This window comes from Ceratotherium simum, chromosome 7 (genome assembly GCF_057802395.1).
Source record: "Ceratotherium simum simum isolate JZ-2026a chromosome 7, ASM5780239v1, whole genome shotgun sequence".
NCBI lineage: Eukaryota > Metazoa > Chordata > Mammalia > Perissodactyla > Rhinocerotidae > Ceratotherium > Ceratotherium simum.
In genome coordinates, this window is record NC_141906.1 from 21,973,018 (window position 1) to 22,226,240 (window position 253,223).

Sequence of the window (253,223 nt, forward strand, 5' to 3'; positions counted from 1 at the left end):
CTCCAATCACAATATACAATGATTTCCTCACCCCTAAGAAATTACCTCTTGCCCCTTTGCTTTGAATCTTCTCCAGAACTCTGCTACAGGTAAGTGTTTTACAGAACCTGAGAAACGTCAATGACTTTATAAGTCCCAATCCACTTCTGAAGAAGAAAATTTTCCTGAAATTTATATAGACTGAGAACCTTTTAACAACCCAACAGTTTAGGATCTTTTACAATTTCTCCCAGTTCAAATCAATGCCTTCTAAATTGCATCTTACAATCCATAGTAAACAGGAACCTTCAAAAAAAAAATCTTATGAAAGGAGTTTTTGAGGATACTCAAAAGGATAACCCCACAGGGATATCCTTGATCCTTATTTTTTGACACACTATTGGGGGAAAATGCTTTTTACTATTCCTAACATTCCTCATCCCTCTTTTGGAGAGACATCCACTAGCATAACACAACTAACATCTCTCTAAGCCTTCACTCCTGCTCTCCTAGAAGGTGTAAATTACCTAATGGTAAGTTTGGAGGAGAATCTAATATCTAATGCAATTGCATTAGTTTGTCAGGGAAGCCATAACAAAGTACCACAAACTGGGTGGCTTAAACAACAGAAATTTATTGGCTTACGGTTCTGGAGACAAAAAGGTCAAGATCAAGGTGTTGGCAGGATTGGTTCCTTCTGGTGGCTGTGGGATCTAGCTGTTCCATGCCACTCACTTAGCTTCTGGTGCTTTGCTGGCAATCTTTGGAATTTCTTGACGTGTAGAAGCATAACCCATATCTCTGTCTTTATTTTCACGTGACATTCTCCCTGTATGTTGTCTGTGTCCAAATTCTCCCTTTTTTTAATACGGAGATCAGTCATATTGGGTTAGAGGCCTGCCCTACTCCAATATGACTTCACCTTAACTAAGTACATCTGCAACAGCCCTATTCCCAGATAAGGTCACATTCTGAGGTACTGGCGGCTAGGACTTCAACACATGAATTTTTGAGGGACACAATTCAACTAATAGCAGCAATCCCAGCCCTTCTTCTTCCCCCTTTCTCCTGGGAGTGAGCCTGCTCTCAGTGCTCTTGGCTGCTCTTGAGCATGCTGGAAGCTGATGTGTAAATACTTAGTCTCACTGGGGAGACCTGAGTGTTTCCAGTACTGCCAGTGACAGAGAAGGAAAGAGTGTCAAATTCTGGAATCAGAGCACAAAAACATGAATCCACAAACATGTGCCACATTCTCAAATATCAGCTCTTTCATTTGCACAGGAAATATTTTGCTCTCGCATATACCATCTCTTTTTGTCGTTTCCTCAGTTGATTTAAAACTTGGGAGGGGAAAATGATTGTTAATGTATATCCTCTCCAACAAGGACTATAGCAGTGCCACACCACACCCTCTGCCTCTGGGTGATTGAATTATTTAAATCCCATAGAATGGAAATATGAAGGAAAAATCTCTGCATGGACTTATCGTAATCAGTTGGGGAGTCTTGAAGCCCCTACACAAAAGAGACTTAGAAAAGAAAGAAGTCAATATGTGACATGTCTTCCGTCTGAGAAAAGGTAAGAGATGGAGGAAGGCAGACTATTTTGATGGGTGTACAGTGAGGATCGTTCTAAATTTGTTGGAGTACTAGACCTTAAAAAGAGTTGCCATTTATTGAGAAAGGAACAGAGGATAAGGAATAGTTTTTGGAGAAATATGATAAATTCAGTCGGGGCACATTGAGTTTGAGAGTCTTGAAGAAAAGCCCAGTGAAGAAGTTTATCTGTCCTCTAAGGAATGTTGTGTTTGGAAATAGGGATACTGTCACCACACAGAGGTGGCAGCTGAGCTCATGGGAGAAGATGAAGTCACCCAAGGGGACCATGGGGGATGAGGAGAAGGGCAGAGGGCTGAGGATGAACCCTGGTGAAAGGCAAAGTATAGGAGGAAAGAGGAAGAGCAAGACTGCTAGAAACAGACAATGAAAAACTTCAACCTCCAGAGTGCAGATCTCCCACGCCAACTCTAAGATGGCCCTTTCCAGACTGAAGTCACACCTTTGAGCGCTATCTATTTGCAAAGGGCCATGTCTGTGCTGTCTTTAGCCCGAGAATTATTGCACAATTGGGATTATAGGCCCATAATTGATGCAAGTAAAGAGGTATGGATGGGGAAACAGGACCAGAGAAATTCCACAAAGTGGCTTCCAGACAGAAAGAGAGGTTTCTTTGATCTGGTCAGTGAAGAACCCAGGAATAGGAGGTCAGTTTGTAAAGCTGTCCCTCCAAACTGTCCCAGAATTTGTCTGACATTATTAATATGCTAATAATAAAATATATTAGATAAAATATAAATCATTGTGAAAGGGGTACAGGAAGCAGGGAATCCATTTAGAGGCAATTCCCATATTCAGACTGGATCATAAGCACCTTCAAAAAGGGCAGTGGAAGAAGCAGTGCAGTGGAGGCCTCCTTGAGAGACATTACAACATGTGTGGCAGATATATTCTTTGCCTCAACCATAATTTCGTGCCTCCTATCTATCAACTATTGTTGAAAGAAAGTCCCACTGTCCCAGGGTCCCACTCCAAAGAAATGTCAGCTTCCAAATCCTACCCTAGTACTCATCTGGCAAGACTTAACGTTGTGAGAAGAGTCAGCTGAGAATTACAGTTTCTTCTGTTATCTGGGTTGGATCTCTTCATGGCCAAATAGAGGAATCGTGATCTTTGCTCTGGTTGAATAAAGTGAAAATAAAAGGAAGCTTTTCTAAGACTCTAACATCAATGTTTCCAAAAGTTTAAATATCCATTGACCAAGACAGGGCAGTACCTTTAAAGAAAGTGATCTGAACTGCCCGACTTCTCGATAGTACCATCTGTTACACATCTATTGTGGACAAATTCTTGTCCCAAATGTTATTTTACAAGATGGAATTCAATTAAATTTGATCTTTGGCTGGAAGATATCTCTATTTAAATAGGACTCTATAACTGGTGAATGAGGTTTTTAAGTAGAAACTATTTTCCAAAGGCATTCTTACCTTGAAAAATCTATATTTAATTTGAATCCAGCAGATATCCGAAATTAATGATACATTTAGCTCTATAAATGAAAGTATTGATTCTTTATATTTATAGGAGTTCTTCACTATAAAAGTGATAAAGTTAATGATACATATCATTAAGATATCCAGCACAAATTTTCCTCAAATCATTGGTTGGTTATTTATGGATTTATATCTGATTTAGTTCAGGAAAACCAATGTCTCCTAGCCATTAGTTTGCTCACAGCCTCTTTCACCTCCTTGTTTCTCAGACTGTAGATGAGGGGGTTCAACATGGGGACCACCACTGTGTAGATCACAGAGGCCACTTTGACCTGATCAGCTGAATAGCTCGATTTGGGCATCACATAAACAAACAAAACTGTCCCATAAAACAAAGTGACTGCAGTGAGGTGGGAAGTGCAGGTAGAGAAGGCCTTCTTCCTCCCCTCAGTAGAGCGCATATTCAGGATTGAGTGGAGGATGTAGCTGTAGGACACAATTATGGTGAACAGTGTGCTTATAAGGACTGATGCAGAAGAGATGGCAGGAGAGATTTCAGCAATATAAACGTGGCCACAAGAGAGTTTCAAAAGTGGGAAGAGGTCACAGAAAAAATGGTTGATTTTATTTGGCCCACAGAAGGATAGATTCATCAAACAGCCCGTAAAGCATGAAGCGTTCGTGCATCCACCCAGGTAGGAAGCCCCCAATAGGAGGAAGCAGACCAATGGGGACATCTGTGTGGAGTAGAGCAGGGGAGAGCAGATGGCCACATAGCGATCATAGGCCATGGTGGCCAGCAGGAAGCACTCTGTAGTCCCAAAAGTGACATCAGAGCCAAGTTGGGCTATACAGCCAGTGAGATGGATAGTAGTTCTTTCTCTTAAGAAACTGATAAGCATGATTGGCGTGACTGATGTGGAGTACCCAATGTCCACAAAAGCCAAATGGCTGAGAAAAAGGTACATTGGGGTGTGAAGTTGCGGGCTGCTTTGGATTAAGATGATTATGCTAATATTTCCCACTATGGTAACTATATAAACTCCTAGAAAAATCACAAAGAAGATGGCACATAGTGTGGGATTATCTGTTAATCCCAAGATAATGAACTCTGTCACTGTTGTATGGTTTTCAGTCTCCATCTATCCATTTAATGATGCCTATTCAAATCAGAACCAGAGGAGATTAAATTGGCTGAAATGACCCCAACTTTAATGTATATACCTAAACATAACTTTAAATTTGTAATGTATATACCTAAACACAATCTTATAAGTTTTTAAATGATAAATTTGCCTCACTTATAGAATACTTTGTGCACACAAATTTTCTTTTCAAATTCCTCAAAAATATTAAAATTGAAGACTTGATTACCTTAAGACCCAACTATTTTACTCCTATTTGTATATCATGTGTCTAGGACATCTGTAAAAACAATGTTTACAGCAATATTGATTGTAATAACATAAACTGTAAATAACCTAATTGGTCATAAGAAGGCCAGCTCTTGGTTTTCCATCCCCATCCCAAATGTGCCTCTACCCTGTAATCTCTGTCTTAGTAAATTCTATCTCCAGTTATCCAATTGATCAGGACAAAAAATATGATGTTGACTTTGACAGCTCTGTCTTACTTGATCCTTTTCCTGAAATAAAAAATAAATCACATCCTTAGTTATAATAATTGATACCAAGGACTAGAATGTGTCCATGTTCAAAATGAAAAAGCCAAATAGAATTTTTACTATTGTTATGAATTAAACATCCATGATATTTTGCAAATTCTTCCAGGGCTTATCTCCTATACTATGCCTTTTCATACTTATGAGATTGTGTGAAGCAATAAGAAGAGTCTAGGTATTTTTATGGACTAGGATTACATGAATAGTGAACCGAGACATTCGGGGACCTGCATCACGTAAATTTTAGCTTCATCCGTTCTGTTAAGCAACTATAGGGAAATAAGAAAAGGAGGCATATGACAGAGAAAGGGGGCATAGTCAGGGAGGTATGGATAGAAGTAGCCAGCTAGGAAAAGCTAGGGAATTAGATTGAAATAAAGATAAGCATTTCAGAATAATATTCCTTAATTCATAACAGAGCACCTGATCAAGGCCAAGGAGAATATGTTAGTTACATTCAGTCATTCCCATGGCTCCTCCAATTTAAAGACCAACATATTCTTAGGAATAATTTGCTTTTTCCTCAAGAACCTCTATCTGAAGAAGAATTAAGAAAACATACATACATAACTATTAGCAACCATGCATATTTTACTCAATGTTACATGTGAATTGTGACAGCAGTATGCTACAGTACAAATAATACTAGGATTATGTGTCTGAATTCTCAAGTTATGGCTTTTGTGACTAAAAAAAGACCCAAATCTGAAATGAATTTTATATTTTTAAAGAAAATAGATCTATGAAAGACACAAATGTTTTCAAAGTTGGCTAGAAGTGCCAGCATGGAAAGCAAAGTGAGGTTGCAGAAATATCATTGACTTTGGAGCCATGCAAACCTGAGATTGGTTTCTAGCTCTGCCTCTCACTGTCTATGGAATCATAGGCAAGTTACGAAAACTTTTTGATCTTTTGTTTCCTTACCTGTAAAAAGGAAATACTAATACATACCTCACATGATTCTTGTGTTAAATGATGTGATGGTGAAAACACCAAGCACTATTTACGCAGCAAATAAATGCTCAATTAATTATAATTTGCTTGAAATAATCAACTTGTAACTTCTGGTATATACGAGAGAATCAAATATTTCCATATCCTCAAAAAGGAACAAGTATGAGCTAGTGACACACCCACTTCAACACTAGGGATAGGCTCCAAGGAATTGTTACTGTACAACAAAGCTGTATTTAAGTGATGTTAGTGTCATTTGAGATAAGGCCCAAATCACTTGCTTCACTTGCAATTACAAACTAATTGCCTAACTTGTTTTGGAAAACTACATTGAGAATCCATTGGGATAGAGAAATTACATGTACACATCTATTGGGACAGATGAATAACATGCAAACATGATTATGTAAAAATATATGAATGAAATATACGCTAAGGTTCCATTTATTTTTTAATTAAATAAAAAAATTGAATGTTTCAATTTAATTAAATTGAAAAAATCATAACATTTTACTATCATTAAAGTTGATTATTAGATCAACACGACTAATATGGCAGTGACAATTTGTGGCATTTCTGAAATGTGACTATATTCAATGGTGCAGGTTTTCATGTTACCTACGTTTACAGATAATTTGGGTTTACTAGTACAGTTTAGTTTACAAACATGCATCCAGTGGAATTGAAATATTATTTTCAACATAGTAAGTGACACATTTTTAAAAACTCACGTATTTTCCACAGATGTTATAGATTTGTCCTAGGACACTTGAAATAAACACCATGCTTGTCAGGGGTAGACATTTCTCACACACATGCTCTTCCCTCTTCCCATTGCCAACTCTGATCGATCCTCCAACATGTATGCTTTCTAATAAAACAATGAAACTCACACTAACATTTTTCTATGACCCCACCACCAACAGCTGCCACATTGCCTGGTAGGTTGTCAAAGATACATGGCCACAATTGACTTTGGTTGTGTTCTTTTTTTTTTTTCATAAAAATTATTTATTGAGTGATTACACTAAACCTGGTGCCAAGGATAACACAGTGAATAAGACAGAGTCCAGTTACAATGAGCTGATTTGCCGAAGATGGTCTCTTCCCTACTTTCTTAGTCCGGTTAGGGCTGCTATAACAAATACCACGGACTGGGTAGCTTAAACAAACAGAAGTTTATTGATTACAGTATTGGAGGCTGGAAGTCCAAGATCTCCTTCCAGCTTGTGAGGACACAAGGAAGAGTCTGCAACCAGAAGTGGTTGTGGTCTTGAACCATGGACACAAAGCAGAACATTCTCTGGGTTGAAGGTAAGGTTCCTTTGAATCTGGGCTTGAATGAGCCCAGCAATCAATAACCTTCAGAACAAACCTAAACCTAATAATCCACACTAGGAGGATCTAACAGTTCAAAAACCTCAAGTCCAACAAATCAGGAAACAGACATGCTGTGAGATTCCATCTATCCTAGAAAGACATAATTCCTTTAGGTTTTAAGGAAACCCAACTGTGGCTGATGAATGATACAAATAGGTAGCCATTGATTCCACAAAAAGACCCCAGATCACATCTGGGAGAATTAAATTCCTTTCACCCCTGTTCTCCTCTTAACATTTTATTCACACCATTTGATTAGTACCCATTATAGTTGAAGACCTTGTTCTTTCCCTGGTGTGAAGGTGCAGTGTTTATGACCAGTTATTTGTGTATCCCTCTTCAATGGCACAGTGCTGGCAATATAAGAGGCACTAAACAAATGTTTGTTGAATTAATGTTAAACAATTAAAAAAATTTTTCTATGTATCAGGCACTGTGCTATGATCTAAAGATAAATAAATATTCCCACATCTCTGTCTTTACTCAACTACAAACCATTTTATGATTGTATTCATCACTCTACCCCCTTCCAATGGAACACTAACTCCTAGTTGCTTTAGGTCTCGGGTTTAAATTTATTCCACCATTGAAGCCTCCCCTGATACCATGGACTAAGTCATATTCTCCTGGTGAACAGTTTCAGAGAACCCTGAAATATGTTTTGCAGTTATCACACTTTTAATTATAATGGTACTGGTGTAAATAATTGCTTAATGTCTTTTTTGCTACTGTCCTACAACTTCCATGAAGGAGGGCTCATGTCTTGCCTGTTCAACACTTTATTCTTAGAACACTGCAGACTTCCTAGTACATAGGAACAGTACTAAATGTATACATTTAGTACATAGCAGTACTAAATGAATGAATGAATAGTGAATAAATGAATGATCTACTTAAAAAAATTTATTTTGTTGTGGTAAGAACCCTTAGCATGAGACATCCTCTTAGGCATTTAAGCACACAATACAGTATTGTTAACTATAGGTAAAACATTCTACAACAGATCTCTGGAACTTACTCACCTTGCTTAACTGAAACTTCTTGCCTATTGATTAGCAACTCCCCATTTCACTCTAACCCCAGCCCCTGAAACCATTATTCCACTCTTGAGTCTATGAATTTGGCTAGTTTAGATACCTCAAAAAGTGGAATCATGCAGTATTGGTCCTTCTGTGACTGGCTTATTTCACTTAATATCCTTCAACCTCATCCATGTTGTCACATATTGAAGAAATTCCTTCTTTTTTAAGACAGAATAATATTCCATTGTATATATATACCAATTTTTTTTATCCATTTATTTGTTGATTGACATTTATGTTGCTTCCATATCTTAGTTATTGCAAATAGTGCTGCAATGAACATGGGAGTGCTAATATCTCTTTGAGTTACAGATTTTAATTTTTTTAGATACATATCTAGAGGTGGGATTACTGGATCATATGGTAGTTCTATTTTTAATTACTTAGGAGTATAGTGTTTTCCATAGCAGCTGCACCATTTTGCATTCTCAGAAACAGTGTACAATAGTGTCCCCTTTCTCCACATCCTCACCTACATTTTTGACTTTTGTTTTCTGATAATAGCCATCCTGACACATGTGAGATAATATCTCATTGTGATTTTGATTTGCATTTACTTGTTGATTAGTGATGTTGAGCATATTTCCATATACCTGTCGGCCATTTCAATGTCTTCTCTGAAGCAATGTCTGTTCTAGTTAGCCCATTTTTTAATTATTTGTTTTTTGTTTTTTGTGTTTTTTTAATAATTTTTATTTATTTATTTTTTCCCCCAAAGCCCCAGTAGATAGTTGTATGTCATAGTTGCACAGTCTTCTAGTTGCTGTATGTGGGATGCAGCCTCGGCATGGCCGGAGAAGCGGTGCGTCGGTGCGCGCCCGGGATCCGAACCCAGGCCGCCAGCAGCGGAGCGCGTGCACTTAACCGCTCTAAGCCATGGGGTCGGCCCTGTTTTTTTGTTTTTGAGTTGTGTGAGTTTCATGTATATTATGGAAATTAACCCCATATCAGATATACGGTTTTAAAATATTTTCTCCCATTCTGTAGTTGCCTTTTGACTCTATAGATTGTTTCCATTGCTGTGCAGAAACTTTTTAGTTTGAGGTAGTCTCATTTGTCTATTTTTGGTTTTGTTCCTTGTGCTTTTGGTGTCATATCAAAGAAATCATTGACAAGACTAATGACATAAAGCTTTTTTCCTATGTTTTCTTCTAGGGGTTTTCTTCTTACAATTTTAGGTCTTCCATTTAAGTTTTTAAGACATTTTGAGTTGATTTTTGTGTATAGTGTGAGATAAGGTTTCAATTTCACTCTTTTCCATATGGATATCCAGTTTTCCCAGCACCATTTATCCTTTCCTCACTGTGTATTCTTGATGCCCTTGTCTTAAATTAGTTGACTGTATATGCACGGGTTTTTTGGCTCACTATTCTGTTCTTTGGTCTGTATATCTGTCTTTATGCCAGTACCATACTGTTTTAATCACTGTAGCTTTGTGATATGTTTTGGAATCAGGAAGTGTGATGCTTATAGCTTTGTTCTTCTTTCTCCAGATTATTTTGGCTATTTGGGGTCCTTTGAGGCTCCGTATAAATTTTGGAATTGTTTTTTTCTAGTTCTGTAAAAAATTCCGTTGGGATTTTAATAGGGATTCATTGAATCTGTTTTGGGTAGTATGGATATTGATATTTTAACATTATTAAGTTCTGACCCAAAAAACACAGGATGCTTTTACATTTGTTCTAGTTTTGTTTAATTTCTTTTATCAGCACTTTGTAGTTTTCACTAAACCAGTCTTTCACCTCCTTAGTTAAGTTTATTCCTGGGTACTTTATTCTTTTTGGTGTTATTGTAAATGGGATTGTTTCCTAATTTCCTTTTCAGATAGTTCATTGTCAGTGTACAGAAATGCAACTTATTTTTGTATGTTGACTTTGTATCCTGCAACTTTACAGTTTCAGTGTATGTGTGTCCTTGAGTCTAAAGTGAGTTTCTTGTAGACAACATACAGTTGGGTCCCGGTTTTTTATCCAATCAGCTACTCTGTGTCTTTTTATTAGAAAGTTTAGTCATGGGTAGAGAGAGGGAAAGTGTGTGGGCCTAGGGTTCTGGTTTCTTTGGAGTAGAGGGTGGGTGATGGCATGGGATTTCGCAGGCTCACTCTTTATTGGTGAATTTAAAACACCAGAGTGGGAATTTAAAGCACAGGAAGAGAAAAAACAAGACGACCAAATGGTCAGTTACCTAAGGATCCTGGGGATGGGGGGCAGCCTGGCTCTGTATCTAGTCCTGTGGCTGGCAATGCAATTATTCAAGATAGCAATCTTTGAAGTGGATGCCTCAGCAATCAAAGCTTAAGTCACGCACTTGCATTACGAAAAAAAAAAAAAAAACCTTCTCAGGGCTTACAGTCTTACAGTATATACCTAAAATAAAGTAGTGACAGAAGTGGCAATGAATACTTTCTTGAGATATATTATAAAGAAGGATCGCAGATATATTCCATGCCTACATCAGCCTGAGTGTCTTAGTCCATAATTTCATGCCCAGTTAATACCAACCAGCTTGCTGAAAGAAAGTTACACTGTGCCCTAACCACCACCCCTCACCACTCCCCAATAGTTTTTCTTACCAGTCAAAGGCTTGTCTGCAAAGGCTCAAAGACAATCCTTTCCAGACAAACCTTTGAGTAGTAAGGAAAACTTACGGGAACTCTCAAAGGCTAAGCCTTCAGAGTTCCTTCTTTGTTATCTGGATTGAGTCTCCAGATGGCAAAACTGTGGAATAAATTCTTTCGGTCTGCCTTAGATTAGGTGGGACTGAAACTTTTCCAAGACTTCAGCATCCCTATTTCCAAAGATTATGATAACCCTGTATAACAGAGGCCAAGTCTTCAAGTTAAAGTGACCTGTACTGACAACACTACCATCAATTGCATTTCCATTGAGTATGTCATGCTTTCCAAGATGCTAATTTATAAGATGATATTTTAAAAATATATAACTTAGCAGAAAAAAAAAGAAAACACTCTCTAATCATAGACTCCCTAAATAATGAACAAAGAAGAGAAAAAGTGAAACTATATACTCCAGGTATCCTAACCTAGAAATGTACACATTTAATTTTAACCCAGCAGATTTTCATGAAAATGATACATTTTGTGACTCTAGAAAATTATAAATTAAAGTTGGCATTAATCGACACACTGGCATTTTATATTGAACATAGTTCTTCACACAAAATGATAAAGCTAATGGAAGACAAAAACATCCAACATATGTTCCCAAAACTATCATTTTGCAGTTTCTGAAATCACATTGAATTTCCTTCAACATGACCAGTGTGTTTTAGCCATCAGTTTTTTCATGGCTTCTTTCACCTCTTTGTTCCTCAGACTGTAGATCAGGGGATTCAACATGGGGATCACCACTGTGTAGAACACAGACACCACTTTAATATGATCTGGTGAATGGCTTGACTTCGGTATAACATAAACAAATGTGACTGTCCCATAAAACAAAGTGACTGCAGTGAGGTGGGAAGTGCAGGTAGAGAAGGCCTTGTGTCTTCCCTCAGTAGAGTGCATATTCATGATCGAGTGGAGGATGTATAGATATGAAACAACTATGATAAACAGTGTGATTACAATGATTGACCCAGCTGAGATGGCAGGAGATATTTCAGCAGCATAAATATGGGTACAAGAAAGTTTCACTAATGGTGGGAGGTCACAGAAGAAGTGGTTGATTTTATTTGGTCCACAGAAAGTCAGGCTCAGTAAACAGCTGGTAAACGATGAAGCATTCACACATCCACCCAGATAGGAAGCAACCAATAGGATGATGCAGACCTTGGGAGACATGTGTGTAGAGTAGAGAAGTGGGGAGCAGATGGCCACATAGCGATCATAGGCCATGGCAGCCAGCAGGAAGCACTCAGCTGTTCCAAAGATAACATCAGAGCCAAGCTGGGCTATGCAGCCAGCAACAGGAATAGTAGTTCTCTCTTTTAGGAAACTCACAATCGTAATAGGTGTGACTGATGTGGAATACCCAATGTCCACAAAGGCCAAATGGCTGAGGAAAAGGTACATTGGGGTGTGAAGCTGAGGGCTTCTTCGGATTAACATGATTATGCTGATATTGCCCAATATGGTAGCAACATAGATTCCCAGAAAAACCACAAAGAAGATGGAACAAAGTGTGGGATCCTCTGTTAACCCCAAAATAATAAATTCTGTCACCATTGTGTGGTTTCCAGTCTCCATCTTGTTTGGAATGATGCCTATTAAAATAAAAACCAGTGGATATTAGAATAAATTGAATGATCTCATAATTGTATATTTACTTTACATTTTGTCTATTAAAAAAATCAAAATGTAGATCTCACTTTTTCTCTAATGCTTACACTTTACAAAATGTTTCCAAACACATTTACATTATGCCTGATTTGAGAATATTAACGTTCATTGATTAAGGCCAAAGATACTCACAAAGGGACCAATGACTCAAATTAGAACAGTTAGCACTCACATTTACATCGTTTGACCAATTCAGGTTGTTGAATGAACACTTACAACAATGATTTTTTGAGAACCAGAATGGTTAAAGTGATTGACCTTATGCTGGTGTTTAGCATATCCCATTTGCTTCTATTTCTTGGCCACATTGGAGACCTCAATTCCCAGCCCCCTTGCAGTTAAATGAGACTGTGAACAGTACATGCCAATGGTATGTCCCAAAGTACATACTGGGCTACATAGAGAAAATGTAGTGCGTCTCTTAGGTCAAATTAAATTATAGTTGGCAACTTTCTCTTCCTCTTCCACAGTAGCATATTATGCATGATACAACTATAAGATAGTGGTACTTCCCTCCAGCCTGGGATTTGAGGGAATATGGAGAACAGAGACTATACTGGAAACATACTTGAAGTGAGAAATAAATCTATGTTGTGTTAGACCACACTGAGTTTCCAGAGTTAATTTGTCAGAAGAGCATAACATCACCTAACCTGGTTAATATAATTACAGCTTGGCTGTAAATGGAGGCTGAATGCAGAGTTTAATCCTGAGAGCAAATGAAAAGTAAATCTGCTTCGGATCATTAATTGTACTTTAGGTACTGTATAGACCTAACAAAAAATACATTTCATAATCATATATGATAAGATATACATTGGAATATGTTGATAAAACGTCCACACGCTTATATTGTGCCAGCCACATGAAAACGAGAGATTAATACATAAATGGAAGGAATATTGAGAAGTCCTTTTACTTAAAAAAAGTTGAGTAGGTTTAATCATAAGAATGTAAAAATTAAAATTAAAACTAAAGCAGACTTCCATTTTAAGCAATAATGTGAACATGAAATATCCTAAAATGTTTTCAACAAAATACTTGGATAAACAGCTAACTTAGATATCAAAAAACATATTCAGAATGCAGAAGTGAGTTTTCATTAATAAAGGAAACCTACACCCACCAAATAATGTGAGAGATGATAATCAGCAAAATAAGCTGAAGCAGAACCAGTCTCCAGAACTCAGGACGTTGTGCTTTAATAGCTGTCCAGGCGTTGGAGATAAAAGTTTGGGACCACGCAAACTGGAGAGTTGAAACTGAGACTCTCCCGCTCTATCCCACATATCTACTCATAATTCAAGAAGCCTTGCCTTCAACCTCAGTGGAATGGTAGTCTTAAAAATATCCTTTTACTAGCCAAATGAGATGAGAAGAAGAATTTTCTGTCTCCGCCTAGTCCCTAGGAGAAAGAGAAAAAAACAAAAAAGATAAATCTCCTATCCTAAGAAGTAATTATAATTTTTTTATGCTGATATAGGTTTGGGATTTGAATGTATACTCCTTGTTTAGTATAAAACTCAAAACTCTGAATTATCATAAAGTAGTCATGCATTGGTAGTAATATAGGGTAAATTACTGTAATACATTAAAGATGTGATATATTAAAGATGTATCTGTGATAGATTAAAGATGAATGCAAATTTTGTTCTACTATTCACATTGAGGGAGGAGTCTAATTCCCCACCCTCTGGATTTAAGCAAGACTTAGTAACTTGCTTGACAAGCAGAAATGATGTTCTAGGACTTCTGAGGCTAGGTCATAAGAAGCCTTGCAGCTTCCTTTTAGGATTCTTAGAATGTTCATCCTTGGAGCCATCCCTCTGGGAAACCCAGCTGCCATGCTGTAAGAAGCCTAAGCCACATGGAGCAACGATGTGTAGTTTCTCCCATTGACAGCTACAGCTGAGCTCCCAGCAGGTACCTAACAGCAACAATTAGCCAATCCAGCCCAGGCAGGTGAAGGAAGACCCCATGTGGAAAGTGGATTCTGCAGCCATGGCTGTCCCAAGTGATGCCACATGGATCATAGCCAAACCACCCAGATGAGACTTTCCCAATTCCTGATTCATAAAATTACAAGAAAAAAATAAAATGATTCTTGTAAACCATGTTTTGGTGTAGTCTATCAGCAATAAGTAACCAAACATTGCCTAAAAGAGCAAATGCCAGTACTATCTGGAGTGATAGATCTTCACCACAACTTTCAAAGGATCCCACACTGATAAAGCCACACCAAAGATAAATGCATAGTTCAAAATTACCACACACAGGAAGAAATGAGCCACCATGAGTAAGGGTTAGTACAAATAAGAAATAAATAATTATTCCCTAAGATTTCAGATGACAGAATTATCTAAAACAGAATACAAAATAATTATGTTCATATGTTTAAAGAAATAAAATATAATATTAAAAATCAGAGAAAAGCTTAAGATACTATTTAAAAATTTTATAAAAAATGAAAGAGAACTGTTGGAAATGAAAAATATTGTTCTTTAATTAAAACTCAAGGAATAGTTTAAATAGAAGATTAGACACAACTTAGAAGAAGAGTAACCAGGAAATAGATGTGAAGATATTGTTGAGAAAACAGAGAGGCCAAAAAAACCCAAAAATGAATAAACGAAAGAGACATTAATTTAGAAGATAAAATGAGAGGGCTCATTTTCACATTCAGTGGAAGTTTCAGAAGAAAAAATTAGAAAGAATAGGAGAGAGGTGGTTTTTATAATTGATAATGGCTGAGAATTTTTGAGAATAATGAAGAAATATAAACTAATATTTAGCAAGCATAACTAATGACAAGTAGAGTAAATGAAAAGAAATCCTCACATAGTACTACTTTTAACAAAGATAGAGAAAAAACATTTAAATAAGCCAATGATAATAGATAGTTACCTACAAAGGCATGACATTTAGACTAACAGCAGACTCTTCATCAGTAACAATAGAAGCCAGAAGACACTGAAGTAATAACTTCAAAGACTTGAGAGAAAATAATGACCTAATAATGACCAGCAAGGTGAGCTAAAGCAGAACTGCAGTTGTCTGGAGACATTTGCCAATCTGTAATTCAATAACTAGAGGTAGCTTGAGGAGAATAAATAATGGAAATAATTGCAATATTTACCACAAACAGAACATCACTAAAAAAATTTCTAAATCAGTGAAGAGAGAAGGAAGATGAACCAGAAGGAAAGTCTTTATACACAGGAAGGAATGGTGTGTAAATACATTGGCAAATATGTGAAGAAGTATAAATAAACATCGAGTGCATAAAACAATAATAATAATGATTAATTGGGGGGTATAAATAATGATACAACTAGACTTCTGGATTGTGATACAGCATGTAGCATTTTAGAAGAACTCACTCCATCATAATAACAAGTAAAAAGCTGAACAAACTAAAAAACCAACAACTCATCTTAATCCACTAGACAAGTGATGTCATAGGGCCAACCACTACTCCCAAAACTGGAGAGACAGACAAGCAGATACAGAGAATCACAGCTTATTGGAGCAGAAATCCACCAGCAGAAATCACCACAGAAACCAATACTCGGGTAGGAAAACAGGAACTATAATTGATGAATTGCTTGAGGCTCAGTGTGGACAAGCCTGAGAGATAAAAACTCCAGGTGGGCCCACTCACAGGGGGGCCTTCACAGGAGCTCTACCTCCAGGACCTCTACCAAGTCTTCACAGTGAATATCAGAGAAAAATCCCCCAGGACTTCCGATAGGGGGAGGGGAAAAGAAACCATTTTGAAATATGCCAGAGAATTCTGTTCTTCTTAACAAGGCCTATCCTCAGGAGAAACTATTTGACCAGAGCCTAACCTACCTGAGGGAAGGGAAATACCCTAGACTTCCATATTCACCAGCATGTAGTGAGGTGTCTCAACTCTCTGCTGGGATGATGTCAGAAAAGGCTGACTAGGAAGCTGAGACTTTCATCTGTGCCAGCCCTCCTCAGGCCTCACTGTCAGTGGAGACCATGTGGGGAACCTAGACTTTTATCTCCACCTGACAATAATAAGGCAGGCTCTTCCCCACCAAAGGAGTGTCAGAGGAGGCCAGCTAGAACAGAAGATTTAAGAAAGTTCCAGAGTCTCATAACATAATACCCAAACTCAAAGATTCAATGAAAATCATTCATCATAACAACAACTAGGAAAATATCAACTTGAATAAGAAAAAACAATCAAAAGCCACCAACACTGAGATGACAGAGATGTTGGAATTATCTGACAAGGATTTTAAAGCAGCCACCATAAAAATGCTATCATAAATACGATTGAAATAAAAAAAAGAAAGTCTTAGCAAAGAAATAGAAAATATAAATAAGACATAAATGGAAATCTTAGAACTGAAAAATATAACTTAAATAAAAATCTTAGTGAATGGATTCAACAGCAGAATGGAGGAGACATAGGAAAAAATCAGTAACATTGTGGCTAGAAGAAAAGAAAGAACCCATCTTAACAGTGAGAGAAAATAGACAAAAAATAAACAAAGACTCAGGGAACTGTGGGACTGTAACAAAAGATCTAACATTTATGTCATCAGAGTCCCAGAAAAAGAGAATAAAAGGTGGGGCTGAAAAAGTATTCAAAGGTATAACGGCTTAAAATTTTTCGAATTTGGCAAAAGATCCAAACTACACATTCCAGTCGTGTGAGAGCAACACACAAACAGAATAAACTCAAAGACATCCACATCAAGATGCATCATAATCAAATTTCTGAAAACTAAGGATAAAGAAAAAATTTGAAAGCAATAAGAAGGAAATGACACCTTATCTATACTAGAAAACTAATTCAAATTATAGCAGATTTCTTATCAGAAACCATGGAGGTCAGAAGGAAATTTTTTAAGTGCTAATAAAAGAAACAGGCCATAAATTTTATATCCAGCAAAAATACCTTTCAGTAATGAAGAGGAAATTGAGACATTCTCACATGAAGGAAAACTAAGAGAATTGGTTACCAGTAGGTCTACCCTAAAAGAATGGCTAAAGGAAGTTCTTTAAACATGAAATAACTAATAAAAGAAAGAATCTTAAAACATCAGGAAAGAGAAAAGTAAAACAGGAAAAGTGAAAATACAGATAAAAACAATACATTTTTCTTCTTCTCCTAAGTTTTCTAAATTATGTTTGATGAGCAAAAATTATAACACTGTCTGACGTGGTTCTCAATATAGGTAGAAGAAATGCTTAAGACAATTATAGTATAAATGGAGGAGAATAAAGATACAAAGAGACATAAAGAGAGAAAAGGCTTCTACTCTTCACACCCATTCATTCATATGATCATGCCATAGATTTTTGTCATTATTAAGTTTACTAACTTCATAATAACAACTTGAAACATCCCACTCTTTCAGTATCACCTACAGGTCTATTATTCAAAATTTATTTGACCCCACTGGCAGCACCAATCATTGATAAAACTGTATTTTCACAGTCCAGTCTCCATCCCCTGTTAGGTCTCCACATCCCTTATTACCTAGCTAGGATTTCACAAACCACCATTACAATCATTTCTATGGTTACATCTCAATTTGCTTGCTCTTCATCTGTTTTGTTCTCAACTTTAACAAAAGTGACTTCTGGCAAAATGCAATTCTCAGCTTACTTTACATCTGTACTCTTAGATCAAACTGTGTCTTTAGAAAAATACACAAATATGTTGACTGGTCTTACTTTAAGTTGTGACCACAAACTTCAAGTGAGCCTACATAGAGGCCCAGTTATATGATATTTTCCTAGTAAATCTACTCTCTTATCCTTCCATTCTATCCTGATATTTGATAAAGAGTTAGTAAATTGTGGCCTAAGGAAATTAGAAAATTTTATCATTATTGTATATATCATTGATAACTAAGCTTTAAACTAGAACCTATATTTCTTTCCCTAATTGATGAATACAGTTGAGTAGCACACAGCTTCCATGCAATTGTCCAAAAACAAGAAAATCAAATATCAGAATGCACACTTAATTCATTATATCTTGGAAAAATCCAAAAGGCATAAATTATTTTTTATTTAAAAATATTTATTTAGCATTTTCTATTAATCAGACACTCATGTAGGTACTTATGAGTTTCTGCTAAATAAGAGAACACTACCCTCATGTATCATACATTCTATTGTGGAGGGCAGACAATTCAAAAAGAATGGAAAAAAGAAAAGTAAATAAGCAATAAAATTTTAGACAATGGTAAGTGAAATGCAGAGAATTAAAATAAGGTGATCTGATTTAGTCTCTGTGGCTAATTTTAAATTGGTCAGGAGTTACCTGTCTGTGGAAGGGGCATTTAAAATAAAGCATAAATGACACAAACAAACCACCCATGCTAAGATAGAGAGGAGGAACATTACAGTGTAAACAGCCAGTGCAAGGGCCCTGAAGTGAGTGACAGCTTTGTACATTTGAAGAACAGCAAGCCAACGTGATAGAGTAACACAAGATTAACTCAAGAACTAGGTAGAAGCCAGACCGTTTATGGCTTTGTAAGCCATGATAAAGAGTTTAAACATAATTCTAAGCGCAATGAGAAGACAATGGAAGTTTTAAACAGAATGTCTAATTTACATAATAATAAGATAACTCTGGCTACAATTTAGCCCAAAGGGACTAAATTGTAGAGTATGAGAATTAACAGAAAGACCTGTTAGTTTGTAGTCCAGGTGCATATGGTACCGTCTTGGGTGGCAGTAATAAAGATTGAGAACAGTGGACAGATCAGGGAAATAGTTAATGTGTTTGGGGCCGGCCCAGTGGTGCAAGCGATTAAGTGCTCGGGCTCCACTGCAGCAGCCCGGGGTTCGCTGGTTTGGATCCCGGGCCCGCACCGATGCACCGCTTGTCAAGCCATGCTGTGGTGGCGTCCCACATAAAGCAGAGAAAGATGGGCATGGATGTTAGCCCAGGGCCAGTCTTCCTCAGCAAAAAGAGGAGGAGTGGCAGATGTTAGCTCAGGGCCGATCTTCCTCACAAAAAAAAAAAATAGTTAATGTGTTGGAGGGGAATTTGTAGCTGAGACAAGAGAAATGTGAAGATGATGCCAACAAAGAATTTTTTTACAAGGAAGGAGCTCAACTAAAGCTGCAACTACCTTAGTTTTGAGGTCATCCCAGCATCCCAGCATCCCAATAAGAAATAAGCCAGACCACTGGAAAAGCAAGTACAAAACAATGACAAGAATCAGCAAGTATCATCAAATCAATAAAACTTTGAAATATCAAATAATATTTCGGCCGTACTATCAAATATCAGAAGCCTGCAACTTGAGGGAGAAAAAATGTCAGTTTTTAAAAGGAACCGAATTGACCATGTACAGACTCCTGAATTGCCAAATGGAGTATTCGCTACTTTTTAAGAGATCTCAACGTTAAAAAAATTTTTTTACAAAATATACAGGTAAATAATTATCAGTACCCTATTCTTAGTCAACTTTACAATGAAAAACTTGTTCTCTATGCAGTGATGATTACACCAGTATATTTAATCAATTTTTCATATGAATTAACTTGATAAACTAATGTAAGAACACAAAATCTCTGGCTTCTTTAATTAGTCCCGGGATTGTGTCCAAGGTTTAAAAGACATAAATATGAAACAAACCTTATATTTTTATAAGAAAATATATACATGAAAGACTCAAATGAATTCAAAATATGATATGAGTGTCAGTATGATATGGAAAACATGGCATACAGTGCTACAATGAAAATAAAATAAGATTTCAGAGCCAAAAGCTCTGGGGATAAATTCCAGGTCTGCCACTTACTAGCTAGGTGATCTTGGAAAAGTTGCATAACCCTTCTGAAACTCAATTTCCTTATTTTTAAAATTGAGATAATAATATTTACCTTGCCTGGTCGCTGTGTTAAATGAGACGATATATGTTAAAACACCTGGCAATGGATGGCAATGAATAAATAATCCATAAATGAGAAACTACTTCAAATATGCAACTATTAGCTTCTACTACAAATGCAAAAGTCATTTATAAGTCAATAACAAAAAATTACTGTTGTCTTCTGGTCAAATATTATGATGGGGACAGACTCCAAGAATCATACCTGTACAACAGGGCTTATTTATGCAGGATTTAGGACCATTTGGAATATAAGACCTTAAGTACTTCAGCATCAGATATGCACAGGTTTGCTGACATCCTATTGAAAATCCAATGGGAGAAAATCCATTGAGATTGAGAAAATTAGGTGTGTTTATGTAAACCCTACACCATTATGCTGGCTGAGATGTTCATCAAGCTCTCAGGGGCTTCATTTATTCTCTTCATTATTTGTATGTAGGTATTAAAACTGCATAAATCTAATTAGTTTTGAAACTTGATTTGGACCAACATAATTAATGTGGCCTTTTCTTTGCTCATCTGTAGTATTTCTGAAAAGCAGCCATGACTGGGTGTCTGGAACTCTTTTCTTGAGCTCTGTCCTGTGATTCATATTTAGTGGCACCTTAGGGACCTGCAGGAAAAGCCATGATGCTTTTCTCTGTGTGAAAGTGACCCATGATTTAGTTCAGCCTTGGCATTTCCCACTTATCATATAAATCCCCCCCAAATACTGGACTCTTTAAACAGACAGAGATGAGTTATTGAAGAATCTTCTCCCTTTCCCTGCCCCATATTTATCTCTATCCCAACTCCCCCTTCCTAGGTAAGCCAAGAATCTCTTCCTTGTTTCTGATTTCCACGTAGTTTTTCATAAGTGAGTAATTGTTTGTATTTTCTAAAATTGCTTTTTTTTACTCAAAAAAATTTTTTAGATAATTCCATGTGAGTACGTACTAATCTGCTTCATTCTTTGTAAGGATTCATAGTATTCCAAAGTATTGAATCAGTATTTATTTAACAATATCCCTACTATTGCTTCATTGTGCTTGTACATCAGTAGTTCTCTTGGATGTACTCTAAGAAGTGGAATTACTGGATCAAAAAGTTTACATAATTTAAATTCTAATGGATACTTCCAAATTGCACTTAAAGAAAACACATCATTTTTAAAAGGGTGTTTTACGTTAATAATATATTCGATCAAACTTACTTTTTTGTTGTTTATTGCACCTACCAATTTCTGAAAGTCTTGCATTATGATTGTGGGTTTTTCAATTTCTCATATTCCTATCAGATTTTGCTTTAAATATTTCAACACTGAGTTATTAGGTATATGAATGATTAAGACTGCTATAACTTCCATGTGAATTATACTTCGTATTTTTATAAAACCTTTAAAAATATCTGTGTCAATTTACATCCCACCAGCAATATTTGAGAGTACACATGCCCCCATTCCTTAGTTAACCTTTGATATTGTCAAATTTATTCGTTTGCAACAAACAACATGATCTAATTCAGTTTTCTATTTACCATGTTTTCATTGTTGTTTTTTTGTTGTCCTATCATTATTTGCTTTAGTTAGATTGAATCGAGTTTCTTTGTACTATTTTTAATCCAATAATATAGACTGTATGCATCTTATTTATATTATTCTAATAGTTATAACTCTTCAATGTTTACATTTTCTACCAATTCTGGAATTAATTTGTTTCTATATCCTACCTTCAATTTAGAAAAGACAAGACAATATTTTTACTAGTTTTTTTCCTTCTTCATCATTGCCTCTTACATACCTCTCCTTCCTTCTGGATTTAATTTCTTTCTTCTGATGTGATTTCTTCATTCAGTGGCTCTTTCAGAAATGGTATGCTGATATTAAATTCTTTCATGTGATTTTCCCTAAAAATATCTTTATTTCACTCTTACTCTTAAACAATCATTTAGCTGGGCAGAGAATTCCAAGTTGATATTTTTATTCAGCACTTTGAAGACGTTATTTTCTAGTTTCCATTGCTACTGATAAATTAGTTGTCAGTCTAAAATATTTTTGATAGGTAAGTTGTCCTTCCCTCTCGTTGTTTTTAAGGAGTTCTATTTGCCTTGGTGTTATGCAGTTTCACAATAAATTGAGGCTTTATTTTATTTATCTTATTTAGGAGTTTTTGTTATTGGATATAAAGATTAATATCTTTCATTAGTTCTGAAAAATTTTTGCTATTATGTTTTTGTAACATTGCCTGTCCACTATTCTCTCTACAATCTCCTTCTATCATTACTATTAGACCTATGTTGGACTTCCTCACTCTGTTCTGCATATGTCATAAATTATTTTTCATTCTGTGTATCTGTTTATCTCTCTCTCTGTGTATAATATTCCAGGTAATTCCAAAGATCTATCTTCTAGCTCATTAATTCTTTCTTCAGTTATATATAATCTACTGTTTAACCTATTTTTTTCTGAGTATGTTTTTTATTTCTAGAATGGCTCTTTGGGTTTTTTCCCCCTCTAAGTCTCTGTGGTCTTTTCTTTAAAAAAAATACTTCCTTTCTTGAGTTTCATATTCTTTTACTTTTTAAAAATATTAACAGATATTTTATAATGTCTATTAGACCATTCTATTTTCTGAAGTTCTTAATGGTTTAAATCTAGTCTTTAATGTATTTGCTGATGTACTCTTGGTTTTTTCTGTTTGTTTTTGTTACTGTTGTTTTATGATTTTAAATCGAGAGCACATCTTTCTTCAGTGGGGTTTTATCTATGTTACTCTTGTCTAGCCTTAATTGAGAGTATGTCCTCCCAAATAAGTTTTGTTCTTTGTTTCTGTCAGCTGTCCTCCATTTCACTAGCTCAGGATAAATTTTGATGCAAATTTCTCAACTTGAAGGTTTACAGATGAGAAAAACAGTATAATTTGAACTCCAAAGCCATATTTGGTGCAGACTTGGTTCCAAAATTCCCAAGAGAAACTGTTTGCCCTCCAAAAGATGTAACAGTCTCACAGAAGAAAAATTGATTTTATATTGCCGTGACAAGCAACACTTCAATATATCCCTTTCTGCAAGTAACTACAATGTACAATTATTATAATTTCTAGAACTCTGGGAGGCTTAGGTAGCTGACCTTATGGAAACTTAGTATCCAAGAACCTGGTATACTGTCCCTGAAGATGAAAGATTTTAACAGCAAGGGGATCACCATTTACACTCTAAAGAGATGAGATTACCCAAGTCTTTAATGACCAGCTTCATATTGTGAAAGAGTGTGTTGATATATACTGATAGTTATGCTGTGACATGCACTGAGTTGAAGGAATAGGCAAGGTCCCATCACCTTTCTGTGCAGCAGCCAATCAAAATGCGCCACTCTCACATGACAAGGGAAAACTCATCATTTTTCATTTTAGAGTCAAATTTCTTTATTCTATAAAATTGAAACCAACAGTAGGTCCAATGCTCAAAAGGCTCTGTGCTTTAAATGAGCCTATATGCCTACCTGAGGCTTGTCAACCGTGGTGGCACATCCCAGGCCCATGCTCAGTCTTCCTGTGATTTTTACATTAGTAGCACACGATATATAGACAGAATATAGTGAATTTGGAGTGGAGGGCCATATTCCTAGTCAAATTGCTCTGGAAAGTGATTGATAAAATATAATAGAATCTTCAAGATCACTTTTCATCAAAGGAAGAGTGAGACTTTGATTATAGCTTAGACTTTGATTGATTACCTCTCCAGGCTGATACCAGTCCCCACACCCACAGCCAAATTTTTTTCATCTTCAAGATTAAAGTATTTGTGGATAAAGCCTCAATCAGGGGTTTGAGTGTCCTTATTTCCACAAGGCTGCAGTCTTGACTATTTCCTAAATTTGAAGTTCTCACAAATTTTAGTTTTTAAAATTTCTTTGTTTTGCATTTATATTATTTGTATGTATTGTGTTTTTATAGATTTATTTTATATAAGGAAAAAGTTGCCACAAAGAGGTTAGGGGCTTCTGGTTTCACATTTTCTGTTTGGGGCAGGTAATTTGTAAAAGTTGACAGAAAAATTTCATATTCCTGGTGATCATAGATGGCATTGGCCAATCCACAAGCATTGTTCACACACTGACCGTGTGCCAAGAACTCAGCCAGGGTCGAGGAAGACTTCCACGTAATCAAAGCAACCTCCCTGGGCCACATCATTTACCAGGTGTAGAAGCAAAGGAGACTTAGTGTTTGCCTTCATATACAAAAAATGGTTAGAGAATGCAGATTTACAAATGCCCCAATGGACAATGTTTTAAATCACTGTCTAGTAGCATGACACCTTGAATGTGCTACCAAATTATCCATTCTCTTCTCTCCTTCTCTAATACATACCTATAACTATCCATTTACATTTGGAAAATAAGAGAAAGAAAAATGTTAACTCATGAGTTGTCTCCAAGCATGCAGGAAATTCTACCTTTCCAATCAAGGCTAACTTTGATATTCAATCCTTTTGTAGAACGTGGTAACCTGTACTAAGAAGTAAGTAATGTTTGCAAATAAAATCTCAGACAACAACCACTTGGCTAGCCAGATACACTCTGGATGAAGCAACATATTGACGTGGGTATAATGGAATATGTAATATTGCTCAATCAAGACTATGCTTCTGTGGTTGACTTCCCACATCTTGCAAAGATCTTGAAGAAATCACATTCAGAAAAATCATATGGACATGGTTGAATGCCTCAACTCTTGGTTAATGAATAACCTTCTTTTAAATTGGCTTATTGCTGACCTCACAAGGCTTTCTATTTTGGCTCTCTTTAGAGTCTCTAAAATTTCAGAGAAAAACTCTTGAGTTTCAAAATGCCTATGGGTAAGAATAGGCTGATTTTACTACTTGGAATGCTCTGTTTGGAACAAGGTAAATCTGCAACTGTCTCTCTCCCCAAAGGTAAGTTCCAAATAAACTCTACAACTACCTTTGTCTGGAGGAATAGCCTTTGCTGGCAATGGGCCTCACATCTCCACTCCATATTCCTTTGGGCAAACAGGAGAAGCAAATGTATTTTGGAGATCTATTTGTTTTTCATGTAATTTTTTTGGACTTCTCTCCTGCAATCAGCATATGAAACCAGGTGGACAAGTTGCATTAATTTGAAGAAAACTGGGATTGTTCACTTATTTGGACACATTACACAATCCCATCCTCTTTTGTAGAGCAAATTCTGGAAATCAGCATAAATTTGGCAGCATTTGTAACCTTTTGGAAAACTAACTTGCTGGAAAATATGAAGCATGTTCGCTGAAGTATACTGTAAATGGTCTTTTTTCCTCAAGTAACATAAGCTGAGAACAGTTCTTGGCAGGCTTTTCTACAGTCAGATTTGCGTCAGCCCCAAGAATCATCATGTTTTCTGTCCTTGCTTCAATGAGTTGAGGAAATAGTAAATTTTGTGTCTAAGGTATTTATGATTCACTCAACTAAAATAGTTGAAAAATAAGTTTTTGATCCAATGTTATGCCTTCACTGCAGTCAGAATCAAAAGGCGTAGTTTTACATCCATGCTTTGCCATTAATTAGCTGTGCATCTCTTTGATTCTTTGTTTTCTCATCTGTAACATGGGAGTAATAGAGCTTGATTCACAGGCATAGAATGGGAGTTAAATGAGAAGTTACTTGAAAGAGCTTTGTATATTTTAACATAGTAATCTAAATAGCTGTGCTTTCAAGGATAAGTTCTCAAGAAAAACCATTTGTTCATCCACCCAGCTTTTCTAAGTGTCTACTGTATTCTAGGAACTGTGCTAAACCTTGGAAATATAGAAATGAATAAGATATTTTTTTTCTCAAGTAGTTCATAGTCCAGTGAGGGAGACAGATGGACAATTCACTATCATAATACTGCATGGCAAAAACTATAAAAGGCGAGAGGAAAGAGGACTACACAGTACAAAGATGAGACACTTAACACAGTTTGAGGAAGTCAAGGAAGGCTTCTCAGTTGAGGTGATCTCCAAGCTGAAGAATAAGGATTAGAGGATTCTTCTGGGTTGATTATGAGGCAGGGCTTTCTAAGCCCTCCTAGAAAACATGTAGAGAACAATAATCTGCAGTAGGGAGAAAAGATGTGCCATCCTTGAATTTCCAGGCAGTCACAAACATCTTTAATCTAGCCCGTCTACTAGCTGAGGAGTCATAAAATACCATTGAAGATAAATAAGTAAATGCAAGTTTTTCAGGGATAAAGTCTTTTCCACAAAGAGGAAAGAGTTTTTTCTTCCATTACCTGGCAATCCTTCTAGCTAATACCACTCCGGTATGTGAATCAGGACACTATCTTCTCTCCACTCCACCCTCTTTGAACAACCTGCCACTTCCCACTCTCGTAGAGAATTAAATCCAATATCTGACTGTGTGCCAGGCAGCATAGATCATGGTCTCAGACTCAGTCTTCTGGGTGGGGCAGAGGAGAAGATGTGCACGCAATTACAATCTAAGGCAGACTATGGCTTCATCCATTCAACCAATTAATTGAGCAACTTGTATGCATCAGGAACTGTGCTAGATATTGTGGATGTATATAGTCCTAAGATTCAGTTCCTATCTTTGAGGACCCCATAGTCTAGCTGGGTTGAAAGACATAGAAATAACTATAAATGCATGTGACAAATGTCATAGAAGTACAGAGAGCTGTGAGGAGTCTCTAAGGGGCCAGAGTGCTCAGAAGTAAAAAGGGGCTTCATGTCTGCTAACCCAGTGGCGATCTACCTCTGAGGCCCTTAATCTTCACATCAGAAAAGTAGAGCTCTTCATGATATGCCTGTTGTATGTAACAAAAGCTGAATAATCCCTTGTGCTGCAAATCCCACAATTCACTTAAAGACATATTGTAATATTTCTACATGCTCTATGTCCTAGAGTTCTTTCATACTCAGAAAAGTTGCCTGTCCCTCAGTGCTTGGAGCTATCTAATTACTACATTTTTGTGTTTTCTTTTACCAGGTCCCACTTGTGGGCGGAGTCTGGTGAAGGCACAACATTGGAATTACTTTAACATTTTCAGTCGCATTATTGGGGGAAGTCAAGTGGAAAAGGGTTCCTACCCCTGGCAGGTGAGTCTCAGGGAACATTGTCTGGTGGGTGGACTATGAGCTGTCTCAGGATTAGATCTCTCAGAATCACATGCTACTCATCAATGCACTCCATTCTGCCTAGCTCATCACCAGACATCTCATGAGTGTGTGCAAAGATCTAAATCCCTCATGATGTACACCAGTTGAGTTCCAGAAAAGATCTGTTCAGAATATTCACATGCACCACTGGCTTGCTCCAAAACTTGGAAATGCCATCCCAAACTTTCAGCCCCTAAGACAGAAGTCCCACTTCAAGAAGCTTAAAAATTTTTTAATTTGCAATTTAAAAAATAGTTTTCTGAGTCAATAAATATATTTAAAATATGCTTATCTCATTATAGTTTAAGATGACCAGGGAAATCAAAGGTGTAATATTCATAGGACTACTTTATGTCTGGGGTGTAAGGTTTGTATCTATACCATAGGACCCCTCAGGGAATAGTCAAGAGTATTACCTTTTTAATAGCTAACATCCTAAGAATTCTGTCTCAATTTAATTTCCCCATCCTCCCAGGCCATAGAATTGCCCTTGTGCTTCTGCCCCTAGCCTATGGTGTTTACATTTACTGTCTTTGAAAGTCTGACAACTTTCTTTATCCTGGAAGCCATGTTGTATTTTTGCCTCTTAATTTTGCAAGTAGAGTGATAGCTCTTTATTTTTACTTTCCTTTAGTGAGTCATATTAATTTCATATTAGTGGATATTTGGTAATGGTTGATTGATCGAGTTTGTGTTTAATCATTGATGGAATGGCTGAGTCATTGTCATTCGATTAACTGGTGAATTAATTAATTGGTTGAAGAGTTGATTCATCAGTTGCTTACTTGGTTGGCTAGTCAATTCAGAAGTACATATTCAAATTATAGTCAGAGGTGACTCATTGACTTTCTTACTTACAAGTAAGTAAAGTAAAACAACTTTTACTTGTTCTATTCTTAGCTTTTTCTCTGTATTAAATATCTTTCTCAATTGCTCATTGAATAATGTTTGGTCAAAAAGGGAACAATTCTAATAAATTGCTTCTTTTCTAATTTCAACAATGGAATTAAAAGTGTTACTTGTACTGTGTAGGTTGTTTTAGAGTCAAATCCAATACATAAACAGAACAAACCAAAGATAGAAAGTATATTATAGAGGCAGATTAAAAAATAGGCTTGGATGGAAACTAGACTTTCAGTGGTGAATACAATGCAGTCTTTAGAGAAGTCAAAATTTAATGATGCACACTTGAAATTTACACAATGCTATAAACCAATGTGACCCCAATAAAATAATTTTTTAAAAATAGGCTTGAAGGAGTTGTAGAAGTCAAATAGTTAAGAATATGAGAAAATTGTAGGCCCAGACTATTTCTCTAAGAGGCTTGGAGGAATTGGAGCACGTGTTGAAAGACTGCCTTAGCCCTCACCTTGCCTTTCTCCCAAACCTCTTCACCTGGACTCTACTATATCTTATGCTTCTTTTCCTTTCTCTTCATTCACAGATATTGTTCATATTGTTAGAGCAACAGTCTGGGTCAACAGTATTATAAAAATAAATAGATGATTGATAGATAGATACATAGATAGATAGATAGAGAGATAAATAGAGAGATAGATAGATGATAGATAGATAGATGGTAGATAGTAATAGATAGATACCAACAATTTTTACTAGCAATCATACTGTAGCCAGTCATCTGAAATTAACTACCTCTCCTGTGGACCAGGATTGGGAATGTTCTGGTTCCAGCACTGCTCTTTTTTCTGGCTGTAGTGAGGTCAGTTTTTCCCCTTCACAATCCATGGTTTCTGATATTTATGAGTAAGTTATCTCCAGGTTTTGGGGGATCCCAGGGCATTAACTTGCTCCCATTTACGGTCTTTGCAATTCAGGTGTCACTGAAACAAAGGCAGAAGCATGTCTGTGGTGGGACCATCATCTCTCCACAGTGGGTGATTACGGCTGCTCACTGCGTTGCAAACAGGTAAGAGAAGGTCCAGTCGTGAATAAAGGATGGTTTACCTTCTTCTCCCTTGGAATCAGCAGCAATAACTCTATTAAAGCATGGAACTCTGTGATATATGCTTTAGTGCAGGGACTATCTTAAATGCATAACATAAATAGAGCTCAGTGACACTGTCAGAGGATGCTCAGCTTGGTAGAAAACATACATCCCTTGCAGGAATAGAAAACTTTGTTTACTTAGGTATGACTAGAAGTTAATAAAGAAAAATATCCAAGTGAGAAAAGAAGTATCACAATGATAGATTTGTGAAAATTCTCTTCTAGTTTTCTTAAATATCAGTGAAAAAAATTATCCAGTTCATTAATTCATCTTAAGAAATGGATAAAAGAAAACAGAGGCCAGTAAAACATAAAGAGGCTCCATGTCTTCTTTCCTCTTGATCCTGCCTCTCTGCACTTCATTCCAACAACTTCCATCCTTGATCCATGTTCCTGTGTGCTCCAAATGTTCTGCTGTTGTCAGGGCTCTTGCTACTCTCCAGGCTGCAACCAAGATCATGTCCCCATATTTGCCCTCTCTCATTTCATGTCTGCAAACATCTCCTAGATATTTACTTGGTGCTAGACCCTAGTGGGTACCAAAGATAAAAAGACGTAATTCCTGTTCCCAGAGAGTTGATAGTCTAAAGAAGAGTCAACTGACAATTTCACTGCAATGTGGCAGGTGGTTAGGCTCGAGAGATGCTATGTATTAGGCTGGGTATCTAATATAGCCAAAAGCCAGGGAAGTATATCAAGAGAAAATGATGTCCTTTCCAATTTTGTATAAAATCATCACTTCTGGGAATGAAGGGTCCCAAAAGATGGGAAGCCCAAAGCTCTTATTCCATCTCAATGCATCCTATCAAGTTTCTTTCAGATAACTTTGCTGCAGGAAGAAGGGGAGTAGAATGGTCTTCCCATGTCATGCCAGGTCTCTAAATTACAAACATAAAGGAGTTAAGGAGAAGATCCTCACCTCCCATTGTTATATTCAGTCCCAAATCCCTGAGTGTGCATGTTCTCTGGGACATAAGAGTTACAGCGCTATTATGTCTTTAATAATATACATTATGCATTGGATCTCTGACATTAAAGCAGCATACTTAGTGGGAATCACAAATCATTCCCAAAGGATCTCACTGTTATTGAGGTCAGGCCAACTGCCTAGGGAGGCTAAATAAAGTCCACTATAGCTTTAGACCCCTGAATTACAATGTATATACATCTTCAGATATTTTACAAATAACATTGCAAAGTATTCAATTTATCATATAATTGGCTCCATACGAGGCCCCTTCTTTACTAGTCCCCCACTCAAATTGGGAACCTCTGCATTTTTACTAATAGTGTTGGAATCATTCTTACTTTCTCTGTTCAGCACCCTCACACCCCACATTATCCATCCACGTCATTTTGGAGGCCAGTTTGTCAACCATTACAACTATACTCAGAGGCTCAATAAAATCCATCATTTTGCTGTTTCCTCTTCATAGAAATATTGCATCAACTTTGAATGTTACTGCTGGAGAACATGACTTGGACCATGTAGAGCCAGGAGAGCAAACCCTCACCATTGAAACCATCATCATACACCCATATTTCTCCACCAAGAAACCAATGGACTATGATATCGCTCTTTTGAAGATGGCTGGCACTTTCCATTTTGGTAAACATTTGAGGCTCACTCTGAATTGTCTATACCATGTTCTCTATAACTTCTGTTCCACAGCACGTTATATGATAGGTAGCATATGCCCAACAGTTCTGCGTCATGGACTTTGAGATAGGGATTTGGAATGGAGGTTCCCCTACCTTAAACTCTTTTTGCTTGTGGCTTCAGATATAGGGTTATGTGGAGTCAGGAGAGGGTCTTTGTTTGTCTAACAAGTGACCCCTGGAGATGCCAGGCAGAAATATCACAACTCTTATAAGGTTTCTGGGGAACCACCTGGATGCCAATTGGTGAGTGGCTTCTGGTGTCCTCTCCTCCATGGATATGACAAGCCCTACCTTTCTCTCTTCTTCAGGTCAGTTTGTGCGGCCTGTGTGTCTTCCAGAACCAGGGGAACGATTTGAGGCTGGATTTGTTTGTACAACAGCAGGCTGGGGCCGCTTGACTGAAAGTAAGACCTTCTATGCTGCTACTCTTAAACAGATGTCAGAACTTCCTGGTAGACAATCAGAAGATAGAATTTTTAAAAATTATTTTATTGAGGTCATATTGGTTTATAACATTGTGTAATTTCAGGTGTTCATGATTATATATCAGTTTCTGTATAGATTACTTCATACTCATCACCAATAGTCTAGTTTTTATTCGTCATCATACATATGTGCCACTTTACCCCTTTCGCCCACTCCCCTACTCCTTTCCCTTCTGGTAACCACTAATCTGTTCTCCTTATCCATGTGTTTATTTATCTTCCATATATGAGTGAAATCATTTGGTGTTAGTCTTTCCCTGTCTGGCTTATTTTACGTAACATAATACCCTCAAGGTCCATCCATGTTGTTGCAAATGGCACAATTTTGTCTTTTTATATGGCTGAATAGTACCCCATTGTATATATATATATATCCCCCACATCTTCTTTATCCATTTTTCAGTTGATGGACATTTGGGTTGCTTCCCCATCTTGTCTATTGTGAATAATGCTGCAATGAACATACAGGGGTGCATAAATCTCTTTGTATTGTATTTTTTTAAAGAGTTGTGTAAACATTTTTAAAAATAGATAATACCACATTGTACTTAAAAATTCAGGTCTTTCCAAAAGACACAAGCCTAATGGGGCACCTGCAACTCAGAAAGGGTGAAAAAATGCCTTGCTGGGGCTCTTATCTCTGTTTTCCAGATGGCATCCTCTCACAAGTCTTGCAGGAAGTGAACCTGCCCATTTTGACCCAGGAGGAGTGTGTGGCAGCTCTGTTAACCCTAAAGAAACCCATCAGTGGGCGGACCTTTCTCTGCACAGGCTTCCCAGATGGAGGGAGAGATGCTTGTCAGGTAGGTGGGAGTGGACAAGCTGACAGGTCCCAGGCAGGGCTTCCCTCAGCTTTGTCATCTGGTGAGGGCTGTACGTAAGACTGGATTCTGGAAAGAAGAGTCAGAAGTGACAGGGGAGGTCAAGTCAAAATAAAGGGACAATTTAAACAACCTGTTTTTACCAAAGAGTGTGAATTCAGAGGAGGTCTTCCACTTTTTGCAAAAGATCAAATCACAGGGATAATGCCAACAATGAGCTCAGGATTCTCCCCTTCTGAAGGATGTCTGGCTGTTTCCTGTATAGAGATATCCAGTTTGTCGATAATGGGAACTTTACTTACCCTTCATTCCTCCTGATGACCAAGACCTCAAGTCAGTTTTACTACTGGGCAAGAATTCTCTGAGTCTGTAGGATGAGACAGGAGAAGAAAAAAAGTCTGATGTTTATGAAAGCCTAGGATGGGGACGAAGGGGGTGGAATTGATAGGCTCCAATGATATTTGAGGAGCTAGTATGAATTATACTTGGCTGTTCTTCTAGGCCCCTGAGTGCAAATTATTAGAAATTAAGAAATATCACTGATCCTCATCTAGCATCTTTGTGGGAGGAAAGAATAAGCACTTTGGGGCACAGACACTGACAATGATGGTAACTGAGGCTTTTTCCCCCCACAGGGAGACTCAGGAGGTTCCCTCATGTGCCAGAATAAGAAAGGGACTTGGACTCTGGCTGGTGTGACTTCCTGGGGTTTGGGCTGTGGTCGAGGCTGGAGAAACAATGTGCAGAAAGATGATCAAGGATCCCCTGGGATCTTCACAGATCTTAGTAAAATGCTTCCCTGGATCCACAAACACATCCAAATTGGTAATGAAGCCAGGACATCAGGTCAAGAAGCTAGGGCCAGAGAGCACATCAGCAGAGCCTAGACAAGTGAGGAGCACTGAGCAGACAGGCTCTGCTTCTGTTTTTAGTCTCTCACATAAAGATTGTGATAATTACTAAGTCAAAAGGAAGAGTAAAATATGGTGTATGGTACAGCATACAAATATTCAATGAAACATGAATACATCCATCCTAGACTTTGTCAAATTTGCCTTTAACTGAAACTATCTCAGCTGGTGATGTGTTTTCACCACTTACTTCTCAACTGTGCTAGCAAGATTCAGCAAGCTATAGCACAGGTCAGTGGTTATCAACCAGGGAAAATTTTGTCCCCCAAGGGACGATGTCTGAAAACATTTTTGGTTGTCACAACTAGGAGAGGGGGGTGCCACTGGTATCTAGTGGGTAGGGGCCTTGGATGCTGCAGAGCATCCTACAATGCACAAGACAGCCCTCACAACAAAGAATAATCCAGCCCAAAATGTTAGTAATGCTGCGATTGAGAAGGCCTGGCATAGACCCAGGTACCATAAGTCTGAGAAGACCCAGGTCTACTAGATTGACCAGTGAGTTAATTGAAATTTCATTCCTGCCTCCAAATTCAACTTAATTGTTTTCTTAACTGGTTGGCTTCCAGCCTCAATAGGGCTTCTATTCTTTACCAAAGGGAGAAATTCAATTAGTTAAAGTAATTCAAATTCGTTCAGTAAGAACTTGGGTCTGTTTTTAAGTGTATGGTACAGTGGCAGGTATCTGAGCCTTCAGTTCAAGTTGTAGCTATCCCAGCCACTCTTTTGTGGTTGTGAGAGAGTTATTTCCATCGTCAGCCTCCCTTCTCATATAAAATGAGAGGGGTAGGCCAGATGACCTCTTCTTGCTCTGTGTAACCTCCAAGCTAATCATGGCCTGCTTCTGAATCAGACCACTTAATAAAGAGTTGAAGTCATCTCATTAAAACACCCACGCCACTTTCCTGCTCCGTCAATTTATCCCTTCTGTTCTTTCCACAGATTAGATTCTCATTAGTTGCATATTGACTTAAAAATCTCTGCACTTTTGAGCCAGGTAGAGGCTAACTTCTTGAAATATTCTTTAGGATATCACAATCCCTGAATCACATCTCTCTTTTCCTTTCTCAGGGAAGCGGAGAAAAATCTCCAGAGGTGGGTATTTCTCGCAGCCTGCTCCACCAAGAGCGTGAATTAATATCTAGCGTCTCTGAGTATCTGTTGCCTTTGTAATCAAGTCTTCCTCTGCAAGAGCTCTCCTTGCTCACCAGGTATAAAACCACCATTTGGAGCACCCACGGGCATTCCCTGCCAGTCAGGGCAGTCCCTCGCCCAGCAGGAGCCCCGGATTCCCTCCCATTTCACTTCTTGTCAATACAGAGCTCCATCTCAATTCAGCAAACATTTACTAGCTTTAGATCAGAGACTCGAGGGAGGAGGGTGAGGTGGTACAGATGTGGTCAATAAGCTACATACCTTATCCTGAAAGTGTCCTTCCTTATACAGTGGACTTACTCACCCCGGTTGTTACACTGCAAGTCTAGAATGAATTCACTCTGTGACTTTGGGCAAGCTCCTTCCTACCTCTGGACCTCAGTTTCCTCATTCATAAAGAAAAGAGTTTGGACCAGATGGTCTCTAAGGCATCTTTAGCTCAAATCTTCAGTGGTTCTCTGCGTCTGTGGAACTATCTACAAAGAGCAATGTGGGATTAGAGTACCCTGAGTGCTCAGAGGAGTGAGTGGCTGCTTCTAGATGACAAAAAAAAAAAAGACAGGGGAGGCTTTGGAACACAGACATCTTTTAAGCTGAACCTTCAAGGACAAAGATGAGTAGGATTTTTTCAGGTGGAAATGGGATATAGGTAAAGAAAACTGTTCCAGCTCAAGGAATCATCCTTATCAAAGGATGAATACTAAAAGATGAAGATAGGAAAATTTAGGATGTAATAGAGACCAGTAAGTCAGTCAAAGAAGCTGTAGTGTAAGATATGTGATGGGGAGAAGATTAGACAGATAACTTGAGACCAAATTATGGAAACTTTGCATGCCAGTCAAAAAATTTCAACTTTTATTGAGTAATAGAAAGACTGATTAATTAGATAAATAGAGCTACACTTTAGTGGTATAAGAACAGCACAAGATTGGAGGATAGAGGTTAGAGTGAAAGGAAAAATAATTCAGGGTGGAATTATGAGACTATGCATTAGTTTAAGAGACAAGAAATGAAGGCCTGAACTAGGGCAATGGCCAGAGAATGAAAAGGAGGGAATAGAAACAAGAATGAGGACTTAGTAGACACTTAGATGAAGGGTGGTGAGGAAGAGGGAGGAATCAAAGACGATACCGAAGAAAAGGGCACATAAAAGTAGTCAAATCAGAAGTGGAATCAGTTTTGCAGACCCAGAGGAATTCCATTTGTCCTGTGTTAAGTTTCAGGGGAGATATCTAGGGGACTGCTGAAAAATCAGGGCTGAAGTTCACAAATGTAGAGATAACAGTTGAAACTGAGGCTACTAGTCAGAGGGCTCATGTAGACAGAGATGAAAACTAGGGATAGAATCTGCCTCTATGTATGTATGAATGTATAGAGTGTATGTATAGAGTGGAGTTATGCGGTCAAAGGAAGAAGAGTGAAGGAGAAGAAATCACAGAATCCCAAGGTTAGGCTGGATCTAAAAGGAACAAAAAGAATAAGGAATCACAGAAGCCAAGACAGGAAATAGTCCATGAAGAAAGGAAGCATGCATAAAGAACAACCAGCAGTTTCCAGTGCCTGCACAGGTCTGGAAGGAGGGGGCTGCCGTGGTTAGCCATCACTGTCAGCCCTGATTCTCCTGGCTTTCCCTTCCAGCCTCATGCAGTGAGCAGGATGGAGTGGTCAGTGGGTCTGAGGGGGAGCTGCAATTCCCAGAAAGCCCCCACCTATATTATGAGAGCAAGCAGTGAGTAGCCCCCTCTGCCACTCCTCCCCTGACTCCCACCTCCAGTCTGACTGTGCCTGTTAACTGGACCATGACAGCCACTTTCTGTCGAGAAATAACACCCTCTCAATGTGTCTGCCTGCAGCCTGTGTGTCTGGACCCTTCTGGTACCAGAGAAAATGCATGTGTTACTCAATTTTTCCCAACTGGATGCAGAGTCTTGTCACCACAATCACCTGTCGATATATTCTTTAGAAGACAAACTTATTGGTGAGTGGATTTTCACATCATCAAATGGACATTAGTGTCAGGAGGGCTTAACGGGGCCTGGTTACAATCTGTCTGGCACTGAGGCATCTGTAAACACCACACTTCCTGTCTCCAATTTTAAGACTCAGAATTGACAGTGGGAAGAAACCGAATCTGAGCCTGTGTGAGGGCTGTAAGGCCACAGTGCATTTCATTTGCTGCATCTGCTTCCCATGGAGCCAGGCTTCCTAGACTCATTTGGCAGATCTGGAACTCATCAGGTGTAAAATGTAGACATATTCCAGGGCCTCTTGGGGCCTCCCAGGCGGAATGCTGCTTTCCTAGGTATGCAAATGACCTTTACCTGCCTCAAACAACTAAGAAAAAAAATACTAATGGATAACCATGAGTAGCAGCCAAAGGTTACTTACATAAGAAACAGAAATGGAGGAGCGTTTCTGTAGTTCTTAGCTGGAGGTGATTTTGCCCCGCAGGGGACACTTGGTGATGTCTTAGACGTATTTTTGGTTGTCACAACTGGAGGGAGTGTTACTGGCATCTAGTGGGTAGAGGCCAGGGAAGCTGCAAAATATCCTACAATGTGCAGGACAGCCTGAACACAGAGAACGTTCCAGTTCAAATGTCAGTAGTGCTGAGGTTGAGAAACCCTGGTTTAGACAGTCCTGCATGATCATGACAAGTTCAGTTCTCCTGTGTTTTCTAGACTCTGAACAAAGAACCTTTGTCCATATGTTGCAGGGAAATTCTGTGGAGAAAGCCTCACTTCATCAGTTCTTGTTGGCACCAACTCTATCAGGCTGAAGTTTAGCTTTGATGCCACAGATTACGCCGCTGGGTTTAATCTCACCTATAAAGCTCTTAAACCAAACTACCTTCCGGGTAAAACCATTTACTTCTATCACACACTATCCAGGCCTTTTGTGGAGGTTGAGGCCCCATAGGAATTAAGTGAGGGGCGGGGAGCTCCTTCCGAGGCCCTCTTGGCTCCATAGCGGAGAGGAGCACGTGGCCAGTGAGGTGCGGGCACAGGCACTCCTTCTACGGTCCTGCTAACTCACATTTATCACGCACCCACGTGAGTTAAGAGGGCCTAATGAGTTCTGGAAAATCAGTGCACGAAGCTTTCCTTGTTGGCTCTGCCTGAAGAGTCAGCTCATGCATCATTTGTGGGAGACAGGAGGGAGAACAAAGAGGATTCCCTTTGCTTGGGTGAGGCCATTGTTTGAACGTTTCCCCTTGTGTTTCAGATTCAGGTTGCAGTTCCCTAACTGTCCTTTTTGAAGAAGGCCTCATACAGAGTCTTCGCTATCCTGAGGACTACAGTGACATGGCCGACTGTAACTGGGTTTTTCACGCCCCTAAACATTACCTAATTAAGGTACTGACTCTGGTTACCCTTACTTTGCTGTGGTATCTCCACAGAATAGCTAACATAAGCACCATGAGGGCAGAGGTTTTTATTTGATTTATTCACTGCTATATCCCTAGTGCCTGGTATCTGGCACACAAGACTCTCGATAAATACTTGAAATAACAGAGCAGACAATTTTCCCCTGTAACTACCCATACTTACCACTAGATGGCAACAGTGCACTTCACTTTTTGTTGAAGTGCTGCCTTAATCTTTGTTCTTGGTAATTGGTTTTATCAGTGTCTAGTCCCTTCTAGAAACAAGCATTTCCTCCTTATCAATTAAACTGCTAACAAAACATTTTGTAAGTAATGGATAACAAAAATCAATGACATCAAGGCCCAAATCATCAAGCTTTCCGTGCAGAGGGGACAGAGCAAGCAGAGGAACCACTGTCGAACAGGTAGAGACAGTTTAAGAGTTGCTGGTCTAGGAGTCGTAAGGTGCAGGGAGAGGTGGTGGAAGGTGAGGCTGAGGTCGTAGCTTGGAGGGCTTTGAATGTCAGCACCCAGGGTTTATTCACCATCTGATTAGCAGTGTTTATGGCCATTTGTTTGCTTGTTCATTAAACACTAGTGGGCCATCTGTGGAGATATGCTGCCAGAGAGCTGAAGGGGAGACTGCAGTCAGAGTGAGGCTGGAACCAGGCATTTATTTAGGAGTCTTTCTCTTAAAATAATAATTGAAAGCAAGAGAGTATATGGAGGGGAGAAAGTAGAGTAGAAAATAAAGGGAGAGGAGTAAGGGAGGACAAGACCTCAAAGTTCTCATATGTTTAAGAGGCCAAAAAAGACCTGAGACACAGGAGGAGAACCAAATTGGTGTGACGTGATGACAGTCCAGAGAGTGGAGGCTTTACTTTAAAACAAAACAAAGTAAACAAACAAAAATGTGTGGCCAATAGTTTGGGTTTAGCACACAAAGTTAGAGTCTAAAGAGGATGAAGACTGATCATTTGTTGTCCATTCCCACTCCATCACCCAATAAAAAGGTAGACTAAATGGACTGGACAACTGAACAATAGACAGGAGAGGGGAGTGGCGGGGTCTGAAGTATCAAGTTAAGTCGGACGTCAAGAGCAGAAACAAGAACACACAGGTTTTACGAGTGAGTGGGAGAAGATTGCACAGAGGATATAAGTATAGATCTTCTCTTTCTAAAAATTTCTGAAACCCGAACAGAGTCAAGGCAGAAATTGCAGGAGGAAGCAGAATTAAGGGAACATTTGTTGTTGCGATGGGGGATAAAAGTTTAAGTATGAGCATATTTCCGGAAAGAAGAAGAGAAAACGTAGTTGAAAAATCTGAACATGCCAGAGCTGGAAGTGATTCAAAAACATCTATTCAATAAATGTACACTGAGTGCTGTGCCTGGGTGAAATCATGCTCTCACAGCCGGCCAGTGACAGCATCATCTTGCAAGACCCATCAGAGATAGTAATTTGGAAACTAGTATTACAAATCATAACTATGTGCATAGCATTGGACTTCGAGAGGAAAGGGTCCATTTCCAGAAAGTATCCCATTAAGAGTTTAAGAAATGTTTCAACGAATCCCGTTTCTGATGCATCTCCTTCCCCCCATACCTACATTCCCATTAATGATCACTTGCCTCCACTTTTGTCCTATCCACACAGTCCTCTGTGTCTTGTGCCAAGTGCTCAGGCTCCACTGAATCCCCATCATCTGTGTGTTTAAAATCCAAACTCCTACCGCATCAGCTCCATCTTCCACAGCTCCTCACTTCCAACCCAATTCGCCGGTGCTACCAAGTTGCTCAAAGGCTGCTCTTTGCTTTTTCCTTGCTCCTCCTTTGCATTGCTCCCTCTGTCTAGATGCTTCCCTTCCCTTTGCCTGACACAAAACAGGTTCCCCACTCAGGAAATAATATGAGAGAAGGAAAAAGCAAATGTACAAATATATTCACATTTTTAAGAGAGCCAAAAAGTGGAACTTTCATAATTGTCCAAGGATAGAGATAAATGGAATATTATGCTGCCATTAAATATTATGACTATAGAAATGATGGAGATAAGATTTGTCATGATTTATTCTTGGTGAGCCCAGGTTGGTCCCAAGTAATCATCTTTCTTTTATAGAGTATTACACATCCTATGTTTAAGAATCTACTCTAGAATTTTGCTGAGGTTTACATTTAAGCTTAGTATCCAAAATCAAGTCTCTCTAACCCATACTAGGATTTCCATTTTCACAGATGTCCATGACTTCTCAAAGTTCACTGCATTGACTCTGAGACCACCTTTGCAAATGCTTTTAGTAGCTCAGATGATCTTTTGTCTTACATCAGCACTTAGACTGACTCATACCTGTGCCATATCAGAATTTGTCAGTGAGCCGTAGAGATTTATTGGCAGAAAGACAAGGCAGATGGGAACAGGGGCCAGATATATCCTGCCAAGTAGAAAGACACAGTCTCCAAGGGGCACAACCACCTTCAATCTTGTTTCAGGAGAACTGGAGGTTCAAGATGAAATATCAGGAACCAGGTGTACAACAGTAAGATGTCCAGAGAAGCAGTTGGGTGTCCATGGGTTCCTTGTCTAACCCAAAGCCTCGTTGCTTCCAGTGAAAAAATCTCCACGGGATGGCTCTTTTCATCTCTTAGAGCTGTGACAGAGCTCAAATATTTGTACATTTTCCCACCCTTTATTCAGCCCATATTTGGTAGCTTAGATGTCTCAGAAGGTTTGGGAGCCTGTGATGTGGCATCTTTTCCTAAGTCATTTAACCCACTCATGAATGCCCCACTCACTTGCTCATCTAAGGTCACGCTCCAGAGCAAGTTGAGCAATCCCCATTTCTCCATTTAATCAAAATCAGGTACTTCATTCCTATTGTTTACTCTGGATGTAATGTGGAGTCTTCTCAGCTTTCTTTTCAGAACCTGGAAATAGAGGAAAGTGGAGACTGCACTTCCGACTATGTGACAGTGCACAGCGATGTCGAAAGGAAGAAGGAAATAGGTTCGTGTTCCCCTGGGGCCTCAGCTTTCATGGTTTGCTTTTGGGCCCAGTGCTTTTTGGGAATAAAAATGATCTGGCTCAATTTTCCTTCGTTCCCGGGCACCACTTCCATCTCTCCCTATGCTCTCACCACAACTCCTTCTACACTGGGGCAGGAAGAGCGAGAGGGGGAATCAAAGACCCATTTGAGTGGCCGGCCTGGTGGTGTAGCGGTTAAGTTCATGTGTTTTGCTTCAGCAGCCTGGGGTTTGTGGGTTCGGACCCCTGGCATGGATCTACACACCGCTCATCAACCGTGTTATGGTGGCGTCCCATGCGCAGGGTAGAGGGAGATTGTCACAGATGTTAGCTCAGAGCCAATCTTCTTCACAAAAAAAAAGAACCACTTGAACAGAAAATGTGGAAGGCCACAATGAACTAGGGGTCTTTGGAGGAAAGTGCCATTACATAAGCCCTGTGGCTAGAACCAATTCCCTCAGTGGTATTCCCAGTAGGAGTATTTGTGAGATAAAGAGAATTGAAATGTTGATGGGGTTAAATACATACTAAAAAGAAGCAAACTGCTTTTCTATTGTGAAAACAAATTCTGACATCCACCAGAAAAGTTTATTTCTCACAATTATCTAAAGGACAAATGTTTTCTCCTATCCAATCCCATGTCTATTTGCTGGGCCCTTGACCACGTCTTGCCTGGGCTGGGCTTGAACCAGCTCGGTTGTGTGGCTTTGTCATCCCAGCCCCTGTGCTGAGCTCCTCGGATGTAATGCTCATCACCTTCCAGTCAGATGAAAATGTGACCTTCAGAGGCTTCCAGGCTACAGTCTCCTTCATTCCTGAAACAGGTAAGAAGATAGAGGCACCAACGCCTCAGGTTTCAATTCTCATCCTCATAATGCAGTAATAAAGGGTGGCCTTTAGAGCCCAACATGGATACAGTCAGTTCTCATTATTGGCAGCAGTTCTGTTCTATAAAGTCACCAGGAACACTGGATTCGTGGTCCTAGGGGAAATACAGGGTTAGGTTCTTATGAGCCTCTGGTTTATGTGTGTTTCTGTTTAAAGTCACCTTATTTAATATATATTGTTGATTCATTAACATTGAACTCACAACCAATATAGTGAACTCACCACTCTACCTTGTGCCTGAACAAAGCTTATCTATCACACGTATTTTCTCCATAAGGCACATCCCAGCCTCCGTGCACTTAGGACCATGAGATGGCACTTCACCACTATTTTTTAGGGCCATGTTAAACAGCAAAATAACAACAAAAACCACAAAAATGCAAGAAAATGTGGCACTAAACAGACCATGGAAAGGACACTTGTTTATAGCATGAGAGCTAAAACAAGAAGGCAGAGCATCGCCTCATTAGACGTCAGCTAGGAACACAGGCATCAGGTGACTCAAATTTTTCCCTGCTCTGCACACGTCCATGAGTGACCATGAAAGCACCATGAGTGTTGGTTTTGAGTTACAAATAAATGTTAGCTAGTAGGTGAATTCGCAAATACGGAATCCGTGAAAAATGAGGATCAACTGATGTCTGAATCTTGGTCTATTCTTATAATTGTGTGATCTAAGAGTCACCTAAGACATTTTCTTCAACCTTACAATGGAAGAATAATACACACCTAGTAAGAATGTAGTGAGGATTGACTCAGATAAGGTACGCTTGGCCACGAGCAAGCGTGTGACACATAACAGAGTCTCGAAAATGTGAAATGTCTTCACCAACCCCCAGTCCCTAAACACTTGAACTACACAGCTTACTTCCACATCCTCACACCCCTGAGCACTCTGTCCAAATTCCACAAAGCCAGTATGGGCTTCTCAAGTTGTTCATTCTTGTTAGGCAGTAAGTAACTGCTTATGGCAAAGCCAGGCTGTAGTTAAATAATGCACTTGTAGTAAATGTAGTAAAATACTCCACTTTACAGTAAAAATACCCATAGAGTTCATCTGACGGAGATGCTCCAGAATTCTAACAATAATAATTTTCTGATAAGTCCCAAACACTGGCCTTGTCTGTGATCTGAGCAATTGTATTATGCTTACACCCAGATTTAAACATCTCTAGATCAGAGGATGCACCAATGTTTTTGGAGACATGGAATGTACTGTCTGAAGAACCCAATGCTCCTGGTAAGCTCTTTTGGGGAATGTGACCAAGAGATACCCACAGAGTATATCAGCCAGGGTTCAACCAGAAAACCTCAAAAAGATATGTTGGAGTCCTAATGTCCAGTACCCCAGAATGTGACCTTATTGGAGACAGAGTCTTTACAGAAGTAATCAAGTTAAAATTAGGTCTATAGTGTGGGCCCTAATCCAAGATGACTTATGTCTTTATAAAAGGGGAAATTTGGATGCAGAGAGAGACACACACATAGGGAGAACGTCATATGAACATGAAGCCAGAGATTGGGGTGACGCATCATCTACAAGCCAAGGAACGCCAAAGATGGCCAGCAAACCACCAGAAGCTAGGAGAGAGGCATGGAGCAGATTCTCCATCACCACCCTCAGAAGGAATCAACCCTACCAACACCTTGGTCTCAGACCTCTGGCCTCCAGAACTGTGACACAATAAATTTATGTTCTTGTAAGCCACGCAGTTTGTGATATTTTGTTATGACAGACCTAGCAAGCTACACCAGGAACTGGGTTACACAATTGTAGGGGCTGACTAAGCAAGTAAATCCACAGGGCAGGCACTCAGAAAGGGAAGACCACAGAACACTGGAGTTGCACGGGCATGGGCTGAAGCTATTCTCCACAGGCAGAATTTCTTCTGTCTTTTGGGGAAGTCTCAGCTCTGCTTTTAAGGCCTTTCTAACTAATTAAGTCAGGCCCACCCAGATTATCCAGGATGATCTTCCTCTCCTAAGTCAACTGATTAGGGACTTTTATTCCATCTGCAAAATCCCTTCACAGCAACATCTAGATTAATGTTTGAATATCTGGGGGCTGTAACCTAGCCAAGTTGACAAATCAAAAAAGCCATCGCATAGAGCAATGTGGGCTGTGGTCATTGTTCCTTTTGCTTAAAGCAACACTGAAATATTTTCAGTCACAAGAGTCAAAATTCCCATCTCAAGTGATTCATTCGGTGGGAATGGCTAAATAGTGTGCCAAACTGTGGTCTGACTCAACAAGGTCCATCCACTGAAAAAAAAAAGTGAGTATGTCACTATGTTTTAATGCCAGTGAGCCTGGAGAAGTGCTGGACTGTCTCTTCTTGTTTCCTCCATCACGTCCACATGTGCGACACCTTGGTCCACATGGACAATGTGGTGAAGGGAGCAAGCAGAGGATGGAGCAGGGAAGCATTTATTGTTTGCCTTTTGATAACTTGTCAAGAGAAAAATCAAGCACCTTATTTTTAATGTTTTTAATTTTAATTTTCTTTACTTTTATAAATTATCTGACACATAGAACACAGAATAATAGAGAATGTGAAGAGTGAGCATTTCTTTTAATGAGAAGGGATGGATGCAGTCTGTTCTGGCTTCGTGGACCTCATGATGCATCAATGCCCTGGGTAGAAAATCTTGGTAAAGTGCAGCTGTGGTGGTTCCTTCTCTTGGCCACCATGGGGGTACATCCTCAAAGCCAATTTTCTCAGCCTAAACCAAGTACGATATTTTCTAAGGAGTGTCATTACAACACTCAGCAAGATTTATTCATCACTTTATCCCCAGCACCTACCGCAGTGCCCAGAACACAGCAGATGCCAAATAAATATTTGGTGAACCAAACTAAATAATCCGCAAATAGCTCCTGATGTAAAACCTCAACAAGAGAAACTTTCCTGATTTTTTCTCACTGAACTCACACCCACTTTATGGCCCTCTTCTTTTATACAAATACGCATGAAAACTTTAAAAGGGACAAGAAAAAGAGTTTACATGTGCCCTGTTCTAAATAGCACACCTAACCTGGATCACGTAAGTCGTTCAATAAGCAATTTTGTCCTTCACTTTTTATTTTGAAATTTTGCAAATCTACAAAACACGTGGAAGAATAATACAAAGAACACTTTTTTACCCTTCACTAGTATTCATCAATTGTTGACATCCCGACACATTGGCTTAATATTCATTTGGTGTCTTCTCTGTACAAATCTCTAGGGCATGGGAGAGGAGGGTATAAAGAGGAAGAGATATGGTACCTATCTTCAATAATTTATATCTTAATAATGAAAATTAGGTGTACAAATAGATGATACTGTATTACTTCCATTTATATAAAACTAAAATCATTCAAAACTAATACAGAATACACGATGCTAGATGTCAGGATAGAAGTTACCCTCTGGAGAACTAGTGACTGGAAAAGCTCCTGATGGGTCTTCTGGGATGCTGCTAGTCTGTTTCTTGATCTAGGTTCTGGTTATACTTTTTGAAATTTCATTCAAAGTCCTTTACTACTTGAGTATTTTTCTTATGTATGTTATATTTCAATAAAATTCACAACAAGAGAAAAAAGTGTACAGAAAACTATAATACAAGAAAATACTGAAATAACTTCTGGATGAGATAATTAGGAAACTGGCATTTGATTTGTGCCCACAAGGGTGAGTAGGATGTCAACCTTATTCCATACACTATGGGGAACCTTGGATGGTTTTGATCAGGGCAGTGACATGATTAAAGCAGCACTTTTTGGAGGCTATTTTGGGAGCATGAGGAGGATAGGAAAGATAAACTGCAGGGAAACTAGTCCAGGTGAGCAATATTGAGGATCTGAGCTCAAAAGTAAAAGGTGGATGCAAGATATATTATGGATATAGAATCTAAAGGGTTTGGAGACTGCATAGTTGGAGCAAAAAAAGGGAGAAGTCAAGGGTGAGCTTGATATTTTACTCTTGGGTGAAATATCCACCTCCAGTAGTGTATATTTTTTTAATCTCTCTGGAATACTACAAGTATTTCTCATTATTCCAAGGTGTTTGTTAGAGTGCCCGGCACAAGGGAGATGCTCAGAGATTATAATCTGGGCTTGATGGTGAGGAGGATTCATGAATAATAAAGATGCGTCTTCTTGGCCCGTTCCCAGGTGGCCTCTGCAGAGCCCCTTCCCACTTCCCCCTTCCAAGTTTCTTTCCAGCCAGTTTGTGGGAGGCAAGGAGGCTACAGCCAGCTCCTGGCCAAAGCAGGTTAGTCTGCAGATTGCCACCAGGCATTTCTGTGGAGGGCCCATCATTGGGAAGACCTGGCAGTCACCCCTGCTCATTGCTTCACCAGTATGTAAGCACACCCAGGGAATGGAACATGCTGGGAGCTGATGGTTTAAATTAGGTAGTCGTTAATTCTTCAGCTACCACCTCCGACACGCATCAGGGTCTTCTGCTACTTCCGCATTCACCACCATGAGGGGCAATCCATCTCCCCAGGCAGAACTTGAACTCCTCGAGCGCTCAGGAAAGTTCTGCCCCCTCACATTGTGCCTCTTCTATATTTTAATTAAACATGAGGCTGGCTGTTGGATAGAGAGATACTTATTGTATCATATATTACTTCCTAGGATTTTTAGATCAGAATTAATATTGAATTCTGTGAAACAATTTTTAGCATCTACTTGAATGATTTTCTCCTTTGATTTATTAATGTATTAAATCCATATTAATAGAATTCCTAACATTCCTACATTCCTGAAATGAATCCCACTTGGGGACAATACATTCATCTTTCAATGTACTGCTGGGTTCTGTTTACTAATATTTCACTTAGATTTTTGCATCAACATTCATAATTGAAATTGACCTATAGCAGAGGTTCTCAAAATGTGATCTGGAGACTGCTAGGGATCTCCAAGACCGTTTTAGGGGGGTCTGCAAAGTCAAAACTATTTTTGTAGTAATACAAAGACATCATTCTTCCTTTTTACACTCATTCTCTCACAAGTGTGCAGTGTTTTCCAGAGGCTGCATAACATGTGCTATCTCAACAGATTGAATGTAAAAAGCAGACAGGAAATCCCTCCTGTCTTCTTTTTGGTCAGACGTTACAGAGTTTTGAGAAAATGTGAAACAATACCAATCTTATTTAAATTTTTGTTTTAGAAAATGTAGTTATTTGAATAAACATGTTGTTTATGTTAATACCTAATGTTTTATTATGGTTATTTTAAACAAATTAACAAATTTTTTTTTAATTTATGTTTTAATTTCTAATATATTAACTACTGATAAATATTATCCACAGAAACAAAAGCTTTTTAGGAGTCTCAATGATTTTTTTCAAAATGTAAACGTATCCTGTGACCAAAATGTTTGATTGCTGGCCTGTGGTTTTCTTGTTATAGTCTGCCTTTGCCAGACTTGGGTATCAGTTTTCTTCATGAAAAGAACTAAAGAGCTTTCCTTCTTTTTTTTTATTGAGCTATAATTGACATGTAACATTATATTAGTTTCAGGTGTACAACATAATGATACGATATTCATATATATTGCAAAATGATCACCTCAATAAGTGTAGTAACATCCATTACCACACATAGCTATAATTTTTTTTCTTGTGATGAGAACTTTTAATCTACTCTCTTAGCAACTTTCTCTTAGAGCTTTCCTTCTTGCTCTAGACTTTGCATACAATTTACGATGTGAGAATAATAAAAAGTAATGTCATGCAGTTACATATTTTAAACATCTATTCATCGAAGGCTTAATGGTAACTTTCTCAATTTCCTTCATTGTTATTGGTTTTTAGGTTTAAAAATTTCTCTTTCAGTCAATTTTGATAATTTATAATCTCCTAGTAATAGTTATCACATTCAGATTTTCCTACCAATTGCTTTGAGTTGTACAAAACATTTCCTTATAATTAATACCTTCTGTTTTTGTGATATTTTCTACTTTCCTAATTTTGCGTATTTTCAAAATCTCTTTTTAAAATTAGACTAGCTAGTGTTTTGTCATTTTATAGAGATTTTATTTTAGAAAACAGTTAAATTTTTTTAATGAACATATTTCCTCTGACTGCACCCTCTTGAGTCATTTCAGCTGACCTGGACAGGCAGGCTGAACAGGGCTGGGAACGGAAGCTCTAAGATACTTCCTGCCAATGGCTGATGGGCACAGCTATAATCTGTCCAAGACTTGATTATGTTTCCATTAGAGCTCTTAACTCATTGAGTGATGTCAGACAGATTGCTTCATGTTTCTGAGCCCTAGAATCTTTTATATACCAAGAAGAGAGGATATTCTCTAGACACTTGCTATGCTGCTGGAAGGGTTGGCTGCTGCTTTCATTGCCATGGTCATGCCTTGCTTTCCCTCCGATCCCAGGGCTCCTTAGAGAGCCACCTCCTAACTTCACATGTTTTAATGAGGCCATATCTGAGATTCCTTTTTGTTTCACTTTCTAGGGAACAGCACGCAGCTGCCTGGGTGGTGAATGAAAGTGTCCATGATTTGGCCAAAGGCTCCCCTCAGGTAAGAGGCCTCCTGAGCCTCCCTTCTCTCCAGGGATCCTGGCCGCCAGCACTTCACCGTGACTGCTGCAGCCCCACTGGATCGTGTGGTTCCCAGTGTTAGCCAGGGGTTGGTCATAGATGTTTCTCTAGGGGAGTACAGGATTTGGACTGAATTTTTTTCTCTTCATAAGTAGAGAAATGGGGGAGGATTCAAGAGCCAATTTCACGTTTGTCAATTGTGTCTAGCTTCACAATGGAGGCTCTTTCTTCTCCCGGAAACCTACCACTGAAGATTTGTTTGTGGGCCAGCCTCTCCTTGTTTCCAGTCCCAACGGGACTTAGAATGAGCAATAGTCATTTAGGAAACTCTCCCTGAGGCCCACATCCACCTGGTGCCATGCTGGGCACTTGCAACACAAGGATGAGTCAGACACCATCCCACGGAGTGAGCAGGTACTGGCAATTCAAGTCGTTTCCTCTTTTAGGGGAATTCAAGCACCAAAGCTCCATGTGCCTCGCTTCTTCAGTGGGTCTATTTAAGACTCCTTTCGACTTACCAGAGGAGGTCCACCAAGCACATCATCATCCACCCTACAGCACCACAGTGGACTATGAGTTGGCACTGTTGCAGCTGCCCATCCACTTCGGTTCAATTGGCACGTTCGTCCAGCCTGTCTGCCTGAGAGAGGCCAAGGGCTGCCTGCCTCCAGGGTATGCACAGTCACAGGATGGGGCTGTCATCCAGGCCTGTGATCAGCCCTCACACCAGTGTCCTTGGAACCTTACATCTCTGCAGCACTTCACAGACTCCTTACCTACACACCTTCTCTTGGTTGCTTCTCACACTGCCCCTGTGGTGTGAAAAGGTGAGGACACTTACCCCATGTTCAAAAAAAGGAAAGAAACTGAGGCTTATGAAGTTAAAATGACAGTGACACAACTGCTAGGTGAGACGTGGCCTGCACTAGATTCAGTTTGAGCACAGTGATCTTTCCACTGCCCCGACATTGGCTGTCTCAGAGAAGGAGCCACTAATTCTACACTACTCTGATGCCATGTTGCCCTTCCCTACCCTATGATTGACCATTTAATTTATTCATTCTTTCATATGATCATATGCAAGTCCTCATTGAGCATCATCTTCTTACCAGACTCTCTATTAGGCTCTGAGGATGCAAAATCCCCCTTTGCCCAATCCATGATTTCTAGCACAGGACTTGAGAACCCTGTGCAACTGTTTTCCGTACAAGGTGGTAAATGCTGTAACAGATGTGAGCGCTAAGTTCAGAGGGAACACTGAGAAGGAAGTTTCACCCTGGGAGTATCAGGGAAGGCTTCACTAAGGATTAAACATTTATGCTGGGTCTTAAAAGAATCAGAAGTTTTTCAGATAAACAGACAGGGGAAGGCATTCCGTTCAGAGGAATTGGCATGAAATAAGGATCAGAAAGGCTAAGCAAATGGATATTGAGGGCCAAGGGGGCAGTTATGTGTGGCTAGTGCTTTGACAGGGGGATTTGAGGGGAGATTATTTAAAATGACAGCCTGGGTCCCAGTTGTAAAAGGCCTTATTTTGGTGCTAAGAAGGTTGGACTCTATCTTGTAGTCAAGTGATGAGAACTACTGCTGTTTGAATGCAGAAGATAAAAAAAAAAATCAGACCTGTACTAAAGAAAAGTTAATCTAGCAGAAGTCAAGAGGATGGGTGGATAGAGGGAGAGTGGAGGCAGGAAACAGTTGAGGAGATGCATAGATATAAGAGCTCAAATAAATTATGATGAGGACTACAAGAGTGACAAGGAGGAAAAAGTAGGTTCAAGAGATTGTTTTCACAGAATCGACAAGATCTGATGACTAATTATGTTTAAAATAGAGGAAAGAAAAAGTCACATACGTACAAAAGTGACCCCCAGGTACCTAACTCAAGTGATTGCATAGATAAAAGCTAATAATAATAATAGTTAACATTCATTATTTACTCTGGGCCAAACCCTTTATATGCATAATCTCATAGAATCCTCTCAGTAAATAAGAGAAATAGGTACTATCATTAACTCTAATTTTACAGATGAAGAAACTGAAGCTGAGTGATCAAACCCTTTGCCCATATAAGTGGCCTAACTGGGATTCAAACCCAGGACTGTCTGAAGTCAAAAGAAACTAGTGCTCCTAACGACTGTACTACACTGCCTCTACTTCTACTGTTAAGCAAAAAAAAAAAAAGAAAAAAAAAGGAGGGGGGACTATCATAGCAGTAGCAGATTTGGGGAGGGTGTGAGAGGGCGAAGATGAATTCAGTTTGTACCTATTCACTTTTGAGGTACCTGTGGGATTCCAGCTGCAGATGGCCAGGATTAAGAGTGCAGCCTGAGGGCTGGCCCCGTGGCTTAGCGGTTAAGTGCGCGCGCTCTGCTACTGGCAGCCCGGGTTCGGATCCCGGGCGCGCACCGACGCACTGCTTCTCCAGCCATGCTGAGGCCACGTCCCACATACAGCAACTAGAAGGATGTGCAACTATGACATACAACTATCTACTGGGGCTTTGGGGGAAAAATAAATAAATAAAATTATTTAAAAAAAAAAAAAAAGTGCAGCCTGAGAGAAGATGATCTGGGAGGTAGCAGATCCTAGCGAGGGTTGCAGCCTTGAGGAAGGCTATTCTCAGAGGAAAAGGAGCACAAGAAGGAAAGGAGAACTCGAAGAAAAAGGCTGAAAGGAGCAAGCAGAAGGGGAGGAGGAGAACCGGGACAGAGCACGGAAGCTGGGGAGAGAGTTTAGGTTTCAAGAAGAGACTGGTCAATAATGTAAAATGCTGGACAAAATCTACTAATATAAGAACAAGAAAAGAGGCCTTTTGATTTGGCCACTGGAAGGTTGTGGGTAACCTCAGGAAGTGAGGATTCCACGGTCTGATTGCTAAAGATGGAGAGTGAACGGGAAGTGAGAAAGAGGCAACAACAGAGACAGATTTCAGTTTCAGGAAGAATGGTCCCCAGTACAGCTGCAGCCTCAGGGCTCTGCTGCCTGACACTCTTGGGCTTCAGGGGTCATGGATGCACGTACTAATATGCCAGCATGCTCTCAATAACAATTTGTTTCTCAGCCTTAGTCTTCAAGGGGACTGTATTTTCTCAAAATCATGTAGTAGCCTCCTCTTTCTTATTCCCACAGCCATCATTTCTTATAAATGTTTCAGGTGATAGAATTTTCTTTGACAGCTTGCCCAGAAACATCACATATCTTTTAAGCCACATAGTAGAATCCACTTTTCCTTCTGTCTGTATGGATAACATACCCAAATATCCGCTGAAATAATATTCTGGGTTTTTTTTGTTTTTTGTTTTTACTGGACCTTAATTGACTTTAACAAAAGAGATTCCTTGCCTTCAAGATGGAGAGAGGTCCAACAAGCTACTGCAGCTTAACATTCCCATCCTTGCCTCTGACGCATGCCAGGAGTGCTGTGCAGCCCTCTCTCTAGAGATGCTCCAGAGAGCATGGGTGCTGGCTTCCCTTCTGAGGGAGGTAAGGATTCCTGCTGGGTAAGCTCTCCACCCCACATCTCTCTGCTCTCTCACAGTGCTTGTGGGAGACTGGGGAGCTGGCAGCCTGCAGGAAATATTCTGGTTGTCACCTGATGGCTTGATAAGAGGGCTTCTACTGGAGCTGTTGTGACAATGAGAGAGGCTAGAATCTTCAGGATCCTGAGGGACCCACTATAGACAATTTTAAGAACCTTCTTTTGAGAATTGAATGGTTCTTTCTAAAAAAGCTTCCTTTGGGTTTTCAGAAATGTTCTATTACCAGATAGGACATAAGGAAAAAGGTCTTTCTTTTATATTTTCAGGATTTTGGTTTCCTTTCTCCTTGCTTCCAGAACTGAATCACTATTGGTCATGGACTGGGGTAGGGCAGGCAAGTCTACAACTTCTGAAGACCTATCTCATCCTATTTGGGGAAGTAGACTCTAGGCAAAAATCATACATTCTTTATTCCTCCTTATTCCTCACCACATTTATTATTAACATTCAGTTAAAGAAGTTAAATCAGCAGGCAAAATATATCACAAGATTAAATCTACAGTTTACATATCAAGACTGATGGCCCACAAACCCCTAACTCTGATCAGGGGTCCTTGTCAGTTTGCAGAGAGAAGGCTGTGGCATAATCAGCTGTTTCAAGTGTCCAGCCCTCCTGGATCCCAGCAGAAATACCCTCCTGCCCTCTCCCAGGACCTCTTTCTCTTCCTTTTCTGGATCGTCACCTTCTGGTCTTGTTTTTCTGCCTTTACCCTCAGGGAACAGCCCAAATATCTGAGGAGAGCTTGTACATTTCACCATGGTGAGCACCTAGTACTGCTGCTTGACCCAGCCCTGTTCCATTCTAGAATGGCTCCGGGGGCCACTGGATCTGTCCCCTGGAAGATTCTGGGCACTACGCCATCTTTGGGATAACCAGCTGGAACCTGGGCTGCGGACCGATTCGCCACCCAGGTTTATCCATGCACATCTGTGCCTTCATTGATTGGAACCATTTGCACCTCCATTTGCAATGGTACTTTAAAAGAATACATTTTCTGAGTTGATGAAACTCCTTCCATAACGTTCTCCACCAAGGCAGCACTGGCCCATGTCCCCACAGGTCTCAAAGGAAGCCTTGAAAATTTCTGTCTCAAGGGATGCCACACAGAACTCATCTCTCTTCATGTTGGCAAGGATGTGCAATACTTTGCAGACTGGGATCATGCTCAGTGTAGACAAATTCATTTGTGGGGATGAGAGTGCTTCTTTTCCTCTGCTGTTTTGATAATTTTTAAAATCTATATCAGTATTTGCTTGTTCATCATGAGGAAATGGAAACTATCACATATTAAGTGATAATTGCTGTTATGGGTACTTTACATTTATTTTTTCATCAAAATTTATGTAAGAATAATAATGGCTAATACTAATCTATAACTTATTATGTGTTAGACGCTATTCTGACATTTTATGTAAACTAACTCATATAATCATCGTACAACCCAGTGAGGTAAGAATCATCATCAGTACCATCCCCATTTTAAAGATGGAGAAACCAAGCATGGAAATGTTCAGAAATAGTCCCCAGTCAGATCATTTGTAAATCAGTTAGAGCAGGGATTTGAACCTCAACAGTCTTGTACGAGAGTCCAACACAGCACTATACTGCCTCTCAGGTAGGCATACTTGGTGTAAGCATCCCCAGTAAGCAGATGATGAATCTGAGTATCAGATGGTTAGGCCATACAGTGAGGATTCACAACTGACCTCTGTGAGAATGGAAGAATGGAAGAATAGGATGTAAGAAATCCTGTTAGCAAGTAGGTCCCATGTTCAGTTCAGTTGAACAGAATTATTTTTTGACTTAGGACCTGGCCTTTGGGTCAATTTCCTTATCCAAGGACATTGGAATCAACTGAGACACCTTAGAGTTTCCTTCTTCATCCACACTGAGTATAATCAGAAAGCTAGTTCTGTAAAGTAAGGGAGCAATCAGCAGGTAATTACCAAACCCCTGTGATATGCCCAGCCAAGCTGGATAAGTATAAGAGAAGGTGGAGATATGTCCCTGTCTCAAGAGCCACCCATTCTCATTAGACACACAAGATAAATGTATCCGGCGATAATCAGGGAATAATGCAAGACAGAGTGTGGTCACCGGCAGGAGCTGTGGCCGGACATCTGGTGGGAGTTGTTCCAGAGCTGGTGGAAACACTGGATTGGAGTGATCTGAAAATGCTGCATGGAGAGGGGGGGACTGGGTCTGCTGGACAACCTAAGGAAATTTTTCTGAAAATATGTTTGGTTGATGTACTTGTTAATATTTAAAAAATTCATTATGCAAGGTTAAAACTTTTCATAGGTGTAGAAGGTAACCTGAGTTTCCCCAGGCCTCATCAGCCTGTGGGTAGAAGCAGAATCACCTTAATTATAACACTCCAAGTTCCACTTATTCCTGTTCCCAGCTGTCATGAAGGATCTCAGCCCTTGCAAAATGTCCTTCAAATGTCCTGTAGCCCTAAGAGGTGTCTCACATATAGTTGGGAACAAGTCTACTCCCATCAGGCAGTGCAGTTCTTTCACCTCCCACCCTAGGTCCACCAGGAACTGCATTTCCCTGCTTAGCCCTCCCCAGGGCCTCTGCCACCACATTCCTCTGTGTGCCCCACTCTTCTCCCAGCTCCTCCACTGAGTTACTGGAACCCTGGTGGAGTCACAACTGTCATGTTCTTTGGTAAAATGAAAGAGAATGTCTCTCTGCTTTGTGCTACCCTCCATGAGCACTGCTCAGGTCCCACTGTTTAATAGGGACTTTAGTGAAACACTTCTTTCAGTTTTGACTTAAAGCCCTCACCCTTGCTTTCCTTGGGATGAGTCTAGCAGGGTCAATGATGGGAGACACTGAAGGGATATCTGTACACCCCTATTCACAGCAGCATTATTCCTCAGAGCTAAAGGGTGAAAGCAACCCAAGTGTCCATTGACGGAGGAATGGAGAAGCAAAATGTGTATTGCAACAAAGACGAGGCATTATCCTCAAGAGCATCTCATTCAGGTATAAGAGAGACCTATAGAAGCATTCTCCCCATCACCTGTCCAGCAAGCAGAATGCTCATGACCACTGGGCAGGGTAGCAAATACCAGAGTTGAGTCCTGCTCTCTGATTTCTCTTCTTTCAGGATCCATGCATACCTATGTCATGTTAACACTGTCTATCTTCAGGACAGACTATAATACAATGGCTCAAACCACAGATTTCTTAACTATCAACGCATGGTAGCGCCATCCACAGAATACTGCACCCTAAACAATATGATCAGACTTAGGTGTTCCTAATATCCTCAATTATGTATTTATAATAATGTCCTGGGTTGTAACAAGGCTATCCCAGTGCCTGCATATAGCAGGCACTCAATCAATGGCTGCTAATAAGGCCACACCTATTACAGAAAGCTAGTCTCATTCATTATGCTCTGATTCTTGGTCATCCTCAAAAATTCTAGGGCCACATGAGTTTGCCCTTATACACAGTCAACACACACAGCATACATTCTATTTTTCTTATAATAATGTATACATTTTGAACAAATACATTAACAAACGTGGCATAGGGAGGATTTGAACTATTGATACATGACTATAGTAATCTCAAGTTTTCTCATCCTGAAACCCATTCTAACAAGATTGTGATTCCAAATTGGTTTAACTGAAACCAAACTGACTTGAAGCAAGATTTTGAACATGACAATTTAGCTGAAATTATAAGTTTGCTAAAAAAATGAGTATTTCCAACCATTTTGTTTTATTGATCATTTGAATATACCCTAGAGCATTTTATATCTCTTTTTGCATCTTGAAAAGTTTTGGTCCATTTTCCCTAATTTAAGGTGGGGAAGGGGATTGACTTCCTTTAAGCCACTCATTTCAGTCCAACACAGAATATAAATATCCAAAAATAAGAGCTCTAGAAGGATGTATCCCAAGGGGCTAGTAAGGGTTTTCTCTGGGTTGATGGGATATGGGTGTTCTTTAGGTTCTTATTAGGCTTATTTCTTCATTTATTCAGCAAGTATTTGTAAGTGTCTCTATCTGCATCAGGCATCTAGGCACAAGGGACACTGCAGTGAGCAAAATAGACAAAAACCGAATTGGGGCAGGAAGACAGATAATAAGCAAAAAAGTTAAAAACATATTACAGCAGTTGGTAATAAATGATACTGAGAAAAATAAGTCAGAGATGAGGGATAGTGAATGCTGGATAGGGGGGTATTTGCCATTTTAAAAAGCTATGGTCAAGGAAGAACTGATAAGGAGACATCTGAGAAAAGATGTGAACAGGGTGAGGGTGAAGGCTACACAGATATCTAGGGATTAGAGCATTCCAGGCACAGAGAATATCAAGCGCAAAAGACCTGAGATGGGAGCATGCCCAACGTGTACAAAAACCAGCTGAAGATCAGTATGTCTGCAGAGGCACGAACATGGGGGGATCAGAGAAGTTAGGTGGGAAGGGCAGCTTGTGTAGGACCTTATGGGCCAATGTAAAGACATTGGCTTTTACTCCAAGTGGAATGAGAAGACATTAAATGGAGAAACAGGAGCTAAACCCATTTTAACAAGATCACTCTGGTTGCCAGATTGAAACTAGACTACAGGAGAGGGCAAGGGAGGAAGCAGGGAGATCAGTAGGAGACTATTGCAATAATCAAGGCAAGAAACTGCAGTGGACATGGTGAGAAGTCAGAGTCTGGATATACATTAAATTCAGAGCCAGCAGGATCTCCAGGTAGATTGAATGTGAGGTGTGAAAAAGAGAAGCCAAAAATGAGCCCAGTGGTTTTGGCTGAAGCAACTGGATGTATGATGTGCCATTTCCTGAAATTAGAATTTTTGAACAATGTACATTAACAGATGTGGCTTAGGCAGGCTTTGAATTATTTTTATATGACTATATTAATCTCAGGTGTTCTCATCCTGAGATGACTTCTTCAGATGACTAAGGTTCCAGAATTCTTGGGGAAAGTCAGGAGTTTGTATTGATCATGTTAAGTTTGAACTGCCTATGGCCATTCAAGAGGACATGTCAAGTGGGTAGTTGGATGTACGAATGTGGAGTTGGGGGAAAGATCCAACCTGGTTACATAAACTTCAGAACCATCAGCATATTGTTGATATTTAAACTTGTGACACTGAACGAAATCATCAAAGAAGCTGTCTCAAATTTGAGCCCGGGGGCACTCCAACATTTACAGGGAGTGGAAGTGAGGAGGAATTAACTGAGAACTGACCATTATGTTTAGCAATGTGGGTACTGGTGTCTCGACAAGGACACTTTTAAGGGAATGGTGAGATTGAAAGCCTTTTTGGAGTAGATTCAAGAGAATTTGACAGGAAGAATTGGAGACGGCAAGTATAGACAACTCTTTCAAGAAATTTTATTAAAACTGGGAACACAGAAATGGAATAGCACCAAGACGTGGATATGCAAGTCAAGAGAAGGTATTTTACCTTTTTTAACATGGGAAAAATTATAGCACATATGTATACGATAGGAACTATCAAGGAGAAAGAAGGAATGATAATAAAAGAGAAAGAGGGAAGAATTGCTGGGGAAAGTTCTTTAGCAGGTAAGAGGGGATGAGAACTAGCACATACGGGGAGCTCTTGGCTAGATGGGACACAGCAGGTGAGACACGGTAACAGGACAGAGAAAAGAGATGTGTTTTCTTTATTTCTATACTTCCTGAATTCTCTTCCACCATAGAAGAAACTTACACTTGCTCTTCATCAAACTGCAGGCGGTGAAAGACCGACGCTTCAATACAAATGATCACACCCTTCCTCCAAAGCATCACTTGACTTCTCTGGGACTCAGCTTTGTCAGCTGAAAATGGAGCACTTCTTTAAATTTGAAATCAGGAATTGAGTTTAAGTTTGCGTGGCGTCAAGAACAGAATGTTTTATATGCGTTGACTGTAGCACATGTTGCCGTGGTGTAGGGGGAGAATAGTAGGCTGGATTCAGAAACGTGGGCATGTGTCCTAGCCTTGCTGGTTTCAAGCCCTGTGACCGTGGACAAGGCATGGAATCTCTCTGAGGTTCTTTCTCCGAACTAAAGTGGTTGTAAAAGGATCACAACAATTTCAGAGGACTATGTTCCATTCCAGGAAATGCTTTGTAAACTCCACAGTTCTATGAAAATGAAGGTTTTATAGTTAGTCTCAGAACGGAGGCTTTAGTCCAGTTTGCTCTATCTTCACTTGTTCTTGCTTAAAAAAAAAAAAAAACAGAAATTGTCCCCCCAAACAAAACTCTTTTCTGAAAAACTCCTGCTTTTGTCCCTGTAAGAGACATGGAAGCAGAGATTGGTGCAAGTTAGTGAACAAAGTCTTGGTTGTGTTCCAATGAATGCTTCCCTTCATCTCTTTCCTTTGGACATTTTCCCTTTCTCCCTTCCTGGCGGCCAGCCTTTCTCCTATTATAAGTCTGAGGCTCACACGCGCCCCCAGGCTGGCAGCCACAACCCATCTGTGCAGGTAGAACTCTCTGCTGGAAACTGCATTTGCTGCCCCCACTTATTCCTTATTGTTTCCACAGCCCAAGCTGTGAATTCACTATTACTATCTTCTGGAGGCTCTAACCCAGACCCTGCCACAACAGATGCTGTTTGGGAAGAGTTGAAGCAACTGCTGTAAATATCGGTGGGGAACTTGACTAGCATCGTTGGCGTAGCTCTTCAGACATAGCTGCTCAGAAAGGATTCCCCTGGGTGTGGGAGGCATCATGGGAATAGGACTTAGCAAGCTGTTCTTTTGACTCTTCCCAAACACACTGTTTCTGGCAAATTCTGGTCATTCTGGGTGTCTCAAGATTCTTGCCTTTATACAGTCTTACCCCATCAGGCCCATGTCAGTCCCACATTGCCAGGAGCATGCAAAGTTTTCCATGCCACATTTCTGTTGTACAAGTCAAAGTTGAAGACATTCCAGAAAGCCAAGTGTTACCATTGCTTTATGCCCATCTGCAGTGCTCAGTGAGGAATTCTGATCAGGTAGTGTCAACATACTTTTGTTTAAAATTTTTGCAGAGGAAAACCAAGGAATTTCCGATTCAAGAAATATTCTGCCTGGGTCATGGTGTTGGGTGCTTGGAATGGGTTAGCTATTCCATCAGTGTACTCTCATATAGCTCACCCCAGGCAACCAGAATTCTCTGCTGAGATCCTTTGTCAAGGATGACATTTTTGCACAATGCACAAAGGACAGGCCAGAGCCAGAGTGAAGAGGAAGGGATGGAGGGGGCGGGCCACTCATGTGGCCTGGCAGAGACAACGAGCTGAATTCATGACCAGGCAGCAGCAGGCTGTTGAGGAAGGGCATCATGTTAAAAAAGAGACCCACAACTAGAGCAAGGAGAGCATCAGAGAGGAGGGCCCCTCCTGGCTTCTCTGATCCAAATCACAGGAAATATATTTTTGGAATAAATCCCAGTATAATTAAATAAGACCTAAGACACAAAAACACTAGCTCATTTAGTGCATTAGTTTCCCATTGCTGCTGTAACACATTACCACAAATTTACTGGCTTTAAACAGCATAAATTTATCTCTTACAGTTCTGGAATAAAGAATTATAAAATCAGTTCACTGGGCTAAAGTCAAGGTAATAAGCAGGGCTGGTTCCTTCCAAAGGCTCTGAGGAGAAATCCTTTTCCTTGCATTTTTCAGCGTCTAGTGGACACCTATATTCCTTAGTTTGTGGCCCCTTCCTCCACCTTCAAATTTGTCACTCCAATTGCTGCTTCTATCATCACATTGCCTTCCTCTCTGTCTCCTCCTATATCTTTCTTTTAAGGAATACTGTGATCACTTTGGGCCCACGGGATAATCAAGATAGTCTCCCTATCTCAAGATCTTTAACTTAATCACAGCCACAAAGCCCCTGTTGCCATGTAAGGCAGCATTCACAGGTTCCAGGATTTAGGATGTGGGTATATTTGGGGGGCCATTATTCAGCCTGCCACAATTTGGGCTTAACAGCGAGGACCTAATAGGTGGTCATTTCTTCAGGGAGTAAAATGGAAATAAAGCATTTTCAAGGTTAAAAAGCTAATGAAAAGCCCACAACAGCCTGGAAATTATTTAGAGAGCAAACACTCTGAACATCAACTTGGTCAGGGCATCGGTTCCCCCAGGGGAACCTCAGCAGCCAGGGAGGTTTGGTCCCCCATGGGAGAAGCTGTCGTGTGGGGGAAGAATCTCATATAGGCTCAAACAGTGACAACATTCACTCATTCTTTCTTTCATCAGTAAACATTTGCTGAGGGCCTGCTGTTTGTTAAGCCCTATTACCACCCTGGGGATTTAGAGAGGGAGACCTGAGCTCGTGGTCTATTTCAGGAGATTAGCAGCAGATGAGCCAAAATCCAGGCAGCACACGAGCCTATGAGGGACAGGTATAAAGTGTGCAGGAGTGCTGAGGAGAGGCTAATCATGCTCTCTCAAAATTACTGGGAGCCCAGATAAATGCCTGCCTTTTATCCTGCTTCAAGATTAATAAAGGAGGATGTGCCGTCTGCCTCTCCAGTAACACGGAGGGACCATGCGGAGAAAATGAGAAGGGGGAATGGAGGGTAGAGGCAAGCTGCTAACAAAGCCATAGGAAAAGGTGAGGCACCTTTAGATTCCAAAGCCAAAAATAAGGACTTTTGATTGAATCAAAAGAAGAAAATGAAGTTTATTCATTCATTCATACATGCAATAAATATTTATTGAGCATCTACAAATTGCCAGGCACTGTCCTAGGCCTGGGATACAGCAGGAGTTAAAAAAGAGAAAGCAATTCCTGTCCTCGTGGAGATTACACTCTGGTGGGGAGAGAAAGACAGTAAGCAAGTAGGTAAGATACGTAATATGTCATCTCGTGATATGTCTTACGGAGACAAATTAAGTGAGGAAGGGGCATAGAGTACTGACAGAAAGGATTGTTCCTCTCCGCAGTGTTTATGGAGCATCTACCATGTGCCAGGCAGTGTGCTAAATGCTGCAGGGCAGAGATGAATTGATTCATTCATTTGCTAAATATTTATTGAATGTTATCTACGTGATAGTCACTGTGCTAAGCCCTGGGGAAACAAGGTCTCTGCCATAATGGAACTTCTAGACTAATGTGAATCAGTCATTTAACAATTAAATATTCAGGATGTACAATTACAAACTGAAATAAAAGCTATGAATGGAATGGAATGTGTACATTTATTTAAATAGGGGGATCAGAGAAGATACCTCTAAGAAAGTGATATTTGAACTGATAGCCAAAGAATATATAAGAGTGAAAGATATAAACAGTTGTTATAAACTGTTGTAATTAGAGCAGCATAGTATTGCCACAGAGTTTGGGCAGCTAGATCAGTACAAGGGAACAGGCAGACCAGAACCAGACTCATACATATATGAAAACTGACATATGACTGGGGTGGCATTCCAGGTGAGTGACCTGCAGGTATGAGTAATTCAATAAATCTTACCAAGACAACACATTATCCATATGGAGAAAATTTAATTGGATTCCTGTTCCACATCATACACAGAAATCAGTTCCAGGTGATTGAGACTTAAATGTGAAAGGAAAAACTTTGTCTTGTCAGAGAAAATAGAGAACATCTTTATGACCTTGGGTAGGACCAGACAAGTCACAAAAAGCACTAACCATAAAGGCAAAAGATTTAAGATGGATACATTGGACTACATTACAATTACAAACTTCTATTCATCAAAGACAGAGAGAGAAGGAAGAAAGGAAGGAAGGGAGGGAGGGAGGGAGGAAAGGTAGAATAAGTTGAATGCTGGGAGAAAACATTTGTAACTGATATAACTGGCAACGAAGTGGTCTCTACATTATACATAAGACTCCTAAAAATCAGTAAGAAAAAGACAACTCAATAGAAAAATAGGCAAAAATCATGAGCTTTTTTTTCAGAAAAGGAAACTCCATGGGAAATAAACATACGAAAGATGTTCAACCTCCTTAGCAAATAGATAACGAAATCAGGATCACAAGCCATCATTTTACACTTACTAGATTGTAGAAAATGAAGATATCTGATAATAATATCGTGGCACCTGCAAGTGTTGAGGAGGCGCCCACCACGCCTGTCCCTGTATAGGCGTGTGTTTGGAGGCTGGGGGTGAGTGGGAAATCTCTTTCTTGGCTTCTCTGTCTCACTCAAGCCCAGGAGGCAGGGATTCACCTTCGCCACTGGCGATGGAAGAACTGATGGGAAGAGGGGGGTTACCGCAGTTCTGAAATGTACCGTGAAGACCCCCATGACCGTCTATGCCGGCCATTCTGCCTCCTACTGGTCTAGTGTTGGGTCCTGTCGTCTCTCTCTCCCAACAGAGAATGAATGAATGAGCGCTTTGAATGAATGTCTTCAACTGGATTACACCCCCCCCCCACTCTCGACAGCACCTGGCCCTGACCAGACTCAGAGTAGGAACTCATTATGTGCGTCAAATGAACATATTTATGTGCTCTTTGAGGCGGCCCCAATTCCCATTTCTTTGACCAGCATCCCCTTTCTCGCAGTCACTCAGATGCCCCTCCCTTCCTCCAGTTTTGCCATAATTTAAACAAACTGAGGGGCGGGAGTCCCTCAGCGTCCGGGGAGAGGAGCAGGATGGAGAAGCGGCCGCATATATAAACCAGGGATGTTTCACTAGCCGCGAGGAGCCCCGGCTCTCCGCGGGGCCTCCCTCCCGCCCTGGAAGCCTCTGGATTGTGCGGGGCCCTGGGGGCAGGGCGGGAGCAGAGCCAGAGTCCCGCGAGAAAGAACCTGCCGACCCCGGGCCCTCGCGGGTGGGGGTCGGCGCAGAGCGTGCCCGCCGCGCGCCCCCGCGGCCCTGCGCGCGCGTTTGCCGGCCTAGCCGCGTACCCAGCGTCGGCCCGGCCCGCCTGCGAGGCCCTCCGGTCCGCCAGGCGGAGGTGCGGCGTGGGGGCGGCGCGCGGCGGTCTCCCAGCCGCCCCACTTCGACAGCATGTTCGGCCTCTCGTTCCGGGTGGGTCCCCAGGGGCGGGACGACCCGGCGGGGAGAGGCCGGAGACGCGGAGGCGGCGGGAGCGGGGGGAAGTCCGACGGGACCCCCGGAGCCCCCATCGGGGACTAAGGGAGAGGGCGGGCCGCGAGGGGCGGGGAGCGGGGCGGGCCCCGAGCGGAGCTGGAGAGGCGGGGTGCGCGGCGGGGGATCGCAGCGCCCGGTGTCAGAAGAGGACCTTTCCCGAATCCCGCCGGGTCTGGCTGGAGTCCGAAACGAGCAGACCTGCCTTTCGGGACGGGGTGGGGGGTTGGGGGCAGATGCGGGAGGCCAGCCGAGCCGCTGGTAGGTGACTGCTCAGGCCTTCTCCTGCCTTGGAGGGTGCTGGCGCTAAGGTATGGGAGCACCCCCTAGTCCGAGCTACTCACCCCACCCCTACCCCTGCCCTAGCCGGACCTGGATGGGGGGAGTGGGGTGGTGAGCCCCATCCCTGGCCCAGCTCAAAGCCACAACCACCTCTGGGAGGACATGGCTTCCATCCCCCTCTCTAGTTCTGTCTTTAGGGGCCAGGGCCTTCATTCCAGATTGTGTGTTAGAAGCAATGCTATCACCCCCTCCACCTCAAAGAGAGGACTCCCGGGGCTTGCACCCTTGGCTGTACCCAGGATAGAGGCCGATGGGCAGGAAAAGCATGGTGACGTTAGCACTCCCAGGCCATCTGCCTGGACTGGTCCAGGGGGCCTGAAACATCCGGCCTTGTCCGACCTGCAGCTGACCCTTCCCTACCCTCCAGGTCCACCATAGGCTCAGCCTGCCTTCTGTTTAAGTACCTTTCCCTCTGCCTAGTTTCTTTCAGGCACCGCCCAGCTTCTGTGCCTTTGGTGTGGGGAGGGTGCTACTGTGCCTGCGAGCTGCCTTGCCCAGGGCAGGCAGGACCTGAGGTGCCCTGCTTACATTGTGTCTGGCTAGGACCCGTCCCTGTTCCTTGCCATCACCGTCATCGGGGTCACAGTGCTCCTGTTCGTCCTGAAAAACATGAACTCAGGGAAGAGACCTCTTATCACCTTACAGGACCCTGAAACCAAGTACCCACTGCCCTTGATTGAGAAAGAGGTAATGGGTCAACCCACCCCCTTCACTATCAGTGGGTGAAAGAGAAGAGGACAAGAGTGGTGGGCAATGTGCTGGCCGGGAAGCAGGGCAGTGGGACAGGCATTTCATGGCCTCCAGTTTGCTCCCCACTCTGATTGTGTGTGTGTGTGTGTGTGCGCGCGCGCGCGCGCACGCACACTGGGATAGCACCAAATGGAGCTCCTTTCCCAGGCATCTTAGCTGCCCAGCAAGACTTTTAGAAAGCTGACAGAGCCTGCCTCTGTTTTGTTTTATTAGCAAATCAACCACAACACCTGGAGGTTCCGCTTTGGACTGCCCTCGCCAGACCACGTTTTAGGGCTTCCTGTAGGTGAGTGGGGTTTGGTGTCATCACCAGGACCGGGCCTTGCAGGCACTCTGCTCCTGTCAGAAATTCAGCTGGGCTGTAGAGGTTGCCCTCATACCTTTGCTGAGACACATGAGCTCAGAGAAATAGGGAGATGGGCTTGGGGACAGTCCATTCCCTTTCTCATTGTTCGATGTGGGCTGACACAAAAGTAATATCTCAATGAGCATTGAAAAGAAGTGAGTCTAGGAGCTGGCCCCGTGGCTTAGCGGTTAAGTGCGCGCGCTCTGCTACTGGCGGCCCGGGTTCGGATCCTGGGCGAGCACCGACGCACCGCTTCTCCGGCCACGCTGAGGCCGCATCCCACATATAGCAACTAGAAGGATGTGCAACTATGACGTACAACTATCTACTGGGGCTTTGGGGGGGAAAAAAAGGAGGAGGATTGGCAATAGATGTTAGCTCAGAGCCGGTCTTCCTCAACAAAAAAAAAAAAAAAGAAAAAAGAAAAGAAGTGAGTCTAGAGTCAGAGAGTCTAAGATCTCATTGCAGGCTCCTTGCTGGGCAACCTTAGGCAAGTTCCTCAACTTCTCTGAGCCTCGGGCTATGAAATGGGGTTTCCCAGGCCTGCCTGCCACTTGGTTTTTTGTGAGGGTAAAGTGATGAGTGGACATGAAAATTCAGAAACTGCAAAATGCTCCGCATATTGGAAGGGAGAGGAGGAACTGATGTTCCCCTGCAGTCAGGAGAAAGGCCCAGAATGTGTGGAGAGGCAGGAGGGAGTCAGATGTCCCCCCCACCACCACATGGATTCGCAGTAGGGGCCTCAGACCCACACAAGGAGGGACCCATTGTGAATACCAGCCCTACCATTCCTAGAGTCCCGAGTTATCCCATTTTAGTCTGTAACACCACAGATGGCTGAGTCAGTCTTAGTGAGGTGGAAAACCTCTACCAGGTCCACAGCCTGGGGATCCAGGGCTTTGTACAAACTGCTAGTGCTGCTCGCCTGCCTGGTGGAGATCCTAATCCATGGCCTGCTGTCCTGTGTGCATTGGACCCTGACCTCACCTCCTGCCGGTGATGAAATTACACACTAGGCAGCCAGCCTGGCCCCTGAGCCTCTTTGGTGCTTCCTTTCTCCTTCTCCATCTGTGAGAGCTCAGTTCAGCTTGCCTTCTAGCCCTCTGCCTGGCTGTGGGGCCAGTCCTGTTGGCAACAAGGCTAAAAGAAGAGAATCTTTGAGAAAAAGAGTTTCTTTGAATCTGCCAGGACCCCATCTGTCGTCAGCCCTGGTGTATGCAGTGCATAGTTAGTGGGATGAGGTAATTTAGAGGGTTGTGGGGGAGCCTGCTATGAGGACTCAGAGATTGCTGATGCTCCCCAGCTTGGCTGAAACAAAGCTGGTTAGAGGTGGGGCCTGAGGGACCAGCCGGGGCAGCCTCATTTTCACTGGGCACACTGCCAGGCCAGGCCTAGGTTGGCTGCTTCTGAAAAAGCCTGTCTAAGGTTTCCAGTTTCAGATGAGTTCTCAGAAGGAAGCTACCTCAGGTGTTTATTCCTGGGTATCCCTGGTGCCTGTCATTGAGCCTGTCCTTTCTTAACCCAGAGCGTTTGCACCCCAGGCTCAGGGCCACCTCAAAGGCCAGCTTATGCTCCAAGCAACTAGAAGGACTGGCGCCTCCAGCGTCCCCTCCCTCCTCCTCTTCCTCTGTCTGTCTCTGGGTCTCCACTTCCGTCTGCATATCCTGAGCATACACAGCTTCTGCTCCCTCAGGTACTCTGGCACAGAGCTTCCTCTTGCCTCTGTCTCTTAGCATCTTTTGATTTCAGCTTCTGCCCTCACCACCAACTGCCTTAGTCACTGAAGTCTCCCATGCTAGATCCAACAGAAAACTGAGCAGCCTAGCCCATCATGTGGCATTGGGATGTAGTCTCAGGCCACAGCTGGTCCATTCATTTCTACCCTGGAGAGGCAGAATTACATGGTTCAGAACTTTACAGCTTCCCCTCAGCAGAGCCATCGGGCCAGGAAGACAGTGTTCTTTCTAGAATTCCTGGTCCATAGGTGTCCAAATCCCAGGGCCCTGCATACCTGTGAGCCCAGGCCTGCTCTGTACCACGCAGCAGGGTACAGATGAGGGGGCTGTGATTCATTCACTGACCCCAGTGATACATCCAGTTTAGGAAGAAATGATTTGGTGAAGGCAACATATTTTGCTTTAAAACAGAAACACTCCTTTTTGTAATTTTTAATACTCAGCCTTCAACTGTAATTAGCTCTTCCTACTCCACAAAGTACCTTGACACAGTAAGCACATACTGGCAGTAGGTCTCCTGTCTGTGAAACTCACAAGTACACCATGATGGAGGCAGGATGGGTATATCATTGCCATTCACCCAGACTTGCCCAGGCTCATACACGGAGTGACAAGGGCAGGCCTAGGACTCAGGCATCCTGGGTCTGGGCTCCTTCCCTGCTTGGCCCTCCTCCCATGCACCTGCCCCTCTATGCCCCCACCTCCCTGAAGCTCAGTCCTTTATGGGAATCCTGGGTCCTGTTTAGGCCAGCCATGCTCAGACTTAACATTTGATGCCTTTTCTGCAGGTAACTATGTCCATCTCTTGGCCATAATTGACGGTGATATGGTGGTCAGAGCTTATACACCTGTGTCCAGTGATGATGATCGAGGCTTTGTGGACTTTATTATAAAGGTAAATGATGCCCACATGTCCAGCTACCTCACCGTCACAAGCCTGTTAAGGGTAGTGGGGTGGAGACAGGACATGTCTTGGACAGGGCTTCCCAGCAGTGTCCTTTAACAGTGAAGCTGTTAACCTGGTGATGTATGTCTTCAGGGGTTGCTTACAACAACGAGTGCAGAGGATTTTCTCCACATAGATTCCAGTGGCAAACACATTTTTGAGTTGTGTGGGCTGTGGCCTCAGGTCTGAGGGTGTGAAAACCATCCTGCCTTATTTTTCAGATCTACTTCAAAAACGAACACCCTAATCATCCAGAAGGGGGGAAGATGACTCAGTACTTGGAGAACATGAAAATTGGGGACACCATCCTTATTCGAGGGCCAACTGGGCGCCTGTTCTATCATGGGCAAGGTACTGGGGGGTTCACACTAGGCCCTCAGCTGGGAGGAAGAAGATTCCTGCAGTTGTTCCATTGTTCTAGAAAATTCCTCAGATTTGAGTTACATGGACTTGTCCTTAAAGTCTTCAACATTCATTCACACTCCCACTTTATGAGATTGTAAGTTTCATTAAGGTAGGGGAATGATTTGGTTTTTCCTCATCACTATATCTCCAGCACATGCTTGATACATAAAAGGTGCCTGCTGATGCTGCAAGATGGATGGATGGATGGGTGGATGGAGTCCACACTCATTCATTTACTCACATATTCATCATTTACTCACTCATTGACTGCTGGGGCTAGGAGTGCTCTGTGAGACTCCATATTAACTTCAGCATGCTTCCTTCCTTCCTTAGAAGAAAAGGTCCAGTGATTCCCCAAGAAGGCCCAGGCTCTATTCCCACTTGGTGCAGTGGTGCACCAGGGCTGGCCAAGGAGGCCACCCTAGCCTGCTCCTCTGACTTAAAATGATGCAACCACTTCCTTAAGTAGACTTGCCTCCTGGGAGTCCCAGGGAAAGTCAGTGATCTTTTGCAGGCTCTCAGGCAAGAGCTGCAGACGTCAGAAGTATCCTCTGTGTTTCCAGGGAAGTTTTCAATCAAACCACACAAAACGAGTGAGCCTGAAAAAAAACTGGCCCATCACCTGGGAATGATTGCTGGGGGCACAGGTAAGAGGTTTCAGGGGACTTCATCCTCAGGGTAAGCCCTGAGACCTTTCTGACTTTGGAGTCATTTGATCCTAGAGGGGGTGAGGTGAGAGATTCCTTCCCTGGCTATTTGAGATGGAACACGGGGTCAATGACAAGCCTTGAAACTGACCCTATATGCCCTGCTCCCCTTAACCAATATGGCTGCCCCAGGAGCCCTGGGGAACCTCTAAAGTCAGGCTGGGGAACTTGGAAGAATCTGGGAGCCAGGCTGGGCAGGCCCACACGTGGTCCCCAAGGGCTCCTGGATCCTGTTCAAGCCTGACTCCCCTTCCTTTGAAAGTGAATGCCTGAAAGAAGAGAACGAGCATGTAAGGAGACCTACAACATGCCAGGCACCATAACAGGCACTCTTAAAACTACTGCATTTACTCACCATTAATTCTGTTTTACAAATGAGGACAGTGGAGCTCTCAGACTGGGTACGTGACTCACCCTGGTCAGACAGTGAGGGAGCTGGGCGTGAAACCCAGTTCCACTTCCAAAACCAGTGCTGCTTCCCTCTTGCCATGTGAAAATGAGAAAAGGATTTGATTTATTGTTGCATTAGAACGGAAAACCAAAATGACAGGCAGTTCGCCACTTTGAGTTTTGGGAACAGAAGTGAGAAAAGTAGAACTGGGGCCAAGGAAAACTTAAGCTGCTGCAGACCAGGGACTGTGGGCATCAGACAGGGAGCGAAAGCTGGCCTGCCCGCTAACTATGTTCCAGGGATTACCCCCATGCTGCAGCTCATTCGCCACATCACCAGGAACCCCAGTGACAAGACCACGATGTCCCTCATCTTTGCCAACCAGGTCAGTTCTGCCGCGTCAGCCTTGCGCCTGCTGAGGTAGGATGGAATGCGTGCTGAGCGTTCACTCCTCCCCACTGAGGGAGCTCAGGCTGCTGGGGGCCTGCGGCTGTGGGAGGGCTTCGTGCGCTCAGTTCAGGCAAGGCAGCCGGAGAGGCTGAATCCAGGCCTGCTTTTCCCTTTGTTTTTGTTTTTTTTTAACTTTCCATCTCCCCATCCAAGCCTACGCACTAAGCTTTTCTTCCTTAATATATCGTTCTGTTTTTCTGAGTATAAAATCATAGATGCCCTTAGTGGGAATTTTGGAAAATACTGAAGCATATATTTATTTTTTATCTTTTTTGTATACATGCTATATATTTACAATTATATATATATATATTTTGTTTTGTTTTGCTTTGTTTTGGTTTTTCACTCAACATTACCACACAGTCATTTTCATCTCATTAAAACTCTTTATAAATATTTTCATCATAGTCTATCAAGTTGTACCATAATTTACTAAATCCTCTACATGTAGGTTGTTTTCAGTTTTCACAGTTGTAAGTGATACAGTGATGGATAATTGTGCCTAGGCTTGATGACTTTTAGATTATTTTCTTAAACAGAATCCTAGAAGTGGAATTTTGGGGACAAGCATCATGAAGAGTTTTAAGATCCAGGTCTTCTCTGCAGTGTCTCTGAGGCTGTGACAAGTGCCTTTTGGCTTTGGCTCCCTTTTCCCCACTGAGGCTCCAGCCTTTGTATTCCTCTCCTTTAGCTCTCCAGCCGTTATGTTATATACTATACTATGTATTACTGCCTAAGTACCTCACATGCCCTACAGAAGGTCCCAGTTCCAGTGGGTTTGCCTTGCCTCATACTCAGTGTGGATGTAGGAGGTGGGGCTGGGACCTCTGAAGCCACCCTACCATGAGGTGCTCAGCCATGGCCTTCCTTCTGAAGGGCAGGCACACAGCTCTGTGGGAGCCTCCCAATAACTCCACTCACAAGAGAGGGTTTGTTGTGCAGGAGCCACAGCAGAGCTCTCCTTTGCCCCAGGAGTCTGCGGCAAGCACTTGGCTCAAGTGATGGCAGCTTGGCCAGGAATGTGCTGACCCGTGTGCTCAGTCTGGGGAACAAGCAGGATGTCCCTGGGAGGGCTTTGCTCATGTTGCTTCTTTTCTAGACAGAGGAGGATATCTTGGTGAGAAAGGAGCTTGAAGAAATTGCCAGAACTCACCCAGACCAGTTCAACCTCTGGTACACCCTGGACAGGCCTCCTGTTGGTATGATCCCTGCTACCCCCGCTGTGGGTCACCTGTAACCCTTGACCCATCACAGGCACTAGTCCCTGGGTTGGCTGGTTTGTTTGCTTTTTAGGACTAGGCTTGGGGGCTGAGAACTTCAGCTCTGTCTCCACGTGGGAGATGCAGGAATTTGGAGGAGAGAGGATTTGGGACAACCTGCTTGTAGGGCAGTCCAGGGCAGGTGTCCGGTATGTCAGCAGCACTCCACACACTGCACAGAACATCAGGAGGGACACTGAGGCAGTGGGTCACCCTGAACACCCACCCCACACTGCATTCTACACAGCATCCCACAGCCATCACACACACTGCATCTAATACAGCCATGGACCCCTTCACCCCTCACCACTCACCTCAGCTGGACAGCAGTCCTCACATGCTGAGCCCCAGCTAGCACCCAGCCACCACCGTGCACACCGCACCCCACATGGCCACCATACCCTTCAGGCTGCCTCTCCCCCACTGCACTGAGCTGTGCCTGCCTTGTTGTGTAGCGCTCTGCCCAGCAGAGGGCGCCCCCGACTGAGCCAGCCCACAAACCCCACAGCGCACTCTGCCTGCCCAGCTCCTGCTCACCGCCTTGATTCACACCAGACCTCACTGTCGTGCTCCCTGTCCTCGCCAGTGCTTACTGCAGGCAGACACCAGCAGTGAGCCTCGGATCTGAGGAAAACACTGAAAGGGCTGCCTGGGCTCCCCACGCCCTCCACTTCCCAGGTTTCTGAGGCAACAGTGGTGCTGACTTCTAAGCCGCGGAGAGCAGCCTTGCCTCCCTCTCCCTGGCTTGAGGGAGGGAGGACAGGAGGCCTGGGGTCAGGAACTCGACCTGGCACCCCCGCAGCTTCTTCTGCTTCTGCTGAATCTCAGGCTGGATGTACAGCTCAGGCTTCATTACTGCTGACATGATCAAGGAGCACCTCCCGCCTCCTGGGAAGTCCACGTTCATCCTGGTGTGTGGCCCTCCAGGCCTGATCCAGACAGCCGCTCACCCTAACCTGGAGCAACTGGGTTATACCAAGGACGAGATTTTCACCTACTAACACCTCCCTCGCTCTTAGCAAACTTCCCTGGTCCCTTTCCTCTGTTTCAAAGTGAGTTCAGTTTCAGCATGTTAAACTGGGATGCGTTCAAAAGTGCCCCGTGGTGCACCGGTGGGCACGCTGGCGCTTGTTTCTTTTGGGTGAGGACCTAAGAAGAAGGGCTCAAGGGGCTGGAGAGAAAGTGGATTCTGACATCTCCTTGCTTGAGAGGCTTGAAGGAACTCCATTTCAGTATCTTTTTCCATAGTTTAGTGAAATAAACTTCAGTACAAAGCAGTCAGCCCATGAGGTGTGGCTCTGTGGGGGACCGACGAGGCAGTCAGAAGGCCTGGCCTGACCTACATGTGAATTGGCTTCTGTGTGTCCATGGGAGGTCAGAAGTGCAAAAGTGCCAGGGCAGAATTCCAGAAGAATCCAAGTGGGGTCACATCAACTCCCAATAGTCTCTCTTGAACCCCCCTTTCCAGAGTGTTCTGTCTTTAAGGTGAGACCTGCTAGAGGGCTTAGGTACCCTCCATGTACACTCTTCCTTCTCTTGTGGGAGGCCCTTGAAATGGGAATGGTGTTGAAAACACACACATTGGGGCAGTTGTAAATCCATAGGGTGGGTGGGCTTCAAGACTCCTAGACGCCCTGCGCCTTGCACAACAAATGGAGGCAACAGGTACCTTTCTTTTTTTAGCATCCTCTAAATGCCAGGCCCCATTCTGGTGTGGCAGGATAGGGGTGGATACGTACAGAAGCTTCTGAACTTGCAAACAGAATTAGGTCCCAGAAGCTATTCCTTAAATCCTTCATACTGCTGAACCCAAAGGATACAGGTGCCCACTGTCGCCTCTGCTGTTCTTGGCCGGGATGACGTGCTGCTGCTCTGTGTCACCTGTGAGTAACAGGTAACAGAACCGCTTTGGCACTTTTGCAGTTTATTTCATATAATTCTCATGAGAAGCCAGAGATTCTGTGGGGATTTTGTTCTCCAAGTTATAGATGAGGAGACTGAGGGTCAGAGATGAAGTTATTGTCCCCACATCATTCAGCTAGTAGGTGGCAGAGCTGGGCTTCAAAACTGAGTCTGTTTAATTCCAAGTCATTCCCTTTTCACAAAAACTGGCACAGTAGCAGCATAGCTTGGATTTTTTAACACGGATATGTCTGGGGAGGGCAGGGTGTGGGTACAGAAGAGAGAGAGGAACATGGCTCTAGAGAACTCTCTGAAGTACAGTCATATAGTACCCACAGGGTGCCAGACACAGGGATGGTCTCAGAGAAGGCCAGTGTAGTGGGGGTGCTGGGAGGCGGCTAGCCTCCCTCCATCCTCTGGTGAGCACATCCTCAGTGAATCCCCTACTTGGAGAGAGATGCTCTGCTGGGCACTGCACAACGAGTAAGATCCTCCCCTCAGATATTTTTCGTAAACACAAATCTTACCATGCTTGTCCCCTCTCACTGCTTTTCACCCTAGTCCCCAGACCAACGACCCGTGTCTCCAGGATAAATTCCAGGGGCCTGGCTTACGAGGCCCTTCTTGATCTGGCTCCAGCTGACCTCACCAGATTTTTCTTTCCCTGGGCCTCCCACTCTTGACTCTATTCTCAGGCCCCATGGTTCCCAACTCAAGGCGATTTTACCCCCCAGGGAACATTTGGCAAAATCTGGAGACAGTTTTGGTTGTCACAACTAGAGGAAGGGCGCTATTGGCTTCTAGAGGGAGAGGCCAAGGATGCTGCTAAAAGTCCTACAGCCCATGGACAGCCCCCAACACCACAAATTATCCAGCCCCTAATGACTACAGTGCTGAGGTTGAGAAACTCTGCTCTAGTCACATCCACTTTGGGCACTTCTTAGGATGTGCTGGAGTGTCTCCGGTCTGTCTGCTGGAGTGCCTTTCCCCTTGGGGAACCTGATTCATCTTTCAAAATTCAAGTATCAGCCCTTCCTTGGAGCCTTTTCAGTCCCTGCCCCTAGCCCTGCATTAAGAATAACAACTTGGGGCCGGCTCAGTGCTGTAGCTGTTAAGTTCGCACGCTCTGCTTCGGTGGCCTGGGGTTCGCAGGTTTGAATCCCAGGCAAGGACCGACACACCGCGCATCAAGCCATGCTGTGGTGGCATCCCACATACAAAATAGAGGAAGATGGGCACAGATGTTAGCTCAGAGACAATCTTCCTCTCCAAAAAGAAAAAAAAAATGACAACTTTCTCTTTTGGGCTGTGGAGACTTCTACTGGAGCATCTGTAACATTCAGCACACTCTTATCTGAAACAGCCTGTGCTCCCCCACTAGACCAGCAGCACCTGTGTACCTTGGCATTGTGCCTGTATCTCTAGCCCTCCTTAGCCCAGCCTGGAAGGTACTTAACCTGCACATTTGAAGGAGTGAGTGGATAGGAACTTAGCAGCATGGGTCTCCTGAAGAACTTGAGGACCAGTATCGGGTCTTACTCCTGTCTGTACAAGAGCCTGCCCGTGGCAGGTGCTCGGTGAGTGTGCATTGAAGGTGCACATGGTAAGGAGACAGACGACACATTACTTCGAGGTGAGCTGGGAAGTGCTCGGGCTCAAGCACAGACAGCACTGTGGGACACAGACCCGCAACCGAAACACCAGTGAAGGCTTCCTGAGAGGCTGTGTCTGTCTGTTCTGGGCCTCAGCAGGCAGGACCTGGCCTTGTGACAGGGATGAGGAGGAGAATACATCTCACAGTGAGGAAAAAACAGGAGCACAGGCTGGAGCGCAGGTTCACGAAGGCTGAAAAGTCACAAGAGCCTCGGGTGCCTGTGGTCATTCTGGAACTGAGGAGTTCTTAGCAGAAAACTAACAGGTTTACAACAGTGCTTTGGGATGGGGTGGAGAATGTCTGGAGGGGACCAGCTGTGGACATCAGATGAGAGACGAGGCCTGGGCTAGAGCCTTCACAGGGAGGAAGAGGTAGGGGCTGGTCACTAGGGGGAAGACTGGTTGAGAGGGGACTGTGTGGCCGGGCGACTCTCCCTGAGGTAGGAGACACCCGAGCGGTACCAGGCTTCCTGGAAGATGGTGAGTTACAGTGGAAATATTGATTTGGGTTGCCCAAGGGCCTTCCACTGGGGGGAGCTGTTTGATCATCTGAGGCTGATGTAGGGATGGCTTTGCCGACTGTGCGTGCCCCGTGTGTTAGCTAGGGTGGAGGGCGAGGGCCCTGAGTGTGTGTGTGCTGGAGACACCTCTGCTCAGACGCTGGAGGCCCACAGCACTGAAGAACCTGAGACACCTTTTGTAGACGAGGGTAGACTGAGGGCAGCCAGGACAGTGAAAGGAGTCTCATTGCTCCTTCCCTGCCCTCACCCTAAATACCCTCACCCCAGCCACGTTCCTGGTGAACTTCGGAAATCCACGCTTCTGCATGGAAGCAGCCCAGGAGGGGCTCCCTGGTGTCATTTCACCCAGCTCAGTCACTACAGAACATTCAGAACATTTTCTCAGACCCTTTTTCCAGCCGAGTTTCTATGAACTAACAGCCCTTTCCCTTTGGTGTTAAGAGCCTCGCAGCTGTCACCAGGAACAGCACGAGCATTGAGTCTGTGCTGACATCTCATTGCCCTCCCCATAAGAGTGGTCTGCAGTCCACGTATGAACGTACAAAAGGTACTGTGGTGAAGAGCACAGCACAGCTGAAAACACATAGGGACACTGGGGCCTCCTCTGGACGTCTGTTCCACAGCCCGGCTTCACTCCTGTCAGCACCCACGTCCCAGATGCCCTGCCAGCCACAGCCTGGGCTCCGCAGGTGGCTGTGTGCCAGCTCCCCATTGAAGTAAAGGCCCCCACACGTGCCTGTCTGGGCTCTCGGCCATGAAGAAAGTCATCTCCAGTCCTCAGAGTTGGGAGCAACCAGGCAAGAGTCATTCAGCAGCTGGTCCTGGCTCAGCATGGTCTGAAAGGACAGCCCAAGGGGCAGTTGAATAGGGTTTTGGTCAAGGCTGCCATGCGGCAGCCGCGTGGGAAGCAGCGGGGCACTGGGTGTGGTCCCGTCTGACATCAGCGCCCTGTAAGTTCATGGTGTCCCAGGGACCCCGCGTATTGGCTCAGAATAGACACTATCAAGATAAGAATAAATTGCTCATAGCTTAGAGGTAAAGTTGCTATTTCAAGGCCACCAAAGGCCTATTAGAGGTGATAAGGGCAAGGCTGGGTGCACTCATTTCAGTGTGTGAGCCAAGAAAAGAAAGTTGAATAAAAGTGATCCCATTTAGATTCAGGGAGACGCCCCCCCCGTCCTGCCCTTGGATACAGCCTTCTTAACATGCCTCCATCGATCAGCAAAGGACACTGACAGGGGACTCAATAGGGACAGTTGCTAGAGCCAGTGGGCTCAGTGATGGGGCAGTCCAGAACTAACAGCCCTGGAAGGTACAGGGCCTCAAAAATGTGAGCCCTCTTTGTGACTGGCCTTTTACTGTCAGCTCTAGTCTGCCTACGAGCCTTGCAAGGAGGATATTATTAGCCCTGTTTTATAGATAACTATGCCAGGGCTCGGAGAGAAAACGACTTGCCCGAGATCCCAGAGCAGGGGCTTGAACCAGGTTGGCCTCACTCCAGAGTGCCTCCTCTCCCTGAGACCAAGCTGCCTCCCCACGGTACAGTCTGTCCTCATTGGGCACGCCAGGATGTGCTTGCATGCCTGTGATATCCACAGAGTCAGAGGCGTAATAGGAAATACGTGTGTCTCATGGACAGAGAGGGCAGAACGGTGTCCACTAGGCCAGAGATGACTAGGCAGGTGGCCAGCGCTGCTGGGCATCTTGGTTTTCTCACCAGCTCCAAGCCTGGGAAGAGGACCTGAGACCTAGCACACGTTAGCTGGCTTCAGCTCAAGGCCCATGACCCCCCCCAATGCCCTTAGCAGCTTAAAGCCCAACAGCAGGCCAACAGAGAAGGCCTCTGGGCTGCTTTCTACCTTGGGGCTGGCTCAGGTCTGGCCCCAGCACCCAGCATCATCCTTTGCTCTACCCCAGCAGGGGTACTGATGACACAGGCTCTGGAGTAGGGGCGGGGGCTGCCCCAGGCCTGGTGCACTACCACACCCAACTCAGGGGGCTTCCCTGGCACCTGTCCTACTGTGGAGAGAGGGTCAGAGTCCTACCGTGAGGCGGTGAATGTCTTGGGAGAGGAGCCCTATCTGCGTCACAGTGCCTTCTGAAGGAGCCATCTGCAAAATGGGCAGCAGCCTGGTCAGCAGACATGGACTCAGCTCACGATTTGCAGAGATGGCATGCAAGTCTGGTCCTGCTCAGGCATGCTTCCCTGGGGGAGCGGGCAAGGAGTGGGCCAGGCCCTGAAGAGTGACAGGCAAAGCACATGCTGCTTCTGCCCCAAGGGAAAAACAGCTTCCAGTATCCCACACCGCCACGCACATGCACTCCGTGGGCCCCACCCCAGCACCAACACTAAGGATACACGGGCAGGGCACAAACACGGCCTGTCAGAAACAGCCCTTTAGCACATGTTAATGCTCCAGCTACACCAGGAGCAGAGAGGAAGGGATGAGGGCCTTCCGGATGCGAATCCACTGACAATTTTTGGCACCAACAAAACTCCAGACCCTGATACCCTGGTATAGGTGGGCATCCTTAGGGAGCTGCTGATGGAGCTTCCTCACTACCAGGAACCTCCCCGCCTCCCCTCCTCCTCAGGTAGTGCTGGCCCGCTCCTCCTTCCCTAAACCTGTTTAGATGGTTTAGATTTGGAAGCATCCTCTGAGGGCATCAAGTATAACCATTCCTTTACAGGTGGGAAAATTGATGCCCATAAAGGACTACAGGCCTTGCTTGAGATGGCACAGAGAATTAGTGACAAAATTCCATGCAGAGTTGGAAACAGGTGCATGCAGAGATTCTCTCCCCAGGGCACCATAAGAAATAAGGGACAAAGCCTGCCCTGACAGTGGCTCTACAACAACAATGCCCAGGTGTCAGCCTCGAGGAGCACCTGTCATGTATGGCCCTGGGTACTGGGATCAAACACCGGCCAGCTTGTGTCCACATCTCTCACTGCTGGACTTCAAGGGAGGCTAGGAGGCCGTGGCCTGAGGTTACAGGCCGTGTATGAGGCTGCTGGTAGTTTAAGATGCAAATCTTAGCATGGCCTCCATCTGTGACAGAATCAGAGAGCCCTCAATGGGGTCATCAGGCCCTGCCCCAGCCATCAGTTATGATGCTGCTGTTACGCTTCTGCAGATGAGGCCTGAGAGGACCCAGTGGAGCCAAAAGCTGCCCTGGGACAAGCAGGAATCTCATGAGCAGTAGCCCAGACTGGCAAGGTGTCTCTCTCTCTCCCTCCTTGGCCAGACAGGGCCCATCTGGAAGACCCATTGTCAGTTAGTCAGCCTCTAAAGCAGGAGGACAGGTCTGTTCCAGCGCTGCCAACATAGACAGACCAAGCCCCACGACAGTTATGGGCCAGCTAGGTCAGTAACAGAGAAGCTGGCAAAACGCATGGAAGCACAGGTCTTTCCAGCAAGGCTGCCTTCTTGTCTCCCACCACCCCCTTCACCACATGGCTCATGCTGCTGAAATGGAAGCCAACTTTGGGGTCTGCACCGCAGATGTTACCCAGTCAGGATGTGCGTGAGACACTGGTTCCCCTCAGCTTCACAGTGGGAGTTGGAGCCTGATGCGGTAAGGCCACAGACCTCCTCTGAAGGACACGGAGGTCCCTCATTGCTCCAAACCCTTGTCCACGACACTTGGCAAATCCCGAGTGTGCACCCGGCTCAGTGTTGTCGGCTCTCAAGCTACGCAGTGAGCAGGACTCCTCTCCAGCTGTGCCCAGCTCTCTTCCCCAATAAGATTAAAGATAGGCTGCACTGTTTGCTTTCTAGATAAATATGTTTTTATTACCAGAAAGAAGTGACCGCTTCTGTAGTAGGCACATGACAGGTACATTGTCACTGTGACAGAAATCCCTGCTGCTGTCCCTTGGATCTCAGCCAAGACTCTGTGGCCACAGGTCTAAGGCACTTGAGATTGTCCCTCAACTGAAACACAGCAGAGGGGCCTGAGAGCTGAGCCTCTTGGGACCATCCATGGTCTCTGGACCTGTGTCCAAGTCTGTGTGTTTCCACTGGTGCTGAAGATGGACATGAAGAATTACTAAAATGTACACACATCTTTCAGTGTCTTTCCTCCCGAGTCCATCTTTGGCAACAGTCCCCAAAGCCTGGCCCCTTAGCAAAGGTGCAACTGGCCACCCGCAGGGTTCAAAGAGAGACCGGCCCAGGGGTACACAATTGCTGGAATGTTCTCTGTGAGGCATGCACTTGTGCAGGGGGTGAGGTGCAGTTACATGGTGACACACGTGGTGTTACTGTGAGCTCTCTGGGTGCACAGAGAGGACGCGTGACAAGGGCATCAACTAATCTGTCCCACCTGGTCCAGCCCATCCAGTTCAGGGGCATCGAGGGGGCTGAGGCCCCGGTAGCCACTGTAGACCCTGTGACTGTCACCAGTACTGTCACCGGGCTCCATCGGGCAAATGTAGTCCGTCGATTCATCAAACTTCTTTTTTCTTATGTTTCCAAAATGTGAAAATCCTAGTTTCCTTGGCTAAAACACAGCAAATGCAAGATTATGAGAAGGAGATTATCAAGCCAGTGTGTAGAGAAGACTGACAATACATTTAAGAGCAGGCACATGAGGAAAGGAATAAGGCAAACGGCTTCTAGAAAACCTCTTAACAAAATAGAGGTGCTGGAAGCAATTTCTATGCTGGGGAAAGACCAACAGATAAATAATCTTGAACAAGGAAAGCTTCTCCTCCAAGACTCTGTGCCTGAAATTCACGTCCTGCTGTCTCACTGGTGATGTTCCTATTTCCCCAAGGGAGCTGGGAATTCCTAGAGGATGCCGCAGTAGAAGACTTGCCTCACCACAGCTGCTGGCACCACACGGGGGAGCACGCCTTTCCTTCCACTCACAGCACCTCGTGCCCTCAGGAAGCCACACTGGACAGCCCTAGGTGGCCCTTCCTCCTTGCTCTAGCTTCACCCAGCACTGTTTCTGCTTGTCTCCCCCAGACACACTTCCTGTCCTGCTCCCCTGGGGAGGTCTGTGTGTGCATTGTAGCTGGACCTGAGGTATCACCATGCTGCTGGGGACAGGGCTGGCCTGGCCTCCAGAGATTTAGTCGGTGGCCTGCAGTCTGGGAAGGACATGGTCTGAGGACGGTGTGGCTCAGGCAAGTTGAACAGGCCTTGTGGGATTCAGAGAGCCCAGTGAGTGGTGCTGGTGCTTGGATGACCTCAGGACCTGTGGACAGCACAAGGCTACCAAGGCCAGCTGGCAAGAGGAGCACTCTCTGCGTTGGCAGGACGACTTTGATGAAGATCCCCCAGGGCACTGTGGCAGGCAGATGGGCCTGACTGAGGGGAAGCAGACTCAGGAACTCATGTGCTTTGCGAGATGAGTCAAGGCAATGTTGGGGTAGAGGACAGGCTCCTAGCTGCCTGAGAACAGATGCTTCCTGCACAGTTTCTCTGTAAAGAAACCTGCACTCTCTTGGACTCAAGAGTGGCAGGGAACTGGCCTCACAAAGACTGACAGACAATGAGACCAATCTCCCAGGGCAGAAGCTGAGAGAGCTTCCTCACCCAGGCAGCACACTGGTTTGTGTCCAGGCATTGGGTCAGCTGCTGTACAACATGAGGGCCCGAAGGGACGACTCTGTGACCACCCCAGAAAGGGTGTGGCAACTCACCCGGACTTTGGCTGTGGTGGTCAGTGGTGTGTAAGCTGGGGAGGTCATTTTCTCGCGCTTTTCCTGTTCAGCCTCAGGACCAATCAGGGCATTGAATTTGGTGGTTAGGTGGCGCCTGAGGAGCGTCTTTTGTGGTGGGATATTGAGGAGCATAGCCAGGGTGTCCCCAGTGAAGCGTGGCTCCAGGATCTAAGAAGACACCACAGACAAAGCCACTCAGTGGTGAGCTCAGATAGCTCCAGGTAGTGACACTGAGAAATGGGCTCCCGTGGGCCCGGGCGTCCCTCCAGGGCAGTGGCTAAAGCTCATCCACTTGTCCTGTGTCCCACTCCCCTCTCTACGTGGCACAGGGTGTGGCTCTGGGTGCACTATAGTGCACATTTATTGACGGACTACCTCGTTTTCACAGACCAGCAGAGAACTGTGACCTTGTGGACAAGGCTGTCTCCCAAAGTCCACTCTGGACAACACTCAAACCACCCCTTCCTCATTTCCCTGCTGACTTTGCCACTTGACAGATCTGAGTGAATACAGATCGTATCATAACAAGCAGGAAGTCACATTTTGGTGGCCTCCCCCCAATACTTCCCCAGCACCCGTGTTCCTCTGGCAGCAGGCAGAGCTGCCTGGTTAAGGGCAGATTCTCACGTGACCCCTTTGTCCTGGAATCCTCTGGGTCTGCTGCTAGGGAAGTCCTTCCAGAAGCCATCTTGTTTCCATGAGGTATGTTAATTCTTAACCACAAATTATCAAAATGCTTTGAGACTTCAATTTATGCAAGGGTTTTAGATGAAATATCTGTTTTTTCTAGGATTTATGTCTAGCCGTTAAGACATCAGTTTGCACCAAGGCAGATAGGCTAGTCCCAAGAGCTACTCACAATGAGACCTCCATGGACGCCACTCCCACGAAGGTTGGGCGCATACTCCGCCAGGTCCACAGATCGCAACCACTCCATCACCCTGTGGTTGGACCACTGCACAACTTCTGAAGGAGAAAGGTTACTCTGTGAGAGGGAGAAGGAGAGTGAAGAAGTTAGGTCTAATAGGCCCTACCATGGTCCTCTGTGGAGCCAGCCCCTGTGAATAAGCCTCACCTTCTGGTGATGCCTCACCAGAAGATGACCGTCACACCTAGTGACCCAGGCAGCCAGACCAGCTGTCTGAGAGCCTTCCCAGTTTCCAAGGAAAAGAGCTCTCCAGTGAATCTTGCAGGATCCTCTACACTGAGATATCTGATTCCAGAATCCTGTTACTCCCTAATTCTCTGGTTAACTTTGGAACTAATAGTCCCTAAAGCCATATAGTCATTTATTTAGTGATTCAACAGAACTTTAAAGAGGACTATCAATTATGAGCTGAGTGTTTTATAGACAAAAGATCTCCCTGGTGTGGCCAAATATTTTAGGAGAGTATACATTAAGATCCTTGTGCCTAGATGCCTTCAAGTGGTATCTGGGTCTTGAAACTGCCCAGCACTGTGCCTGACATATTCTATATGGCATTCAAAATACATTTGTTGAATAGGGAAAAAACAGGAGATGGAGAGTAGAGGTAGGAGATATTAATTCCTCAGGAAGCTAAGTTAATCTTACAGCAGGGTTAGACTTAGTTCCCAGGAATATAGGAGATGGGGTGTGATTGACAACCCTTTAGCTTGAGGGCCCACCAAGAACTCCAGAGTTCATGGAACATTATCAAGGATTCTCCAGGATTTGGGTTGCTACTATGTTTACCTACACTACTTTTTTTTCTAGCAAAACCTGCTCATGGATCCCTGTGCACCTGGGACTCGAGGTTGGTTAATTTTATATCTACCAGTGGGGAGATCTACTCCGAAATGTCTGACTCCTCATGGGCTCCTCCTCTCCTCTTCTCTGCCTACTTTGACACTCATCTTTCTGTTTCGTCTCCCCCCACCCCCCACTCCTTTGCACCATTTCCTCATTTCCTTTTAATCATTATGATGGCTTTGAAAGACTTGCTGCTACTGCTGTCTGAACCCTAGCATATGTCTCCCAAGGAAGGTAGGAGCTTGGAGGTCTAGTGGCTGTTGTGGGATACGAAGTACAGGCCACAGGGGTGTTTGGGGCCCCATGAAGCACTAGCAAAGGAAAGCATCCCAAGCACTGTGGTCTGAAATGCAGCCATTTCATGATGATGTCATTCTTGTTTTCTCACACCGAATCTCACAGGTGTCCTGGCTCAGGGCTACCTGGATAGGTAGTACTGTCCTGCCCTCACCTCATCAGCTGGCCGCCGGTGCAGGCAGTGGGGGTTGAACTTGTTGACATGCAGCACATGAATGGCACATTTGATGCTGAGATGATGTAGTTGGCTGGTGACTTTTAAGAAGAGTAGATCATTCTGGAAGAGGGAAGTTTTGGTTAATGAACCTGAGTTTCCAAAATGACAACAGATACCTGAGGGATCCTTCCCAGACCAAACATAGACAAGTCTACCACATCTCAGAAAGGTGCACATGGAGGTGCCAACAGCTTTTCTTAGCACAATGGTTCATACTCTGCTACTCGAGACCTCTTACGTGACAAACAACACTATTTTAAGACCTTAAAAATATGAGGAGACGGTGGAATCGAGTTTAACCATTATAGGGACACCTGAGCTGAGTGTTCACAAGGACAACTAAATATTGAAAGCAGAACTCCTCACCACAGTTAGGTATTGCAGCATTCGCCCATCAACTCTGGATTCATGAAATTGATCTTTGTACTGGGGTAAGCCAATATCATCAAGCCAACCTACAAAAACAGGAAGAAACAAGTGTGTTAGGATTCATGAGAATGGGAGAATGCGGATGCCAAAAAAAAAAAAAAAAGAATCATATTATCATTTTGAAGCTCCAGTGGTATTCCCCATAAGGTTTAGTAATCCATCTGCCTTTCCCAAGAAGACAGCTGTCTTTGAGGTCCACATTCAAAGGGAAACGCTGTCCACACTGAGGAGCTGCCAGAAACATAATAAACATCTCTGTCCTTACGTGTCACCCAAATGTGGTCTAGCAGAGCAGACTTCTCCTCCTGCTTGGTGTTGATGGCTTTCACTGCTAAAACCAGCTTCTTCCTGTGAAGAGGGTGCTTAATTCCCAGCTCCTGAAATTGAAAGACGAAGAGAGATGTGCAATTTTGGCAGGCAGTTCAGCCCCCACAGGATGCTGTGTCTGGGTGGATATTCCACCTGGATGGAGTGTGGCGGGGGATCTCTGCACAGTGCCCAGGGATCAACTTGCAGTGACAGAGGGAATCTCGGCCTCCTCTGTCCACCCTCCTGCGTGTGGGTGTGTATGTTGTGGGCGTGGAGGAGTAGAGGGCCTCACCTCCCCAGGTATCGGTTTGAGGAGAAATGGGAGTCTTCTCGCCCAGGGCTCAGCCCTTACCTTTTCCATATCCTGAGGAGTAGCTGTCAGTAAAGTGTGGCCAGAAGTCACCCACTGCCTGGCAAAGATCACGTACTGACCCAGGCCAAAGTCCTCCAGCCACGTACACACACGCTCTGTGCTCCACTGGGCAAAGGGGGCATTGGCGTCACTGGGAAGCAGAAGAACAGCATGTCTCTGTTAGTGATGGGGCCTGAGGCTCCATCTGAACGTAACAGAGCCTCACAAAAAAGGGAACTATGTTTTAACAAACAGCCCCCATCGTGGGATATAGTTGAACAAAATTCTACTACCACACACTCATTTGAGGCAGACTCTGGAGTTTCCTGTGATAACACCTGGTCTGAATTTCTCATCTGCAGCTGCTGAGAGCATGGGGCAGTTCTGTGATCCTCGTGAGGCTGTGTTTACATGTGCTGTCTGTCCACGTGCACGTGCACACGTGCCACAAGCCCAGAGTCGTGGCCCATCAGGATAAAGACTCACAACTGAATTTATTTTCTTTTTTTTTTTTTTTTTTTTAATTTTTTGTTTATTGCAGTAACATTGGTTTATAACATTGTAAAAATTTCAGGTGTACATCATTGTACTTCTATTTCTGCATGGACTACATCATGTTCACCACCAAAATACTAATTACAACCCATCACCACACACATGTACCGAATTATCCCTTTCACCCTCCTCCCTCCCCCCTTCCCCTCTGGTAACCACCAATCCAATCTCTGTCCCTATGTGTTTGTTTATTGTTGTTATTATCTACTACTTAATGAAGGAAATCATACGGTATTTGACCTTCTCCCTCTGACTTATTTCACTTTGCATTATACCCTCAATGTCCATCCATGTTGTCACAAATGGCTGGATTTAAATCGTTTCTTATGGCTGAGTAGTATTCCATTGTGTATATATACCACAGCTTCTTTATCCATTCGTCCCTTGAGGGGCACTTAGGTTGCTTCCAAGTCTTGGCTATCGTGAATAAGGCTGCAATGAACACAGGGGTGCATGTACCTTTGCAAATTGGTGTTTTCAAGTTCTTTGGATAAATACCCAACAGTGGAATAGCTGGATCATATGGTAGTTCTATCCTTGATTTTTGAGGAATCTCCATACTGTTTTCCATAGTGGCTGCACCAGTTTGCACTCCCACCAGCAGTGTATGAGAGTTCCCTTCTCTCCACAACCTCTCCAACACATGTTGTTTCCTGTCTTGTTAATTATAGCCATTCTGACAGGCGTGAGGTGATATCTCATTGTAGTTTTGATTTGCATTTCCCTGATAGTTAGTGATTTTGAACATCTTTTCATGTGTCTGTTGGCCATCTGTATATCTTCTTTGGAGAAATGTCTGTTCAGGTCTTTTGCCCATTTTTAATTGGGTTGGTAGTTTTTGTTGTTGAGATGCATGAGTTCTTTATATATTTTGGAGATTAAGCCCTTATCAGATGTATGGTTTGCAAATATCTTCTCCCAATTGTTAGGTTCTCTTTTCGTTTTGTTGATGGTTTCCTTTGCTGTGCAGAAGCTTTTTAGTTTGATGTGGTCCCATTTGTTTATTTTTCTATTGTTTCTCTTGCCCGGTCAGATGTGGTGTTTGAAAAAGATGTTGCTAAGACCGATGTCGAAGAGTGTACTGCCTATGTTTTCTTCTAGAACTTTCACAGTTTCAGGTCTTACATCCAAGTCTTTAATCCATTTGGAGTTAACTTTTGTGTATGGTGGAAGGTAAGGGTCTACTTTCATTTTTGCATGTGGCTATCCAGTTTTCCCAACACCATTTGTTGAAGAGACTTTCTTTTCCCCATTGTATGTTCTTGGCTCCTTTGTCGAAGATTAGCTGTCCATAGATGTGTGGGTTTATTTCTGGGCTTTCGATTCTATTCCATTGATCTGTGTGTCTGTTTTTGTGCCAGTACCATGCTGTTTTGGTTACTATAGCTTTGTAGTATATTTTGAAATCAGGGAGTGTGATACCTCCAGCTTTGTTCTTTTTCTCAGGATTCCTTTAGCCATTCGGGTCTTTTGTTGTTTCATATAAATTTTAGGATTCTTTGTTCTATTTCTGTGAAAAATGTTGTTGGAACTTTGATAGGGATTGCATTGAATCTATAGATGGCTTTAGGAAGTATGGACATCTTAACTATGTTAATTCTTCCAATCCAAGAGCACGGAATATCTTTCCATTTCTTTGTGTCCTCTTCAATTTCTTTCAGCAATGTTTTATAGTTTTCGGTGTACAGATCTTTCACCTCTTTGGTTAAGTTTATTCCTAGGTATTTTATTCTTTTTGTTGCAATTGTAAATGGGATGGTATTCTTAATTTCTCTTTCTGCTACTTCGTTGTTAGTGTACAGAAATGCAACTGATTTTTGTATGTTGATTTTGTATCCTGCAACTTTACCATAGTCGTTTATTACTTCTAAAAGTTTTCTGGTGGATTCTTTAGGGTTTTCTATATATAAAATCATGTCATCTGCAAATAGTGACAGTTGAATTTATTTTCAACAGGGTTCAACACCATTTGCAGGAAAACACTTAGAAAACTAGGAAAATGGGTAAGTTCTCTAACATTTTAAAAAAAAAAAATTGGGGCCGGCCCCGTGGCTTAGCGGTTAAGCACGCACGCTCCACTGCTGGCGGCCCGGGTTCAGATCCCGGGCGCGCACCGACGCACTGCTTCTCCGGCCGTGCTGAGGCCGCATCCCACATGCAGCAACTAGAAGGATGTGCAGCTATGACATACAACTATCTACTGGGGCTTTGGGGGAAAAAATAAATAAATAAATAAAAAATAAAATAACAGAGTGTTTTAAAAAAATAAAATAAAATAAATAAAAAAAAATAAAACCTCCAATTAACATCAGCTAATACCTTATTTATTAATGAAACACTAGCGCCATTCATATTAAAGTCAATAAAAAGACAATATTTTTTATCAGTACTAATACCACTGGTCTGAGAATTGCAGTCATTATAAGAAGAGATGAAATAAAAGAAGTATACCTATTAGAAAGGTAGAAATGAAAGGAAGCCATTCTTTTCAGATAATATGACTACCCACCTAGAGAACTCAGTAAGGTGTCTAGTTATAAAATATACATATGTGTAATATTTATGACATACACAAATCAACAACTTTCTATATACCATCAATGCACAGATACTAACTTTTGTTAAAATAATTTAAAAATCCCACTCATGGCAACCAAAATTATAAACTGTCTAGGAGCTGCCTTTATAAGGACTGTGTGGGTCCTGTGTAACTGTGTGTGGGGGTAGGGGGGATGTGGTAACTATAACTCTCAACTGAGCGACATAAAAAATGACATGAATAAATGAAGAGCTGGATCACGTTCCTAGACAGGATGGCTGGGTATTACAAAGCCATCAATTCTTATAGACATCAATTTTTCATATGAAGGGTGAATATAATGGCACACTTAAAATCCCCAGAGAGTCTTTTTTGGGGGAGGGTGGGGAGATGGACAAAGCAACTTTATATTCATTTTTCTAAATAAATGGGGATTTATGGAATATAGAAGACTAGATGTTCCAAAAGATTCCTTCTAGGAAAGTACCCCTATTATGCTAGTTAAAAAAGAATTTTTTTGAGGGGCTGGCCCCATGGCTTAGCGGTTAAGTGCTTGCGCTCCGCTGCTAGCAGCCCGGGTTCGGATCCAGGGTGCGCACTGACGCACCGCTTCTCTGGCCATGCTGAGGCCTCGTCCCACATGCAGCAACTAGAAGGATGTGCAACTATGACATACAACTATCTACTGGGGCTTTGGGGGGAAAATAAATAAATAAAAAAAATTAAAAAAAAAAAATTTTTTTTGAATGCTCGGTTGAGTTGTTCTTAAAGAGAGGAAATTCCTTAAAGGGCCAGAATAACAAGAAAGCACCCTTAGTACAGGTGCTGGAGATGACGTGTCCCCTGGAGTAGGCGCTGGTCACTTGTAGCCTGGATCCTGAGTTTTAATGAGCCATGAATAGATGCAGATCCAGGTTTTGTGAGACCTGGAACTTATAAAATTTGGAGGGCCCTCTAAGAAAAGTACAGAATTTGGATATAAAATTAGGAACAAAGTGAATATTTACTTAGAATGAGAAAAACCACAAAAAATTACAAATTTAATCAAACTGAAAAACATGACGAAATCCAGAAAAAAATATTTTTGTTAGCTCCTAGATATACCTCTTTAGTCCTTTTTTACCTTCATATTTTGAGTGCATACTCTTTGCTTCTTCATATGTCAACAACTCTATAATATTTTCTATGAGAACAGGAGGTTGATTCAGTCTTTCTTCTAGCTTGATTGATCAATATTTATTTTTTATTATGATAGTTTTTTTTAAAAGTTTCCACTTCACAATTTATAACTGGTATTGTCAAGTGTATTTTTAGAATCGTCAAATTTAGGAAAACCTCTATCAAGTGTCTTTTAGATGTAGGCTGTAAAATTATATAGCATTCAAGTATTCTAGTGCTGTGGCTAATCTTAAATATTCTCTCAACTAACAATATTTATCTGATATCCTTGTGGCTGTTGCATATTATGAGTTTTATGTAATCTTTGTTGATGTCAGTATATCATGTAAAATGAGCAAGAAATTTTCATGTTTTTCCAATGTGTTCATATGATACCCTTTATAGGACAACAATCTAGGAATCTATTCATTATTTTTGTTTGGAATTTATCTTTTGCTCTTAGTGAATTACTGCTTTTGGTATGATCTGGAATTTTTTTTGTTTATATATTTTTTCTTAATGTCAGAATAATTTCTCTTAATTTCAATGCTCATTTTATCACTTTTATTTCATATTCTATTAATTTTTTATTTCATTCATTTTCTGGTTTCCGGAAATTGGGAAAAAACAAATATCCTCTGTATCAGAGGGATATTTCAGTTCTGAAAGGGAAATAAGTGTTTTTGAGATCATCATTTGAAAACCTCAGTCCTGTAGACCTTTTCAAAACATCCCAGAGCTCTGGTGCTCATCTTCAGTATCTTCGTATCTCCTGCTTTGTGCACAGTCTCCACCCTCCTGAGCCTGTGCTGTTCCCGCAGCATCAGACGCAGCTTCTCCACCTCTCATGTTGTCTCAGTGCCAGGGTCTCCCACATTCTCAGCCAGGGCCATGGCTGAACACATTATTAAGTAATTTAGAAATGACAGAGAAGGTACTTTCATATACAGCTAAACCGTTTCTGTTATTGACGTGTTCTAAAACATCTTTCCAAATTGCAGTTAAAATGATGGAACTGAGCTTTATGCCATTCCTGGGTCGGCCCCGTGGCTTAGCGGTTGAGTGCACGCGCTCCGCTACTGGCGGCCTGGGTTCGGATCCCGGGCGCACACCGATGCACTGCTTCTCCAGCCATGCTGAGGCCACGTCCCACATGCAGCAACTAGAAGGATGTGCAACTATGACATACAACTATCTACTGGGGCTTTGGGGGGGGAGGGAAGGAGAAGGATTGGCAATAGATGTTAGCTCAGAGCCGGTCTTCCTCAGCAAAAAGAGGAGGATTAGCATGGATGTTAGCTCAGGGCTGATCTTCCTCATAAAACAAAAACAAAAACAAAAACAAATATGCCATTCCTGTCGTAGAGGGAGAACATATGGCACATTTGTAATTGTATACACTTCATTAGTAAGTACATTTCTGACAAGAGAAAACTCTTGTTTTGACTAAGCATCCAAGAGAACCAAATCTCTTCCTTAGGATTTTACAGATCTGAAGACTGGAAAGAATTTCCAAAGACTAGCTTCTGGTTTTGTACATTTCAAATGTTGTTGCTTTTCCACTGCCCCATACTTCTGATACCAAGTGCCAGGGGACTCATTCATAGTGGTACATGATCTCTGATTTTGCATTTTTGTATCACAATGCTGGGCAAATTGGCACATTGAGAAGTAGGTGTAATCCTGGAAGCCATTTTTACATAGGACAGCTCGTTAACTAAACCTAACTAAACTTAACTAAACATGAAGTGACTGCAAACCACATACACATGCCCCACTACACCCAAACTAAATGGATCCCCAACTCAACTTCCCCCTTAGCCAGATCCCAAAAATGCCCTGGCTACTCCAACATCATCTGATAGAAGGGAAAGTGTAGACCAAGGGAAAGTTGGAGTAAAGAGTCAGCAGGCTTAAAACTGGTTGTATTAAAATACCTTACACATGCCTTGTCAACACATTGATTGGATCCTCTCTAGACCCTGGAAAGGCCCATGCAAGTAAGGGACCTTGCAGCTTAAGCTTCCTTACATTCAAGATAAAGCTGACACTGACCATAATACAGGAGAAAGGCAATAAAATGGGGCCAGAGGCAGGGAAGCAGTCTGACTGGAGACTCTCATAAAGCAAGAGTCCCGAAGCGCAATACACTCAGTAGACCAACTCAGACAAACCCTCCCCAGAGATGGGATCGGCCAGGTGGCTTTACTGTCTGCCTGATTTAAACATTCCACTGTACTGCTTTTTCTTGAAACAAACAAAACTCCCACTACATACCAAAATAAATCCTAAAATATATGATTTTAAAAGTTTAAAACATCATTTTTTTAAACTCACAGTTTAAAATCATAGTTTAAAAAAAATCATTGAAAAATTGTAAAAGAAAATAATGAAAGAAATTACAAAGGAAAAGTTGATGAACCTCATTATACATAAATCTAAAAATTCCATATATCAAAGTAAAATTCTGCAACCTAAAAAATAACTTGTCACAATTATTATACATGGCTTTGTATCTTAATATATAGAGAACAGATAGAAACCTATAAGAAGGACATTAAATAACTAAATAAAAGACATTAACAACTAAATAAAAATGGGCAAAAGTACAGACAATTCACAAAAGAGGAACTAACATGACAAACATGTAAACTAAATTAACAATAAAAATGTAATTTTTTGGAGGTCAATAAAACTGAGGAAGTTTAAACAAAGAAAAACTATAAAGACAATGCTAATAACAAGGTTGTGGGTATAACAGGCACTCACTGTACAGCAGTGCTGACTGGAATATAAATCAGTAAAACCTTACATGGGGGGAAAAGACAATAAAATTCATTCTTCTATAACCTGAGAGAGAGTTCCTACAAAATATCATTATTAAATGTTATATTTAAAAAACTGTTTCATTGGAAAAAAGAGGATTGGGCCTGGAGACTTTCCATAACAAAGTACTCTCCCTATAGGAATATTGGTGACAACATTTTTTTTAAGGCTATACCTTAATACCCATAAACTATAAATACCAGAGGACATTAGCATATAATTATTTCTGCTTAAGAGTAATAGAGGTCTTTCTTTAACACCAGCAAACTCATTTTTGTTACCACAGCACTGTTATGAGAAACATTACAATCTCATCGGGACTTCTTCATTCTCATTCCCTTTATCACCCATTGTCATGGTTAACAAAGCACAAAGATATCTAAACAAAGCAGCCCTGTGGCTGGAACTGCAGTTTTTCGGCTGGCAGAGAAAGCTGCTGACATTGGTTACCCCATACCAGAATGACTGGCAGAATGTAAAGGGGCTCCCTAACCGTGCAGTCCTGCTCTAAGAAAAAATGCTCAAGGGTCTTAGAAAAGTTCTTATATACTGACCAGTGATTCTCCTTCAAGAATCAGTCCTAAAGAAACAGCCAGAATCAGAACAAAAATTAATTATTCAAGCATACTATAGCTTTATGTTTTCATCTCAGAAAAATCAGAAACATTAATGTTGAAATTCTGAAAATTGCTAAGTAAATTTGAATATTGCTATCATAGTATATATAGATAAGCTTTCTTTGGCTCACTTTCTAACAGCTCTGAATTGGTCTCTGCCTTCTCAGACCTTGTCATCAGATTCTCTTGCCTCTAAAAGCTAAAATTTACTGAGCATTTTCCTTTGTGATGAGGAGAATAAACACCAACTCCTTGACCCTGGGGGAGCAGGTGCAGGTACAGGAGGTCTACATAGCCTCATGTTTCTCTGTAAGGCACCTGGAGGATAGATCTGGGGGTACCCACTAAAGCGCAGATGGACCTGGAAAGGCCGTGCGTGTGTGTGTGTGTGCGCGTGCGCGCACATGGGAGTGCCTGGCAAAGCCTAGAAACCTGAGGGTGGCAGCGTGGGGAAGGGGGTGTCATCCGTGTGCTCCCTTCCGTGGCTGCAGGTCTGTGGACAATAGATGCACCACGGACACACTCTTTTCCCTTCATTGGGATCTAGACCATATTGTTTCTGAGAATTAATATTTGAGTTGTGCACCTTTTGCTCAGTAATTACCTGCACTTGGCACTGGTGTATGGCAGTCTCAAGGGGATGAAATTTAAGAGTTAAACCTTACTTTTCACTGTTTCTTAGATTTAAAATGTCACAATCCAACCCTGATGAAGGCCCCCAGAAGCCTGATCTTGGCTAACTCAGACTTTAGGAGATATGCTGCTGGAGGTGATGTACTGTAGGGGTTGTCTGATGGGAGCAGAGGACACAGAAAGCAAATTCTCTCAAACACAGGAGTAAAGATTCACCTCGAGCAGGTCTGAAGGGAGACATTCTTCTCAGAACAGGCAGATCTAAGGGAAGGGGGTGAAGCTAGGAACTGGAGGCTGCCCATCATGGCAGTCTCTGGAAAAGTTTAATTCTTTTACCCTTTTTCATTAGGGCATGATGAGACAGTCATGCAAAATTTCCCATTTTCATCCCTTTGCACCCTCTTCAGTTAACACACCTCAGGAGAGTTTGGTACAATGTATTCTGAGGTGTAACGGAAGGTGCGGCCTGCTCCACCAACACCTTCTGCGGAGGTCTGTGTGGAGGAGGGTGCTGATGCAGATGTGGGTGAGAGACGATGCTCTTTCCCAAATATACTGGAGGAAGGGGAGCCTTGAGTGGCGGACAGCTGATGCTTGGGTTACACGTGCAGTAGTTCATGTAATTCTCATAAGAACTTTAATAAAATACTTGTTTTTGACCCCCTACACCACAAATGAGGAAACTGAGGCATAGAGAGGTTATTTAACTTGGCTTAGGGCTCACTGCTAGGAGGTGGTTGAGACCTTGAGAACAGGTCTGTGATTCCAGAATCTGTATTCTTAATGGCTGCACCAGAGCTTCTCAATCCAGCGTGCAAAGGCACTGCTGAGAATGATATAGATGTGCAGAGCTGCTCAGGTCCTCAGGGAGGCCAGAGGGCCCATCTCCCACCCAGCCACCTCCGCTGTAGGGAGCCTCTTGCCTTCTCCTCAGTGTACCTATAAGCATGAGTGATATCTACTTGTGTCAAATGGGAAAGGTTGAGAAGCTCTGCACTAGGGGCTCCTGCCTTCCATCTCTGGATTCTATTACCCAGTCCACCCTGGCCAAGATTTCATCGAGTTCTTTGTAGATGGACTGGAAGGAGCCTTACCTTTTCTGACCCTTGGAATCTCTGGTCCTAGAGAGTCTTGGCCCTGCGGTTGCCCGGAGCCCACCTCGTCGAAACTCTGCCATCCCTGGTGCATCAGTGTTGAAATTTCCTGACTGAGTTCTTCGGATTCTGCATGGAGAGGGATCCATGGAGACTGTCAGGGGAAAGTCTGAAAGCACAGAGGCAGTGCACCCCCTCCTACACAGAGAGACCCAGGACTCTCGATGGCTCGCCTCCCAGTGCCTCCCCAGAGGTCAAGGATCCTGACCTATGACAGCCCCTCGGCCAGACCCAAGCCTCAATTCTAATCCTGCCTCTGGGATTTGGGCTCCTCCCTGTGGGGATCAAGGTGAAGGTTGATGCCTGGTAGCAGGCCCCAGTCTCCACCTCATTTCATGGACTGGGTCAGTTGGGCAAGCAAGTACTCAGCTTTCTATCTTCAAAGATTTCTTAAGACACAGACTGACCCCTAAGAAGAAAGAAATTGGTCTCATCCATGTGTCTCTTACAAAGCACATGTGTTATGAGCTGCAGAGAATGTGCTCAGGGTGTGTGGGACGGGTGGGATGGATGCCTGGAATGAATGACATGTAAGGCAACTGGCTATATTTAACGGGTGCCTTTCATGGTTCTCCTTCCCTGGGCCCTAAAAAATAACTCAAATTCTTCTCTCTAAACATGACTGCTCTGTTTTTACTGCTGTCCCAACATCTAATTGAATAGGGATTTACGTAGACTCTTTGCCCAGTCAAGAAGAATATTAATTTCCAGCAATATAATTACAATCGTCACCACCAACTTACTTTCCCCAGAACTTCTTGATGCCTTTGGGGCTCCGTTTACCATCTGGTGTCAGGGGAGACTGGGGGCTCGACTCAGTACCGGATGACGTGGATGAGAGGTCATTGGTCACAGCAGTGTCGTCCCAACCACTTTCTGTGTCTCCTGAGATTGAAAGAGTGTAAAGATGTGTAAATGAGAGGAAGGGACATGCCCTCTTTCTTGTCCCCCAAACCTGGGCAATCCTTCAGGGGAAGTTGGGAAGAGTCTGCCCAGTTCTGCCTTCAGGGCAGAACTTCACATCAAGATCTCAGCAGGGGCTCAAGCACATTCCAGGTTCTATCTCTGAGGAATCAGTGAGCTTACGGTTTCAAATCTGGGTGAACTAATGTCTTCAAATTCCAAGGGTTTGGGGTCCAACTACTGGCAAGTAACTCCAACAAGGAGCCTGCTCTCTTCTCCCCAGGGAGACGCGGGCACCCAGGCAGGAGGACCTGGCTGAGTGTTTGGGAGGGCAGGGTGTCAGGGTAGGGAAACAGGGGCTTTCTCACTCTCCCCCTCACCTGGAAGGGTACAGTACCTAATACAGGGGCACTGACACTCCGGCCACGATCTCCAGCCAACCAAGAAGCAGAGAAGCCACATGAAGAAGCAAGAGAGGCCAAAGTCCAGCCCACCAGAGTCACAGGGAAGCAGAGAAATAAACAAAAGAGTCATCGAGCAAGAGAGAAAAACTCAAACAGAAAGAAAAAAATCCCACGAGGAAAGATGAGGGGAAAGATGACTGAGCTCGGCCTACAGGGTCAGTGCAGTGAGACAAGGCCTCATGTGAGGGGACCAAATGCTCCTGGTGCCACTTCCTGGCAGGCTGAGGGATCCACACACACGGAGAGGGAGGGAGAGCAGCAGGGGCTGATGCACCGGGCCACACGCAGCTCTTGTGCGGGTGCAGGGCTCACTCAGATCAGACTAGAATGATCTGAAGCTGCTGCACGGGCACAGTCTGAGTGTCACTAGGACATACTCATCCAAGAGCTTATTAAGAGTTCCTCCAGCCACAGGCAGAACTGGCCAAAGTCAGAAGCCAACACCTGGGCTGGCACAGGGAACAGCCAGGGATGAGGAGTCAGGTGTAGGGAGATCTCTGCCAGGACCAGAACATTCCCTCCTGGGCCCCACAGATCTGCTGCTATTGAGAAAAGATGGCTTATTATGCAGGAAAAGCAGCAAAGACCTCCATGGTTTCAGGTCCTAAGCACCAAAAGGATACCTGTGGACTGACATCCTTGCCCATGGGCCACTGACTCCATTTCTCTAAGGAAATGCTCTCCCTTGGAAGAGCACATAATATCATCCTACTGGTAAAAGGAGGCTGCAGAGAGGAAGGCAGAGACAGGAGAGAGAGGATCAGGACACAGAAGGGAAGAGGGAGGGACAGGACGCAGGGAACGGGGTGTCGAAGAGGAGGGAAAAGAGGAATGATGGGAAGGCCAGGAAGGGATCAAGAGAGGAGGAATGAAAGAAGAGGGACAAATGGGGTGGAGTAATGGCAGCTGGAAAGAAACAGGGTGGGCACACCCCCTGGTTTTCTGGGGCTCTGAAGTGTTTATGGAAGCAAACAGTGCACCAGACAGAGAGCCATCGTCTCTGGAAGTGGGAACACCCTGAGGTATGACTTGTCCCATCCACCCACCCCCACCGTTCTCCAACTGTGGGCTGCAGTGGTGGGTGCAGGGATCTTGTGCAATAATTGGAAGTGCCAAGGCTGTTGCTCCGGGGTTGCCAGCCCAGGGGCCTGGACACTCACCCAGTCTCAGCAGGCTGCTCCCTGCAGGGTCAGACGGGGAGGCAGTGGAAATAGATTTGGCAGCCTCTCCATTGGGCGTGGTTCCTGAAAGTTTCCCAGGTAATGTGGGGTATTTGTGCCCTGGCAGGAAAGGACTGTCCTGTTGGAAGGAGAGAGAAAAAGAAAGAGAGGTGCTGAATTAGCTGTCAGTCTCAGGCTCAAGCCCAGATAGGAAATCTCAGGAACCACTCTCTCTTCTCCAAGAGCCATTTTTGACCAAAGCCAACTCAAAGACTCCTCAAAGATCATTTAGCCCAGGCCAGGAAAGGGGACCGGAGTCCCGAGAAAGGAAGAAACTTGCCCAAGGCCACACAAAAACACAGGGACAGAGTCAAGGCCAAATCCAGGGCCAACTGCAACTGACTCTAAGCAGAAGTGAGGCGTCTTGCAAAGCAAGCCTTTGCCATTTGGCCTGGTGCTCAGAGGATCCATGAGCTGACAGCCGTGAATTACCCTTTGAGCTTTTTGAACATACAAACCAGAATTCTAATAAAAACTATACCCATTGCTTTATTACATGTTTATAATATATAATATTATACCATATATAAATTATATTCATGTATTATGATGATAGTTATTTTGAAAAATATCAGGTTAAGGCAAAGTAAGAAGGTATGCACACACTTCGGGGAGATAACAGGAAACAGGCCAGAGGGCTACATGCCCACACAGAGGTCCCTTAGGAACTTAAGATCATTGTCTGCATGAGGTTCAGCCCAGTGCAGTGGGCCCTGTGCTCAGACTCTGGACATGGAAAGGGTCCCAAAGAAAGAAGCTCATGTGAAGGGGAAGAAGAATTGCATTTACTTGGTCGAGAAGAATATAATGGCCCCTAAACCCACAAACCTGACGGAAACCCAGTGGAATGCATTTGAGTGAAAATAAAAGAGAAATTGAAGCAACATTACCAAAGGAATCAGCTGCTGATCACTTGATTGGACCCAGAAGAAAAGTAGTATGATAGACGAAACCGATTTCAAAACTGACAAGTCAGAAAAGTAATGGGAGATTTCAGTGACTGAGACATCTTTTGAAGTTTCATTTAGTCAAGAGCCAGGTACCCAATAAGTTTCTGAATTCAGTTTGCTTATAAACACATCCTAGAAATTGTTTGAAATCCAATTCATTCACTGAACACAGAATACTAACCCCCTGTAAATAGGCTCAGAAAGGAGAGACATGGGAAAAGTAGACTAAATTCTCAAGGAATTCTGAAAGAACTGGCTGGTGAAGGAGAAATAATCAGAGCCTTGAGAGATGGAGACCACACAGTTTTTAAGTTCATGATGACCCATGAGGTCAAGATTGGACTTTATCAGACATGTGGTCTAGACCAACAATTTCCAAATGCTAGTCCCTGCACTGGCTGCTTCATAATCAGCTGGGACACTTATAAAAACAACATAAATTCCCAGGTTCCACCTGGTCCCATGAATCAGCGCCCCCAGGAGTACACCCCAGGAGTCTATATTTTTAACAAGCATTTCAGATTACTCTGATTCAGTCAGAACCAAGAATCATGAGCTGTAGGGAAGGCAGCATCCAAAACGTTTAGAGAAGTGAAGGGCATGACTCCAAGCTCCACATTATACAGGCAGCACGGAAGTAGAGGAGGGCTCTCAAAAACAGATTTCCAGTTGTGTCGTCACACATGTCCTCCTAAGACAGGGCAGAGGCCACCAAGGCCACCGATGTGGGCTGCTCTGGGAGCCCACTGAGGAGCTGAGATGTAAAGAAGGCAGTACCTAACCCAAGGACAGGCTTCAAAAGGCAGCCCAGACCTGTAAGACAGATAGAACAAAAACACAGGGCCGGCCCCGTGGCTTAGCGGTTAAGTGCGCGCGCTCCGCTACTGGCGGCCCGGGTTCGGATCCTGGGTGTGCACCGACGCACCGCTTCCCCGGCCATGCTGAGGCCGCGTCCCACATACGGCAACTAGAAGGATGTGCAACTATGACGTACAACTATCTACTGGGGCTTTGGGGGAAAATAAATAAGTAAATAAAATTAAAAAACACAGAAAGAACCAAGGGCAGCGGAAAGGGCTCTCAGCTCTGTTCAGCCCAGAAGAAAAGCTGGGAAGGAAGGACTCACTGCTGGAGAAGGTCGTGCACTGTCAGGATATGACCCAGAGGAAACAAATGCTCCAATCCAGTTCTGCTTCTGCTTCCCCAAGAAGAATAAGCCTGGTTATGGAGGAATGGAAATCCCAGCCAGGGAGCAGCGTGTAACTGATGACCCAGCTGCCCTAACTTAGCAGAGACAGTCGGCACACCAGAGTGGGAAGAGCACAGGCTCTGCGCATCAGACTGACTCAAGCAAAGCTTCTTCTCTTTAGCCTCTCAGAACCTCTGTTTTATTGTTTCTAAATAGGGAACAACAATTCCTGCCTCAGGCCTAGCACGCGAGGACAGCACATAAAGAGAAGCACAAAAGATATCCTGTGCCCGGGGCCTGGAGTGACAGCAATGACTACAAGAGCAGTCCCTAGATGAAGGAAGGCACAGGTCAGACCCCATCTGGAATACCATGCTCAAGTGTGGTCCAGGGCACAAATTAGAGAAGACATTGAGAAACCAGTGCTGATCCTAAGGAGCCTGCATAGGAACTTTAAAGGTTCGTGATCTGTGCACACAAGAAGAGGATGTTTAACTTAGAGAGGGCTAGAGGGACTTAAATTCTAGAGCTGTCAGGAGCAGGGGAGATTGACTTATTCCATGAGCTCCAGAGGGCGAGCTGGGATCATGCACATCTTAGGGAAGTCCAGAAGATGTATCGAATAGACAGAGCTGGAAAAGAATACAGGGAGTGTCTTACAATGTACTGAGCTCTCAGGCCCAGAAAGCAAGGGCCAGACACCAACGTTAGGGATGCTGCAGAAAGATTCTTGCACCTGTGGCTGGTGCACTCCTGTGTTTTTTAACCATAACATAGCAGCACAGAAAGGATGAGAGCTGTCCCGCTCCTCTAATTGTGTGCTGAGATCATAACATCCCCTTTCCCAGCGATCAGATCCACACTGCCTTGTTAAAGATGAATTTCTCTGAGCCTATAAAATGGAAGAGATAATAATAAATCCTACCCCACAGATAATGGAGGCGAAAGCACATTACACAGCTGGGTGCACATAAAAAGAAATTGGGAGAGGAAGTTTTGTCTTTTCTCTCACTCTCTTACCCCCTACAGTTAACATATTACAAAGTTACAAAAGCTGTGACTTGCTAAATGAAAACACTCTAGCAAACAATGCAACCATAAATACGTGACAGAGACATGCAGATAATATACCTTGGGTTCTACCACTGGAGAGAGTTGGTTCCCATCGACACACTACGGAATGGCAAGAAGGATTTCAATTATGTGGAGAAAAAGAGACCTGTGTTAGTCACAAACAACAACTCAGGATCACCTGCCTGCTTAAATCCAGAAGGTTCATCCCAAACTCCCCCCCACCATCTTTATGTCAGGTAATCACCATCCATGGAGGAAACACAGCTCACATCATGTACAGATGCCCCAGGGCGTGAGAGGCACACGACCACGGGAGCAAAGCCACTGAATGGGCCCGTGGCTCTGCCGGCTCCAGCCTTTATGGTCTTCCATTGTACCACCAGTGCTGGTGCACCACTGGAGACCAAAGACCATATACAGCAGGGCTCAGTGAAGGTGCTCTGTCAGGGCAGGACCCCTTGGTCTCCAATGACCTCACTCAAGATCCTGCCACCCTCCCCTCCAGCATGGGGGTCACCCACATGGTCAAGGGCTACCCTCACATTAGTGGCCACAAAGGCCTCCTCATATCTTTCTAGACTCTTAAAAAGGCTTCCTCTCCAATCTTGTAAATTATCCTAGAACTCGCTCCTGGGATCATCTCCTTTACCCACATTTCTTCCTCATTCAAAATCTCTGCAATGCTCCCCAGTGCTCTGGGGATATAGAGCTGGCATTAAAGACCTTCTCAGGCTTGATCTGACTTTTGGCTCTGAATTTACCTCCTCCTGCTTCCCAAACCTGCCTGTGCCCACCCCACCATCTTCTCTCACCAGCTCCAGGCAGCATTTCCTGACTTGCCCTGCTCTGGGATGCCTTGGGCTGCACCTGACTGGTTTTCTCAAAGTGTTCATGTAATTCCTGCTTCCCCATCAACTGTATAAAAGCCTCTACAAGGTAGGGACCAGGACCTCGCCTGTATATCCCAGCACCGTGCTGGGCACAAAGAAGTAACTCAGGAGTCTTTATGGATAGACATGGGCTGACCTTATCCACAGATTCACTTCTCAAGTCTTCTAGACTACAGGAGAGCTTTTTCTGAGCCCTGGAAAAATACAAAAGAAAGTGAACAAAAAACCAGTTACTAGAGAAGGAGGTAAATGTTGTATCATTCATGCAGAGTCCATTCCAAATGTTTAACGAGTAGTCTGTTAGGTGGGCTTAGGGTCAAGGTCGGGAAAAAGCCACCACCCTCTGATCATAACCATTGTACATGAGACGAGACCAGCCCATCTCAGGGGATAGCCTGGTCTGACAATGTGTTGGTGAGGGCATGAAAGTATCACTTAATTCCAAGTCAGAAGTCGTTGGCATTCCTTGAAAAGTTAGAATACCCTCAGCGCTATTGCATCAATGGGAGCTGACTCTTGTGGTCATAAAAGTTATAAGACACCGCAGAGTGAAAAGATAGGAAATGTGACAACATTGCCTTGTCTGCGAGTCTAAGAGTAACCCAGGGAGGAGGGAGCTGTGCCATCTTAGAGTGGAGATGAGCACATCAGCCAGCCACAGCTCCAAAGCCTCACCTGCCAGGATCCTCCAACCCTCTGCTCTAGCTCTGTATGCCCTGACTACTCTGCTCAGAGGAATTTGCTTTCTCAAGGGCTATTTTGCAGAGAAGGGTACCAATTAGATAGAGAAGAGGCAATATCACTAGTGGTTACAAGGGTTACCTTGTGACAAGTCTCCTTGGCAGTGATATTGTTCAGTTTATATGAATAAATCAGCATATGCTGCTACATTAGTCTCTTGTGAGTCTGGTCCGTGTGAGTACTCAGTGTTGACTTCTTCCTGAGTGAACTCATAAACCGAATTTCTTATTCTGCAAAACTGACTGGCCAACTGCTCTCTTGGACACTACTATTCTTCTCTAGAACTAAAGGCTCAGGCTTTAGAGAACAATGGCTCTCTGGAAAGTGGGGAGCTGAGAGTGTAGGCTCTGGAGACTCAGCACCATTCTGGCGAAGGTTCCGTCATGCTTGTGACCATCTTCTTCAGACACCTTGGCTGAAAGACAGCCTGCTTTTGGCGGTGGAGCCTCCATGTCTCCATTACATGGGGCCCAACTCAGAAATGTGTTCTAAAATGCTGACATAGGTAACTAGAAATAGGTTCATTTTAGAGGGAACCAGACAGGTAGCAGCCAAGTGACCCCATAGGCCAGCCCATCATAAACTCATTGCCATGTGAAGCTTCCCCAAAACAAACGGACCAACTTCCCTGTAGGAAAAATGGCCTTCCCTAGAGAGCCCGGATTGTCACAGGGCTAGAATCACTCTGAGAGCACAAAGGACTTTCCAGAGGGGCTGATAGAAATGACAGACACACATCACAAGATGCTTTCAGCTCCAAGGAGCCACTGAAGGGCACAGACAAGTTGCAGCCACCTCTCCTCTGAGGCTCCAAACCCTGGCCAGGTCTTTTCTCAGTGCCCATGACCCAGACCCTCAGCCCATGGGAAGGGAAGCCTCTCTGTGGCCAGGGGAGGTAGGCATGGTTCATGATTGCTCCACAGTTTGGGCCCATTGTGGCCACTGTCGGGGCCTGGAGCGTGGCCCTGACAAAGGAAGGGCAGGTATGCTCAGGACATGGTGGCCATGCTCACCACACATGGCCAGTCCCTGTCATGTCAGGAGCCCCTGGAGGAGACTGAGGGCACAGTGGCTCCAGGGAAATGCTCAGGCCTCCTACCTGGTTTCCAGTGATTTCTGCGGTAGTGGAGGTGGCCCCACCGTGGGAGAGCTACATCCTGGAGGCATCTGCACCGGAAACAAAAGAGTCAATGTAGAGGACAGTAACTGTGTGGAGACCGCCCACATCCTTTCGCCTTCTGTGGACGATTCCTCTTGGGGAGTTACATTTCCCCCACTGGGTACAGCCATGGTGGCTACGTCAATACGGGGAACTTGCTCTTTCAAGATGCCAAGGAGGCAGCATACTGAACAACCTGGGCCAACTTGCCTCTCCTTCCCGGGCCTAAGTTCACACCCGGGCAGCAGAGTCCTGACATGAGGGTCCTGAGGCTTGAATCCCTGGGGCTCTCAGTGCACCTGCCCTTTCTGAGCTTGGTTCTTCAGCGTTTCATTTCATTCAGTGAGCCACTGCACACCCTTTCAGAAACATTCCTTTCTGGCGTAGGTTAGCCAGAGTAGGTTTGCAGTGAGCAACACTGCAATTGATATAGTCACTCAACAAACACGAGCAACATCTGCTGCCTGCCAGGCCCTGTGCAGGTGCAGGGCAAACACTCCCCACACCAGGGAGGCAGTAAGTTAATTAGGATAAAAGATCAGTGTAACATGTCCTCATGGTACTGACACCTAGAACATAATATGGGGATATAGGGGTGGGAGGGGATCCTTCTCCTTGGTGGGAAGGTTAGGAAGGCTTCAGAGGAGAAAGCACTTGAGCTGAATCTTGAGAAATGAGAATGGGCTTGGCAAGATGGCCAGAAAGGCAAGAGCATTACAGGTGGAGTGAACATGAGCTAATGGTGGTGTATAAGGACTCAGTCTGATGTCTTGGGTATTGCACTAACTGCAGAGACCGCCTGTTTTCTCCAGAGCCCAGTACGGTTTTGGTCCACTACAGGAAGAACTCCGGCATTGTAACACAGTTGTTAAAAGCCTGGGCTTTTTGGTCAGAAAGACCTGGGTTCAGTTCCAGGTTCTGCTATCTACTTGCTGTGTGACATAGGGCAGATTACTTACCCTCTCTGAGTCTCAGCTTCATCACAATAAAATAAGGATCCCAGTGGGGTGTCATGAGGAGTATATGAGGTGAGCCATGAACAGTGTTCATCACAGTGACCACACAGAGTGTGGTGACAGGACTCAGAGGTACTGAGTGTCAGTTACTGCTATTTTATTATTGTCAGCAATCTGGAATGCTTGTTCTGACTTGTTAACTGGGTCATTTGGTGACACTTTTGCTCTTCCCTTAGTTAAAAGGGTTCAGCTGGACCACTAAGATCCTTTTCAGTTTGACCATTCTGAAGTTTCACAAACCTTTTAGATCCTGGGCTGAAACCCCTTCTCCACTTTAGATCTGTATCTTGGAGTTTATTTGCTTATTTGTATCTAATTTAAATCCAGAGAGATGCAGGTAATAGGACCAGATTTTAAACAAGCAAAAGAGAAGAGAAAGAAAATCTGTATGCTGGTTTTAGGGGCTGGAGGGGATGTCTGTGAACTAGGAATGGAGCACTTCAAAAGTTGCAGTTATCTCTAAATGAGCAAGACATATTCATTCACTCAACAAGTATTTGTTGAATTCTACTGGGTATCGGGCATTATTGCAGACCCTGGAGAAACAGTGGTAAATAAAACAAACACCACCTTTGGTCTGTGTTTACATTCCAGAGAGGAAAGACAAAAAAAAAAACAAGGAACTGGATTAAAAAAGAAAATTCCTAACCTTGGAAGTCCAGTATCAACTATGCTGGCCCTCCCGACCGGAACACAGGCCCTTTCCACCCTCAAGTGCTCTCCCCAAGGCCTCTGGGGCCACTCCACTGATTTAATTTTTCACCTGTCAAGATTTATACCCGACAGGTACCTGCTAGATCCTCCCCCAGGCTCAGCATAAGCTCCTAGGGCCTGCCGAAACCCCACATCATGGATGAAACATAGCACCTCTGGTTTAAGTAAGTCTTCAGGGCCTTTATTTGCAGTGTTCCACTTTCTGAAACTTCCCTCCAGTTCTTCCTCATTGATTGACACAGTTCTTTCTGAAGGCCCTGCAAGCATCAATGCAGAAGGACGATCACCACCATGTGATTTGTTCAGAAACCTATAATTGTACCATGAAACCCTAACATTGTTTCTCCTTCATTAAGAAAGACAAAGAAACACACAGAGGGACATTAAAAGTGTGATTTGGAAGATTCTTCAGGGCATCTGAGCAGGGGCTGCCACGGGGCTCATCTCAAGGTGAAAGCTCATGTGGAAGAGAGAGAAAGTACTCCTTAGCATTCCTCTCCAACATTCTGATGCCTTGGCCACAGGCAATCAGGCCCTGACTTGACCCAAGATCCCAAAGGATTAGAGAAAACATAGCTGCAACATGTGTGTGCAGGGCCGGCAGTGGCCCTGGGCGGCGACCAGCCAGCCACAACCAGGCTGGGGTTCGGCTTCTTCCCAAGATGAGGCAGAAACTCAGCCAGAAATCAGAGATTCCTGAATACCCTCAAAGCAGCCCTCTGCTGTGACACAGTTGCTTCCCGAGATCTGTGATGGGAGACCCGGCTGATGGCATGAACAACAAGGCAGGCAGCCTGGCATATGCCCCCGATGCCCATAAAAACACTAATGCTCCTTGCATGTTGCTTTCAGTCTGGGCAGCAAACATAAACACATAGAGCTCTCCCTGCCCTGTGACTTCCTGTGGGAACCCAGGTACCCAGAGGCCTAAAGAAGGCACCCAAAGTGCTGGAGCCTGCTGGGCGAGCTTGTAGATTCTCTGCGAGGCGGACAAGCTCTAATCCCCAATGAGGGCACTGAAATGATTTTTGATCCAGGTTTGACCACACTGACTGCCTCTAAGGGGTATCCTGGGAAGATGCAGAGAAGACCCTCCAAGGGTGGCGATTCCCAAGGGCTCAAGTTGAAAGCTTTATTTTCTTGGTGATCTGGATAGTCCCTGGAAGTTCTGAACTGACCATTTGACAAAATTTTTGGAAATCAACAGCTGCCAATTTGCCACCATCCAGGACAATCTAACCAGCTCCATTCTCCAGCAGAGGATCTTATCCAAATGACGATGAAGAATCTTCTGGCAGGACTGCCCCTAGATTTAACACAGTAGATGGAATGTCTTTGGGAGAAAAATGGTGGCTCTGCCTTGCTCTTACCTTGAGTGGCCATCACAATCTCCTTCACCTTTCGGTACTGGTTTAACAGCCCCGTAAGTTCCTCTATCCGACGGTCCTGTCATGGTGCAAAAGCAGACTCATATGTAAACACCACACTGGCACCTCAGGTGATTTCATTTGGGGCCCAGGCTATGGGCTGGGCGCACTGAGAAGAAACGCTATGTGGAACAATGGAGCATTCCAAAGGGAAACGTGGTGTCCAGGCCCCTTCCCAGAGCCTGGGTTCTCAGTGGTCTGCCTCCTAGGCAACTGCACGCACTCTTGCCTCTACCTGAAGGCTATGAGTCCAGTCTCTAGCCATAAAACAATCCCTGCTTGACATAGCCTTCAAGGGGCTTACACATTTCCAGAAGCAGGAAACTCACTGTCTCCCTACCCTCCTAAGGTAGCCATTGAACTCGTCCTCCTGGTCTGAGTATTGCCCTCTGGAGCTACACTCAAAAAACTAAAGCTGTCATATATATTGCAATATCCTCACCTGTTCCTTAGGAGTCTGAGGTTCCTTACACGACAGAGGAAATTCCCAGAGGGGATCATTTCTTTCAGAAAGGCCTGGGGACTTGGAGCCCCACAGATTTCAGAGTTAGACAAACTTGAGTGTGAATCCTGGCTCTGCCATCTACTGTTACCTGACCTTGGGCAAAATGACTTAAGCACTTTGAGTCTCTGTTTCCTCATCTGTAAAATGCAGCGTTGTGATCCTCCGAGCTGACGTCTGTGCCAGGTAGATGCTCTGTAGTTACAGAGGTGGCTGTTTTATGATTATGCAGGAATTCAATGTGAAGAATATATGAAGGCAGGGTAACCTGAAACACTGCATGCTGCCTAGTGTCTCTATGATGGGTCTATCACCAGATTGTGCATGTGGGAAATTGGTGGTCCCGAGTTTTTCTAGGAGTCTAAGCAGCAGCTATGACATTGGCAGTAACCACAGTGGTATTGTTTTCCCCACACCAGCATGAACAGGCATGGCTTTAATTTGCCTTTGGGAGATTCCATTTAGGCAAAGTTTCCAGGCATCAAATCCAAAAACAGAAGGCTGAGCCAAGTCTCGAGAAGGCAGAGGCCATTCCCCTGACATGCCCCTGAGCCAGTGGCCTGACGGGCATGGCCCTGTGCAAAATATCAGAGACCAGTAGTGACCAGAGCCAGGGATATCAGCAGGGAAAGGACAGGGCTGCCCAATGACTGTCTTACCTTATCTTCATTGGCAACAAGCAAAGTTTCCATCCCCATTTTCAGACGTTGAATTTCTTGGTCTAAGAGAATTTAGGTGTAGAAAGAATTATTTATATAAATGCAGACAGTTACCCCCACATGCTAAGATGTTAAGACTTTCCATGTGAATAAATTACATGTGGGCTCCTTTACTTCTTTAAAGAACCCATGATAATGCCTGGCATAGAGTCAGTCTCATGAAATATTTGCTGGAATACTCAACGAATGAATGTAGTGTTTTGTCTTCTCTTTATAGACATTTGTGGGAAAAATCAAAATGCCATTTACTCAAAAGTGGCACAGAAGAACCCAAAAGTCTTTCACAACCAACATCTCACAAGGAAATAGACATTTATCCTTTATAACTTGAGTAGGCATGTACCTGGGCTGCTAACAAGTTTCAGGGAAAATCACATAGCCCCATGGATTGTAGCAGAGGAGAATTTAACACAAGAAAAAAATGTCTACAGCTGAATGGAGACTGGAAAAGAATAATTATGTAAAAGAGTTGGGTGCTTGGCCTAATTTAGAATGGTATAGTCAGAACTGACTAACAACTGTTTAAATGCATCTATAAATATATTAAACTCTACAGTTAATGAAAACAATCTTATTTCATCATAAACCTACAGAACTTCTCTATGGGCCGAGGGATCTGTGTCAGTCTGTGGTGGACAATACGTGGCCTTGTCTCACTTTAGACCCAACAGGGACTCTCTTGACTTCTTCCCAAACTGGTCTGGAGAGCCAGGTCAAAGGCCAATGCCTAAAGGAGCTGGAGGTCATTCTGCCAAATATTTGGAGGCCTAGAAATTGGCACATGGTTAGGTTTTCCAAAAAGGGACCTACACCCATGCTCAAACTGGGTACTGTAAAAGGAGAATATGATGTCTACATAAGAAAGTACAGGAGACAAGGGAACAGAAGTATAGGCACCCCATTTCCTTTGGGGATGCTTGCTATTTCCAACAAGAATATGAAGAATGGATTCATGGACTGTGTAAATAATTGTAGGGATTCATTTTCAGAGGAAAGTGCAGAGTGCTTACTCATTATCTTATCTTAGGTCAGGAAGATCAGCTCTGCAGCCCGGTTTGTGGTGGGGAAGGATGTAAGCTCCAGATGAAGTCTGGCAAACCTCGATGCTTTGGGCAGGACCCAAACTGAGCAGCAAATGACCAAAAGACCAGCTGTGGGAGGTATCAGATGATGGAATGGCATAGGGCCTGGAAGGCTTGGACTGTGGGGAAGCATGGGGTGCAAGGGGAAGGCTGCCTGGTCTAGAAGTCATGGCCCAGGGAGTTCTCTGGCACAGAAAGTCTAGGGTATCTCAGGGGGACCCAGCCTCCACATGAGGCCCTGGCAGGTAAGTGACATACTCAATGGTTTGGGAAGACACTGGGAAAGGCTGGGGGAGGGATGAGCATATGGGTCGCTAATCTCCTTCTCCTGCCTAAGCCATTGTTTCATGGCTGTATGGCTCCCCCACCCCATCAGGGATCCAAGCTAAGCAGTGCTGAGGCCAAGATGAGACTCGGTACTGGGGCCAATCTAAGGGCTACACAATCTCCTCTAGCATCACTCTGCAGCCTCATGGTAAGAGAAGTTGGAAGGTGTGTGATCGTTTTGTATACAAAGCAAATAGGTGTAAATATTAAGTCTGTGGTAATTAAAAGTATTTGAGGATTTATCCTCTATTTTTAATGAGCAAGACAAACTCTGCAAGGATCATTCTTTTTACTTATTCAATAAATATTTCTTAGGAGCCTACCATGGGCTGAACACTGTGCTGGGCTCTGTAGATACAGTCTTAAACAAGACAGACACAGTCCCTGCCCAGAGTGAGGATGACAGTCTATAGAAAGAGATCACCCCAAATACAACACTGATAAGTTATAATAAGCACTATGAAGGAAACAAAAAAATTGCTGAGCTAGAGAAAAATAGGCGTGGGGGCACCTACTTAGGTAGGGTGGTCAGCAAAGGTCTTTCTGAGAGGTAACATTTAAGTTGAGATCCAAAGGATGAGAAATAACTGATTGTTTCTGCAACCTCGGGGCCTTGTACAAGTATCAGGCAGGATTCCATTAAATGACTGAATAAATTGATTCTAAAGCCTTCCCTTTGGTGATGACACAAAAACAAATCCTTTCAATCAAGTGAAAGAGTAAAAACTCCAGAGGTGGCTGCACAGAGCTTCAATGATCAGAGTGCATCTGAGAAAAGCCTTCAGAGCTGGGTCTTCCGGACAGAGGAGGGGTTCGTGGCAATGATTCCACAATAGAGCTGTGCCTTATAGGCCCACTCACGCATGCATTCATTCACTCGGACATGTTCACATGCATACAGGCATGTACATTAGCATGCCTACTCACTCAGGCATACACATACTCATCCACAGACACACATAAGAGAGGGCCCAGGGGCCACTGCACTCTGTCACAGTCAAGCCAGTTACCTTTCTCCGCATGGTCACTGTGGAAAGCTGCAGTCCGGGAGAGCTGGCTGTGCAGACGCTCGATTTCTGCATCCTTCAGGGCCACCTGCTCTTGCAGCTGGGCTACCTCAGCCTGTAAGAGCAACAGAGGATCCCTACCAGCTCACAGGGACAACCAGACCAGGATAAAGTGCCTCAAATCAGAGCCCAGGACCAACGAATCCTAGGACATGTTAGGAAGTTAGGAGCAGAGGTGCCAGAGGTGAGCAGTCAGAGGGGATTTGGGGAGGGAAGGGATCCTCCTACTTGACCAGGTTCTTTCCCTCCCCTGCCCTCTGCAGCCCAAACACCACTGAGGTCTAAGGAGCTGGGATTGTGTGCAATGGGAGGTCTACCCTTGGCCCAAAGAAGGATATTCTCTTTCTGGACATAGTCTTCCTTCTCCCAAGATATTCATGCAACAGCATGTATGTACACCATTGTAACAAGTGCATGCATCTTTCATTTTCCCACCTCATATAGGAAATACAGTGGAAATCAAATCACCACCAGTAGACAGAGAGCGAGCCAAGAGTTCCCTCCCTCAAACACTCTCCCACGCTTTATGCACAGCCACAGCCTCTTCCTAACCTCCAGGTACTTGCACACCCTTAGCCGTATGTAATTACATACAAGCATTCAGGTGTGCTGAGCATACATAATTTTGTAAATAAAGCATGTAAATACAGCCACACAAGTGCATACACACATTCATATATGTACACAGATGGACAGCTGCATTGGGTAGTTCCCATGTCTCTACTAAGGATAGCAGGTTAAATTTCACACATAACAGTAGGCGTGGTTGTCCGTGCCTTCTCATAGTCATTAGATTAGAACTGTGTAGGTCCTATCCCAAGAGGCACACTGGCTTTGGAGTCAAACAAACTTGGATTCTCTTATTTCCTAGTTGGGTGACCTTGGGCAAGTGAGTTAACCCGAGTCTCGGCTTAACTATAAAATGGGGAAAATAGCATTTACCTCATGGGGCTGTGATGAGGATTAAATAAGATATCGATTACAAACAACTTAGCCTACTGCTTGGTAGATAGCCAGTGCTCAATAAATGCTACTACTATTGCTGCTCTCGCCCTACTCCTTCTTCCCTTATGGATAATGTGCTAGTTCTCTGGGCATCAAACCAGACTAAGAAAAGGGGTTAGAACTGACCCCCAACCAGTCAACAGAACAACAGCAAAGGCTTCTACTCTGGGAACCCCTCGCCATGTGGTGGCCCAATCTCATCTCTCTTTCATTCCTCAAGGTTGTGGGATGGGCTTGTCCTTTCCCATAGAGGCCTGAGTTAATCTTTGAACAATTCTAAGTAACCAAATGAGCACTGGACGTGCTGATGGCTCTTCCACCAATCAGGCCTTGTGTTCCGTTTCAGGACACACTGACTGAGCGCCCACTCTGCATCGGCCCCTGTGCTCGCTGCTTTCTTACATCAAACCTCTCTCAATCCTCACAAGAAACCGTGGGAGGAGGCAACATCCCTGCAAGTCACTGGGGAGAAAAACAGGAGTGGTGCAGGATTCAATGTCCAAGTCACAGACCCATTCCGTGCCCAGGCCCGGATCCAAACCCGCCTGCTCCAAAACCAGGGATCCAGCCACCCCAGCCTGTCTGCTTGCGAGTTAAGAGCACAGACGAGGGCCACTCTTACAGGGCTTGGGCTCCCTGAGACCACCACGAGGGTTTCTGAATAAACTTTCTCTAACATTCCCCGAAATGGGACAGAAATGACCACGTAAAGAAAAAAGAGGTGGCAAGGGGTAGCATTTCCTTACTCCAAAGTTCCCGATGGGCCACTGCCCCTCTGCTCTGGTTTCCGCCCATAGAGGCAAGTGCGCCAAGCTCGGCTGTGCCAAACTGCTCCTGAGACCCGTAGCCATGTAGCAGCTTTTCATAGCTCAGTCTGGGCCTCGGTGCCCATGGGCTGATGATTAATGGTGTCAGTGGCTTCTGAAAACCTTAGCCTTGGGACTCTCAGTCCAAATGCCTCTCATTTGGAAGATATTCTCTTAACCTTTCTTGAACCTTCCACACCCATTTCTCCCTTTCTTTACAGACAGGGTGAGAACTGGTCTCTATCAGGAACCTGGATGCCTGATGCTTGTCTGCAGACCCCACAGTGGGTGTGGGCCTATCAAGACAGAGCTCAGAGCCTGGCACGATGAGGTCTCTCCTCTCTGAGGCCCGCCTCTGGGTGAAGTCATCTATTTAAAACCCTACAGACCAAATGTCTAGGCCCAACCCTATGTGTACCAATCTCCACAGAATAGGACAGAAATGACAGGTGCTCTGGTATCCTTAGAGTGGTACTTGTCCCCACAGCTGGAAAGTCTACCACAGCCCAGAGGCCCTCTACCTGAGCATGAGGGCAAAGTATGCTACTGCCACGGCCACCAAGGCTAGAGCTGGGTGGCATGAGGTCTGAGACAAAGACGTGCAGACTGGCGTGAGGCAGAGGTGGGAGCTCTAGCTCCCTGCAAGTGCTGGGGCTCATTAAACCCAGGGACCACACCCCACTATCACTGCACTAGAAGATCCATCACCTTTAAGGACCAAGAAGCTTTACAAAGAGAACTGAAGAACTTTCAAAAACAGTGCACGTTTTTACTGCAAGGAATCAGGATGAGGTGGGGGAAAAAACATGAATTTTGGAATGACACAGATCCAGATCTGAACCTCACCTGGGCCACTCTGAACGTCAGTTTCCTCACTAGTAAAATGAGGACAATAAATCCATAGGCCTCACTAGGTTATTTTCTGGATCAAATGGGAAAATATGTGCAAAGGGCTTGGTACACTCCGGCACGCAGGAGGTGCTCCACACCTGGTGGTTGTTAAATAACCCTCTGTATCTCGAAGGTCTACATGCCAAGGCAAAGAGCTTAGGTGATTTTTTTTTTTTTTTTTTTTTGGTGAGGAAGACTAGCCCTGGGCTAACATCCGCACCCATCTTCCTCCACTTTACATGGGACGCCACCACAGCATGGCCTGGCAAGCAGTGCGTGGGTGCGTGCCCGGGATCCAAACCTGCGAACCCCGAGCTGCTGAAGTGGAGCACGCGCACCCAATTGCTGCACCACCGGGCCGGCCCCGAGCTTAGGTGATTTAAAGAGAGTTGTTTGGTTTTATAAGAGAAGGTTTATGTTGAACTTCAAAGGTTTCACCACGACAAGACTCGCTTGAGAGGAGCACTGTGACGGAAGGTTCTGAGCCATTTGAGAAAAACAGTGCTCCCAACTGGTGACTGGGAAGCAGAGTACACACAACGGTACACGAAGACAAGAGCAGGGCTCTGGATAAACAGACTTGGATTGCCCAGGGTTGGTGCTGACTAGCTGTAAGACCTTGGGAAAGTTACTTAACTGTTCTGTGCCTCAGTTTCCTCATCTGTACGATGGTTAAGAAAATTATTTTACATTTATACAATAGAATATTATACAGACATCAACATCATCTTCAGAGTTTTCTTTTAATAGCATGATCTAAAATTGTATATAAATTATCAACACCAGAAATTAAGAGAGAGAGAAAGAGAGAGGGAGAGAGAGACTGACCCCACCAAAAAGGAAATGATGCCTGGAAGGAAATATTAATAGTGGTAGCTCCCAGGTGGTATGTGAGTGACTTTTATTCCTTTAATGTTTTATGGTGTAAAAATTCTCTATAATGAGTATTAACTTTTTATCATTATTTAAAAAATAACACAGAAAAAAATAAAATTAAAAATACAAACTAGAAGTTAATAAAACTCTAAGTATTTTTAAAAACTCTAATAAGAAGTAAAAATGAAAATGCCTATAGGGGCCGCCAGGTAACACCCACGGGTGGCGCTGCAGAGACCTTAGTGAAATGGCCGGTGTGTGCTCCACCCAGCGGCAGCCCTGCCTGGGCTCTGTCAAGCAAGAATGCTGCTCTAGGGTTGTTAGAGCTTCCTTCCCCACCCCACCGCCCCCCCAGGGCAGCCTAATGCTATGTTAATGTGAAATTTTCTAAAGCTTAAGGGACAGCTAATTTGACATTTTTAAATACAATGTTCTGGGCCGGCCCTGTGGTTTAGCGGTTAAGTGCACGCACTCTGCTGCTGAGTGCTGGCGGGGGTTCAGATCCCGGGCGAGCACCCACGCACCTCTTCTCCGGCCATGCTGAGACCGCGTCCCACATACAGCAACTAGAAGGATGTGCAGCTATGACATACAACTATCTACTGGGGCTTTGGGGGAAAAAAATAAATAAATAAAAATTAAAATAAATAAATAAATAAATACGATGTTCTGGCCAAAACAATAAATTTGTGGGCTGAATCCATTTCAACTATTAGAGGAAATAAAGGAAGAAACAAATGAGGGAGGGAAGATATTTATTTCACAAAAGAATTGATCGCTGGCGTCCTTTAAATAGCAAGCTCCCCAGTTCAATAGAAACATGATTTGGTTAAAAAATATTCAAAATATATACCATTTTTTAGGGATATATTAATTACTAAAAATAAAGCATGTCTATTCTTAAAAACTGATTATTAGAGGGACTGCTAAATTTAAAATGATGCAGCCAATGTAACATTGGCGCTCAGCTGCCTTAGGACTCAGCACTCGCTCACTCACAGAGCCCCTTCTTGGCCCAGTGTCAGTCTGCTGGTACCAGGGGACACAGCAAGAGAAAGGAGACAGTTACGTCAGCAGCTCATAATCTCGTGGGCTTTCCCCATGGGAAGAGCCCTCGCAGATCAAATCTGTCTGCTGCACAGTCGGTCCACTGTTGCGTGTGCACACAGTAGGGTCAATTTGCATTTCTCAAGCTTAGGCTACTGCCAACCCTGAGCTTGACCTCAGAGCCTCCCCACGGGGCCTCAACGCCTCTGCATAAGCATCGGAACCGCCTTTTACCTTAGTGGCCTTCAGCTTCCATTCATACTGATTCCGTTCATTTTCCAACTCTTCCACCTTGATTTTGAGGTGCCTGAGCTCTTGCAGTAACTCCTAGAGGGAAGAGAGAGAAAAAGGAAGTTCTGATGGTTAAAGAGCAGCACGTTCCCTGGATCTACAGCCCTGGCTAAGCTCATGCACAGAGGATGCCAGGGGCAGGAGCAACCGCATCACGCTCCACAGCGTGGCTCGAATCCCGAAACACGGTTCTCCTTTCAGGAAAAGCTGCGTGGCCATTAAAAAACAAAGGCCAGGAAGTTCCAGAATAAGAAAGAGAAAATTTTTTTCTTATTTTTAGAACCCGTTCTGCCTGCCCCTTTCTGACATCCGCGTCCTCTGCCCAAATCATGCACATATGTGTAGGGGCAGGACAGGCAGGACTTGAAATCAGGAGGAACAAGATGCTGAAAGGAGGCAGCTTCTTACAAAGTAGCAGGAAGCAGGCTAGTTGCTTCCTCTGCGTCTCTCTGCGCTGGGGGTCCAGGAACCCAGAGAGGGGTCCGTGATCCTGGAAGGCTTCACAGAGGAAGTGACAGCCAGCAGGACACAAATAAAACAGGAAGGGAAGAAATGCTAAGTGTCAAATGTAGAGGCCAGTCTGGGTGTTTCAGTTCAGAGGAGGCCAGTGGTTTGAAGAAAGGAGGGAGGGAGGAGGCAGCCAGGGAGAGGGAAAAGACAGGAGGCCGAAGGGATACAGGCTGCTGGGCTGGAGCAGAGGATGGGTGGTACGAGGTGGGAGATGAGGCTGGGGAGATAAGTGGGGCCCTAGTGAAAAGGCTTTTGGATGAGAACATAAGGAGTTCTACAGCCATTCTTTGGACAGTAGGAAGCCACTGAAGGTTGCTGAGTGGGGAAGTGATATTTAAACAACTGGCAATGATGGAACTGGAATTCAGGCCTGTTTCTTCTGACTCTAGGGCCCCTGTTTTCTTAACTACCCCTTCAATAAAGACGACACCACTAAGCACCCTTGTCCCAAACCAAGGTTCCTTTAAGGGACAATTAGTCTTGCGAACTGGTTCTTGTCAGAAAAATCAGCATAAAAGTGATTTTCATAGACTTTCTGAACTCCAGACTCACATAACAAACTCCCTACTTAACATCTCCATTTGGAGATGTTAAGGCATCTAACAACTGTTGACTGTCAGCGGCCAGTGGAACTCTTAATTCCCCCTCTTAGACAGCCCTGTCCCACTAAATGGCATCTCCATCCACTTCTTTGCCTGTGCCACAAACCTGGGATCCACCGTTGGCATCTCCTTCTCCCTTTCCCCCACATATGTAATTCATCCCCTAGCCTTGTTAATTCTATCTCCAAGGAAATAACTTGAATCTCTCATTTTTCTCCAACTCGGCCACCACTACTCTGATCTAGAGGTTAGTGTTGACAGCCTGGACGGTCTCTTCATTGGATGCTCCTCTGTCATCTTGCCCTTCTTGAATCCATTGACCCCCACAGCATTCAGGGGACAATACAATTAAAACACAAATCTTACCCTGGCACTTCCCTGCTTCTCAAAGCTCATAAAATTTAACCCATGACCAACACAGCCTGGCCCGCCCCACGCCCTGCCTGCCTCTTCTATTACTCTCTCCCAGGTTATGCTCCAGCCACACTGGATACTTTTTACAGCATTAGACTTTCAGGCCTGTTGTGACTTGCAGCAGATCCAGGATCATTTTCTGAGAACATCTCTAGCCCTGCCTGAGGGAGTGCCAGGCCTGCTAATGGCAGAACAAGAAGCGTGCAGGTTACTGCCCAAGGGGCTGCCACTATGGGGACACAGAGCATGATAATCTCCAGGTTCTTGTGACCTCTTTGGGACATTCTCCTCCTTCTATGCTATTTGTTGTCCATCATCAGCTATAAACACTGGTACAAATTTTAACTTTTAGATGTCTTTCTGGCGTAACCTACTCACCATGGGGCATGCCCCAGCACCCTCTCAGGGCTTCCCTATCTAAATCTACACTTGCATCTTGACTCTCATTTTTTCCCCTTATCCTATAATGTAGATGGAAATCTTCCCTACTGAGGCCCTCCCCTAATGCCTAAGTCTGGGTAGAGATTTTCAACATGTTCCATAGTTGAGTAGGGATCATGGTAACTTCCTACAGAGCTGAGGCAGACCATCTGCAGTGCTCATGGCTACCGTGACTTTGACCTTCCCTTGAGCTTCCAAGTCCTCTTCGACAGTAACCTTGGAGGCAGAGGCTCATGTCTGTGCAGCTGCCATCACCAGGCCTCACCCAGGTCACACAGGACCCAGTCACACCAGTGTGAGGGGATAAGTCCAGAATCCCAGTCAGATACACCCCACAAGGCCCAGAGGTTGTGAAATCCCTCTAATGTGATTATGTATGTGGGGGAATTTCTCCTGGAAATTCAGATAATGACTTAATTGTCACAGCAAATGGAAACTTGTGATCTATTTTCTCACTGGGGATAAACCTCTTTAAAAATAAACTTGAAAGAATTCTTTCATGATGCTATTTTTTTCCTTAAAAAAAAAAAATCATGTGACATGAAACTTCATTTAATCTCCCAGCCCAGAAGGAGGAATCAGTGTCTGAATTGTACCTGGGATGGTACCTGAGGCTTCCTTTTGCGTAAATGCCCCATCACTCAGGGCACCTGACAGACCTCATTCCGAGATCTGAGAGAGATGAGAGCCGCCACCTGTCTGAAGGTTGGCGTCACCTGCTCAGACTCTGCTTGGTGAGGGTCACAGAGCTCAGGTCATGTCCTGAGAGAGTGAATGAGTGTCAAGCTCCGCCCAGAGGTAACAACAGATCCATGTTAGACCACCGCACTCTATTCTGGTTAGAAGAAACTCCAGCCCCTCCACCAGGGAAATGCCCCACACGCATGCTCTGATATACTTAAGTGTGGCTCCTACAGGTGACCCCTCCCAACAGGCACAGTCCTGGCTGCAGGGCTGGGGCTCGGCCACACCGTCACCAGCCGCCACCTCCTCAGGGTGGTCCCTAGTGAGTAAGAAGCGCTCTTGAATCTGCCTGTGGATGTCCAGCTGCAGCCTACACATCTGCTCCTGCAGCTCACTGATCACATTCAGAACCGACTGTAGGAAGGAAGAGAGAGGAGAAAAAGGCATTCAGGGTCAGTCAGCTCTCAGATCCAGACCTCCTTAGGAGAGTAGCATGGAGGGGAGGAAGCGTGCAGAGGATGAGCGGCAGGTGGCACCCAGTGGTCACTGTCCATAATGACTCGTTTCTTCACAGGAAACAAAAACCATGGCATTTTTCCTGAGGCCTGCACCATCCACAAGCCTGTCTTACAGTTTGAACAAACCCCCAGCAGCTCCTTTGTGCCATCCTTGCATGTCAACCTGTGAGATACAGAGTCTAGCAACAGCAGAGATGGGCACACAGATGGATACATTCCCTCATGCTACACGTGCCAACTCCCCCCCAACACGTCAACACCTGTGCACAGGTGACATACGGTGTACAGCACACTCATGCATGCTAATACATCCTCAACCCCAGACTCTCCCTCACACCCTCTACCAAACCTGACTCCTTGGCTTCCCCCTCTAAACCTGACTCCTTTGTAGCCTCAAGAACATCTTGGCCTTTTATGGAAACTTTGAAAGATAATTTCAACTCTTGGAATTCATCCCTACTCGTTTCTGAATCCCTTTCACTAGCAGCTCTACTGGGCTTTCCTTTACCTACTCCACAGACATTTAGTGTCCCTCTGCAGAGACCCAAGGCCACAGCAACAAATGGTGCTCACTGGTGAGTGGGGACAGACACACAAATAACAATCACAACAAGGCTGTTAGTGCCACGGCCAAGAAGACCACAGGGCTCTCAGGGAGCAGTGAGTGACAATTCTGCCTGGGTCAAGAGGAAGAGAGGGGGCGAGTCTAAGTGATGTCAAGTAGGCACATTCTAGACCCCTTGCCTGGGTGTGGGAGTAAAGGAGATGAAGAGACATGGGCCTGGATTACAGGGTAGATGATGGTGCCATTAGTGGGGGTAAGGAACCTAAGAGGCTGGGGAAGACTGAGCAGCCTGTGGGGCAGGGATATGGATTTAAGGGGGCAATTGGCAATAGAGCAGAACAGAGCCTAGGGTGGGGAAGGTGGCAGCCAATTAAACGGTTTAGCCCCTCCCTGCCCACCTTTACTGATATTCTAAGCACAGCTTCTGGTACTGAGAGGTCTGCCCACTGGCACCTTGGGAACTACCCAGGCATGCCAGAAAGAGGTCTTCCATCCCCAATAGTGACAGCGCTGTCTAAAAGAAGACAAGCTCCTACCCCATGTCTTGACATTTTGTGAATCCCCTTTTCAATGTAGAAGGGAAACTGGATGGCAGCTTGGGGCTGAAAGGGCACTGGGCTAAGGCCCCCACATCAGCCTGCTCTCCTTTCTGGTGACACCATTCAGACTGGGAGAGCCACAATGCAGCCATCACTGTCATCAATGGGCCCCTGACCTCCCAGCCACTCTCTCCTTGAGCTGGCTCCCTTAGTTAGCCCATAGACAGCCTCACGTTGTCTTCCCCCAGGGTCATCTATCTAACAAGGCATTTCCCTACTGAGACCAGACCTACTGAGGACTGGGTTGAGAAATCAAGGTGACCTTTGTGGGCCTGAGTAAGCGCCCTGGACCCCAGACTTTCATGCAGATCCACTGCTGCTAGTGTTGAACCCTGTGAGACATTGACCAATGGGCTGGGACCATACTGGCTCTCTGGGCTCTCACCTGCAGTCCCAGTGCAGACACTGGGCTCTGACTTGGCCTTTGCTGTGTGCCCCTGGGTTGTGAACCCCTAGCTAGCTTAGCTCAGATGCTGACAAGGGGAGAGGATTCCTGCCTGACTGGCCCCAGCCACTAGGAGTCACAGTCCAGCTCTTTCTCTGCTGCTTCTGGACTTCGCCATCACTGGGAGACGCCAAATGGGAGAAAGACCATCTACATTCAGTTTGTTCATGCTTTTTCGTCCGAGAAGACTTAAAGTCTTTCAGTGCTTTAATCGGTTAGCAGGTAGGTCCCCAGGAATAGCTATGAGGACTGAGAAGCTGGAGAAGAAGGAATCAAAGAGGCAGGAGAGAGTTGCACTCAGCAGCCCCAGGTGGAAGGATCAGCTAAACACAAAGAGAAAGTAAGTTGGGGTCCAGGTAGGTTTCTACACGAGAAACAGGAAGTTGAGGGAGACCCTCCCCAATGGCCTTGATCTTCTCTGTAAAGGAAGAGGCAAGGTTGCCTGCGAAAATGACACAGCAGTGAAGCAAAAGCAGGTACAGGTTTAGAATAGTGACTGTGAGGCATGAGAAGAGGAAAGTCAGGGGTGGAGAAAGGAAATATGAAGGGGAGGGGAGGATGCAGCCCAGGCTGGAAGTCAATTAGCACAAAGGTAAATTTTTGTTTTTTTATTACATCTAACCTTCCAACCAAGAACCCTGAGGCAGAAGGAAGGATGGTGGGTTAATCAAGGATGGAGTCAAAAGCAACTCCTCAAGGTAACAACCAGCCATCATCTCCCCAAAGAGGGAGACTCAGCCTGTTACGGGTGTCTAAGCTATGACGAGCGACAGCATGACGCAGGGAAAAGTGCACAGGCTTCGGACTCCTACAGCTGCTGGGTTTCATCCCAGTCCTTCACTTTCTTGTGTGTGACCTTGAGCAAGTTATGAAACTTTTCCAAACTTGGTTTTCAAATTTGTAGAATGAGGGTCTCTCTACCTCACAGGGTTGTTGGGAGGACTAAATCAAGTGAGACTTAAAGGCCCTGGCATGGTGCCCGGCACATGGGAGGCATCTCATAATGTGGGTTCACTCTCCTACAGTGCCTTCTCCTTCTGCCTTTAAGTGTGTGATTCATAAGAAATAAACAAAAGAAACTTGGAGAGCCACAGAAAACACCTGAAGGTCACAGGACACAGTTAAGGCCAATGTGACATTGATTACCAACAACAAAAGCCCAACTGCTCCACACCCCCTGGCACGCTCACCTTATTGGTCGCTCTTTTCCAGAATCTTTTGTCTCTCCAAGCCCACTGGCCCTGCCTGTCTCCAGGCCTGCTCTTCTCTCCTATGTAAGTTTCCAGAACATCACTGCCCTCTCCCTTCTCTGGTTCCCTCCATCACTAAACCTCTCAAATGAAGAGTTTAGACCAGCTGTCCCTGATTTTCCTCACCTCATTCCCAGCCCTCAATCTCCAGGCAGATAGCTCTGTCTCCACCATAGAGGACACCACTCTTCCTCTGTGCCCTCCCCCGGTCCACAGGCAAGTTCTCGGTCTGCAAGCTGCTTAGCTCCCTCCTGAAATGTTTCATTTCTCACTTTCAGCGATTTTGCACTATTCAAGTTCTTCTGATCTTTTAGTCTTTTTCTGACATCTTATCTATCACTCCAGCCTGTGTAGGTTTCTATCAATTCCAGTGTCAACTGATCCATATAGTTTTTCTTTGGCTTCCTGTCATCACAACTTAAAGGTCTTCTATATCAGCATCCAAATTACAGACCAACTATGCTAAATAGGCAGGAGGGCTAAGGACAGATTACTGTTACCCTCTACCAAAAAATCTTCCTATAGTCTGTAGGTACTAGTCATCATCATCTGGGTACCAATATACCTATTTTAGCATTAATCCTATATTCCTCCATCTTATCCACAAGACTATCCCAAGCAGTATTTTTGCAATGCCTTGCTGAAGTGCAAGTTTACCAGTCTATCAAGATGAGATGCATTCTTGGCCAAACTGATGAGGTCAATCTGAAGTAACTCACACTTCATGGACATGGATCCCTAATTTGTGTTCCAGCTTCTCACAAACCATCATAGAGCTGACCCCAAACTCAACAAACTAAATTTTATAGAATCCATCTAACTTTCTTTACCATTTTGAAAAGAAAAAAAAGAAGAAAAGAAAATGGCTCTCTTCCAGTTTTCTAGCAACTCACTTGATTTTCCTGATTCCTTAAAATTCACTTACAGCAAGCAGTTTGGGGACTGTTGTCCTAAGCTCTTTGTACCTATCAGAGGCATCAGTGGAATTGAGCCCATTCTTTCTTTGATCTTCTTATTGAGAACATAACTTGCTTAAAAAAGTCTTTCTATTGTCCTCAGTGTGTCCTTTTGTCTGGGGTTTGCCATTCCTGATGCTGATCGTGCAGGTGCACTTTTATTTGTTTTTTCTATCTTTTGTACAAGCCCCTTTGAAAACTAGTTTCTCTCAAGGCACCTCTAAGCTTTTCCTTTTTATTGGTTTTATTTGTGAGTCTGCACAGTCAGAATTATATTGTTAAGTAGTTCAATATTCTTGAATCATCTTCTATTTTATTTCTGAACTTTCAAAGTTATGATTTACCAAAGTCTATAGTGCATGTCTGTCTATACCTAGTTTTTCCCTCCCTCACTTTCATGAACTCTCAAATAACAATAACCACTCTCTTCAGTTTTTTTTTTTTTTTTGGTTTTTTTTTTTGGTGAGGAAGATTAGCCCTGAGCTAACATCTGTTGCCAATCCTCCTCTTTTTGCTGAGGAAGATTGGCCCTGAGCTAACATCCGTGCCCATCTTCCTCTACTTTATATGTGGGATGTCTACCACAGCATGGCTTGATAAGTGGTGCATACGTCTGTGCCCAGGATCCGAACCTGCAAACCCCAGCACGCTGAAGTGGAGCACGTGAACTTAACTACGCCACCGGCCAGCCCCAAAGGACCCATCACTTTTACTTCATAAATTAGTTTCTCCCTTTGCTTCAACATTAGAGCTACAGTGGCAGTTCTCCTAGTTTCTTTCTCTATCGTCTAGGTAGAAACTATAACAAGAGGGGAGTGGGGTGGGGGAAACCAATCTTTCAAACACTTAAGTGTTTGGCTGGAGGAGATTTTTAGGAGCTATCCAAATTGTTGCTCCCCTCACTTGCTGTCTCAGTCAGTCTAAGGACCTATCTCAGGAGTGCATCTATTTCCCTCTTCTGCTCAGTGTGACTATGTGGTGTATCCGAGCACTTCTGGGACACTCTCCTCTAATTCTCCCTGTCTGTGTGGTGGTGGTGGTTTCCACTACGTCTATCCTCAGGCTCAGCATTTCAACTTACTTTTATAATTCTTTTTCTCCAGGGCTAGCCCATCTCCTCTCTTAACAGGTCTATTTCTCTTACAGGGCAGAGCCTTTTGTAGCTGTGTTCCATTCTTGGGTCCCATACCATGAAGGCCAGGTGACATTTATGAAGTTCTAATTGCTGTTCTGTGTTGTAATCTCAACATGCTTTGTTGATTACTCCTGTTTCACCAACCATCAAAGTTCTTTTTTATGGTTCTATTCTATGTGAAACTACTGGGCATCTGCCAGAGTCAGTCTTTCCCACCCCACCTACTTGCTAAACTTGTTCACAATTTTACTTAACTCTTTCTCTCCCTCTTCCTTCATGCTCAGTTTGATACTGTCCTGGCACTCTCATACATTGCTGGTAGGAATGTAATCTCTATATTCCATAGGGCAATTTGGAAATATCTGTCAAAATTTCAAGTGCATGTACCCTTTAATCCATCAATTCTACTTCAATATCCTCACACATGTACAAGATTATTCAAACAGCATTATTTGCACTAGCAAACACTTGGAAACAACTTAAATGTCCATCAAAAGAGGACTGGTTAAATAAGGGCATAGTCAGCAGAATAATATGCAGACATAAATGCAAATGAGGAAGTTTTTTTATGTAACTGATATGAAACAAATTCAAAAACTGCTAAATTAAAAAAAACAAAGGTCTAGAATAGTGATTTGTGCAAAAATGAGGGAAAGAATATATATGTGTGTGTGTGTGTGTGTGTGTGTGTGTCTTTCCACATAAATTTGCTTGTCCGCACACAAGATAACTCTGGAAGGATACAAAAACTGATAACATTGGTTCCTGACTGTTGCCTGGGGGACAGGAGTGGAAGGAGACTTTTTACTGTATATACCTTTTCAAACTCTTGATTTTTGAATTGTTGAAATATATTTCCTATGCTAAGAAAAATGAGTAAATAAAACAAAATAAATAAAATAAAAACTCTCCTAGTCAGTCCAGCTTTTCTCTGAGGAAACACAATCTTTCTAGCCCTTGCTCTGTACTCCAAGTCCATCATTCTGGTTGCCCCAGTTCAGAAATCAGAATCCCTCGCTTCCAAGGTCCTAACCATTGGAAGAAAGAAAGGATTATATCACACTACCTGTGCCCCAAGATATTTTTTTCCAGAAAATCCTAAAGATTCTTTCTGGTTCTCTTCATGCTTATGTATTTCCCTGACGAATTGGGCTGATGCTGACTTCACTTCCCAGCACCTGCTGGATCCCTGCTCTCTTCACAGGCTGCTCTGGCACTCCCCGCAGAACTCTCTGGATCTCACTAAGAGATCTGTCTGCAGGCCTCACTGCATTTCCAGTGCTCAGGGGAGCCAGACTCCCTTCTCCAAGGAAGAGCCCTCCGAGGAACACGCCTTTGATATGGTGCGCCACTCAGAGGTTTTCCTTTGCCTCTGGATCTTTCTTTCATGTTCCATCCTCCTAATTCTGGTATGTACTTTCCATGTCAGTCACTCTTTTGCAGTCCTGTTTTTCAGTAGCAAGCCTAACTGATCCACCTCTGGGTCCCCTGAAATGGCCCAGAAACATTGCAAAAGGCTCGTGAGAAAAAGGTAGAGTAAACAGGAAATCCAGCATTCACCACATCTCATTTGGGCTGCCACTGACCGACCCCTGAGCCAGGCTGGCTGTCAGGATTCTCTCCATTTGACAAGAAACCTGCACCTCAAAGTCCTCAGATTTATAGCGAAGCATCCATAATCACTTCCACAACTTACAACAGGCAGCAGGATATTGGCTTAGCCTGAGATCAGAACCAGACAGAAAGAGCAGTCTGCATGCTCTTGTTAACAGCATCCTTTTTTTTTTTAATTGAAACATAAAATGGAAGTTGAGGATAAAGGCTGAGCTATGCGGAGGAAGTTTATTTCAGATCTGGCTACCACGGAAGAAAAAAAAACAGGTCCTGCCTTTTCCAAACCACAAGCAATCAGGCCTCAGGCTAAATACATTCACTAGAAAAACCAGCAGCAGGGTAGAAGCAGCATTCCCTTTATTCATGCAGCTACAACCTCTAGTGACCTTAGCTAGCTAAATGTCTCACTCAAAATAAACATCTCCAAGCACATGACAAAAGCGCAGCTTAAGCAGCTCTCTCCATGGTTTTAAGCCCCTGGTGCTCCAGATAGTCACGAAGGGTCCTGGAGGTTCTGGGCATACCAGCAAAGATTATGTTCAATTACAAGAGTGAGAAATTTGTTTCAGGTCATGTGGCTGTTCACCGATTATCACAGGTTTGAACAGCCTAAAAAATTCCTCCACGTGGAAACCTAATGTTTGTACTAGCAACTGGGAAGGGCTGTTTTGTGGTAGAACTGAGGCTAGCAGTTCAGTGTCCATGTTGCCTCATGCATGAACAGCCTAATGGAAAACAAAACAAAAAACTCAGATTGGAAAACAATCCTTCGGGAAAGAAAGAAAGAAAGCAAATGGCAAAATGACTGCTTTAGTCATACTTGGCCCAGAAGTAGGAGCTCTCCATCCTGCCCACCTTTCCTAGAAAGAACCTGAGCTGCCCCAGCTTCGCACTAACCCTGCGTTCTTCCACAAGCGGACTGATTCTCACACTCACACACACACACATGCGTGGGTACATGCTCACTACAGTGACTGGTTCAGGACCAGGCACATGACCCAAAGTGGCCCAACGAGACACAATCCTGGGGATTTTTCTGGAACCTTTGAGAAAGAGAATCTCTCTCTGTACAGGGGTTGCCAGGCTGGAAATCTACAGCTAATTCTAATCTCTCTCTGTCACCACATGGGGAGAGACTTCCTGAGAATAAGGCTAAAACAGAACCAAGTGATACACTGAGGCTGACTTCTAATGACGTCGTGAGGTCACCTGGATCTAGTGATATCAGACTTTTAAAACCCTGGACTGTTCAAGTTGTGTGACCTAATAACCCTCCCTTTTTTTTTTTTTAATTTAAGTGGTTTTGAGTTGTCACTACCATTTTAAGCTTTCTCACAGAGTTTAATGAATTCTGCCCCCAAAGCCTTAATGTATGTTCACATGTAATCACATATCTTAACACATTGGTAAAATAACTCTAAACCTGGAGAAAATTCAATTGCTTCTCTCTCAACATTTAAGAAGTCGAGGCTAAGGGCTGGCCCGGTGGCGCAAGCGGTTAAGTGCACGTGTTCCGCTTCGGCGGCCCAGGGTTCGCAGATTCGGATCCCGGGTGTGCACCGACGTGCCGCTTGGTAAGCCATCCTGTGGCGGCGTCCCATATAAAGTAGAGGAAGATGGGCACAGATGTTAGCCCAGGGCCACTCTTCCTCAAGAAAAAAGGGGAGGATTGGCATCGGATGTTCGCTCAGGGCTAGTCCTCCTCACAAAAAAAAAAAAAAGTAGAGTCTAATCAACTAACACTTCACACAGGTAAGTTTTCAGTCTGTGTGACCTTTGCTGTATGTAAATAATGTATCTAAGTCTACATTTACATTTCCAGCATGCTTAATCAGGAAATAGAGAGTATTACTATCGCCATTTTACAGAAGAAACAGAGGTTTGGGAGGTTAAATTACTTGCCTAAGATCACAAAGCTACTGGGTAGCTGAGCCTGGATTACAGCCAGGAAATCTGATTCAAGAGCCTACACTAGATGATACTATCCCCATCTTAACAGAGTTATCTTCTTTTGGCGATGATACTTCTTACTAATGAACATGTTCTCAAAAGCAATGCAAGGCATATGCCCTACATAGTAAAAGTGTCTCAATCACCAGCGTTTACCCAGGAAACATAGAAATATGACAGGTTTCAGTGCACAACAATGTTGGCACTTAGCAGAAAGAAACAATATTTATCTTTAGATTTTGAAGATGCCTAAATAGAGGAAGGGGATAAAGATAAACCAAGTACCTACAACATGCCATAAACTGTGATAGGGACTTAACTTTTGAGTTTTATTTGGACTTCACCACACAGTTATCCATTTTATAGATAAAGAAATTGAAGTTCAAAGAGATTAAGTGGCTAACTTGTTGAAGTTCAAAGAGCTATTAAGCAGTTAGGTCAATAATTGAGCCAAGGTGTTTCTCAACCTAAAGCCTATCTTCTTTCTACATCTCACATCGCCAGGTGTGAATACTGGGACTTTTAGGTAGAGGAACATGGTAGATGGTTATCTATGGTTAAAACAGGCTGTTCTCTCTCAAATAAAGCACCTCTGAGTCTATTTATCCAAAATATTTCTCCAAAAAAGGAGTCTGGCATGGTCTAGACAGATGGAATGGCATATGGAACCTGAAAACAAAAACAAAAACAACACAGGAAAACAGTCTCTAAGAGCAGGCCTGTGTATGAGCTCATCCATATGGCCCATCAGGAGAAAAGAAACAAATCATCTAAGGGTTCCATCTGGGTCAGTGAAATGCATATCAAAGAATGTCTCCAGACTTCCTGGATATAGTGACGGTGGCCTGTTATGCAGCTGACTTCATCCCAGTACATGGTCCTTACATTGGGTCTCACAGAAGACATCTGGTGTCCCTCCATGTCTTGTCTGTTGCTTCCTCTACTGCTGCTTCCCTTGCTATCCTTGTCAGCAGCTTGAGGGAGGATAAAGCCTTAGAGCCAAAACTGGGTGGTTTGGGCATTGCTGAAATCTGCAGCCACAGCAAAACCTGATAACTTTGTATTAACAGCTCATTGCGTCTCAACTGCATAGATGTTTCTGGCACCCAGCAGCTGCCAGGTTTGGGGTTGACCAGATGGCCCGAGTCCACATTAGGAGAGCATTGCCTGGTGTGAGCTTAGGATAGCATGGGTCCCTGCAGAATTTGGTATATCACACTCACCTCTGCCTTTCTCTGCTTCTCCTCCTGCTCTCTCTGCTCCTTCTCCATGCCTACCAGCTTGAGCTTCAGCTCAGACACTTCAGTCATCAGATCGAGCTTCTGGGTCTCAAGAGATGTACGACTCAGCAGCTCCTGCAAGCAAAAACAGATCTCTAAGTCATAAACCTCCATGGCAACAAGGACAACTCTAGCTCCATCCATAGTACATAAGGCAATCTCTGAGTTGTGTGTTGGATAACACAGAGTTGAGACTGCTGCATATGAGCCACAGGTCTATTAGGGACAGGCCTGGGCTGACACTGGGTCACTCAGGGATAGCACAGCCCCTGCCACTACCCACTGTGCTCTGAGAGACAACATGAGCTACAGTTCTCAAAAAACGTATTTGCCCATAGAAACCATTATTCATTATTTCTAAGTAGAGAAAAATGGAGGGGTCTACTCAAAGAGCTAAATTTCTCCATCTCTATTTTTAAGGCAAAGCAGCAGGTCTTCTCCACCAAAACAAACAAAAAAACAAACTTATGTTAACAATATATTTTTCAAAACCAAAATTTCCAGATCACCTCCTGGGATCAATCAATGCTTAGCCCAGTCTTCAACACATCCCATTGCAAGATCTCACTGCAATGAAGCTAGAAGAGAACTAGAGCATAAAGTAGAGATGCAATGAGTATTTATTAAATGATTATATTAGAATTCTATTTATGTGCTATGGATCTTTCCTGGCCACTATGGGATGTAAGAAATTATTCTTTCCTTATTGCAAGGACAGACCAGGGGAGATTATTAGAGGTCCTGCCATCACTAGAACAGTAGTAGACAACAACCTGCCATTAATACATATAATAAGCATAAATAAGACAAAAACAAAGGCAAAACACCTACTCAGAACTACTAGGAATTATGAAGGACCTCAGAAACCAGGAGCATTTCCCAAAGTCCAGGGGCAACATTTCTCAATTGGCAAAAGGTAATGTTCCATAAGTTCCAAAATCCTGGCACACGGTAGACACTGGATACACAGGTCCTAGCAAGGAGACTATACTATGGCAACTAGGAGAGTAACCAGCCAAATTAATAAACAGAAAAGACACAATATCCTGCCATGGTCTGAACATTTTGTATCATCTTGGGCAACCCAACCCTAGTACAAGAATGGCAATCTCAACATTCTGCCCCAATAGCTGTGATTTCACATACTCTGCACTGTGCTCAGATCAGAAACCAAACTACACAGGACAGAGATTTTTAACTTGGAATACATGATTCTCTAGGCCAAAGGCCCTCAGTACCTCAGAAAGCCAGGCTACCAACTGTCCATCTGCTAATCTGAGGGGATGAGTACCTAGAAGCCAACAGTTCAGCAAAATGAGCTCACTGAGCACTGGGCCGAGAAGGCTGCCTCTTCCTGGGCCAGCCAGACTTGAAGCCAGCATATAGGGCAGAGGCAGCAGCAACGCCATGCCAGAACTGTGGGCTACTTGGTCATGAGGAGTCAGCCAGATAAGTGTGTTCAATATAATGGAGAGGGGAGGACATAGATTCACCGAGGGCCTCCTCTGTGCCACACACTCTTGAGTACTTTACGTATGTCCTCTCAATAAACGTGCCCAGTGATTTGACAGTAAATATTATCATCTCGATTTTACAGATGAGGAAACAGACCCAGAGATTGGCCTGTCTTGGCCAAGGACACATGCCAATCAACAGCAGAGTTAGTTTTCAAACCAAGATTTGTTTGACTCCCAAACTCATTTCTGTCTCATGTATCACATTGTTTCCCAAACAGAGGAAGAAGTCCAAATTTTAAGGATAATAAAAAATACATGCTGAGAAAAGCCAATCAATAAATATTCACTGAGCCCAGGAAATAGCCACTCAAATGATCAAAATTTTGTTGAGCACATACTATCTACTAGGGCCTGGTGCTAAGGCTATGCAGGTCATAAAAGATCCTAAAGGGTTCTTCCCCAGGTGAGGAAGATCGGATCTCTGGGTCTTGAGTATCTTAAGATGTAATCCTCCCTGACACCATCTACTCAGTCCCATCTCTTTCTTCTCCTTCCCCACCGTGCTCTCTGCCTCCACCACTTCATTCTATGTTTACCTCTCCATCCTTTCATCTACCTGCTTTGTTCCAAAACTGATTTGAGGGAGTTTGCAAAATAGACAATTCAACTTAAAAAATAAATCATAAAAATTAAAGCAGGTAGGAAAAGAAGTTGAAGCCAAAGTTCAGTTGGTACAAAACTCATACCCTAAAGTTCTATACACAGCTAGAGATGGACTATACTGCGTATGTGAGCTTCCCAGCAACCAGTACAAAAGGAAAAACGAGCAATTCTGCAAATCAAGGTCCCTGAGATGATAACAATTGCTTTGGAGTGCTGAGAATTGAGAAAATATTCTCACAAGAGACTTCAATTGTTTATTCAACAAATATGTTTTTAAATATCTACCAGATGCCTAGACCTAAGGATATGACAGTTAAAAACACAGCTCCTGTTGATTGCCTGAGTATCTTAAGATGATATTAATACAGTCTGTCTACAGACCAGCATTTAAGATTCTGCCTTGGTGGGATTCAAAAAAGCCTCAGAATATATCTCTCCTGAAAGCTAAGAATCTACTCCACTTCCATTACTGCCAAAATCCCTCTAGCTGTTTTAACTGCTAGGCTATAATTGGTCACACCATGTTCCAGCTGACTAGGACAATATTTTAATTGGTCACACTAAAATTCCAATAGCCATTCCAATTGGTCATGCCAGGGTTCCAACTGGTTACACTAATATTCCAAGTGGACATTACAGTTGGACATACCAAAGTTTTAATTAGAAACCTGGGGCTGCTTAATTTCGTACAGTTCACTGATAACAAAACTTTTACTTTCTCTCTCCTCTAGAGAATGTGCCTCTACATTTCATTATCATCACCCCTCATCCTTGTCATTAATAAGCACTGTCCCACTCCCTGAACTCAAAATCGGCCATCAAGCTTGTCCCAGTCCAGCTCCACTTTACCATCTCCAGGCCCGGCATGGCCTCCAGCCACTATTATGTACTATAATCTCTATCATATATGTCCTAGCAGGATTCAACTACCCTACATTCTCAACTGCTCCTTCTACTTCCAGCATAAACTGAATTTTGAGTTTTGCACAATATGATACATCCTTCTCAGTCATCTCAAGTGGAGACCACTCTGCTCCAACAACCCAATTTATAGAACACCTTTCTCCCTGTTTCAAGACTGCTTGCAGACCACTATTTATCCCTATTGATGGTCTACGTCTACTCTCCTCATTCAGTTATATCATATTCTCCCCAAATATCCAGAACCCAAGACAGTCTCCCATTTTCCTTGAGCCTTTTGTCTTTTGATCAACAGTTTCTCTTCTTACTTTGGGTGCATTCCATCTCCTCAGTAGCTTCAACGTCGTTGTTAATCAATCTTCTATTCAGTACCCACTCTGGCTTCACATTTCTTGACTTCAACACCAACAGGCTTTGCTTCCACTTCGTTTTAGCTTCTCAGCAGTATGGCCACAACCTGGCCCTCATCTTTATCCCAAATGCATTTGCTCTGCTTCTAAAGTCTTCAACTCAATTCTCTCCTCTGGCCACAATCCTCTGACCTTTCAACTGTCCCATTTACTCACTCAAATAATCTTTAATTTCTTCTTCTGTGGTCACTGGATACTTAATAACCCCCTCTTTTCCTAGTCTATCAACTTCCTTTAAGCAATATTTGTCTCCTTATCCACTAGATACCCTGAGGTTAGTCATTTCAATTGTATAGTATCTGCACCAGGAAATCCCTCATTCAACTCATCCCTACCCTAGACCTGAAGTGCATTTGTTTTACCAGAGCCCAAGTCCATGCCAAACCTCAGAATCTTTTCCCTATGTTTCTACTCCCCATGGCCTGAGACTTGCTGGTAAAAGTCACTTAATGATGCCAATTTGTTTCCACACAAATTTACGCTATCTAGTTACAGCTGATCTTCCAATACTGCCTGGCAAAACTTGTATCCATCTCCGGCTGGTTCCTTTCAGAGATTGTTCCAAATCTTTTCCAATCTCCTCAAGCCCTAAACCCTACCCTATCCCGCTCTTCTCCTCAAATAACCTCTCCTATTTACTGAAAAGATTTTTAAAAGTCATCTTATCATTCATTGAACTTATATCCTTTCTATTTCAAAGCTTCCCAGAATTGTCTCAGTCATATCTCTTAAATCCACGTCTTAGAGAAAGCAAGCCCACACCTCCATTCCAAGGTTACTCTGACACAACTGCACATGGCCAACTTCTGTTAAGTTCTTTCCCCTATAAGAACTGTTCCCTAGCCCAGTAAGTTTCCAGGTTGCACATAAAAAGCATATGATAAAGGACACAATGATTCCATAGTTTGCTCCCGAATTGCCCTACCTGACCCACCTTCCTATTGCTGACCATTTCTCAGTCTCGAGACTCTTCACGCCATCCTCACACAGCTTGATGGAACCTCAGGTTCCCTCCCTGGCTAACCAGTAGGGGTTGGCTTTGTTCTCTGAGTTCTGCTCCTGTCCTCCCTCTAGCTGGTAACTCAGAATGACATCTACTCACATGGTCCTAGGTTCTCCCTCACTTCTGTCCTGCCTTTGAGGAAGTTCCCACCAAGTCTGTGCTGCTCCAGGAGGGGACCATTAATCATCCACTCTGACAGGCATTTAATCTCTCCCTCACCATCAGCTCCCATTCCTCAGGCTATAAACATGATCAAATTTCTGACATTCTAAAGAACCTTCCCTTATGACCTTGCCTATGCCTCAAGCAACCACCATCAACTCCCTTGTGCTCTCACTAGGCAAGTGCGTGCTCTGTGTGCATTGTGTGTGTGAATGCTGCCTCTCTTTGTCCCCTCCCTCTCCCCTTCACAGCCAAGCTCTAGAAGGAATAATCTACCTCTTCTTCCTCATCTTCCTGTCATTTCTCAACAAGATGTCTGCATGCCTGCAACCTGGCTTCTGCCTTCACCAGGTAGGGCACAGAAACAGTTCTGGGGACCAATGTCCAAATGATCAGATGCAACTTATACTTCTCAGTTCTCAACCAACTCACCCTTCATCCACTCATCAGTGTAAACTACTCCTTGCCACCCCATCCTTCCTTTCAGTTTTCCTGACTTTTCTTTTTTCTTTTCCATCTCCTTTGCTGGCTTCTTTTATTCTGTCTACCCATAAGAAAAGCATTCTTGGATCCCTAGCTCTCATCCCCAAGACTGGCGTTATCTCTGGATCCAGCCTATTTGTCTGGAGCACCAAGGCAAGGCGTGGCCCCTACTGCAGGGTGGGATCCTGCTGGAATCTCCTGGAGTCATACAGCTACCATAATGTGTGGGGAGGCAGGGCGCTGGAAATAAGGGGCAAAGGTTTCATAACAGCATTAGCATCTGCTCTCCCAAGTGTTTCAAGGTTGTCTGTGTAAATGAGAGGGGGCAAGCGATGAGGAGAGGGTGGCATGGGAGGCGGGTGGTTTGTTTTTCTTACTATGAAGGACCATGAAACTAGGTAATGAAAATTTAGGAAAAAACCAATGAACAAAATTATCTTTCACCCCTCTCACTTCACCACCACCAGTAATCTCTTTCAGAAGGACAAATACATCTCCTTTCTTGGAGATGAAAAAAAAACCTTACGTCTCAGAGCAAACCGTCACTTCCTTTTTCCAAAGCTCAGTTTCTGACTGGAGCTGATAAAAAGAATTTGCCTTTAAACTTATTCTCTCCTTAAAGGTCCACATCTTGAAGCAATTACTTCCATCTTGAAGTGTGGAACATGACCCAGGGAGTTACAGGCCAATGACAGAGGACTGGAGCCAGACTGGCAATCTGAAACCAGAATGAAAGAGTGGGCCATGGTAAGACATGAAAGGAAAAATGTGTCCCTTTGCCCTTTGAAGTAAGAGGCCTATGCCTTGCCGGGAAGCCTCTTTCATGAATAACTCTGTGTGGAGAAAGGGGCTTGTAGTCAACCTGAGTTTGTGTCCCCAGCCCCCACTAATAAATCACCTCTCTGTACCTCAGTCCCCTTATCTGTAGGAAGGGTAAAGCACGCCACTTCACAGTGTGGTCTGGAGATCCAACACCAAATGAGATACACTTGAGGAAAGAAGTTATTTCTGCCTTATAAATCTCCCAGGGGGAGTTTTAGGGAATAACTGGACATCCCTGTTTTCTTCACTCATGACTCAAGTGTCTCGCCTCCTCAGACAGATCTGTGCTCCCATAGCATCACATACACAGCTCTGTTTAATATTCTTTTTGAGAGAGAAATACCTCCTTAAAAGTGCTCTTGCGAAATTTATCACCCAGGTGTTGACAATGCTCTGTTGAGTTCACACATCTGGGCCCATTGTTCCCTCACTCAACTCAAGAGCAGGAACTGGACCTGTGTCTTAGACCTGTATCCCCCGGCTCAGTGTCTTGACTTACACTGGCCATTTGTGTGATAGTTCAATTTTAACCAAACTGGAATAACTGTACTACAGGTCTAAGAGGTGGGCAATGTAGAGTCCACATTGTCATCTCTATTCTTTATAAATAAAAACACAGATTCATTGGCTTTCCCAGATTAACGGCAAGTAGTGAATCTATAGAAAGTCATGTCCACTGACTCCAAACCCTCTGAATTTGTCACTCTCCACACCTCACCTAAAAGGCAACCAAAATAATGAGGCTGCCTAACACCTGGAACTCTGGGTCAGGTAGGAGGACTGAAATAGAGCCTGGTGTCCTTTAAGGTTTCCCAAAAGCTGAGGTATGTCCTCACAAGAAGGTTTGCATCTTTTCTTCTCTTTGGCACTGAACGTTGTTTCTGCTTTTGACATAGATTACACTGTAAATGACTAGTCTCTGGAAAGTGCTCCATTTGGCTGCCAGCTCTGTATAAAACTTCTTATCCACTGAATAGCATCAGCTTCTTCCCCGAAACCTCACCCTCTGGAGAAGGGTCAATGATCAGGGGCAGAGGAGCTTGCTGTGCAGGAACCTACTGGAAGCCAGAGAGCCCATGGAGGCCACTTTAGAAAAAGCCACCAGGGACTTCAAATATATCAACAGACCATGAGGAACCCTCCCTGTGACAAGAGATTTTGTTGCCAACGTGGTCTGAGCCAGTCACAACAAGGAGGGTGCTGGTCCATGCCCATATTCCTGGGGTGCTATTGTGGGCCCTGGGTTTGGAAAGCTTAGTGTGCAGCCCTCAAAGATGCAGGTTGGCAGCTTGGAAATACCCTGACCTGCTTAAGAACAGAGGGGCAAGGCTCAGCCCTGTGAGCTGTAGACCAAAATCAGTGGCTCAGACTACCCCAGACCAGTGAAAACTGACTCCGGCTCTGGCCCTTTGAAGATCCACTTGTACATTTCCCAGGAAATATCTCTTCCTAATGAGGAAGGTTCCCTGGGGAATTCAGACATGCTCAGTGAGTCTGAGACCATATCAAAGTAGGTACTTCCATAGGCAGCCCCAAGAGATGCTCGTAGCTGCCCCTTTCCCACCCTGCATCCTGCAGCGTGCTGCAGACAAGAAATATTTTGCCCTCAAATGTGTCTATAATCTATGTGCCATTCATTTGGACCTGCCTGTGTGCTGATTCTGTTTGGTCCTGGTTTTCCTGTCTAACCCCAAGGGTCTTCAAGCTCTCTCTTTCTGGAGACCAGATGGGTTAACACATGAAGAAAACAGACGGAGCTGAGAGATCAGCACTTAGCAGGGGCTGGGCCAGGCCAGGCTTAGGGATGTGTGGCTCAGGAGTTGTGTGGGGAACTAACTCCCTTCCCTCTTGGGCTCTTGGAGGGAGGCTGACACTGGTCAGGAGAGTAGCTGTGGGGAGAGACGGCTCAGTGGGGTTTAGAGTCCATGGAAGCACAGAGTTGGGCTATGCTGGTTGAGTTTGGGTTTCTTTCAGTCCCCCTCATGCTATTCCAGCCGAAGAGGGGCAGAGTCTAGAGCGGAGGCTGCAGATTAGAGGTCTGTGGGCCAGGCTTGGCCTGAAGGTGTGTATCATGTGGTTTACACGACATTTTTTTTTTTTCATTTAAATTAGTTGCTTTCATTTAAAATAGAAAGACTTCTCTTTAAATCTAGATTTCCAGCTTCTTGTGAAAAATGAGAATACCTAGCAACCCTGGGCCTACATGAGCAGTCAGCCAGAGTTGGTAGCAGCTGCCACCTTTAGACAGGACGCATTCAGTGTACAGGGTTAGCAGGAGCAGCACACCCAAGGGAAGCAGTGTCAATAGGCAGTCAGAAGGCCCCACACTGAGACAGTGAAAGCATCTCCTCCAGAGCTCCTCAGGCCTTTGAACAGGAGGCCAGGTTTTGCTCAGGGCAGGAATGGTCTCTGAGGGCCGGCGGAAAGAGGTAATTGTTTGCCTCCATTCTCTGCCTCAAGGTCATGAGTCATTCTTGCTCCTACCACCAGAAGCCAAGAGCCCTGCGGTCCAGGATATCACAGTCAAACCAGGCAAGTCTCTGCCTGCCCCCAGTTCAGAGGACACATACGTAATCCAAGCCACAGATAGCATCGCATCAGTGCTATGGCGCAAGAATTAAGTTTTCAAACATCATCAAGAAGATTTCAGGAAAGTATTAGCCTGTGCAGCAGAACATTCAACTTGGGATTTGGAGCTGAGAACCCAAAAATCTCGAGCTTAGGCACCACCAAGCCCAGGAAACACATGAGTGGGAGCTGAGGCTCAAATGCGTCCTATGACATGAGATCCGAATTTGCCAAGAAAGGAGTATTCCACACACCTTTCATTTTACCCTTGAAAGGTTGAGAGAACACAGTGCAAGTTATGGGCATAAAAACAACTTGGTTAACTTCAAGAAGATCTTTAAACCCCAGAGGTGGCTATTTGCCACATTCCAAGATATATCAAGCCAAGACATCCACCTCTATCATACATGCAAACCACAATCCTGCTACCTCACCTCACCCATAGCATACAAGAAAGATGATCTAGGATACACAGGACATAAAGGATAACTGAGCTTAACTTTTCAAGTCTAAAATCCAGTCCATGAGATAAGGCTTAGAAGGACAAGACAGCTTCCCCCAGGTGGTGCTGGGAACCAACATCAGACTCCTTGGCACAGAGACTCTGACAAGAGAGTGGAAACACTGCCATGGAGAGGGGTACAGAGCAGTCCTGGAAAAGCACCCAGGGCAGGCGGTCAGAGAACTCAGCACCATACCGCAGCCATTCTCTGCTCTCTGATGACATGGTCACTCGCCAGGCACTGCCTTTCTGAAACATGAACCTTCTGACATTTTTCTGACTCGTTCTCTTCCACATTCAAATTTTTCTGGTCTCTGTCTGGGTTTTCTTGTAACACTCCATCATCTTCCTCCCTCAGCCCCACCTCAAAACCACACCTTGTGCAGCCTTGAAAATACACTCTAGTGGGCAGCCCTCTGCACTCTTGGTGAAAATCCTTTCTTGCCATTTGAGATTTTTCTATCAAGCTAACTTCTTTCCTGGGTCTTCAAAAGAAAGACCAACTTTAAAAAATAAACAAAAAGAAAGACAGACTCAACTTCTATTGCATTTCAGATTTTCACGGAATATGGTGAGCAAGAGAAATGGCATACAATTTAAACAGAAAATCAAATGGAGCCAAGATATGTGGTAACTTATTAATCAGCAATGAAAAGATAACTCATAACAGCTTCTGAGCTGTTAGAACGAGTTTTTATAAACATTTGCATAAAAATACTGACTTTTTTTTTGTTGTTCTTCAAATGTGCTCAAACCAAACCAAGAAACACCTGGAAACTAAGACATTTATTCTAAGACCAAGGTCAAATTCAAAGCCTGTGTTCATTACTATTCTGTGGAGAAAGAATTTGAATTTTATGTTGGATCACGGCAATAAAAAAAAGAACTTTGGGGGAAAGATTATAAGCAGTCACCTAATTGGACCCACTCATTTTTAAGGAACTGACTTGTTCTTAAATAATTAGTGAGCACCTTGTATGTACCAAGTACTGCACCAGGAGCTACAGAGCATATACACATCAACTTCAGTCATGGTTTATTTTTCAAAATAACTGAAAATGTAAGAATGATGCAAGTTAAGGAAACCTATTAATTAGATATACATTAAAATAGATTTTATAAAATAAAATTCCTAATTAGCTTCTCAACAGATTCTAAAAAGACTTTTGATAAAAATTCAACACCCCTTCCTAAAAACTGCAGCTCATTATTTACAATAGGGTAAAACTATTCAAGAACAGCAGAGTCAAATAAACCAATTATGATTCTTTCACTCAAAAAAATATCTATAAGTAAGAGTAAGGACAACTATACAGGAAAACTTAAAAACGAAAAAAAAAAATTCAGTCTCTGATGTCAAGCATACAAAATCTGAGGACTAAACTGTACTTCTGATATGAATCGAGCTTTGTAAATTATATGTACACATAGCAAAGAGGACCAGAAGGAAACAGAAGATAGTTAAGAGATTTTTTTTGAATGGTAGGAGAGCAGCTAATTTTTTTTTCATTTTGATATGTATTAAATTATATTAAAATATTATTATGTAATAAGTTTTATCAAAGAAAACTACACAGAGCGAGAGGGGAAGAGAGGGGGAAACGGGCACAAAATAAGCTGATTAACTGACTTTATAAACCCCAGATGCCACTCGCAGTCAAACCGTGGTTCACGTGAGAAGATGAGGGTGACAGTGCCAGCAGCGCACTCCTTCTCTGAACCAGGCCTAGAGAAAGTGCTGCCTGGGAATCTGTCTAACCAGCCCAACAGGTTATTCATCTCAGGTCTCAGGCCAGCCCTTCTGCGCCCTCCCCGCTCTGCAACTCTCAATGTTCAGGCTGGTTTCACCTGCTGTATAAACAACACATTGAGCAGCCAATCCTACCTCCAGGCAGGATGGGAAAGTAGGCAGCGAGAGCTGTAACCTGGACATAGCAAGGGGCTTTAACACTTGAGCTGCTGTAGAACCCGAGGACCCGCAGCCCCACCCCATCTTACCTGTTGAAGCATCTCTTCAGCAGCATTGAGTTTCACCTGGTGTCCTTCCAGACACACTTCCAGGTCCCGAATTTTCTCTCCTTGGGCTTCCACTTGGTCTGTGAGGACACTCACCTGTTCCAGGAAAGAAAGCAATGCTGGAGGAGCAGGAGCGGCTCCCCACTGGAGGTGAGCTGTGAAACCACACCACTGAGTCTCATAGAAGAAGAACGGCTTTCCTTTTTGGTGAGTGGCAGGTCGGGAGAGTGTTCTGGTTGGAGGAAACTCCCGTTGTTTTCTTACCTTGCGGGGGAGTCTCAGCCACTGCCTGAATGACGCTGGTCACATTTCCTGCTCTTGACAGACTCAAGAGAAAAACACCCAACAGCCAGGAGAGCTGCCTCTGGGCTGGGCTCTTGCTCCTTATGCCTCTTCCAGAGCTCAGTCGGGCAGCCCCGACCTCAAGGCATAACTCAGCTGGCTTGCCAGGGCTTCTGCCACCTCGTGCAGAAGAGCAATCTAAACTTCTGTGGAAACTAACCAATGACCTTACCTCTCTCATAAGGGTGTGAGGACTGCGCACCTATCAGGCGAGTGTTCTGAAGCAATTAAGGAATGTGGGACGTAAAGGGCATGTATTAGCACTGACAAAACTTGGCTCCAGAAAGGATTTTGTGCTTCACAGGCCAAAACATGACTCTAAGTCATAAATATACACAAGCCACACTGCACATACAGTGGCAGGAAAAAAAAGTCATCTTTCTGAAGAACACTGAGAATATCTACTGGAATTATTAATCAATAAAAATCCATTTACAACGTCATTTAAATTATACCCTAAATACATACTGAGATTTTCATAGCCTTCTCCATTAGCAAACTGTCCCAGGATCCTTTTTCTTTTTTTTTATTAAAACGTACCTCAGAGCAGGAAGATGAAGAAAGCAAATGGGTGGCCTCCAAAAAACTAAAGAAATCAATGACTGGTAAATTGAGAGCCTTTGGACTTTTTTGGTTTTTAACCAATGGTTGAGTCATTGCTATTTACGTATAGATTATCATAAATTTTTTCTCACTCTATACAGGAATGATAGCTAGAGCATGAAAGAGTTAATGTGAATCCACTTATGAGTGTTTAAATAAACTTTATGAATTACAAAGCTCCCCATTACAGAGGAACTAATTTAAATTAATAAGGCTACTTCAAGCTTTCCATTATGTTCCCAGGTGATTAATGATCGAAACATATTCCTGGAGTTGATGCATGGTGTGCGAACATTTCAATTATAATCCAAAAATGGGCACCTTCTGCTAACTAGACACATCTTAAACACAAACCTTTGTGGGTTTTCATTTTTTATTCCTTATTGCAGAACACTATCAGCAGTCCCGGCCTTTTCAACTACTAACTCTCCTTTCAAAAGGGCAGGATTGCAGGGGGGGGCCTTTGCTCCCTGGGTTCCCTCCCGAGTTTCTGTTTGGGAAGGATGTGTTATGGTTAAGCCTATTATGAGGATTAACACTTGTATAGTCTGCACCACGCCTTGGGGCCACGTGCTGGCGGCACCCAGAGGCATAATATGTAGTCTCTAGCATTCTATAGGTTGGAGCTCAGCCACACCTAAGACTCAAGATACACAGGGCAGCAGGGTCCTTATGAACCTTAATACTCACTCTAAGTATTATGAATGGAGAGGTGTAGAAAATGGGATAAAATATATAAAGATCCTAGAATGTGACCTTTATTCAATAAGAATATTTTTTTGACCTTCTAAAATTATGCCTAGCATACAAAAGTATGGGAGGGATACAGAAGTGAAAAAAATATATACTAAAATCCTTGCCTTAAGAGGTTACATTCTAATGAAGATATAAAAGATTTTGGTTTCATTTGTTTTTAACTAATCCTGGAAACAAAGTATTTTGTTGCGTGTGATTTCCCTTGTTCTTTTACAAGTAAACCCAGGAAAACATTCTGGGCCAAAGGCTCCAATTAATTCAGTCTGGCTGAGCTGCCTTGTGAATTAAGCACGAGGCTCTACCATGCTGAGGGTCTGTCTAACCAGCTCCATAGGGCCACCACAAAACAGCAGTTGTTACATGAGAGCAACTCTGAAAGACTGTCCACAGGCTCCTGGAATAGAAACCACTAGGATCCACTTCTGATTTGTCTCATAAACAGCTTCCCAGTTGTGTTAGGATTATTTAAATAAGGATTATTCAAGAATTCGGAATTGTTAAAAAACCATGAGAGTCAAAGAGATTATCACATAGGACTTCTTTATTAAATTGCAATCCTCTAAATAGGAATGTGTTCTTTCGGCCAAGAAGGTGTCTGGTACAAAAGTTTGCAATTTCATATTGTTTGCTGCAAAATTCTAAATTGGGCACTCCATTAATCAGGTCATTGGGGTAGAGTTTCAAATTATACATCCCTCAAAACGTCTGCACTATACTGTGTTATATATGTAATCTGGCCCCTGCTTCCTCTCTGAAGGCAGTTCCCACCAGGCTTCTTCAGATTCACCAACTCCAGCCACAGGGCCCCTTCCTGTTCTTCCCACACACCAAGCACACTCCTCCCTCAGGGTGTGTGCTGGACCCACCACCTCCTCTGCCTGGAATGTGCTTCTCCAGGTATCTATGTGACTCCCTCCCTACCTTCCTTCAGGTCTCCTCGTATTAGGGAGGTCTTCCCTGACTACACAATCCGTATCCTGCTTTATTTTTCTCCATAGTATTCATCACCGCCTGAAATATTTTGTGTATTGGTTTATTGTCTACATATACACACCACATATACACAGAAGCTCGAGAATGGAGACTTAGTCTGTTTTTTTCACATCTGCATCCCCAGCATCTAAAACCAGTGTCTGCCAAGTTGTGGGCACTCCAATATTTTTTAAAGAACAAATCAATGAAGTGCAGAAAAAAAAAAAAAAAACGAGGATGCAAAACTGTTTAATTGCATATTTGGTCTGAGCTTAATTATTTAAAATAGGGACAGGATAGGAAAAAAAGTCTGGAAAAAAATGCCAAATGTTAAACTCTTTTTCACTTTCCAAAGTTTCTAAAATAATCATTTATTACTCTCACATTCATAAAATGAAGTGACATGAATAAAAGAAATAAGGTAAAATAGACAGAAAAAAGAAACAAACATACTGCAGCCTCTTTAACTCGAGTGCTAACTCTAGTGCTCTAAGCTAAAGCCCACAGTCTGGGGAAGGTTCCGGAACCCTACCTGCACCCTCCTCCATTCCACTACCAGTCTTGTCCACCACCCTTCAAGGTTTTAAGGAGCTAGGATTGGGATATTAATCTTACTAATCTCTAAATCATCAATCACAGTGTCTGATACATACCAGACCTGGATGCTTGACTGATGCAGGTGAGAGCTACCTCACCAAAAGGCTCCCATAAGAATGCTCAACTTTATGTCCCACCAAGGAATGCAAGTTTTCAGAACTGAAAGTGCTCCTTTGACTATCTTTCTCCATGAAAAGTTTTGGAGTTCCTCCCTTCAAAGCAAGGAAGTCATCAAAAGGCTTATTAGCCCATGTTACCAGCTCCAGGGGATTTGGCCTCAAAGTGATCAGTCTAGATCCAGCCCCAAATGATTTGGGCCTGATCCCGTTAGTATTCACCCTTAGGCCTGGATCATTCATGGCTCTGTTTTATTAGTGACATAAGGACATATCTTATCTCCCCTGCAAGACTCCTGGGCTCCTGGAGGATAGGGTCTCATTAATCAGCCTGGCCACAGAGCTTCCAGGGTATAGAGGCGGGTGCTCAGTGTCCACGATAAATAAGTGAACGCATTCACAGCCCCCAAAAGCAAAGTCCAGAGTTAAACGGTGCCCCCCGTTGCTTTCTGCTTTGTTTCAGGAAAAGTTTTTTTAAAAACATTCTTTGGGAGCAGGGTAAATCCAACAGAGAAAACCCCTTGTACTTCCCTCCTATTTAGGGCAGCTACAGAGTTGGAAGTGACAGGATAAGCTGGTTCCCATCAAAAAGCACCCACCTGTAATATGAGGGACTCCTTATCTCCTTCTAGGCGTGCCAAGCGTTCCTGGTACGTTTCATTACTAGCAGCACCGTGGTGATTTACCTGGGACTAAAGGGAAGGAAAAAAACACACTTCAAAGATTGGAAAAACATCTTACCAAATTCCAAATGAAGTATACAATTTGTGAGGACGGTTTCACTGATTATTTGTACAAAACCACCCACCTAAACAGGAAACCACAAGATTTCAAAACTACTACAAGAAGGACCAGACCAGATGCCATTGATAGGTGTGTCTTGAAAGTTGGCAAAACCACAAAACCACCCCCTGGATGACCTCACCCTTGGCCAGGAAGGCCTCAAGGGAGCTCCAGACCCAGCGGTGCTTGACTTGACTGGACGTGTTGGGTCTGGTTTAGCTGGAGGCACAGCCTGCCAGAGGCACCAACAGCAATACGGGTCTCCTCTTTGAGGAGATGGGGGAGCTGGTACCATTCACCAAGGAACTATTGTGGGAACAACTCCTGCATAGATGTTGGTATCTCCTAACTCTCATGCCAGGGTTCTCCAGAGCCAAGGCACATCTCACAGCATGGAGGCCTGTCCTGAACATGTCAATGAGCACAGAGGGTAGGGGAGGCCAACTGCACGGCCCTTCAGCTACTCACACATCCCTTCCAGAAGTGCCCAATCCCACCCTCGATAAGGGCTCTGGCAGCCAGGCTGGCATGCTGTGTTTCTGCAGTGCTAGAGCTGAGAGAAGCAAGCTGAGATGAAAGGTCTTGAGAAGAACCCAAACGACAGCCAGAGGGATCGCAAAGGGCTAAGCAGAGGGAAAACAGGGAAATGGAAAGTAGCCAGAACTATGGAAAACAGAGGAAAGGGAGAAAATTTAAAATGGCAGATAAGAGGCAGAATCTTATAAAATGCCCTGAGCTAGAAACAAGAGCTGCAGTCATTTTCTGAGTGTGTCTGAGCTGGCGGTAGGCAAGGAGGAGGGAGGTAGCTGCTAATGGAACTGAGCTGGCCCAACACTACCAACACTCTCTTCCTCCATGCTAATTTTATTTATTTATTTTCCTCCATGCTAAATGGAAGGCCCAAGGCAGGCCCTCCAGAGGCTTCACAGTCTGAAAACATAGATCTTATTGCTAAATGGAGGAGTGACAATCAAAATAATCTGAGCTAGTCCAGGGAACTCAATGCTTCAGTGTTCATGAAGCAGATACTCTCCACTCCAAAGGAAAGTCATGATTGCTCAAAGAAGGGGGTCAGAGAGGAATCAAGGCACAGGGGCCCAGGGGTGGCCCCCTTCTTCTGAGCCCATTCCCCACATTCCAACCTTCAGGATGGGTTTTCCAATCCCCCTCCATTAAGAAAGGGCACCTCCTTCCTTCCCTTGTCCCACCCCTTCCCCAGTGCACTGCCCAGGTGAGGGCAGGTGGCAGAGCCAGGCTCAGTCCCAGCATTCTGCATTCAAGCTTGGAGTCTCACTTGTGAAAGAAGCACTGGCTGTTTGTCAAGGTGCAGTGGGAGGGCGAGTCCAGGGGCTAATTCCCAGGGCAGCTGTGCCAGGCACAGGCTAGATGGGACACGGTGCCCCTGCCACACCACTGCCTTTACTCCAGCCTCTCTCCAGTCTGCATCTCCTTCATTGTTATGGAAGCTCTTTCATACCATAGACAAAGGGCCTTAACAATCACAAATGATTCTTTGTGTTGATGGCAGTTTATTGTTGTTACATTAATTAATATTCCAGTCCTCATATGGTCAAAGTCTGATGAGTATGGAAGCATATAACCTACGTTTTCTTAGAACCTAACAAGATAGGAAAATAATTCTTAAGAACAGGCCAAATGTTTCTCTGTCCAAGAACTCGCATGATGGTGATTTTCAGGGCAGAGAGAGGATAGAAAAGGATCCAGGCATGTCCGGCCCCAGTGCCAGAGTCAGCATATGCATGGGACACCCAGCACTGGCAGCTGCCACTTCTCCAGCAGGAGATGAAGGAGAGAAGACCAAAGGGAAGACTCCTTCCACAAGACTCCAGCAAGCCACCACCACAAACTGTGCCTCAGTCAAGGAGTGCAGCATGTTCCTCATTATCATAAAAGGTCTACCCATACAACCACCCAGAGAGGCAGCTACTTTTACTAGTTGACAAAAAAAAAAAAAAACAGAACAGTATGAAAGTAAGTTACATGATATGTTTAGTTAATACACAAAATGCATGCCAGACAGTCTATAACACATGTTAGAAGCAGACTGAAAAATAAGGATCCACTCAGGCAGCCAATGGGAAGAGGGAAGCACAATGAGGTAAAAGATGCACAGACCAGTATGGCAAAATCAAATCGCCTGCTTAGGAGAAACATAACTATTCCTAAGGAAGGGAGGAATTTTTCACAGAGAGACTCTGTGTAATGGGATAAACAACATCCATGACGATATCCTCACAGTAAACAGAGCCCAGTAGAACTCAATGCTTTCCTGTGATGCCCTCAAAGTAGGTCAAAGGTTAATGGATAATAGAGCCAAAGGCCAAAGCAATTCTATGGAGACCAATACAACGTGGCCCAAGCACAGGGCTGTAAATATACAGCAGGCACTTATGTAGCGCTCTCAGCGTGCCAGGCACTCTTTAGAGCACTTTACATGCATTAACTCATTTAATCCTTCCCATAATCCCATTAGATGGGTACTATTTTTATTCCCATTTTACAGACAAAGGAACTGAGGCACAAAGTATATGAACAAGGCACAAATGGATAATTTGCCCAAGTTTTGTTGTTAGTGCCATCGAGTTGATTCTGACTCCTAGGAACCCTGTGTACAGCCCAGTGATTCTGCACCATCCTCTCACCTTCCAGCACTATATCAATGTTCCACTGCTATTCACAGGGTTTTCATGGCCATTTTTTTTGGAAGTGGGTGGTCATGTCCTTCTTCGTAGCCTGTCTTGTCTGGAAGCTCCACTGAAACCTGTCACCACGGGTGATCCTGCTGGTATTTGAAATACCAGTGGCATAGCTTTAAGTATCACAGTAACACGCAGCCGCCACAGTTTGACAACCAACAGACAGGTGGTGTGGTTCCCTGACTGGGAAATAAACCCAGGCCGCAGTGATGAAAGCACCAAACCTTAACCACTAGACCACCTTGCCCAAGTTACTATGTACTAAATTAGTAAACTGTGTTGTTATAACTTAACTGAGGTGAAGATCAGTACAAATTTTGTTTTATATATTGGGATTGAATGAGAATTCACTTAAAATAAGGTTTGAAAATGCTGTCTGAACCTCCATGTCCATTAACAGAGGAGTGGCTAAATAAACTATGGTTCATCCATACTATGGACAATTTGTAGCATTTTAAAACATGAGATAGATATTTATGGACCATCACAGAAATATAAGGTATAGTGGATAGTGAAAACAGCCAGATCCAAAGAATCATACACTGTGATACTAGAAAACAATACTCTACAACTACATAGGTATTGATAAAAGCATGAGAATAAATAGATCCAGTGTCTGGAATGTTACATAACAACACTAAACAGTGCTCTCTTCTGGGGGAGTGTCTGGGCTATAAAAAATTGTGGATGGGAGGTTTGGTCAAGGTGAGCTTTTACTTTAACCATAATACTTGAGCTACTTACAAACATATTTTCTTAAATAACTAAGATACATTTTAAAATCTAGAAGTACTGTTTGAGTTCCTAGAACAGTGGTTCCTTGTACTTCTTCCTCCCACAACAGACTTGAGGACATCTCCTCTCCCAGCAGTCACACTGGCCCATATAACAGTGATGCTCACGGCAGAAAGGTCCCTCTCTCGCCCCAAATCACTGTTCTAGAGTAACAGAGCCATCTTCCTCTCATAGATTACCAAAATCACTGTTGTCCTCTAGCAAGCTTTTGAAAGGTATTACACAGCAGTGAAATGGAGATAATGTCCCAGATGGAAGTCTGCAGTATTGCCATCCTTTGCTTTTGATGAAGTGCAGAGCCATATGTTTTCACAATCTAGATAAGATTGACATCTTCTTAAGAAAACTGCAGTCCCTTAGCAGGGCACAGACCAGGATAAAATGCCACCTCCATTTGAAGAAGAACCTAGAAAGCATCTGAGAACAGGGCCAAGAAGGATATTTTAGAATCATCGTGTTGAATGCCGACATTCATCAGCCAGAGGTGAGAGTTTGGGTGAAAAAATGTATTCTCCTCATTCCAGTAATTGGGCATCAGGTTCAAATCACTTCCCGATGTCATTCTTGGATGATAAAATGGCTGTATCATCAGGGCATAAAAGGCCACGTGGTTAGGAAAATGCCATTCCAATTATTCAGAAACGTGTCTAAAAAGACTGAGTTGGGACGTGGCTCTGTCTTTTCTTACTTTAGAAAGAGCTTGTTTTTTCAGAGGGTATACCTGTTTCCATAATTCTAACAATGGAATGGCAACAGAAGGCTTTGATCAATGGGTGAGATCATACCTCGGGATGCCTGAGTGATTCCAGGGTTCAGAGTCTCTGAAAAGTCTAGTCTATCTTCTCTGCTAGGTAAATCAGTGAGAGAGCAGTTGCCCAGCTCTCCATGCATGAAGTCAGAGTGAGAGAACCATGCCAGCTTTCACTGAGGAAAAGAAAGTCAAATCCAATTCTGAAGGATGCTAAATTTCTATTCCTCCCCACTCTGGAATGGCAAGTGAATTTAAAGGAGACTTCTACCCTATGAAGGATGCTCAACCCATTGATGACTATAAACAAGAAAGAGGTCCTTTTTACTCAACTAATGATGTTAGCCCCCAGGCTAGACCTGTCCAATGGATTACTGATATACTAAGGTGTGATATACATATATTTGATCAAATTTTTTCCTCTTCTGTTTTGATGGTTATTTCTACAAATGTGACAGAGACAAAATGAATGTTTTCATCCAAACTTTCTTTGGTCATGGGGCCAGCCCGGTGGCATAGCAGTTAAGCGTGAGCCCTCCAGTTCGGCAGCCCAAGGGTTTGCAGATTCGGATCCCGGGTGCGCACCGATGCACCGCTTATCAAGCCATGCTGTGGCGGTGTCCCATATAAAGTAGAGGAAGATGGGCATGGATGTTAGCCCAGGGCCAGTCTTCCTCAGCAAAAAGAGGAGGATTGGCAGATGTTAGCTCAGGGCTAATCTTCCTCACATAAAAAAACAAACAAACAAACTTTCCTTGGTCAGAGCTGTTCCTGAATCTGTAATTCAGGTTAGTTACCTCGTATACCATGAGGGACCAAGAGATCTATGTACTCTGTGGAGGTGAAATAGCAACCACAGACTGACATTTCCATGTCCTCTTGCATCTTGAAGAATTCCACGTGAAACATACTCCCTCTCTTGTATCACAAAATCAAATTAGGATGAGGAGTTCTTCTTGTATGTATATTTTCAATAACTCAGAAACTTTAGCCAAGATCACTGAAGCCAAAAACCTTTGTTCCATCAAAGCTTTGCTCTCAAGAGGCTAGGCAGAGTCTTAGATACAGGAATCCATCCTCTAAAACCCAGACCTCTTACAGGCAAATATGAAACACAGCCCAGAATTGTCAGATCAAAGTCTTCCCCAAGCCTTGAGAGTGACATTGCTGGGAGTCCTCAGGAACAGAGACAACACAGCACCTTGACCGTTATAGGTTATGGATCTGTTTCTAGAAGACCCAAAATGCCATCGCTGCTGGGGCCGGGCATGCCTAATATACAGCCCCAGCAATCAACAGCCAAGGTGGGACTACTTTCTAAGTCATCCCTAAGTGGAAGAGAGGCTTCAGGATGATGTAGCAGCCGTGCAGGGTGTTCCATGGTTGGGGGTCATGGAGTTGGTCATGATAGTTAATCAGCCTCAGCGATTAGGAGGCCAGTGAGAGGATGGAGAGAGGACTTCCCATGTCCAGGAAGGATAGGACTGACCAGCCAGATTCCAGCATGGACAGAGTCTCTACATAAAGGGCAGTTTAGGCTATCCAAAGACACTAGCCTAATCTAAACTCAGTCCTGCCCCCACATCTCCCACAGGTCAGTGAATAAGGAATTTACTCTTGGTAAGTTCCTCATGAACCAAGAGCTGGATACTAGCAGACTCAAGAAATAAAGTAGGTTTTCCTTATCTTGGGGAACACTGAATTTTAATTACGGATGAGATTATCAGGGGATACTTAAGGCTCAAAAAAGAAACCTTATCATTTATTGTGAAAAAACCCAGACTAGCTAATTTTCCCCTTGCTCTCTTGCCAAGGGAAAGGAATGGAGACTACCAATACAGAGAGAGAATTCTTCTGAAACCTGGAATCCATTGTCTTTCTGTCCAGAATAGGCTGGGATCATCACCTTTACTGTAACTGTGTGGCACAAGTAAGGGCTGCCATCTTCTTAGAGATATTCTCACCTCTCCCAGCCACCTAATCAAAGCTTTGATGGTTGGAATCCTTCCTCTGAATTTTCAAACTTAGGAACATAAAATGGTAGTTGTTGTGCTAGAACATTCTGAGGTTGTCAGTGGCCATGTCCTCTTCCATATATAGGAAGTTGGTTTGCAGGAGGGGTTAGCTATAAAGCCAACATGCATAGAAACACAAATGAAAGCCAAGAAACAGAGATTTGTGGCATTGTCATCCCCGGTTCATGCTCTCTAAAGGCAGTGATATACCCCTGCCCTTCCTGTTGGTCCCCTCTTGGCCTGCACTGGTTCAAACAGAGTTTCTGTTACTTGCAACCAAAAGTCCTGGCTAAAGCATTTGTCTCAAAGGGTGATCAATCGACTAAAACTTACTTCTTTGGAAACAGACTTACAAGAAAGAATTCCCTGCTATTTGGATACAGTACTGAATTCCAAAGAAATTCTGCCTAATGTTGCTTGATTTGCTTGAACTCTTTTTTTTTTTTTTTTTGGTGAGGAAGATTGGCCCTGAGCTAACATCTGTGCCAATCTTCCTCTATTTTGTATGTGGGATGCCACCACAGCATGGCTTGACGAGCAGTGTACAGGTCTATGCAGACGATCCAAATCCTTGAACCCCAGGCCACTGAAGTGGAGCGTGTGAACTCAACCACCACACCAGCAGGCTGGCCCCTGAACTGACAATTTTTAAGACAGAATTGTCAGTTCTGAGCCAACTATAGTTAAAAGCAGGATTATCAAGGTCCAACAGGGATCTACTTTGTGGCCCAGGGTGTGTCTGTGTGGGATGTGCTGGGATAAAAAAGGTACCCAGTCTCCTTTGTGTGTGGAATAGATGGCTTTCTATCCACTACCTGTTGGCCTCCATTCTAATTTCCCACATAGAGCAAGAAGGTTAAGACAGGGAATGATACAAGATGCAACAGGCCCACAGCCATCAACTGGGGGTGTGTGTGAAGGGGGATAAAGAAAAATAAGTTAAAATACAACAAGAAATAAATAGGAAGCTAAACTAGGGCTAAAAGATGTAAGGGAGAATAAATGAAGGATGATAAGAACATAAAAACACCTAATAACCCTTTAAAAAGTGATGTTGAAAGAAAGACATGTCCTACAGAGCCGTACAAATGCCAGGTCTGGGAGCTGAGAGGCTGAGAGCTGCAGGTTCCCTTTTCCCACCCTTTGCCCAGCTGGACCTCAAGGCAGCGGACCCCTGCGGACTTTGTTGAGGGGCTTCCATATTCATGTACAGCATTCCTACAGCCTCCTCCTCAAGGCATGACCTTCTCTGCAGAAGGAAAACAAGGAATGATAGGAGGCCAGGCTGCACTAACTATGTGTAATCTCAGGTAGGTCGCCTCTGCTCAAGCTTCTCATCCCTTAAATAGAGAAAATTATACCTCACAGAGCGACACAGAGGGTCAGTTAGGTCATTAAACACAAAAACATGTGGGAATAAAAATGCAGAATGCTCTTTATAGCAGGATGCTCTAATATTTCCTCTGTGTAATATAAACAGTTTTTGAATGATCGTGGAAATACGGAAATCATTTTAAATGGCTTTGTTTAAGCTAAAAGACCAAAGTACAGTTAGAAGCTGTTCATCCCTCGTACTGACAGTTTTAATTAACTCATTCTTTTTGTGCAAGAGAACAAAAAGAGGCAATGTTTCTTTTTTTTTTTTTTGAGGCAATGTTTCTGATCAGGACACCTGTGAAGCATCTGTAAAGATCTGTACAAACAACCCAAGGGAACAATACCAAAATACTTTCAGGCTGGAAAGAAAAAAAAAATGCCTGAGTGACACACAAAACCCACTGTTAGCGAAGAGCCCTGGAATCGTGCCTGTGGCACAAACAGCTGAGGACGTGTTCACTTTTCCATTGTCCCTGAAAAGATGCCCATGTTTTGAGTCATATCTACATGGCCACAACGTTTCCCTCCTTACGAGCATTTTACTACGTACTGTTAAGTACTATATGCTACAAACATGTTTACAATGAGCACAGTGAGACTTTCAATAGCTACTACTGACCAATCATAAAAACCTGAATTTTCATTTCTGTTACAATCTGGAAGTCAGGTCAAATTTAGGTTAAACATGAGCTTTCCAGCTGAATCACCCCTGGCAGCCTCCTCAGAACCATCATTCTCCGACTCTAGTGGCTGGTCAGATTCCATGATGCCTGCTCACTCTTGGCCTGGCCCTTTCACTGTAGCTTGGCCAAGGGACAGCCATATTAGGTCACCGCAGAGTTCTAGATGGGGTGAGCACTTGATGCCACAGCTAGGGGCCATGCAGAATCCCCAGGAATATGACTCCTTCATAGCCTGGCCATCCCCTGCTAGGAGAACACGGCCTCCACATATGCTCTGGAACACTCTTGGGAATGCTGGGTGAGGGCAATTCTGCAGCATTCCCTGGCTGGCACATCCCAGGATACCTCTCGTCAGCATCATACTTCGCTGAACACGGGAAAGAACTGGTTCCAGAACAGTCAAGTGGGGCAGATGGAGGGTCACATGGGGGTATCATTTGGTATGCAAGCATGGAGTGTGGGAAAATCCTAAGGCAGTCAGTCCCCAGTGTGACAGCTCTAGCCATCATGTTGTTATTGACAGCCAACAGCTCCTTCTGAGAGCTCCTACCTTGGAGTCCTCAAAATAGATCTGTTCTCCTTTTTCTGATATCCAGGTCCACAGTCTTCACCAGGTAAAGAACCACATTTCCTCCAGTGCTTCTAATAAGCTATGGATTCCAGTTCCCTCAGGATCTTGGCCACAGTATAAACACTGTCTGAACTGGTCAGAGCACGTTAAATTATATGATGGCTCCTTGCCTGTAAATATACTGAGATTCTGAACACAACATACTGGATATGCCTTGGCCCTGAATTAATCTTGGGATGGTTCTCCCTCCCTTAGCCACTAAAAACACAGATGACATGTGTTTTTAGCTAAATAAGAAAACATGTAGTATTTCCAGGCTGCCTGGTCAAGGGATCTTATCAAATCCAGAAAACCAATTTCAAGAGAGTCATGGCTGCCGGGCACAGGGGCGACGTCAAAGTCGCTGAGGCTATATTTCAAGCTCAGAAGCACCACTCACATACCAAGCTTTTTAGAACTTGGAAGATGTAGACCTTAAAAATAAGGGGACCAGGCAGTATGAGTGTAAACAGGTACTTGTAAATAGAAAAATCTTCCCTAGATTCTTTGGTTAAAGAGTTTAAGGGCTTTCTGGCAGTTATTATAAAACCAGTTGTTCCTAGGACCAGTTTCACTTTTTCTAGGCGAGGAATAATTAAGCCCATCTACTACCCTTGGCACAGAGTTAAAGTTTCTTCCAAATGCAGTGTGAGTGGAGTGCAATCAGATCCTTAGCTACTAAGAGTCCAACAAGAGAGATCCTATCCTGATCTTGACCTCCTTTTGCCCTCCACCTCTTGGTTTCGATTATATATAAAGGGAAGTGGGGTTGTCATTATGAAATGATCTCAATGTCCACCTTTAGGGAAGAGCAAAGCAAAGTTCACAAATAGAAAATTAAATAGCTTGGTTGACCAATGTTTACGTAATCACACTTCATTCATTCATCTATTCAATGACTCAAATATTCCTGAACACCTACTAGGTACCAGTCTCTGTACTAAGCACATGATTTAGTCCCTGATCTCAAAAAACTCTGTAGTCTTACAATGAGATGTGATAAGTACTGTCACAGAGGTGCATGTAAGCCAGCAGCAGTGGCATAGGGGAGGGACAAATCGATTATACCTTCAATGGAGAGGAGAGGCTTTACAGTGGAGTCACCACTTGAATGATTGAGTCTCGAAGGCTATGAAGGAATTCTCCCAAGAGAATGGGAGAGCAGCATCTTTGGAAAGAGTCTTTCCAATAGAGACAGGCGACCGATGAAGCCACATCACTACCCTTCAGACATTCTGGTTTCCCAGAACTAACACAGAAAATGAAGGATATGTTAAAGACAGTCTATCTGTAAGCTCTCCAACCAAGGAGTTGGTAAGATGCACATGAAGGATCTTAAGTGATCATCCTGGGGAGCAGGATTTGGAGTGAGAGGAATGCATTTGATTTACCAAGATCATGCCCCAAAATTATAGCCTTAGGATAAGACTAGTCCCTGCTAAATTCTCTTGATTAGGTGGTTGGATGCATAAGGGACCCACGGCACTGGGCTACAGGAGAAGTAGGTATTTGTAAGTGCGCTGGTATCTTGTGAATGGATGATACTAAAGCCAGGAGGAGAGTAAAAAGAGGAGGCTCTTTGAGTGGTGCTCTTACCTCATCTTGCCAACTCCAAAAGACGCACTGACTCACTGTATAAAAACACCTTTGGAGACAGAGGGGCAGCATCAGGTGCTGGGGTTGAGGGTGGAAAGTGTGCTGTGACGATTTTAGCTCACCTGAAGGCATTAGAAGTAAATGCTCAGTGTCTCTTGGACTGCCTAGACCTTCTATCTGAGGAGCCAACAATCAAAGAGGGATGAGAGAAAGATCCACGGGTGGAAAATATGGGATTAGGTGAGGACCAAAGGGAGGAGCTGGTCCTGTGGTCACAAGAATGCCATTAACCCTACAAGATTCCCAAATGGGAATAAATTATGATGAAAATGGATGGGAAAGGTTGCTTGGGAACCAGAGGCAGTAAGAACAACATTATAGAAGGAATTTGAAAGATGCCTTTAGGGACAAAGCCAGCGTGCAGCAGGTTTGGGAGTGACCAGGAAGGAGCAGAGATGGTAAGTTTTTAGCCTGCTCTTTCAAGATTCCTGATGGTGAAAGGAACGTAAGTTATAAGGCAGCAGGGACACGCAAGTACAGGGTCAAAGATAGTTTTGATTTGTTTTTCCCTAAGAATTGAGAAGAAGCATTTTCAGCCAAAGACAAGGGAGAAGTAGGCAGGGCAGAGTTGAGAAAAGAAATAATCAGAGGAACAAGAGGAGGTGGAACAGGATTGGGTCAGGAGGACAGGACACTGGGATAGCCTTGGCCAGGAGAAGGGACTCTAGGCCCATGAAACAGAAGCAAGTTTAACAATGATGACTGTGAACATAGTTACATTTTGTGGTGAAGGGAAGGGAAGATGAGGGATTCATCTACTTGTGGCTATTTTTTTTCAATGAAGTAGGCAGTGACATTGGTTGAGAGGGATGTATAAGTTTGGGGACAAATGGAAAGGTGTGAAAGAGCTGCTACAGAGGATGGAAGAGGAAAGAATGCAGGACGAGTCAAGGGATCCCCAAGTGCTGTTGCCTCAGAACTACCAACGGCTGTGCTGCTCGGGAGAATCCACAAGCTGTTCAGCAAATGATCCTGGTATAATGCCACTTTGTTAAACCCTGCTAGGAAAGAGGCCTGAGCACCTCTCCAAGGAGCTGGCAGACAGGAGTCACAGGTGCTAGAGGTCAGAGATGGCAGAATTCTAGCTCCTAAATTATAATGGGGAATATGATGGGTGGGCACATTGGGTGCATTGGCTAAAAATGGGAGGTACCTATAGGAAATTGCAGATGGCTAGAACCCTTGAGTAACCATACCCACTGCCATCCTCCTCATGGTCTTAAAAAACCTCTCTGCCCAGAATCCACGGTTGGGCGCATGGCTCTGGAGAAACCAGAGGCTCTCAGCTGCAGTCGAGGTCATCATCACACAATAACTAATACTTATGAAGCATTTTCTAAGCACTTTACGTATATTGAATTATTTATCCACATTTTATAGTCAAGGAAATTGAACTCCAGGGAGGTGAAATGAATTGTCCATGGTCACATAGAGCTGAGATACAAACCTAAGGAGTTGGATCCAGGATTCGTGCTCTAAGCCAGCAGGAGCAGCCTGCACAGAAGCTGCTGCCTATTTCTCCAGCTTTCGTTGCAGTCCAACTCAAACAAAAGGCAAGTCAATGTCGGGAGCTGGGATGCCTGTGTGTCTGTTTGTCTTTGCAGCTCTTCTGGCCCAAGTGGCCAGCCTACTAGACCAACCATTTGAGGACCAGATGACACAGAATAAAGTCTCACATTAGCAGCTCGAGTTCATTCCACATTCTACTGCAGAACCCAAGCCAATTGCATGGGGGATCCATGGTGATATCATTTTCTCTGTGACGTTGGGTTGCAATTTGGCTTAAACATTGAGCGTGCTAGAAGCCAGCAGCAGTGTGAAGATGCTGATGGTGCTGAGATTTCCGTTCCTGGGAAAATAAACTTCAGCTCAGAGGGCATGGGTGGGGTCCACAGGCCCTGCCTGGAACTATTTTTAGAGGCTCGCTCATGACCCTGTGGGTTGGATCCACTGATCTCAAAGCAGGGCAGGTGGGAGCTGTTTGTGAGTTAGTCAGGAACCAAACAGCTAAGGGGCAGAGCCCTTCTGGATGTTTGTGGCAGAAGATTACTTTGTCCCTGGGCTCTGTCTGTTGGGAAAGGAGGTGGAAGACCAGCCCTGGTCAGCCTTCACTCTTAGCTACAGCCAAGCTGGCAAGAACCAGCAGCCACGGGGGCCTCTGGTTACTCACAGTGGGCCAGGTCGCAGCTGCCTCTTCTAGATCTTTGGTTTGAGACCTCCACCTAGAACATGGAATGGGGCCTAGAGCTGAAGGAATGAATGGCCTGAGATGCACTGCTAGGAGAAAACCAAAGTGGTCCCATCTGTTCCTCTTTCAATTTTCCTTTCCTGTAACAGCCAGTAGCAGTTAACATTCATTGAATGTTTCCTGTGTGCGTGGTACTATGCTAAGCATTTTACATACATTGTCTTACTTGATCCTCACAAAATCTGTATGTAACAGGCACCATTATTCCTTATTTCACAGATGAAGAAGTCCAGGTTTGAGGTAATCTACCTCAGATCACATAGCTAGTAAGTGTGGCAAAACCAAGATTCCAACCCAGGCCTTACTTGAAACCGCATGTTCTTAACTACAATAGCACCCAGTATCCCCTACCCCAAAGGCCACAGAACAAGGTCTCTCTTCTGAGCAAATGCTTCCCCTCTAGCTCTGTGCCTCCTTGACCATAGGCATGTCCCTCATTGCCCCCAAATTCAAAGACTCTGTCTTGCTTTGAGACATTGCCCTCTTGGACTGGTCAAAGGGCAAAGGCTCCAGGCCTGTGCCCCAGGTCACACCTCATCCAGGCATCTCTTCTTCTAGATCCACCCACCTACAGGGGAAAATGAAGGAGACAGTGTTTCCACCTTCAGGAACCTGGGCTAAGAGAAACCTGTGCTCCAGGCCACCTCGGCTTGAGGAAGCATGTGAGAAGGGGTGGATGAGCCCAGCAGACGGGAAGTCCTGGAGACCTGGGCTGGAGGAGCATACTGTGGGGATGAGGTCAGCAAAGGACTGAGGGAAAGGATGGCCTTGATGGAGTCAGCTGAAGTGGGTGAGAATTAGGGAGGAGGACATTGGGGTACAAGCTCAGAAAAGGGAGGGGGTATACTTGGGAGCTCATCAAGTAGATACAAATGAATAAACAATGAAACTAGCTAACTAAGCATTGAGGCTGGGTGGCAAAAGGTCTCAAAGGCCCAGCAGGCGGAAGGGCCTGGGCTTTCTCTTCCAGACTAAGGGCAAGTGTTGGGGGCTTATGATCAGGGTCACAGGAGAAAAGGGTTTTTTTTAAAAGGAGATTTAAAAAAGAAGAATCTGGCAGTATGTTTAGGGTAGAGAATAGGCAAGATACTCTGATTATACTGCCTAGGACATATCTGATACTTTGTGCTTTGTTTTTTTTAATGCTCTTTAAAATTCTAAAAGTAGAAGAAAAATATTTGCTTTGCTATGACTCATCCTGGGGAGGAGTCTGAAGTCTCCTTGCTTAAAGCTTCCCTCAGCAGACTTCCAACTGTCCACAGGAGCCAGAGCTCACAGCCTGGGTCTCAGGACAGAAAGGGCCTTCTGACATTGCATCACATGCAGAGTCAGTTCCTCCACAGAGAGAACTTCTGCACAAGGTGCAGTTACGTCTGCCCTAGTGGCTGGGATACAGCACCAACGATCCCAGGCACATCACAGCTGGAGACTTCCTCGTTCAAAAGTTTCATTTTGGATACAGGATAATAAAGACTAAGTGATGGGAAGCGCACTTCTTATCTATATCACCCAGTATCTCCTTGATGAGGCTTTTTAAATGCTTAAGAAGATGGATGCAAACCTTTGCCAGAATGTCTGGTCCCCTCGGCATGCTGTCTGGTAGCTGCAATGCCCCATCTCAAAGAAGAGCAGGGGCTGAGCACAGACAGGATTTCTGTTGGGTTCTAAACCAACAATTTTCTACCTATTTGGCAGAAGATATGAGGAAAGAGAACCGGACTGGGACAGAGAGAACAGGTTCAAGATCAGGCTGCACTGCTAGTAGCTGTAACACTAACCACCACGAGGTTCTTAGCCTCTCCCGGGCTTTGTTAAAGGAGGAGTCCATGCTAGTTGATCCCGACAAGCCCTCAAGCTCTCTAACTTTGTTCTGCTGCCTCACTTTTTGCAACACAGCTTCCCATACACCACATCACAGCTAGAGTAATTTTCTTAAAATATATTGGATCCCCCAACATATGCCATGTCACTTCCCTACTACAAGTCCCCCATTATACAAACCACGTCCCCAGAAACCCTTTACCATGAACTTTGCTGTCCTGTGTGATCTGGCATTGCCTGCGTCTCCCCTCTGTCACTGAGGTCAGCCACACTGGCTTTCTCTCTCTTTTTTTTTTTTTTTTTTTTTTTTTTTAAAGATTTTATTTATTCATTTTTTCCCCCCAAAGCCCCAGCAGATAGTTGTATGTCATAGGTTCACATCCTTCTAGTTGCTGTACGTGGGACTCGGCCTCGCGCTGGACGGAGAAGCGGTGCCTCGGGGCGCGCCCGGGATCCAAACCCGGGCCGCCAGCATCAGAGCGTGCGCACTTAACCGCTAAGCCACGGAGCCGGCCCTGGCTTTCTCTCTCTTGAAACTGCCCGATTCCCTCTTGCTTTAGGACCTTTGCACATACTATTCCCTTTGTCCAGAATGTTCTTCACCTCACTCACTCCTACTTCTCTTTCAGGTTTCAGTGAAGTGTTACTTCCTCAAAGAAGGCTCCCTGACTCCTCCTCCTCCATCGTCAATAGCTCTCGTGGGCCTTCCATTCTTCCTCTCTGCACTTACCAATTTGTAATTTCAGGTCTATTTACCGGGACTGTTTAACCTCCATCTCCTGCAATAGATGGGAGATCCACAAGAGCAGACACTGGTTCTACTTTGCTCACCACCGGACACCCAGTACCCGGAACTCAAAAAATGCTTGCTGAATGAGTGCTGCAGAGGGCACACACAAAAGCCAGCAGGCCCAGGGTTTGGTTGTCCTGGTTGGGGGCCTTCTGAGCTGGACACTTCCTGTCCCTCCTGTTCTTCCCCAGTTACAATGTCAAATCTCTTATCTGTCAGCTGCTTGTGCCCTTCCTGCCTCTGAAAAACATTCAGCCTCAGTGTGAAAATAGACGGAGACCCAGCCGAGCCAGTTTAAAGATGGTCACAGAAGAGGAAGGGGCCTGAGTTCTGTGGGTACGGATGCTACTCCAGCACCCAACATGCTTTCACTGCTCACTCACTCTCATCCCGAAAAGAAAGGGCACAAAGAACTTGCAACCCAAACCCTTGGCTTCAGAGCCTTCGGAAGAGAACTCCTCGAGAGCCCTCCTCTGGAAACTCAGAAGCTCTTGCAGCTCACAGGAGACTACTCTCCACACTGGATAACATCAGAGCAGAGAATCAGCTCCACGACTTCCGAATTCAGAGCATCTGAAAGGCAGCTCCTTCCTCTCTGTGTCCTCAAACTGAAAAGCAGAGGACACCTTGTTCTGGTCACGGTGTTTGCAGCCTCCAACTGTTTCAGTGCCCAAGTTAAAATAACTAACTTTCCTCACTCCATTCTTGCCTTTCTGTACAGAGGCTCATTCAGCAGAATATCAGAGGAGAAACAAAGACAGCTGACTGTTTTCTCCCCAGTGTCTATTATTAGATTCTCATGGAGCACTTGGCCACAACAGGGCTTTGCCGGACAAATACCTCCCCCCAACACACACACCCCCAAAGTGTCTCTCCCCTCACTCATCTCCACGGAGACCCAGACAAAGCAGCCAGTCACTTACCCTCTTCAGCCACGCAAAGTGCTTGTAAACATCAATGTCCCCATCCATGCTGGGCACCCATGTCAGCAGTTAGATTCCTTGGTTGAAAAAGCCCTTTTTCTGGCCGGAGACCAAACTCTCTCCTCTTCCTTGCCTCTGCCCCCTCCCCCTCAGAAACGTCAAGCTGTGTTCAAATTTCCCCACTTCCCTGGCCTGCGTCCTTCAGCCTTTCCCTAAACAGTTTCAGATACAGAGCAGCTCAGACCAGCCCGTGCTGCTCCAGTATCCTCCCCCACCGCCCCCACAGACACACACAGGCACCGGCTCTGGGATTCAGAGGCTGCGGAGCAATCAGACCCAGCAAAAAGGTAGGAAAAAAAGAGACTTGGACAGGAGTTGTAAACACACACACACACACACACACAGGAACATTCTTTTTGGTGATAATACCAGAGCCTGCCAGAGGGAAACAGTCCTGAAGAAAATTCTTCGTCTGGCCTCCCCTTTCTGGAGTGGCTGGAACTCATTACCGAGAGACCCCGATTTCCTGTCTCTGCTCCACTCTGCATTTACCCACAGGCTCCCAGCTGCTCTCGGTTTATTTGGGACTGGGGAGAAGACTAAAAATAAGTGCTGCTCTTGGAGGAGCCGCTGGTTCCCACACACAGCCTGACCCCCACCCCAAAGCCCACGCCTACCCCTTTTCCAGGCCAGCGTCGGGCTGTGCCCTGAGGAAAGCCTGTCTTTTCCAAAATAGAAGATTCAGAACCAGCTCCCGTCTGGGTTCTTGTCCCCGCTGGGGGTTTGTTGTCCTTGGCGCTGGTGGCATTATCCCCAGAGACGGATGGCTGCAACCTTGGAGACCTCTGCCGCTCGCCCACACGGGGGAGTCTGGCTCAGGGCTGCTGTCAGCCACCACCACAGGGCTCCCTGGGGCCACATTCTGTACCAGGACCTGGTACAGCTTCTGCCAAGGCCCAGGCCTGCCTTGTTGGCTGTCCCCAACCCCAGATCAGCTGCTTCACAAGCCAAGAAGGGGGAAAGTGTACGGCCACTGCACGTGTGTGTCCATGAGACTTCAGGAGAGCTCGAGCAGGAGCCTCAGGAAGGCAGTAGCTAGCAGACGGGGAGCTGTGTCTGTTTTCCTATTGGCAGGTCAAAGGCTGGCTTTCCAGGCTGGCCTCCCCAGCATTCCCCAGATGCTGCCCCCCACCTCCTCACACTCCCACCTCTTTTGAGAGCTCCCCCAAAAACAGCATTTCTCCCTTGCCCAGCCCTTAATGTGCGGCCTTTGGCTATGAGTGATTATGAAAGTGATCTTTGATGTGGGCACAGTGGGAACTGTGGTTACATGCAAGGGCCCTGAGCTCTGCTGCCGTAAATGACTTGCAGACGCACAGTTGTGATTGTGTGGGCCTTCCCCGTGCCCTGGGGGGTTACCAGGAGCTCCCAGCCTGAAGAGACGGCTGTCAGCATGCCCCTCGGCAAGGCATCAACATCCAGCATGGCCCAGAAGCACAGCCGAGAGACAGAGCAGAAACACGTCCGGCAGTACAGTCCCTGGCAGGCTGGCCCGGCCGGCCCACAGAGATCACAGAGGCAGCAGGAGGAGGGCTCTGGCCAGCAGCTGGCACGAGGGGAGGAGTAAATTCCTGGAGACACACCCGGGTCAGAGGCCAGAAAGGAACAGCAAGCTCTGCTGCCCGTGCCCTGAGCTCTAGAGCCTTCTTCCTGCCTCTGGCCCAGCCCCAGAGCACAGCCTGGGCCCCACCCAGCCGGGGTTCCCTGCCCAGAACTATGATGGAGATGTTCTTCCTGAACATATCCTGAGGTTGCAGGGGTAGGTAGGCCTTTGTACTTCTGTCTAAAAGCATGGGCAAGTCAAATGAAGAATTCATTCGGTCAACACACATTTGCCCAACATCCAAGGCAAATGAAACCGACTTCCTGCCCTGGGCAGATACAGAATTACCATGTGGTATGTGGTAAAGGTGTTTCTGGGGCTCCAGGGAGAAGAGGCAGGAGATCTGACTTGGGAGCTGGACAGGGAGAGGTGAGGCACAGTCCCAGCCCTTGCTCCCCTTGGAGTGGGGCTCGGTGCCCTCTGGTAGGTTCCAGTGCTAGAGCAGGAAAAGAGGTGACAAGGCACCATCATGGCTGCCTCTCTCGGCCTTGCTAACTCCCACCTGCCTACGGAGGGCAGCCCAGGTGGCAGCCCCTCCTCTTATCCCTCCTCAGCACCCAGGCTCCTCTCCACTTCACCACCTGCCCTGTTGTACTGAACCACAGCTGACTCTTTACGTGTCTGTCCTCTGTACCAGACTGGAGGACTATGTCTAGAGCCCTGATTCATTGCCCTAACTTCTATCCCTAGCACAATTCTTGGCATACAGTAAGAGCTTAAACATGCTCTGAAAGAATGAGGCTCAAATGGTAAAATTGGCAAGATAAGACTAAAATTCTACTTGGAGAAAATGAGTCTTTTTTTTTTTGTGAGGAAGATCAGCCCTGAGCTCACATCCATTCCAATCCTCCTCTTTTTGCTGAGGAAGACAGGCCCCGAGCTAACATCTGTTGCCAATCCTCCTCCTTTTTTTTTTCCCCCTTTTTTCTCCCCAAAGCCCCAGTAGACCGTTGTATGTCATAGTTGCACATCCTTCCAGTTGCTGTATGTGGGACACCACCTCAGCATGGCCGGACAAGCGGTGCGTCGGTGCCCCGGGATCCGAACCCGGGCTGCCAGTAGCCGAGTGCGTGCACTCAACCACTAAGCCACGGGGCAAGCCCCAAGAAAATGAGTCTTAAAGGTCTGTTTCTCCGCACTAAGATGCTCGACTCAAAGGGGAAAGGACAGGGCCAATTTCATCTATTAGCTCAACTCATGCATGATGAAGGGGGCCGGGGAGGGAGGGAGGGAGGAATCCAGACAAGCTGTAGCTAAATTCTTGACATATTTTTATGGTATCCTCAAGTAGTAATTCTTACCTCAGCCCTTTTTTTTTAAACAGCAAAGTACGTTTTATTTATATTGCAATTCAACTCAAAAACCCACAAAATAACACTCCCAAAGACCCAGGAACAGGGCATGTGTGTGTGGCTGGTGGGCTGAGTGAGATGCGATGGAGACAGGAGCAACAGGCAACTTCTCATTCGCTGACCCCCAGGGGGCCGCTGGCCAGGCAAACCCATGGCTGCACCAGCTCACTCAGAAGGCCATCTAGCCAGGGTCACCTTACAGTGGTCCAAGATGGGCTTAGGAGGAACAGGGCTTAGGCCCCTGAATATGTTCAGAAAATGCATACAAAGTACCATTTGTATGTATAAATTGCTATTTCTCTGAAAAAGTTTTAATCAGATTATCAAAATGATCCATGACTCCCAAAAGATTGGAAGCCTGGGTTTATCTGGCCTAAGCAGTTTCTCCTAAAGGTTTAGGCTACCCTGATTAAGGCTGGTGGGGGGTATGTGTTCCTGCCTCCATCATACCGCCCCTGTGAGGGAGAGTCTCAGGGACTCCTGGACCCATCGCTGACGAGAGGAGTTCTCAGGAATCACACAGGGCACACAAATAGGGGTCATTACAGTGACCCTGACAGCCCTCGGGACCTTCCCCAAAGCAGTCCACTCACCAGCAACCAGACTCAGCTCATTACTGTCTGGAACATAAGGCAGCTAGCTGAGGGCAAAGGCAGGAGACTGGGAGACTGAGGATTTGGGGAGTAAAAATGCAGCTAAGAGGCGAGAGTGGGCAGGTTTGGACAGGGGAACTCATGCAGCTTGCCCTCCTCCTCATCCTGGGGCCTAGAAGGGAAGCCCAGGAGAGTCACCCACCCAGCTGGAATCCCGTATCTGTGTGGGAATGACTGGGGGTGGGGTTCCCGAGGTTTTGCTCCTCCTGCCGGCTGCCAGGATCAGCGGCACCTGATGGGGCAGAACTGTGGACCGAGAGGTGCCTGGTGGGTCACATGCCATTCCGCCGAGCCGTCACCTGCATCCTGAGCCCTGGCCTCTGGGCCACAGTGACAGGAGCCAGGACGCCCCTGCTAAGCCAGATACAGGCTTGTGTCCTTCAACAGGTGTGCTGTGCAGTGGACCTTCCCCTAGGTGAGGGGGTGCTGGGAGAGGGAAGAGCCCAGCCTGAGGACACTGCTCCTCTGGGCTGGCAAGTAAGTCCCACTTGTGAAACAGCATCCTGGCCCCCGCAGCCCAAGTCCCCATGGTACATAAGCCCGAGAACCCACCTCCAAAATGGGCAAGAACAAGAGTCGACAGACTTGTCCTGTAAAGCGCCAGATGGCAAATGTTTTAGGCTTTGTGGGCCACATGGTCTCTGTCATACTCAACCCTGCAAAGGCAGCCACAGCCAACACGTAAACCAATGAGCGTGGCTGTGTTCCAGTAACACTTTATTTGTGGACACTGAAATTAGAATTTTATATCATTTTCACATCACAAAATATTCTTCTTGTGATTTCTCATCCATCACTGGAAAACGTAAAAATCATTCTTAGCTCATGGAGTGTGAGAAATAGTCAGCAGGCCAAATGCAGGCCATGGATTGCTAACCCCTGGGTTAGGACAATGCTTCCCCATCTATAATGAATCACTTGGGCTGGAGGGTATTCCTGTAAAAATGCAGATTCTGACCAAGCAGGTTGGAAATGGGGCCTGAAATTGTACATCGCTGACAAGCTCCCTGGTGATGCTCATACTGCTGGTCTCAGGACCATATTTGAGGAGTAAGAGGTTGGGAAACCACTTTCAGAAGTTTCCTGAAGCACAAGGGTATTGAGCAAGTTTGCCTGGAAGCACGAATCCTCCGGAGCCTGCCTACCTACTAGTGGGTGCTGGAAAGGGCAGACGGCTCCTGGTGGTGTGGCTCTGGCGGGCCTTCCTTGTGGGTGGAGGGTGGGTAGATGTCTACATGCTCAGACCTCAAGTTACGCTAACCTGGCAACATCACCCCCATGTCCCCTGGGCCTAAGCAGGAAATTTAGTGGGGAAGGATTTATTTGCTTATTCACCAGTGTTTGCACATTCTTGGTCATTTATAAACATTGGTTCCTAGGAACTGAAACAGTCTCAAGTCAGGTCTGAAAGGAGCCAGATCTCTAGAATTTAGTAGAGTACAATTTACTTTGGGGGGAAAAAGCCAAAATGCAGGAAAATTTAAACTGCTAAGTTTGTAGCGGCTGAAGGCCCCCAATCTGGGATGCTGAGCCAGGAAAAATGCATTCAAAATCCCCCAAAGCACAAGAGGCTTCTCTGGGGCAGGGCCTGGCAGCCACGGGGTCAGGAAATGCCTCCTGGAATGGAGGGAGCCATCCCAATATCACCCCAGAAAAAGGCACTGGATTTAAGGGGTTCAGAGAGGTCGTCTCACCTTTGACAGTGGAAGGTCAGATCTGTGCTCCCAGGACCAGCACTCAGCCCTCTGGTCTCTCCTCTCCCTGACCACAAACAGTGGGGCCTCCTAGGCCTGCCCTTTGTCCACTGGGTTCCAAGGAAAATGGGAAAGAACTCTTTTTGCCAGTTGACTCAGGTACACTGCCCAGCAGCTTCACGAATGAGTGGTGCTCATGTCATCTTTCCAATTAAATTAAATAAAGCTATTTTTCTCGTGTAAAGCCCATACCTTCTTCCTTGGGATTTAGACTTCCCAGAATTTGTCCCTGGCTCCCACCTAGCGGCTTCTTCTAGTACTGCACAGACACAAAGGACCCCTCCCCACACCAGCCCCAGCCAGGGCAGGCATCCCTTGGGAATGAAGCACAGGAAAGAAAGCGCTGACACCCAAGACTTTGTGAGCTCTCATTCACGTTCACACCTATAGGGGGAGGGCAAAAAACACTTGAAATTGGTTCACACAGGCTATACTTTTTTTTTCTTGAAAAATAAGCACCAAATTTCCCCTTCTCTCTTCTTTATTTATTTATTTTTTTTTGTGAGGAGATCAGCCCTGTGCTAACATCTGCCAATCCTCCTCTTTTTTTTTGTCGAGGAAGACTGGCCCTGGGCTAACATCTGTGCCCATCTTCCTCCATTTTATATGGGACGCCGCCACAGCGTGGCTTGCCAAGCAGCGCGTCTGTGGGCGCCCGGGATCCGAACCGGCGAACCCCGGGCCGCCGCAGTGGAGCACGCGCACTTAACTGCTTGCACCACCAGGCCGGAACCCCCCTTCTCTCTTCTAACAACCAGAAAAAAAGATTTTCCTATAAAACTGCTTTCTGTAACTTTTCAAAATGAATATGTTCAGCATGCATATATCCTGACCCCTCTTTTGTCCCAGGTCCTGGGTGGAGAATGGAGATGCAGAGATGAATCATATGGCATGAGAAACTCAAGCTCACAGTTTATAATTCACAAAACAGCTTTTTCTCCCTACCTTTTTTGCAACTCCTCTGGCTTTTCAATATGGTAAACAGCTTTGCTTCTTTGGCCAGAATGAAAGAATCTGGTAGGAACGCAGGGGCTTTGTCTGAGGAGCTGGGAGCTGAGGAAGCTGCCATCTGTGACAAGGTGGCTGAGCTGATGAGGGGGGTGGCCGTGTGCCCTCCTGGGCCTGGGCCTCTTTGTTTCTTGAAAGACTAGTTAAGAAGGTAACTGAGGTCACCTGAACCTACAGTAGGATGTCAGAGGTGAGCACATATCCTAGAAGGGGCCTCACTGCCCAGCCCAGCCAGGCCCGGCAGAGGCTGCCCATTCAGGACATCCTGTTCCACTGCTCCTGAGATGTCGGCCTCTGCTGAGCCCTGACACAGGCAGCTGCACCTAGAGAGGCTCCCTAACCTGTTTCCACTTTGGCAACCAGAAGTCTAGACTGAGGAAGGCAGAGGCTGGTGCCTACAGGAGGCTGCTCAAAATAGCCCCTAAACAAACAACAGGACTGGAATGCTTGGCCAGCCCTTTCAGACAGATTGTCAAACCAGCTGTCATTTCCAGTAGGAAAATTGAGTCCCAGAGGAGGGAAGAAGAGGCTTATCCAAAGCCACACATACCACTGGCAGAGCACTGCCCTTTTAACTCATTCCTACCTCCCACACTGTCTCACCCTGGCTCAGTGCGCTTCCACCTGCCCAGGCACACTGACCAGGACACCTGCAACCTTGCAGAGGAAAGCCGGGGTTCCTGCTGGGTGGCCAAGGCTGCTGCATGAACCCCACTTCCAAAGAGGGGCCCAGAGTGCAGCCCCTCTGCAGGTTCTCTGCCAACCTCTCCTCTCACCCTGGAGCCTGGGCTCTGCCCTGACTCACCCTCACACTGCTGCTGTTGGGTTTGCCTGCCTTTCCTCGGACTTCATCTTGAGTCCCTGAAGCCTCAGGTCCTTACCAAAGAGCCCCCTGACCCACATACAAAGCTACTAAACAGCAGGACAGACTGGCGCCTTGTAGGAGATGAGGGGTGTATGTGCCAGACCATTAGAGAAGCACCCAGAGCTGCTCCATCTGGAGACGCCACTGGCTCTGGTATCTCTTGGGCATTGGCCAGGGATCTGCATCACTGGGTCCACTCCCCCTTGCTAGCTGGCTGGCTCTGGCCCTGCAGGGCCCCCTGGAAGCTGGCTGACTAGCCCCTCTATGGGCTTCACCTCCCAGCCCGGCCCTCGATCTACCTAACCGGCATTCACCCAGCCAAGACAAGCAGGTGCGGATGAATAGTGACAGCCCTTCCAGACCATGGGAAAGCCCCACTCAAGGTATGGCCAGATTCCTGGAATTGGTCAAAGTGGCACCAGTCCCTTCTTGCTTGTCAGGGCCTCTGATGAGCACCACTCTCCTTTCCAGCCTTCAGGACCATCTGGTGGGATTCAGGGGCTCTTGACCAGAATCTACCTTTCTCTCAAGGGCATCATCCCACACTTCACCACAGGTCTAGGAGGCAGCTGCAGGGAGGGGAAGGAGGCTGCCCCTTTCTAGAACTCAGCTCTGTCCCCATCACAGAAGAGATGCCTCGACCTCCCAGCCTGGGCCTCAGCTTCATCCTCTGCGAGTACTGACCCTGAGCTTGGCTCCGCCTGCCAAACATGAAAGAAGACCTTTTCATCTCCTGAGAGGGTCACACTGTTCCGCTGTACCACAGCACAGGACAGCCTCACTGATGCTTCCCTGCAGGCCAGGCCCCAGCCCGCCTTGAACTCCAGGAAACCTTCCCCATGCAAGAGCCTCATCCGAAGCTCCCTGGTACTCCACCAAACCTTCTCGGGATGCGTCCAGAATTCATATGCAGATACTGCTCCTAGAACAAGGAAATCCAGGCCCTTTGTTGCTTTCCTCATTGAAGCCCCAAAGGGTGTCTCCAGCTCAGAGAGACCCATACATACCCTTCCAGGCCTGGAGCCCACCTTTCCCCATTCTACCACTGGCCAAGGAAGGCAGGACCCTGTTTCAGGCCCCAGAGCCCTGGAAACTCGCTCACAACCCAGCGCCACTGAATCCTGGGCAGATCTCTTCTACTTGGACTACAGGATAAGTCTGGCCTGTTTATAACTATCCTCAGGCAGAGAGTCCTTTCTGGTGCTGACCATTCTGTGCCCAGCCCTGCCGGCATCCAGCCGAGGAGGAACCGGCCCCACTGTAAAGGAACACAGCTGCCTACAATCTTTTGAGTAAGACGCACTAGCACCAGGAGCTCCCTCTCCATTTAAGACATGAATATTGGGGTCCAGGACTAGTCTGGCTGCTGGTTATTCTATTTTAACCACCAACCTCCCTCACGTTCACTGCTGCCTCTCCAGCAGCCGCTGGTTTTCTGTGTGTGTGTGTGTGCGTGCGTGCGTGTGTGTGTGTATCACAGATGCCAGTACCTGCGTCTGAAGAGCCACAGTCCCTGATGAACAGCAACGGGAGGATCCCATTTCCTACCAACAATTCTTTCCCTCTCGCTCCAGCTGACTGGCCCGTGGGTGGACACCTGACCCAGGGGCAGCTAATCCATAGCTGTGCATAACTAAAAGTCTTTAATTTCTATTTGTTTTTGCACTTAACATTTCTTTGTAGGCCTGGAGGGCTTAGCTCCAAATTACGAGCTAGGCCAATCAGATTCTTTCCTTCAGGAATTTGAGTAACACACACACATACATGTGGAGAAAACAAGAAAAGAATTTGTCAGTCAACAAGAATCAAACCTTAAGGATGTGTAGCAGGTACTCTGAGCTGTCTTCCTACGGGCACTCATTTCCGCCACTTCATCATGGTGCCTTCCTGACAGAGGCCACCTCCCACTATGGTGAATGAAAGGGCCAATACTTGTTTCCCAGCTTCCCTTGCAGCTAGGGTATGCACACGTGAACAAATGCCGACCATTGGGACCACATGAGAAGTCTGCCGGAGGGTTTCAGAGAAAGATTTTCCTTCTCGAGGGGAAAAAAGAAGACATATCCTACCTCTGGACATGGTTGTGTCTGTGTGAGGACATGTTCCCTGGAGCTGTAGTAGCCATCTTGTAACTGTTAGGTGACATGCCTGAGGAAAAATCAACCCCTTGAGGATGGGGGGCAGAAAGATGGGAAGAGCCAGAGCCCTTGAGGTCATCCCAGAGCCACTTAGACCCTGGGACCACCCATCCTCTGTTCATCTTGTTAGTGACATATAAACATCCCATTGTTTATGCCACTTTACTGGAAAAAGAATCCAACTGACAGAGAAGTCACGAGGCAGAGTTAGACAATGCCAGGCCAACGTATGACAAAGCAGTAACTCTGAGGTATACGGCAAAGCCAGTGTCTAGAGAGAACAGTGCAAACACACAAGGGATGCACAGATATTATGAATGGGAAAGCACAGGACTATCTGCCTCATCCCTCAAGCTGCCTTACTAGTGCCAATTCCAATTCTAAGCCACATGCCTTATTTTTTAAATAATTCAAGTGAGTCTCTCTGGTTCAGAGAAGTGCTTCTCCAACTTTTTCATGTGCATATGGATCACTTGGAGATGGTTCAGTGGGTGAAGGGTCAGGTGGGGGGGTGGTCCATATTTTGCATTTTTTTTTAATTTTATTTTTTAAAAAAGCTACCAAGGGATGCCAAAGCTGCTGGTCCATAGACCACAACGTGAGTAGCAAGGGCTTCTAACTAAAAGTACCAAGCTAAAGCCAATCTAAAAAGTACCGGTGGGTTTGTTCACTGCTTCAGATTCTATTTCCATACAGATAAGACCTCCTATGGAATGTGAGTGCACCCAGATTGAAAAATGACTTCAGGTCTGCGAGACCTAAAACACAGACAGGCTTCTCTGTCCAGAATCAAAACCTGAACTTCCAGCCCTGGGATCTTGGAATGTTTATATGAACTTTTGACCCCCCCAAAAGTAGAACATGCATACATTGCTGATGGCTACAATTACTCTAAAAGATTCATGAATGCAACAAACTGTTAGGAAAATCTGTCCAAAGGAAGGCATTCTCCTAATCATTGTAAATAACCCCCAAACAGACCTGAAAATCTGAAGGCAAGCTGTTTTCTGCAATGCATCTTGCAAAAACCAACAACCAAGTCGACTGCCTTTGGATCAAAAATATTTTTTGAGAGTCTTTTTTTTTTTAACAAATTACTTTCCAGTGATATTTTTTATTTTTTTTATTTATTTATTTATTTATTTATTTATTTATTTATTTTTGTGAGGAAGATCAGCCCTGAACTAACATCCATGCTAATCCTCCTCTTTTTTTTTGCTGAGGAAGACCAGCTCGGCGCTAACATCTACTGCCAATCCTCTTCCTTTTTTTCCTCCCCCCAAAGCCCCCCAGTAGATAGTTGTATGTCATAGTTGCACATCGTTCTAGTCGCTGCACGTGGGGTGCAGCCTCAGCATGGCTGGAGAAGCGGTACATCAGTGCGTGCACGGGATCCGAACCCAGGCTGCCAGTAGTGGAGCACGCGCACTTAACTGCTAAGCCACGGGGCCGGCCCTTAAGACTCTTTTTTGGTAAATTATAAAAGTTAGATCCCTATTTCACACCACACACTAAAAAAATATTGCAGATGAATTAGAGTTAACCATAAGATACAAAATCAAAGCTATTGGAGGATGATACAGGTGAATACTATTTGATCTGAGGTTGGGAAAGGCCTTTCTAGAGATAAAAAGAAAAGAAGAAACCCAGACAGGAAAGACTGATAGAGTTCATTACAGTCCTTTCAAAGTCTCTGTCTTGAAAAGCACCATAAACAACATTTTAAAACAAAGTGAGGGGGCCGGCTCCGTGGCTTAGCGGTTAAGTGCGCGCGCTCTGATGCTGGCAGCCCGGGTTCGGATCCCGGGCGCGCCCGAGGCACCACTTCTCGGTCCAACGTGAGGCCGAGTCCCACGTACAGCAACTAGAAGGATGTGAACCTATGACATACAACTATCTACTGGGGCTTTGGGGGGAAAAAAATGAATAAATAAAATCTTTAAAACAAAGTGAGGGAAATAAATGCTATAAATAATGAAAAATCATTTAAAAAAAAGCACTAAATCCCAATAGAAACAAATCATAGAATATGAATAACCCAGGGTGGGGGAAGCACACCCAGGGGACACACGGTGCTCTCTGGGGTGTGTGGGGAGAAAATATTAGAGCTATTTTTTAACCTGCCCTTTAAAAATCTCTATTTGGGGCTACGTTTTATAATTTACATATATTAGGACAATAATGTGTATGTGAATAAGCATATAGGGAGAATGAATTTTTTTTCAGATAGGAGTATGAGACCAAAAGTTTACAGACCATACAGAAGAATAAATACTAATAACTAGTGAAAAAAAGTTTAGCCTTACTACTAAACAAAGAAATGCAAAAATGATAAAAAGAAAACATTTTTCCTATGAAATGAGTAAAGCTGTTTTTTTAATCAGTGATTGTTGTTGATCACGATGCACCTCAAATCCTGCCAATGAAAATATAAATGAGTAAAATCTTTCTGAGAGTGGTTTGGAAAAATGTGTCAAAAGGCTTAAAGATATTGATATCTTTGGATTAGAGCTGCCAGATTTAGCAAACTGCATGGGACATACTTATTAAAAATTATTCATTGCTGATCTAAAATTCAGATTTAACTGAGCATCCTGTATTTTGTCTGTTACTCTTACTTTAACTCTATAATTCTATTTTTAGGACTCTATCTTAGGGAAATATCTAGAGATAAAGACAAATTTCTGGACAAAGACATTCTCTGCAGCAGTGCCATATATTTGTGAAAGATTAAAAATAACCTAAATGTGACTATTAAAGAAATGGTCACATAAATTCAGGCACATCCACACAAGGTAAAAGCCTATAGTTATTGTAAACTATATAGAGAAGAATAAAAGCCAGCTGTTTTCTGTACTTTGGGCAGATGGGCTTTTGTTGGGGAAGACACTTCAATGAATATCTTGGTTATGTGATGGTAAGATCCTGAGCAGAGCTGAGAGGGAGTATTTAAATTAAGAAGGTGCTAAACTACTCTGCAGCCTAATGAAAGGTCTGGGAACAGTGGAGAAGGCTGTCTGGGAGCTTCCAAGGGGCCCCAGGCACATGGTGAGGTGACAGGCCAGCCCAGGACAGAGTAAACAAGTGACTCTCAGAAAGAGATTATAGATGATGGACATGGAGTGGTGACATCCAATATCCAATATTTAGTTTTAAATTTTGTTTACTGCATTGGAATATTCCTCATATAAGTTCATCATCCCTTACCTGCAATTCTGAAACACAAAAAAGCTCTAAAAACCGAAATTTTTTTTTTTTTTTAAATAATGTTGGTGCCTAACTTATTTGGCAGCAAAACCTGACTTGAACTGGTGGGAGAATATCTACAGTTTTTATCTCACTTCATGCAGATATTCATAAGTTTTGCTGAAGAACTGTTAATGTGTTTCCTGCCCTGTACCTGCTAGAGATAGTATATATGTTATATGATATATATGCACTGTCTCACCTTTCTTTTTTTTGTTGTTGTTGTAAGGAAGATCAGCCCTGAGCTAACATCCGATGTCAATCCTCCTCTTTTTGCTGAGCAAGATTGGCCCTGGGCTAACATTCGTGCCCATCTTCCTCCACTTTATATGGGAAGCCGCCACAGCATGGCTTTGACAAGTGGTGGTGCGCCCAGGATCCGAACCTGCGAACCACGGGCTGCCGAAGCGGAGGGTGAGCGCTTAACCGCTGCGCCACCAGGCTGGCCCCTTACCTTTCTAAAGTTTAGTAAGTTCTGAGTTCTAAAACGCATCTGGACACAACAGTTTCAGATTGAGGGACTGCGGACCTGTAATTTTCTTGAGGCTTCATAAAATTTTCTTTGAACGTTGCACCCTGAGTCAGTAGTGCGAGCAGGAATGGAGGGAGGGGTCAGTGTCCCTGCCCAGGGTAAAGCAGGCCATAGAAAGCTGCAGCTGTACACAGAGGTGGGCAAAAGGTCAGAGATGATTGGAGAGAACTCAGGATCAGCATCATAAAGCTGGAAGTGCAGTAACAGCCAGAGTTCCTGATGGAACTCTAGGGAGGCAAGGAGGGACCCTCTGCTGTGGGAAAGGAAAGAGAGAACTAAACTACTGAAGCCATCACCCCCTGCAACTCCCAACCGTGGTTAAGAGTGGGCAGAAGGCCAGATGAGGACTCTGCCTGTTATCACAAGTCTGAGAGGACCACCAAGGACGGTCTTCACTGGGGAAGAGATGAGAAGCAGATTTTCAAGCCTACACTACCAGGCCCACCTGAGACCCACCCAGCAACTTTCTCCACTGTCCTCTCTAGGCAGTATCTGGTTGTATTCGCTTCCCATTGCTGCCGTAAAAAATTACTACAACCTTAGTGGTTTATAACAACACAAATGTATTATCTTACAGTTCTGCATTCCACTTTAGAGGCAGGAAGCATTTCTAGGGCAAGGAGGTCTGAAGAGTAGGTGCAGCAGTAAAGGAATGAATGAGGTTACCAGGTTTTAGTTTGTTGTAAGAAACAAGGAGTGGGGCATACAGCCGAGGGTAGAGACCTCAGCTGGGATTAGAACTCCAATGATAAGTTTATATATATTTATACAACTCTGATGTTATAAGTTATACACATAGTCTGGGGAAAAAAAATCTTCTGTATTTGCTCTTCTGTGGCCAAGGATTTCCCCTTCTCAGGAGAGAGCAGCTGGGGTGCCCAAGCAGGCTGACTGATCAGGGGGGCTAACTGCAGCTTAAGCTTTTTGACTGGGCTCCACCCTTGTGCTGCAAAGGACCACTCAGTGGGAGCTGGCCAAAGCTAGATGGGAAGCAAGAAAAGGTTGGACGGTGTACAGCTGAAGTAACAGTCCCAGGCAGTGGTGGCATTCTGTGGGCTCCATGATTACATTCCCCAGTGGATCCCCAAACAGGCCATGGGCCTACTCACCAAGCTCTCCTCGAACCATTCCTTTATGTAGGCAGCTGTGGGGCCTGGGATCTGGCTCAGGAGGGATGCTCTCTCCTGAGGATGCTCCAGCATCTCCAGGGCCAGCCTCAAGTCCTCGATGAGATGAAGCACTGGGAAGGGGTTCATGTAGGAGGCCAGGGAGGCCAGTCCAGGCTCACAGGTACCATCACTAATATCTGCACCTGTTTTAGTGCCTGGAACAAGAGAGAGGTGGGAACCTCGTAAGAAGGGTGCACGCCATGGGCAAGGAACTGGTGAGGAACAAAGGGAGTGAAAGAATAGAGGAAAGGGACGGATGAGAAGCCTGGAAGACCACTTCTGTCTCAGCAGAATCACTCACAAAGTGCACTTTGCAGAACTCATCTTTAATCCTAGGCTAGGCATGATAGGGAGACTTGTCAGAGGCGGAGACTGTGCCCACTGGGCCTGACATATGGAAGCACGCATCCTTAGACAACAGGAAAACACAGCCAGCCCTCACCAGTGACCAAAAACATGCTAGCTAAGACAATGAGATGCCATCCTTCAGCTCTGGGATTAATAAACTTGCTTTCTTTTAAGTTAATGTGGTAGATTATCTGCACAGATGGCCACTAAAAATTCCTCCCATCCTTGTATGTGCATTCCATTCCTCTTATCACGAGGTAGTTCCTGACTCTGGGCTGGCCTAGTGACTTGCTCTGATCAACAGAATGCAGCAGAAGTGATGCTGTGCCAGCTCTGGTGAGTATTTACTGAATTGGAATCTTTCTGGATCCTCCCAATTGAGAGAACTCTATACCCCCTGACATACTCACACTGTTAACCTATATTAATTACTATGTATATCCACATAGCCTCTACCCATTATGGGCTGCGGAGTCTCTAAGGGCAGAGTGTCTGTCAGTCAGCCGAGTTTCTAGCATCATTCCACCTACCCAGATGTTGAAGGGGAATCTGACTGAACGTCTGCACATGTGCTTGGATGAAGAGCTAAGAGGAAGAGAACTTGAATTTCCTCAGAGATCTGGGATATTGGGTCAACTCTTTCTAATTTGATATGTTTCAAATAGGACTGTTTTTGCCTGTCTAAACCCCACCATTTAAAAAAAAAAAAGTCGGGGCCGACCTGGTGGCGTAAGCGTTTAAGTGCGCGCGCTCCACTGCAGCAGCCCAGGGTTCGCCGGTTTGGATTCCGGGCGCGCACCGACACACCGCTGGTCAAGCCATGCTGTGGCGGCGTCCCATATAAAGTGGAGGAAGATGGGCATGGATGTTAGCCCAGGGCCAGTCTTCCTCAGCAGAAAAAGAGGAGGATTGGCAGATGTTAGCTCAGGGCCGATCTTCCTCACAACAAAAAAATAAAAAATAATTTTAAAAAAAAAGTCTTCTTTACATAAGTAAAGTAATATATTCTTCAAACCACAACTGCAGCCACGCAGTCTGACAGGATTTCTGTGCTTCTTTCAGCAATAAGAAACACTTTAGAAAATATGGTTGAGATGGTGGAATTTCTGGGGCATTTGGATTGTTTATAAGGCCAACAGGATAAAATATTTGAAATCAGGCCTCTGCTGGAAAATGTGGGCTGTAGGGCCACCACATCCATGGTTATTCTGCTGGCCTGCCGTCTAATTCGTGGTCCCTTCACTCCTAAGAGCCAACTTCTACTTGCCACGGCAGTCTTTGGAATGAGAGACCCACACAGAAGGAAACAATTACGATTTGATTGCTGGTTTGCTTTCTGACAGTGCAGGATAGAGGGAATCATGGCTCACAACCCACAAACAAGTCTATGGCTCTGGGGAGCTAAGAAACTGCCGGATGACCCACACTCGGATGTGTGCTCAGCACTTTCTGGCTCCTCCAAATCCAGTTCAGCGTTGACTAGGAAGGGCCATAGCCAAACTTCAGGGAAGAAAATGGACAGAAGCAGAGCAAGACCCCCAACCTCCAAACAATGGCTGAGCAATCCATATCCATCCTGGACACATTCCAACACACACACACACACACACACACACACACACACCTTTATAAATGTAGGATAAGTCAGGCCAGGAGTAGGTGGAGAGACTGAGATTTTCATTAACTTTATATCACTTTGTGGCCTTGGATAAGTCTCTTCCTTTCTCTGGGCCCTTCCCCGACCTAAAGCCTTGGGATTCTTCCCTACCATTCAAATAGTGTATGTATGTGTGTACATGTGTATCTGTGCCTATTTTTGCACACAATGTGTATATACGTAAAAGACTTTAATTTCTATTTCTTTGCAATTTACATCAACACTCAGGCTCACAAAATGGTCCAGAATGGTGAAACTCCTAAGGCCCAGCATTAGCAAAGGCAAAAAGCACCCGGAAGACTCAATTCCATACTCCAAACACCTTCCCTGCAAATGATTAGCTCCTGGGGAAAAATTACAAATTGTTCAGTACAGAAGATGAGGGAAGGCTCCTAGCTCAGTTAATCACGAGAATCTGCCAGTACAACTTGTGATCAGAATGTGAATGGCGCCCTCTGGAATTGTGCCACTTAGCAGTCCTGAGTACCGCAGAGGGAAATTATAGTCTTCTCACTGATGAACTTAGAAATACAAATCCTAAACACAAATTTACAAAACCAAATCCCACAGTGTGTAAAAAATATAACACATTGTGACCATCTCCCTTGGGAAATGACAGATCAAGCAGACCGAAATAGAAAATAAAAAATAAAGTAGTGATACATCAGAACAACAAAGAACATACAGAGAATTACGCCCCAAACAACCAGAGATGGCACTCTGGGTTCAAGCACATGTAAAGCGTTTTTTCAAAGCTGACCATTGATGAGGCCATACAGAAAGTCTCAACAAAAATCAAGAATTATTACTGGGGGTACTATTCTTGTCTCCATATTTCCATGAGAAGAGAGGGTGGTTTCCACCTGCCTCGCCTCACTCAATTTTTCCTCAATAGAGGAAGGCCTTTTCTGATGACAGAGCTGAAAGAAGGCATTCTTTCTGGAGCTGCCTGTCCCTGGAAGCAAGCACTGTCCTCCAGGGAAGCTTTCTGAGACCAGCTCTGCCCCAGCAAGGTGGAAGTCTGTAGTTTGGGATTAAGTTCAATTTGAAGTATAAGTGTGTGTCTAGGATGGGTGGTGTATTTGAGATCCTGATTGTAGCTTCAGGTCAAGCTAACTTTCCTAATCAGCAAAACTAATGATAAAGCTGATATTTTGATCTCCTTCTGTCTGACCCCTTTGTCTATTCCTCAATTAGTTTAAAACTAAGGAGGAGAATAAAGGGATGTTATATATTCAGATTATCATGTGACCCCCAAAGATGTCCATGTCCTAAACCCTGGAACCTATGAAAGTGTCACCTTACCTGGCAAAAGGGCTTTATAGATGTGTTAATGTTAAGAATTTTGAGATGAGGAGGTTATCCTGGATTATTAACCACATGAGCTCTTAAATAAGAGGAAGGCAGAAGATTGGGTCAGAGAGATGTGACGTGAGAACTTGACCTGCCATTGCTGGCTTTGAAGATGGAGGAAGGGGACCGTGAGCCAAGGAAGGTGACAGCATTATAGCAGCAATAGGGCAGGCAGTGGCAGACTAGTAACACAGAGAAAACCCTCCAAGAACACCCAAAAATACAAAAAACACACATACACACACTTTTTTAAGCAACTGAACTGAATGAAATCTTCAGAGCTCAGAACCTCAGGAGTAAGAGAGCATTGGGCTGGTGTTTGCCCTATAAGCCACTGCCAATTCTCTGATGGCCTAATGGCTGGGCTTCAATGCGCCATTTGAGAGGGACAGGAGACAAGGCTTAAGGCCTGAGCAAAGGGAGAGATTAGATAGGAGACCTCTGTATTTTACAGGCAGGATGCAAAAGGGCCATACTCTCAGTAAACTAGAAAAACCCACCCCACAGAAGGACATTTGGCCTGGAATAAGAACACACATAAATAATTCTATATTTTAAAAAGATAAAAAGAGGGATGAGGGAAGCAACAGAAAGAGTGAGACAAGTAGAAATCAAAAAATAAAATAGTTGACAAATGGTCAGATGAATTAATCATCAAAAAAATGCATATACACTAAACTGGCCAGTTAAATACAGATATTGTCAAATTGGTTAAAAAGTAAAAATGCATCCATATTCCACTGGCAAAAGATACACCTAAAACAAAGGTACATTGAAAGGTTGGGAGAAAAAGGATAGAAGGAGATAATACCAAGAAAATAATAACCAAAAGAAAGTTGCAACAGACAGATTAACATTAGGCAAAATACTGTTTAAGGCAAAAAGCATTGCTAGAAATGAATAGCATTATTTTTTTTTTTTTTTTTTAAAGATTTTATTTATTTTATTTTTTCCCCCCAAAGCCCCAGCGGATAGTTGTATGTCGTAGCTGCACATCCCTCTAGTTGCCGCATGTGGGACTCGGCCTCAGGATGAACAGAGAAGTGGTGCCTCGATGCGCACCCGGGATCCGAACCCGGGCCACCAGCATCGCAGCGCGCGCACTTAACCACCAAGCCACAGGGCCGGCCCATGAATAGCATTATTATATGATGATAAAAGCATGCACCAGAAAGATATAATTTTAAAAGTGTATTCATATAATAAAAAATATGGCTTCAAAATATAAATGGCAAAATATTCAGAATTATGAGACAAAATCTACCATCTAGCAGGATAATTTTAATATGCATTTCTAACAAACTGGTAAGATCAAATGGACAAAAACATCAGTAATGATAGAGAAGATGCAAACAAGTTGGACGTGATGAACAAATATAGAACATTGCACCTAACAACTGGAAAAATGCTCACACTTTATGAGCACACATGGAACATCAGTAAAAACTGACAATGTCCTAGTCAAGGCCAAAAAGCAAGTATCCATAAATTCCAAAGAATAAGTATCAGAGACCACTTCAACCACAACACAATTAAGTTAGCAGTCAATTTAAAATATATATTATTGATTTTTTTTTAATTTGGGTTTTGAAAGAGAACAGATATATTCAAGTAAGTAGAGAAGAAAATGATAAAGAATGGATATTCAAATAAGTTAAGTATGAATATATATTAAGTCTAGATATATAATGCATATTTATCTATATATACTGTGATGGTTCATTTTATGTGTCAACTTGGCTAGGCCATGGTATCCAGTGATTACTCTGTGAATGTATTTTTAGATAAGATTAAAATTTAAACCAGTAGACCTTGACTAAATCAGACTGCTCGCCATAATGTAGGTGGGCCTCATCCAATCAGTGGAAGGCCTTAATACAAAAAGACTGATCTCCCTGGAAGAAGAGGGAATTCTGCCAGCAGATTGCCTTCAGACTTGAACTACAACACTAGCTCTTCCCTGGATCTTCAGCCTGCCAGGCCACCCCGTAGATTTTGGACTTGCCAGCTCCCATAATCACATAAGCCAATTCCTTAAAATCAATCAATCAGTCAATCTCTTGCTCAGAGATCTTCTGTGTATATGTATGTATGTATACATATACACATACACACACACACCCACAAACACACACCCTATTGGTTCTGTTTCTCTGGAGAATCCACATTAATACATATATACATATTATCTATTTACAGAATAAATAATATACACAAACACACCACGTACATACAATGGAAACTGATCAGTAAAGGCAAAATCAGTTCTTTGAAAATAGTAATGAAAAAGATAATCTCTGGCAAGATTGATCAAAATATAGAAAGAAGTCACGATTAAGCAATATTAGGAATAAAAACAGATACAACAAGTATAGCAGATCTTAAAAAGACAAAATTTGATGGCCAACTTTATGCTAACAAAATTGAAAACCTCAGTAAAATGCACAAATTTCTAGAGAAATATAACTTGCCAAAACTCAATTGGGAAAAAATTAAAACCTGACTGTCCAGGGACTGGCCCGGTTGTGCAGCAGTTAAGTGCACACGCTCCACTTCGGTGGCCTGGGGTTCGCAGGTTCAGATCCCAGCCACGCACTGATGCACCGCTTCTCAAGCCAGGCTGTGGCGGTGTCCCATATAAAGGAAGATGGGCAGGGATGTCAGCTCAGGGCCAATCTTCCTCAGCCAAAAAAAAAAAAAAAGAGGAGGGTTGGCATTGGATGTTAGCTCAGGGCTGATCTTCCTCACAAAAAAAAAAAAAAAAAAAAACACCTGACTGTCCATAACCATTAAAAAATAAAATCTTTCAAGGAGAAAATACTAGGTCCACATGGTTTTACAGGTCAGTTCCTAGACTGACAACTATAGCAAGTATTTAAGGAACAAATGAGATTTCCAATTTTACCCAAAGTCTTTCAGACAATAGAAACTGAGGCTACACAGCCATAAAGGAGTGGGAGGGGGGCTCTGCCAGCAAATGAAAAAATAGAATGACGGCTGTTGAACGGTGCTTGCCACCGAGGGCCACTTCGACCTCTTCACACAAAGGGCAGTCTTTGACCACTCAGCCCCGCTGGACAACTCCGAACTTCGACTTGCACTCTCTTCAGGGCAAAGTCATAGCCGGGAACTCTCATCCTGAATCCTGATTGGGAAACAGGCGAGTTGAGGTTTTGCCACTTCGTTACTGATGACTGCTATCTACTGATCCCTCTTCCGAGAGGGTGTGAACAAGACCAAGTAACTGTTCAGAGCACAGACTCATCATCAGCCTTCAACATCACAGCTGAAATCATTCATGGGTCAGGTGAATAATCTCAGTCTTGATTAGAACTTTCTCTGCCCCCAATCTTTTAAAAAAAAAAAAATCCCAGACATTAAACAGACTTGGCAGAGAGGCCCAGACAGAGCAACCTCTTTTTTAACTGTCATAAAACAGACTCCTTTTAACTATTCCACATTGATGGGTACAGCTTGTAGATAATCGCATGAGTAACTTCCCGCCACAGCGAAGATGAATAAGTGGCCTGCTGTGTCCTGACCACGGGGTTCTCTGGTCCTACTACAGAAGTGGCCTCACAGAGCAGCCACCGAACCCATTAGCCCACAAATTAAGCCCTATACAAAAATAGGGTAGTGGCAGTTGCTCTGGGCCAGCCAGAGAGATGTAATTAAGCAATATATAGTTAATTTCAATTGTCAACAGCATAATTCAATTATGGTATTATTTGCAGGCCATATCACAGGGATTAACCAGGAGGAAGACCAGATCAAAGGTTAACATCCTACTGGAAGGTACAACAATGGTCTTTTGTACTAGAAACAAATCATTTTTGACAAGGATCCTGAGGTCTTTAACAATCACCTCTTCCCAACTTTCTGGCATAAAATTCTAGGGTTCCAATCAAGTATAGTCCCACCTGGGATACACCCATTCAGGTTTTAAGAATTCAACTTTACAAGGAGTTTCATTTAATAGTCCTATTTCTGCTTACAAGGCATTTCTTTTTCTCATACCCCAGTGCCGTTGAGTGCCCCCAGATGACAGTCACCACGCTGTGGCTGGTGAGGGGCGTATTTGTGCCTCAGGATGTCCTTTCAGAATATTCCTAGCCTGCCTGTTTATAGGAGTGATAATCTCCTGTATTGTTTGCATTGTTTACATTAATTGGAGGAGGGGGACACTTTTTTGCATTAAAGGCTTAATTACATAAACATTAATATCACATGTCCTAAGGGTACTCTGGAAAGAGTTTTGGAAAGTAAACAGGAGCCTATCGTACTACAGAGTAATAAATAAAGGGAAATTCCTTGTTGTGTAGTGTCATGATTATGAATAATCATTACTGAAGGACTTCTGTCTGTTTTAGTAGGAATCCATGTTGGTTTTGCATAAAAGGTTGCTATTTGAGGCACGCAGAAAGCCCATAAAAATTTCTTCCATTGAAATAAGTGGTAATTGTGTTTTCATAAAGTGAGAGAATACAGTCCTTGGGTACTCACTTGAGTACTTTAACAGATGCAAAAGCAACTGTGTATTGGCAGTGGTGTTGGCACTACCTGACATCGTTGGACTTCAAATTACAGTCACACATCGCTTAAGAACAGGAATGCGTCATTAGGCGATTTCGTCGTGGTGTGAACATCACAGAGTGCACTTACACAAACCTAGATGGTATAGCCTACTGCACACTTAGGCTATATGCTACTAATCCTACGGGACCACCGCCGTATATGTCGTCCGCCTTTGACTGAAACATCATTATGCAGCGCATGACTGTAATAAGAGAATAGAAAGAAGGAAGGGACGATTTAAACATTCACACATTAATGTCATTTATGCAGGATCTGTGGTATCATGATGAGGTGACACAATTTGCAAACTTTCTTTTAGCTGTGGCACCCGTTAAGCAAAGGAACCCTCACTTGGAACGTGTAAGAGAAATGAGAGCAAAGCCACTCCGGCTAAGGGATTGGGAGCAAGAACAGAACTGGACCTTGTTCCCAGTGAACTCTTTTCTCCCATAGATGGCCCCAGAGAGCCCCCAGGGCTCTATCGCACATCATCATAAAACCAAGGCAGGAAAGAAAGGAGCCCAGAAGAGACTTAGATGGCCCTGACTCAAATCTTAGTTCTGCCATTTACCAGAACTATGAACTTGGGTGGTAAAAATAATAATGTCTATACTAATATCAACAAAACACACAGTAACTTATACCAATTGAGCACTTACTGAGTGCCTTATTTCCATTAATTTAATCCTGCCAGTAACATGAGATAGGTACTGTTATCCCCATTATTTTATATGTGAGGAAACTGAGGCTCAGAGGGATCAAGGAATTTACCCAAAGATCCCACAGCCAGTAGTAAGCAGCTGAGCTGGGATTCAGACCCCAACAGTCTAACTCCACAGTCCACATTAACAACCATAAAAATTCCTAAGCTCTTTGGTCCAGTTTGACCCAACCATCTTAAAAATGACGATGGTGTTAATCATCTTGAGGAACAGTGTCCTGTACAAAGCCATTCAATAATTATCACTCTTTTCATCACAAATCACATAGAACATACGCCCTCCAGACACTAACAACCTCGATGTTGAATATTCTGTCAAATAGCTCCGGTCAAACATCTGTGTGGGCCAATTACTCCTTAAGAGATGGTTCACAGGACATGCCAACCACCGAGTCTTCAAAAAAATTAGTGATTTGTTATTCCAAAAGAATCAGCCAAACAAAGGCAGGGATAGAGAAAAGAATAAATGAAGTTCAGTATGCAGCCAGATAGAGGATATAGAGAGAAACCAGTACCTGCCTCCTGACCAATGAACAGGAGAGCCTATTCACAAAAGTAAATAAAAGATACATGTGACAAATATTTATTAAACACCTATTATGTGCCACAGACCAATCAAGGCCCTGGAGATGGACAAAGCCTCTGTCTTCATGGAGCTTACACTCTGGTGCAGGAGGCAGACAATAAACGAAGCGACAAATGTGGGTGTAACAGGTCAGGGGATGAAAAGTGCTAAAGAAATACAAACAGGATACGAGGACAGAGAGTGACGGGGGAGATGCTATATTAGACAGGGTTGGGGAAGGCCTCTCTGATAGGGAGACCTTTCAGCTGAGATCTGCTCTGAGTGTATCTGGAGGACAGCATTCCAGCAGAGGAGACAGCAAGCACAAAGGCGCTGAGACAGCCAGTGCATGTGGCTGAAGGGAGATAAGCCGGGAGGAAAGTGGTAGGAGACGCAGCCATAAAGGCAGCCAAAGGCTGAATCACACATGGCATCGGTGGCTGTGACGACGAGGACTTTAGATTTTATCTTGAGGTGGGAAGCCATGGAAGAGTTTTGAGGAGAGGAGTGATGTGATTTGATGGCCATTTTTAGGATTACTCTGTGTGAGATACTCTCGGAGCAGAGACCACTCGGAAGACTACATCTTAATCTTGTAGACCCCGGGCAAGTCTAGCGAGGCATGCATAAGCCTTACACAATGAAAACCACAAAACTCAAATGGGTGAAATAAGGACCTGAATAAATGAGAAGTCTACTGTGTCCCTAGACAAGACTTAACATGAGAAAGACTTTTTGTCCCTCATTAATTTACCAAGAGCTAACCTTTTATAGTGCTTACTACGTGCGAGCACTGTTCTAAGCACCTTATATGTATAAGCACAGCAACCCTCTAAGGAGGGTACCATTATTATTCACATGTTAAATACGAGGAAACTGAGGCCCAGATCATGTAAACAACTTGTTGTAGAACTAAGATTTGTTCCAAGCAGTCTGACTGGTGCTCCTCCTGACCAATCTGCAAACAATGCCTTGGAACGTCTTAAATGGCCTCTCCACAAAATTCTCACACCTGTTCCAGACAGAACAGCCCAGGGAGCCCTTCTAGAAGGAAGCTGCCAGGGTAGAGAACTAAAATAATGGAAGGAGGAAGCACTTTGTGCTGGAGGGGTAGAAGGATGAGTCCCCTGGGTTCCACACACCCACATCCAGGACCCCTCCCTCCATATCCATCGCAGATCCTCACTGCAGAATCTGGGCCAAAGCAAGGCCCTGAGGATCCAGCCACATAATCCTCTCTCAGAGACAGAGGGGATTTTGCCAGAGGCTTCGTCATTTTAGGAATGCCTGTGTAGAGAAATTAGGAGGCAGGAAGCAGGACTGACTTCTTTAGGAGGTGTCTCACTCATCCCTCACAGCCATCCAAGAGCTCTGTGCTCTGCCAAGGGCTCTCTCAGAGTCTCCTCCTTGCTCCTTAGCTGGGGGCTCAGAAGTGCTGATGACCTGAGCTGGTCTAAGGGTCTGACCCTGTGGCTCCGATCTCAATGTACATGAGCCCTTGGGAGCTTCTAAAAGGATTGCTAGGAAATCCACACTCTTGACTCTTTCCCCTCAAAAATGCTTCAGAGACCCTAACCTACAAGAGGACATCCTAATCTATGGAGTTTCTGAAAAGTGGGACATTAATTACAGCCTCTCAAGGGCGCTTTCATTCACTGAGAAATTAAGATCCTGACAGATGACAGCTAGAACACGATATGGTGCCACCTATAACATGAAGAAGCTTCGAGACACAGACAACCTCCCCCAGGCACAAACAACCAGCACCCTCAGTGAGTCAGATGTATCCTGCAGGATGGAAAAGCAAATGCTTGAAAAGAGGCAGTGTCAGGTACCCATGCATGCCCGGAGCTCTGGCCACAATCGGCCCAAACCTTCCTTCTCCAGGTGTAGCTCCGCACAATGAGGGCAAAGGCCCAAAAAAGCATGCCAGTCAGCAAATAAGGCCACTGACCTGTGTCAAGTAAGGACAGAAAGACTGCGTCCTTTGGGAAAGAGTTTCAGTGCCAGGTTTTTTCTAACCATACTGGCTATGGTTGCTCCCATCAAGGAGTTAATCAGCCAGAACAGCCCACTGGCAGTCTTTTCCAATTAACTAGTTTTGCTGGATCTTTTCTAGAGAACGTTCCTAACTGGCTAACGCAAACATGAAGTCAAACAGTTGAGATGGATAAAAAACAATAAGGCATAAAGAACATCCTTTAGGTGATGAGATGAATCAAAACAAAACTGCCTCTTGACTCCTAGCTGTGGAAGCAAGCTGACACCTGCATCAGGCGGCAAGTCTGCTAGACTTCGAGTTTCAGCTCCACCGTGATCAGCCATGCTATGTGCTCTGAAAAATTAATAAAATCAATCTCACCGCACCCAAACTGCCATGCAGCCAGGATCCAAACTGCAACACAGTTACAGACAGACTAACATATGGGACATCCACACTGTCTCAACAGAGACCTAAACTCACACCAGATATCCAAGATTCCATGAGTTTGTTCTCTTAAAAAAGAGATGGCATGCACAATAAAATAAGTCTAACGAGGGGCTTCTCTCTGTGCCAAGAAAGAAAAGTCAAATGAGAGAAAACAGTTTCCCAAGTGTGGAGGACAAGCCATCGATCACTTGGATTCCATGACCGTACCTGCAATGATCCCATCCATCTGCACCAGGGCAGCTTCCAGCGCGTGACTAGCATCAGAAGCCATGACTCCTTTCGCCTGCTCAGTCTCCTCCTTCTCTTACTGAAAAGTCAAATACAGAACAAAGGGAAAATTACAGAGAGTTCCACATTATGCACACAAGACCACAAAACCCTCTTATTCCATCATCATACAGCGCATTCTCCTAAGAATCCTGGTAGCTGACCTGTGGTTTCTGCCATCTCTGGCCTCTCCCTCCTGGCATGAGTGCTCTTTTTCCACAAATCTTTAGCACATGATTCCATTCAATTCTGTAATTAAAAGCCACTAGGGCTCTCCAGAGTGACCTGTAGCAGCAAGACAGCGATTGCCACACCTCGCCATCATTATAGTCCCAGGCTCCAGAAGCTCCAGCCACCACTGGGGAAGGCTCCCCTACATGTTGTGTCGGGAAACAGCACTGCTAAGGAGCACTCTATCAGGACGTGCCCTGCAGCAGTGGGGATCTGGACGGTCCAGCAGCCATTTAACTGTCTTATAGCAGCACTTGCCCCACATCTGCAACACTTTCCTTGGGCTGAGATCCAGGCTGAGAGGCCTCAACCGTCACTGCCACTTTCACTTCTCGAACTGTCAAATGTGCCCAGCCTAGGAAGGCTGCGGACACACTGTCATGGGGTGAGTACTGTCCCAGGAACCAGGAGCACTGTCTCTTACTATTTTACCTCTACTCTACTCAGCACTTTTCAAGGTGCAGAATCCTACCTTCTTAGGCTGGAGAACTTCTCCAAGGATACCTAGTACAGCCACTCATGCTGAATCTCCCCTCTGCTGGAAGAGATGGCAATTAGTTCCATCTCTGGACCACTCTGTCTCTAAGAAAGGTCTTTAAGCTAAACTGTCATTCTGTAGCCTCTTCTCATGTTTCTTGCTTCCCACTCCCTCCCGGGGCGGCAGGGAGGACTTATAACAGCACTTGTAATCCTAAGAAAAGACTTAGCTCACATCTATAAACTGGAGACATGAGTTATTGTTTGCTCGTTCAGCAAAAACTATGCGTGTGCCCAGTGGGCATAGGTGCTGTGGAGAACAGAGGCCAGGCCCCCATGCCCAAGAATGGCACAGGTCAGGAAACAGAAGGTCCTGAGGGTCTCTGCTCATTTTCCCCGTGAAGGTGGACCTTCAGAGTAAAGAGAGAAAAGTGAGCAGCCACAGAAAAGTGGCTTTGGAGATGGTGTGGATAAGGATCTTAGGATCCACAAAGAACCACACTAGACTGTACCAGACAGTAGCAGTTAAACAGGCCGGGTTCAAACCCAACTCTGCCACTTACTGTGTGAGCTGAGCCTCAGGTTCCTCATCTGTAGAATGGGGATAGTAACAGCACCTAACTCACAGGGTTGAAGTCATGACTAAACGAGTAACTAATATTTTGTAGAAAATGCTCAGGACATTCTTTGCACATAGTAAGTGCTCGATATATGTCAGCTATTTCTGTTTGTAAGTGAGGAGATAATCTCAGGATGCATTTGTGCCAGGATAGCTCACTGGATGAGAGACTTTGAAATGAGGTAGGCTCAGGAGAGAGAACCTGGATAAGCCCAAGAGGCTGGTTCCTCTGGAGGAGGCAGGCACTGCAAACAGAGATAAGCAACCGATAGTGTGGAGGGGGAGGGCAGTAATTCACAGGTGCAAAGGCCAAGGAAGGTTCAGGAACAGGCGCTGAGCCTCAGCAGGCCGAGAACCATTGCACAATCAGTTCAGGGGAATGAGAACGGGAACCAGCAGAGGGGTGGGAGTCTCAGTGGCATATCAGGGCCATGGCAGGAGCCAGGCAAGGCCGTAATGAGGAACAGAGCTGCTCAGCAGTGAGAAGGGTGGCCCAGAAGACTACGGAACAAATAGAGGTGCAAATCTCGGGGTCTGAACAGAAGCAAGCCTGCTGGGGATGAAAGACAAGGTGGCAGGAGAGGGGCAGGCAGCAGAGCTGGGCAATATTCAGCACATTCGCACCTGTTCAACCACCTGCAATCTTAAAAGTTGGGAATACTTCCCTCTGAGGACTTCCCACCGCTCCCAGGAAAAAATCCCAATTCCTTACTACGACCCACAAAAGAGGCCTGTAGGATCTGGCCAGCCAACCCCACAGGGCTCTCCCCATTGCTCCTCATGCTTTGGCAGCACTGGTCCCCTGTCCACCCCACCCAGCACGCCAAGACCCTTTCCTCCTCTGCAAGTTTACACCTACCATCTCCTCCACCCTGAGCTCACTTCCCCAGCTCTCTGAACGGCTGACTTATTCTCATCCTTCAGGCTTCAGCTCAAAAGTATCTTCTGAGAAGCATTCCTTGCACACCCTCATCTAAAGCAGCCCCTTCACAGCACAGCAATTCCAAAGTATCTTGTCCATATATTTGTTTCCTGCTAACTGGCCTTGCTAACCCTCTCCATGGAGGCCGGGGGACCCTGTCAGCCTTGTTCATCCCTATGTCCCCAGTACCTAGCAGAGTACCTGGCACAAGGAAGTTTATGGGGAAATTCTTGTGAATAAAATGATGGATCCATGCAGCCAACATTCCCTGAACGCTGCTGTGCTGGGTGCTGGGGGGATACTGGTAAATCAGACCTAGTCCCTGCCCCCATGGACCACACGGTCCAGTGGAGAAGACAGACGTATGTACAAATAATTATGACACAGGGTGAGGCGTGCTGAAAGAGGCAGGTATGCAGTTTCCTTGGGTCTTGAAGGGTGAGTAGGAGCTTTCTCAGAAGATAAGGGGAGAATGCTATTCCAGGCAGAGCGGGTGGTGGAGGAAATGTAGAGAAGCATGTAAGGGCAGGATGTAGTTGGCAAATGTCAAAACGGTTGATGAGATTATACAGGAGCATCCAGCTGCACAAGATGAGTCAAAACCTTCCACAGGATTCACATAAGCCTGACAAGGGCAATTAATGAGAGGAGCTGGGGAATCACACCCACTACCTCAGGGGTCTGGACACCAGTGCACAACAAATCAAGTGGCCTCAGAAGAAAACACGACAGAGATTTTAAAAAGAAAGATCTCATATTTCAGTGGACTGGCCCCATTTGGAGCCTACGACCAGGGTGAAAGGTGGGAAGGCAGTTAGAAGGTGGCAAGCCCAGAGGGCCCAGGCTGCGTCCCCTGCAACAGAAGGACCATAAAGGACGACCCATGGGCCCTCTGCCCAGGGATGAGTTTGTACCTGGCAAACAGCGAGCTGGGTGGACCCGTGGGAGCTGGCGTAAAGCTAAATGTGAGTCAAGAGTGTATCATGTTTACAAGCCAGGAGCCTGCGGCCGGTAAGATTGGGAACTCTCGGAAGTGGGGAACCTGCTCTAGGCCGCTGACGAGCTCAGCTCTCGACCTGCTGGGTCTGAGCTGATGGCGGGACACCTGGCTGAGAATGGGCCTTGCCAGCCTCTGTCACAGGGCAGCTGTGAGGTGTCAGTGGGGTATGGAAAAGACTTTTGCAGGGGCAAACATGCCAGAGGGGTCAGGCCTCCAGCTCCCATCTGTGAACACGGACACTCTTATTGGACCAGGGAAGCCACAAGGTCACCAACCATTCCCATTCTGGCAGCTACAGCCCTTTTCTTCCCTCACCACTGTCAAGGTTAGAGCTCCCCATCAGTAACGCACCATGGGACAATCCCCGCCCTCCAGGAACTTGAGGTCTCAGAGGCAAACATGTCATCCAGCAGCATTCAGTGTGTCTAGTGTCTTCCATGTGTCTTCATCCTCTCAGGGACACAGCACCTCCCTGGGCAGCCTGGGTTCATCAGGGATGTGGGGCTTACGTGCACAAAGCTCCAGAAGCTTGCGCCAGGAGGCCTCCTGGAGAGAAGTGAGGTGAAGAGGCCCGAGTGCACATCCAGAAGAAGCAACAGGCAGCTGGGAAAGAGCCAGAATCCAGGGCAAACTCCAAACAGACAAGCAAAAGGCAGGGCAACCTCGAAGCAGGTGGTGGGAGTGGAAATGAAACCATGTTCTCTACCTATGAGAGGGGAGCCAGAGCAGCCACCCAGGGGCCTGACACAGCCTGGATGACAGAGGAATAGACACTGGGCCCTGGGGCCTCTAAGGAGGGGCGCCCACCAGTCCAGGAAGGAGAGGAGCAGGCAGAGGAGGACGTTGCTCTTAACGTGCTCAGTACAGTGACAGCTGTTATATTGGCTGAAAGCGTTTTCATTCTCTCTGGACACTTAGACTAGTAACAGTTTGACTCTGATGAGCAGACAGGCTTCTCATACCAAGAAATAGGCTCATCTCTTGCTACAAAGATAAGGCAGGGAATGTTGTTTAAGAAAAGCTGTGGTCCATTCATCACGTGTCCTTTCCTGCACCCACAGGCCTCTCTGGGTGCTGTCATCTTCCTATCTGTGACAGTGTCTGAGGCTGAAGCTCTGCCTCATACAGGACTTTACCCTCCTCTTTACTACCAGCCAGCGGGAAAATGACCCCATGTCTGTCAGACCAGGCAGTGAGGAAGGAACAGCCATGTTTCAGAACGTCAGTGTCTGCTGAGATGTCATGGCCACATGAACTGCAGCCCACAAAGCCTAGTTTGGCACCTTAAAGTTAATTAGGCTGCAGGATCTGCATGTGTTCTGAAATTTAGCCTGTCACCTGCTGTACTCTGAGGCAAGCAGGGATCTAGATACTACTATATTAACTATTCTCATGTTCAGCAAAGGAGAAGCAGAAGTAGGCAGGAACCACCAGTTAAAATAAGTCTCAGCCAAGTAAACCTTAACTTATCCCACCCGTACTGAATTGGGAGCTTCCATTCCACTTTATAAACTACTTTTCTCTCAGTAAAAGTGGTTAGGGTTGCAAGTGTTTGGGGTAGGCTCACACCATCTGGACGGAGGAAGGAATGAGGAACAGATCAGAGTCCCTGGTACCCCTGCTCCTCCAGGGTCTCCAGTGCCAGAGCTGGGCCCTGACTTCTCAGCAGCTGCATCAAATGGGGGCCAGCATCCCTGAGTAGAAGGCAAGGCCCAGGGAAGGAACTCTCAGCCAAGAACCTACCACCAACAAACGTCTCAGACCTCTCGCTTCCCTAAATGGCCAACACTATATCACAACAACCAAAGTCTTTTCCCCATAATTTACAGGTCGCCCATAAACCACAGCTGCTCGTAAATGCTTATTTTAAGAAATATCTCTTGCTGTCTATCCCTAGCTTGGCAGACAGCCTCTCAAAAGGATACAGGAAACTTACTTCTTTGGGATAGTAGAGCAAGAAGCCATTTTCAGCATTAAAAAAAAAAAACAAATGGAGGAAGACAGACAAAGGACCTTGATGGCAGTGCCTAAATTCTCAATTACACCCCATATCGACCAATAACAACTTTCTTTTTCAAGGACAAAGAAGAAAGCACACAGGTTCATAACCAGACAGTCTTGAGTTAAAACCTGGGCTCTGCTACATAATGGCTGTGGGTATTTAGACAAGTTATTTAACCTCTCTTAGCCCCAAATGTCTCATCTATATAATCAGTATAAAACGAATCTCATTGTTAGAGGAGAAAGTAAACAAGATAGACATCAGGTAAATACAGCAGATTGAACCCAAACATCTAATTTAGCTACCCACTGAAACAACAGTAGAGGAATTTATTTTGAAAGACATGAACCCACAAGGACGTGGAGAATGTGATAGGACCTAAGGGAGATGCCAGGGCAACAGCTATGCAGCAAGCATAGAAGGGAAGCCAGTCCACGTTGGAGCACTTCCAAGAGCTCTGGGAGCAAGTGCTGCAGTAACGTGAAATTAACAGGACACCTGATGCATCTGAACATCTTAACAGATTTATATAATTGGTGAGGAATTAATTCAATGATAGGAAGATAGAAAACCGAGCAAATGATAAAAGAACTCCACAGAAACCAAAAAATAAGAGTAATCACAGCCCTTACAATGAAACACCACAAGCTGATCTAACCGGAATTGCATTGGTAGAACAGGGGGATGGAAAAGTGCTTGCGAGAAGTGGGGGTAGGACTGGAAAGAGAGCTGATTCCCCCGCTTCTAGAATGGGAACTCGTACATCACTAGATAAGGACAACTGAAAAAAAATAATAAAGTAGCTGAACAAGCATTTTTTCAGCAATATGGATTAAAAAATACTAAAAGAATTTTAAGTGGCTACATCTGAGGAAGAGCACAGGCAATGGGAAGGCGGGGAGACGGCTGTTTTAACAAATCGTATACAATTATTTGACTTTTGTGTAGGTATATAGTAGTGATAAAAATAAAAACAATCAAAAAGATTAAAAGAGATCATATGTGCAATGTGCCTGGCACAGAGCAGAGATTCAATTCAGCAGAGCCCCTTTCTCCTCTTGGGCAGGTATCTGTTAGCTGCTTGCTAAGAGTTTATCCAACATTATCGCCCTTAATCCCCAAACACCAGGTAAGAATTATTCTCCCCTTTACAGATGAGCAAAGAGATTAGGCAACTTGCCTGAAGATCTAATTTATCTTTTAAAATGGACCCGGGGGGTCGGGGTGGGGGGCACACACAGCAGTGAACACAGGAATACCAGGAAAGAGATGAAGGTAGCTTGGACCAGAACGACAGTGGTAGATGTTCTAATCCTTGATATATATTGATGGCAAACCAGTAAGCTATACTGATAGATTGGACACAGACATGAGAGAGAGGAGTCAAACATGGCTACAAGGTTCTTGCCCTGAGCCTCTGTCTAGGAGAGTGGGGAGGACTGCAGGAGGAACAATGTGGGGGTGATGAAATCAGGAGATTGGTTTTGGAAATGTTCCGTTTAAGATGCCTTGGGACACCTAGGAAGATATGCTGAGCAGGCAATTGAAAATCTGAGTCTGATGTTCAAAGAGGGGTCTGGGCCATAGATAACAATTTGGGAGCCTTCTGCATAAAGACACCTAGGAAGATATGCTGAGCAGGCAATTGAAAATCTGAGTCTGATGTTCAAAGAGGGGTCTGGGCCATAGATAACAATTTGGGAGCCTTCTGTTTAAAACAACTAAACAACTGCAGGAAGTAACTTAAGTAGTATAGACAAAAAAAAAAAAAAAGGAAGAGTCCCCAGGGATCTCTGGAATACTCCAACGTGCAGCCACCAGGGAGAAGAACCGACAAGGAAGACTGAGGAGCAGCAGCCACGAGAACCGAGAAGGTGGTGCCCTAGAAACAAATGAAGGGTTCAGGATGGAAGACGCAATCAGGGGTGCCAAGTGCTGCTGAGTCAGACCAGAGACTGTCTTCTCTCCAACCTCTCGCTGGTGGTGATTTCATCTGCTCCCACAGCCTCACCTGTCCCTGCATTACCTCACCCTAGAGACTGCAGCAGCCTCCTATCTGGTTGCCCTGCCTCCAGGCAGCCCTCTCCATTCACCCTGCAGTAAAGATTCACCTGACTCAATGGTCCTCACACTTTGGTGCCTATTAGAATCACTTGGAGAGCACAGATGCCCAACTGAAGAAGTAGAAGAACTGCCAATTGACTGCAAACAGCTCTCAAACAGGCACTCTTCTGCTTAGGAAGTCTCAGGGTACAACTCACACCTTTTACCATGTGGACTCAACCTACTCGGTTGCAACTTTAACTTCCATCAAACCCCTTGGGGAAGCTCTGCCCCATCCCAATCAAATGTCTTATAATCAGTGGACAGATTCTAACTGTTAGTTAATTGACCGAACCAGCAGCTTTCCCTGCTAAATTCCCATCTTATCTTCAAGCCACTTCTTCCAGGAAACCATGCTTGATCCTGCCCACCTATATGTGGTCTCCCCATCTCTTTAATCTTGCAGGAAAGGCATGAAAGAAGCCGTGCACAGCCATCTGCCTGCAACCCTTCCCTGTGTCTGAACCCCCGAGGGCATCCATTCTGTAAGCCCTGAAGAAACTTCTACAGATTAACTGATAAAATAAAACTATTCATTGTCAGTGGGAAACTAAAGCTTGGAACAGTGGGGACAGGGCGGGGGAGGCGGCAGCAGGAGTTGTCCCACTCCACCCCACACACCTCACATCCACCTCCTTCTCCAAGTCCTCACACTTGGCACCCCAACAGATGGTCCCCCCAAACTGCTTCCCATCCCACCTCAGTGATGCCAAGCCAGAAGCCTGGGAGTCATCCAGGACTTCCCTTCTCTCACCCACGTCCAGTTGGTCACCCTGTCCAGTAAAGTCTCCATCCTCACCCCTCTCAGATCTGTCCCCTTGTCTTCACCTGCCTTGCTTCAGGACACATCATCTCCCATCAGAGTGACTACAGTGGCTTCCGGACTGGTTTTCCTGCCTGCAACCTCACCCCCACACGCACCCCTTATCCTCTGCACTGCTACCAGGATGACAGGTCTATTTCACAAACCTTACCAAGGCACCCCAGCACTTGTACAGCTTTTCACCAGCTTCCTAACACCCAGGAAACAAGCCAGAGGGAAGTTAAGGACCCACAAGACAACTGAGAGCGTGCACTCTGTAATCAGGCCTGCATTTAGCACCACGTTCTTCCCAGCACAGGCTATGCCCCTGGACAAGTTCCTTAATGACACTGAGCTTCATTTTTCTTATTTATAAAGTGTGAGAGAACATATACACATTGTGAGATTGTGGGAAGTCAACGAGATAGTGTATGTAGAAGTCCTTTGCACTTAACTGGTGAGAGTTCATAACCGTGGCAGCTGTAATTCCCTCAGCCAACCCAGCCCTGCCCTGAGCACCAACCATCCCATGCAACAGCCAAGCTATTTTCACCTCGCCTGCTTTTATTCTAAGGCTCCCTCAGTATGCAATGTTCCAGCCCAAGACCCCCACTCCACCTGCTCAATTCCCACTCCTCAATTCCAGCATCATGATTCCAGGGGTCCTCTCCCATCCCCCAGATGGAAGTGACTGCCCCACTCCCATGAAAGATTTCCCTTACAGCACCCAGAACTCTCTCGAGCACTGGCCACTGATGTGGGTGACTCCTCTGTCTGAGTGGTAAGCTCCTCGTTGGCAGGGCCACGTCTCTGAGCCCAGAGCTCAGCCCAGGACCCAGCACAGAGCAGGCAGTCAGCAGGCAGGTATGTTGAATGGTTGAACAGAACCATACATCTGCCTGAGGGAGGCAGCTGGAGGCTGACCAGGGGCAAAATTTCTCTCCAGCTGTGGATCTGTGACACAAGTTATCTGCTTCCAAAATACAACGGGGTTGGTACAGGATAGGCATTCCTATTCCAGAAGGGAGAAAATGGAAGGAATAAAGGGGTCATTGGTCTAAATTGGAAGCTGAGAGGCTCCCAGGAGTAGCAGGCCAAGTCTGCCTGGGGCCCTGAGGCCTGACTGAGGTCCTGTCCAGTCCTGAGGTCTTTGTCCCCCAAGGGAGGGGCCGGACGGTGAAGAGAAGCAGCACACCTGGCCTGAGAGCAATGGCAGGGCCCACAGACACCGTTTTTGTGTCAGGACCGAAGGACAAGGCCACAGGCATTAACTGTCATGGAGCAGAGGGGCCAGACACAGAGAGACATCCTCTCATGACAAAGGGGAGTCCTAGCAGGACAGAGGGACCAAGATGTTAAGAAAGCTGCTATCAGAACTGCTGAGGGCCTTTAGTGAATATCCGAGTCGAGTAACAGTGAAGAGGTGGAGCCCTGACTTCTTTTGTCACTGAACAGAAGCTTAAGTAGCCTAAGAAAAACTGCACAGGAGAAAATAAAAGAATGCCACCGAAGGTGAACAAGCACGCTTAACTTGTGCCCATCTAATCATGGTATCTGTAACTCCTAATAACAAACGTGTTTAAAGCTTTGGCTTCAAAATGTTTTTCCCACACCAGGCTTCTCATCCCCACCTAAACATCCCCAATCAGGCTGTTCTGATTAATCAGCCAACTCAGCTGAGACCAGAGGGGCTGAGATCCATCAGAACTGCTGAAAGGGCCCTGAGCCCAGGCGCGGGCTGGCGGCAGGGGACGAATGCAATATTTCTTGCTTAGCGTCTTTTACCCGCTGTAGCAGGTTAGTGAGTTGTGTGCACTGGGCATTCCCAGCCACTCCCTGTTGGGTGAGTTCCAAAAGCTCCCTAAAAACATTCGTGCTGGAACCCAGCTCCACTGAACCTGCTAGAGTCCTTTTGCTTTCTGGACCTTCCATTTGACACCCAGCCAGCTCCTGCCGCATGTCACTGCTCCTCCACCAGCCTCCTTTGGCACATCCAAACCCAGATGCTTCCACTTAGGCACCGACCCAAAAAAGCTCAGGCCCTTCTCACCAAACCACAGCCCTTTACACAGGACTCCACGATCCCAAACAGCTCTTCCACCAACATGTGGTAACAGCAGGGGACCTGGTCACAGAGCTGAACACCCTCCTCTAAAGAAAGAACGAACAGCACCAGGCACTGACACCTCACCTCCAGACGCCGTGAGGCCGGCCTTCCTCCCAGCTTAGCTGTCCCCCAGACTCAGGAGCAGGAGCGACATCCTCCCTCCTACTCGGAATTCAGGCTTCTTAAGAGAAACACCACCCCAAAGACATGAGCATGAGACACAGCGAGCCCAGCCCACAAGGAGGAGCACAGGGTCTGGCCAGGAAACGGGTGTGAGAGAGTCTGAGGCTGTTGTGGCTCACACCCAAACAGCACATCTGACCTTCTGGGCTTAAGGAACACTGAAGAGCTGATGTTGAGTTTCCCTCAAGGTCTTTGCTTAATATTTTTAAACACGTGCTTCACTTTCCTCTGACTGTTCTCACCTCCCATTTCTGCTCTTGACATTCTGCCCCCGAGCTGGTTCTTTTGTCCAATTCAAGGGCTTATTGTGGTAAAGAGGCCAGACAGTCCATGAGCAAGACCACAGGCCTTAACCCAGGCCTGCCAAGGAATGGTTTGGGCAGATCTCAAAAGACAAGGAATGCAGGTACTCCAACAAGGAGAGAGATTAGGGGCGAGGCAGAGAGGCAGGAATCTGTGCCTTTGGGAAGAATGAGATGGGGAGCCAGATGGTGTCCAGAGTGTAGACCATCGCCAAGCTCCCCATCAGTTCACCCCTTCACATTGTGCTGAAGACAAGTACATCTGTATCCTTGGTGGGGGGAACTGGGACGGAAGTTTCTTTCCCTTCCTTCTGCGAGTCTCAGAAAGAGTAGATCTGAGGAGTAAACATAAATGAGAGTGTCCCCTTCGAGGCCGGGATGTGAAGGACCAGGCCTTGACCACAAACACCTCACACGCTCAAAGATCTAGCGGCCTGTCCTTGGCCCCTGGGCATCCACGGTGCATCAAATGATGGCAAATTACTTCGTGCCATGCAATCTCCACCTGACTGTAAGAGCTGCCTGCTCTGGAAGCTCACAGGGCGTTTCCTCTCTCCTACAGAAGCAACAGCCCCTGTGAAAACACTTGGTCCTCTTGATCTCATTTAATCTTCCTGGTGATGCTGTGAGGGATATGCTGTAATTATCAGCCCCATTTACAAAAGAGGCAACTGAGATAGACATGTTAAGACATTGCCCAAAGTCACAAGGCTGCTGAAAGTCCTCCCGTGGAGTCCAGTCTGTCTGTCACCTAAGTACCTGCTTGCTGTCCCCTCCACACTGCCTTGCCCTTCAGATTTGCCCAAAGCAGTGACGAGCTGTGTGATGGGGAAGCTGGTTTCCATGTCCAAACCAAAGAGAGCTCAAAACACCCGGAGCCAAGAGACTCACTGCTAACCCCTGCCATGAACATCTCATCTTCATGGGGACTCTGCCCACTGCCAACCCCTTTCAACTCTTACAAGATGGTATTTTACTTGAAAAAGTATATACAAAACAGGAAATAATTGTCATAAAAATACATTACCCACAAAAATCAATATATACAATTTTTAGATTTGTTTATGCATTTAACAAATACTACTTGCCCCCTATTATCTGTAAAACCCTGCAGTTTGATGCTATGAGGAAAAAAATGAATGTTAAGACTGACTTATTTATGTACCAAGGGCCAAAAATCCTTCATCTCTCATCCACACCAACTAGATTGTTAAGGTTTCATGTAGAATTGGGCCTCTATCTGGGAGCTATGAGCCAATGCCAACAAACTTTGGCTTTTGCCAATGTAGACTTCAGAAATTCATACATTAATTAACAGTCTAATTTCAAAGTAGTCATGGTATTCCTTTGTGAGAAGAAAAACATCATTTCCCTGAAATTCCCAACAACTCTAAAAACAAGTTCAGATGGCAATTAACTGCTAAAGTCTACAATGTCACTAGTTCAACAGGCTAGTACATGTAAACAGGCAGTAACAGGTAAACCATCACATGGAAGTTAGTTTCAAAGACAAGCTGAGTTTCAAAAATCGACCATTTGCCGATCATTTTATGGATAATAAGGCTCACCTCATCATCCATTCATTCCAGTCAACGAATAGTCAAGGAGAAGATCAGAGGTGCCTGGCACCACAGAGGCCTGGGGGTTCCGAGGGAGAAAGACACATGCACCACAACCACAACAACACAGCAGGAGGTGTGCTCCCGGGAGAGGGAAGCTCAGCATGCTCAGAGCATGGCAGCAGGAGGAAGGAGTGACAGTGTAGTGTGTGCAATCCTAGAAGGCTTCGTGGAGCAAGTAAGATTTCACCAGACGGGGAGCAAGGAGAAATCCAAATGCATTGCAAGAGGAGTAAAGAGCATACCCAAGGTATGCAAGAATCTAGAGGGGGCAGGGGTGGTGTATGGAGCTCTGAGTGTCCAGAGAACTGGGAATGACTGGCAGCAAATGAGGCTGGGACCAGCTTGTGAAGGGTTCTCACCTCATCTCACCCCTAGCACTTGGCCTTTATCCATCAGGCAATGGGAACCACTGAAGGGAACTACTCAGAAGCCGCCACTCTTCCCCAGCAATAATGTAGAAGGATGCAAGGACCTGAGGGAAGGATCCTTCTCAGAGGAGCTCACTGGGCTCTCGGGATTCCCTCTCCCCGACTGTAATCAGACTATAGCAGCCTGTCCCCTCCACCTTCCACCTCAGGAACCCTCCCGTACCCTCCCCACACTTCTCTGACTCAGTTTCCCCTTTCACCACCTCCTCATTCTGTACAGAGAGGATGAGGCCTCTCTACTCCAGGCCCCTCAGCCCTGCTGCATGTAAGCAGTCAGTGCACAGAATCATCACCTGAAACTCCACCTGCCTCTCTCCAACTACCTCCCGGGTCGCACTGAACCTGCTCCCCAGCTCACTCTGCCTCTCTGGTCGGGACTTGTCCTGACTCTCCCCCTGTCTGGGGAGGCAAGTTCGGGTGTCTCTTCTTCCTCCTGCTCCAGGATGCTAAACAATACATACAGCTCCATCAGATACCCATGCACCCAGATCTTTAATCTTGTGTTTCCCTCCTATCAGATTCCTCCTCAGCAAGCTACCATGCATCTTTCTTTGGTGAGAACCAGATTCCCTCAATTCCCTTTCTCTCCACCTCAACCCTCCCCTCTGCCCTTGGATCCTCTAATCTATCATCACAGAGGTCCAACCTCTCCATCATTCCATCTCTAAGCTGAATCCGCATCTGTCCCCCTCTCCCGCTCCTTCCTCTCAACCCACAAATATGAAAGCCTCTGCCATCCTAAAACACTTCCTTTGGCCCTGCATCCCCTAGCTACCATTTCATGTTTCTCCTTAGCTTCATCACCACAGCATCACCTCCCACTCGCTCTGACACCTTCGCAATGAGACTTCCATTTCCTTGCACTGATGCCATGCTCTCATCTGTCAAGCGACCTCAGCTCTATTCCATGAGAGGCAGCATAGTGCAAGCTGGAGCATCAGACCGCCTGGCTTAGACCCCAATTAATTTTTTCCTATTGAGGTCACATTGGTTTATAACATTATATAAATTTCAGGTGTACATCATATTTTGCTTTCTGTATAGACAGCGTCGTGTTCACCACCAAAAGTCTAGCTGCCCTCCATCACCGTGCACATGTGCCCCTTTACCGCTTTCACCCTCCCCCTGCCCCCTGAGAACCCCATTTCTGACATCACTCGCTGTGTGTCCCAGGGCAAGACGCTTACCCTCTGTGCCTCAGCTTCCTCATCTGTAAGATAGGAACAATAAAAGTACCTACTTTAAGGGGTGGTTGTGCGGGTTAGCTAATACTAGTAAAGCCCCGAGACCCGCGATCAGTCAGGGTCAGCTTGGATTGCTTTCATCAGCATCTCATCCGTGCCAGTAGCCCTGAGATGGTCTCCTCCTTTGGCATTCGGGACAAAGCGCTCTCTAGATTCTTCCAGCTCTTCGTCCAGCTCCTCGTCCTTCACTCAGTTCTATCTCAGCTTCCACTCACTGCCCCAGGGCAGATTCCACGCTCAGTTTCTTTTTTTCCTTCTATAGTCTCTCCCTGGACAATCCACATTTCATTTCTATGTTCACAATTCATAAAACTAGACTGCTCTTGAAAGCTCCAGACCAAAATATCCAAATGTTCATGGGCTTACTGGCTATTTCTTAGCAGCCCCTGAGATTAAGCACGATCAGAAACTCTCTCAACATGGTCCTTGCTTGGCAGGTCCTAGCCTCCTCGGACTGCACACACTGCATTCCCCTGTGACCCTTCCCTGACCCCTCCCTCGCCTTCAAACAGCAGACAGTCCCTGGGGATGGCTCCATGCAGGGACGCTCCTCTCCATCCCACCCTGCCCAATCCAGCTGCCCCAGCCTGTGGTCAGGTATTCAGAACCTCAGCAGTGAGAGCCTCCTCTCACCTGAGCAACCTCTGGCCTCTCCCACAGCACTGCAAACTCACGAGTCTGGCATCCAAGGCATTTCTTAGCTGGCCCCAAGTTGTCCTCAACACATGGTGATAATAATAATGGCTGCCATTTATCAGACATTCGCTCTGCACTGAGCTGAGCATTTATATGTATCTCGTATCTCAATATCCATATCTGTTATTATCCAAATTTTACAGACAAGGAAACTGAAGCTTGGCGAGTTTAAGCACTTGGTCAAATCACACATCCAGGAACCAGCAGAGATGGGATTTGAAGCCAGGCTGTCTGACTCCAAGGTTATGCTCTGAACCACCGTGCAGCACTTCCTCACCAAGCCTAGCTACCTCCAACCGCATTCTTCTGAGTTCCTAATCCTCCAGCCACAGGAGAGCCTTCTCATTTTGCTGTGCCTTCTTCATGCTGTCCCCTCAAGCTAAAGGTCCCTTCTCCAGTCTCTGTCCATCAAAACTAATTTTTCAAGGCCCAGATGATTCTCCTTCCTCTATGACAGCATTCCCACCCCTACCTGTCCAAGAGAACCTCTACTGAGACCCACAACACATGCTCACACCTTCATTTAGTTTCTGTTTCACGTTGCGATGGGAATATCCAATGGGAGGACACCGACATTCTCTCTTTCTGGGACCTCCTCACCTGGCGGCAGCTAAGTATGTGACTGGTGGGAATGAGAGAAGGAACTGGGCATGTGCAGCTTAGCCCCATCCTTCCCTCTGTCCAGAGCCGCCCTGCCAGAGGGAAGCGGCCTGCCCTGGGCGGAGGACTGCATTCATCCAGGTCCCTGATAGAGGTGGGTATGCTAATTCAGCAAAGGGATGTATTGGGAACCCTATTGGCTGCATTCTCTAAGCATCTTGATTAGCCCTAGAACTGATATCTTGTTTCCATCTGTCTGACTCCGGGTCTTATTTTTCAGTCGGGGCCAAATCCAGAGGGCATATAAGTAGTACAAACAATTACGACATGCCCCACCCAACCCGACTTACCCTCAGTGGAAGACTGGTCAGTGTTGGTCTGTGTGGCACACTGGTGACTGACACACCATCTCTGGGGGTAGGAATTGATCACTAGCAAGAAGGCCCCATAGCATCCTGGGGTGACACCGCTACCAGCCACACAGAGGCCTCCGTTTGGGATCCTGGCTCCCCAGCAACCTGCAGATGACCCTGTAATTCGCTTTCCCAGGTAGGGAAATGCCAGGAAGGTGGTCTGGGAAGGCTGGCATTTGTGTTGTGGCCGCTGTACAACACCTGCCAAAGTAAATTAGTGCACTGGTGTCTGGTTTATAGACTAGCCTTGTCAGTTTGGTCAGCATGAATCAGGCCCCAGGCCACAAGCACCCTTCAGTGAACAGCTAATGATGGTGTCTGACTCTGCAAACCGCCCCCCTATGCAGTCCTTACCTCCATCCTCTCCCCTGTCCAAACCCCACCTACCCCCGTGGCAGACAGAACCTGACTCCACTGACAGGAACCTGCTGGCAGTATGTTTCCTCAACCCCAGAACACATCCTTCAGCCAAAGCTACCCTCGTTCTCCTTCTCACAGCAGAGAACACATGCATGCACGCACACAAATTTACCTCCAGGGAGGAATAAATGGACAGCAAGTCGTTTCACTGCCTCAACCTGAAGATAGACAGAGTCAGAGAAATGCTTCAAATTCAACCTCAACTTGAATACTTCCTAAAAGCTTCACCTCAAAACCTGCTCCCTAAAAACTATAACCAGCAAGGGGTCATTGTTAAAGCTGGGTGATGGGTAAGAAGAGTCGTTATACTATTCTGTCACCTTTTGTGTATCTTTGATTTTTTTTAAATAATAAAAGATCTTTTTTAAGCCCCACCACTTAGGAATCTAGGCTTTTCCAGGGGGGAACACAGGATTCCACCCTCCCTTGCTGGGGACCAGTAGAACTGAGATTTGAACCCAAATTCCTGTTGCCTCATATGGTGCTCTGTCTATGGTGCCATTCAGACTTCCTGAAGGTCCTAACATCTGACCAAACACTCATCTCATCATCATTCAGATCCTCATCATCTCTCACCTGGATTGCCAAAGCTGCCTCCTCTAGGCTTCCTCCTTATAGCTGACCCTTCTTCAACCCATCTTTCCCAGTGCAGGCACCTTTATCATCTCACTTACAGCTCTGCTTATATGATTCCTCAGTATGTCTGTCTCCTCTTCTAAATTAAGATGCTTGAGAGTAAAGAGTATGTTCTATTCTTTCTATTCTGGGCCCAGCAACGAACCTGACACAGATGGACACTCAGTAAATGCTGGCTGACACAAAATGTGAAATGTGTGCCTATCTGAGTGGTGAACAAAGGGAGAAGAGATATGTGACAGAGACAGACCTTGGCCAGCTTTCTGAAGTAAGGGTGGGCAGTTGTCCACAGCAGCCTCTCCCGTCTCGCTTTCTCCATAACTGAGGTCCCTCTCTCTTGCAGCCTGATAGCCAAGAGGCAAAGGCAGCTCTGCCGTAAGGGGAATCTGGCCATGCTTAGGCCTGGCATGAGCAAGAGACATAATTGATAAATGTGATTATGTTCCCAAAGGATCAACAGGAGAAGAGGATGTAGCTTCCCCTAACAGATGATAAAACCAGGCATTTCTCCTCATTCTATTATTTTAGAATGCTAAGCAACAAGAAAAAAAAAAAACAGATCTGACTTGGCAAGATGTCTCTATCATCTCGAGTGTTCGGGGGCCTCCTGCATAACTTTAGCCTGCAGCCAGCTACCTCCTACAAGCCTTTAGGAGGCTTGTAGGATGCCTGGGGATGAACACAGGCCCTAGAATTTGGCAGGCTCTAGGTAAAGACTAATTGAATTAATCAAAATTTATTCTGTATTTTGAACCTTCATTTCAACATTTGTTAAACAGTTTAATTTTGAATCAGTGCAATAGTTTTCCTTTTGCATTAAAAAAAATTTGAACCTGTAGGAGATCAAAGAATTTTCCTAAAGACAGGCTGGGTGCACTGGCAACAACAGCCTGGCTCCTGCCTCTGTCAGAGGAGAAGGGGGCTTCCTCTGCAGGCCTGGGCGGGAGGGAATTAGCAGAGTATTAGCAGGTCTGTCTTCACTGGAGGGCTGAGGGCCACATGGGAGCCAGATGAAGACACTGCACAGAACCCACTGCTGCCAGAGAGCCCAGACCACAAGGGAACAGCTCAGCCGGGACTTTTCTGGGCTGAGCCTTTGGACAAGGCCAGTCAAGCTTCCTCCTCTGGCTGGGCTTCATCTACCTTCCTCTCCTGGTCCTTTGGTGGGACTAGCAGTGAGTGCCTCTCCATCCCTCACCACGACACTGAGCTTTGTCCACTGAGGAATTTGGAAACATGCTGTTATGGGCTGAATTGTGTCTCCCCTCCACCAAATTCACATGTTGAAGTCCTAACTCCCAGTACTCCAGAATGTGACTGTATTTAGAAATACGATCTTTAAAGAGGTAACTAAGTTAAAATGAGGTCATTGGGGGGCCCTAATTCAATCTAACTGGTATCCTTATAAGGACACAGACAAGTACAGAGGGAAGACCATGTGAAGGCACAGGGAGTAGATGGGCATCTACAAGCCAAAGAAAGAGGCCTCAGAAAAAAACAACCCTGCCAACACCTTCATCTTGGACTTTAGCCTCCAGAATTATGAGAAAAGTTAATTTCTGTTGTTTAATCCACCCAGTCTGTGGTACTTTGTTATAGCAGCCATAGCAAACTAATACATACTCTCATCAGATCTTGGACACACAGCTAGGCAAACCTATTGAAGGAAGGCAGCCTCCTCTCCAAAGACGTGGGCCTCTGCTCTCATCCATTGGCGTCCCCCTTCCCTCTCAGTCTAAGAGAGACTTTGCTCTGCATCCTCAGACTTTAAACAACATTCAGGTAAGAACCACTCCTGATAGTCTTTTATCTACATTCTTTCTAAGTCAATTGCACCTGGAAAACAAGACCTTTTAGTGAGGCCCGACTTTGGCACCTACAAAGAGGAAACCCCAAGACCCTGCAGCCTGACGACCTGTCAAGCTGCAGTCAAGGAACCAAGAGCCCTGGGCCCAGCCCTCTTCTCTTCAGCCCAATTCAACAACTCCAGCTTATAATGGGGGAGAGAAGGGCAGGGCCGGGCCCCTAACCTCAGCTCACCAGTCACAAGACACTTGCCCCCCAGATCACTTCCCCCCACCTAAGACCACTTAGGCCAGAAAGCGGTTCAGGGACTTTCCTAAGAAAAGTGATCCAGGAATCCCCCATCTGCACACACACTCCTGCAGACCAAAGACAAGCCGGCTGGAGAATCACACTGCACTCGGTCTCCCCGCCCTGGGCGCCCAGAGCTCTGGTTCTGGAAGTCTGTCAATCTGACTCCCAGGGAGTGGAAGTATCTGCAACAGCTCCTGGGTGCCTCTCTCCCATCTTTCTCACCTCTTCTTTTCCACAAAGCAGGGTCATTATTTTCCCACAGGAGATAGCTGAACAGTTCCTCAGACTCAAAGTGAAAGGGGGAGAAGCCTGTATGATTCAAAAGGGCCACAGAAGGGGAAGGCAGTGCCGACACCAGAGGCCCCACACCCCAGCCCAGTCCAACCCTGAGCTGTCTGCGGCTCCTTTCTCATTCCCTTGAGGAAGGAGAGGAACAAGACGCAATAGAAAGAGTCCAAGATTTGGAGTCAGACTGACTTTCATTTAAATCCCGGCTCTACAACTTACACTGGGTTAGTTTTGACCTCGGGTAACATACATTAACCTCTCAGGTTACTATGTAATGGAGATAATACCACCTGCCCCACACAGGGCTGGTCAGAGGGTCAGGAGAGAGGGCAGAGTAAACCACAAGGCTCAGTAAATATGTGACACCCAGCCTGTCCCCTCTCAGAGAACATGTCCCTAACTGCGCTATTCTGGAAGACAGATTTAGCCAAGACCTCTTATCAGGGCCTAAATGTTGAGATCAGGAAAAATATATGACATTGACTCTCTCTGGGAAGCTGCCAAATCTCTTGGAGCCGGGCCCCAATTAGGAGCACCCTGGGGATACAAACACAGTGCACCTGCTCCAAGCTTTCTGAGCCTCTCTACCATATCTGACAGGAAGGCCAGGGCCACCAGGCTGCCCAGAGCAGAAGTTTCCTGTCGATCACGTGCCTGCTCTTACAGCCTCTTGGTGCCTTCCTCAGCCATTCCACCAGAGTCTCACCAGGCATCCCATTTAGGGACAGTGAGCTGGCAGAGTTTATGATGCTCAAGTGCCATCTGGGGGCAGTCACCTGGCAAAAAAGTCACAGCTGGGGAGATGGACTTGGGAGACCCCAAACATGGAGGCTGAAGCTGGGCTCTAGGGGTTGGGGAGAGGAAGGGCCAAATCCTGACCATACATGTAGCTGGCTTCAGCCTTGGAGCAGGAGGTCCCTGGGCCACTGGCATCAGGAGAGCCTTTATTTACTGAGGTGGCCTTGAAAGAAGATGGCCAAGTTGTACTTATGTCCCAGAGAGGCCTGCAATTGCTCCTAGTGGATACCACACTCTTACAGGACACCTAGAGCTGAGCAGGCACTGAATCCTGGAGGTACTGAGGAAAGGTTTCCACTCACAGTGCGTAACAGTGATGCCACGAGAAGCGTGTCTCAGGTAACCTCCAGGATCCTTCTCATGAACGCCATTCCTCATTCAATTGTCACTAGATTCATTTAAAATTTTCTTTCAAATATAAGTAATCATGACATTTAAAGACTGGATTTGTGACCCTGGAACACCCCTTAACAGTTTTCAAAGTGCTCATGATTAGTAAGCAGGACATGGGGGTAGAGCTTTGTCCCACCTGAAGTACCCTGTTAACATGAGGTCCCAAGTCACTGTAGACCAGATGCTACCCTATCTGGCACTGCAGCCTTCCTAAGTGGTCTTCTCAGGCTTTCTCTCTGGGCTTAGGGAAACATTCCCATTAGGAAGCCTGAAGGACCCAGGTCCACCCTGAGAACAGAGGCACGGTATGGCTAACCAGGGCTAGATCTGGGTTCTGAGCTCCAGGAGGGAGGCCAAGCTGGACAGAGGATGGGGCCCTGGGCAGACCTGAACAGCAATAAGGACTAGGTGGTTCTATAGGATACAGGATAAGAAAGAACCCCAATTTCAGCAGACAGCTGCCATCTGCTCAGAGTCTGAACATGTCACTGTGGAAACAATGCTCTCCTTTCACTGCAGGTGTCCCAGTGCCCACTCCACACCCCTGCACAGGCAGGCTCCCAGCAAATGCTTCCTGAACTGTGCCGGCCCCTCCTCTCCACCCCCACAGCCCCACCTGGGTTACTGCCCAGGCTTCTCTGACTCGCATCCCTCACCCCACCCTTCCAACCCACTCCAGAATACCATCTTGATTAACATCCCTCTACAGCTGACACCCTGGGGTCACCAACAGGTGAGGTGGGTTGTAAATAACTTGTTACTAATGATAAAGTAGCTAAAGCCAAAAATCTTTTTGTATAAACTAGAGAAGATTCCAGTTATCTTGCCCCATTCTAATATACTTTATTGAGTGGGAGAGAAAATAGAGGAAGTCAGCCATGAAATCAGCAATTGCCTACAGTGCTCAGGAAGTAACAGTTTCTATGACACCAGGAACAATGGTGCAACTTTCTACTATTTTAGAGATTTACTTCCTAAATATGTATGTGTGTGTAAACGTAAATATTTGTTGGGGCTGGCCATGCATCATAATAATCTGGTCACGTCCACCAAGTGCTTCTCACAGGTTAATGTCAGCTGACCCGTGCAGACTGACCGTCTTCCTGCCTCAACATGAAGAGCTGGTCTTCGTGGTAATTTTAAGACTCTGAATAATCTGGACTCTCAACGTAATGGCAAATAGAGTGGGAAGAACACAGGTCTGGGGATCAGGTAGACTAGGCATAAATTGCATTTCAGCCACTCACCAGCCAGGAAACCCTGGGAAAATCACGTATCCTGAGCCAGTTTCCTCCTTGGTTAAAGCCCTGAAAGGCTCCTGTGAGATGTAAGCAGCACAGATGACTCTGTACTCAGTGCCTGATGTACGGTAGGTACTTAATGAAGGATGATTTCCAATCCCTGGTTCCCCATTTAACCTCGCTTACTCCTCAGTTCCTGCCAAACCAAACCACTGGCTGTTTTCCACACTTGCCCCTTAACTTACCATCCCATGCCTTTCTTTGGGCCTTGCTGTTCCCTCTGCTAGACATGCCCTTCACCCCATAGAAAAGGGTGTCTCGGGTCCCTGTCTTTCCTTCGAAACTTACCTTAAATGCCACCTCCTCAGCAAGCCTAGTGCCCCAACCTCTCCTTTCTCTGCATGCTTACTGTGTTTCCTCTATGGTTATTACTGCCTATTTTGAGTAAAGGGTACATTCCTTAAATTCCACCAAGGCAGGGAACATGTCTTACTCATCTCATGTTCCTACCATCACAGTTCTAAGCACAGAGGATGATCAAAAATCATTTGGTGACTGAAATAATAAATGAGGTCACAAGTCTGTTGATTCCAGAATACTTAAGAATTATATTCTACCTCTGTTCCTAAAAGGGTGAGAGCTTCCCTAGATCCAGTGGGCCAATTCTGACTTTGGGGTTTCCATGGCCTCCCTTCCTACCGCCAGGCTCCCCTCCCTGCCACCTAGGCCAGGACTAAATGCTCCTCAGGAATCCATGTAGCTTAACTACAGCACTCTCCATCCTCCCATCCACACCCCACCCAAAACCTCAGCCTACTTGAATAAGGCCCTGCTGCCTACAGCCCTTCCCCGCCTCCTCCTGGGGCTGGAAGCTTGCTCTGTGGCCCAGGCTGCAGACAGACAGTCCAACTTCCCAGTGTCGTGCCCAGTGCCCTCCTGGCTGGCTCTCTCCTATACCTGCCATCGCCTCTTGGATTCTGGGGTTCTGAGCTCCAGGAGGGAGGCCAAGCTGGACAGAGGATGCTATGTCCTCAAAATCTTCAAGGAGTGGCCCACGAGCCTATAAAAGGCTTCATGCCCCAGTCAGGTGGCTGGGCCAAGGTAGACATCAGCAGAGAATACACACAGTACAATTACTTCTTTGGAGATCATAGCCTCAGAGTTTCAGCTCACAAAGGCATTTCCTCAGAGCCTTTCCTCTCCCCCAACCCCTGTTACTGAGTGGGACTTCAGCCTGTGACTTGATATAGAGAAGATTCTATAAGCTTCTGCACAGCTTTACCGCTGCCCTTCCCCTGCCTTCTACCCTCATTCCACCCTACATTTGCTGCAAGTCACCTCTCTGCTCAGAAGCCACCAATTATCCCCCTAAAATCCTACAGCACTTTTAGTTAGACCTATTACCTTTGAGCAAATTCTGCCTCCCTTGTTATTTTACAAACTCCTCTCTTGTCAATACCGCTTGGACAATACCCTCTTCAGGCAGACTCCAATACATGCTCTAAAAGAGCTGCCTGGCCCTAGAGGTACGCTTGAGTTATATGGAATTTTTTACATCACATCAAACTGAAATCTGCCTCCTCTTTAATTCTCTTTATCGTCACCACCATGGACCCTGAACTCTGCCCTCTGAGCGATGAAGATGATAGCTCCCTCACCCATCTGAAAATTGCAATCACGGTCTGGTGTCTTCCTGTCTGTCCCAGGTCCTTCCAAAGCTTGCAGGACAGAGTCTCCAGCTTTGTAGCATTAAGGGTCCCTCCTCCACCTGCTCCCAAAGTATGGTGCCCAGGGTACAACCTCCAAATGTGGCCAGTTTGGGCCAGTGCAGGGAAAAGTGGGATGATCCCCCAGCAAGGTCTAAACTCAGGACTTCTATTAATGCAGCCAGGCTAAGCCAATTTATGTGCGCTTTTCCACATGGTTGGGTAGGAAACACACCAATTGATTTTTGGAGCCTAAGGGCAGGACTTTGTGCTTACCCTGCCATGTCTCATCGAGCTGGCCTGGGCTCTGAGCTCTGTTTGTCACCCTTGTCCCGTACGTTGGTGACTGGCCATCTGAAACCAGGCTGTTCCCCACCCTGCCATGCACTTCTGCCTCCTGGACCTCTTGCTTACCTCCACCATGGCTGTCCTTTCTGTGTCACACCTGGAGGCCCAAGGCATGCTACTTCCCCCCTGGAATTTCAGAATAAGCCCTCTGGATGATGTACATCACTCCTCTTGACAAAGTATTTTTGCCAGACTTCCTGAGAAAAGGATGGTAATGATGATAATACCATTTATTGACCTGTCGATGTGCCAACCACTGTAGCCAACATTTTATGTGCATCATGTCATTTAATCTTCACAACAACCAAATGAAATAAGCCTGTTATTGTTCCCATTTAACAGATAAGGAACTTAAAGCTCAGAGAGGTAGAGACTTGCTCAAAGTAGCAACAGCCAGTCTGTGTAGAGCTGGGATTCAAATGGAGGGCTGTCTGAAGACCACACTCGAGAGCTACCAGGGTCCTCAGAGACCAAGGAGGCCAAGTCCTCATGGTGGAGAAACCACTGCCTGCCATGCTGGAAGGAGGGGGTGGGCAGGAGGAGTCAGTTTCCTCCTCTCCAGAAGCAGGACAATAATCCCTGCCTGAGGCATTGTGCAGCTCTAGCAAGCCAGGCAGCGAAAACCTAGATGGACACACAGGGCACTTGTTGTTGTTACCGGGTGAGCAGCCTTGCATTGAAGAACCAGATGTCTTGGCCAGTTGCAGGAAGAGCTTATGTAATAAAACTTTTTCATGACATCCAGTCAAGGTCAGGTGTCAGAGCCAAGAATGATTCCTTTGCTTTAGTAAAATGTTGAATTAGAAGAATCTGCCTTTCCCACCCAAATTCAAGTTCTAACTTCTCCCCTCCTCCTACTGCCATCCTCTCTCCCCAATCCTCCCCCCTCACCTGCCTTGCTTGCTTATTGCATTTGGAGTTTGACACCACACGTCTCAGTACACCCGAGACAGTCCTGCCATCCCAGGATCCCATCCAGTTTAGCATCTGTTTGCCTCCTTTCACTCTTGAAAGGGTCCCAGTTTGGACAATAAGTTAAATCTAATACTCTGGAAGCTTAAAAAAAATCACTTTACTTCTCTAGGAATAACACTACCCACCTCATGAGACAAGCCCTTTGTAAAACCCACCAAAGCTGGAAGTTCCACCCTATCCTTCCCTCTGGAGGCAGCTTTCTGTGAGGCTAGTCTACTCAGCCCCTGTTGCCTCCACAAAGCAGTCCAGTGAGCTAGCTATTCATGCGAAAATCTCTTTGACTCAGGGAAAACAAGGCCTTGTGTTGGGGGAAGGAAACTGTCACTCCTGAAGAGAGAGGAGTTGCCACGTATGCATGCAAGGAACAAAGGTAACTCATATTTGGCCTTCCTAGTCTGAGCTGTGGCTCTGCCCTTCTATGTTTCCTTAGTCCCTACAGCAGACGTCTTGGCTCCTACACAACTACCTCTCTCTACCTCTCTCTCTCTCTCTCTCTCACTCATACGTTCACACACACACACACACACACACACACACACAGGTTGCCAAACCAAAGAGTTCCTTTTGGCAGGGCCCTCTGGGCCTCTCTGCCAGAAGCAGGTTGGAGAAGTAGGCTAAGAAGACCCTTGGGACAATTCAGTGCAGTCACAGGAGTGGCCCTCCCAGTCAGAGTGATCCCTGCCCAGCTATATCTGAGTGGTACATTCCAACTATGCACACAAGTCACTGTGGATTTATGTCTTTACTCTTACTCGGCAGTCAGGGCAGGAGTTCTGACAATGCCTGCTAAACACTCCCAGAGACCAGCAAGCACTGGCTATCCCCTAGCAGGCAAAGCAACCCTGGAATTTGGATCAACTCCTCCCCTAGGCCTGTCCTCACCACCAGGAGGAAACAGATACCCAAAGCAGAGCCACCTGGGAACGTCATAGCAGCTGTAGGCAAGGGAGGGTGACAGGGAGGCCACGATAAGATCAATTCCCCATAGCCTCACCTGAGTTAACAATCTCTTCTTGGAGATTTGTTAGGAGACGGTCTACCCACTCACCTCTGCATGTCATTCCTGAGACAGGGACAACCCAAATCTCAAGTCTGCAATCTATGGCTGACTGTGATACTTTACCACGGGTGAGCAGTGAAAAAAAGACACAAAAACAAAAACTCAAAACAGGATAACGTAGAAACTTGCCAGATGGAGCTACATAGCTCAAAAGAGCCAAGAGGCTTGACGAGTTTGCCTTCAAAGTTGAATCCCACATTCCTTGTGTCTTTGTTTTTATTTGGCAATTACCACAAGCTAGGCAGTAATCTAAATGTTTCACATGCATAAACCCAGCCCTCCTTAGCACTAAGGCGATCGCTGTGCCATGGCACAGGTAGAACTCATCCTGGGAAGCAGGAGCCTGAGGAGCCTGGCTGGGCAGAGAGGAGTGGAAGGGAGGGGTGATGAGGGAAGGAAATCCAACCTCAGGGCCACTGAGTCTCTTGGCAGCAGGGCAGATTCTAGATAAGGTCCTCTCTCCTCATCTGACAGCTGTGGCCCTCACTCAAACATCCGGATCCCTCACATTGGCCCTACACACAGGCCCCTGCTTGGAAAATGTCCTCACGGCTGGTTGCCTTCCCCAGACAGGCGCCCCCCACCACCCCTACTCCCATACTACACGGGCAACTTCTCATGACTGGTTGGATGTGTCCCTAAAAGTTTGTTGGGAAAGAAAAAAGGTGTTTAGGTCTTAGAATACATCTTCCCATGGAACTGATAGATTGGTGGTTGCATTCCCAGAAAAATCATTTAATACACATGTACCCACACTGAGCGCTAAGAAGTGTAAGAGTGCCGACACCATAAAAGCACTCCCTACTTTCCATTAGCCCACATACAGTAGGCCACAGGAAAGAAAGGAGGACTCATGAGCTTTCACACCCCCCTTGGCATTGGCTGCCAATAGATACTTCCCCACTGAGTCCTTGACCTATAAGACTCCAGCCTTAGCTGTTCTGCAGACTGAATTATCCCCAAACCTGGTCTCTTTCCCGTTTTTCATTGCCTAATGGAATCTCCATCTGGACCTTCTGACAGTTCTCCTCTGACCAAACCCACTGTGCTACAAAGGGTAGAGCCCCAGGCTAGAGAGCCAGGTGGTCTGGGTTCTGTCACCAGCAGCTGGGTGACACTGGGTAGGTTTCTTTGGGCTTCACCATCCTCATGAGTAAAAATATGAGGCATACAAGAAACTACCCATGGCTGCCTCCTGATTCCAGAAGGAATCAACCACCCTCATTTCCCTTCCCCCTTCCAAGAAGCTCCTCCATGCTCTCATGCTGCTAACAATTGCCTCATTCTTCTCCCAGCAAACTAGCACAAAATGTCAGTGTCCAATTTGACTCTTTTCTCTCTCCCTCAAATCCAATCAGTTACCAAATCCTGCAGGATTTCTTGGCAAGCTCACTTGCCTGTTTCTTCCTCTTCATCCTTAATGCATTGCTTTGATTTAGGTCCTAATCTACCCCAATGGGTTATTCCAACAGCGCATTCTCACCAGTTCTTTGCTGTCTCTCCAACCTGCCCTTCCCAGCCCTGAATCCTCCTGGAAGCACAGCTTTCATCGTGTCTTTTTCATACTCCTTCAATGTCATTGTAATTAAATTTAAATTCTTTAGCTCCAACTTTCAAGGCCTTCCATGATCTCTGCCCAGCCTGAGATTCCAGCCTCACCTCTCCCAGTGTCCCCTCCTCAAGCCACACTGTGACTCTAGCCATGTGGGCCACACCTGGGTGGGCTTGTCCTAGACTTTCAGGTCTGCTCTTGTTCCTTCTCTCATCTCTGGCACAGAATAACCTTTCCCTTGCCCCCTTTACTGAGTCAAACACTGCAAAACCAGCCAGCTCTCAAGGCCCGTGTCTACCACAAACTCTTCCTGAACATCTGCTAAACGTAGGGCCGCGCACAAGGGCTGATGCAGCCCTAGGTCAGCTCGGAGTTTGGAGTGGGTGTGGACAGACATGCAAATGAAGTGTCTAAGTACCACAGCAGAGATCTGTATTTGATGCTATACAAACATAATATTAGAGAGCAGAGTGAAAATGATTTCGAGGTGGGGGGTGGAGAGGTGTTTTAAGAGTTTGATTTGCATTCTGAAGGAGTGATAAGAGTCCATTCATCTCTCAGAGCAGAGACTAAGGGGTTTTCCAGGAAGAGGAAATAGTGTATGCAAAGGCAGAGAGGCAGAAAGGACAGAAATTGTTGAGCAACTCAGTTTGGGGAACAGTGGAGATGCAGTGGGCGAGCTAAATGATTGCTAGCCTCTGCAGAGCCTTGAATGCCAAACAAGAATGTTACACTTGATCCTTTCAGAGAGGCAATCCTATCCCATCTTGTCTAGACCTTCCATCCACACGTGCCTTACAGAGGCCAAGACTACTACACAACATGGAACACAGTGATTAAAAGCATCGTGCACAATGAATGCTCAATTCTCGGTGTGCATAAATGTGTATGTGACAGAGAGAAGAAATGAAAGTGAGAATTACCGAGAACCACCAAAGCGAGAATTACCCAGGAGCACTAAACAGAAATCATAAATTTCCTGAAAACAAAGCTGAGTATCATAGCCCCCTGGAACTCGAAAGTCCTTGAGGAGATCTGGGTCTAAAATGAAACAGATCGCTCTATGACAGCATCTCCTCAATTATTTACCAAGTGTGTGAGAGATAAGACCGGCCTGGTGAAGATCCCCAAGATCGAACGAGACCTGGCTTTCAGAGTCTATAAAGGATACAGCCCACCTGTCTGAGACTACTTGTGGATTCTGCGAAAACTGAGACACACAGGTGCCATCAAGTGTTGAAACCAAAGAATGATGCCAGGAAGCATAAAGTGGAACTGCTCTGAGGAAGGAGGAAGCAGGAAAAATAGTGACTCAGGAAAACACACAGCTGCCAAGTTTCAGCCTGGTTGTGCCCACACCAAGTGATGACAGTGTCACTTTTTTTTTCCCTGAGTGTCACCTCTTGAATGGGGGTACACAGTCTAGGAACTTAACAAATGTTTAAAGGTCTCATCAGTTGTGTTCACATTAGCTCTTCCTTCTCATATTTTGCAACAGGGGATCCACCAGATTTTAAACGGGGGAGCATCATGAACAAATTTGTATTTCAGGAAAAAAAATTTCCAATGGCCAAGTAAAAAACAACTTCCAAATTTTATCCCAAATGTTACAGTCTAAAGGGCATGCCATTCCTTGTCCAAAGCTGAATTCTCCCAGAATTGTTCCTCCCTCCTCACTTCTCAACCCGTCCAGTCTAGAGACTGAACAGCCCACTCCCTGGCCCTCTGGCTTGTAGATTCTCTCTCTCTAGAGTCTCTCCTACCTGCTCCACCCTCTCAGGCCCAACATACGGCCTTGTCACTTCTGTCCTGATTGACCTTCCAGTGTCCTAACTGACCTCTCCACCCCCAGTGTCTTTTCCCTCCAGTCCTTGCTTCCCGCACCGCCGGAGTCCATGACAGCAGTTCCCACACGGCCTTCAGCAGAATCACCTGGGGGAACTTGATAAAAACATCCCCAGACTTACTTTATCAGAATAGTTTAAAAGCTCCCCAGATGATTCTGAGGCATACCTAGATTTGCAAACTACTGCTCTTAATGCTTGCTATAGATAGCGAAGGGATCTCACCACAGGGAACTTGTTAGAAATGCAGAATGTCAGGTCCCACCCCTGACCTAGGAATCAGAATCTGCATTTAAACTAGATCCTCAGGCGATTCTTAAGCTTGTTAAAGGTTGAGAAGCACTGCTCTAAAGCGTTGCCTGACCATTCATTCCACAAACATTTACTGGATTTTCTCCACATCAGGCTAGGGGTTGGGAGAATCAAGGGCCAAGGTCCCCTGACTTTCAACTCACAGAACCATCAGCCAATCCCCTGCTTGAAACTCATTATTGGTTCCCATGCTCGTACTTTCAAAGTCCAGACTTCTGGCCCTGGCTTTCGCGGCCCGCCGCGAACACGTTTCATCTCTGTCACCAGCTTCATTGTCTACCACTCGCCAGAGGAGCCAAGCTAGACCACTTGCCACTTCTTACCGCTAGTCTAGCCAGTGCTTGCCTGCCTACCCAGCTCCCGCAGCCCAGGTCACCCTCTACCCATCTCTGCCTGGAGAAACCCAGGAGAAATCCTTTTGAGATCCATCACACACACGTCACTCCCTTCTTGAAATGATCTCAGCTTTTCCTTGCTCCGACGAAGCACAGGAGTTCCCACAACTCTTTGCTCTCACCTCCTTCATAGCATTTGTCTCATTCTACTTAGTCCTAACAGCAGTGCACCTGCCATAGCTACCCCAGTAAAGAAGAGACCACGATTCTCAGTTTGTCTCCTCAGTAGCAATAAGCTAATAGCTGGCACATCATCAAATCTCAAAGTAATAATAACAACGTATAAATAAAATCATGGATGAATGCAGTAAATGAAAATTCACCAGTCTCCCTCATGTCCCACTTCAAAGTCGTTTAAATATGAATTTAAACAGAATACAAATGGGCTGCCTCTCTTAAACCCAAAAGAGAAATAATCTCTAAATCAAATACCATTTTGTGTTTTCCATATACAACTGGTAATCAAAGACTGAACATGCTAAAGATGAATTATGTCTGCAGCCAACTACCTTTCTGTAGTTGGGCATTTAACTTCACAAAATGCAACATACAATTTGGAAACATTTTGGATTTGTATTATAATCAATTAAAGAACAGGGAGAGGAAGGAGAGATGAAGAGAAAGACAGGAAGTAGACCAAAATATGGAAAGGGAGGCGGATCTATACCAAATATCCAGCTGCTCTAAAACTATAATTTGTTTTCTAAGAGGATTAAACACTTGCTGGAATGCCCCTTTCGATCCTACCCAAAGTTGGAAGTTCTGGTCTTTAAATATATAATCTTATTTTCATCTGAGGAAGAACCGCTGGTCTGGCGTAGGGACGTCCTGAGGCAGAGGAGGAGCCCACTTTCAAACAGGGCCATCCCCACTTGCAGTCTACTGGGACGCAGTGGCCTGCGAGTTTGAAAAGCACGCTGCGTTTTTGCAATGACAACAGAGTCGGTCTCAGCCAAGGCGCTGCACCTGGACACACGCTCTGCCGAACGGATTTGCTTGGGCAAATAGACCGTAAATTTCCCGACCGCCTTGGGCTCTCCAGATTACGCGGCTGCTCCAGCTGACTGAACAGAGCTCTGTCATACCGCACAGAACTGAGGTGACCGACCACCCTGCGCATCTCCAGGGCCATCCTGGCACCTGTAGGAGCGCGGACTGTCCGTAGATCCCAGGCAGGGGTGGGCGGAGACTCGGAGCAAATCCGCAGGAGTTATACCCTCCTCCCATCTTCTGGCCAGAGAAGGGGAGAACGGCCCCCGTCCTCGAGGCTGGGACACGCTCTGGCGCCCACACCGGCACTGACCCCCACGCTCCAGTGGTTCTTGGATCTCGGGGCTCTCTGTTCCCCAAGCAATGCCCCTGCGCGGGCTCCCAGTTCGGACCGCGCAGCGGGCCTGGGGGTGTGGGGACAGCCCACTGACCTGGGTGCGGGGCTCCTCTCCGCGCGGCTCAGGTGTGCGGGCCGCTCTTGTGTCCCTCCCACCTCCGTATATGAGAGCCGAGAACCGAGCTGCAGGCCACTGACCCACCGACCAACTGACCCACCAACCAGCGCACCGACCGGCAGCGGCAGGGTCTGGAGCCCACGTGACGGGGGCGGGGACCCGCGGGAGGCTCGTCCCGGAGCTCCCGCTCCCCCACCCCCTCTGGGACCGCCCCTCTGCCACTCCCCCTCCCCCTCGGGTACCGTTGCGGCCGGTAGGGACCGGCCTCGACAATCCCGCCTCTTCGAACCTGCTTCAGCCCCCGCCCGGCCCCAGCTCCCACCCCAGCTCCGCCCCCGCCCCCGACCCCTGGACCATCGTGGGAGTACCCCAAGCCCCGCCTCTTTTGGGAGGCCACGCCCCTCCCTGGAACCCCGCCCCGCTCCTGCACCCTTCCGGCCCCGGGGAGGTCGCCGGGCGCTTCCAGCTCCCAGTCGCGTGGGCTTCTCCAGCCATTCGCTAACCGCTCTTCGGCCGCAGGGCATGGAAGCGAGGAAGCAGAAAGGGAACTTGTGTCGAGAATTAGGAAGAGAAAGAGAGACGCCATAGAAAAAACGTTTTAGAGGCACACCCAGCGCAGCAACCCGAAGGTGTCCGGACTTCCCGGACCCGTGCGATCCCGTCCAAATGGAGGCGGGCCTGAGGGCATCCTCATCCCTTGTCTCTGAGCACCAGCACCCCCACCCCCGCGCGGTTTGGACGGCTGAGTCACCCTAGGGTCCGCTCACTCGAACCCCGAGACCTGGGGTGGAGGTCCCTCTAGCGGTCAGCGCCAACCAAAGACACTGGAGCCGGTTCTTGTGAACAGTCCAGGACAAGAAGCACTTCCCTGTGCCCAGCACCAAGGCGGGGTTCCATAGGCCCAAGAAAAGCGTTCGTGATGTCTGACCACAGGAATGGATTCTAGAATCAGTGTAGGACTGGGCCCTGGGGACCTAGTCCAACGCCTTCCCCTAGTGTACCGCCTGAATCCCCTTTGGTTGTACTGCTAGGTTGTTGCCCTGCCTGGGCCTCCAAGGACTAGTTGCTCAGTTCAGCTGATTAAAATCCCTGTGGGCCTCAGATGGCATCGACAGCAGGGACTCTGGCAAGTCCCCAGCTCTGGCAGGAGCTGCCCTGGCCTCAGTTTTTATCTATGTTTCTACAGGCTGGAGTGTTGACAAACTCCACAAGACTCATCTTTCAAATTACTCTGGTGCTCTGACATTACCAGTGTGCCCAGAAGACTTTTACATGTGAACAAAACTTAAGCCACCCTGGCAAATATGAGACTCTGGTCACTGCAGGAACCTGGCCAGAAGCAGACCTAGGGCAAAGCCAGCAGAGGAAGGCTGGGGCCCACAAGAGTTGTGTTACAACAGGACACCTTTCAGTTCTCTTTCGCTTCCTTAAAATAGCAGCAGAGAGGCCTTTGTAGACCGAGCTGCCACAGTTCACACGAGTTCATGGGTGTTTCCAAATCCCACATGTTGGTGTCCCAGTGAACCCACCACCCTGACCCCAGCGCCCAGTCTGTTCTTAGAACTATACAATTACTTTTTAAAAATTACTTTAAAAAGTGGTGCAAGTGTCTGGGTTTCAAGCTTATTCACACTTTGGAACGATGTTGGGGGAGAGGACTTAAAAAATACTGTCTGGGTCTCACCTCCAGAGGTTCCAATTTAATGGTCTGGGGGGTGGCCTGGCTTTAGGATTTTTAAATACTCCTCAGGTGATGCTTATGTGCAGTAAAGTTTAAGAACTTCGACCCTCCCTGAAATCCATCAAGAGCTGAAAAGTTCACCGGAAAGACGCACAAGGCAGTGTTCACCGGCCTGCATGCTATCCAGCCCTAGCTCCCGGGAAACAAAGTGGCACATTAACTGGGCTTCCTGGAGAAAACGTCTTGACGTAAAAGAGTGATTCTAGCTGCAGGAATTTAAGGCACCAGGTTGTTAGTGGCAGGTACGCCCTGCAGAACTGTCAAATGAAAGCATACCAGAGACGAGAGGCAGACAGCACGTCACAGGCAACCTCTCCTCCATGCCTCCAGAGGAACTTTGTGTGCAGGACCTGCGCATAATTCCACTCGCTGATAATGCCACACTACCTTCCTCTGTGAGGCAGCCCACATTCCTTTTCCCTGTGAAATAGGTAATGCTATTGTACCCGTGGGGCAGGTAATGTCCCGAAACCCATGGAGTGGGTAATATCATCATGTTTGTTTATTCAGAACTGCCTCATTCCACAACGGACTTGGGCTTTCCGTATCACTTTATTGGAACTGTGGGTAATTGTGCTGTATCCATGGGGTGAGTAATTTTATTCTGCCAAAGATCTACTCAAATGCCCTGGGGAAAAAACAAATGAACTCTCTTCACTGCCTACAGTCCCAGCCTGGGCTTGGCAGAGTCACGAAAACAGCTGCAAAGGCACAAAGCAAACTCTCTCATGTGACCAACCTGGAAGGACAGAGGCCTCGGCACATGACACAGAGTGGCACCACAGCCTGCACTTGTGACCCAAACAGGCTGATTGGACGGATGCGTGGGAAAGATTTTGAAGAAGCCCCTCTGGATATGCACAGCTGTCCTCTGTCCCCTGTGCCACATGGTACGCCTGCTGTGACAGGGAGTCACTTGCCTGCTACCTGGCTTCCATCCAGATTCCAGAACATTTACCAAGGGCCTCTGTGTCTTGGGGTTGGTTCGCAGTAAACCCAAGCACAGGCAGCCCTCCCTGAAACTCTGATGCTGAGGGTATGCAGGCAAATATAACCTCATGAGGTTTATTTGCTGAGTGTCAGTTTTATTGTATTTCAGGGAAGAAGAGAGAAGCAGGGGAAGGTAAGCCAAGATGAGGCTAGAGGTGGGTCCTCACCCTTAGGCTGGTTGTCTGGAGGAAGTACCTTTTGAAAAGCCTTTAGGAAAGTCTTGTGCAGACACAAAAACAGGCTGAAGGGGTATATCATTATTTTGAGGCTGAAATAATGAACATATTGCTTATAAAAGGTTGGACAAAGAAATATACATATTTGATGCTTCCTTGGCCAATGGAAAGACTAAGGACTTTGCAGTATTTTCTAGCTCTGTCTTTCATTTTGTAGCTGTGTTACTTTGAACGGCTCATCTAAACTCTCCTCATCTTTAAATGGGAATTATAAAGACTTGTTCTGCATATCACAAGGATGAGATGAGAATTAAATGATGCGACATAAGTGCAAACACTTTGTAACTGGAAAATGGTATTCAAATGTTAATGTTTTTACTTTATTATTATATCTACCTAGCCTGGTGGAGGGGCAAAGCTAGGGGAAATGGAAATTAAACATCAATAAGAAGTAGTACTTTAGTTGGGCAGTGAAAAATGGAAGAATATCAATAAGCATTTGTGAAAGAAGAAAGAGCTTCAGCAAAAAGGCCAGAGGAGACAAAAGCCAGGAGTATTAGTGGGTGGTCTATATTACTAATTGCTGAGGCGGGGGGAGTTAGAGTAAATGCTTGTAAAAGAAAAGGCTGGACGTAAGCAGGATCAGAATGTGGAAGGCCTTGAGAGCCAGAAGGTTTGGATGGCTAATGGAAGCTGTTGAAAAATTTCTGAATGACAGACTCTCATCTAAGCTCTTGGAAGATCCCTAAGGCCAATAACATCTGGGAAAGGAGGCATATGCATTCCCACTTCTGGACCCTATCCCTGTATGTGACTGGAGGGATACTATATTGCAAAAGGGCTGTGGCCTCATCGTCCTGGAAAGCAGCATCCATAGCCATGGTGCTCTCCATCTCGGCTGTAGGGCATTACTCCGGAGGCTGCTTTCTCTTTGTCTGGAGTTTGTAAATGATCTGGTTTCCATCATTCCAGGCATAGAGCTGCTTATCTCTGGGGTTGTAATGGATCATGGAGTGACTTCTTGGCCGCCTGGGGAAGAACAAGTTGGGCAGATCGTTGTCACTGATAGTGCCTAGCGGATCATAGACACAGTTGATGCGATGGGGGCCGTGGCCACCAGAACTATAGACCACATAGAGAACCCCACACAAGAGGAATGAGGCTTCAGCATCCTGGCTTCTGCATGGAGTGTCCCATGAATGTTCCACTCCCAGTGTGCCAGGCTCAATTTTTGTGAGAACCAAATGGCTTTGGATGCCTGGCCCTGAGTGGATGGCCCAGAGCCCATGCTCATCCACAGCCAGGTCAATGTAAGTTGAGGGAGAGTGCTGGTAGACCAGCGCTCGGCCTGCCCCTCCTGGGAGCAACATTCGATCTTCCACAGTCCTCTTCTGCAGATTATATTTGATTATCTCGTTGGGAGTCCCTCGGTTGTGAAAAAATAGAAAACCCTTGTAGATCACTTGGCCTGTTCCCTGCCAGGAACGTGTTAGGATTAGCTTCCGGGGGCCTGGCTTGGTGCCATCCTCCACGAATGCCCGCATGTTTGCAAATTCCCAAACAGTGTTGCTTCTGGACCCAATGAAGAAGTAAACCTTTGGAGAGTCGCTGACAGCATCTTTCATCCAGGAGCCATGTGTGTCCGTAGTCTTCTTCACTATTTTCAAAGACTTTATGCCCATCAGCATGTTGTCACAGCCTGGCCAAACAGGAGAAAAAAGAGAGGTTACTTTATAAACATGAGATGTTTGCTTTTCTGACAGATTGCTTTTTTCCCCCTTCAGTGTCTAGAATAAAATTATCACACAGAGATCAATCATAATTTATTGTATGAGTCAATGAATCAAAGATTTAAATGAATAAATGGATCTCTGTTAAGGGAGTTGCTGTCCAGTTATAAGAGTGAGCATTTTCTTCCAGTCAGGATAGAAAGAACTATTAGCTGTGTCAGAGAACCTGTTACTCTCTAGAGCATTGGGATTGACACAGTGACGATGACTTAGGTGTGAATCCTCCTAATTCAATTCCATTTACCAAGATTTTATTGGCTATCTACTGTATACTTAGCTTACAATGCTCTCTGAGAACAATGCTAAGTACTGAGGATGAAAAATAGAATACCAACCCTACACCCTGAAAAAGATCATCTTCTCATGAATACTTCTGTCCTTAACACTACCAGAACATTCTAAGAATTCTACTCAACCATTCATTTATTTATTCATGAACACACGCATGCATCTAGTCAGCAGATATTGGATACCTACAAAGGGCAAGATCCTGAGCTACATGTTATGAGCTGGGGGTGCAATGGGCTGAGGTGCAATAATAAGTTAGAAATAGTTCTTGCTTAATAGGTACATGACTAACCAGACTATAAAGCTTAAAGTGAATTTTTTACAAAAGAAGGAGAGAAAAGGGAGATGTCATTTGAGGCAGGGGAGAATCTGCATTTGCATTGGCCCTTGAAGATGCCATTCTGAGATGGGTGGGAAGTACATTCCTGACAGTTAACAAAACCACATTTGGGAAAGTCCTCCAAGATTAGTGTTAGTAAAGTAGTAAGAGTTTCAACCAATACCAGCTAAATGCTTGATATCGCCCCAAACTGGTTACATAAAACAAAGTTGTGAATTGAAAGCAGCTCTGTGCCTGGAACCTTGAGGATGGGGCTAGGGAATATCGATTTTATTCTATAGGCAGATAGGGAGCTACTGAAGTTTTTGAGCAGGAGTGAAACATAGTCAAGGCTGTTCTACAGGATTCATTAAGCTGGCAGTCATGTGTATGATGGATACATGGGAAAGAGACCAAAATCAGGGAAATCAATTAGGACGGTATTTTTATAATTCAAAAAGGATGATAAGGGTCTAAACTAGGCAGAGGAAGGTGAAGCGAAAAGAAGAGGTTTACATTTTTCTAGCTCCCCACTGCCATTTCAGACTATTATTCTTTCACTTTCATGCAAAAATCCTTCCTGCTGTGTATCTCAGGCTATCAATTCCTTATAGCCTAAGTCACTGATTGTTCTCCAGGACACTGCTTCATGTGCATCAAGGGCCTGAGCACTTCAACCTCTTCAACTCCAAGGCACCTTACTTTCAAACCACATTAGCAACCCCGTCCCATGGCCATGCTCTGGATCCCCCCAGCCCTCAGAACTGTTCCATGTTAGAAATCTAGAACTCTAACATCCTACTCTCTGCAACAACATCTTATCCTTCCATTTCTCACTCCTTTGCTCTCACCTCCTCTGCTCTTCCGTTTCCTCATGCCCTCCAGTCCCTTGACGTCTACTTTCTCCCAGGCTGTCAGCCCTCTCTTGACCTCACTGCCTTTCCTATCCAGGCTAGACCATTGTAATAGCTCTCTCACCAGCACCCTCGCCCAGCAACTCCTAGTTATTCCACAATATCCACTCTACAAACACCCCTGGTCCTAGATCAGTTCAAACATCTGCCTCTGCCCTGAAGAATTGTGTGCTGGTGGAGAAAATCTCACTATGGTGCAGACTGGTACCACTACACATAGGGGTCTACAACCTCAGCTGAGCCCTGTGTAGTATATACTGTACTGCTCCCCATGGTGAGCCCCCCATCTTCCACATAGCAGCTATCTTTTTTTTTTCCCCCCCAAAGCCCCAGTAGATAGCTGTATGTCATAGCTGCACATCCTTCTAGTTGCTGTATGTGGGACACGGCCTCAGCATGGTTGGAGAAGCGGTGCGTGGGTGCACGCCCGGGATCCGAACCCGGGCCGCCAGTAGCAGAGCGCGCGCACTTAACCGCTAAGCCACAGGGCCGGCCCTTTTTAATTTTTTTTTTTATTTATTTACATAGCAGCTATCTTAAATCTCCCCTCCCAACTACCCCATTGGTCCCTTCATAACAGCAGATTAACTCCTTTGAAAAATTAAATACCGTTAGACATGAACTCCCTCCACTTCCTGTCCCTCACTTATAAACTTTTCTTTGGTTATCCCTACCCTTGAGAACCACCCACACATCTCAGAGGAGGCCATGTCATTCTTCCTGTCCAAGACGAATGCATTTACTTGTGCTCTGGTCTCATCCTTTCCTGGCTTCTTCTAGACTTCCTCCATGAATTATTCCCTTTCTATTATCTTGAATTTCTCCTTCACTACTAGTTCTTTAGCTTATAAACGTCTTGCCTATATTAAAAAAAACAATTCTCCATCAATTAGGTACCCTTTTCTAGTTATTCCACACTTTCTAATATTTTATATAGCTAGATTCTCCTACAGAATAGTCTATATTCTCTCTATCTACTTCTACACCTCCCGTTCTTTCACTTCATCATAACTTCACAGAAACTACCCTTCACAATGTTACCAGGGACTTCCTAACTGAAAATCAGTCCTTTTATGTCCATATCCTACTTGACCTTTCTGTAGCATGACAGTATTGATCAGTTCCTCCTTCTTGAAGATTTCTTTTCCCTAGATCTTTGTGTCACCACTGTCTCTGTGTGCCTACTTGTTTATTCTCTGACAGCTTATGGCAGAGACAATGTCTGTGTTCAGCAAATGCCATTTCATTTTCCTCTCCCCTAGTTACACATTTGCAGCCTCCTTTGTAGTTAGGCTGCACCATCAACCTGTGTTCTGTCTAATGGGATGTGGATAGAAGCAGTGTAAGCCACTTCTACCTGGACCTTAAATATGCTATCTTCGAGATGACCTTAGACTCTTGGAATTCTCATGATGACCAGGTTAAGGAGGCGTATGGGTCAAGATGAGATTAGTTCTACTGGTCATTTTGGTAAAAGTGAGTCATGAGTTCTAATTGTGGACTTGTTGTTGGGAATGCCCTGTTAGACAGTCTCTTGTGGGGTGAGCAGTGTCAGGGTGGCAGGGAGTTGTGGCCTTATTAGAAGGATGAGGTACCCTATGGGTCTCCCTCACCTGCCGAGGTCTGTATCATGGGTAGAAGGGGATGATTTTACTAAGAGCTGGGAACTCATTGATTGCTGGACGGTGAGGTGGTGGAATGATAGTCGGGTGTATAACAGTCTCACAAGAAGAACTGAAAGTCCTTCCAAAGGCTTTAGAATAAGAAGCTGAATGTGCCAATGAGTTGTCACTTTCTTCTTAATAAATGCTTGGGTTTTCTAGGCCAACTGGATGCCAGCTAGAGTTGGAGGACAAGAAACAGGGTGAAAGGAGAGAAACTGGATGTGAAGAAGAAAGGTGCACAGCCAGAGAAGTCCCAGAGGTTCTGAGGTAGGTATGCATTTTAGCAAACTGCTTGTTAACAGCCAGCTGTTTGGGTAGCAATTCTACCTAAGTTCCTTAATCAATTTATCACCCACTGTTATCCTACCTTCTCTTCTCTCCTCAAGCCTCCATCATACCCATCTCATTCTCATATGACGATCTTGCCTCTTACTTCACTGAGAAAATAGAAGCAATCAGAGAACTATACCATCTCCTGCCTGGATTACTGCAATAGTTTCCCACATGGAGGCCACACTTCTATCCCTGACTTCCATAGTCCATTTCCCACAGCAGCCAAAGGGCTCTTTTTAAAATGTAAGTCATATCATGTCACATGTCTGCTCAAAACTCACCGGTGACTTCCCATCTCACTCAGAGTAAAGCTCAAGTCTTTACCTTCCAGGCCATATGTGAGCTGTCCCCCCACTGCCTCTGTGGCCTTGTCTCCTACAACTCCCTCACCTTGTTCATTTTGTTCAGCCACATTGGCTTCCTCGCTGTTCCTCAAATTGTGTCAAGCACACTCCTGCCTTAAGAATTTGGCACGCTTTGTTCCCTCTGCATGGAATCATCTTCCCCAAGAAATCTACATGGCTTCCTCCCTCACTTCCTCTAGGTCTGTTCTCAAATGTTCCCTGATTGTTAAGGTCTTTTCTGACCACTCTATAACAAATGGCAACCCCTTCTCCAGCTTTCCATAACCCTCTCACCCTAGTTCATTTTTCTCCATAGTGCTTATTATCTTCTTTTGGTTTTTTTGAGGAAGATTGGCCCTGAGCTAACATCTGTTGCCAATCTTCCTCCTTTTTTTCTCCCCAAAGCCCCGGTACATAGTTGCATGTCATAGTTGTACATCCTTCTAGTTTCTCTATGTGGGACACTGCCCCAGCATGGCTTGGTGAGCGGTGGGCAAGTCCATGCCCAGGATCTGAACTGGCAAACCCCGGGCTGCCAAAACGAGTGGGCGAACTTAACCGCTGCACCACCGGGCCAGCCCCAATAGTGCTTATTTTCTTCTATCTGACATATAAATTCACCTGTTAACATATTTATTGCTTGACTCCCCACAATAGAATGTAAACTTTATGAAGGCATGAGCTTTGTCTTATCTGTTTCATTTACTGCTGTATGTCTTGCCCCTAGGATAGCAACTGGCATATCATAGGCCAGTATTTGCTGAATGAATGAATGAGTTTTCCAACCACTAACTCTACCAACCAGTTGCACCAGTCATTTTCCCTGCCTTCCCTCCTGCTCCCTTTACTTTTGCAGTGGTCTCGTCCCCTCTCACCTACTCATGGACTTCGCACCTGAAATTATCTCCCCTCTCCTGCCTCAATAGTCTCTCCCTCTCAACTGGATCATTCCCCTCACTGAACAGACTGTAAGGTCATCCATCTTGGAAAATCTTTCCAGTGTGGCCCCATTTCTCTCTTCCACTTTATAATAAAACTCCTTCAAAGAGGAGTTTCCTTACCTTCAATTAACCCTAAGCCACTCTAATCAGCTTCAGTTCTCCACGGGTCTAACTCCCCTGCCCACTCCACTGAATCAGTTTTTGTGAAGGTCACCAACAACCTCTGTGTTGCCAAATCCAAGGGTGAATTCTCAGTCTTCATTCTAATCAACTTCTCGGCAAAATTTGATTAGTGGATTACCACCTCCCCTTGAAACTCCTTCTTCTCTTGATTCTGGAACACCTCTCCTCTTTTTTGTCCTCCCATCTTTCTGGATTTTTTTCCTTGTCATCCACTGCTAGTTCCTTCTCATCTTTCACCTTAAGTGCTCTGTCCTCAGACCTCTTCTTTTCTCTATCCACAATCACTTTCCGAGTCACCTCGTTCTATCTCACGGCTCTAAATATCCTGTGAATTCTAAATGATGATGAATTCAAGATTTGTATCTGGAATGACATCCCATCTGGATGTCTACTTAGCCCCGAACTCATGTATCCAACTGCCTGTTCAATGTTCCTTCTTGAATCTCTTCAAACTTAACCTCCAGAGCAGAACTCTTGCTTTTGTCCCCAAAACTCTTTCTCCCTAGTCTTCTCATTTCAGGCAAGAACCATCAACCAAGTTTTTTGCCTGATTGATTCCTTTCCTTGAATCCTTGATTCCTTTCCTTCTATCTCTCCACCACTAGCAAGTTCTGATAGTAAAACTTACCTTTAAAATATGATGTTATGCGTAAATTAAAATGCTCAAATACATCTCTCTTCCTCTCCCCACCGCCTCTCCCCCTGCACTCCTTGAAGCCTCTCCTCCTGCCTAGACACTACAATAGTTTCTAATTTGTCTTCCTGATTTGACTCTTGCTGGCCTACAGCATGTTCTCCACAAAGCTGCAGGAGGGATCTGTTTAAAAACATATATTATGTGACTGACCTGCTAAAATCTTTCTCCCATCTCACTGGAAATAAAATCCTAACCCCTTACCTTGGCCTGAAGGACCATCATGATATGGTCCCTCCCTGTCTCTGGGACTTTCTCCTCTCCTCCCCTTGCCCACTATGTTGTGGTTTCATTGGCTTTCTTGCTATCCCGGGAGCGTGTCAAGTTTGTTTCTGCCCCAGGCCTCTTGCACTTGCAGTTCTTTCTGCCTGGAGCGCTCTTTTCCTTGATTTCCCCACAGTCTGCTCCCACTCATCCTTTGCATCTTAATTTCAATATCATCTCCTTAAGAGGCTTCCTGTGACAACTGTATCTAAATTTAAAATGACCTATTATAGCATCTTTCTTATTTCCTTGAGGTCACTTATCACATTCTGTAATCATGTTATCTGTTATTTACTAGCTCTTGTCCTTCTCCCCGTCTAGACTACGAGCTTCACAAAAGCAGGGCCTCTGTCTTCCTGTTAACTATTGTACCTACTGCCTAACTCAGGGCCTGTGGGTTCATCACATATCTATTGAATTAATGAGGAAAATAGCTTCATTCAAGCAGATGTTTTTCTAGGGTCTAAATAGTGCTCCCCATCCAGAATTCTGACCACAGGCCTATCTTAAGTAAATAATAATTTGTAAAGTACTTCAAAGCTTTTAAGAAACTTTCAAGTCCATTACTTCATTTAAAAATCTGATACAAGGTTCTCCTCAAGGGAACATATGGCAAGTGTGGGGGTGGGGAGCAACCTTGGCTGAGAAGAGCTGAGTCTCAGGAACGTCCTTTCAGTGGTCACGTCATCATGGCTGCTCCCAGTGGCCTTGACTGGCCCACACTGTGGCCAGGGCCAAACTTTGGGGCCAGCTGTAGTAGTCTCTCAGCCATCAGTTGCCATCATGTCCCTCTGAAGACATGCTTTGCCAGACTGGGGGACTGCTTCCCTGTGGCCCCAGGGTCAACTTTTTCCTGGTTGGCCCGGATTACAGGAAGCCAAACCCTTGGGGAAGGCAGAGAAGCCTGGGCCAGCCAGGAACCGTAGAATAAGTTTCAAAATCTCAGCCTGACACTCAAGGTCCTTCATTTGCATTGCAGGAACAGCTAACAGAAGGATCCCTCTCCAGGCTAAGCTTTGGGGGCTGCAGGCTGTGGCATAGAAGATGGAGGAGTGGGCTGCTCTGCTTACCAGGACCCGGTATATCCTTCTTCAGTTTCATAACTGAATCTGTCTCATATGAATGCTCTGCTTTTCCCACATTCTCTGGTGATCACAGAGGATGAGTGAATGAAGGTTTAAGCCTGTAAGTGATCATAGATACCTTTAGTGGGGAAGAGAGGGGTTCCATGGGCCATTGGAGAAGCTCAGAAGCTGTTCCCTATAGATGAATGAGCACAAAGGCTTGAGAAGTTAATAAATATCTACAAATACATACACTATGCTTGGTACTGTGATAGGTACTTTATTTATTTTAACTTATCTAGTTCTTACAATAAGCCTAAGTGGTAGATATTCTAATCTCTATTTTCCAAGTGAAAAAAAAAATTAAGATTTGGACAAGTTACTTGGTTGGGTCACACAGCTATGGGGTCCTCTGAGCTCAGCGTGAGCTTGGAGGGAGGGCCAACCAGGACATCTCCAGCCAGCCCCAGGGTCATGGTAGATGGGTGTATGAATGATGTGGTGGGAAGGGGTGGAGAGTGGATGAGTCTGGGTCTGCCCAGAGACTGATGGGTGAGAGCAATGGACTCCCTGGGACCTAATCACAGGGTGATATGATATCTTCCTTGACTAGGAAGCCCCCAGCCTGCCCATCCCTCTGGGAGGAAAGTCAGCAGGGTTGCAGCCCAGCTAGAGGGACTGTGTCTAAGAACAAGGCACATTCAATGTCTTACCTATAAGAAAATGTTCATTTAAAATATAGCAGAAACTAATACGAAAATTCTTCTTTCTCCTTTTACTCCTCCTTTTTAATGCAGAGTCCTTGGACAAATAGCAAAACAAGAGAGTGTTGATAGATGGTTTGGATCAGGGAAACACAGTTCTGGGAAAAGAGAAACACAGAATTTTCCCCACATGCTTCCTTCTGCGTCTTCTATCATTTCCTTTGTAGATGGAACCTGGGACTGGGAGTCAGAGACCTGAGTGGTCTGCGTTAGGTCTCTGTTTCTCTATGTGTCTCCCTAAAAGTCCATTTGTCAATCCAGCCTTAGCTTTCCCAGCCATAAAATGAGGTGTTTAGGCTGGATGCTCTCTACAGTTTTTTCAGGGCAGATATTCTATAGTTTTTATAAATTCCTCTTCTTTTGGAATTTGGGGAGAATATACTTCCAGTATTTGAGTAAAAGGGTAAGTTAAAACTCCCCGCTGTGCTCCTCTTAAAAGAGATAATTAGCAGGAAGAAAAGGCTGAGGAAGGATAGGAAATAAATTTAAAATCTTTGAGTCCAGCCAAGATGCAAATCATTTAACAGAGACAAGGACATTTTGCAAACCAGAAAATGAAAATCTGAGGTTTCCCCCTCAGGCAGAATTGTAGACAAGCTACTAGGACAGAATTTGGCCCAAGGCCTCAAAGTGAATTCATATACAAATATCACTTATTTGAATCTTTTTAGTACTTTTTGCCTTGTTTAATAGCAACACTCTCCAGACTTGGTGAGATTTGTCCCTCTGTAGGGGAATAACTCATGGGTCTGGATGTTGGTAGAAAATGGACTGGGGGATAGAGGTGGAGGAAGGGGACACAGGGAGACAGGTAGAGAATCTGTGAGTATAATCCAGATGAGAGATATCTAAGTAGTGATGGGCTTAAAAAAATGGGTATGGATTCACGAAATAAAAATGAAAGGTCAGGTCTCAGTAACTGATTAGATTGAGGGAGCTGGGTGATAAATCAGACTCCAGGATGAGGGTGACGGGATGCATGAGATAGCCACAGGGCAGGAAGAGCAGGTTTGCTTGGGAAGAAGAGTGATACATTCATTAAAAAGAAGAGAATTCCTGTAAAACCATGAGTATTTTGAAGGCTTCTTGAAATTCTCTGTTAGAAAACTTGACTTTTTCAAGCACCTCAACTGTATTTATGTTAATAAACATTTGTCAATACTATCAAGTGACAGGTACTATGTCAGACACTGGGATGACAAAGATGACAGCTCTCAGATGAGTAATCAATTACAAAGCTTCAAGCTATTGTGATAAAACTGTCAATGTGGACTTTGTTCTGGAAATCAGGGCCATTTCATACTTTTTGCCCACAAAAGAAGTTTCAGATATCTTAGCATGGTACCCCAGGTCCTTTATCTGATCTCCTCTTTTGTCACTTCCCTGCCACAGTGGACTGATGGCTAGCCACCAAACTTGCCATGGCCTCTCACAAGTTTTAGATTTTGCCCAAATTTTTCCTTAGCTCACCTTTACTAACTTGGGATACATCTACTCATCCTTCAAAGCAAAATTCTCTGACTCCTGCAGAGCAGTTAATTGCTCCTTCTCGTGTGTCCAGAACATTCTGTGCAGCCCTCTTCCAGGGCAGTTTCAGGCTGAATTGGAACTGCTTATTCACTTTGTTTCCCTGCAAGCACTTTAGACGGGGGCTGTGTCTTATTTGTCATTTTATCCACAGTGCCTAGGACACAACACATATCCCCCTCACTATTCAAACTCTTACTGCTTACTGTCCAAACTCAGGAATCAGTTAGATTCAGATAATGCAGTATTAGTCAGTATCCAAACTTGCTATCCCAACTCATGCTATGCCAACTTAGAAATAAAATACATTCAAATAGCAAGAGGTACATGTGGACATTAGCTGGTGCTGTTTTACTGTCTGAGTGCCTGAGGGGATGGATGTCAGGAAGGCCAGCTTGTCTGAAATGGTACTCAGGGAGCCATAGGAGGATTGGGCTTTGCAGAAGGGCTGTGAATCTAGGCAGAGGGCTTACACAGGGCCTGGCATACAACAAGTGCTCTATATGCTTTGGTGAGTCACAGAACTCTTTAGTAAATCCATATCAAAGCGTTTTCTAGGTTTGCAACACTAAATTCAAAATATTCCATGGCACCCAGTACAGAGGCTTGACAGCTTCCATTTATTGGTTATTAGCAATAGATGGTGAGAAAGAAAACAGACGTGAGGCATGGCTGTATGTTGCTCAACAATATGGAGCTGAGAACTTCACGGGAAAGCATGGAAGCTGGAAGATGTGTGAGTCCAGCCTGCTTCCACTGTGGGGTCTCGACAGCTGGAATCCAACAGCTTGGAGTCCAACACAGCCAGCCTCCTTCAGATGCATCCTACAGAGGAGGCCAGCTTTCCATAAACCTCTTCCCTTAGTTGATTTTCTTCCACAGTATTTATCTTCTATCTGACATACTATAAATGTATCTGTTAACATATTTATTGTCTGACTCCCCTCAATGGAATATAAGCCCCATGAGGGCAGGGCTTTGTCTAATCTGTTAACATTCACTGCTGTATGTCCTGTCCTATTCTGGCACATATTACAATTTTTTCTATTTTAATTATGAATATGACTAATATCAATAGATATAACCTACATCAACAAAAACTCTTTGGTGTCCTGAATAATTTTTAAAGATGTAAAGGGTTTCTGAGACTAAAAGTTTGAGAACTGCTGTCCTAGAGGATCCAGGCTGGTCAACACTCATGTGAAGCGAAGCACCAACTGGGAGAATTTCTGATGCAAAAGCCTCTGTTTTGCATCAATTATCTGACTGTTGCAACATCTTAAGCCTTCCAAGGTTATAATTATGAACTTCTTGCTTTTATTTATTTTTCATTTAAAGACTGATCTGGTTTTTGTTTTTTCCTGTAATATTCTTACCAAAATAACAAGGATGGAAATGTTCTCCATGTCTAGGCATGGTACTGCCATTCTCCCATTTGCCTGGTTAGAAAACAGTCATTTTGACATTTTGCCATGGATTCTTCCTGTGAGATAAATCTCACTTCGTCCTGTTCTCTCCATCCTTTCTCAAATTGTGAGGGGCTGGGATCTGCTTGCCTCAACCTGAACTTTGCAGCAGCCCTCTCACTGGTTCTTTGGTCTCACCTCAAAACCATCAATCACACTAATGCCTAATTCCCTGCTTTCATATAGAAATTTGCATACTTAGAAACTGATCTTGATTGCTGCCTGTTTCCAGGAACATCAAGACCAAAAGCCTTAAATGGATGCTATTAGAGGTTCTAGTGGGAGGGTGGGATCCATAGCCAGACTTGGAAATGCTTTGGCCAAAAGAATGTGGTAAAATGGCCAGACCGTGGTGTGCTTGTGCCCTTTTACTCTCAGGCATCTGACTCCAACATAACGGCCCAGGTTCACCTCCTGAAAGATCTGAGGCCACGTGGAGGAAAGCTGAGCCCTCCCAGCTGAGGTTATCCTCAACCAGCCATCCCTTGGGCAATGTGCCACTAATTGCAGATGCACTAGGGAGCCTGCCAAGAGCAGCCAAGCCTGGCCCAGACCAAGAGTAGTGCTCAGCCGCCCTGCAGACTCCTGAGAAATTACCAATGATTGTTGTTCTAAACCACTGTTTCAGAGTGGTTTGTTATGCAGCATTGTTGTGGCAACAGATAACTGGATAAATGATACGGGATGGGGGGGGGTGTCGTGAGCAGATATGGAGATTGAGATGACTCAAGTGTGTCTAGTGGGTGGGGCGTACTCCTGGCTGTAGCAGGAATGTGGGAGGAAGACGGTGCTGCGAGAAACATTCTGAGCCACAGTTTCTTCATCTGAAAAGAAGTCATAATAGTATCTACCTAGCAGGGTTGTCATGGGCGAATTGGACAAGGTAACAGATAAAAGGGCTTAATGCAATCCCTGGCAAATAGTTACCTCCACTTTCTAATAAACTCCCCCATGAGGTCAGAAAATATTGATCTCTACTCTGTTCCAGGCACTGTGTAGCCTTGGGTGTGTAGACAGCATGAATGTTCCAGGCACTGTGTAGACTTGCTGTGTAGACAGCATGAATAATGCAGGGACACACCAAGTATATTTTATATTTTCAGAATAGCAGATCAGGTACAGCAGAGAGCATCACGCAGATGGGGACAGACAGTACTGGCATGAGACAAGGCTGAGACATGTTCAAAGTTGCTGTGTTCAATTGTTGGCTTGATATCTACTTTTACAATAAAAGTAAATACAATATATATAGTACACACAATATTCATAGTTTTTATTTAATTAACAAGTATTGCTTTCATAAAGAAAAATAAAACAAATTATTTAAAGAATGCTAGGTTGAGGTCAGGTTGTAAAGGGTTTTCTTTATGTGATTTCCTGGGGTTTCCTTCACCCTGTAGGTTGCAGTTACCATCAAAGTTGATAAAGCAGTGATATGGTAACACTATCAAGAGCACCATGGTGGCAATACAGGATGAAGCCCTGGAACAGGAGAGACTGACCATGGGAAGATCAGTTAGGAGGCTCTGGCAGTAATCAAGACTAGAGATGATGAGAGAGCAATGCAGATGGAAAAAATAAATTTGAAAGATATTCAGAAGGAAGAATCTACTGGATATGACACATGGTCACATGAGGGACAAAAGGGATGTTCCTGAGATTTCTAGCACAGAAAAGTGTGTGTGGAACTCTTCTGTTAACTGAGAGAAGGGGGTTGGGGAGGGGGGAAGCAGAACAGTGTTATTTTTTAAAAGTAAATGAAGAAAAGGCAGCAAATCAAAAACCAAGGAGGTGGGGGAAGAAAACGGACCCTTCTTGGCCAGGGCTTGTGGGATAGTCCCACTGGTATAGTCCCACAACGAAGTCAGAAACAGCTGAGCCTTCCGGGCCCAGGTATCTAGTCTCAGAACAGAAGGCTCCTACCTGGCATGCCCCTGTGACAGCCCTGGAGATGGCCTGCCTGGCTCCAGGCTCTCCCTCCTATGCATACTCAATCTCCCCTACTGCTAGTCCATTCTGTACACTGTGGCCAGAATGACCCACCTAAATCTTTGATCTGAGCCCTGACATTCCCATGCTTCCCACTATTGAGCAGAATGGCACGATGGGAGAGGTTAGTATGTGTAGGAATCAGCCTGCCTTGGTTTGAATCCCTGCTCTGGCATCAATTAACTGTGTGACTTTGCACAAATTGCTTATCCTTTCAGTTACTTGATTTCCTCATCTACAAAATGGGAGAGAATTATAACACGTATCTCACAGGGTTGTTGTCAGAATTAGATGATATAATCCAATAGGATATACCAAATGCTTAAAGCCACACACACACAAGCCCTCTCACACTCTCCTGTGTTTACACCTGTGTGTATACCCTCACACCCCTCCTTTGTGGTAAATACATCTGTTGCAAATTAGAATTTTACATCTTAATGTTTTGTTCCATTCATCACAGACTAATGGACCCTGGGAGCTGGCACACAGATAGGTTTTATTTGGCTTCCAGTAGGTTTTTTGTTCACTTATTTGTTTTGGGTTTTGTTTCGTTTTGTTTTTAATGGCTTTGAATATGGGGCACATTGACACTGCCTGAATGGATCCCACAGGCATTTAAATTTGCAGCAACAGACTTTGTTCTTTGAAACATGATCTAACAAAAGATATGAGTTATTTAATTCAGCAGGGAGAGGGTTACTTGAGGTAACGCCCATGCACTCTTGCAATAAAAGGAGCTGGACTAAAACAGGAAATAAAATAAAATCTGCTATAATAGTTTGTTTTGACTGCCTTGAGAATTTTTCTTCACAAGCTATTTACAAGTTAAATAGAGGTTAATACTCTTATCCACACAAGAATGCAGCCTGTGGAATCTGCCAAAGACTGTTAGTTGAATAAATTCTCAGTCTGGGTATCTGAGGCAATGGTGCTTTGCCATAAATTGCCAGATGCAGTGCAAAGTTTCTTTTTACTAATAAAAGTTATAGAATCAAAGACTTAGAATGCAGTGAGTGAAGGTTACTTGAATACAATCTAACATATTTAAAAATCATTCCAAGTTGTGTGTTTGTGAAAGAGAAAGGGAGGGAGGGAGAAGGGGGGAGAAAGAGAGAGAGTGTGTATGTTAGTGCTAAGATTCTAAGAATTTTATCTATCCCTCAAATACCCCTGGGATTGTGGCCCTCACGTGAACATCATTTGTGGATTGTCTCTAAATAAACGCTAAAGACTTGAGAACAGCTTGGTAGGAAATGGCTTAACTACAGAGCAACTCTATCTTATTCATTTTCCCCAGTATCTGGCCCTTTGTAGTTGCCGGAGAAATATCCCAAGAATAAATGAGAACCATTTAGACTGATGTTAGTCTTTTCTGGAAGTCTCCTGAGACATTAGTGACTTTTCCAAAGAAGGTGAATCATCCTCTTCCTACAGGTTTTCCAAAGAAACTCTCTAAGACAGAGTGTATCTATGAATGAAACTCTGTGATGTGACCTCTCGCGACCCCTCCCTAGCCCATAATTCCAAGGTGTTTGCCCACACAAGTGTGCTGACTTGAGTCTTAAGGATCTCAGTGGAAGTTCTGTATCTGGCTCGGTCCCTGCATGCCAAGGCTAGAAGATAGGAAGATCGGGAGCCTTGTAGGAAGAAGGAGGGTACAGGTAATTAATAGCACCAGCTGGGTCTAGCAGAATTCTAAGATGGCCCCTAAGATTCCCACCTCCTGCTGGACACTCCCTACATAATCCCCTTCCCTTGAGGGAGGGCAGGACCTGGCAATCTGATAGGATAGCACTCCTTGACTAGGTTACATTACAAGACAAAGCTGAAGGGATTTTGCAGGTGTAATTAATGTCCCAAATCAATTGATTTTGAGTTAATCAAAAAGAAGATCATTATCGGTGGTCCTGACAAATCAGATAAAAACTCTTAAAAGAGGGACTGGGCACTTCTTGAAGGGAAACATTCTCCTCCTGGCCTTGAAGGAACAACACCCATGTTGTGAGCGGCCTATGGAGAGGGGTGACCTCTAGAAGCTGAGGGCCTAGACCTACAACTATTAGAAAGTGAATTCTGGGGCTGGCCCCCTGGCTTAGCGGTTAAGTGCATGCACTCCGCTACTGGTGGCCTGGGTTCGGATCCCAGGCACACACCGGTGCACCACTTCTCCGGCCATGCTGAAGCCACGTCCCACATACAGCAACTAGAAAGATGTGCAACTATGACATACAACTATCTACTGGGGCTTCGGGGAAATAAAACGAGGAGGATTGGCATGGATGTTAGCTCAGAGCCAGTCTTCCTCAGCAAAAAGAGGAGGATTAGCACGGATGTTAGCTCAGGGCTGATCTTCCTCACAAAAAAAAAAAAAAAAGTGAATTCTGCCAATACCCTCAGTGAGCTTGGAAGAGGACCCCAAGCTCCGTGTGAGAATGTAGCCCAGTCAACACCTTGACTATATCCTCCTGAGACCCTAAACAAAGGATTCAGCTAAGCTGTGTCTGGACTCTTGACCCACAGAGACTCTGAGACAATAAATGTGTATTGATTTAAGCTGCTAAATCTGTGATGATTTGTTACACAGCATTAGAAAACTAAGATAGGCCTAGTTACTAACGGAAATGGCTCCAAATTGGGGGAGGGGCACAGTATGTAAAATACAAATCCGTCCATGGCCGGGGAATAAATTGGCATTCCAAAGTCTATCCTGGGGCAGAGAATCTCTGAAAATAGTAGGTCAGGGGAGCACTAATCACACAGTGTGATTGTTTGCAAGTTTGTCTTTCCCTAAACTAGGATCTCAGGGGCCTCTACCATCGGTATCTCTTCTATAAACAATTTTTACAGCCTCCTCCATGGGGGTCCCTGACCCCGGCTCTGTGAATACAAAAACGAAACGTTAACATGTTCATGGTCTGGTTGAGGAGTCAAATACACGCAGATATGTGTGATTGAGAGTGTTAGTGCTCCCTTGGAGGGTTTAATGAGGTGCTCCAGGAGCACTCTGCCTGGTGGGGGCGGTTCACAGAGAATCGGCAGCATTTTTGAGTCATAAAGGGTAAGTAGAAAAAAACTGTGTATACTTTTTAATTACAACAGCATGTAGGTAAGTTATGGAGAAGAAGAAGCTGAAGGTCAGCTTGGGCCACTTTGTGAAGGCTCTTCTCCCTATAAAAGGTTAAGAGAGTTGAATGGATTTTGTTGTTGTTGATGATTGATGGTGAATGACAAAAAAATTCTACACAGAGTACTAATATGATCCATTTTATGTTGTGGTAATGTCTATGTGACAGCAGATGGATTGTAGGAGGCAAGACCAGAGGCGAGAGAAGCAGTAAGAAAGCCAATGCAGGATGCAGACATGTTCTCCTCACTCCTCCATCCCTACTGTGTAACACATGGCCCATCCAATAGAAGGGGGCAAAAGTGTTTGTTGAATCACAAACTGACAAATAATCAAATGAGGGCTCCAGAGGCAATAGGCATAGATGCAGCAATCTCTGAAAAGTTGAAAGAGAAGTTTTCACTCACCATGGAGCTGGGAAAGGAAATATTTCAGGCCTCCAGGATCTGAGGAATGAGGCAGAGGATGAGGGTTGAAAAAGCAGCAATTCCAGACTCAGGACCTCTGCTGAGCTCTAGCTGGAGTAAAAAGGGGCAACCTCAAGGCCTGAGGGGCTTAAAGAGTCCAGCGACCAGAAGCAGCTCAGGGATCCAATCCAGCACCACTGTTCAGGCTTGGGGTCCTGCCTGACCCCTGGCAAGAAAGTTCAGGCACATTCTGGTTCAGGCTACATTAGCACCCAAACCTTCCCATCAGTGTTTTAAGCAGTCTGTATTAATCTGCTGGTTCATCGTTGCCCTTTTCCCCCTTCCCTCACCTCATGCTTACCCCCAGTTGCTCCTTTTCAGACGATGGTTCATCTCAAGATAATGTCAGGGCAAAAAGGATCACTCACTTGACCAACTTGATCAACTGATTAGTATTGTAAATACGGCACTGTCCTGTCTGTCTTCTGACTCAGAGATAAGATGTTCTCTTTTCTATCAAAGCCTAATAATCCCTCTGTCTGTGCTGACATCCTCCATTCATTCATTTATTCACTTAGTTATCCACTGACAAATATTTGTTGAACATAGACACTGTTCTAGGTGCTGGGACATGGCATTGAACATGAAATGCAGGATCCAGGCTCTCAGAGAGCAGACTTTCTAGATGGCGAGGCAGAAAATAAGCAGTGAACAAATAATTGAACTAGAAGATTTCAGAGTAATAAGTGCTCCTCTCCCCCCAAAAATAGCTGAGTAATAAGTGCCCCCAAACTCCTCTTAGGTTTCTTATCTCAACATATTTCAGACCAACCACCCAATGACCTAAGCCAAAAAGCCAGGAAGCACCCTGGACTCATCTTTCTCACTCATTTTTCACTCTTAAACCAAACCATGCGGACTCCAGCTCTTCAATGGCTCTCAAATCCATCTGCTCTTCTCCATCTCACTGACACATAATGTAGACACCGTCGCTTGTTGCCCAGTTTACTGCAGTATTTCCATGACTTGTCTCCTCTCTAGTCTTGCCCTCTACCTTCATGTCATGCCCCTGCTTAAAATTGTTCAATGGTTCTCTATAGTTTCTCCAGTCAAATTCAACCCCCTTAGTTTAACATGCAAGGTCTTTCATTATCTGGGTCCTCCTGAACTCTTCAATCTTGTTTCCCTACACTCACCTGCCCCAAACAGCTTTCACTCAACCGTATCTGCAGAGCTACATGTTCAAGTCTTACATGCCCTCATGCCTGTGATACATTATGCCTTCACTGGCTGTGTCCTTGGTTCGTCCTTCTCTAACATTCTTCTTCAAAACTCAGATCAAGTGTCAGCTCATATAGGAAGACCTTTCTTCTTATAATGACCCTTTGTGTTCTTACCAAGATTACATTGAGAAGAGATGTGAAACTCTTAGCACAATGATGGCACTCAGTTATGTCTTGTTTCCCTGATGGAGTTTCTCACATTTGAGGCAGACATAATTAGCGCATAAATAAAGTTTTCCTATTTGCAATGAAACCCTCTCAGAATATAGACTCTGAGGTGGAGGACTTGTCTCCCTCATTGTTTTAATAAAATGGATTCATGCAGAGGAAATTTTCCTTCTCATTTATGTTTCTGTTGCTTGATACTTTTATTATAAATTGATCTCCTAACCATTATTCTTAATAGCCTGGAAGTGATTCTGACCGATCACAATATAGAAGACAAATCCCCTGGATATCACCATGCTGACAGCACATACAATAATTCACTGCAGTCCCAGGCCCTGAGAGTTGGCTGTTGCCATTTCCACTTGCAAACTGTTGCTTGGCACATTTGCAGATGCTCCCTACTCACAGGGCCCTGGGAGAATCCAACCTGCCATTCTCTCTGGGAGGATCTGGGACCACACAGCTCCACCAAACCAAGGTCTATCAGGAGATGCCTTTCCTGGGCTGACCTCTGTCACCATAGCCCGGAACTTCTACGGATCCTGTAGGAACACCCTGTGAAAGGAAAAGCTACTTTCTGAGAATGGATTTTCCTTTGGACACCTGTCCTGCTAAGGTTTCTTTCCCAGCTCATGCACACAAGAGCACACAGCCGGGTCTCACTCTCATACTTGGTCAGACTCCTACCTGCGCAGAGTCTGTGTCTCTGAGTGTGCAAGTCCCTAGAAGGGGTAGTAAAAGAGGCAGTTGTCTTACTTGCATTCAGGAGAGTCCGGATTGTTTTCTCGTCTTCAGCTTCTTGGACTAGCTCTTCTGCCAGCGTCTTGTCCTCTGACTCCGGGCACACATCAGTTTCCCGCAGGTACTCTAGGTAGTCAATCTCCCGCTGGGCACGCTCGACTCTCAGTCCCAGGTTATGCACTGCACTCTTACACTCACTTCTGTAGGTCTGACACTTTCCCAGCAGAGCAGATACATTCTTGGAGAACTCTTGGAAGTCTTGAATGTATGCCCTCGTTGCTTGGGTACATTTTTCCAGTCCTTCCTTCAGTCAAAAAATAAATTCCCAAATTATTGCTAGTTATTTAAATTGCCCAAGTAACATAAATAGCTATCATTCATAGAAAAGATTTTATAAATACAAATAATCAAAAAGGGAGAAAATAAAAATCACCCATAATTCCTTAATTCAAAGTACTATTAATACTTTATCAATTTTTTAGTTTTCCCATGCATTTAGTCATACATATATAAATATATTTTTTAAAATATGATTTCACTATATGTATGTTTTGTAACATATTTTTAACTTGCTGATATATTGTGAACATATTTCAATACCAATTAATATATATTTATACCAGAATTTTAATGATCTAGAATCCCATTAGACTCTTTTTGATGGACGTTTATGTAGTTTTCAATTTTTTGGCAATTAAACAATGCTAAAAAAACTTTGTATTTACATCTTTGTGTATTTATCTGGTTATTTTCTTAGGATAGGTTTCCAGAAGTAAACTCCATCCCCAGCACCTGTCACAGGGCCTACCACATAGCAGCACTCAATAAATACTTACTGAATGAAAGGATAAATGCATGAAGGATGGAAATGGGATTGCGGAGTAAAAGAGTATGTATACGTAAAGCTCATTTGGCAGTTTACCAAAATGCTCTCCATAAAAGTGGTAAAAATTTATACTCCAAACGGCAGTATGTAAGACTGTTCATTTTGAAAGAAAAAAGAGAGGGAGAGAGAGGTGGGGAGAGAGACAGTGTGTGTGTGAGAGGGAGGAAGGAAAGGAGGGAGAGAGAGGAGGAGAAAGAGAGAGAGTTAGAGACAGGGAATTAGAGAGAGAGAAAGTAATTCCCTAAATTATCCTCTTTTTTCTTACCCCTCTGACACAAAGCCCTCAGGGTGGAGACGGTATCACTTCTTGTTAAGTGTCCACATTGGCCAACAGCGAGTGCCATCTAGGACTTGGCTTCCCCTCCAGGTCACCACGACCAACGTGGGAAGATCTGTACAAATCATATCTCTCTTTTTCAAATCAACATTCATAGCTATGAAAGTATCAGTCTGTACTTTACACTCTTGTCTGCAGACAAACTCTTCAGACAGTGAGGAAACTTGCGGGCACTAATCCCAGGGCATGTCAGTGCTAAATGCAGAGGGACCATGGCTGAGCATAATGCTGGCACTTTTAAGGAGGTGAGACTAGAGAGGAGGTGTCTGAGGAGAGAACATGTGAAGCAGAGGCAAGAGGCCACCAGCCTGGGAACATCTCATCCCTCGCCTCCAGGCCTCAGTCTGTTGGCCAGGCAACGTTAGGAAATGTGTTCACCCTGCCCTGTGGAATTATTTTACCCTGACTGTAACTAGATGACTAAATAATTTGGACTTAAAGATTTTTCAGGAAAATGTTGAAAATAAATATTGAAGATAAGAATGTCTTTGAAAGAAGGTAATTTATCAAAATATAACTTGTACAAAAGAAAGGCATTAAGTATGAAATAGGCAATGTCGACACCAGGGGTATGTCAAAGGCTAGCGCGGAGGGTTACATTTGTCCCTGACAGCCGGTCCGTGCTGCAAAAATGTTGGGTTTGCAAATTTTAATGAAGTAGTAGCTTCAACATCTGGAGAAGAGGGCCCCAACGCTTTCTCTCTGTTTAATATTGTTGAAATCTGCTCATTTCTACATCCAAGTTCAGTCCAGGAAAAGAAGCTGAGACAGCTTCTGGGTATGGCAATATCATGACTTTTCACAGTGACTTAATGGTTTCTCATAAAAAGGCGAAAAGAAAAGCTAACATCCTCTATCATCCTGATACAGTAAAACATAAAAAAAAAGTGACCGAAATTTTTAAATTGCGTCTTTTGAAAATTAAACTATCAAATAATAACATTTTGGACATTTACCACCATGCCAGGCAATGTTCCAAATCTGGATTAATTTATTAAATCTTCAGAATAGCCATAGGAAGTAAATTTTATTATCATCTCATTTTACAGATGAGAAAAACTGCCAGATCAGAGCACAGAGGGAAGCTCCGCTCAGGGCCTGGGAGTGGGGCAGTCTGGACTCGAGCTGGTGCTCTAAACCACTAAACTACGAAAAATTTCGAACTTTAGCAGTGTAATTAGCATTTATTATCTGGGAAAAGTGCATCCCAGTAGATAGGGAAGCATGGGTAAGGTAAAGTGACTTCCAGGAGGCATGTCCCCTGGATCAGGTGCACAGATGCCACCTACCTCCAAGACTCGAAAGCGCTGGTAGATGTAGTGCACCATGCCTGGGTCCTGGGCACACTGTGGCGGGGGCAGAAAAGCCGCAAGGAACAGAACCAGGAAAGCAGAAGCTCGCTGAAGGGCCAGCATCATCTTGCAAACCACTCAGGGTGGAATCTCCTAGGCTGTGCTTCTTGAAGAAGACTCAAGGGTCCAGGTGGTGGTCTCCTGCTTTCTAGCCACTGCTGTGACAAATCCTCCAAAAAGAGCCTGAGAGCGGAGTTCGCTTGTTATTCTACCAGAGGCGTGATCTCACTTTGCAAGCTGGTGATCAAGTCCAGCTGTTGGCAAGCCGGTCCCTGGAGGGCTTGCAGGCCAACTTGGGGTAGAGAGCTCCCTGGGTCCATCTGTGGGCATCACCATTGACACACACTGGCCTCCCGGAGACTAGTGGCTGCACCCTATTCCAGGCCTGGGGGAGTGTGCACTGGTTTCGGGGTAGGGAGGGCTTTTCCCCTCTCCCCAGCTTTTTCCTTTTTCCTTTTGCTTTCTTCCTCTCTAGCAGACTCTGCAGTCCAATCACAGGCCTGATCCAACACACACCACACACCACCCCCAACTTCTCAGAGTTGGAATCTCAGTTTCATTTCTGGCAAAAATTCCCAGGATCTTTTTCCCAGAAGTCCTTTTGGGAGGAGACCCCACCCCTTCTCCAGGCTCTCTTTGCATTCCTGGAGCTCTTAAAGGCACAGCAAGGAAAAATGAAAGCTGTGCATTTCTGATACATCCCTGCCTCTGAAAGACCAGTGCCCAGGGCTGATTACCCCTTGGGAAAGGAAGTACAATGGGCCATAGGCCCGGCTACCCAGGCTGATAGCTGAAAAATCCGAGGATGGAGCTCAGAAGAGTTTTATTAAGAGGCACAACAGCTATGGATGCAGGGATGCTTCCAGAGCCAAGCCACCAGGAAATGGAACTCCTGTGTAAGAAGTCCTTGAGGTTCTCAGTCACCAGTGGCAGAATTCCCTTTACCTCTAGCTGTAGGTCAGCAATACACAGGACTCAACTCCCGCAGGCCTGGTCCAGTTGAAGGTAAATCACATCCCTAGGGCCACGTGGTTAAATCTTTCCATTTTTTGCCTTTGCTGCCCAGGCCTTTACCCAACCTCTCCTTCCATGGGTGGGCACAGGACACCCAGAGTTCTTTCCCAATCACCTACTGAAGTGGGGAAGGTTGGGGCATCTATGGGACATTGGAAGAACTCAGGCCAGGAGTCAGAAGATCTGGGCTTGCATTTGGTCCCTGCAAGAGACACTAGAAGACGGAGAAATTTCCAATGTGGCCCTTGCACATCCTTGTCCCCATTAGATGTTCCTCTTTAACTCTCTTTCACGTGACCTTAGCCCCTAACGGTTCCTCCCCACCTCCTTGGTAAAATCACAAACAATGGCTCCTCATCCTTAAGAATAATTCCTCCTGTTTCCAAGAACCATCTTTGAACTATTCCCCAAACTAGCTGAACTTTGGCTGATCCCTCCTCTTAAATTCTCATAAAACGTACTGCCCGACCCAGCCTCCTTCCTTAAGTGAGAATGCTCTTTTGGAAACTTCTCATTGGCAATTTAGAGCAAAGTCTTATGCTAAAGGTGCTCTGCCTGATTTTCTTCCACATGTGCCTCAAGTCCTGAGTTTGAGACTATGAATTAAAATGCATAAGGTCCAGTGGAAGACAACTCTGATGTATCACAATTAACTTTTGGGAGGTGCCATTGCGGGTAAACTTTTTCTTGGTTTTCTATAGCACGTTCACATTATTTTTACAATGAAATACACATTCAATACTAATGAAGTCTAAAAAATTATTGGAGAGTCAGTGAGAATGCAGTGGAAGATCTCTGTGGCAGCACAAGTCCTTGGGGTGCTTCCAGGGCTGCTGTTGCACCGATGTCTCTGGACTGGGCCCAAAGATCTTGGCCCAAAGCCCTTCAGTCCAGTCATAGGAGGTCCCCCCTCTCTGCCTGCCAGTGATTCAGGCAGCATACCACTCTCTCTTTAGTCACCAGCTTCATAGGGACAAGCCTGGCCTCTCGACTCTAACCGCCCACTCATGTTCATAGTTAGCTAGCTTTACTCTTATGATCCCAGAGGCAGCAAAGCCCACAGCTGGCTCCCCTAACCCAGTAGGATTGATGAGCCATGGGGCAGGCCCCAAGTGGAAACCCTCACATTCTTAGGACCAGAGGTTTCATAAAGAGAAATTAAACCACTTTGGAGATAGTCGCAGCTTTGAACCACATACAGTGGCCAACTGTGGCCATCTTCTTCAGGGCAGGCCTTCCTCAACGAGTGCTGTGTTATGAGGATGAAAAAGATGGCTCGTTGCACCTTAGCCTGCAGTTGGGATAAAATCGTTCTCTTGGCTCTTTGCCTTCCTCACATTTAACCTCTGGCCTTGACCACTGCTGTAAGCTCACTAGTGAGGACAGTCGCCAAGTACAGTGACCCCCCTTTTCCCCTTTGCAACTGCCTGACCCTTCTGCTTTCCTGCCCTAGTGTCCTCAGAGAGGAAACTTAAGCCCTTTGACAGCCACCACTACTTCCTCAAAGTGGTTGGATCTAGGTCACTAGTCTTTGATCTGCAAGCCCAGCCCTGAATTGAGTATTTTCCCTAAATGACCAGTCAGAACTGGACATATCAATGCCCAGCCCAGCCAGACCATCGAGGCTGATCTCATTCAGCTTTCCAGGTCCTCTTGGAATTCTTTCCCGCCTTAATCACTGGTGGCTCCTTTTGCTGCTGAGCCTCCACATTAACTGACCCCCTGACTTCTAGAGCCTTCTCTGCTCCCAGTAGCCTCCACTTTACTGAGATGTGTTGGCCAACTCTGAAAAGTCTGTGAGGAGGAGACTCTACCTTCTTGAGGAGGCAGAGCCCAACTCAACATAGTCCCATCTGGGACACTAGAAGTCATCATTTAGATCTGAACATGATGTCTCCTCTTTTCTCTTCTCCACTCTTTTTCACTTTATCTTTTATTCACCACTCCTGTCCCCTACCCCCAGCCCCAATAGCTCTTTGCCTTAACATCATCCTCCAGTCTTCCAACCTTTTACATGCAATTGCATTGTTTACCGCCTGAGTGATTGGAGCAGCCTCTAATTCCCTATGTCTCTTTAGATAAAACATTGGCTGATTTTATGCCAAAAGAAAAGCTCTTTACAATGTGACCTCAGCCAACCCCGCTTGCTTCAGCTCTTACCATCCCCCACATTCAACCTCCACAAGACCCAGATCTAATTGTCCCCAAACTCCCTATGAAATTTATCACAGTATCTTTGCTTATACAGGTCCCTTAGCCTAGATGTCTCTCCCTTTCATAACTAGTGAACTCTTACTCATCATTCAAGTCTACCTCCTCACCCCCACCCTCACCTACGACCTCCTCACCCTCTTCCCAGGTAGAATAACCCTCTCTTTCATCGGTTTTCATAACATGTTGAAGTCTGAATCTTGGAAATTTGAGGGGATGGCTCATCTGGAAATTGGTGCTATGGTGGAGAGGTGGGCTGGCTGCCTCTGGGGCAGCTGTGTGCAAGGAGGATGAGAAGAAATGTAGCCTTGTTATAGGCTGAATTGTGTCCCCTGTATTGAATTCATATGTTGAAGTCCTAACCTCCAGTGCCTCAGAATGTGACTGTATATGGAGAAAGGGCCTTTAAAAAGGTTAAGTTAGAATAAGCCCGAGAGAGTGGGCCCTAATCTAATCTGACTGGTGTCCTTATAAAAAAAGGAAATTTGGACGTGCAGAGAGATCCCAGCAATGTGCATGTACAGAAAAAAGACCATGTGAGGACACAGCGAGAAGGCAAGGAGAGAATCCTCAGAAGAAATCAAACCTGTTGATGCTTTGATCTCGGTTCTCTGGCCTCCAAAACTATGAGAAATAAATTTCCGTTGTTTAGGCCACCCAGTCTGTGGTCTTTGTTATGGCTGCCCCGGCAAACACATGAGTACCCACTGAGTTGAAGAAGGAGGCAACATGGGGACAAAATGAGGAGAGATTCCAATGGGGGTCTGCCGATGTTCTTGGCAAGAAGTAAATTGATAAGAGAATTTCTTGGGTGATACACTAATGATTTCCAAGTCCAGGCCTTTGAGCTCCAAACCCTATTTCCACCTGCCCACTGGACATTTGTGCTTGGATATAGAATAGATATCTCAAACTTAGGCTGCTTCTATATATCTTTCTACTCAAACTTCCTTTTGTAGTCTCTCTTTCAGCAAATAGCACTATCATCTACCTACTTACAAATGCAGAAACATAGAAATTATTCTAGACTCTTTCTCATTCTTAATCTTATGTTTAATCAATTAATCAGTCACCAAGACCTATTAATTTTACCACCTAAATATATATCAAATATGTTCCCTTCTCTTTTATCCTTTTATCCTACTTCTACTTCCTTACTTAGGGCTTCTTTATTTCCTACTCTTTATTTATTTATTCAACAAATATTTGGGGTACCTACTGTGTTCCAAGTGTTGGACTATGCACTAGGGATACAATGACAGACACGACAGACACATTCCTTGCCCTCACAGAGGATGTAGGGGAGACAATCACAAAGATGCACAGTTGTAATTATTTCAATTATGCAGTGATAGAGGTAGTACTGCATGCCATGACAGCATGGAGGTGGAGCACTTGAGCTCTGTGAATCAGGGAAGACTTCCCAAAGGAGGTGACATCTTAGCTGAGACTTGAAGGATGAGTAGGAATTAGCCCCATAAATGGGATAGCAGGAGCGAAAGGTGGGAAAGGCTCTAGGCAGAAGCAATAGAATGTGCAAAGACACATAAATGAGAGTTTAGTGGACTTGAGGAATAGATAATAGTTCTGTATGAACTTCCAATGACTGAGTGATGGGGCTGGAAGAGTATTGCAGGTCAGGGTCCCTGGGAAACAGACTCTGAGACCAACTTGCCTGCAAGACATTTCTTGGGGTGTGCTTGCTGCCACAATACCATTGGGGGAAGTGAATAAAGCATGATTGGGCAAAGAGAGAGGTTAAATTGCAATGTAGTTGTAACACAGGCCTCAACCAATCCCACAAACAGCTCTGGAATTAGGAGGGCCCTTCAGGTATGTCTGGAATTGAGGCAAGGGGACCATGCCTTGGCACCCCTGCGTCACGCAGTCATTGGATGAGGGCTGTTCCTGAAGAGGGAGGGTAAATAATCTTGGGTAAGGCAGCTTCCTTTGGCTGAGGACAATTCCTGGAGAGGGACTCAGCTGTGAGCTGTTAATGGTAACATTCACACAACTTGTCATTGTCCCAAAGGGTATACTTGGGCAACACACTGTAGCATCTACTTCAGTAGGATAAGCAAAGGCCAGACCTTCCCAAGTTTGTAGGGCATGCCAAATGTTTTAAGTGTTATGGTAAGAACAATTAGAGAGTTTCAAGTAAGTGAGTAACATAAATAGATTTGTGTTTTAGAGAGACCTCTCTGGAGGCCAGGTTAAGGACGGATTGGAGGGCAACAAAACTAAATTCAAGGTGAGAGATGAATTAGGAAATTGTTACAGTGATTTGCAGAGAGATGATGAGGGCCAGAACTACAGTACTGTCAGTGCAGAGCTGTGATTTTGTGATTTATAATAAGAAATATATATTTGATTTTCGACCCCATTCCTGGCACAGAGTTCCTACAACTGTTGGAATTTTCTTGACGAGAATGATAAAGGTAACTTGCCCTATGCATCTCTTCCGTCTGCCTGTTCCTGAGTTATATCCTTTTATAATACACTGGTAATCTATTAAGCAAACTGTTTTCCTGAGTTCTGTGAGCCTCTCTAGCAAATTAATTGAACCCAAGGAGTGGGTCGTGGGAACCTCTGATTCATAGCCAGTTGGTTAGAAGTACAGGTAACAACCTGGATTTGTGATTGGCATCTGAAGTGGAGAGCAGGCTTGTAGGACTGAACCCTTATCCTTTGGGATCTGATGCTATCTCCGGGTAGATAGTATCAAAATTGAGTTAAATTGTAGGTGTAGGGGCAGTAGCCTGCATGCCTTTTGAGAGCCATGCGTCCTTGAAGCCCCTTGTCTGGGCTACGCGCCAGCATCCACGATGATAACAGTCCTGGGCTTAGCCAACCCAGCTGTTTCTCGTGGGATAGTTAGCACAAAGACTGTCGTGGTCTGAGGGAACACAGAGGCCCTCTGGGGGGAGCTCTGGTCCTTGGAATGCAGGTCGTACAAGGACAATCCCCTTGGCAAGCATGCAGGCTTTGTTCCTCTGCCTACGTAAGCAAGCTTCTCTCAGGGGGTGGTAGTGGGTGCACACTTCCATCCAGCTGGCCGCCACTGGACAGTCCCTGTAAGTAATTCCCAATAAAGCCATTTGTCTCATTTGCCATCTCTAGGTCTTCGTCTCTCCACAACCTATCCCACGCTGCTCACCCAACTGGGTATGTGGCCAGACAGTAGGACATATAGCTGGTCTTGGAGAATTGGTGGTGTGGGGAAAAACACACATTGTAATTAGTGATCAGAACTGTAGACGTCTTTGAGAAATATTTAGGATGTAGAATTGACAGAACTTGGTTACTGATTGAATGAGGGGTAGAGAGAGGGAGGAATCAAGGTTGATGGCCAGATTCTGCATTGTTTACAACAGCCGCTGTTCTGACCCATTCTAGCCTATCATCCACATTGTAGCCAGGGTGATGGAGCCAATTTGCAAACCTCGTTATGTAATTCCCCTGCTTAGGAGCCTTGATTGTCTGCCAATTCCTCCCCAGTAAAGTCTAAATTCCTCAGGATCAGGGAAAGATCTGCAAGTAAGTTCCATCTAAATTAAGATCTGGATAGCATGAGTAAAAGGTAGGCAAAGGAGCAGGGGGTGTGTGAAGTACATTCTCGTTGGAGAGGCAGGCACACAGACAGCGGTTTAAGTTAAATGTACCTCTAGCTGGCAAGGCTGCCTCTCAGAATTGAGCAGCCTTCTTTGGACCCAATCTTTGCTACTCTGCTTGTCTTTGCCATGTCTCCCCCTCAGCTCTTACTGTTTTTGTTTTATTTTGTTTTGTTTTTGTTTTTGTGAGGAAGATCAGCCCTGAGCTAACATCCATGCCACTCCTCCTCTTTTTGCTGAGGAAGACCAGCTCTGAGCCAACATCTATTGCCAATCCTCCTCCTTTTTTTCCCCCGAAGCCCCATTAGATAGTTGTATGTCATAGTTGCACACCTTCTAGTTGCTGTATGTGGGACGTGGCCTCAGCATGGCCGGAGAAGCGGTGCGTCGGTGCGCACCAGGGATCCGAGCCCGGGCCGCCAGTAGCGGAGCGCGTGCACTTAACGGCTAAGCCACGGGGCTGGCCCTTCCCCCTCAGCTCTTAGAGCCTTGTTTGGATACACGCTCTTGCCTAGATTAACTCCTGAAACAATGGTACCTTTCCTCCAGGTCTGGGCTCCTATTTGCCTCCAGAACTAGTCCCTTATCTAAATCATGCTCCCACCTTGCAGCCAAGACATATCACCTGATGGCCTCTCTGAAAGACACTTGAAATTTCGTATGGATGATGTAAGAACCTCAGCTACATTAGAGAGGCCCATTCAATGGATTTTAGTATTGGCCTCAAATCTTACAGTACTTTGAAGGGCTCATGCCCTCCAGCCCTTCACAAGCTGGAGAGATGTGGGATCATTTCACTGCGATTCAACATATCCCCCATGCATGTAAAGACCAAGCCCTCAAAAGTGTCAGATTTACAGGCCATGGAGAGCTGTGAACATGACCCCTCATTTCGCTAACATTGCTGGGGAATGAGACGTTTTTCATAAATAAATTTTCAGAAAACCCAAGTTTTCTTTTCCCCTGGAAAATGCCAAAACATTTTCTTTGACTCTAAATATTTTCATGGAAATCTTCTTATTTTGAACTTTACTTTTTAAAAGCCATTTATTATTTTCTTAATAACATAAGATAACATTATGAAGATTAGCTATTGTATTGTGTACAGGGATCTCACAGGGATTATTAAAGTATGTAGAGGTATTCACCTTGGTACTTACTGGGTAAGGGCAACTAGAGATTTTAGTTTTTGGATCTGCTTTTTATATGTTCTCTGACTCTTTCCCTTCCCCTCTCTGTCTCCATCCAATCCTTTTTTAAAAAAACAGACTCATTCTCATGCTGGTACCCTCATAGCATGTGAAATAGTTAGATAGATTAGACTCAGGCTTCTGAAGTTATTCAAGGTGCCTCCAAATTGTATTACTCAGCTGCTGTGTGTCTCCCCCTCTCCTGGGATCATGGCTTGTTTCAATAACGTGTCCTGGCTCTCCTCTGCAACAGCATATGTAACTGGATTTGGGCTCATTATTTCTGATTTCAATCTTCAGCACCATCCCCGACCACGGCCCATGGACACTGTCCTCCAGGTTCACGGGCCTTATGAGTGTGTAGGGTCACCCCACTCCAGTGACCTCAGTAGAGTCCTATGGGACCTGCTCAGACAGACTAGGAGTGGAGGACAGACTCCACTTATCTTGGAAATCTCACTCTGTTCCCTCCATGTCTGAGGGTTGCCCCAACATTATCTGCACCCCCACTCCCACCCCAGGCTCTGCCACAAAGTTGCCCCAAGGCAAGGAGAGTTTTAACAGGCAGAGAAGGTTAGGAAGGACTTTTCAGGGTCTGAAGGTTGTCTTGTTTCCTCTTAGGCTATAAAGAATTCCTCTTCCTGGAATAGTGAGCATATTTTCATCCATGTGAAGTCCTAGAGGCTTTTCCACATTTCAAAGAGGTGACCACCTTCCTTTCCACCTTTCCCCCACCCAGAAAGACAGCAAAAGAAATCTGAACCCTCCAGTCTCCACCGTGGATGTCCAGGCAGGATTTTGCAAGGACAATCAAATCTCGAAAATTTGGACTACTTAGGGTAGGGGAGGGGCACCAAACGAAGAAGGGGGCCTGAAATACCAAATTAATTGTTAAAAAACTCAATGTTAGTACCTTTCAGTATATAGGAAAACCGGAGCTAGAATCTTTAGGAGACTGGTTTTAGTGTTAGAAAAGAATAAGAGTTTATTATAAGCATGCCAAGTGATGGCTACAGTGTCTTTATCGAAGTCTTGAGCCAATGTGATGTGAAAATAAGAAGACACAGCCCTGCCCTTGAGGAGCTTATAATGTACTAGAACTCACACATATACACATACACACACACACACACACACACAATTAAAGAGCAATATAGAAGAATCTAGTTGTGAGGATCGGGGTTGTTTGTATATGAATGTGAGGTGCTTAGGGGACTTGAAACAGCCTCCTTTCCTAAGTACTATAATTTTCCCCTCAAGGTATTGATTTTCTTATTGGTTTGCTTCTCTGTCTTTTTAAATCTTTGGATTATATGGAAAAGAAGGAGGTAGGAGTGAAGCAACAAGGAGTGGCCTGTGGAATTCCATGGGGACTAAATGCTGTTCTAGAATGAAATAAAAAGGAATAGTTATATTGTAGAATAGATTTAAATTAGATATTAGAAGAGTTTTCTGATTGAGAATTTTTGGGTAAGAGGTTATTGAAGCAAGTTGATATTTTCCTAGTGGATAATGACATATTTGGGGAATCATTCAAAATTTTTTAGAGATTTGTGTGAGAATATAGGGAGTCAGGAGAGAACTCCCTAGAAGGCCCCATAAAGGAAACAAAAATGACAATCGGGGCCGGCCCAGTGGCGTAGCAGTTAAGTTCACGCGCTCCGCTTTGGCGGCCTGGGGTTCACGGGTTTGGATCCTAGGCACAGACCTACGCACTGCTCGTCAGGCCGTGCTGTAGTGGCGTCCCATATACAAAATGGAGGAAGATGGGTACGGATGTTAGCTCACGGCCAAGCTTCCTCAGCAAAAAGAGGAAGATTGGCAATGGATGTTAGCTTATGGCCAATATCCCTCACACACAAAAAAATGACCGTCATATGTAAATGCTTATGATATCTCCAGCCACTGTCAGATATACCTTTTGACCTCACATACCCTTTGCTGTGTCACCAACCTTGCATTTATCAATAACGCCATAATTTGACATGAGTGAGAAGATCCCAAGATGCTCCTTTCAACCCTACTCATCTGTTCCTACCCTCCTCTCTCACTCTTGGCCTGAGCGTATGCAGCGCAGTCTTCTCAGTTCTGGACATCCTCCCCCAACTCCCCCATGCTTTACCAGAATTGCCTTCTGGCCGGAATCCTCTCAAGTGGCTGGCAGTGGTGCTGTTCCCTGCCTGAAGTGAAAAGCCGGGCGCTGTCTCCCCGTAGCTCCCAGGATGGACAGCTGCCTGCCCAGCATTCACCCGGTGGAACAGTCACAGCCTCAGTTTGCTCTTTGAAATAAAAACCATGTGCACCAGAGTCCCTAGAACTCTCAAAACCTCTCATTGTGATCACTCTGGTTTGGCTTTTGAAACCCACCTGGGCAGTTTCCTATGAACTGCTTCTCCCTGGAGGCCAAGTGTCTGGTCCTAACTGACACTAGTCAAACGCTGGACGTGCCAGGTGTAGCTGGTTGGGCTCAGACAGCCTATTTGGAGTTTGTTCCTACAGTACCTGGTAGCCACGTTTCTGCGCAAAGCTTCTGAAGTCTTGCTGACATTCACTAGCTTGGGGAGGGTTTGGGAGTGGAAGGTGGACAGACTGCAGGGAGGGGACTGGTTAATGAGCACCGCTGATGGGGATGGGTCGTGATTAGTGACTTCTGGTGGTTTGAAAGGTATGGCTGCAGCTGGAGAAGACTTGCTGGCCAGGAGATGATGTCATGTTGCCTGATGGTCACCCGCACAGGACTCCTTCCTAAGTAGGCCCCAGGGGCAGGGCTGGTCAGCACGTGTGGGAAAGCTAGGTCTTACACAGGCTCAGTGTCTTCCCCAGCATAGGACCTACTCTTGGTCTCTGCTCTGCAGGTTCCCGAGAGAGTTCTCCAGAGACCTATGAACATTTAGCCCACTGGGAACAGACCACTTAAAGCTGGGGGGTTACTTGCTGTCCCCAGAGAGTGCCTGCTTGGGTGGTATCAGTTCAGTGTTCCAGGCGCAAACAGTCCATTTTGTGCAAAATATTTATTTGAGCCTTAGCCACTAGAGGGCAGAGGCTTTTCAGACACCTCTGTCTTGATATTATCAGGAGCACAGGGCTGAGCCGCATGAGCTGTGGACAAATCTATGAGCTTCCTGGGATAAAGATTTCTGTCATAGCCTGAGTCTAGGGATTATAGGCTGTTCCTTGAAGAAGTAGGCCAGGGAAGGAGAAGGAGACAGCTCAGCTTCTTTCCTTTCCCGCCTCTTACTATGAACCAACCACACACACTGTCTTTCCTTCTTTTCTTCATCTAACACTCTCTTCTTCATAGAGAGCTCTCTTTGCCCTCCCTCCCTCCAGCTTACTTGTAGGACTATGATGAACTCTTCAAGGGTGTATTGAGAGACTCTGTACTGGTATTTAATTCGAAATGGAATTTCTTCTGCTTATGATGCACACTACACATCACTGATTGTTAAAAGGGTTTTAGGAAATTGTCAAAATCCATTTCCTTTCAGATCATTTGTTAAAAATGAAAACCCATGGGGGCAGGCCCAGTGGCATAGCAGTTAAATTCACACGCTCCATGTCGGCGGCCCAGGGTTCCCAGGTTTGGATCCTGGGCGTGGACTGACACACCGCTTGTCAAGCCATGCTATGGCAGCGTCCCATATAAAGTAGAGGAAGATGGGCATGGATGTTAGCCCAGGGCCACTCTTCCTCAGCCAAAAAAAAAAGAAAAGAAAACCCCTGGAAAAGGGAAGAGAGAAACAATGGAAGGGGTGATGACAGAGTCGATGACCTCTGGAAATCATACAAAACCCTCCTCCAGAGTTAGTCTGCACTTAGGTTTCCGGGCAATAGGAGTCTAGGAGTGCACAGGCCCCACTCCAGCTAGACGGCTTTCCCAGTGACAGGCACAAGCAGCTCCTTCGACTCAGAGACACACAGACACCAGAAGTGGAAGACCACAGAACACATTGGGCCAACCTTTCTCATTTAAGAAGGATCTGGGAGCCACAGGTGTGGCCTCAGCCCCAGAGACAGGAGCAGAGCGCTGGGCCCCAGTCCCAGTCCATGGCTCTCTCCGTTACCTCATGCTGCATCTTGGTCTTTGCTCAGTGCTCCTCAGGCTAGCAATCCAGTTTTCAAATACTATGTGTGAAT

General features: G+C 45.0%; 6 protein-coding genes across 11 annotated transcripts; 2 read left to right on the top strand and 4 right to left on the bottom strand.

Moving 5' to 3' along the window:
• Nucleotides 1-3,231: 3,231 nt before the first annotated feature.
• Nucleotides 3,232-4,190, bottom strand: LOC101405284 (olfactory receptor 5P4). Its single transcript, XM_004418387.2, has one exon. It carries the CDS (start codon nucleotides 4,168-4,170, stop codon nucleotides 3,232-3,234), a length of 939 nt encoding a protein of 312 aa, XP_004418444.1. The 5' UTR covers nucleotides 4,171-4,190.
• A 7,203-nt stretch (nucleotides 4,191-11,393) lies between these two features.
• On the bottom strand, nucleotides 11,394-12,332 carry LOC101392991 (olfactory receptor 5P4-like). The gene has a single exon (XM_004418638.2). It carries the CDS (start codon nucleotides 12,330-12,332, stop codon nucleotides 11,394-11,396), a length of 939 nt encoding a protein of 312 aa, XP_004418695.2.
• Nucleotides 12,333-25,146: 12,814 nt separating this feature from the next.
• OVCH2 (ovochymase 2) lies at nucleotides 25,147-49,151 on the top strand. Its single transcript, XM_087433970.1, has 16 exons — nucleotides 25,147-25,234; nucleotides 27,287-27,396; nucleotides 29,292-29,383; nucleotides 30,900-31,072; nucleotides 31,434-31,529; nucleotides 32,262-32,413; nucleotides 33,067-33,256; nucleotides 34,414-34,437; nucleotides 36,136-36,226; nucleotides 36,351-36,475; nucleotides 37,214-37,354; nucleotides 37,723-37,853; nucleotides 40,776-40,869; nucleotides 41,580-41,711; nucleotides 42,935-43,015; nucleotides 48,775-49,151. The coding sequence occupies exons 1-16, from the start codon at nucleotides 25,147-25,149 to the stop codon at nucleotides 49,149-49,151; spliced, it is 2,097 nt and encodes a 698-aa protein (XP_087290096.1).
• A 13,387-nt stretch (nucleotides 49,152-62,538) lies between these two features.
• On the top strand, nucleotides 62,539-71,554 carry CYB5R2 (cytochrome b5 reductase 2). 3 transcript variants are annotated; one of them, XM_004418386.3, is made up of 9 exons: nucleotides 62,539-62,866; nucleotides 63,812-63,955; nucleotides 64,232-64,304; nucleotides 66,889-66,995; nucleotides 67,268-67,397; nucleotides 68,015-68,098; nucleotides 68,849-68,934; nucleotides 70,099-70,198; nucleotides 71,087-71,554. In XM_004418386.3, the coding sequence occupies exons 1-9, from the start codon at nucleotides 62,846-62,848 to the stop codon at nucleotides 71,257-71,259; spliced, it is 918 nt and encodes a 305-aa protein (XP_004418443.2). In that variant the 5' UTR covers nucleotides 62,539-62,845; the 3' UTR covers nucleotides 71,260-71,554. The 3 variants fall into 3 exon arrangements, with proteins under 3 accessions (XP_004418443.2, XP_014638184.1, XP_087289399.1); XM_087433273.1 differs by lacking the exon at nucleotides 62,539-62,866 and adding an exon at nucleotides 63,143-63,237; XM_014782698.2 differs by lacking the exon at nucleotides 63,812-63,955.
• PPFIBP2 (PPFIB scaffold protein 2) lies at nucleotides 71,370-215,428 on the bottom strand. 4 transcript variants are annotated; one of them, XM_087433272.1, is made up of 27 exons: nucleotides 215,285-215,428; nucleotides 183,988-184,087; nucleotides 172,071-172,285; nucleotides 141,184-141,276; nucleotides 137,181-137,294; nucleotides 126,135-126,266; nucleotides 116,111-116,293; nucleotides 113,172-113,264; nucleotides 108,256-108,367; nucleotides 105,777-105,838; nucleotides 104,559-104,634; nucleotides 103,342-103,445; nucleotides 101,399-101,466; nucleotides 99,695-99,752; nucleotides 98,726-98,767; nucleotides 95,396-95,534; nucleotides 93,612-93,753; nucleotides 92,809-92,937; nucleotides 83,387-83,537; nucleotides 82,991-83,102; nucleotides 82,663-82,751; nucleotides 82,234-82,356; nucleotides 80,871-80,996; nucleotides 79,991-80,179; nucleotides 78,664-78,840; nucleotides 76,380-76,445; nucleotides 71,370-75,170 (listed from the first exon to the last, which is right to left on the bottom strand). In XM_087433272.1, the coding sequence occupies exons 2-27, from the start codon at nucleotides 184,049-184,051 to the stop codon at nucleotides 75,099-75,101; spliced, it is 2,931 nt and encodes a 976-aa protein (XP_087289398.1). In that variant the 5' UTR covers nucleotides 184,052-184,087; nucleotides 215,285-215,428; the 3' UTR covers nucleotides 71,370-75,098. The 4 variants fall into 4 exon arrangements, with proteins under 4 accessions (XP_087289398.1, XP_014638123.1, XP_087289397.1 ...); XM_014782637.2 differs by lacking the exon at nucleotides 116,111-116,293 and having other exon boundaries at nucleotides 215,285-215,410; XM_087433270.1 differs by lacking the exons at nucleotides 71,370-75,170; nucleotides 116,111-116,293 and adding an exon at nucleotides 75,307-75,333 and having other exon boundaries at nucleotides 215,285-215,410.
• Nucleotides 215,429-217,582: 2,154 nt separating this feature from the next.
• On the bottom strand, nucleotides 217,583-241,629 carry OLFML1 (olfactomedin like 1). Its single transcript, XM_004418636.3, has 3 exons — nucleotides 240,998-241,629; nucleotides 238,501-238,789; nucleotides 217,583-219,914 (listed from the first exon to the last, which is right to left on the bottom strand). The coding sequence occupies exons 1-3, from the start codon at nucleotides 241,124-241,126 to the stop codon at nucleotides 219,124-219,126; spliced, it is 1,209 nt and encodes a 402-aa protein (XP_004418693.1). The 5' UTR covers nucleotides 241,127-241,629; the 3' UTR covers nucleotides 217,583-219,123.
• Nucleotides 241,630-253,223: the final 11,594 nt, after the last annotated feature.

Excerpts from the sequence above, each read along its gene's own strand:
- LOC101405284 (XM_004418387.2), bottom strand. The coding sequence starts at position 4,170 with ATGGAGACTGAAAACCATACAACAGTGACAGAGTTCATTATCTTGGGA.
- LOC101392991 (XM_004418638.2), bottom strand. The coding sequence starts at position 12,332 with ATGGAGACTGGAAACCACACAATGGTGACAGAATTTATTATTTTGGGG.
- OVCH2 (XM_087433970.1), top strand. The coding sequence starts at position 25,147 with ATGCCTATGGGTAAGAATAGGCTGATTTTACTACTTGGAATGCTCTGT. Across the intron at positions 31,073-31,433 it reads GGCTGGCACTTTCCATTTTG|GTCAGTTTGTGCGGCCTGTG; the intron begins GTAAACATTTGA and ends TCTCTTCTTCAG. Across the intron at positions 37,355-37,722 it reads TAAACCAAACTACCTTCCGG|ATTCAGGTTGCAGTTCCCTA; the intron begins GTAAAACCATTT and ends CTTGTGTTTCAG.
- CYB5R2 (XM_004418386.3), top strand. The coding sequence starts at position 62,846 with ATGTTCGGCCTCTCGTTCCGG. Across the intron at positions 62,867-63,811 it reads TGTTCGGCCTCTCGTTCCGG|GACCCGTCCCTGTTCCTTGC; the intron begins GTGGGTCCCCAG and ends GTGTCTGGCTAG. Across the intron at positions 68,935-70,098 it reads CCCTCATCTTTGCCAACCAG|ACAGAGGAGGATATCTTGGT; the intron begins GTCAGTTCTGCC and ends CTTCTTTTCTAG.
- PPFIBP2 (XM_087433272.1), bottom strand. The coding sequence starts at position 184,051 with ATGGCTTCTGATGCTAGTCACGCGCTGGAAGCTGCCCTGGTGCAGATG. Across the intron at positions 103,446-104,558 it reads GATTGTGATGGCCACTCAAG|GGCCTTCAGAAAGAACTGTG; the intron begins GTAAGAGCAAGG and ends TGATGCTTGCAG. Across the intron at positions 98,768-99,694 it reads GAAGTGAATCTGTGGATAAG|TGTGTCGATGGGAACCAACT; the intron begins GTCAGCCCATGT and ends GCCATTCCGTAG.
- OLFML1 (XM_004418636.3), bottom strand. The coding sequence starts at position 241,126 with ATGATGCTGGCCCTTCAGCGAGCTTCTGCTTTCCTGGTTCTGTTCCTT. Across the intron at positions 238,790-240,997 it reads AGCGCTTTCGAGTCTTGGAG|GAAGGACTGGAAAAATGTAC; the intron begins GTAGGTGGCATC and ends TTTTGACTGAAG. Across the intron at positions 219,915-238,500 it reads CCGGACTCTCCTGAATGCAA|GCTGTGACAACATGCTGATG; the intron begins GTAAGACAACTG and ends CTGTTTGGCCAG.